The sequence below is a fragment of the Lycorma delicatula genome, chromosome 8, assembly GCF_047948215.1.
Source record: "Lycorma delicatula isolate Av1 chromosome 8, ASM4794821v1, whole genome shotgun sequence".
In the NCBI taxonomy this organism is placed as follows: domain Eukaryota; kingdom Metazoa; phylum Arthropoda; class Insecta; order Hemiptera; family Fulgoridae; genus Lycorma; species Lycorma delicatula.
In genome coordinates, this window is record NC_134462.1 from 27,766,263 (window position 1) to 28,022,514 (window position 256,252).

Consider the following 256,252-nt stretch of genomic DNA (forward strand, 5'->3'; position numbering starts at 1 on the left):
ATATTATTTTCTTTAAATAGAAGCTCATGAAATAATATTAAAGTGAATACATGAGGATACTAAATATGAAAAATAACCATAGAATAATTCATAATTCGGAGGCCATTAATAAAAATTATTTGAGCATATATTTATTACAAGTTGAACAGTGATGCAAACATTTTTTTAAATTCATCAACAGAGTAATATTGTTTTTGTAAAATAAAATCTTTTGTTTTTTTTTTAAATGGTTGAGTAATTTATCAAAAATGCCCAAAATATATAATTTATGAAAGTACAATATGGTATTTTTCATACACCGGCAGTATTATGTTGAATTACATGAATACAGTTCTATATCTGGTATTTTTATTTTATTTTTAACGTTTACTTTTGATTTTTGTTTTTTCTTGTTATTATAATGTAATTAATGATCAATAAAGCTTGTTATATTTTGTTAATAAAGCTTACTAATTTTATTTTTTATTTTGTTTTATTATTTTTTCATTTAGAAGAACTTGTACGCCCTTAAAAATTTTGAAAAAAGGTAATATTTTTTGTATGTCTTTTTTTTCAATATGCAAAAGGCATATAACATGGCCTGGAGGAGAGGGATCCTAAATGCATTACAAGAATGGGGTACATAAGGGAATCTTCTTACATTCATCAAAGTTTTATAGAACTAACATCATTTTTATCTTAACTTAGATTACAAATTGCTGAATAATACTATTATCAAAAACACTGATTAACAAGGTTCATATCTTCTATTCTCACTACTTTCCACTTAATTCCAAAGCTATTGTAATTGTAATAATAGAAGGAATAAAAATAGAAGCTTAAACCCCTTCTTTTGAGTATCGCTGAGTTTCTTTAAATCAGATAACACGGCTTTGAAAATGTTGCAAGTCACAGTCTTCTTTGATGCTTCTTCCTACTGCTGTACTTCCTGTTGAAGTAACTAGATGTTGCATATCTGCAGTTTCAATACTCATGAATACTGCATTTATTGAAAGTGCAAATTTCAAGATGGAGATGATCTATATAGATAGCTAAGCTTAACTCCTTACATCCCTAATGCTGCCGCCATGCTATTATGACAAAATTTATGTATGTTATTATTGCTGATTATGATTATGTGATAAGTTGGACAATTGTTCCTGCAATTTGTTTAAAAAAACGTTTTCTATAAACAAGACAAAGGTAGCAGTGTTTATTGCTTTTTAATGAATGGTGTGGTTTTCACACTCATTACTCATTATTGTTGTAATTAATTTTTTTTTTCTTTTCAGTGGTTGAATAAAAATGTGTCCGATGAGTTTTTGATAAATAGTAGTGAAAATATTACTATTTATCCTGTATTTCATTCATAAAATGTAGGGTAGTTATATAATAAACAGTAAAAATACTGTTACTGTAACTTCCAGAAAGTAAACTGTATGAACTTTACACTTGTCTTGTTTATGCAATATTAGTTTCTATCAGTCATTATAACAGTTTTTTTTTTAGTAAATTTGACTGTATTTTATTTTATTTATTTTTTTTTACAATTTAACTGTCAGTAAATTAATTTTGTGTTTTTACTGGAATTACTGAGGATCACACATTTTATCACACAGGATCATATATTTTATATATACTTTTTTCATTTTCAGTTTGAAGAAGTTATATTACAGAACTTCTCTTGTATAGATGACTATTTTTTTCGCATAGTTGTTAGTGATTTGTTTCAGCATATACCAAATATTTTCAGTTGGATTCAGCTCACAACAATTAGGGAGGGAATCTTAAAAATGAACAATCTTTTGAATAAATAATAATTCATTATTTTGCATTGCATATATCATTATTTTTTGTAACATTTTATTTTCATTCGAGTCCTTCCAGCTTCAACACTGATAAAATAAATGATAATCTGTGTTCATTAAGTAAATTATCGTACAAAACATTTACTCAAAACAATTAGTTCTTAAGAATGACAGATGTTTTTAATTAAAAATGTTTAACTAGTTGAAATTATTTAAATTCATAAAAATATAGTATTCAATTTTCTTTTTGACATAAAATTTGCTGTTAAAAGTATTTTAAAATACCTTTTGGATCAAAGGTTTTATTCATTTAATTTTTTTCCTTTTATCTGCATTTTTCCACTGTAGAATTTGTTTGGTGAAACCAAACTACTATGGAAATATATATTATAGTCATTAAAAGTATGAAATTATTATAAATAGACAGCACTTCTATGAATGCTATATCTGATAATAGATATTTTTAAATATTATGACCCCTTTTATAAAAGTGCATTATAGTGAATTACTTTCACTCTCACCAGATTTGTAAGGAAAACTGTATTATGTTCATCTTTACAAGCCAAAGTTTTTACTTTAAAGTAAAGTTCTTAAATTTTAAAAATTTACATGCACTAGTATATTTGTTAGCATAACACTATAATCGGCTAAATATAGATTTCTTGCATTTGAGATTCTTTTAAATAGCTTATTTTTATAGAGGCTATATTTTCTGTAGATGTACATATATTTTAAAGAGAAATAATACTAAATTATAATATAAATTCACTGCTCTATCGATCTCTATGGCAAGTGGTCGGGTATCTCCCAATCATCAGAGATTTTGAGAGATTTCAGAGGTCCATACAAACTCTTAGACATCAAACTATTGTTGCTATATAAAGAGATAAATGAAGTAAATCTTTAAGAAATAATAAAAAAGATTTTTAAAAACACTAAAAGTAATAAATAATACTATTTCAATCCTTCTTTATATTTTTAATTGTAAAAGTTTGTTCTAAAGTAAAAACAACTACCAACTTACTAAGTATTAATCTGGGACTGTCAAAATATTTTTTTAAGAATTAAAAAAGTATTATTTTTATACTTTTTAATGCAGTTTTTTCTTTGAAATTAAATTTGTTTTTTTTCTTAGTTTATTTAATTAAAAAGAATGCTCTTTATTTATGTAATAAAAACTAATACTTAAATTTCATTTTATTTCTTTTCTTTTACAGGTGTTTACGTGGAGAAAATGTAACATCAGTAATTTGCTTGGTCTCTTATCAATATGTAATAGAAAGATAAATGTTTCAATAATATAAATTTCAATAATATATATTTTTAATTTTTTTTTGTAATAAAACAAGAGTCAACTATTATTTATTCAAGTTTTTATTTAAATAATTGAGGTTGTGCATGTGTTATTAGTCGAAAAAGGATGAAGAACTTGTTGATTGCAAGATCGCTACATAGTATCTGTTATTAGAGTTATCATTTGATGTTGTAGGAGTTTGATTGATAAAACTGTAGTTATGAATCAGTCAGATCTTACTGTTGGTTACCATCTACCCAAAATTATTAGGGTTTGTGCAACATGGTGGTGAGCAGAAATGTTTTTGTATGGACTTTTTAAAAAACATATTTCAATAAATACAAAAGATTACAGTGAAAATGAATTACCAGAGAAATATAATATGTATTTATTCACCTTCTTTCCTTCTTAATATAATAATATAACCTACGCTTCATATTTGAAATCATAATCAGAAGCTGCACAAACATATTTATTATTATTTGTAATGCTTTTTCATGTAATTATAAATTTAATTTATAAAAGGATTATAATTTTACAATTTGATTATAAAAGTTTAATAGAATAATAAAAGATTTAATAGAAGCATTATAATTAAAATTAGTTTATAAAATAAATTCCATTTATATTAATCATTACAGTGTTACTAATTTAGCTTCTCTGTACATGACTTAGTACATAAGAAATAGTGTAATATTTTTCATTTGCTGACTAACAGGAAACATTTGGCAATTAATTTATGATAGTTCTATAGTAGAGTAAGAATCATTTTATTAAAAAGTAGATACCACAGTTTATATTAGGCCTAATCTAAACAGTATTATATTAGTAAGGCACTGTCACCACTGCAATGTATGCAGCTCTCTTCAAGAATCATCTATATCCAATCAAATCCATATGAAATGAACTTCTGTGTACAGACAGATATTTTGTTGCAATATGACAATGTTTGTTTTCATCTTTGCAGACATCCAAGATTTATCTTTAAGTGTCTTTCACATCAGATGTACTGATGAGATCTCACACTTAGCAATTTTTAAGTCAGGACAAGTCCAAGAGACAATGAGAAGCATGTTGTTAAGAGGTTTGATAAGAGGTGACGCAGACAGTACATGAGTGGCTTTCTTTCAGCTAAGTTTTATTTGTTAGAGGTGTCGATGTACTTCTGAAGCACTGGAGTATTTGTACTATACAGACAGAGGATAAATAAAAGAAATTATACAACTATATACCATTTCTATTCAATAAATTTCAAGAAAATAAATCTCATTTTATTTGCATCTGCAGATCTAGTAAAAAAAATAATAAAAGTAGTGAGGAGCAGCAAAAAAATAATAAATATATTAAATTTAATAAATGTTTAATTACTTTTAATGAACTAAAAAACTATTTTTTTTTTCTTTTTCATATAATAAACTATGGAATTTAAAAAAATTGGTGGTTTGAATGTGCTACACTTCTCACAAATATTTTCAAGAATTTCTTTATAACTGTATTAAATTATAGGAGACTTTTTTTAATTTTATATGACAGCCCTTCTTGTTTGTGCCAATTTGCATGGTTTTACTACTAATAAAATTCTGCAACTTCTGGAATATTATGTTACCCTATCTTAATATTTATTTCCTTCATTATCTTTTTTATCATATTTTATTACCTTTGTTTTAGTCTTATTTTCAAACGTAGTTTTTTTCAAGGAGTAGATTCATACCAAACATTCTCTTTTTTTTAAATTCATCTATTTTTGGGTTTTGGTGTAAATAACAATATTATCAATAAATCTTACTGGTTACTAAGTGAAGGAAGTTAGGAGACTCAGCTTTGCGTATTTGTTTTATAACTTCTGAAGTGAGGATTTTTTCCAGAGAATACTTACCAATCTTTTAGATTCCCTAAGTTGGTCCATAGGGATTCACCTAATAGATACAAAGGATGATGTACTGGTTTTTATAAACAATTGATTACATTGGTTCTTTAGAACCTGGCATTCTCTCAGCACGGGGATCTTGTTCAAGATCCTCAGTAAAACTAAACATTCTATCTTCTCTCCTTGAGTAGTTAATTCATTAATATTTTTCCTTCAGTTCCAATACTGCTTCTTACAAGACCGCTTTTGTTAATATGGATGAATTTCATAAAAACAGTACACAAAAATTACACTTCATCATTTCTCTAATAAGAGTATAAAGAAAATATTTCTGACAATTTCATATAGTGTCCCTGAATTTTTGATATTTTGTAGATACATGAAAATTACTAAAATAATTATTTTTCTTAAGGTTGAACGTATACTTACGTTAATCTTTGTATTTAAATCAGAATATCGATTGTATATTTAGGTGCATGAACATAATTTGATTAAGACTTAGAAACCGTTCGGCCGATATTAATGATTCTTTTACAAGTGTTTTATTGAACTCTGGAGATGGTTTTAGTGGTACATTTATCCAAATAACTATACCATCGAGTGATCAGTAAGACTTAAGCAAAAAACTAGTATTTTACAGCGTTATTTTTCCGTACAATTCATATGTTTAGTCCAAGACTCAAATTTTATATGAAAACATTATGTGGTTCCTACGAATGAAATTTGAAAAATAGATGAAGTAGTTGTTAGGGGCATGAGTCAGAATGACTTAAACGGTCATATCAACATCACTCAGTCCTCTGAGTACTGTGCAGCTGAAAGCAATGGAAAACAACAGCTGCTTTTTTTCCAAGAAAATGTGGCTCTCTGCATTTTCATATAGCAATGATGGAGTCGCCTTCCTTGGTAAAATATTCCGGAGGTAAACTACTCCCCCGTTCGGATCTCCGGGTGGGGACTACTAAGGAAGGGGTCACAAGAAAATTAAAAAATAACATTCTACGAGTCAGATCGTGAAATGTTAGAAGTTTAAAAAAGGTTGGTAGGCTAGAAAATTTAAAAAGGGAAATGGATAGGATAAATGTGGATGTAGTAGGAATTAGTGAGGTTCGGTGGGAAGAGGAAGGCGACTTTTGGTCAGGTGATTTTAGAATAATTAACTCAGCTTCAAATAATGGGCAGGCAGGAGTAGGTTTCATAATGAACAAGAAGATAGGGAAGAGAGTAGAGTATTTCAAAACGCATAGCGATAGAATCATTGTAATAAGGATAAAATCAAAACCTAAACCGACAATGATTGTTAACATCTATATGCCTACAAGCGCTCATGATGATGATGAGGTAGAGTGTGTATACGAAGAGATTGATGAACCAATTTAACACGTAAAAAGAGATGAAAATTTAATAATAGTTGGAGATTGGAATGCAAGCATTGGAAAGGGCAAGGAAGGAAATATAGTAGGTGAATACGGGCTGGGCAAAAGGAATGAAAGAGGGGACAGACTTATAGAGTTTTGCACAAAGTATAATTTAGTAATTGCCAACACCCAATTTAAAAATCATAATAGAAGAATGTACACTTGGAAAAAGCCAGGCGATACTGCAAGGTATCAGATAGATTATATCATGGTTAAGCAAAGATTTAGAAATCAACTCGTTGAAACCAAAACTTACCCTAGAGCAGACATTGATAGCGACCATAATTTGGTGATAATGAAATGTAGATTGGGGTTTAAAAACCTGAAAAATGGTGTCAGATGAATCGGTGGAATTTAGAGAAGCTTGAGGAAGAGGAGGTAAAGAAGATTTTTGAGAAGGACATCGCAAGAGGTATGAGTAAAAAAGATAAGGTAGAAAATGTAGAAGAAGAATGGGAGAATGTTAAAAGGAAATTCTTAAATCAGCAGAAGCAAACTTAGGCGGAATAAAGAGAACTGGCAGAAAACCTTGGGCTTCAGACGATATATTGCAGCTGATGGATGAATGTAGAAAATATAAGAATACTAGTGATGAAGAAAGTAAAAGGAACTATCGGCAATTAAGAAATGCTATAAACAGGAAGTGCAAACTGGCGAAAGAAGAGTGGATTAAAGAAAAGTGTTCAGAAGTGGAAAGAGAAATGAACATTGGTAAAATAGACGGAGCATACAGGAAAGTTAAGGAAAATTTTGGGGTACATAAATTAAGATCTAACAATGTGTTAAAACAAAGATGGTACACCAATATATAATACGAAAGGTAAAGTCGATAGATGGGTGGAATATATTGAAGAGTTATATGGAGGAAATGAATTAGAAAATGGTGTTATAGAGGAAGAAGAGGAAGTTGAGGAGGATGAAATGGGAGAAACAATACTGAGATCTGAATTTAAGAGAGCATTAAAAGATTTAAATGGCAGAAAGGCTCCTGGAATAGACGGAATAACTGTAGAATTACTGCGCAGGGCAGGTGAGGAAGCGATTGATAGATTATACAAACTGGTGTGTAATATTTATGAAAAAGGGGAATTTCCGTCAGACTTCAAAAAAAGTGTTATAGTCATGATACCAAAGAAAGCAGAGGCAGATAAATGTGAAGAATACAGAACTATTAGTTTAACTAGTCATGCATCAAAAATCTTAACTAGAATTCTATACAGAAGAATTGAGAGGAGAGTGGAAGAAGTGTTAGGAGAAGACCAATTTGGTTTCAGGAAAAGTATAGGGATAAGGGAAGCAATTTTAGGCCTCAGATTAATAGTAGAAGGAAGATTAAAGAAAAACAAACCAACATACTTGGCGTTTATAGACCTAGAAAAGGCATTCGATAACGTAGACTGGAATAAAATGTTCAGAATTTAAAAAAAATTAGAGTTCAAATACAGAGATAGAAGAACAATTGCTAACATGTACAGGAACCAAACAGCAACAGTAATAATTCAAGAAAATAAGAAAGGGAGTCCGACAAGGATGTTCCCTATCTTCGTTACTTTTTAATCTTTACATGGAACTAGCAGTTAATCATGTTAAAGAACAATTTAGATTCGGAGTAACAGTACAAGGTGAAAAGATAAAGATGCTACGATTTGCTGATGATATTGTAATTCTAGCCGAGAGTAAAAAGGATTTAGAAGAAACAATGAACGGCATAGATGAAGTCCTACGCAAGAACTATCGCATGAAAATAAACAAGAACAAAACAAAAGTAATGAAATGTAGTAGAAATAACAATGACGGAAGACTGAATGTGAAAATAGGAGGAGAAAAGATTATGGAGGTAGAAGAATTTTGTTATTTGGGAAGTAGAATTACTAAAGATGGATGAAGCAGGAGCGATATAAAATGCCGAATAGCACGAGCGAAACGAGCCTTCAGTAAGAAATACAATTTGTTTACATCAAAAATTAATTTAAATGTCAGGAAAAGATTTTTGAAAGTATATGTTTGGAGTGTCGCTTTATATGGAAGTGAAACTTGGACAATCGGAATATCTGAGAAGAAAAGATTAGAAGAAGCTTTTGAAATGTGGTGCTATAGGAAAATGTTAAAAATCAGATGGGTGGATAAATTGACAAATGAAGAGGTATTGCGGCAAATAGATGAAGAAAGAACATTTGGAAAAATATAGTTAAAAGAAGAGACAGACTTATAGGCCACATACTAAGGCATCCTGGAATAGTCACTTTAATATTGGAAGGACAGGTAGAAGGAAAAAATTGTGTAGGCAGGCCACGTTTGGAATATGTAAAACAAATTGTTAGGGATGTAGGATGTAGAGGGTATACTGAAATGAAACGACTAGCACTAGATAGGGAATCTTGGAGAGCTACATCAAACCAGTCAAATTACTGAAGACAAAAAAAAACACGATATTACATGTGAACGGTTAAACGTGATTTAACATGATTTGCATTATAAAACGATTTTAATCAAACGTATAAGGATTGAAATCTTTGCTGTTTGGTATGTCTTAATCTCTTGTGAACCTTTTAAAAAAAAGATAAAGCTTACATCAATTTCTTTTTTGGTAAACTTCCTTTGTTATATTTCTTTATATCCTACTCCGTTTTATTGGAAGTGTTAATTACGTTCACTCTAATATGATCAGTTTGCATTACCAGCGACATTTGCTCAGTACACTTTTGAATTATAATTGTATATATTTCAAGCAAATCCGTGTGAAAAATAATGGAATGAATGCTCTCTAACGTTTCTCTAAATCGAGTTGTTTTTTATTATAAAAATATGATGTAGTTTCAATTAGGGCAAAGATATGTACAAAAATGAACTGCATCTTAAATAGTCGTTTTCTGCTTACCGGATTAGAAAAGCTGTTACTAACACAATATTTATGGAAAAAAATAAAAAATACCCTGGTTTAATTATTACATTATTACGTGAATTAGTCAACACGGAGCAAATTAATTAGTTTGTTTTATCAGTAATATTATTCCATCACTCTGAACACTGTCTAAATATGTCCAGAATTATAATTCTACATAACTGATAGTAAAACAATGAATAAATTTTCAAGATAAGTTTACTTTTCTTTATTTCTGTAATAAATTTATTACAAAAATAACCAATCATTTTAATAATTTTTAAACAATGTAATATTATACTGTATAATGAAATCAACTATCTGATCTTTATCAGATATACTTTCACTCTAATCTTTGAAATGCAATAAAAGGTATATCTTAATAACTGTCTTAAACAAGTAAACAATGATAGATAACTAAAATAATTTTGAAAAAGTCATTGTTTAAAAAAAAATTAGAATTTGAGATTCAAAAAATTTGTATAAAAATATTGTTTCACTTGAAAATGTAAATTCACTGCTAAGAAAAGAAATTTGATTTTAGAAAACAATTGTCAGTTATCCAGTCCAAAAAAAAGAAAATAATGTTAGATTGGTCGAATTATGTCAACTTTCAAATTTAAACATCCATCATCCCCACCTCTTCAAAACCATCAAATAAAACAAAACAAAAAACTTTTAATCTCCAAATCTCTGGATTTGGAGATTAAAAGTCTGCTTTGAAGAATTTCAAATTATGTGGCGTTTGTTATTCAGATATTTTTCCTTGGAAATTTTAAATGTAGAATTCAAAAAGATGCAAACTTCAATTCTAATTATTATTTATCAAAAATAAATAATAGTTTCTCCCAAAGTCAATATATAATGGGACTAAACCGATCCCAACATGGGAAATTAAAGAATTACAAAAGAACTTTAAATAAATATAAATAACAACTCTGATTAATTTCTAAACTCCAGAAAAATCATGGGATGACTTTAACAGTTAAAGAAACAAAAAAATATTACTAATGAAAGGATAATTTTTGAAAGAAAATAATTAGACAAAAACTGAAAAAGAGTAACACTAAAGATCTCTACAAAACTATAAAACAAAGGATATAAGCTTAAGTTTATATTTTAGAAATAGAAATGGTAAATTAGGTCAAATAAAGAAAAAAGTGTACAATTTTAGCAGAAAGTTTTGAGCAATTTCTAAACTGTGAAAGATTTAAAGCACAGTTAAAACATCAGGATTACAAGTTAGAATTCTATATTCAAAATCACCAAATGAAAAGTAAATTTAATAAATTAATAACCGAAATATTTTAAAACTATTTTAACAACTGAAAAACAATAAAGCTTCTGTTGAAGATTTTGGAATATTAGAACTTCTAAAATTCAACAAAAAAATTTATCAAAACTTCTAGAAAATTTCAAAAGGTGTTAGAAAGAGAAGAATCATGTTTTATGGGCAATTAATAGAATGCCATTCTGCAAGATTAACCAAAATGGTTTTTCAAAGACAAGAAAACCAGAAGCCGTGGATTTAGGATATCCGTAAAGATATAAATGACACTGATATTGAAAGTTTTGGAGATAAAAATCAAATAATGAAACTATTAAAGAGTTTAAAGGGGGTTTCAAGAGAAAAATAAGATTATCCAAATTCATAACCAATGGATAATAAAGAAGGTAGAAAGGTAGAAGCTAGAGATTTAGGAAATACTAAACAGAGAAAAGCAAAATCTCTGAAAAAACTCTTGTCAATCGTGGTCCTTAGATGGCTACAAAGAGCAATGTTAAATTATTGAATTATTAACGTATACAAAATTTATAATACTTTGTGGGATTAATAACAGAATTTAAAATATGCTCATGAACTTATTCTTCACAATATTTCAAGGAATATTTAACATGGACTTTTACATATCAAATCTAAATCAAGTACTAGTTTTATATCTCAGAAAATAAAAGTAGGTCAACAAATGTTTCTTCTAAGAGTTAAAAGTTACACTTGATTCAGAGCATGTGTTATGAATTTTAAATAAAACAGACCTCTTTGCCGTCCTTCGTGATGGAAGTGGTAACATCTCGACCTTTCATCCAGAGGTCCCAGGTTCAAATCCCGGTCAGGCATTATCACACGCTAGTTGTCATTCATCTCATTCTCTGAAGCAATACCTAATGGTAGTCCCAGAGGTTAAAAAAATCAGATTTTTTTTGTTATTTGTTTTAAATTTGGCTGATCCAAAAAACTACCTATTATGATATTCTAAAATAAAAATAGAAAATCAATTGATAACAACTACCAAACATCCATAAGGAAAGTTAAAGGAGAGCCTGTCTTTCTTATTTTGAATCATACCTAACCTTAAAACCGAATTTTGAAAATGATCAGAACATCACAATACTTTACTTTTTATTAACTGAAGGGAATATTGGAGGCCTGAAATAGTAAGAGATATTGAACCTTTTAACCACCATTGAGTTTTTTATATCCATCATGGTAAAACATATTTAAAAATTGTATTAATTTGTGAATTTTCTCTTATAAAATCATTTTTATTAATTTAATAGAATATATCTTTTAAGGATGTAAAGATGAACTTTTCTTTCAAGCTAATTGGTAAGTTTAATTCTTGTACGAGGGTTATTTTTTTTTTCAAGGTCCGATCGGTCGCGAAATAAAAACCCGCGCGAAAATCGGATGAACCTCTGCGCATATGTGTTGCGCAGCGTCTCGAGTATGACCTTCAATTACGCTTCACTTCGTTTAGTTCTGAACATGCAGCTAGCACGTAAACACGTCTACATCAATAGCATCTCCCGCCAAGTGTGAAGTGCGTGCGGTAATTCGATTTCTTCAGGCTGAGGGGTGTAATGCAGCTGAAATTCATAGACGAATATGTAATGTGTACAACTTCAATGAGTGACAGCAAAGTGCGACAATGGTGCAGGAACTTTAAAGCAGGATGTACAGATGTTCATGATGCAGGCGGTCAGGGAAGGAAGCGAGTGGATGAGGCAATTCGAGAAAATCGTCGGTTCACAATTTCTGTATTGAGTGATTCGTTTCCTGAAATTTCAAGGTCAGCTCTCTACACCATTGTGAGTGAGAGACTTCAGTACCGCAAACTGTGTGTGAGATGGATTCCCAAGATGCTGTCCGACCATCACAAAACAATGAGAATGGACGCCTCCTTAACGTTTCTCCAGCGCTACCACAATGAAGGAGAAGATTTTTTGAACAAAATTGTCACAGGAGACGAGACATGGTCCATTTCGAAACTGAAGAAACAAAAGAACAATTCAAACAGTGGATGCATTCTCACTCTCCCAGTAAACCAAAGAAGTTCAAGCGAACCTTGTCCAACAGCGTATGTTTACTGTGTTCTGGGACCAGAATGGAGTTCTCATGGTGGAATTCATGGAACGTGGCATGACCATCACTGCAGCCTCATACTGCGTGACTCTTCAACGTCTATGAAGGACAATTCAGAATAAGCGGAGAGGAATGTTGTCATCAGGCACTGTCTTTCTCCATGATACTGCTCGGCCGCACACTGCAGCTGTAACAAAGAAGCTCCTGCAGCGTTTTCGTTGGGAAGTGTTTGATCACCCACCATACAGCCCGGACTTGGCTCAATCCGATTTTCACCTCTTTCACATAATTTTTGTCACTTAAATTACTGAAAAATTTAAAAAAAATGTGTGTTGCATTCTTTGACTTTAAAAAAATAAATTGATAAAAATTATAACAATAAATATAACCCATGCATTTTCCACAAGTTGAAAATAGATTACCTGATTAATTAGTTGCTGAATTCCCATTATCTCCAGTTAAATATTTTATTACATCAGATTTTTTAACCACCTTTGGTAGTAAAAAATTAATGATTTGAATATCAATATTCATTATTTGAGTGAACTAGAGAAAGCCTTCGAAAGAAATGGGAAGCCTGACCTCTTTGATGTCATTATGAGGTATAGATGAGTTGATGTAATTTTGTTTACCATATATTAGTAAAGTGTTAGATAGTGAAGAAATTTTTCAAATTGATTTTGTAATTTCTAAAATTACTCCAGACAGGCAAGTTCTCTTTTTTTATAAAATAGTATACATAGATTAGATTACAATTATAAATAACATTGGTCAACAAAATTTAATTTTTTGTTTGTTAAATGAGAGTGAATGGCTGATTCTTATAGTACTTTTTATGCTAATTTCATATATGGGCTCAGTTTTTTTGTAATTTAAATTTCTTTTGAAACAAAAAATGAATGGTGAATGTAATATGACAATACATTACATGCATTCTGTGCTCACCTAAAATCTATTTTTTTTGCATTTTCTGCTGTAACCTGCTGTAGGTTTTAGATTTCAACAGTAATCAGCTAACATTTTTGGATTCCATTTTCCCTGGTATAGTGTTTCCATTGTAGATATCTTCTGGTGAAAGCGTTCTCCATGTTCATCACTAATAGCACTAAAATCCAAAAGTGAATGTAAGAAATGGATTTTGAGTGACATAGTTTTGAAGGAGTTCACTCACAAGTTCTCTGTAGTTACTGGCCTTATGGTTTCCAAGGAAGTTGTTTACCACATTTTGAAATGATTTCCATACCGCAACCTCCAAGTCATTCAAACATTCTTCAAATGCCGGATCGTTCATTAGTTTTCTTATTTGTGGCCTAACATATATACCTTCCTTTATTGTAGCATCGCTTTTATTAGGGAATTTGTTTTTTTTTAAACTGAAACCTTGCACCTCTATGATCCACTGCTTTAACAAATTTTTTTAATAAACCTTTTACTAATGCCTGACTAACAACATTCTTCTCTCCTGTAGTCAACACCTCTCTCTTTGGCCACTGCTCTTTTATGTAATGGTTTTTCCTATCTCTGCTGTCCTATGTCTGCTTTTTGTGTAAAAAGCAACGGAACTTCGTGTATCCAAGGCGCAGTCCATGTAAAAGTGCTATTACTTTCAGATCTCCACAAATATGCTATAAATATTTCCCATACTGAATCCTGCTCAATACAAATTTCATATTTTCATAAGACTCCTTCATGTGAACAGTGTATGCCAATGATATTGATGCTTATTTATTTTCAATGTGAAGTAGACCAGATTTCAAACAAAGCTTTGATAACTCAATAAAAAGTGACCATTTGTTAGGATGGTGCATGTGTCCCAAAGCCTCCAGAAAGAGTCCACATCATTACAGTATACTAAGTGTTTGTACAGAGAGAAGAAATGTTCAAATTCTGACTGTCTGTCACGGAAAGCACTTATTTTAGTGTTTGGTTGTAAAAAATGCCTTCCTTTCAGTCTTGATGCCAGTATTTCTGCTTGATTCTTTGATAAATTTAGATCACAAACCAGGTCATTTAATCTTGCCTGATTAATTAAATGGGGTTCAGTATATTTCTAAAAATTTAGGATTTCTTTCTTCATCACCTGATATGTCAGCACAAGATTCAACATTTTCATCTTCATCTAAGTTCTATATAAAAACAAAATTGGAAACTCTTGGCTAACTGGCACTGACGACATGGCAGAGGGAATATTTGTTAATGTATTTACATTCAAAAAATGCTATGTTTATGGAGTTCATGCATGATACTTACTACCTGAATATAAGAATGGTAGTTAAAAAAAAAACTAAGCCCTATAGAAGAATTCTGATTTCATATTTGAAATCATCATGAAAATTACTAAAAGAATCAGTTATTCACTCTCATTTAACAAAATTATTGTTGATCAATGTAACTTGTAAAAGTCAAAACTTGGAGACAATAAATAAATTGCTCAATATAAGAACTTTGCATTGGCCTACCACAGGTCAAAAGTGGCATTGAATTATGATGTTAATTCACATTACTCAACACTGCCTTTTGTTATAACATGAATTATTACAACTTAATTAACATGAATTATCATAACTTATTTTTTTGTTATTTTTAAATGATATGAAAGTTGCGCCATGTATGAGCAACTATGTATGTACGTTAGAAATTGGATTTTACTCAGACTTCCTCATACTCTTTGTAGATCTTTTATTAAACTTAGACCACTTTAATAAAATTTCAGTTAGCTTTACTGTAGTATACCTACTTAGAATCATGCATAATCAACACCAAAAAAAAAAATATATATATATATATATATATATATCAAAAACTAATATTATACAGAGGCTGAACCTGGATAGAGAGAATTGGAAGCTGAACTGAGATTGATTGATTGGCAATGGTACTGAAATTTTCAAGATGTCAAAAAAAACGTTTTTACTACTTTTGTTTAGCTTAGGCAAATAGGCTGTATTTTCTGTTTCTGTATTTTTTTTTAGCTGTAGGTCAATCTATTTCAAAAACATTATGAGAGGCACCTCCTCAGGATTTGGTCAATTATGATTTTAGTTCCCAGAACTAAAATTATATCATACTAAAATCATATCTGGCTTTTCATCTAATGCTATAAATGAATGGATGCAATAATTTTTTCACTCTGTTATCATCTTCATTGAAAAAAAAAGGTTTTTGGATGAGAATAGCTCTCCCCTAGCTAGCTCTTTATGCTACTGTGTAAGAACATGTTCATAAACAAATATCATTATATTTTTCCTTTCTTAAACGGGCTAGAAATTGAATGGAATACTTCTATCAAATATTCTTATTTTTTATTCCTGTGCCTCAATCTAACTGCACTATATGCAAGAGCGACATTCTTAGTGTTTCTAAGCTAAATTGTATTAATTTATCTGTAGTTGTAATTTGGCAGAAGTGAAGAATAATGTCATTATTAATATCATTTATCAAGTGGAGAAACATTTTGGAGCTAACTATTCAAAAGCATTCCAGCTAGCCAAAAGTGCTGAAAGAACTTCAACTTTTGCTTTGGAGTTTTAAGATAACCAAACAAATGTGTTTTTGGTTCTTTGTCCTAGAGGAGATAGTGCCTTGACTTTTAAAAATTTTCATAGATTTCATAAGTTGAAGAAAGTTATCTTTCATGCTTTCAAATCCAAAGGGTTGTTTTGTGTAAAAATTGCACATCCATTTTTATTTTCAAAACAACTTTTGTATCCATGAGTTAGGTTGGATCTCAGTTTTGTGAACTTTTCCATTAATTTCTTGTTACAACTTTAAAAAAATGTTTCTAACTACTACTTTCCTCTCACTTTCTTTGTTATTAAATAAAAATTACGAAGACTGCGCCCCAAAACTGATTTTTGCATAAAGTAATAAGTAAAGTAAGTTATGAAATCTGTATTCATCAATAATTGTGATCCTGATTATATAATGTTAAGTTATTTTCATCCAGTGGTATGATTGTTGTCATGCAGTTAATCTTTCACTAGGCTCTAATGTGCGAACAAAATTCTGGCTAAAAGTGATTCTTTGAGTCTTACATTTTTCCCCAGTTGCAGCCAGATTTGATCACCATTTCCGAAAATATGAATAGTTACCACAATATGTAACAGTTGTAAATATTATCGACAAAACAAATCTTATGATATTTCCCTTTTCGTCTCTTTTGCTTGGATAAAAAGTGGCCGAGATAACTGGGTCCGCAGGAAACATTTTACTAAGACTTGTAAATTATTCTGTCAGTTTCAAATAACCTGTTACTATTTTTGCACTCCAAGGCCTTCTTATCGGTTAGAATTTTAACTGAAGTATGAAGTTTAATGAGCGTCACTAACTGTAACGCGCATTCTCAGAGGCAAACGTTTTTTAAGTTTCCTTGTCTACTTGTCTATTAATTTGAGCTTAAGAATACAATTTTGTACCAGCAGCCAACACTCAAATAAAAATGTAGAATCAACACAATTTGAAATTGGATTTGTGTACTGACTATAAATGTCTATCTGTTGTTAAGGTTTTGTCCTTCATATTATACTTTTCTTTAATCGTTTTTCATATGCCCTCTCGAATATACTTTTTCCCCAGCTTTATTCTTTTAAGTTTTAAAAGAAAGTTTGAAATAGTTTTCCAACAATTTTGTAAATAGCACTTTAAGAGAATTCTATTTTCTATTCAACAAATTTTCAGAAACATCCACAATAATAATTAGCGATTCCAGAAATACTTTCACTTTTCAACAGTAGGTTTCCTCATTTTTCAGTTTTTATAATTACATATTTTATTTAATCGATGTAACAATCTTATTAGTATAATAGCGTTTGAATATTTATAAATAAATTCATTTTATAAGTAATTTTACAAAATATCAAACTATAGACAACCACTGACATTTAAATAAGTTAGGACTGCTTCGCATATATTTCCAAAGGCTTAAACAATGATGAACAGCTGATTATTTCACCATTGAACGTCCGATTGCGTACTCTGTCTGTTATTGCTGTTGAAAGTTAAGGTTACGTTTCATCAAGTTTTCGTTATGTAGTGAATGGAAGAAGAAAAGTTCTTACAAAAATGATGTTAGATGCTTATAGGTATTTAGGAAATTTTGTGCATTTAAATTTGCACAAAATTGTTCACAGAACTAATGTAGACTTAATTCGTTACTATAGTTTACAGTACACAAATGTGTCCAAGCCTTTATTAGATTCGTTCGTCATAAAAGATTTATTTAATTTTTTTACGAAGAACGAATCTGATATTATTAAACGATGCATTCAGTGTGTTTCTCGAATGCAATGCAAATCGGAATGCCGTTCACGAAGTACGGTAAGTCTTATATAAAACTGTACACGATTCAATTTATGTACAGTTTCATCCCAATGATTTGTCTACATCATAGAATTTAGGAATAGATGTTCCAAAAATCTAACATTATCATTAACGTCTGTTGAATGACAAATCCATTTGACTACTTGAACAAGCAAATTGTTATTTTGGGTTATTAATTATTACTGTTTCAATTATCCTAAAGCCTTCACCAAAGTGCAGAATTAACAATTTTGTGTGATGTTTCATCATTTGTGATAGTATGATCTTACGTTTTTGAAAGTGACTGCAGCACAGTTGCAAACATATCTCTGCTCTATGTTCAAATGCTACAAAATTTTGTCCTGGACAAAGAGCAACAGTTAGTAGATTATGGTTCGAGCAAAGTGGTGCTACAAGCCATACTGCACATGACCTCATACACATTTTTTGTGTCAATAGTATAGAGATGTTGCATGGGCCCCAATTTGTAAATATGACAGTACCACCAGAGGTTTTTGTTATAGGGATATAAAAATCAAAATTATACAAAAACACCTAGAATGTAAGAATCGTTGAAAAGAAGATTGAGTCAGAGATATGCAGGATTGTTAGAAAGAATAAAGGCAAGATTACATGGACAGAAAAGTTTTATTTATAAAAAGGGTGACCATTTGAAGAATATTTTTTGTCATCAGTCATTTGACTGGTTTGATGCAGCTCTCCAAGATTCCCTATCTAGTGCCAGTCGTTTCATTTCGACATACCCCCTACATCCTACATCCCTAAAAATTTGTTTTACGTATTCTAAACATTGCGTGCCTGCACAATTTTTCTCTTCTACCTGTCCCTCCAATATTAAAGCGACTATTTCAGGATGCCTTAATATGTGTCCTATAAGTCTGTCTCTTTTTTAATTACATTTTCATTTGCTGCAACATCTTCATTGTCACTTTATCAACCTGTCTGATTTTTAACATTCTCCTATAGCACCACATTTTAAAATCTTCAATCTTTTCTTCTCAGGTATTCCAATTGTCCAAGTTTTACTTCCATATAAAGCTACGTTCCAAACATATACTTTCAAAAATGTTTTCCTGATGTTTAAATTAATTTATGATGTAAACAAATTATATTTCTGAATGAAGGCTTGTGTCGCCTGTGCTATTCAGAATTTTATATCACTTCGGTTTCGTCCATCTTTAGTAATTCTATTTCCCAAATAACAAAATTCTTCTACCTCCATAATCTTTTCTCTTCCTATTTTTTTTTTTTTTTTTAGTAGTTCATCATATTATTTCTACTACATTTCATTACTTTTGTTTTGTTCTTGTTTATTTTCATACAGTAGTTCTTGCTTAGGACTTCATCCATGCCATCCATTGTTTCTTCTAAAGCTTTTTTACTTTTGGCTAGAATTACTACTACATCATCAGCAAATTGTAGCATCTTTATCTTTTCACCTTGTACTGTTACTCCGAATCTAAATTGTTCTTTAACGTCATTAACTGCTAGTTCTATGTAAAGATTAAAGTATGGGGATAGGGAACATCTTTGTCAGACTCCCTTTTTTTATTACGACTTCTTTTTTATGTTCTTCAATTATTTCTGTTGCTGTTTAGTTCCAACAAGTGTTAGTAATTGTTCTTTTATCTCTGTACTTGAATCCTAATTTTTTTAAAATGCTGAACATCTTATTCCAGTATACGTTATTGAATGCGTTTTCTATGTCTATAAATGCCAAGTATGTTGGTTTGTTTTTCTTTAATCTTCCTTCTACTATTAATCTGAGCGCTAAAATTACTTCCCTTGTCCCTATATGTTTCCTGAAACCAAATTGGTCTTTTCTTGTAACACTTCTTCCACTCCCCTCTCAATTCTTCTGTTCAGAATTCTAGCTAAGATTTTTGATGCATGACTAGTTAACCTAATTGTTCTATTTTCTTCATATTTATCTGCTCTGTCTTTCTTTGGTATCATGACTATAACACTCTTTTTGAAGTCTGACAGAACTTCCCCTTTTTTGTAAATATTACACACTAGTTTGTGTAATCTATCTATCCCTTCCTCATCACTGTGCAGAAATTGAGCAGGTATTTTGTCTGTTACAGAAGCCTTTCTGCCATTCAAATCTTTTAACAATTTCTGTGTTTTTCTGTTCTTTTAGAGTTTCTGTGGCCTATTCCTGAGTCCCATTTTTCCCTTGACCTTATCACATTCATTTTTTAAAATTTCACCATGGTTTTCAATTTGTGGATGGTTTTTTGGTTTCATCCTTTTCTGTGTTGGATGTTTTCTTTTACATTTCTCATTTATGTTAGGAAGATTTGATACTTTTTCTGAGCTTTGTATATTTTCATGAATAACATTTTCTACTTCACTTCATCATCATCATTAGATCAATGTATCTCATCTACTAGTTCTTCTAAAACTGCAGTTATCTCTTGCTCAGTCATTGTAGAACTTAAGGCGATTTTACTTTTTTACCATGATAAAGGTCTAGTTAACTAATATATTTGTAATGATTATTAAAAGATCCAGCATATATCTCAATTATTTTTAAATCAGGACAGTTAGTGTTGGGTTTAAAAAAGAACAACCTTAATATTTACTCACTAATTATTATCATCACATTTATAAGAAGTATTATTAACAATAGAAATAACCGACCATATGTCAATAAGAAGAAAAAATCCAACTTTGTAACTGTCAGTACGTCTAACAGACGTAAGTACATTTTTCATGTGTTACTGACAGCATGTCTACTAGATGTGCAGGCTTTATAAAAGATTTAGTTTATTCACCTTTACACATGTACTATGGACTTTGTTTTCCATTGACTCATACAGAACTAAGCAGGGAAAGAATAATTTGTGGTGGGAAAAAGATACAACAAACTGGTGGAGTGAGGGAACAAAAGTAAAATGGTGCTTACATCTCAAAGATGTATTGGCAGCATCCTAGGGTTAATTAAATGACCAGCTGAAAAATGTGTTTATCATTATTCTGTTGCCCGACCATATGTCAATAAGAAGAAAAAATCCAACTTTGTAACTGTCAGTACGTCTAACAGACGTAAGTACATTTTTCATGTGTTACTGACAGCATGTCTACTAGATGTGCAGGCTTTATAAAAGATTTAGTTTATTCACCTTTACACATGTACTATGGACTTTGTTTTCCATTGACTCATACAGAACTAAGCAGGGAAAGAATAATTTGTGGTGGGAAAAAGATACAACAAACTGGTGGAGTGAGGGAACAAAAGTAAAATGGTGCTTACATCTCAAAGATGTATTGGCAGCATCCTAGGGTTAATTAAATGACCAGCTGAAAAATGTGTTTATCATTATTCTGTTGCAATTTATGAGGGTATTTGGTGTAGTCTTTTACCTTAGTACTATTAACAAATTAGGAAAATTGGGTAAAATGTTTTTTGTTCCCACTCAATTTCAATATTTTTTGCACTGTTTTTTTTATATTTTGTACTATTGATGTACATAATGTTAATTTGGCTATTCTGGTGGTCCAATAGTGAAAGATCAAAAAAATAACATTTTTAAGCAGTAAAAAAATGTGAATTTATTTTCCATAAACAGATTTTATTTCAATTTTTTTAATTTTTTATTTGTGGAACAGAATTTTATAATAATTCCACCACCTTTTCTTTCTTTTTCTGTTTAGCCTCCAGAACCACGATAAGGTATTACTTAAGAGGATGGATGAGCATGATATGTATGAATGATCTGTAGTGAAGAGATCTGAAATAAAGTATGATCTTGTACAATCTCAGGTCAATCATTCCTTCCAAGGTTCAAATCCTAGTAAAGGCTTACTTTTATATGGATTTGATTATTAGATCATGGATATCAGTGTTCTTTGGTAATTGGGTTTCAATTAATCATGTATCTCAGAAATGATTGATCTGAGACTGTAAAAGACTACACTTAATTTACACTCATACATATCATCCTCTGAAGCAATACCTTATTGGTGGTTCTGGAGGCTAAACAGAAAAAGAAAAGAAAAAAAAGATTGATCATTCCTGAGATGTGTGGTTAATAGAAATCCAACCACCAAAGGACACCAGTATCTACCACCTCCTTCCTTTCCTTTTTTTCTGTTTATCTTCTGGGAATCATCATCAGGTATTACTTCAGAGGATGAATGAGGATGATATGTGTGAGTGTAAGTGTAGTCTTGTACAGTCTCAGGTTGAACGTTTCCAAAATGTGTGGTTAATTGAAACCCAACCACCAAAGAACACTGGTATCCATGATCAGTATTCAAATCCATATAAAAGTAACTGCCTTTACTAGGATTTGAACATTGCAATTCTCGACTTCGAAATTAGCTGATTTGCGAAGACGCATTCACTAGACCAACCTCTGAACAACTTACCTTTACTTTCATGTTTAATCATATTTTTAAATAACGTTTTTAATGTTGCCTATGTAGTTTTTATGTTTCTTTTCAGTTCTTCATTGGTATGAGGATTAACAAAAATAATAAAACAATGCCTTTACTTCAAAAAATGTAAAAATAAGAAAGAGATAATACAAAAGTTCTTGGCATATGAGTGCCATTACCATACTTTCATGGTATAAGTATTATTATTTTTATACGTATATATTTTCAAAACACTATTGAAAAAAGAATCTATGGATATGAGATCAAGACACCTGGCAAGTTACAGTACTTTTGAAATTAGACAGTCATTAAAAATGAGTGATTGTAATTGCATGTATTGTTGCACTGTTTTGTAACTATAGCTATCTTCAGGATGTAAAACACTAATAAATATAGTTGTGGTGTAGACTGAAATTTTAAATATTTTATTTACTTACAGTACAGTTCATTTGTTTTATTTACATATTTATTTACAATATTGTTAAAAGAAAAAATTTGTCCAATTATTCACACATCATACACCAATATTTTTCACTGTGTGAAGGCAATTATTGAAAAGCTTGTGGAATGACAATAGTCCAAATTGGTTATTGTACTTATTAGTCACAAAGGCGGAATCACACTTCATCATTGTAATAAATGTTTTGTATTCTTATGTCTGTATTTAATGAACAATCAAAACATTTTCATTAATAAAATTAACCTTTTACTTTATTTGAAACTTCTAACTGTTTGAACAGCATTGATTTTTAAGATGTTAGTATTCAGATTTTGTTTTTAGAAATCTAACCTGAGAAGTAGTTTATGCTGTGATGTAGCAGGACCATATCAGTTGAATTTTAATGATATTATCCATTTTGATTGCTAACAGTAAAGGTGACGAAAGTATATTATCTCCTTTTCCGCTGTTTTAGCAAGAAGGGATCAAGCAAGTGTTTAAATTCTATTTTTTTTTGTACATGAGTAACAGGGAACATATTGGGTTATTTCTTGGTTCAGTACGTACATGTTACATGGTTACACATGTATATGTTCAAATCATTTCGATGTTTACTCTGACAAGTCGGAGGAAACATCAGACTAATTTGAACATATACGTATTCTACTTGGATATATTTGAATTAGCTTTCAGCAATATTGTAAAAACTATATTGCAAAATAATAAAATTCAAATCAAAACATTATTACATTTTTGTCAATACCTATAAATAATTTTTGTTAGTTACAGATTGCTTTGTTGAGGAAAGAACAACGTGCCCTTTTAAATATACTAGATCGATCCAACTTCAAAAATGTTAGAAGTTTACATACTTCTGCAGCCAATTTTCAACAGAAAAACGAAAATGATAAAAATAAAAAGAAGAAAGAAGATGATGAAGATAATACCTTACCAGCTTTATTAGCTAAAGCCTTTTTTTGGATGCTGACTGCTTATATGTTAGTTGCGTCAATATCATTAATGTTTCCTGGCACTAATCAACCAGAGGTGATGTATTTAGATTTTATTATTATTTAAATAAATATTTATGTTATAATTTGAAAGCAAGTTCATAACATTCTAAGGTTTCAGATTTCCAAATAAAAAAAAGAATGCTGATTTTTCCTTAATCTCCTTGCATTACAGTAGTTGAGCTGAGATACAAATAAATAATTTTTATATTCTTATCAGTACTTAATAATAAATTATATAGATCATGTCATTATAATAAATTATAATTATAAAAACAGATTATAAAATAAAAAATGGATATGATTAAAGTTTGTATTAATTAATTATTTAAGTTCAAACAATTATGTAATTAATGGTAAATACATTAATTATAAAAAATAGTTCACAATTCAGAAGTTTCTATTTAAAAAAATATTTTGAGCACATATTTATCTACACCTTAAACTAGATGTAGAAAAATACGTTTTATTTTTTTAATTAGTATTATTTTAAATTTATTAATAAAATATTTTTTCTGTAAAAGAAAATCTTTTAATCATATTTTAAATAAATTACATTGGGATGATTTTTCAAGTGGTTTGGTAATTTATTAAAAATGTCATTGTAGCATAAAGGCCCTGTCTCATAAATTGAAATACTTTGTTGAGTTTTATGGTTTTGTTGGGATGGATATGTTATTTTTTTAAGAGTAAGTGACCATTCTTTTTAACAAAGATAGCAGATTTATAAATACGAACGCAAGATAAAGTAACTAATTTAATTTTCTAAATATTGGTCTAAACATATTTATGGGTGCCAAACATTGATCTTGCAGCCCATTTTTCCATCTTAAAAACTCATTCTGACTTTTTGAGAGAATCTAATGACATGACATACTTTAGATGTAGGAATAATGTATATGTAGGAATAATAAATATTTAATAATAATGAGGAGTTTAGTGTTTCATTAAGGTGCTTCAACGCAAAACAGTATTGTTTAACTTTGTTACAAATGAAGTTAATTTGATCCTCCCATGAGAACTTGTCATCTAACAAAACACTCAGAAATTTTTCTTTATGGGTAACAGAAATATTATGGTTATCTTTATTCAAAATTCTATTCATGTGATCAATAATTTTATCTGTTAAGCACAATGCAACAGTTTTATCCATATTTAAAGGATACAATTCATCCTGTGATTAATTTTTTTATGTGCTATTGTAGAATTTTTTATTTCTTTTAGATCCAGAACAATCACAAATGATATAGGACATTTTATACTTTTTTTATATATATTATTTATTTTGAAGTGTTTTATTTTTTTTTAATTTAATATCTTTCAGTATTTTTGGAACAGACATATGTTTTTATTTGGATAATATACATTCTAGTTCATTTTTTAATGTATTCTATGTTTTGTACAATGACATTTATTTTAAGTTTTAAAATTTTCTTTTGTTAAATACAAAAGATAATATGAATAAAAGACTGGAAGCTTTGTCAAAAATGTATCATTTGTTCAATGATATATATTTTATGTTATTTTAATCATGTTATTTACATTTATCAACAAAAGAATTTGATGTATAAACCATTATTTAATTTGTAATATTTAATTGATTTTTCAAATGTTATTAATGCAACTTAATTTTGTTTAATTACCAAAAAAGAAATTGTATGATATATATATATATATATATATATATATATATAAAACTGTGAAAATTAAAGTGATTCATCAACATACTGACCATAGTGCCAAATAACCTCAAATAACAACAAAAAAATAACCACCAAACACAGTAATAGAATCTAGAAAAATAATACCAGAGTCAACTTTTGCAGGATCTTGCATCATCAGGCGATACAAAATTCCAAAATTACAGCAAACAAATAAATAAGTAAATAAAAACTAAAAATGTAAAAATGATAAACCCTAGTAACCACAAAACTTGAACAACATAACTTATTGCCAACTGGAATAATAATAAATTTTAAAGTCACACAACTGCATAGTTTCTACATAGTTTACAACAAGGGATAAACGAAGTTTACTTGATAGCGATAAACATAGTTTACTTAACAAGGAATAGAATGGAAAAAAATGCTATGGGAAACTCTCGACCACCCTCCTTATAGTCCAGATTTGTCCCCCTGTGAGTATTTTTTGTTTGTGCCCTTGAAAGAATCGCTTGGAGGGGAACGATTCAGAAACTATCTTTAATCCACCAAAATGTTCAGAACAAAGTGTACTTACATGTTAAGATTTACAGTAATGATGAGCCACTTTTCTTTGTGTATAAAATGCTGAACTATAAATTGCTTACTTACCATAAGCATAATTCTTATGCTTGTGAGGATAGTATTGTCTTTTTTTATATTTTGATGTTAGTAATTTTATTAATTTTAACTCAGTTTTAGCTTAGAAATATATTTTTGAGTATGGGAAATAAAGCCATATTTTCAGTTACTGGTAGGAATGTACGTTATATATTGAGTTAGTATATTTGTTTTTTGTGTTTTCTGAATGAGCTGAAGAGCAGTATACTGTGTAATATAATATATTGTTGCAAAAGGCTCCAATCAGAGTTAATTTCATTGACAATATATTGATGCTTGCTAAACATCCAATCCCTATTTTGAACAGATTGAATGTTTCACCAGTACCGTTGAATATTTCCTGCATATTATTTGAAATGCTGATATCTAACAATACATAGCTCAGTAAAGAAGGCAATAGATCACTTTAGTTCCCATTTTCCCTAGTAAGCCTGGTACAGGCTTTTATGTTTGAGAATAGCTTTGCCCGATGTAGAATTGACATACAATTCATGTCAGGTCATCTACAGCTAATGCAGTTATGGTAATTAATATTCATCAATATTATGTGCAAATTTCTTTCTTTCCTATTTAAATTGATAATATTTATTTAAAAAAAAAAAAAAGGATTTAGAAGAAACAATGAACGGCATAGATGAAGTCCTACGCAAGAACTATCGTATGAAAATAAACAAGAACAAAACAAAAGTAATGAAATGTAGTAGAAATAACAAAGATGGACCGCTGAATGTGAAAATAGGAGGAGAAAAGATTATGGAGGTAGAAGAATTTTGTTATTTGGGAAGTAAAATTACTAAAGATGGACGAAGCAGGAGCGATATAAAATGCCGAATAGCACAAGCTAAACGAGCCTTCAGTAAGAAATATAATTTGTTTACATCAAAAATTAATTTAAATGTCAGGAAAAGATTTTTGAAAGTGTATGTTTGGAGTGTCGCTTTATATGGAAGTGAAACTTGGACAATCGGAGTATCTGAGAAGAAAAGATTAGAAGCTTTTGAAATGTGGTGCTATAGGAGAATGTTAAAAATCAGATGGGTGGATAAAGTGACAAATGAAGAGGTATTGCGGCAAATAGATGAAGAAAGAAGCATTTGGAAAAATATAGTTAAAAGAAGAGACAGACTTATAGGCCACATACTAAGGCATCCTGGAATAGTCGCTTTAATATTGGAAGGACAGGTAGAAGGGAAAAATAATTGTGTAGGCAGGCCACGTTTGGAGTATGTAAAACAAATTGTTGGGGATGTAGGATGTAGAGGGTATACTGAAATGAAACGACTAGCACTAGATAGGGAATCTTGGAGAGCTGCATCAAACCAGTCAAATGACTGAAGACAAAAAAAAAAAAAAATATTTATTTTATGTGAAATTTCATTGAAACAAAATTTGGTGTTTTTGCAAATTTTTTCTTGATTTATTTTAAATAATATTTATGTATATTTTTTAATAATTTATTTATTTGTATAATTACAGTTCATTCGATTTGTTTCTTGGAATGAATTCGTACATCATATGTTAGCAAAAGGAGAAGTTGAAGAGATTATCGTAAGACCAGATTTAGATATAGTTACAATAATTTTATTTGAAGGTGCAATTATTAAAGGCAGACGTGTAAGTACCAAATTTTTATTAGTATTTAGATATTTTTATCATTGAAGACATAATGATGACACTCATATGTTTATTTTTTTTTAGTTTTTTTCAAAAATACTGGCATCAGTTTATTTGTGGAGATTTTTGTGGTATGATAGAAAATGTCATACATGGAATCATTTGTGATTACAAAGCTAGTAATTTATTAGTATTTTTTTTTTTTTTTTTTTTAATTTATCTTCCCTTGTTACTTTTCTAAATCATGAGTCCAAAAAAATAAAAAAATGAAAGTCCAAAATAAAAAATTTCTTATTGAAAATATAAATGAATATAAATACGATGATTTGATTTATAAAATTTCTTGCATTAATTTACCAATAAAAATCTTCATTTTCTGATCTTTCGTACATAATAATTTTTCTCATGATGTTATCCCATGACGGTTTCTTATTAATAAATTTATTAGTTATTATAAATATGTTTTTATACCTTTAGGGGTTTTTTGAAGGTTTATTTTCAAATTTTGTCTTCAGTTCACATCCTCAATCAATTTTTTTAAATTATCTTCTTTTTTGTTTATTTCTCATAAAAAATAAATAATCCAAATTCTTTGTGAAAATCAACTGTTGATTATTTGTGTCTTATAACATTGTAATTAGATGTTAATCTATAAAAAAGTAAAAATGTCTACTATTTTTTATTCATTCTGTGAGTGTGATCTCAGGGTCACAGTATACTTTTATATATTGGTTAAAAAAAAATTCATTATGTTGTAAGGTTTTGCTAATTTTACTGAAAAAAAGAATGATTTTTATTCAGCTGATTCTTTCATGGAGTCAAAGAATATTGTGATTGTACTTATCACTAACACTTCATAAGTCATACACATAATATTACAGTCTCACTGGATTAATAAAAACTGCCAATCTTGTTGTATTATAAATCATAAAATTTGCAGAAACTGTCAAGCCTAGTTTTACATAATGCTCTTTTATGTAATTGGGTTGGTAGTGTTATAAAAGAAGATTTACATTTTTTAGCAGCTTTCTAAAGAATTTGGAAATCACTATTGTGCTCAGTAATGTTTACATGCATAAGATTTTTTTCATCCACTTTACTAGACGCAGATTTTAACTGATGTGACAAAACTTGGTAGAGTGATGTAAACCTATAGTGAATAGAGCTACTATTCCTAATAGATTGGTTTTCAAACTAATTGGTTCACAGAAACCAGAGTTAGAGACAAAAAATTGGATTTTGGGATATATTTTAAAGGTTAACTAAAAACAGAAATCCATCCTTCTGACACCCTTACTGCTACAGAATTTTTTAATACATCTCTTGATCAAAAGAATGTATCATTATCCTTATATAACTATATTTGAACTCTGAAACATTTGTTTCTAACATATATTTACATTGTATTCGAAACCATCTGCACCACATAGTGAATGGTTCTCAACACATAGTATATGGTATATGTTACTTTTATTACTTATCAAATAAACTATCTATTAAAAAATAAATTAAGAAATTATGTTTTAATTTACTTTTTTCCAGTCTATGTAAAGTTGAAATATAAAAATTTTTTTTAGCTAATTTTTTTATTATTAATTCATAATTTTAAAATAAAAAAAAGAATCTATATTAATTTTAATCTTTTCCATATCAGTTTAATTAAATAAATTATGCTAGCAATATGTGGAATTAAAGAATACTGTAAAAATTAAATTAATCCACATTTTCCACATCTCTAGTAAATAAAATACAAGTGTTTAAAATACATTAAAAATAATTTACATTTCTTGATTAAGATTACATTAAGTAACTGACAGTTCTAGAAGAAAATTTCATAAATTGGTTAGTATTCAATGTTAAGATTATTTTTATATAGGAAGTGTATTGATAAATTTCAAATTATTCTGATGTATTGAATTATCCTTTATATACTGTATGTTTTATATTTTTAATTTTGTTTATTTGTCATAATCTACTATGGTTTACAATTATTATTTGTTTTGCATAGATTTATTGATAGCAAGTTACACTTTTTAGGTAGATTTCATTAGAAGGCTACCTATTATAATGGGTACCATGATTTGACTTCCAGAAAATTTTGACATTTTCACGTTTCACATTCCCCAGACCCCAAAACCACCATCAGTTCAAAAGTGTAATATATATATATATATAACTTTTTTGTGGATACGATAACTGCTGTAATTTTGCGCCAGTCACTTTCAAAATTTGCTCCTTAAAAATAACTCGTCCCAAAATCTTGGTGGAGTTCATTAATAAGCAAAATCAGACCATTGGGTTGGAAATGGGGAGGGGCTTTTTCGAAAAATCAAAATATTGCTATAACGTTCTTATTAAGTAAAATATCAAATTTGTTTAAATTTTTACTATTCTTTGGATAAGGGCCTAAAACTTATCTAAGTAAAGTTTTTTTATATCATCAACCATTAACCCAGGGGGTGGAAAAGAGGGGGTTTTTAAGACAAAAAAGTTATACCTCCCTTAATAGGCACAGTATCAAATTGGTTTAAAGTGGTCGTTAGTCCTCTGAAACAGTTTTTTATATGACCAACCCTTATGGCAAGGGATGACCAAAATGTTGCTGAAATTGTTAAGAAGATTGGGCTTGGCATATGCTAAACATGTAAAACTTTTTTCACATGCAACCATTGTCGTATTGAGTAAATTTGAAGTTATTCTTAACTTTAAGGTGGAATCTACCTCCACCTTTCAGCATGCCGAAAGGGATTTTTAGGTTTTTAAAGCATCTGTGGGATAACCCATCTATTTGTCCAATAAAACAAGTATAAAACAAGTATCAGTTAACACATATTTATGTGACAAGATTCAAAAATAATTTTTATCTGTTTAGAATTACTAACAAAATTTAGTCTACATAACTAAGCATCTTTGTTCTAAAGCTTTCAAGCACTTTTCATCAAAACTGTGAATTTATAAATCAACAGATAAAACTTTTTTTTATAGATATACAACTTAAATGATAACTGTATAATAGCTCAGTATTTAAAGGAAGATGACACTTCTAGTATTAATAATAAATAATTATATGATATTATTCAGTTAATTAGTGTTTATGGTTGATCATTTAGTTTCAAATAACAGTTTAGTATCTAAATTTAGAAAAGTAATTTGCACCAAAAGACTACTATATAAGAAACAATTAACAGGATAAAAGAGTTAACTATTGCATTCATTCTATAAGATATAATTGAAAAGTTATCAAACCTCTAAAGTATAATTCTAGTAGGATTATTTTAATCACCAATTTGGCCTGTCTTTGGGCATGGTTGAATGCAAATTTATTTCTGATGAGGTTTCTACTGAATTATTTAAATATATATATATATATAATATTTTTTTAGCCTCCGCAAAGTACAGAATTAGAAAACACCTTTACTTTTTTATATTCATCAAAATGTTTTCGGGTCCAAATCCATCTTCAGTGATATTTTTTATTTTAATAGATTCTTTTTTTTTCATTTACACATTAATTTTTGCTTTTTAAATTTTATTTTGTAAAAATTGTTTGTTAATAAAATTTAAAACATTTTAAAATTTTAGAACAAATATTTGTCCAGTCAAAAGAATGAAAATATATTGCAATCTATATAAAAATAAATATTTTATTCTGAAATATTCTGCAAATACCTTAGTTTTATTTATGATTTTATTATATTGAAACCCCTTTATATTTATTTTTGCATAATTGGGTATTAGATATAATTTTAAACTATTTTTTTTTTTTTTTTTTTTTTTTTAATTAATGACTACATAATATTCTGTGTAATTGAAAACTTAAAGGACAACTTTGCTTGGTTGGCATTTATTATTAATTTATTTAAATTTTTTGTAGTTCTTTTTATAAAAAATGGGCTTTAAAAATGTATATTTTTACTTACTATCATGTAAAAATGAAAGTGCTGCTGGGTGAGTGAATCATGATTTAACTGTTTTGGTGATTTATGTAATTAATATTTAATAAATTATTTACATTGTACAAAAGGATCTTTATGTTTTTTTTAGTTTTTGTCATGTACATTTTCTTAATGTTAACCCTGAATGCACAGCCACCATTTTGCAAAATTCTAACAATCTTCCTTATTTTCAACAATCTTGTTTAACATCTACCTTAAAAACTTGTGTTTGCTTTCTGATCATTAATTAATTATATAATGTACTTAGTAATTTACTAACTTCATTACAGGTTGATAATAGAGCATTCCATATGAATATTGTCGATACAAACTCATTTGAAGAAAAATTACGTGAAGCAGAAAAGCGCTTAGGTATAAAGCCTGGAGGAGGGGTAACTGTCATTTATGATCGAGGCAGTGATGCAGCAGGAAAAGTGTTTGTTTCTTTAATTATTGCTGGAATTCTTCTGGCCTTTTTGTCTAAAGCTCGTACTGTTAAACCTCCTATTTCGATAGACAGTTTTGTAAGTATTATATCTTTTTTCTTGTTTTTTTTTATAACTGTAGAATATATAAAAGTGTTTTTGAATATTTATTTTCTAATTTTATTACAAAAACTGTCTCAAGATGATTTGAAAAAAATATTATTTAAAAGTAATAATCTGGTTATATCATCTTGTTAAGTCAATTTTTCATCATAACTTGTTTAAGTATGAAATGCATTAAAACATTGCTGATATTACATGCACACATGTTAGGTTAACAGAATTGCATTATTTTGGTAGGTAACTCTTGGTTCTTATTTACACTAATGCAATGTTTGATTGTAATGTTTCATTATATTGGTGCACTGTTATTGAATTTATTGTTTAAGAGTTAATTTTAACTAATAATACTCATCAAAGGCTACAGCATGTATATTTGCATATACATTTTAGGAACATTTTAGGAAGTGGTTAAAGGATTTTAAAGACTAAAACTTAACCAAGATCAACCTTGTTTGATTACCCCCAAACTGACTCAACTGATCAGAAAAAAAGATTTGATACAATCATAGAGTGTGACACACAAGGGATTGTGTTTGAAATCGCAGTTACATCTGAAACTTACTATATTGTAAAGTTGTGCTTGTAGGTTTCAATATTTATCAGTTGGCTTATAGTCACAAAACTATAAAAATTGTTTGAAACAAAACTAACAATTATAATGAAGAGGTAAGATGTCTTGTTCAGTATTGTAGTGGAGGTTAAAGTTATTTTCATCATGTTGAACCCGAAACAAAATATCAGAATATGAAATGGTATCATCTGGATTAACCAGCAAAGAAGTTGCTGGTTGTTATACTTGTGGATTAGCCAAAAGTAGGGACTTAGATGCAAAATTTATGAGTAAGGTGGTGAAAATCAGATAGTCCTTCACCATCCAATCTTAAACCTGATTTTATACCTTCAGATGATCACTTATTCAGTTTGTGAGAGAGCAGATGTATGACAAGCTTTATGAGAATGCAACAGTCATCCAGCAAGCTGTTCATAAGATACTTCAAGAAGTTGGAACTGGTTGTATGACTAAAACATTTTGTAATTACCAGAATGATAGGAAAAATGTATAAAAGAATATAAGTGATAAGTTGTAAAAAAGTAATTGTGTGTATGTAAAAATTCCTGTACTATAGGAAAATAAGATTAAGCACCTGCTAGATTAGTTTGTGTGTAAAAGAATAAATTGTCTCAAGTATCACATATTGCTAAATATAGATGAAACGACAAACATTCAAAACGATGGGAAAAAGCTTTTTAAATTTCAGGACTTTTTAAATAGTATCCCGTTTGTATTCAATACATAAAAATGATTGTCACCAAGTGCCAAGTGTAGGCAGAGAAATGTTTTTGTTCAACATAAACCAAAATAATTACAATTTCCTGCCACATTTCAGCAACAGCTTAATTTCCAAAGGAAGTTTTGTAGTAATTTATCCATTCAGTATGCAGATCTTCATTAAAATTTAGAGTTTAGTTTAGCTTTAGACATAGTTTAATGATTATTCAAGTTTTTAGTAGTCTTATTAATTATATTTTTACACTATTTTCTGTACTTGCAGACTCAACTTGGAAGAGCAAAGTTCACATTAGTTGATCCACTTGCCGGCCAGGGTAAAGGAGTTCATTTTTCAGATGTAGCAGGACTAACAGAAGCCAAGCAAGAAGTAATGGAGTTTGTTGATTACTTAAAACGTCCTGAACGTTATAAAAACCTTGGTGCAAAGGTATGTATATTTATTTAATAACTCTTTATTCTTATGGATTATAATCATTTTTGCCTATTTTGATAACATTACAAGTTACTTAAAAATACAGCTAAACATTTAAAAAGTACTTTTCATAAAATTTTTAATGAACAAAACTACTTAAGAATATTGAACATGCATACATGTACGTACATAATGTTTATCAAGACGCAAGGTTATTTAAATGAGGAACATTAAATTTTATTTAAGAAAAATATTTAAATTTAAAAAATAAATTTATAATAATAAATTTAAAAAAAATATTAAATAATTTTAATTTAAAATTAAAAAAATTAAAAATTGTATTTTATTTAAGGACTTTGAATTTTTAAAAGTCCTTCGTACTGCTCCACACAGCTCCTGGTGGCTCACTCGGCTCTATCCACACTAAAAGCAAAGCTTTACTTTACGCTGGCTCCTACTAAAATAGTCAATCTAGTGCCAACCATCAGAAACTCAACATGTATTTAACAGTAATGTATAATTAATTAATTTATAACAATGTTACATATATGAAGAATAAGTTTGAATACTGTAATAAAAGTAATTTGAGATATAATCAAGACTTTTATTTATTTCATTAAACCAGCGAATAAAATAATACTTAGAATAATTTTAACCCAACCGAGGTATTAAACCAATGTGGCAAATATTCGACAATGTTCACAGTTTTTACTTGCACAACTATTTTAGTTTGTAATAATTTTTTATTCTTTACCTTCAGTGAAACCATATCCTGAAGATCTTCAGTATCTTTCAGTTATAATTTTTATGATATAATTATCTAAAGTAAATCGTTAAATATATATATATACAAAACTAATAACTAAGAAATTTAGTAAATGAATCTGATAATATTCTTATGAAAAAATGTATCATACATTTTTAAAGTAAGAAAAAAATTTTAAAGTTTCTTATTTTGCTGTAATGTATGATTTGATTCAGACTAGAATAGTTATTTTAATAAAATGTAATATTAGATTCGTTCTGTACATTTCTGTTGCCATGTTTTGTAAGATTTGTTTTAATAAAGTTACCCTTTTAACTTTTTATTTTTTTTTTAACTGACATCAAATGTTGTCACAGCCAGTCAACAGAATGAGATAAACTGCATCCATGTTGTTCAACTTCAATGATCTAGAGAAACTAGTTAATTAATGTTGACTTTTGATCCTTACTTACACTCTTTAATTTCCATTTTATTTTTCAATGGAATTTTCTCAGTATGGAATCATCAGGTTGTAAAAGTTGCAGTTGGCTGCATTACTTTTACATTTAACACTTTTACAGTTGACTTCTGTTTTGTATTATTAAAAAACTGTGTTATCACAGAAGCTGTAGTTTTTAAAATGGTTGATAAAAACATAAGGTAAGTTTGGAGTAAAAAAAAAAAAAACCGTCAGAATGAAACGCTCACATTTCTAGTATTATAGTCCATTTAGTCACTCACCTAAGGTATCTGTACTCATATTATCATAGCCTATAAATTAGGGTAAGAATGATAAAGAGTTTTTTAATTGGTTGTGCCTGTTTCAATTCCTTTTTTTATTTTGATTGCCTTAATATCTATATTAGTGTTAGCATCTTGTTCAACTATTGCTATTGTAAGAAAATGTATGTTTTATGAATTTTTTGCTCCAAAAGGTACCCAAAGGTGCATTATTACTTGGACCTCCTGGGTGTGGGAAAACACTTCTTGCTAAAGCAGTTGCAACTGAATCAAATGTACCATTTTTATCTATGAATGGTTCAGAATTTATTGAAATGATTGGTGGTTTAGGAGCTGCAAGGGTTAGGTATGTAAATTATTTTAAAAATATAGTATTATCATATTAGCATTAAAATGTTTATTTTAATAAAAATATGTTAGACAATTTTGTATATGTTAATAATACAGCAAATCAATTGTTTTTCTTACATTTTTTAAAGTGATCAGAGTATTATTGCTTGACTGCGACAAGGAAAAATGCTTCACTATAGCTTAACTAAAACAATTATTTCATTTTGTAAAAAGAAATACCTTCAAATTAGGACCAATAAACAATGGCGAAAAAATATATATAAGGGTTATAAAGGAATCCTCCAAAACAAAATTAATAAAGTTGAGTTTAAAAACTTCATCATATAGAATATTTAAATAACAATATCAGTTTAAAAAAAAGAAGAAAAACAAAGATATTTAAAATTAAATAATCTAAAAATATCTAAAATAAATGTCTAATGTATGTGCTCTCCTGCCTTATTTCTGAAAAGCAATACTGTGCTTAAGTAAAACCATAATTCAGTAATTGGTCTCACAGCTTTTAAATTAAACATTTCCTATTTTTCCCATATCATCACATAGAATATTACCTATACATGCAAGTTTAAATTTTAACCATAATGAATCATGGTACACAAGGAATCAAGAATAACTGGATAAGGCTATATCGTATTTATCTATTGGTGTATATTTAAACATTACAAAGTGTCATGAAAAATTCCATGTTCTAAATGTATGAATTTTTAAAGATGCTATTGTGGTAAGAAAATTAATTGTTATTTTTCAGAGAGTAGAATGTTACTAAGAATTTTTTTTATAGGGATCTGTTTAAAGAAGGAAGGAAAAGATCACCTTGTATTATTTACATTGATGAGATTGATGCAATTGGTCGTTGTAGGAGGTGACCATACTACATTTTTTTTTTCCTACATCCCTGGGCCGGACATTCAATTGAGTATACTCGGCCCAGAGACGTGTCTTTTGACTCCAAGGCGCTCTTTCCGCCCACCGGTTTTACACCCGGCACGGCAGGTCAACCGCCCCGGTACTAGATCTTTTCTTGCCTGCCTCTAATTCCCGCCGACGAGGGCAAAGCCCGGCTATACCGTTCCCCACCCCCGCCGACAGAAACCGGGTCTCGGTCTTTATGCCATTTGCCTCAAACCGGTGCGACCAGCACAAGGAGCGCGCGCACCCCCAAAACTAGCCACACCGGCCAGGTCTAGGTCTTTTAATTTTATCCCCACGAAATCTCCCCGGAGTCCCCATCCCCTCACCGAAACCTGCACGCCAGGGCATACAGGCTCTCAGAGACGGGGCCGTCCACCTATCCCTATTTACGATTGAACCTAACGATTCCTTCGTCGCGCCTCCTCTTCCTTAGTGCGAAGAACCGTACCGGCGAAATTGTTAAAAACGTTCCAGTTCTGCTCCCTCCTTAGCGACCACTCTACTATGTTACTCGCGTTCAGGTTATTGACTGCTATGAATTGTCTGTATTGCGCCCATCTTCGGCATTCTAACATCGTATGCTCTGCGTCGTCCACCTCCTGGCAGTAGTCGCACTTGGGTATAAAAAAAAAAAAGTTTCATGAAAAATTCCATGTTCTAAATGTGTGAATTTTTAAAGATGTTATTATGGTAAGAAAATTAATTGTTATTTTTCAGAGAGTAGAATGTTACTAAGAGTTTTTTTTTATAGGGATCTGTTTAAAGAAGGAAGGAAAAGATCACCTTGTATTATTTACATTGATGAGATTGATGCAATTGGTCGTAAACGAAGTTCAGGTATCGGCCAGATGGATGGAGCTATGGGAGAAGGAGAACAAACATTAAATCAGTTGTTAGTAGAAATGGATGGTATGGCTTCAACTGAAGGTGTTTTAATGCTGGCTTCTACTAACCGTGGTGATGTACTTGATAAGGTATTGTTAATTATAGTGAAATTGTTTGAGGTATTGTAGGTATTTGAGGTATTAAAATATTATTTTTATTTAATGCTTTGCTGAATATTGTAATTAAATGAATACTTTATTCAAATTTGTATATAATTATATGAGGTCTGTTCAGAAATTAACCAATTTATTTTATTACATGCCAACAGAGATATTTAGTGGCCTGCGGTTAGCAGCATTGTGTTTCGTTCGGATAACCTTCTCTGTAACTACATGTTCTTGGATTGTTGATATCTCATTTATTTGTGATATTGCTATTTGAGTTCAACATGTTCAAGTGTTAATAGTGATTTTTATGAGCAATTATACAATGTAAAATTTTGTGTGAAACTGAGGAAAACTTTCACAGAAACATTTCAACTTTTGAAAAAAAGCTTACAGAAATGATGCTCTGGGTCGTACACAATGTTACAAATGGTTTTCACAATTTAAAAGTGGTCTTCAGTCAATTGAAGATGACCCTCGACCAGGAAGGCCTTTGACTCCCAACTGATGACACCCATATTCAGTAAAACAACAATCTGGTGCGTACAAATCGCCAATTGACTGTTAGAGAACTTGCAGAAGAGGTTAACATCTCAGTCAGATTTTGCCATGCCATTTTGATTGAAAAATTGAACATGCATCGAGTTGCAACAAAGGTTGTTCCTCGTTTGATAACGAGGAACATTGAGTGGATGTTTGTTGGAACCTTCTTGAACAACCATTGATGATGAAACATTCATGCAGAGGATCATAACAGGAGATGAAAGTTGGGTTTACAGCTACGACATTGCAACAAAAGTTCAATTATCACAATGGATTGGCAAAGGATCTCCACACCCAAGAAAGCACGTCAGTCTCAATCCAATGTCAAAGTGATGCTTTCTGTTTTTTTTTATTTTAATGGAATTGTATATTTTGAATTCTTGCCTCAAGGTGGAACAGTAAACTACACATACTATCAAAGTGTTTTACAATGATTACATGAAAAAATCCGCAAAAAGAAACTAGAGTTGTGGTGAGACAATTCATGGTTCCTTCACCATGATACTGTGCCCACACACTCAGCTTTGTCGATTTATCAGTTTTGTGCCAAATATTAGATGACTGTCCTCCCTCAGCCTCATATCGGTTTTTTTTTATTTTAAGAAATTACATAATCCAGACATTTTTTTTTTAGATAATTTCCTGCACCTGTCCCTTGATATCATACCTGTTACCTCCAATTTTAACATTCCTACCACTCTTTTCCTGTTCTGTTCACATCCCCAAACTATTTAATCTTCATCTCTTAATTCTCTTCTCCAGACTTTCCAATTTCTGTTGTAATTGGATTTCTGTAGTAACACTGTCTCGTCTGATTTCCCATATCGTACTAATAAGGTATATTAATAATTTTCATAGTTTTGATCATCTTTCCTCTCTCTTCCCATTAATGTTATTATGTATGCTCCATAAATCAAAATAATGACAAAGTATGTTTTATAAGAGATTTTTAAACACAAAACTGAAGCCGGTACTTTCCATTAACATAAAGTTTTCATTTCAGGCATTACTTCGACCTGGTCGATTTGACAGACATATAATGATTGACTTACCTGTAATGGATGAACGTGGAAAAATATTTGAACAACATCTTAAAGGTATTGCACTTCAGGAATCTCCTGATAGATATTCTAAACGACTTGCTTATCTCACTCCTGGATTCAGTGGTAAGAATTTTACACTTGTTTATTTATGTTGAATGATTTTTTAACAACAAAATTATTTTAATATAACCTCAACTTACCATGTACAGAAGTAAATATTGAAAACAAAATATCAATTAAATTGCACTATTTCAGGTTCCTGATCAATCTTGTTTACATTATTTTTAAACATACTAAAAAGTTCAAATTCAAAAATGTTATAACTTCCTGCTTTAAACTTTTCTGGTATCTTTTTTATTTGTGACTTAATGTTATATTTCAGAAACAAGTTTCCATCATCAAATTTAATTATACTAATCTGTTATTGTTGCTGTAGTAAAACTAAAACAAAATAAGATAATAAAGAATATACAAATTACTCTGTATATATGTTACAAAAAATACTTAACATGTATAATAGAGACTCTATAGTTGCTTATAGATGCTGGTCAAATGTTTGTACTGGCTCTACTTTTGTCTATGTTGCTATTCTATTTGCAAGTAATGGGATTGTACAAGCTTTTTGAGTTGACTGCTACTCTGTCATTAAATGGCTGTTCTTTCTCACTTTTGCGCGCACGCGCTTCAGTTCCTTTGAATATTTCAAATTCCTTGATAGCATTTAAGTAACAAGCTTTATTGTAAAAATGTGCTGGAAGAAAATGTTTAGAAAAGCTGAATTTGATATAATTACTGTGTATCATTATTTAGATTTATGAATTATACATAATTTGATTTTTCAATCATGGTGTTATTTTTAGGTAAATATTCAATATATCTGTAAGTCTGTAAATTTCCTTCCCAGTTTGACTGATACAGAATTTCTTGAAATCAGTGCATTTAAGCTTATAACTTCTTGAACAGTTTTCTGAAGGTGTTTGCAGCAACTTTAATATTAACAGTTAGCAACTCATGAAACATTATAAGTTAATAAATGCAAATGGCCAAAAAATGCAGTTTTGGGCCAGATTATAGCCGCCAGTTTGATTATGTAAGTATATTCTAGAACAGTATTATGTCAATATATTCTATTAGTATTCATTTATGTTGAACAGTATAGAAGATAATGTTCTATGCTGTTCAACATATTGAACAGCATATGTTCAATGTATTGTTTCCATTAATGCTTAGATGACAATACAGAAAGTGAAATGATTAACCATATCAAATGGATGCATTTTTAGGATCAAATCAACCTTTAAGTTGTTAACTTATACTACATACATTTCTTTTGTTTATTATTAAAAAAAAAAAAACAAATTATGTATTGTATTGATATTATCTTTTCCTCTCTAAAGGGGCAGATATAGCAAATGTTTGTAATGAAGCTGCTTTACATGCTGCAAGAAATAAACAACGCGTTGTTACCAAATCTGATTTAGAGTATGCTGTAGAAAGAGTTGTTGGTGGTACTGAAAAAAGAAGTCATTCAATGTCTCCAGCTGAAAAACGTGTAGTTGCTTATCATGAATCCGGTCATGCTCTAGTTGGATGGTTATTAGAGCATGCCGATGCTCTTCTTAAAGTAACTATTGTTCCTCGAACTAATCTTGCTCTTGGTTTTGCACAATATACACCACGTGATCAAAAATTATACTCAAAAGAAGAGGTAAGCTGCCATTGTTCTTTTAAAAACTATTTTTAATTTGTATCTCTCTTTTTGTTTGATATTGATTGAAAAGAGAACTTTAAGAACTGTCTTGTAGTTATTGCCATTTATTTTGTGATTTTATCTTAGATAGTCGATTATTTTAGAGAGGTAATTAGCAAATTCAAAAAGAACTGTAAGTATATTTCTTTGTCAAGGAGTAATTATATTATTTTATTCTGTAATGTGTATGTTCAGTATGGTTTATTCTGTTTAGAAACAGTAAATAATTTAGGAATAATAATTTTTTAGTTTAGGAACAATAATTTGAATTTTATTACGAAGTAAGTGTAATTTTTTCTAACTATTGCCATTTAATATTATTTGTCATATTTATATATAAAGCAAAATGTCCACACCAATATTCACTTAAAACTCAAATATTGTTAGGGCAGTTGGAATGATTTTTTTTTTATATAAGTTTTTATTCAAATTTCATGATATTTTGGATTTAAATTTATTCAGATAATCTCATTATTGTGTTTGTAGTGAAGCTTAAACAAAGAGATTTTACAGCATTGTCTTTCACATTATAATATTAGAAATAGTTACTTGTAACCTGGAAGTGAAATTTAGAAAAATGCTGAATTTTTTTTTGGTATTTTATTAATAAAAAATCAGGTTAACTGTTTTCAGAATATTGGCTGTTAATTAGAGAATTTTATTGTATCATAATTTTTTACTGGTAATTTATTTTTTCACAGCAACCACTTATCAAGTACTACATGAATAATTTAGTTAAATCTGTAAATCATAATTGTTCAGGTACATTTTATTTTCATTTTTACATTCCATACTAAACTAAAGGAAAAATGTCTCTGCTTTAATAGCACTGCTTATTTCAATTTTTGCTCATTATCTCAGTTTGTGTCAGTATTACAGTTTGTACAAGTTTATTCATAAATACATAACATGTAACAAAATTTACGAATAAACTCTTGGTTCTGCAATTATACGTCTAGAATCTTAGCAATGTCTACCGCTTGTTAACTTTAAATATTTTTCAGTGGGCCAACCCCTCTCAATGAACAAATTTTTGGTTTTTACTCACGTAGGATGCATTTTTTTAAAGATTACTATAGAAAATTTAAATTTACTTTTTGATAAACAAATTTTTAATGTACATCCTTATCTGAGTAGTAATTAAGATTTGGTACCCAGACTTACATCAAGTAGTCTGTAGTTTCAGACAGGTGTCATCACAATCTTGACCAGACTGTATTTAGCTGTAATTTGTGGATAATATCTTACACTATAGGCTGCTCAGCCAAAAACAAAAAATAGACATCTTACTGTTGTTTTTAGCAAAATCCCAATATAATTTAATAAGTAGAGAAGAAGAAACATATCATGATGTGCTTTTATCAAATTAAACTTAGTTTTTTTTTTTTTTAATTTTTAAATGTTTTGTTTATTTGATTATTTTTATGAGCATTAGCAGACAAAAGTGGTGTGACTGGATATTAAGACATTCAAATTAGTTAATGTATAAGTAATGTATAAAATCGGATTCAGTGATAAGTTTAAGAAAATTTCAGAATTTATTTGCAAAATCATATCAAAATATATTATTAATAATTAACTTTGATTTGATCACATACATTAGGATTTTATTTTATTTAAAGCTTTAAACTTGTTAGTTTTTTCATTAGCATACAACACAAGGTAGATTATAATTACTGTTATTCAGTTTTTACCAACTATCAACAAGATGACACCCTTAGCCTTACTGAAAGAATTTCAGTTATCTACATAGATACCATTGTACACTTTATCATTTCATCAGCAGCTTAGTAATGACTTTCTGTATAAAATTCATTTTGGCTGGGCTGTGGTAAGTGAGATGGGTTGTTGGGACCACTTGTGAAAATATAAATTTTACTAAAAAAAGGATTCTAATAAATTGCATCAACAATTAAAGTCATTAGCGACTAATCAGTGTAATGTAACTACAGGCAAATTTGTAGTCTTGAACAAACTTAGGTCGACTACTCCTGAGACGTGTTGTTAATTGAAACCCAATCACCAAAGAACACAGGTATCCATGATCTAGTATTCAAATCTGAATAAAAGTAACTACCTTTATTAGGAATTGAACCTGAGAACTTTGACTTCGAAATCGCAATGAGTTTAACACTAGACCAACCCAGTCTAGTGAGTTTTTAGAATATAGATCCAATTTAATACCTGCAAGACTAACTGTTGGATAATTTACCATTTACTCAAGAATTACTGGCTCCTTAGACTTACTTCATCCACCATACTGATTTCCAAATCTTTTTATATTATTATTTAGTTGTTCAGTCATTTTTAAATAGTTAATTTAAACTAATTTTTTTAGTTAATTAAAGTTTTGGCCAATTTTATCTCTTTTTTTTTAGTGAAGAAATAGTTTCACGACTTCTGCTAAAATTAACTATAGATATACTTGTATTTTTCTACATTCAGAATAATGTAATCTTAATATTTAGCTACAATCTAAAAAAAATTAATTTGTGTTTAAATTATGAATTGGGTAAATTGATTGTTCCAAATTATTGAAACCTCAGAATCCTTTCTGAGGGTTATGGGTATTTTTAAAAATCAGAAATTTTTAATGAACTACAGATGATTATTCAAGTTTAAGATAAATTATTTTTATTAATTTAAAATAATTATATAAGTTTTATTGAAAATAAATGACATTTTAATCCTATGTATGTGGGCAGAAGACAACCTTAAACCATAATTCTGTGACAATTGAGACACAAATTACTGAGGAGTAAAAATTCTCTCTACGTAATATGTTACTTATTCATATTTTTATAGTTAACGTTATTCACCTTTGACTTTTTTATAATTAACATACTTTTTTCTGAATAACCAATTAAAATTTTTTCATTGCATTACATACATATTTTACTGTAAATAATCATGCCAGAAGTATAACATATCCACTGAAATTTACATTCCCATTTTTAAATTAATATTCTTATAAATATATCTACAGAAATCAACCACTACTTCATTTAATAATTGAAACCCATTTTCAAAAACAATTTTCAAACCTGACATAAAACATCCTTTTTTGGTATAATTATTACTTTAAAATATTCTAATAAAAAGCCTGTTTTTTTTTTTTCATCTGATTCATCTATATTTCTCAGTTATTTGATAATGAACAGTTTATTTTCATTGTATATTTTCTCCTCATTATTGTAAATTAGATGTATACGGCATGTGTGATGTCACACCATGCCGTCATAACCTACAGTCACACTAGATTTTAATACCAAAATCATTACTCAAATTCTTCAGATTAGCATCGTTAATGTAAGTTTACTTATCGTAAAAGTGATGTTAACTTTAATGGCTTGACAAATCATTGCAATTAAAAAAATGTATTAATAAAATTTTTTTATTCCTTCATTATTGATTAGATCATTTAACAATGTCTAATCGTGTCAGTACGTTCAATAGTGATTACATCTCTTAATAATCTTACCAAAAAATGTTAGATTTGCTTGTATTTTATTGAGTACAACCGATAAACAAAATTAATATGAATTTTTTTTTTTTAAATTGTTAAACAAGACAGGATTCACATTAATGAATTATCTGATATTCTAATTATAATATTTCTGTAAATACTTGAGAGAAGTGCATAAAAATGTTGAAATGTGTATTGGACAAGAAATTATTATATATAGTTAATAAAGGTAAAAGGTTTTGAAGTCAATACCATTCTACACTATTGTCTTTAATATCATTGAGATACTTAATTGAAAAATTTCATATGATCAAATTAACTGTTTAGAATTTGTTTAAATGACTGAATGAATGACTTACAGATTGTGTAACATTTTAAAAGTACTTAAAAGCATTTATCAAACTACAATCTTGACATTCCAACTTACTGCAGAATATATTTTTTTACCAGTTATTTGATTATTTACTTACAAGTACCTTGAATTCAACCCTTCTAGTTTCCTTTTTTAATTAAAGAGAAACGAATGAGCAATAGAGACATCTAGTTTATCATAAAAATTTACTGTAAACTTCCCTCGTAACTCAGTCTTGATGAGTCCATTCTATAAATCATCCATTACATTTTATATTCAGAAAAGTTTTCCTGTTATTTACCACAAAAGTTTCACACATTTACATTCCTCTTTTAATAGTATATATTGTTCATTTGTATATGTTGGTATCCAGTATTATATTAATATTATGTCAATATTCATTATGAACATTATGATGGCATTTAATAATTACTATTTAAATAATGAATGTGTTGGAGTTTACTTTATAAACTATTATTTTGTACAACATAAAATGATAATATTAATAATTTCATTCATTATTATTGTTATTATTTATATTCAAAGTAAGGTTAAAAGATAAATCTTTTATGAAAAAAAAATTAATGTATAAATTCAAGTAATAATAATACAAACAGTTTGATTACTACACTTTTAATTTTTTATAGACTTAAGAAAACTATTTGTATTAGCCATTAAAAATTAATTTTATTCTTGTTATTAGCTGTTTGATAAAATGTGTATGGCATTGGGTGGTCGTGCAGCCGAAGCTTTAATGTTTAATAAAGTAACAACTGGTGCTCAGAATGATCTAGAAAAAGTTACCAAAATTGCTCGAGCTCAGGTATGTAATAATTTTCCTGATTAAGTTTGTAATCTTAACTTTCATTCTATTCTTGGGGTAAAATTTTCTATTTAATTTCTACTTCTATAAAATTAGCATTACTGTTTTGTCATTAAAACTAGTTATACTCTGAACCGTCATATTTTATCTGTATATTGAATGTTTACTTTCCCAGTTATGTGTAATATGTAATAGAAGGAAACATAAAAGACTTGCCCAACTGCCAGAATTTTTGTATTAAAAAATTCAGAATTTATATGAATGAATTCATAAATTTTTATTTCTAATAAGTTTTATATTTCAAGAATTAGTTACTTCTTAGTTTATAATGAACTTTATTATGGCAGCTAGATTATTAAGAAATTATTTTCTATTATTTTTTTTTTTAAATTGGATGTGGGACTTGGAAGATATTGAAAGGGATGCTTTATCTCAAATTGTGTTGGTCATAATTAAAATTTTATTCATACATGTATTATTACATATCAAATAACAATAACACTGGAAATATTTAGATGTGATATCGTAAACCTTTTTCTTTTTTAATTTTTGAAAACGTCATTAATCTGTATAACATTTATCTGCAGTCTTGCAAATATGTTGATATCCTTTACAAGTTCAAAACTTCTATCAGAACTGCCCAAAGGAAAGTAAGTGGTTGTGTAAGGAAACGTATCCATTCAATGGCTTATTGTTTATTGTGGATCCAGCATGACTCGCCTGCCAGTTGTACGTAGATCATATGATCACATTTTAACTCACATGGCAAGGCAGTTTTGGTTGAAATATCATTGGAACTTAAATATTTTTTTGTAAATGGTACTATGAAAAAAATAATAGTATGTAAATAATCACCCTACTGCTGTCTTTAATATACTCCTCTCCAAAATTCGGTACATTTCTCCGTGACAATCCCAATAATATTAATATAATAGAAAAGTTTACAATTCTGTCCCTAATAATGTGTATATATTATTTTGGTACTGATATGATAAGAAAATTAAAACTCATATTTTAACCATATATTTTTTTTTTGCGAGACAATTCTCACTTACAGTTATGGTGAGCATCAGATTTGAATTTCATGTGTTTCCAAATTTGTATCTTATTTATGTGAGCTTTAGGATTGTCTTGAATCAGAAAATCTGTTTTTAGTTTCAGATTTTTGTTTCCAATTTGATTTGAGTCTCAGATTTGAACTTTGAAATTGAGATTCACATATGTCTCAGATTAAAGTCTCGAATTTTTTTCTTATTTATCAGTATGAGATTTGCATCTTAAGTAAAAGAGTCTGATTTTAGTCTCAGATTTGTATTTAGAATTAGATTTAAGCCTCGGTTATGAATGTTTAATGTGAGCACCAGATTTGCATCTCATCTTTATCCATTTTTTATCTTATATATATATCAGGATTATGTCTTGAGTCAGAAAATCTGTTTTTAGTTTCGTATTTTTGTTACCAATTTCATTTGAAACTCAGAATATTAAATCTGAGATTCAAATATGTGTCTCAGATTTAGGGCTAAATGCTCTCCTTAATTATGCGTCTCAGATTTGCATCTATAGCATCCTAGGACCTGATTTTAGTCTCAGTTTTTGTCTCAAATTTGATTTCAGCCACATTTCGGAATTTTTATGTGAGCATCAGATTTGAATCTTGGGACAGAAGAAATCTGATACTGATATGATAAGAAAATTAGAACCATATTTTGACTCCTTCTGTCCTAAAACCAAAAATTATACTCTATTAAGGCTTCTCATCTAAATATATATAGTTTAAGAAATAAAACTGAAAAGGTAGCATATTTCTATGCTACAAGTTACCTTAAATATTAAAATTTTCAAGTTCACTGAATTTTTTTTTTATGAAACCATATAAAATTACTTTGGCATTTCAATTTTAATTTGGCAGCTCTCTTAATAAAGTTGCCTTCTTTGAAGAAATTAATTTTGAATATTGTGTAATTCATTCCATTTGAATATTGTGCAATCAAAACTTTATTGTGATGAGACAAAAATTTCTTTCTATGAGTTTTAAAACCTCTAAATAAACTATCAACTGAATATTAATTAATTCAGTGGCGCAATATGTAGCAATTTTAATGCTAATTTTGTAGATAAATTTAGTTAACAAATGAGTTTTTGCTTAGTTACAACAAATCTAATCAGCAATCCATCCATCTTCCAAGGTTATTAGAATTATAGTACTTAATAAACCAGTACTTAATTATAGCACCGTTAGTTTAATATTATCACTTTAATAATACTATTTTTATCACTTTACATAAAAATAATTTTGTTTTAACTCTTTGTGTATATATTAATTAGTCTTAGATATTATAACTGCTGAATTATCATGAAAATGAACATGGAGTAATTTCTCTAACACCTCTAAAGGTACTATCGAAGAAGATTAAATTTGATAGTGCAATTATTTGCGGTTGATTGGAATATTAGTCTCAGTTAAAAATTTATTAATTTTTTTAACATTGGCCAAAAGGTTATTTTTATTCTTTTTAGCACAAAAGAAATGATATAACCATAAAAAGAAAAATGTGTGTACTAGTATAGGAATATCTTATCTAACTCTATGCTAAGGAAACTTCGTGAAACACCAGTTTTTTTTAAATTATAAAAAAATATGACAAAGTTATTTTCGCAAAAATATATAATTGAAAATGTAATAATTGTAAATTTCTTCAATATTTATAGAAAAAAAGTTCAATAAATTATTTTCTGTTTAACAATATCAATATAATTTACCTATTATATAAAATTAACAATAATCTAAACAAAATCCAAGAACCTATTTATTGATCGCAGTTTTCAGAACTCACATTATAATGCTTTCAGTGGCTTTCGCAGCCACATTTTGTGACTGTGTTGCAATTTTTTTACCCTTGCATTGCCCGGTGTTATTATTGCTGGCAAATTTTTTAATTAGTCTTAACATGTTTTTAAAACGTAGTGAAAGTTCTGTTGGATTTGAATTATCTGTTTATTCAGTGTATCATTGTTGTCTATTTGTTTATTTCATAATGTTTGTGAGTGGTTCTGTTTTATATATATTAAGATGTCAAGTTTTTTGTTATCGTAGATGGATTTGTAATTTGCATCAGTTACATGGTTGGCAAATGTTACTATGAATGAATGGCTTTTAAGTGTTCATTGTAATTTTTTATGAAGTTGCAATCCATTTCATTGTATAAAATTCTGTAGTCACAGCAGTCCATTCTAACCCAGAGACGTGTAATCGTTTATTTTGTTTTATGATGTATTTTTTTTATTTGTATTTGTTAATGTAATAGTGAGAGGTAGCAAGCATTCTATTTTTTCAGTTTGCACTTTCTCTATATTTTACAATGTTGAGTTCTTCAATTTTATCTTCAAATGATTCAGAAGAACTCTCAACTAGTACAATTGTTATCAAAATATGTACTTGATTCAAAATGTGGCAGTTATGATAATGTTATAATCATAAATTCGTTTATTATTTATGCTATGATCAATATCATGCAATATATTAGTTTGTTTTTTTATAGGTTAGACAATTTGGTATGTGTGAAGAAGTAGGTCTTTTGTCATTTACTGAAGACAAAGACAGTATTCGTCCTTACAGTAAAAGATTAGCTGGATTAATGGAAGCAGAAGAACAAAAACTAGTAGCAGCTGCTTATCAAAGAACTTACAATGTTCTTGAAGAAAATCAGAGCAAGCTCGAAGTGGTACATATCTTTTCTATTATTTGTTTCAGTTTTATAACTAATAATACAGAATACTAATAATATTAAAGTAATACTGAAATGAATGCAGTGTTTAGTCAGATACCACTGTGACACTCCAGTAGAAGTGCAGTCTGATTAAATTCTGTATAGTTTATTTCAGTTTGATTGCTACACAAACCTCAAAATTATGGAGATGGGATGGTGAGTTTTTTATTTAGGAATCCTGTACCTCTTCTCAGATCATCTTTTCATCTTTGGAGGAAAAACGATTTTTTAAAGTATATATATATATATATATATATATATATATATATATATATTTATTTATTTATTTATTTATTTATACTCTAAGATGTCATTCATACTTCATCATCATTTCCGCCGTCATTGATCCACTGCAGGATGAAGGCCTCTTCAGCACATTTCCAACTAATGCAGTCTTCTGCCAATTTGGTCCACTGTATTTGATAATATCATCAATCCAACAAGCCTTTGTTATTTTTCATGTCCATTTAACATCTAGTGGTATCCATTCAAGTGCTAATTTAGTCCATCTGCCATCACTCATTGCTACCTAGACTGCCCAGTACCATTTTAATTCTTTCACTTTCATGATATCATGTGCTTTCATCTGTTCTCTGATCCTTTTATAGGTATTCTTATTCCATGTGATAACTCCAAGTCTACGTTATTCATATTATTGCCTATCTTCACACTTAATATTGCTTATTTTCCTATTCATTATATAGTAAAAAGTTCTGGATCACTACACAGGCAGTCTCCATATCACAACAGGAATGCAATGTTTTTACAATTCTAGTATATACAGCAAAGACTCGGCGAAAGCATGACCTATGCATGAAGAAATCATTGTATAACAATTTAAGGCACGCAGAAAATGCTCAAGACCATCATCCAGTTCTTATAATTATGATGATTAGCCTGATGGTAAAAAATTATTGTTCAATAGTATGCTGCTCTTGTCTGTCCCTACAATACCTCCCTCTCTGGAGGTATTGTAGGGAGGACCTACAATACCCAGACCTGCTAGTAAATCTATGGGAGGACCCCCTCCTTGGGGAGGGGGTCCTCCCATATCTCTTGCTTAGTCTTTTTGGAAAATGTTAGCATTGTAGACACATTGCATTTGTTGTGATCTGTGAACTGCCTGTATATTGATCCAGGACATTTAGATTAAAAAATTAAATCAGTAAACAATCATATGGAAAGTAAGAATATTATAAGTTACGTATATTCTGGTTAGGTAAATCAGCTGATTTGGAAATCGAGAGTTCCAGCATTCAAGTCCTAGTAAAGTTATTTTTATACGGATTTGTATACTAGATCGTGGATACCACTGTTCTTTGGTGGTTGGGTTTCAATTAACCACATATCTCAGGAATGGTTGAACTGAGACTATACAAGACTACACTTCATTTACACTCATACATATCATCTTCATTCATCCTCTGAAGTATTATCTGAATGGTTATTACTAGAGGCTAAACAGGAAAAACAAAGTAGTAGTCTTTCTCTCATTTTGCAGTCTCTCTGCGAGTAGATTATTCCCTTCATACCAGTCACCCTTTCATCTTTAACTTAACCTTCAATCCTTTTAGTTTTGTAAGTTTTTCCAGCCACTGAACTCTGCGGTAAGGTTGTGGAAACCTTACCTATTTATTTAAGTTTGGAATTTTTTTGGTTTGTAATTTATATTCATTTATGAACCTAAGTGGGGATACCTTTCTAGAAGTCTTAAGTATAAAAACAGTAAAATTAATTTTTATATCATTCACTTCAGGAATTTTCAAAAACTTTTAATTTAATGTTTTTAAATTATAATAAATACCCAAGGGAAAAAATAAAAACGTTAAAATTTACTTATGATTATGTACTGATCTTAACTGAAATTAAAAATGTGATAGAAGTCTTTCAAAAACTGACTGAACATTTTCTAAAAAATATTTTATTGAATATTTACACTATTATATGATGAATCTCCTTCCTGTTTGAACACACTTTTTCCATTGTCCCTTTTCGAGAAGCAACTCTGGAAAATGTACTTTTTGAAATAGTTTTCAAAACATTTTACAGATTTTCTTTTATGGACTTTGTTGTCTCAAATAGTTCCTTTTAATGACAATTTTAATTTAGGAAATAAAAAAAAAGTCGCAGGGGCTAGTGAGTACAGTAGGTCAGGGATAACACAGCAAATCTTTTGCACAAGATTCATAAGTTAGCAGTAACATGTGGACTGACACAGTCATAGTGAAGGAATTATGAGTTTGCACACAAAAGTGTTAGATCATCTTTACATTTTCACAGAGACATCTTATGACTTTTAGGTAATAATAACAGTTAACTATCCCATTATTATTAACTGCCTGCCCTACAGATAGAGACTTATAGTAAACAACACATTTTATGTCAAAAAATACTTTCCACATTACCTTTTTGTTTGAATGACATTTGAATGTCTTTTTTGATCTTGACAATTTTCTAACTCACTGTGATAACTGAGACTTTGTTTCCACATCATACTTATACATTCAAGTCTCATCACAAGTTGTCATTTAAAGAAGGTTTCATCATCATTTTCATGATGCCAAAGTTCCTGATAGATTACTACGTAATTGTCTTTCTGTTTTTGTATCAAGAGTTTCAGAACGAACTAGGTGGTGATCTATGCATTCCTAATTTTTTGGTTGCGATTTCATGACAAGAATCCACTGAAATCCCAGTCTGTTCTATCCATTAACTGTTAACACCAAATTGATCACTTAAGCATTGTGGGATGTGTGTTAATGTTGTTTATGACCTTCCTAGATGGTATCATCACTAGATTCTTGACTACTTTTAAAATGCTTAAAGCACTCATTGTATTGTACATGTTTTCGGTCCTCTTCATAAGTGTCTTAAATATCTTGCATGTTTCACTACAACTTTTTTGTTCATGTAAGTTGCTCATTAGAATAATTGCCGAAGGTAATATTTTTGGTGCCTTCTTGGCACCAAAAAAATACCTACTTCATATAATTATTACATAAAATCATTTGTCGTAGACGCACACAGGTAGTAAGGGATTGCTGGTCAGTAATTTTATGGTGCCAATTGCACATCTCATTATATAAGCACCAGTGGAAAATGGGTTATTTTTTGGACATACGTATTTAATGAAAATAATTCCATGTTTTATTCATATGAGGGTGAATCAAAAAAATTATCTATACTTTCACTATAATCCATCCACCTTCAAGATTATCATTCTGCTTTCTATGCATGCGTGCTTAGAATTGGTACGACTGCAGTCACGTGTGCAAAATTTGATTGTGATTGCATCATTAGCCTTATAGTTATTACAGTGTAAGCATGTACATTCTGTTAGAGCTTCTATTACACTGTAAACATGTCCATTCTGTTAGAGCTTGCACAAAGGATGAACACCGAGCAGTGATCCAATTTCTCTGGTCAGAGGATGTGAAAGAGGCTGAAATTCATCATAGACCTTTATTATAATATGGGGACAGTGCTTTATCATGTAAAAATTTTTTTTGTGGATCGAGAAGTTTAAAACTGGCTGAACATGTGTGATGCACGAAGAGGGAGCTGGACAACCATCAACCCCCACCACAGATGACATGATTCATCAAACTCGAGAGATTGTTCTGGCAATTAGGTTAGTTACTTTCACTGAGGTAGCATTTTCTTGGAACATCAGTCATGGTTCTGCTGATCTAATCATCCATGACAAGCTTGACTTCCATAAAGAATGTGCATAAAGTGTACCAAGACACAAGATACTGCAGAACACAAGCTCAAATGTTTTGACATCTGCCAATAGTTACTTGATTACTTCAACAAAGAAGGCAGTACATTTTTGAGCAGAAAAGTTACCAGTGATGATAAATGGCTTATCACTATGCGCCAGAATCTAAACTCAGAACATTGAGTGAAAACACCTGGGATCTCGATGAAAATTCAAAACTTAGCCAATGGCAGGAATGGCTAACTGTTTTCGGGGCGCAAAAGGGAACTGGAAGATTTCATGAAAAAGGGGAATAAGATCAACAGTGCAGGATACAGTGAGATGTTGGAAAATAAGTTGAAGCCAACAATTTGCAACAAACTCCTAGGTTTGTTGTTACATGGCAATGCCCACCCATGCATGGCTTGCCACACCATTCAAACCACCACCAAGTTAAAATTTAGAAGTACTGGAACACTGTACAGCCCAGATATTGCTCCTCCAACTTTCATCTGTTTGGGCCACTCAAACACAAGAAAGCATCCTCACATGTATGCTTTGCAAGGACATTGATTTTTCACAGACTTGCAGGAAGTGGTGCAAAAGTGGCAACCAACCAAAAACCTTCTTCTTGGAAGGAATATGCAGACTTGTGAACCACTGGACCAAGAGCATTGACAAGGCAAGTGACTATGTAGAAAAATGATATACATATTGAACACCTGTCTTTGTGTAAATAAATTGAAGAACAAAAAGTGTAGATAATTTTTTACTCACCCTTGTACATTCATACATGGTTATCTCTAAAATGTTTTTATGTTGTAAATTTTTTTACAAATTCTAGTTACAAGTGTATGTATGAGGTTTTATCAAAAAATATGCACAATTTTAGTTTTTCAAAAAATGTTTATTTATTCATCAATATACATTTTATTGTCCTTAAGTACTCCTTTTCTGATATAATAAATATGTGCTAGCACTTTTTCCGATCTTTGAAGCACCTCTGGAATGCAATTTTCGGTATGGCATTTAGCTCCTTCAGCAATTCTGTCTTTATCTCTTCAATGTTGGCAAAACATCATCTTTCATGATTCTTTTCAGCTTGGGTAATAGGAAGAAGTCACAGAGGGCCATTTACGATTAATAAGGAGGCTGAGACCTCATAACAGTGCTGTTTTTGGCTAAAAATTCATGAACAAGTAGTGAAGTATGAGCAGGTGCATTACCATGGTGCAATTGCCATCAATTGTTTTGCCACAAATCCAGGCATTTTCTTTGAATTGCTTATTGCAAATGGCGTAGAACTTCCAGGTAATAATCCTTATTGACTCTGACAGCGATTTGGCAATTGTCCATAATCATTTTCTTCACTTCTTCAACCTTGTCATCATTTGTTAATGTGTTGGTACGTTCTGGCTCATCATCTTTAACGTCTTCACGGCCCTCTTGGAAATGTGTATACCACTTGTAAATGCTTGTGTTATTCATAGAAGAATCACCAAAAACAACATTCAACATTTTCAATGCACTTTATTCCATTCATAAAGCAAAATTTAATGCAAATTTTTTGTTCCCTTTTTTTTCACTAGTTAAAAATCTTCGACTATATCAAAACACATGTAACCTTATCGACAGCCAACAATAAACTGAGCATTCAATATGGCTACCAATGTAGACAAATTTTAGGAACGAGTGTACCAACACAACAACAATATAAAATTATGACAATTGGACTTATACAGCCTGAGAAATTTAAACATTTTGCGTGCCTTTCTAATAAATCTTTCTTATATGTGTTGTTTAACATTTGTAAACATTTTTTATTTTTTTCAGTTAGCTGAGGGTTTACTAAAGAGAGAAACTCTGAACTATGATGATGTAGAGAAGTTAGTTGGCCCACCACCTCATGACAACAAACGTTATGTTGAATCTATAGATCTTGATACAGATATACTGCATGAATCTGAGCCAAAAGAAAAATCGACTCACAATGATGACAGAAAGAAATCACATAAAACATAACATTAAGATTTAGTTAAATAGTTTTTAAACTTAATGCAGAGTATAAAATTAATATTTATTTCTCATTCACTAAGTTTAGTTGACATATGATGTTTTTTACAGTTTGTTAATAGCAATATAATCATTTTATGCAAGTGTATAAACCTGTGATATTAAATTTGATTACAATTATATTGATTTAAAAGTATTAGTTGATGATAGATTATGTAATATTATTTACATCAATGGATTCTATTAAATTTATGTTATGATGATTAGTATTATAGTATTACCTTGTGTGATGATTACATAATTAGAATTCTTGGCGATGTATTGTTAATTGTTCAAAAATGACCCCTACCTATTCCACATCAACTAAAGGAAGTAAAAAGATATAAGGTGATCATGAACATTTTAATTAACTGAATACTGCAAATTCTTTGACAATTCCAAAATATCTCGCACATCTTGGAGTATTATAGTATTCTATAAAATAAAGGTTAAAAATAAAATAATATGACACTCAAATAAACAACTCTATTTTTATATATAGAGAAAACATTTTAATTGTGTAAAAAAGAAAAAAATAAGAAATTATTATAGCTACTTTAAGTAATGATAATTTAATAACATTTAATAAAAATTAAAAAAAAAACATTCTGATGAAGCAAAGTAAATATAGTAAATAATAGTAGTTAATCATAAAAAAAAGTTTACCGCCACTAGCGTGCAATTTGATAATATAACACTATTCAACACCTCACTGTATATTTATGAATAATGGCTACACAGAATATTAAAGAAAAAAGTGCTACTTTATTAAAAATTTATTTCTTATTTACTTGGCTGAGGTGTCTTCCAGGATTAAACTCACCTACCAATCCATTAATAAGGTTTATTCTGTATACAATATTTATTCTTCCCCCTCTGTATCTTTTGAAAAAACAACATAATGAGTGTGTGCAGTTCTTGATAATGTTTACAGTTATTAGTGTTTGTTTATATTTTTAATTTACTTAATTCAGGCATATTTGGAAAATGACAACGATGTGATTTATTTCAATGATGATACTTCTCTTTTATACACATTGACCAAAAGGAATCAAGAAATTTTAGTATTCCTTGAAGTGTACGTTCACTCAAAGACTGTGATCCCTTAGTACTACATGTGGTCTACCATCTTAGCAAGATTTTAACTTTAAATGAAATGTTCAAAACCTTATATTTATTTTTAAGCATTTAAGAATGCTGAGAGTCTTTCCTTGATTCACAACCTCACTACATTCTTAGTTCATCATACATGGTAAAATGAATTTTTTTTATCCTTAATATCCCTCCTTAATTGTGGAAAGAAATGAAGTATGAAGGGTATGGAATAGATTCAGATTTCAACTTCACAAGTCTCAACAATCAGTGGATGTAGCTGAGCATTATATGTTGCAGAATTATCAGTTCTATGAATTGTTAAACACAACACACACATCTCCAAAGGTGTTTTAACATTTAAGTATCAACAGGATTTACGATCAACCCAGCTTCCTGGTAGTTTTTTATTAGTCTCTTTATAATACGTTTTTAGAATTCCAGGTCACTGTCAAGAGAATTTTTTTTATAGAGTTGTGTTTTGAATTTTTTTTTATTGTGATGATCCACAGTGCCATTGTACTATTACATGCTCTGGTGTTTATCTTCTAAGTTTCATCTACTGAATTTCACAAATTCCTTTATTATTGTTTGTTCTTTTCTGTGAGTTTATATGGCACCTAAAACAGATTTTACAGCAGCCTAATTGCAAAATGTATCCTATTTGAATATGTTGAATAAAATTGTATGTGTAATTTCAGTTGACTTGTTCTTTTAACATACCTGTCTGTTGGGGTGGTGATGCATTGTAATGTATGATGCAATAGTCTTTTTGAATCAATTTATCTACCTCCTTTTGGTGCTTCTCATCAAGTAATAGAAATTGGTCACAGTGAGGTTCATCCTCGATGTTCCATCTTCTCATAGACAAAATTTTATTGCCTACCTACTCACAGTACTTTGATCAACAATTTAATTGCCATTAATGGTTTTTAGGTGATTATGAATGTCACTAGCATTCCCTTTTTCAGCTGTTAAAAATTCAATCGTTGCACATTGTTTAAATGCAGATGTCAACACCTGCTGTGTTGTTTTACATCGCAGATGTCAATACCTCTAAAACAGCATGCAATGATTGAATTTTTAACAGCTGGAAAAGGGAATGCTAGTGACATTCATCATCATCTAAAAACCATTAATGGCAATGAAGATGTACTTGACTTCATAACATTGGTGAATGACAGGAAATGAGAGGGCACGGGTCAATGAGTTCTGGAATGTTTGTAGTAGAGGAATGAAACTACATGATCACAATACATGTCACTTTGTGTGACATTTTGTTCTCCCATTTTGCATTATACTGTTCAATATATTTCAGCTACCCTTCATACAATAAACAATACAATTATTATATAATAATATTTATATCACCAGGTACAACACATAAAAAGTAAGAACACTTACTATTTGTCCAAAGTACTTTCAGAGCATCAGCAGATCTATTTTAAAAATGCACACAATTAAAATATGAAAATTAAAAATATTACTTTAAAAAATTATATATTGTCAAAAAATATTAGAAATATCAGCATGTATTTACTAAACATAGTTTATCCACCGTATAATACAGAAATTCTGTACCATGATATAATATAGATTCTATATCATACTGTGATGAATATAGAATAAATCTGCTGATGCTCTGAAAGTACTTCACACAAATAGGTAAGTGTTTTTACTTTTTATGAACTGTATCTTATATAAATATTATTACATAATAATTATTTGATACAATGGTTGTAACGTTCAATAAGACAATTACATTTGTATAATCTATCTAATTACACGATTATATAATCATAGATAAAATTCTAAAGGACTGTCACATCAAAAATAATTTTTTAATCCATAATATTAATTTTTTTGTGAAAATCCTTTTTAAATGAGCTTCAGAGTACCATGTTGAATTGTACCAGATTCTATCAAATCACAAGGCCACAATAAATTAAGGTATAAGTGACGTACTTTTTAACATTTTTTTTATCTGATCTTCAACAAAAAAGTAGTGGTATAACGGTTTGCTAAAAACAACAGCTAGTAATAATCAAATTTCTAGAATATTATTTGTAAAAGATGTATTAAAATAAAGAAACCTTGTTGTCAATTTATTAATTTTTATTCACAATCATGTGCAATTTCTATCTACTACCAATGTCTGCTTGAAACATAAGCCCCCATCTTTTCCTATCCTGCTAGCACCTCTTTGTCACAGTTTTCAACCACCTTTCCCTTGACCTTAATCTCAACACTTCCATCTCATTAGATATAACCTTACTTTCTCCATTCTCCACATTTTCCCATATCATCTCAAATTTCTACTTTCTCTTGTAAGGATGCTTCTTCATGGTACATTTGAAATTTTCATTTCCTACCCCACCCACACTTGTAAATTTTGCAATTCATTTTACCCGTACTATTAATTGTTATTCATTCCCAAAAAAGTGCATTTAAAAGTTTCTCCGTAGGTGAATTTATGTTAGAAACACACAAAAGCAAATTGTTTTCAAGTGATAAAAGACGATTCCCACATTTAGTTTTTAGCGCAACCATAGACAAAAACTTTTCACTGAGGTAAGACATGGTGAGAGGGATTAATATTTTAAATACTTTTGTGACCAAATTTCCATTTTCACTACGAGCAACCAAAACGTCCTAAATCTTAAGATGTGAATTGTAGATGTAAGGTTTTATCGACAGACACTTTGATGAGCTGGTAACTTAGCAGCTGCAAACGTTTTCACTAAATGGATTCAGTGCCCTTCTCTATCTTTCAGGAAATACTCCACCACCTGAATTTTTAGCTCACATGTTCAAACTGTAATGAATAATAGTGTGTTCTTCATCTAAATTTTTCTTTACAATCTGGTTGAGTGAAAACATATCAAAATGATTGCTTTGAAGGCAAATAATCCAGATATCAAGCTTCTTATGAAGGCATGAACTTTGTCATTAATAAAATTTTTTATCACATTCTTGTAAATTCACATTCAAATCGTTAAATGCAAAAACACGTCTGCTAAGTAAGCAAACAGCAACTTATACTAATTATTCTGTAAAAAAAATTGAAAATTATGTTTGTTTATACTAGGAAAATATTATTTTTTAATTCATCTTGCAATTCCAATAACCAGGTTAACACTTTCCCCTGTGATAACCATCTTACTTCTGCATGGAAAAGAAGAAATTTTTTTTACTCATTTCAGCACATAGTTAAGAAAATAGCCTATTCTGTAATGGTCAACTTTTAATAGAATTGCCAATAGAAAACAGAATTTTTTGCTTCTTCCGTACCTATTAAAACACTGACCATATCAATTGCAACAGGCAATATGAGGTTTTCTCCAATTGTGTTGGTTTTGGACATCTTTACTCTTAATACTACGAGATAAGATACTTAGTGATAAAAGTGCACTTTTTTAACAGTATGGCTTGATTTACAAATAGAAGCTTGTTGATTTCTCAAAGTATGTATTTTCATTTGAAAAATTCCAAGAGTTTGCTTTTATGATCTGTATGTTTAGTTTCCAAGTGTTAAATTAATTTTTATGACTTCATGCTTTTGTCTAAGAGAACTTGAAAGCAAAAAATGCACTGTAGCATTCAATGAGGTAAAGCCATAATTTAAATAATTGTTATTGTACAATCTTGTCTTTTTACCAATCTATTCACTGAATGTATATGGCTCACTTAGTTTTTTCACAAATTTATCAACTTTGTATAGGAATATAATTTTTAAAAAACAATCAGTTATACTGTTTGACCACACACTAAAAAACCAATTACCTCAATTATTATTATTTTCAATGAAAATGCTCTTTTAAAAATTTAAATAAAGGCACCACCAGACATGCTTCACATTCAAAATTAAACTGTTGTTCTGTAATTCAAATTAACACCTGTTCTGCCTCTTTTATACTGCTGAAAACATGACATGTTCAAACATTACACTCGCAGAGAATATTATGTAAACAGATGAAATTACAAGGAGCACGTACACATCAAGTTGGAACCTGTAAATCGCTCATGTTTATACACTTCACTGTATTCGTACCCATCGTTATCATTGTAGCTAAATAGTTTTAACTAGATTTCCTTGGGGGGTTGTGACATATTCATTATATTTTTCTTTTTCATTTTGGCGGCCATGGAGCTAAAAATGTTGACAATCACTGGTTTTTAGTAATAATACGATTGATGGAAATTCAGGGTAGCCCAAAACCTTACAACAAAAGGCTGCAGTGGGACAAAAATGAATTTTCTTGGCAGAATTTATGAAGCAACCAGGTACAACAACTGTAGATGTATACTGTATTGGGAAATGTTGACAAAGCCTATGGACAATACAGAATAAAGAGTGAAAGATGCTAATGAACAAAATCATATTTTTGCATAACAGCCTTATACCATTGCTTGCAGTAATATATATACACACACACGAGAGTTTTTTTTTAAAGGTCCGATCGGTCGCGAAATAAAAACCCGCGCAAAAATCGGATGAACCTTTGCGCATATGTGTTGCGCTGCGTCTCTAGTATGGCCTTCAATCATGCCGCGTCACCCTTTAGTTCTGATCAGGTAAACATGTCTACAACAATAGCATCTCCCGCCAAGTGTGAGGTGCGTGCGGTAATTCGATTTCTTCAGGCTGAGGGATGTATTGCAGCTGAAATTCATTCAGAATAAGCGGAGAGGAATGTTGTCATCACGCACTGTCTTTCTCCATGACAATGCTCGGCCGTACACTGCAGCTATAACAAAGAAGCTCCTGCAGCGTTTTAGTTGGGAAGTGTTTGATCACCCACCATACAGCCCGGACTTGGCTCCATCCAATTTCCACCTCTTTGCTCACATGAAACGCTGGCTAGGAGGACAACATTTTGGCGCAGACAGCGTAGAAACATGGCTGAAAATACAGGCGGCTTCGTTCTATGACAAGGGTATTGGAAAGTTGGTACCACGCAACGACAAGTGTCTAAATCGGAGTGGCGACAATGTAGAGAAATAGCGTAACTATGTAAGAACTTGTTACAAATAATTTTTTTTTTATTTTCACTGGTTTTAATTTCGAGACCGACCGGACCTTGAAAAAAAATAACCCTCGAATATTAACAGTCACATTTATATATAAATGATAGTGTTCTAATTATAGGAGAAAAACCATCAAAAAATCCTGTAAATACTAATTGTATATTACATTTAGTTTCTTATTATTTGTTTTAATAGATAACAAAAAAATTAATTAAGCATATACAACTTTGTTATTAAAGATAACTTTATTATAATTTAAATGTTGTCCAATTAAATCTAATGAGTATATTTAGATAAATATTTAAAAAAACTGAACAAGAAAATATATTATCTCTAACAGAATTTATATATATATAAAATAGTACTAAAAAAGAAAAGGTAAAGATTCACCTTGAGCCTTTAGAGAAATTCTCCCAATGGGAGTTACATAGCAATCAAGCTGTATTCAAAACTGCTTCGTTAACGGGAATAGGGAATTTGCTGTGCACACACAGACACACGCACAGATATTTACACAAAGTAACTTTTTATGACCACAAATAATTGAAATGTGACTTTGATAAGTTTAGTTTGAAATTTAGCACGCTCGTTTCTACTCAATTCCTTTTTATAATAAATATATTTTTATCCATGAATACAAGAGTAATAAAAATAATGCCACGCGATATTCAATGGATGAAATAAGTAATAAACCAGTATCATATATGTATATATATTTTTTAATTTCTTTTCTATTACGCAGAAAAACAAATTTTCATTAACTCTATTGTATTTTGAAAACATTCCTTTCTTTTTTCGCTTTATTTTTATCAGTTTTAGTTCACATTATCCCATGTACCTTATGAATGAATAAAAACAGTAACAGTAATAAAATGTAATACAACAAATTTAATGAGCAAATCTGTCTGGCGATTTTTTATTATAATATATATAGTCGATCAGTGCATCGAAGTAACGCAAGGACGCGGGGCAATTAGGTTGGGATAGAGTCGTTTCTAACTTGACCAGTTTATCGGCCTCCTCATTTTCACGTATGTTGACGTGACTGGGTATCCAGTGAAACATCAATATCCATCCGCGATTTCCCAGGCTTTCCAGTTTTCTTCTACACTCAACCGTCTTCCGGCAGTGCGTTTGAGTTTTCCGCGATGGATTATGTATAGCGGCTTGGGAGGCGACCAAAAACACTACTTTCAAGGAAGAAACTGGCTTTTCCAATTCGGTCGCAGCGGCGTGCACTGTTCCAACTTCACCATCATAGTTGCTGAGGGGAGCACCTACGGCTATATGTCCCTGTAAAAGACGACAGTAGTACCCAGACGCTGTTTCTCCACTGCCTGAAATTGAAGATCCGTCAGTATAGATTTGAATCTATTCGTTCTCCGGAAATTCCTCGCGGATAGTTTGTAGGGCTAGCTGCTTCGATTCATGTTGTATGGAGGCGTGTCTTGGGGTCGAATGGTTCTTGAATTTGTAGCGAGCTCGAGATAAGTGGTTGAAGAGTCCTGGCTCGTGCACAGAGGTGCAGTGTGCACGGATGGAATATCATATTTCCTTATAAGTTCTTCATATGCAGTGAGTGGAGCTGTCCGTGTCCTCAGCCTAGAAGCAGCTTGCTGGTAGTTGGTCCATTGACGCTTATAGACTCGCCTAAAACGCTCCCAGAATCTGAATTCTACCCTTTCTCCTTATGATTGTAGGGGCTCAATCTGAGTCTGTGCCTCCATGACTGCAATAGGGGTGAACTTAGCAGCGCCTGTGATTACCATTAAGGCTGCATTTTGAAATAGTTCAAACTTGCTTAGTGTGCTAGCGCTAGCTGTGAACATCACTTCGCACCCTTGTACTAGCACAGGTCTTATGTACGACTTGTAGGCAGTCTTGAGAGCATCCTGATTTGCACCCCACCCTGTGACTGTCAGTCTTCTTAGGTGGATTCTTTTTACCGCCTTTTCCACAGTGATCCATGTGGGGCTTCCACATTAAAAGTCTGCCCAGTTGAACGCCTAAATATTTGGATACATTACTTTCGTTCAGCGTTATTCCATTGTACTGGATGGAGGTGGATCTGTTGTATTTTTGTTGTCAGAAAGAAAAGCTGAAAAGTGTTTTTTGATGTATTCACTCTCATTGCATTTGCTTCGCCCATTGTTCTAGTTTTATCAGAGCCTCGTTTAAACAGACCTAGAGTGAGGAGATGGATCCACTGGTCCCCCATAAAAGTAGATCGTCTGCATAAAGGAGTGCCTGGACGCCAGGCACGCTCCTTACCGCATCCAGGATATCATTTATCATGATATTAAATGGCGAACAGCTGGAGATGGCTCCCTAGACTAGCCCTTGCTGTTGAATGCAAAATCTCAATGTGCAGTTGGAATACCGTACCCGGATCTGTCTTCAGGACAGAAACGACTTGACCCACCTAAATAGGTTTTCAGAGATTCCCTGTTCGGTAAATTTATGTATGACGATGGGCCGCCAGACGGTGTCATAAGCGGTCTTCAGGACCACCAGTTCTGCCAATATTGATATTTTCCTGTGCAATCCGTCCTTAAAATGTTGTGTAAAATTGGTTACGTTTTCTATTGTGCTGCGATGCCTGTTGAATCCCGCCTGAGCATCATCAATGAGTTTTCGTGCTTCAATCAACTGATTTAGATGGTTTACAATCATTCTTTCTGCCACTATACAGAAAGCAATCGTCAACGATATCGGTCTATAATTCTCCGCCTTACTGATATCTTTACCTTTTTTCAGTGTAGGAATGATTTCGACCTTTCTCCATTATTGTGGCACGTGCCTCTCCCAAGTCAAATTTATGATGGCTAGAACTGTTTTCTTAGCGGCATCGCCAATGTGAATTAAAAGATTGGAGAAGATACCATCAATTCCTGCCGGTTTCCTTTTTTCGTCTGCAAGAGAGCACTCTCCAGCTCAGCAATAGTAAAGGGAGCATCAGACAGCTCCTAAGTTCCCTTGCCCAAGAACGAGGTCAATGAACGTTTGGTGTTTTGGCAATGGCTTTATTTCCATGGGCACGGCTCATATTCGCATAGTGCTTGCTTAAGGTACTGGCTATATCTAGTGGTCAGCAAAAAATTGATTGGCACACTGCAAGGATTGCTGCGGCATTGGAGGGGTCGTTGTTAAGGCAGGAGATATATTTGTGAGCGTGGGTATCATTCTTCCTGAAATCCAACGTAGCAATCAGATACCTTAAAGCCGAACTCTTGGCTTTTTTGATTTCAAAGTGAAACTTAGCTTGGTGTCTCCTCAGCTTGGCAAGGACCTGAGGTCCTTGGGTGCTTTGGTTCTTTCGGCTGTGCGACGGCTGTTGTCTCATCTGTTCTTCAGGTTGGACAATGTGAAGTTCCAGAAAAGTTTGAAGTTTTCATCTGTCCACGGGCTGCGCACTGTTGTGCACAGTCCAGTAAGGCTTTATTAATTGAGTCGATAGTCTTTTCAGGGGAGTCAGATATCAGTGCCTCAGAAAGAACCGCATCTTTGCACTTCGGAACTTAATCCAATCAGCCTTCTTGAAATTCCAGCGCGGAGCCGGGCAGTTATTGTAAGGTGTCTTGTCTGTAAGTGAAGCAACGAGAATGGCTCTATGACCGCATCCGCCAGCGTCATCGGAAAATTTAACTTTTGTTTTACCAGAAATACGAGGGTGGGTGACAACAACCAGATCCAGCTTTGACGTTTGACCCGAAAATGACAAGATAGTTGGAGGCGTTTGCAAAACCACTAATTGGTTACTATTAATCATTTCCCCCAGAGTTCTCTCAGGCACGATGAATTTGGATACTTCATCTTGGTGAGGGACTGTTGAAATCTCCGACGAGAATACTGGTAGCCTGGATTGATACTTCCACTGCTTAAAAAGAGGGGATGTTACCAGGAGTGTTGTACAGGCCAATCACACTAAAGTGTTGTACATTTTTCCACACCTCGACCTTAACGGCTTCGAGCTTGTCATCATCTTCCATTTCATGTAATACTCGGCTTCGTTGTTAGATTTTTTTTAACTCCATGAATACACAAAAGGGATTTGTCGGGATCTTTTCATAGTTGTAATGGCGTAACCGTGTGTCTGATAAAACTCAGCAGTTTCTGCGGCAGCTCTTGCTTCGACGACAAAGAATAAATCCACGTCTAAATGATAGATGTTTTGTTTAAATTCTAAACATTTTGTGCTGTTAAGACCTCCTGCATTCCAATAAAAGATAAGAAAACTATTGTCAGAGCTCTTAAAAGAGCTGGTTTCTGGAAGATTCCTTCAGCCATCTTGTTACATTCAGAGTATTAAAAGGTGAACTTTGTGTTGATCGTTTAGACTAAGCATGGGGCACCACGAGCAGGCGATCAACTTCACCCCCATACCCTATATGACCTTGACCGTCTAGCCCCTGGACTCTCGACGCATTCGTATCCTCATGTTTGTGAAAATGTTATATATTTTACATAAACATTTTAAGAGAAGAAATATTAGTGTATAGAGAATATTTTATTTGAACATTTTGGTGTTTTTTATATTTAAAACGGACTTAAGGAGCTAGTAGATATAGAATTTAATAGTTTTTAATAGAAATATAATGTTTAACGCTAGCCATATTGATGCCTTGGGGATGCCGTTTTTTTTTCGTTTAATATTGTGTGTATTCATGTGAGGTTGTGTTAGTCGCCAATCCAGTTGCAGTAAAGTTTAATTTACAGTCTATTTTATTTACATACATACAGTTGTTCACATTTTCTTGTGTTGTTGCCAAAATATTATTTTTATGTTTGTTATTGGTTATCTTTATATTATAATCAAGGATTACAGCTACAGACAATGTTTCAGAATAAACTCTTGTATATAAGAACGAGCAGATAATTAACTTAACTTTATCTATCTATGTTTAACTATCTAGGTTTATTCAAAATAATTAAGTTAAAACTTTGAAGATTTACAAAACGGCTAAGTTAAGTGTTTTTGGTTGTACAAATTTTTTGAATCTTCAATTCAATGACTTTGCCATAACTAACAGCTGACTTATTTCAAAATAAACATCAGAATTGCTTACTGTACTTAAAACATGTGGGTAGGTATTGTTGTTACTCATTTCCATTGACGCCGTTTCACTATGTAGGTCTGTAATTACAAAATTTTTGGTTATAAAAATGATACTAAATGCTTACAAGCATTTAGTGAATTTTGTCCAATCAAAATTCCACAAAACAGTTTTTAGCCATAATGTAGGGATAATTCGAAATAACAGATCACGGTGTATTAGAGGGACATATTTAGAAACCCGTTTAGTTTCTAAATGTGTACCATCAGATTCATTCTTTGTAAATAGAGTATTTAAATTTTTTAACGAGTCCAATATTATTAAACGATTTTTTAAGCGTTTTCCTAGAGTGAGACGGGAATGTTATTCAATAAGTATGGTAAGTAACTTATTTAAAACAGGAAGAGGTATAAGTGTCACGTTAAATTTTAGTTTCTTTATTTTATTAATAAGAGGTTGAGTTGTCCCTATCACGCGAACTTTTATGTTTGGAATATTTTTTTTTAAATATACGAGACCTGTAATAGAGATGGCTGTGTTGTTGACAAATGTGTGATTAAGTAAAAGACTATTATAAATTAATTTATGAGGAAGTAAATGATAAGATCTGAATTTGAAAATACTTTTTAGTTTTGTCAGAGGAAATTAAACAGTTGAAACCGAACGACTTGAAACCAATCTATGCTGGAGAAAGAATTTTAGCTAACCTAACTTACCGCTTACTCGGTGATGGGACTAGTAACGCTTAGAAAGATGTTTACACTACATTTTGTTGTTTTGTTTAAATTTTTATAAAAATGTGTGTTTTATTTTAATTAGAAATATTAAATTTACGAATAATCACTGCTGGAAATAGATTGCTTAACCACGCATTATACGCTTTTGGCGGTTTTTTCTGTAGTACTTCGGTTTCAGTAATGTTAGCAAGGATGCAATAAAAAAACATTTGTTGGTAGGTAGCTATTTTTGCTTGAAAAGACTTAAACGTATTCATGTGAGCTCAGTTAGAATAAACCAAAGTTACTAGATAGGAAAACTTTGGGCATAAGACAACTAAAGATAATGTATTCAGATCTGTGTGGATGTTTTAGCCACCAGCTTGCAAAGATAAAAATTAATTTTGTTTAAAGATTGTGTACTATCGTTATGAAAGATATTTTGATTATTAATTTTAAAAAGGGTAGCTGAACTTTAGATTGTTGAAGGCTTACATGGAACAAGAAAACTCTTAATAATTTACACACTTCAAGCTTAAATGAAATTCCTTTTATGCACTTTAGATGCACCCATTATTATTGCACAGAATGTGTAAACACAGAACTATTAACATTTTAGTTATGATATACAAAATAACATTGAAAATTTGTTCTTGATTTATTCATTGAAAGTCTTAAGGATATGAAAGCTGAAAAATTCTTTATTAGAATGAACTCCTTTGAAATGAAATCATCTTTGAACCAAATTTGTAATATGACAAAATTTCTAAAAAGGGTATGTTTACAAAATAAAATTAAAATACTTCTGAATTTACAACAATAATGTATTATTGTTAACAAGAAAACCTCAACAAAAATCATACAATCAAAGAGGCATAAAATTTTACAACAAAATAGAAATTAACATGATATTCATAATGCATTAAATTGATCTATTTAATTTTAACCTGAAGATTTTGTTAAATATTAGATTATCAAAAATCTTCATACACTATTTCAATTATTTAAGAAGTAAATATGATTTACTTATACTTTACTACTACTGCACATATGATAGAAGATTTCCATACAGAAAATTTTTAAAATGCTTATTGTAACTCTTTAAACTAAAAATTAAAATCTACACATTAAGTTTTAACTATTTATTTCCTTAATGATTTATGCAGTTGAAAATCTTTCGGTGCAAGGCTTTTTAATATACTTGAAATGTTTGAGTAATAAAAAAATAAAATATAAATCAGATGCCCTGATTGATTAAGAATGAAGACTTAACACACTCAGAAAACATGGGAAAATTGGAAGCCAAAAAAAATAGTTTGTACCAATAAATTGGGCAACAAGAAAACTAAGTTGTTGTAAGCAGAATGTATATTTTTAACCAAATGTACAAAGGATGGTTGTGTTGAGGAAGAGTAGCAGAAACATTGATTGTAAAAGAATGTAAAAATTAAATTGCATAACAACCTGCTATTAAACTTTTTAAAAATGAGGTAGCTTATAATTAAAAAATACAGATAGATATAAGTGTGATAACATTACATCAAAGAAGAAAAAGAAAAATTTGGAATGTTTTATCGTCTGACTTACAAATAAAATTTGCTTTTTATTTTATTTATAAAATCATTTTCAGATGTGATAATTAAAAAGAATTGTATCAAAAATGTTTACTTGAGGAAAGTAAGTACTGATTTTAAAGAATATTTAAAATTAATATCCCAACTATTTCTATACTTTTAATTTGTTATTTCCAACAAATCCTTTCTCCCAATTGAAATGAATATCGATACTTACACAAGAATTTTCGTAACTCTTTATGTGAAGATTTTTTTATAATTATCATATTTGATTGTAGTTAGATCAACCCTGTAATTACTAATTCACAGTTTTCATGGTCACTACTCCAATAATCATTTCCAATGTCACCTGATTTCATACCTTTAATGTAATTTCTTTCAAAGAACATGTAAAATTCCTGGGAGTCTCGCTAATTTCTTTAGGTAACCTTGTCATAATTTTCAATAAAACTTTTTCAGTTTATAAACTGTAAAAACATGCTCTTACCTGTCAAAATTGTTCTGTCAAAATGCTCTTACCTGTTAAAAGAAACTGTAAACAAGCAGATGCACAATATTTCCACCTGAGAAATCTGAAGTTAGTGGTGGCACTGCTAATAGTAAAGTGGAGGAGATAGTGTACTGCAACAGGACATCGTAGGTAGCAAAAAACCATAGCCATAGCATCCCCATCTTGCATATCAACCAAGTTTTCTAAAAATTGAAACGTAATACAGAGCGTTTGGAAAGTCACTGAGCAGAATGCTTTAGAATCATGTGGTTCATTCTGTTCTTTCAGTGTTAGGTTGGTTGCCCTTTGTGTTCGTTGGACATTGCTCAGTAATAAATCAAGGCATTAGTTGTTGAGTTGTAATTGAACGTGCTTCATTTCGTGTTGTTTGCTTTGATACTCAAGTCCTATTCCTCACTGCAATGCAGTTTGAACTTTTATTGAAAATTTTTTGACAAAAAAATGGTTCTGTTGAAGATGCTGATCAAATTGGAAGACCACTTAAAATAAGCAAACAGAAGCTGCTTGATATTTCAGATTCTATGGCCAAAAATCCATCAAAGTCAATATGTAAGTTAGTGCAGCAGCAAGATATCAGACTTGCTACCACACATAAATCTGTAAGAAAAGTAATTGAAACTTTTCCCCTACGAAGTTATGTGTTCAAGAACTGAAACCTCTAGATTTTGCCAAAAGAATAAATTATTGTCTATGGTTTGAACATTTGATTGGTTAAAATTCCATAAGTATCCCTGACATTAAGTTTTTTTTATAGATGAAGCATGATTTCTTCTGGGATGATACATTAATTCACAAAATACATGACTGTGGTTGACAGGTAATCCTCATGAATTACACAAACAATCTGTAGCACAAGCAACAACTGTCTGGGTCAGTGTGTACATTGTGGGTCTCTATTGAAAATACAGTTAATAGTGATTCTTATTGTGCTTTTTTTTAACAGACTTCATTAGTCAGTTAACATAAATGGAAATTAATCACACAGTTGATTCCAAAAAGATGGTGCCACAGCACATAGCTGACAGATCAAAGACTATTTTATGAAATGTCTTTGGAAAACTAATCATTTCAAGGGGTTTGTGGCCTTTACGATACCTCAATCTGACTCCCCCAGATTACTTTCTATGAGGAGCAGCAAAACAAACAGTGTTTTGCACAATTGATGAACTAAAAACCGCAATAACAGCATATGTAAAAGACATTCCAGTACTTCAGCTGGTTAAAGTGTTTGAAAACAAATTGAAATGTGTGCAGTATTGTATTGATGTTGGGAGAGGTCATTTTCAATACATTTTCCAGTTATAAACTGTTATTGTAATATCCATTTACAAAATACAAAGTAATAATTAAAAAGGTTTTGTAATTACACTTCCGTGATTCCACTTCACAGCAACTTTCCAAACACTCTGTAATATGATAAAAATAAAAGATTATAATGTAGAAAATTATGATCTGTCCGCTAATGACCAGTCATGTCTACGAATACTCCAGTAACCAGGTTCTGTTTATTAGATTAAACATTCCTGTGATTTGTATAACTTAAAATCTATGTTATTATGTACATATTTAAATAAAGCATTTGTAAGATTGTAAGCATTACTTTATTATTACATACCAAGAAAGAAATATTGGTTGCATTAGAATTCCTTTAAAACTTTTTTGTTACAGGTAGCTTTGTTGAGGAAAGAACAGTATTTTCTTCTTAGAATTTTAGAGCAGCCTAACTTCAAAAGTATAAGAAGTTTACATATTTCAACAGCAAATTTCCAGAAAAAAAAGAAAAAAGATAAAAAGAAAAAGAAACAAGGTGGTGGCGAATATAATACCTTTCCAGCTTTATTAGCAAAAGTTGTTTTTTGGATGTTGACTACTTACATGTTAATTGCATCAATATCATTAATGATTTCTGGAAGTAATCAACCTGAGGTGGTGTATTTACTAATTTTTAAAATTTTGTTATAAAAAAAGAAGTCTGTGACACTTAGACTATAGATTCCCAAATTAAGGTTGCTTTATTAATTCAACCTAAATGTCTGATGTCATAATGCTTGTTTATAGTGTATTTTTTTTTTTTTAATTTTGGCATTTATATAAGTTACTCACATGGAGCAAATGGTAATCATCTGGTATCATCACTGATTAACTGTTATATGAACAAACCCATTTCTCAGACTGAAATTGGGGTTATAGTCTGATATGAGAATCATAATCTTGAAATATTGCAAATATTAACATTTTATGCTTTCTTTTATTTATTTATATTAGTTTAAAAATGGTTTGACTGATTCCAATGAAACTGACAGGAATTTCATTAATCCAAAATAACGATACAGACTACTTACTGCAATTTTTTTTTCATGTAATTATTCTTTGATTTCTGGGGATATCATATTTTAAATTTAGTTATCCAAGGAAAACGTTCTGTATATAATTTTGAATTTTAAAGTTTTGTAAGATTTGTAAATTCGTCATCATTGTCCAGTCGCTAATCACTTTCATCTTCATCTGGTGTATTGCCTAGCAGTAAGTTCCTTACACCACAGCTGTCCCCATCCATTTCTGTCCTAAGCCTTCTCATTCCCTAGTACTTTATATTTGTAAATTTTCATTGAATGATTTTGTATGTACTACAATATAAATAATTTGCATAAGTGCAATAAAAAATTCTTGCAAGAAAATTTGATATTGATCCTTTTTTGGGTATTAACAATTCTATTCATAGAAGCAGTACACATATACAAAGATAATAATGCTACATGCAGATTTTATATGTAGCTTATATAACCAAGATGTCAATACACTTTCAATTATATGAAATTTACAAATTCACCAAATTTGACTAAAGCAACAAATAAAGTAAATTCATACACAATGTAAGGTAATTTATTTTTCAACTACATACTAAAGGAATTTCTTTCTAACAAAACTACTTCAATAAAATGCATTGCTAAAACATTTCAGTAAAAGTTTTTCTAAAATATGTATTTATAAGTTGGACACCATTAAAGCAGTACTGTTGCCAACTTCATTGAAGAAGAAGCTGCATACTAAGCTTCAAACACCCCGCTGGAAGAATAGTATTTGTGTAATTTTTAAGAGAGTTGTTTAAAATATCATATTTCATCAAACAGTAAAAATTCAGTAATAATAATAATAATAATGTAAAACTTACTTTCAGTTATTTTTTATTAAATTCTACAAATTAAAAAAAAACTGATGTGGACACCAAATAACTTCCTTGTACAGATATTAAATTACATATACACGTTATTTGCTGCAGTTCATTTCAACTTTTTTCATTTTAAACTGAGAGACGATCCTACAATTCTTTAATAAATAGCCTAATAAATTAAATAAATTAGCTAAATTCTTTAATAATAGCTTACATAGAAAAATGGCCGTATAAATTTCCTTAGCATTTTATATTAGTTTAAATATTAATTTTGTTTCACATCACTCAAGTAGATAAGCAGGGTAAGTGAGAACGTGTCAGATCCATAACCAAGCACACATCAGTTTGAATCTGACTAAACATACACATATATTTTTTTTAACTTTTCTTTTTTAAGTTGTTTTTTTTTTTCATTTAAATATTGATTTATTAATAATTAATTATTAACCTTTGATTGTAAACATTTTTGAATTAAAATGAAAACTACGTAAAATTTTATTTCATTAATACCTTCTTTTTTTTTTTATACTGTTATAATTGAATTATTATTTATTGTTAACATTTTTTAACAATCAGAGATTAATAATTATTAATAAATCAATATATTTAAATTAAAAAACAAAACTGTACATGAAGTCGGATTCGAAACTATATGAGTTCGCCTAGAAAGATCCAAATATTTAATTAATTCAAATTTTATTTAGCTGTAACTCTGGAACCAATGAAAATAAGTACCACTTATTATATTTCGTTGAAAAGCTTTCAACGAGGGCTTATTACTGAAGTTAAGAAAAAATCCAAATGTTTCACAATTGAAACCCCATTTTATTTAGAGGTCTGATGTATACAACTTTTTGGCCCAGTCGATTGCATTCAAACGGGAAGGTGCACAACTAGATATGCAACAGTCGTAAATAGAAAATGTCAACATTCTACGGCTAATCATTATTTTAGTTATGCGATATACATACGTACGTACACACATCACGCCGAACTAGTTGAAATGTATTCAGGGATGGTCAAAATGGATATTTCCGCTTGTTGTATCACAATGTTCGATATATGTACACTATCGATCTACGATGTTATCTTTTTTCTGTTTAGCCTCCGGGAATTCCGTTCAGGTATTACTTAAGAGGGTGAATGAGGATGATATGTGTGAGTGTAAATGAAGTATAATCTTGTATCAGTTCGACCATTCCTGAGATACACCAACTAGTACAACCACTCAATACCTTCAAGATATATTCTCAACTCACGGTTTACCAAGAATACTGGTCTCCGACAAATGCAACGATCTTCAAAAGTGAAACCTTTACAAAATTATATTCCGACCACAGCATAAACCAAACGTTTATAGCACCGGGTCATCCCGCTACCAACGGGTTCGGCGAACGCAATGTACAGACTTTCAAGCAAAAATTAATCAATGACTTCATCTAAACTACCTATTCAAAGAAGAATTCAGGAAATCTTAATACTATATAGATCTACACCTTTCTCATCTGGTAAATCTTCATCAGAATTATACCTAAAACGAATATTGCGTATTAAATTAAACCTTCTGAAACACCACCACGTACAACATCACTCCCAGAGCACGTCAACTAAGTGTGGGAAATCGAGACTTGCAAAAGGTGGTACCCCTCCACTGGCAAACCAATGAGGAAACACGGAATTGTAGTCCAGAAGCTTGGAAAACTTCACTACATTGTTAAGCTAGATGGCGACGGATATTCCCTGAAGAGACACATTGATCAATTACTATTTGTTTCTATCGATTCAAAACTAAAGAAAACGGTAACATTTGCTCCGTCACTAAGTACATATGACGATCCAAGAAAAGGTCCCCTAGAGGAGCTCCACTCGGAGCCTCCCGAAGCCGTGCAGGAACCTCAAGAGCAACCCGGAGTGCCGCAACAACCTATTTTGATACTATCAGAAAGGAACGTAGACGGCTAACAAGACTGCAAGACTACGTCATTTCCTTTTTAAACTTGACTGGTTTTTAATTCATAATTTTTATACTTTAACAATTTAAATCAATAAATATGTATATAAATTCAAATTAGTTCAAAAGTATCCCATCAACTAAAATATCAAAATTATACTTCTATACCTACTTCAGTTCCACGATAGTTTAATCATGATGATTCGATACTATTATAATTCAATATTTAATTTGAGTACTTATCTAAGCATGCACCTTTTAATAACTTTGTTCATGTAATTGATTTTATATTTTTCAATTAGCATGGAAAATTGTTTTATCCCAACGTTCGACATAACGATATATATAGACTATCGATCTAGGATTGGGGAGATTAAAATGACCGTTTTCAGTACACATTTCAATGTTCACTTTTGTAATTGATTATTTTGTTTTAATTATTAAATGTTGTTCTATAATTTGAAAACGCGTGTTTTTATTTAAATATGGGCATAACACCGTTGAAATCTGAAAACCGAAATTTTTCGCGATTACAATACTTACTTTCCTTCGTACAAAGAAGTAAAAACTAAGTTTGGTCCACTTGCATATCAGTACCCCTAATTGCTTAATCTGCTTCTAATTATCCTTTACTGACCTTGAAAATAGATTTTTAGTTGTAAAATTTATTTTATCTGATCTTAAAGATTGTGTTTAAATTTTTTGAAAATACATCTTACGCTAACTTTATTATAAATATAAAAATTCATGGAATTTTTATTTTATTCATATTATGAAACATATTTTATTCATGCAAACTATTCAAACATGTCTGTACATTGTCACACAATGTTACAATTGAACCTTACAAGTCTTTATCTCTAAACATATTTACAATTATTTTCTTAGATACAGAGTTGCTGTTAGGTTTATTAAATACAGTAGAAAATAAATGCTAGAGCTATATTCAAAAAAGTATGATACTTTTTTTTTATAAAGTATTTGAATGCGACTGGCAAAACTTAGTAGAGCACAATATTAGTACCTAGCGCGTATGTGTTGTTTATATAATGTGAGATGTCCAGTAGCCAATTTGAATGTTTAGTCGCTTTTTAATTTTGTTCATAATTGACGGATTGTGTTGAACAATGTTATGCATAATTTTTACCAAAAGCTTGGGATACACAAAGCAAAGCAGCTGTAATATTAAGTAGGTTGTCGGGGCTGAAACTAATCAGAGTTAAGCAAATTAGATCGGTATTAGTGGCCGAACTTGAGTTGAGAGTGATCAGCTTAATGGTAGGTAACAACCCGATGCTGGAGAGTCATTAACAAGCACAGTAATTTTTTTCAGAAATCCATGTTCTTTCCTGTCATCGCCTTTGCACCATCACTATATACTGCAATACATTTTGAGCAATCAAAAAGAAGAGGTTATACCAAGGTTACTCCAAGGATGCACCAACAACTGATAACAACCATTCAATATCTTCAAGATATATTCTCAACTCATGGCTTACCAAGAATACTGATACTTACTGAATACTTGACCAGTCAAGTTTAAAAAGGAAACAACGTAGTCTTGCAGTCTTGTTTGTCATCTACGTTCCCTTTCTGATCGTCTCAAAATAGGTTGTTGCGGCACTCCGGGTTGCTCTTGAGGTTCCTGCACGGCTTCAGGAGGCTCCAGGTGGAGTTCCTCTAGGGAACCTCTTCTTGGAGGTTATAGTTTTTAGTTGCCTCATAAAATACATCAAAAAGACATTGTCTTGTTGCATAACCAGGTATTGATTTGCAAAACAACATATTTTCTTTGATTCATTTATCCCTACCGCATTCATAGCTTACGAAACTTAAGTACTCCCTTTTTCTGTTTAGCCTCTGGAACCACCATAAGGTATTTACTTCAGAGGATGAATGAGGATAATCTGTATGAATGTAAATGAAGTGTAGTAGTCTTGTACAGTCTTAGGTCGAGCATTATTGAGATGTGTGATTTATTGAAACCCAACCACTAAAGAATGAGAGACCTACATTTCAAATCCGTATAAAAGTAACTTCTTTGCTAGGATTTGATCCTTACAACTCACGACTTTGAAATCAGCTGATTTGCGATGATGAGTTCACCACCATACCATTAAAACTTAAGAACTGAGAAATGTTTACCACATCTGTTAATTCATCAAACTGAATACTAAAAAATTCACTTGCCGTATTATCTGATCGCAAACATTGGCAGCCATGTAATCGATTTGCTTTGATCCTGTGTCGTTAGAAGCAGGATCTTTTTCAGTTTTTACCACGCCTATTAAAACATTGACCATATCAATTGCAATATGAGGTTTTCTGCAGTTGTAAGGGGTTTGGACAGCTTAGCTACTTTAGTACTACTAGATACTTTTATCAAGCATACTTTTATCAGTATGACTTGATTTACAAATAGAGGCTTGTTGATTTCTCAAAGTATGTAATTTTCTTTCAAAGAATTCGAAGGATTTGCTTTTATGATCTGGATGTTTAGTTTCCAAGCATCTGATGGCTTCATGCTTTCACCGGAGAGGATTTGAAATCAAACAATACATTGTAGCTTTACATTCAGTGAGGTAAAACCATAATTTTCATTGAAAAATCTTGTCTTTTTACCAATCGATTCACTGGAGGTGGAGGGCTCACTTTATTTTTTCACAAATTTATCCATTTTGCATTGGAATGTAACTGAAAAAAAAAAACAATTAACACCGTTTGACTGCACACTAAAAAACTGAAATCTCAATTATTGTTTTCAATGAAACTTCACTTTTAAAAACTTAAATAAAGTCACCAGTTGCACGTTTAGCAGTCGAGATTAAACTGACGTTCTGTAATTTCTTACGCCTCATTTATACTTCTGAGAGCATGACAAGTCAAACGTATTACATGCATGTCCGAACATGACTCTCTCACAGCAAATATTATGCAAGCAGACCAAATTACAAGGAGCGCTTGCACATAAAATTGAAAACTGTAAATTGCTCATGTTTGTACACTTCATAATTCATATTCATACACGTCACCATCAACGTAGACGTCACCATCAACGTAGCTGAATATTTTTAATTAGGTTTCATGTTGGGGTTCTTTTCCTTTTTTAGCCTCCGGTAACTACTGTTCAGATAATACTTCAGAGGATGAATGAGGATGATATGTATGAATGTAAATGAAGAGTAGTCTTGTACAGTCTCAGTTCGACCATTCCTGAGATGTGTGGTTAATTGAAACCCAGCCACCAAAGAATACCGGTATCCACGATCTAGTATTCAAATCCGTGTAAAAATAACTGACTTTACCAGGACTTGAACGCTGGAACTCTCGACTTCCAAATCAGATGATTTGGTTGGGGGTCGCAAAATGTTCATTATATATATATATATATATATATTTTTTTTTTTTGTGGTTGTGGAGCTAAAAACGTTGTGAATCACTGAGATAGAATCTGGTATTTATATGGCTAGAGTCTATAAAGTGATAGACAAGTGTAACCTCCTAAACAGTGATAAAAGGAGTGAAATGAAAAATGTCAAGTCGATACTCCTCAACCATTAGGGAACGCTCGTTACAAATATTTTATAAGTAGATTTCCTTCTTATCTGTTTATGCAAAAATTATTTTTATTTTTTTATACATTAAAAGTACCGATGTAAATTTTTTTTAACATAAATTTCATGTTTGTATGGTTTCAGAACATACAATTTGTTTCTTGGAATGAATTTGTACATCATATGTTAGCAAAAGGAGAAGTTGAAGAAATTATTGTAAGTCCAGATTTAGATGTAGTTAAAATAATTTTATATGAAGGTGCAATTATTAAGGACAAGTTTGTAAGTATGTTTTTATTATTGTAATTTTCTTAAATTCTCTTTATTTTATGATTCACTGAATCTATAATGATGCTCATTTGTCTACCTCTTCATATGTAAAACAGAATTTTATAATAGCTTGTACTTTACTTTTATTGTAAGAATATTACTTCATCAAAAAATTTTCTCAACTCACATAGATATTTACGGAGTGTATCACAAAGTTCTCCCAGAACTTTCATAATCTATTCTACTTGTGAAAATACTAGAAAAAGTTCATATAAACAAAACTCCTAAAATGTTTCATTTGCAAGTTTCAACTAGTGAAAGATTTTGCTTGGATTTCAGCTACCCCGGTGAAATGAGGTACTGAAATTTTTAGAACATTAATTAAGGAGCAGAATTAGTTACAATTTATGGTTTTTGACCTGAAATATTGAATAAAATAGGTCCAGAACCGTATCTGCAGTACTGTTAGAAATCTAGATAAAAACCAATGAGTCAAGTTGAGGACATCATTGTGATTTCACGTGTTGATTTTCGCTCTGCGTTTTTCATCAATTTGAGTGTTTTTTTAGTTTAATTTTCTGGTTGCGGACATTGGGACTTGGTAGAACATTCAAGAACATGGACACAAAATTTTATGATTTTCGGTTGCGGACTTACGAAGTTATATCTTTTTTTTTCATTTACAAGTGAATTTCGAGGTAGAATGAATAAGTATAGCGAGTTTAGCGAAAGTTTTTTGGGGTTCTGACTACTATCAGAGCCACTGCAACAAATAAAAAGACACTTGTGACAGTTCTAGTGACAGAGGTATATTATTCTTTTTCCTGCTTAGCGTCAGATAATACTTCAGAGGATGAAATGATATGTATGAGTGTAAATGAAGTGCAGTCTTCTACAGTCTCAGTTCAACCATTCCTGAGATGTGTGGTAAATTGAAACCCAACCACCAAAGAACACTGACATCCACAATCTAGTATTCAAATCCATGTAAAAACAACTGACTTTACTAGGACTTGAATGCTGGAACTCTCGACTTCCAAATCAGCTGATTTGGGAAGATACATTCACCACTAGACCAACCCGATGAAAGAAGCCCAGCAGATAAATTATATATTTAAGATAACCCAGTAGTGGTCTCTCCTGGTTTCTGTGGCATGAAAAACACAAAATTAGATGAATAATTCGATTCAAAATTACATTGCATCACACAACCTATCGCTATCCAATTAGACATATTGAAAGAATGTGAAAGACCATACAAACTCGACAGACGAGAACAAAGGAATGTCATGAACAGCTTCTGAAATGTTATCGTAATGATGTAGATGACTTTCTTTTCAATATTGTGACAAAGATGAAATTTGGATGTATCATTACAACTCTGAAGAAAAACCAGCAGAGCAAGGAATACCGGCACTGTGATTCACCGCAATCAAAACACAACCTTCAGTAAAACAAATACTGTTGACAGTATGGGATGACAAACATGTACATGACCAACTACCTGAAATCTGGGTCGACTGTATATTATGTGCAATACATAGAGCAGTGGCTCTGATAAATTTTCCAGTACCAGAATATGATTAAGCAACTGAAGTATCCTTCATCACACGTCATTTAAGGAAGCGATAAATATCTTTGATTAAGAAACATAACAATGAATATTTAATGTTAAAATAAAGCGTAGACCGGACTTTAACTTAAAACAAATTTATATAGAAGGACAATTTTTTATTTCTCCCAAAAAGCAATACCGGAATGTTGTTCCGGTACCAGTGCACCCCTGACACAGAGATGTTAAAACACATTAGGAAATGTGTGTGTTGTGTTCAGTAAGCCACAGAACCTGTAATTCTGCTACACAAAAATAATACTCGGTCACACATTTGGCATGGAACCGCCAGGACTCCTGTGAAATTGAAATTTTAACCTATACTGTATTTCTAACCTCTATACTCGTCAGGTTTGGCGCCCTACGATTTTCATTTATTTTCACAATTAAAGAAAGATATTAATGGTATTTATTTCACTACAAGAGATGAACTGAAGAACGCATAGTTGTTCAAGGAAAGATTGCCAGCATTCTTCATTGATGGAATGAGAAGGGTTATAGTCATGATACCAAAGAAAGCAGGGGCAGATAAATGTGAAGAATACAGAACAATCAGTTTAAATAGTCATGCATCAAAAATCTTAACTAGAATTCTATACAGAAGAATTGAGAGGAGAGTGGAAGAAGTGTTAGGAGAAGACCAATTTGGTTTCAGGAAAAGTATAGGGACAAGGGAAGCAATTTTAGGCCTCAGATTAAAGAAAAACAAACGAACATACTTGGCGTTTATAGACCTAGAAAAGGCATTCGATAACGTAGACTGGAATAAAATGTTCAGCATTTTAAAAAAATTAGGGTTCAAATACAGAGATAGAAGAACAATTGCTAACATGTACAGGAACCAAACAGCAACAGTAATAATCGAAGAACATAAGAAAGAAGCTGTAATAAGAAAGGGAGTCCGACAAGGATGTTCCCTATCCCCGTTACTTTTTAATCTTTACATGGAACTACATGGAACAGTTAATGATGTTAAAGAACAATTTAGATTCGGAGTAACAGTACAAGGTGAAAAGATAAAGATGCTACGATTTGCTGATGATATAGTAATTCTAGCCGAGAGTAAAAAGGATTTAGAAGAAACAATGAACGGCATAGATGAAGTCCTACGCAAGAACTATCGCATGAAAATAAACAAATACAAAACAAAAGTAATGAAATGTATTAGAAATAACAAAGATGGACCGCTGAATGTGAAAATAGGAGGAGAAAAGATTATGGAGGTAGAAGAATTTTGTTATTTGGGAAGTAGAATTACTAAAGATGGACGAAGCAGGAGCGATATAAAATGCCGAATAGCACAAGCGAAATGAGCCTTCAGTAAGAAATATAATTTGTTTACATAAAAAATTAATTTAAATGTCAGGAAAAGATTTTTGAAAGTATATTTTTGGAGTGTCGCTTTATATGGAAGTGAAACTTGGACAATCGGAGTATCTGAGAAGAAAAGATTAGAAGCTTTTGAAATGTGGTGCTATAGGAGAATGTTAAAAATCAGATGGGTGGATAAAGTGACAAATGAAGAGGTATTGCAGCAAATAGATGAAGAAAGAAGCATTTGGAAAAATATAGTTAAAAGAAGAGACACACTTATAGGCCACATACTAAGGCATCCTGAAATAGTCACTTTAATATTGGAAGGACAGGTAGAAGGAAAAAATTGTGTAGGCAGGCCACGTTTGGAATATGTAAAACAAATTGTTAGGGATGAAGGATGTAGGGGGTATACTGAAATGAAACGACTAGCACTAGATAGGGAATCTTGGAGAGCTGCATCAAACCAGTCAAATGAGTGAAGACAAAAAAAAAGGAATGAGAAAACTCTTTCACCATTGGGAGAAATGTGAACCTGTAAATGGTGACATAACCTGTAAAGTAACCTGTAAATGCCATATTTATTTCATCTGACTATCTCTTAATCTATGACTACCTCTTAATTTATGAGTGACAGTGCATTACATTTCAGTTTTTCTTATGAATAATTTTTTAATGTTTCATACTTCTGAGCTTGTTTTGTTAGTTTTCTTAGTAATTTGTTGAACAGTTTGAAAATATCAGATCTTATGTAACTGAATATTATTAATGGTGTCTTCCCTTTAATTTTGGCTGTAATGTGGGAGAATTTTTTTTATATTAAATTAGAAATCATGGGATCAAAATTTGTAAATATAAATTTTAAATTATAATTAACATTTTCTTCATGTAAAGTTTTAAAAATTTTTTTCTCTGTTTATGGTTTGTCTGGTAAAACGTATCATACTACACAAACTGCATCTGTAAAGCTTTATGCACAAACAAATGACTGTCTATTAGGATATGTAAGTTCTTTCAAGTAAATACTACTGTAACTTAGATAAATGTCCTAACCAACATTTATTTTGATTCAATGACAAGATTTAAATAAACTTTTGACCTTTCAAGGTTATAACAAAATCTACTTTAGTAAAGAATCTGCATCTTATTCCAAAACATTCCAAGTATCTGCCACCTGGATCTGTAAGCCAAAAGTTAAACTGCATTAGTTAAGGAAACTGGAATATACAATTGCTTTATGATTAAGCCATGTGGAACTCAGAAAATCCCAAGGGACTGCTAAGTCAATCTATCAAATGGCATTTTATTGTGAGCACTTGTTCTTTCAATACACAGTTTTTTCTCATGATGATACTAGACTGTGATAATTCAAACAACAGACAAATAAAATTTTGCATGGACTTTGGTAAAATGACTCCCAAGAATTTTGAAAAGATTAGTCATGATTTTAAAGAACATTATTTTAATTTTAGAGAAGGGTAAATACTTTAAGTTTTTTGAGTCAGTTAATCCTAAATTCATAAGTATTCTTCTGTCAGACCATGTTCTGAGAAGTCGGTAAGCTCAGTTACAATGTAGACCTTGGGTGTATACATCAACACTACTAGAGTTGTTTATATGAAATTATAACTTGGCTTGTGCAGATTTATTGTTAAAACATTATTAATCGTAGCTTTCATCTAGTAGTCTGCAAGCTGAAATTTAATGAATCGTTACATTGTTAGTTTCATATTGTATGCGAGTCAGAAGTTTACAAAATAACATTGGCTTACTTATTACCACAACATTCGAGATTTGTTGTATCTTACTATACATTGTTATCAGAGTTATTTTATTTTAAAAAATGACTTCATGCATTTTGTTTATTTTAATCACTCATCAGTAAGAATACATAGAACTATATTATTTTTTGTGACCTCTTCATTGTATTAATTGATGTTATCATAGATTACATAAAATATAGCACATTCAATTATTAATAGGGACTTTCATAAATGTAAATTATTTACAATTTACAGCCTTCAATTATTTATAACATTATCCCTTACACTAATAAAGAAATTTATGTAAAAAGTAAAAAATTGGAACAAATTTCATTTGCTTTCATTTAATGAAAGCATTAAATGGTTACTCTAATTCAAAGGAGTTATTTGATCCAAGCTTCAGTGATAGTAAATATGTAACCACTATCATCGAGGTTAATAATAGAAGTTTTTATTGTTACTGCTTATATGTTTTGTGACAAAGTCACTTGCATAGTTCTTATTAGGAATTGACATTATGGAATGCTGGAAAATTTCATTCCTTGATCATATATCACAACAGATGAGTAATAAGTTTTAATATCTGTAAAAGTAAATCAGAAAAAAGTATTTTTGCTCTCAACAATTCAAGTGAATTTTGACTCTTCTTTGTTTGAGTGGACTTTTACTGTGTTGTTATAGGAAGTATATGATGAAAATGACTAGAACTACAGAAAACTGAAATTGTCTGTTATATTGTGACAACATATAAACCCTACATCCCAGAAAAGATACACTTTTTTGGCAGAACACAACTTTGTAGTCCATCCCACGTCCTCCATTAAAAAAAAAGAAAGGAACCAAATAAATAAAATAACAATAAAAAATGTAACCCAATCTAACCCCCTTGTGATTATGCTTTGCAATTGTGAAAAATTTCAAATTTAAACTGTATGTACTGTTAAAAGATCATTGAAAACCTTTCATTTCTACAGTCTATTTTAAAAGTAAAATTTGTTAACCACTAACTTGTAAAAGAATTTTCAAGAAACTGACCTGTAATTGTTTATGTAATGTATTTATTTGTTTACTTTATTAAGGTTGAAAATAGAATATACCACATGAATATTGTTGGTACAAATTCATTTGAGGAGAAATTACATGAAGCAGAAAAGCGTTTGGGTATAAAATCTGGAGCAGGAGTAACAGTTATTTATGACCGAGGAGGTGATGCAGCTGGAAAGGTCTTTGCCTCTTTGATTATAGCTGGAATCCTCCTGACCTTCGTATCTAAAGCTCGTACCATTAAACCTCGTATTTCAATGGACAGTTTTGTAAGTGTTGCAGCATTAATTTAAAATCATAAAAATTCTCACTGGGTCAAATCATTTTGTAATTTTAAACGGATTAGGAAAATTAATTTTATGGTTAATGATTTGTGAAAGTACTATTTAAAAGTAATTGACTAACATTTTGTTCTTGTATCCATCATGGCTCTGTAGAAATACAAAAGTTATGAGCAAAGCCATATTAACATGCAAACATGTAACATAACTCATAACCTAAGTTATATTTAGGTAAAGGGTTCAATCTCCTGAAAGTACATAAAATTAACCATCATACATAAAACCCCTACATAAAACCTACTGTAATTACACCTACTATAAACCTACTGTTATTATACGTACTAATGCAAAATATTGGTTGTGAGGTTCAATCAATCACATAGACTATAAGTGAATTTTTCGTTATAGAGTGAATTTCACTAGTTATATATAATTTTGTCAGTACTTTCAACATGTCCCTAGGCACCAGACTGGGGCATAGGAAAGTAAGATATTTTTAAAACAGGAATACCTAGCATCCAAGAAAACCTTTTGACAGTCATGAGTAAAACAAGTGATTTATTCTGTTGAGTATCATCTTTTCTTATCACGTACCATTTTCCCTTATCCTTAACCCCTTCTTCCCCATCATCAATTCTTTGAGTATAGGTCTGAGCCAGCTTTAGATTCTATAACCTTAAAAGACAGTACATCCTGATATCTGATAGGAGATTGCCTATAAATCAGTTCATGGAATCTGTTTTCTGTCTAATGACTGTACAACAAGCATCTTGGTGAAATGTTTATTTGATAAAGCCAAGTCTTCTAAACCCTCTCCCTCCCCCCAAAAAAATAACTCCTTTTTGCTCATTGTATGTGATTATCTCCTCATAATTTTCCATATTGAACATATTATCAGACTAAATTACTACTTTCAAGAGTATTACTTACTGGTTGTTTGGGTAAGAGATAAAACTGAAATTGTAGAATAGCGAATATTTGAAAATTGCATTACCTACAATACCTAGTTTATATTGAATAATTTCGTAAAAACATCAAATGTGAGGAACTTTCTTCCTTTAACAAAAATTTTAACAGCTATTTCCTGGTGTGCAATATTGGACAAAAATTTATAATTTGAACTTGAAACAGTGAAGTAACTACCAGAAAATCAAAGATAAAGTACACAAATTATTATTAATGTCTATTACGTTTTATAATTCATTTTAACTTTACTCAACTTACAGTTAATTTAAAAGATTCATCTGTATTAAACTTCTTCAGGAAAATTTAAATTATAATTTAGCCTTCAATGATTTCTGTCATAGTCATAAACCTTTCTTACTCTATTTTCAACATTTACAGAACCAACTTGGAAGAGCAAAGTTCACATTAGTTGATCCACTTACTGGTCAAGGCAAAGGTGTTCGTTTCTCAGACGTAGCCGGACTCACAGAAGCTAAACAAGAAGTAATGGAGTTTGTTGATTACTTAAAACGTCCCGATCGTTATAAAAATCTTGGTGCAAAGGTACATTTTATTCATTTAATAACTTTTGATTCTTATAGAGGATTCTTTTGCTTAATTTGAAACCAGTGTTGGTTAAATATGTAGCTGAAAATTTTAAGTAAAAAATTTTTTTACTAAATTCTTAGATACAGAAATTTTATAAGTAATCAGTATTTTCACTTTTTCTTTACATAAGATTAAAAATATTTATTCAATCGTTTCAGGTATCTGTATTTTAATATTTTTTTGTAGCTTAAGCAAGTGAACTAAATTTATGTTACATTAACTAATAACAGAACTATTGGGTAAATGAATCCAAATGAATCTTTTTCTTCTCTTATGAAGAAAAAAATTGTAGTTTGTAAATCAAGAAAACATATTTGAATGAGGTTGAAGAGCAAAGAAAAAGCAGTAAACTTTTTCAGTAATACCCAATTGACCATACTGAAATATATTAAGCAATTTACCTCTGTTTGACAACAAAGCAGTTACCTCTGTTTGACAACAGAGGTAACTGCTTTGTAAGAGTTTGTCATATTCTCTTCAACTTTGTACATTAAAGTGGAATTGCATTATTCAATTAAATATTAATTTTTAAATATTTAAAATTATTTTCTCTTTTGGAGATTATATGTTTGTTTTTAACAAATGTTCTGCTACGACTGATAATTTACAGTTAACAATTTTTGTCTTGCAATTATATCTCCACAAAATTTGCTATTAAATGATAATTTTTTTCCAAATAAATGTATTAATAGTAGTTTCAGATGATTTTACAGTTACATAGTCAACCGCATTTATCATACATACTTGTAAATTTTTTCTAATTTTCTATGATTTAAAGACTGCATATATTTTTAAATATTTTAATTTTTTTTCTGTTGTCTATAAATTTATACAAAAATTTACACTTATTCTAAAATTAGAACTGCCATATACAGTTAGGAGACAAAGAAAAAATTTGAAAACCAGATTTAATAAGAAAAATAGCCTCATATATATAAAAAAATTAATTAATTTAAAAAAACATGTAAATGTACTTGTATATTTATCATGGGTATGTGTGTGTGTGAACACACACACATTGCGTGCAATTATATCTTAGAAAATAACTTGTTTCGTAGTTTCTATGAATATATACACTGTCATGTGATGTCTGTTCGACAAAGGTAGCACATGTTAAAATTCTTACAAGTACAATATGTTACAAACATAATTCTGATCTTACTATGAACTTTACAATAACTAATACAAATTATCACAAAAATTAACAAATAATTATGACCATGAAATAACATTACAAAATCAACAGCTTTATATAAGAGTTAATACATTTACGAAAGGAAACTAGCTAGCTTACACTTCTATCAACAAATAATGTCATCTTGTCTTCTGTTTACAACGAATTCATTGAACAGCTTCTCATACATAACCACAGACAAGAATACTGTCCCAAAACGGAATGCTTATGATGTACTCTTTGTTCATTTGTAACTGCACACACTCTTCGAATGTTATCGCACACTGTCCTCACGTTGTTCCAATGTTTGCTGGTCCTCTGCAGTATTTATACCTCCAGCCTTAGGCTTGACCTGCAGTAATAGCACCCAAACACCCTTTTGTTTATTCAAACAAAATTGTTTCTATTGTCTTAACCTCTTACATTATTTTAAAAATTCCTTCTATTGCTCCTACTTAGTTATTTCTGGATTTTTGTTTTATCAATCTTTTTGTCAGTTTACTTCCATTTGTGGTACTTCCATTGTTAGAAGATTCTCTCCGCAATACAGAACCATATTATTGGAGAAAAAGATTGATTTAAGAGTTTTTTGTATTATGTATGATATTAAACTGAAAAATGAGATCACACTGAAAAGACAGTTTTTTAATATTTTTAATAAAATTTTTAATTTAACAAAATGTTAATTTAATTAAACAAAATTTTTAATAAAATCCAAAACTCTTGACATTTTTACATCATTTTTTGAAGGTTTTTTTTTAAACAGTGATCATCAGTATACAGTAGGGAAAAATAATAAGAAAATACAGGTAAATTAAATAAACAAATAAAAAAATTAGTAAAAATATTAATTTATAAAGAAATAATACTTATGAAAGATTATAAAACATAAAAAGAGAAAAAATTACAAACTACTGTCATTTCAGGTTTTTGGTTTTTTTTAACTTCTGAAACCACTGTAAGGTATTGCTTCACAGGATGAGATGAATGAAATTTTTGTAGCATGTGAAAATGCCATGCCTGACCAGGATTCAAACCCCAGACCTATGGATAAAATTCTGAGATGCTACCACTCACACCATGGAGGCTGGCTGTCATTTTAGGCTGTCATTTTTTTGTTATCCCATAGAAACAATAAATTTAATTTAATAATATCTAAGCCACTGGACTTCCAATTTAGGTAGCTGTCCATGACTACGTGCACACCTCTTAACAAAGGTTAAAAGTTGAACTTATCTCTAATAATATAATGATAACATTAACCTGAAACCAATCAAATGGACATCTCTCATAAACAAAATTTAAAGGAGGAATAGCAGTTTAATGTTGTGATTCAAAAGCTTTCAGAGAAAATTTCAAAGAAATTTTAATAAATTTATTCATTACTGCTATTAGATATTGGTTCCCCATTCTAATTCATTGCTGAAAATACTCTTTTTATTTTGTTTTTAGTACTGTTTTACAATTAATATATTTTATTGCTTTTTTTTTGTTTATTTGATTTATTTAATAATGTTCTTATGTATACTTTTTCTCTGTGTTTACCAACAGTGAATGTTTAAGGAAAAATGGCCATTAGTTATAGATTTTTAATAAAAACATTTTTGAAAATATTTTTTTTTCCAAATTATTTGTTTAATATATTTCTACGTTATTCTTGATTACTTATTTTATTTTGATTTCATTGAATTTAATTTACATGTAATTCAATTTTTTCTGTTTTAATAAAATGCAAACATTATGAATTTCTTATTCTATAAGGTACCTAAAGGTGCATTGTTACTTGGACCGCCTGGATGTGGAAAAACCCTACTTGCTAAAGCAGTTGCAACTGAATCAAATGTACCATTTTTATCCATGAATGGTTCAGAATTTATTGAAATGATTGGGGGTTTAGGAGCTGCAAGGGTTAGGTAAGTAAAACATTTTATAATATAGTATATTGTCCTCGAGGAAGATAATCTGTTTAATTGTCTCAAATATATATTGTGGTTAGCGTAACTTAATTTTTTACCATATACAGTAAAATGAGAAAGAAGTTCTTAATTTGAATCCCTATATATTCATCGGATCCCCCATCCTCAGTCATTATTGAATTATTTAATTAAAATGTATATTAAAAAGATATTAAAATGTTAAAAATTAAAAGTACTGGATGAAACCATTACATGGTGTAATGTTACATTACTGTAGTATTGTATGAAAATTGTGTATTAATTTTATTATATGAGTATTAATTTAGTCATATAATAAATTAATATGCAATTTTCATTACAATATTACAATAATGTAACAAACATTTCACCAAGTACATGGTTTATTTCAGTATTTCTAATTTTTAACATTTTTTTAATATGCATTTTAATTAAATGAATTCAATCGTGACTGAGAATGTGGGATCCCGGAAAAGTACTTGATGGTAAAATTAAGATAAGATATGTCTTATCTCAATATTCTGTACTAGGTTGTTTATATTAACAGAATTAAGTATACGTATAATTGTATATATATTAATGTGTGTGTGTGTGTGTGTGTGTGTGTGTGTGTCTGTCTGCACGCACATGCACGTATATGTTTTTTAATGAATTTTCAAGCCATAGAAGTAAAACTTATGACAAAAAGATTTTTTTAAATAAAAAAGTGTGTACTTTGATAATACAGAGATATTTAAAATTTGTTTGTCAATTATTTAATTTTGGATTATAATAGCATAATGAAGCCTGATACATTTTTCTATTCAAAGTATTTTCCAGCAAAAATTCTAAAGAAGTAGTTGGATAAAACATAACATATATTCTGCCATCCCAGAGCTTTAATGTCGTGATTGGTAACAGTTACTGTTCTTCATCCTTTTATTTCAATTCTTGGAATTCCTTTTCTTATTTTTATTAAGATGCACTTAAACAGCAGTACATTTTTTCAGCATTCTACAGAGCATTAGTTCATACTCAAAACAGCTTCTCTACATTATTTCTCTTTTCTTTTCCAGAAACCTGCATTTTTTCTTCAAGATGAAGTCTTGAATATAGCGTACATATTGGCCAGGTTGAGAACCAACTTCTTTGAGAAGCCTGTTAAAAGGACAGGTTTAAAGCATTTATTATAAAGCCTTAATTAAAACAAGGTATTGTCACTTAAAAAAATTCTTAAGACTTTGGATAGTATAGTGCATAGCAGTGACATGATATTAATAAGATAAGATGGGCCATATAAAAGGACAATCAAACATAAAGGGCTTATCATTAATATTAAAGTGCTTATTATCATTGAATTATTATTTATTGTAAAATTATTTTACAATCACTGGTTAATAATTATTAAATCAATAAATTTAAATTAGAAAAAGAAAGATTAAAAAAATTAAAAAAAAAAAACTAGTCAAAATGGATTCAGGGATGGTCAAAATGGATATTTCTGTTGAAATATGAAAATTGAAATGTTTCGTAATCACAATACTTCCTTTACTTGGTACAAGGAAATAAAAATAAGTTAAAAAAAAAAAAGAAAAAAGGAGATAAATCTGAAGACCGAAATTTTTTGCGATCACAATATATACTGAAAAATAACAAAATACTTTTGAACATCTAGAAAAATATTATGTATAGGAAAATAAACAGTGCATTTAAGTAATGAATCTTTAATACAATTTTATAAGGATGAATTTCTTTTTTTTTTTGTAAGTGTACCTACTACTACATTATTTAAAGATTAGTAAATTGACTTAGTCTTGTTATGACAAATGAAGTGATTATTTTTTTTTTTTTTGTATTAAAACAATGGTACACACTACCTTTTAATTTTAAGGTTAAATGTAAAAGGTTTTAATTTCAAGGTTTGGGAGAATTTGTGAAGATGGAAAGGCCTTATTGTAATAAGAAATGGTAATGTCTAAAAACATTTTATTAGTGTGGTTTTAATTGTTTGACAGGGATCTGTTCAAAGAAGGAAGGAAAAGATCACCTTGCATTATTTACATTGATGAGATTGATGCAATTGGTCGTAAACGAAGTTCAGGTATCAGTCAGATGGATGGAGCCATGGGAGAAGGAGAACAGACATTAAATCAGTTGTTAGTAGAAATGGATGGTATGGCTTCAACTGAAGGTGTTTTAATGCTGGCTTCTACTAACCGTGGTGATGTACTTGATAAGGTAATAATTAAATATATAACATCCATATTATTTTATTGAAATTAATCTTTTTAAGATTAATATTATTCTTCTATGCTGTTAAATTAAATTTTAAATTCTATTAATATAGACTATCTAGTACAGAATATTGAGATAAGACATATCTTATACAAAATCCTACCTAAGTGCATGTGTACTTGCATGAAAGTACTTTCATGATAAAATTAAAGTAACATATGCTTTGGCTTAATGTACTAGGTGTTTTATATTAATAGAATTTAAAATATAACTCCCATATGTCTCTGCTGATCAAATTAAATAGACCAAATGGACAGTTCATTAAATATTGTGGAATATTACAAAATGTTAAAGTAACATTAATTAATTTTTTACAAAAATTCATCATGCATTATGTGAGATCATATAATAAATTAAAATCACATTGAGTCATGCAAGGCTTTAAATCCATATAAGTAAATTTTTTCCTATATCTTTCATAAGTTTGATCTAATCTAGTTAGAATTTATGTTTAATTAAACAATGATATTAGTATTTTTTATTCTAGGCATTACTTCGACCTGGTCGGTTTGACAGACATATAATGATTGACCTACCCGTAATGGATGAACGTAGACAGATATTTGAACAACATCTTAAAGGTATTGCACTTCAGGAATCTCCCAATAAATATTCTAAACGACTTGCTTATCTCACCCCTGGATTTAGTGGTAAGGATTTTGAACTCATATATACTTTTAAATATTTTATTTTTTAAAGCAGAATTATTTCATTGAAATGAAGTAGTAAAATGTATTGTTAATATTGACATTGTGTATGTATTCTTTCTTTTTTTTCTTAGGTTATTATACCTTATAAAAGATCTGAGAATGAAGTTCACAAACTCTGTGTATAGTATCTATGTCAGCCACATTGTATGAAAACATTGCATTGCTTTTCTGATTTCATCATATTGACATCTTAAAGTTTGACATCTTATAGTTTCATTTTCAAGTAAAGTTTCTTTATTGCCTGTGCATTTTTTAATGTACCTTTGCAAGAATGTCATTAAAGTAGAGCAATAAATAAACATTAAAATTCTTGTCAAACTGGAAAAACTGGAAGTGAAATTATGAAAATGTTAATACAGGTTCATGGAAGTAATGCTATGAAAATAAACATAAAATTAAAATGAATGATTTTCTGAGGGAAGAGAAAATGTTACATAAAAGAGGTGATGCAATAATCAACATGTAGAACTGATGAAAACATTGTAAAAGTTAATCAAATCTTTTTGTTAAAATCATTGACTGACAGAACCATAGCAGAGCAAGTGGATATTAATAGAGAGAAATTAAGAGAGTAAACATGAGTAAAATTTGAGAAAAAATTTTACAAAAACAGCTCACTTATGAGCTGACTAAACTAAACTTTTTAAACTAAATTTAAAAAATCAAATAAAAAAAGGAAAAGACATAAAAAAAACTTTTTCACAAAAAAAAAGTCAAAATTAATTTTCAACCATGTCATCATGGATGATAAGTCATCAACCATGACTTGGGTTGATGACTTGCAAGTGGTGTTTGATAAGTTCTTGCAGAGTCAAAAGATGCACTCACAGTATATTTTTGTGGTCAATCTTAATTTCCCACACATCCTACAGGAGCATACACCAAGTTTCAGTCAGATAAATTCATAATTTTGTTGTTTATAGTCATTTGAGTCCATTATGTAATATGATTTGTGAAAAATGAACAAAAGATAATTTTGTCTAGCGATCAAACATTACTTTCTTTTTTAAAGGAAAAACCACACAGGAAACTAAAGCCAAGCAGGTTGAATATTATGATGAGCCACTTCCATTGATTAGAACAATTTGATTGATTGGAAGTGGTTTGGTTATTTTTGCAGTGGTTACATGAGCACCAGTGTTCAATACAAATATTGCTGAACATTCCAGATGGCCTGTTTGAGTTTACAATGTAGAAAATATTAAAAAAACATTCTTGATATGGTGACTGAAGAGAGAAGAATGAAATTGATAAGACAGTAGGCATCTCAAATGAACATGTGTACCATATTTTACAAGAATATTTAAATATGCAAAAAAATATGCAAGATATGGATGCTGTGTTTGTTCACAATTGATCAAAAGCATGAAATAATAAACATCTCTAAGCACAATTTGGGGCTGTTCAATACAATTAAGAGGAATTATTGCACAGTTTTATAAGAGTTGATGAAACTTGTGATATATCAATATCAACATGAAACCAAGGAACAGTCAAAACAGTGGTTACACCATGGGAATATGAACCAAAGTAGGCAAAAATAAATTTGATTCCATTAGCAGAAAAATGTCACTGTTTTTTGGGATCCTACCAGCATAATCTTCATTAACTAACAGTGTAAAATGATAATGGCAATATAATACATCTTTTCTGGCTCATGTGAGTGAGGAAATAAAGGAAAACTGACCAAATTTAACAAAAAAGAAGATTCTTTTTTACAAAGACAATGCACTAGCTCCTCTTCTGCAATGTCACAGTAAAATTGTTTAACCCCTGACTCACCAGACTAGACCCTTTAGACTATTATCTGTTTCCATTTATGAAGATGTGACTTGTTGGGAAGAGATTTATGTGAAATTATGTTTTTGCCTAAACAATGTCAGTTTAAAGACTATGTAGGATGGGATTTAAAAACATGAGCGTCATTTGGACTAATTGCACAGAATGAAAGGAGAAGATTATGTTGAGAGATAAAAAAGATTTTTCCTGAAAAATTGCATCTTCTTTATTTTTTACTATACTTATTAAATGCCTTTTGTAAAGTGTACAACAGAAGATTCCCAATATTCTTCAGTCAAGAATATTTTGTTAAAGTAATTCTGTTTTTTTTTTTAAATATTTATTTATATATTGTTGGTGTGTTTGCAGTTTGACAAAGATGTTGAGAGATAGCACAACTAAAATTTCTTGCAAAACAATTTATTTATTCTAGAATCACTTAATATATGAAGAAATAGATTATTAAAATAGAAAAATACAACTCCAATTTTACCATAAATCTTACAATAACTGATACAAATTAATACAAAATTAACTAGAGATCACAAAATCAACAATTCACTTTACATGAGAATTATTTACTTTTAGTGCTTACAAAAAGAAACTAGCTTACACTTTTATAATTGAAAAATCTCAATTTGTTTCCTGTTCATAATGAACTTACCAAACAAACACCTTCTCATACTTAACCCCTTGTCCAAAAATGTAATACTAGTGAAGCATCCTTTGCTCGTTTGTTACTGCACACTCAACCCCAAATGCTCCTACACACTATCCTTGCATTTATTGCACACTGAATGGAAAATGTGAGTCACTGGTCCTTGGCAGTATGTTTATCTTCAGGGACAGGGCTTGACCTGTAGTAAGTAGCCAACCCACCTTTTTGTTTGTTCAATCATAATGATTTCTGTTGTCCACAGCTTCTACAGTTTTCTATAAATTCTTTCTAGAAAGAATTTCTTTGCTGTTTCTTCCAGATTTTTCTTTCTTAATTTTTCCCTCTTTCTTCTTCAAGAACCTTCTCTTACCTGTAAACAATATTACAAAATATTGTAATATTGTATTGTAACAATACAATACAATACATAACAATATTGTACTGTTATGTAGAAAGTTTTACATAAAAATGTTTACCAATGGGTACATAATGAATCAAGCCTACTATGTGAAGTGGTTAAAAGGCTCCATGAAAGAATCAGGGAAAGGAAGCATTGAAAGGAACACATTTTATTGATATTGATTGATATCAAAGCAACAAAAAGATTTTTCTGTAGGAAATTCCACAAAATCAGTTTCAAAGCTGTTATGAAGGGTGGATATGCACTGCTACATTTAACTCCCAAGGAGATTACTTTAAAGGAGCCATACTAATATTCAGCATGAGATATGTAGTAATTTTATCAACTCATATGTAGTACTGGCTACATTTTGTAAAATGGCTGATAGATGCATCTTTGGGGATCAAACCAGTTGTCAGCATGTTATCCTTCATAAAATTTTTATCTACTTACTAATAAAAAAGGACTTTATTTTTTGTTTAGTATTTATCAAATAGAAATTATTAATCATATTTACTGACTTAATTTATAATTTCTAAATTGTTGTTTTTTCTTTCTGAAGGGGCAGACATAGCAAATGTTTGTAATGAAGCTGCTTTAAATGCTGCAAAAAATAAACAACATAGTGTTACAAGATCTGATTTGGAATATGCTGTGGAAAGAGTTGTTGGTGGTACTGAAAAAAGAAGCCATTCAATGTCTCTAGATGAAAAACGTATAATTGCTTATCATGAATCTGGTCATGCACTTATTGGGTGGTTATTAGAACACGCTGATGCTCTACTTAAAGTAACTATTGTTCCTCGAACAAATCTCACTCTTGGTTTTGCTCAATATGCACCACGTGATCAGAAATTATATTCTAAAGAAGAGGTATGCTGCTATTATTCTTTTAAAAACTAATTGAATTGTATGAATGCTATTTCATTCCTAATCGAAAGGGATAATCTTAGAACTACATTTTAATATATTTTGTGATTCCTTACCTTGAACAGCATTACTGTATTTAGATACATTCTGAAGTAACCTGAGATCATATTACATGATCCTAAATTTTATTAATTAAAAAAAAAAATTAACCTCTTTTCATTACAAAAATTGTGTTGCTTATCCAGTTTTTCCTAGTTTAAATGTCATTCATATCTGGATTATATATTCGTAAAAAATCATTGATTTTCTTAAGAAGTAGTTTAATACCTTACTCAGACAGGTCATTCTCAAGAATTATTTAGATGCAATTTGTGGATAATATTTTTTTATCATGATTATTCAAAAAATTCTTAAAAACAACTTTTGTCTCTCTTAGCTTGATTACCATGACAGGATCATCATTAGAGTAAAGCTAACTTGCTTCACAAAGATATATTTACATACAATTAAAAACCCTCATGTAGCTATACCTTTGAACTAACATTTATTTATTTAATTTATTTTTTACAAAACTCATTCACGTATCATGCTACTAGGAAAATAATTTTTTTTTCAATAATTATTCTATTCAAGTGATTCTACATTTAAATCCCCTGACATATACTATTTACTATAAATTCCTATCACATCCAGCACTAACTTATCTATTTATTATTTTAAATTATGTAGCCCACTATTTTTAAAAATTAGAATATTCCATTTTCTGAATTAAAAATTGTTCTTGTGCTTTCTGATGACTCAAAAAAGGTGTGCTCTGCGTCGTCCTACATACCAGGGTAATAGAGGCAGTCTGAGGACAGCGCTTTCTCTATGGCATGGAGATAAGTGCGGAAGTACTAGTAACCTGTTAAAAACCGGGTCACATACTACTCCACCTCTCCATGCAGTCGCTCTGTCCACAATCTAACCAGAGGGATAAGCCTTTGTGGTCCATTGTCCTCTGGTCTCGTGGTCCCAGGTCTCTTGCCAGACAATGAATGAGCGAGTCTGTTCCTCCCCGGCAATAGGGAATGACAGCTGGGGGTGGCTCAAAGTTTTAAATTGGACATATGTAATACCTTGTTTAGAAAGGTCTTTATGAGACAAGCAGACTGGTATAAAATACCAATTATTCTGATTATTTAAACCAAAATTATTCTTTTAATTAAACTGAACTATTATTAATTAAATTATAATTATATATTAGAATTATTATTTTTATTAAGCTTGAATTTTATTTAATTTAAGTAAATAACAAGTTAGCCTCTCTTATCAAAGAAAAATTCCAAATAGTGAATCTGGTCGCATACAAACATTGTTGTAGCTATGTGAAACAAACACATTGTTGGCACCACCATTTTTGATTGAGGAATCAGAACTTAGTTTTAATTGTATTATTTATCTCATCGAAGTCCTTAAACTGATATCAAATGATCAGTGGGCCTTTTGAAATTTTTGAGTTGCCCATCACCCCCTGTCACCCAAAAAAATGAAATATACATTCATTAAAGTAGCCCCTCTGTACAAAGAAGAATGCTGCAAACCATACCCAGTTATAAAAAAAGTTAGAGGGTATTATAAGTTACTTTTCAGCCAACCAGTACATAAGTACTCTCATTGGTGACTGTAATTTTCTTGGAAAGTTAAGCTGTGAAAGTATTCAAAATGTAATTATTACTGATTCAGCTAATTTCATGAACAGTCAAAATACTACAAAGCAGTTAATGTTAATATATATTCAATTTACTATTTTTTTTTTTTTATTCATTGCAGCTGTTTGATAAAATGTGTATGGCATTGGGTGGTCGGGCAGCTGAAGCTTTGATGTTTAATAAATTAACAACTGGTGCTCAAAATGATCTTCAGAAAGTTAACAAAATGGCTCGAGCTCAGGTACATACTGGTACAAGTTTATTAATAATCAAGTTTGGGTAATAATATTAAAAATGCCTTTTTATTTAATTTTATATTTTTAGAATTTTGTGCATAATGATACTGAATAATTAATGAAATTACATTTTAGGAATACTCAAATTACACTTAAGTAAACAATATAAATTAGTTAATATTTAATCTAAAAGTTGAATTTCTACTGTTGTTGGTATAATATTGCTTTCATACATAAAATTCCTACCTAGATGATTGATACAAACATATATTCTCATATATCTCAACATTTTGGAGGTTCCCTTGTCAAAAAAAAATCAAAAAATCATACATATGCATATACATAATATTATTTATTTGCATATTATATATACAAGATGTTCAACTTAAAAGAGGCCCCATCACTCAGTAGTTTATACTTGATGTATATTTTTATTAAAATAGAAATTTTGGTGTGATATGGGTAAAATAATGTGGAAATTGGTACGACTGGAACTGGAATACAGAGCAGTTTATTGCCTATATGAGTATTGCCAGTCGAGCATTGTATTTTGAACAAGGTTGTGTAATCATGTGTTGTTGTTTGCTAAAGTGCGGTTGACTTTTAAAGAACGTGTATGATGAAAATGAAATCTCATGTTGTGTATCTGCAAAAGTTCAGGAAAAAGTTTGAAAAAGAAGTACCAATGAAAAGTGTTAATCAGAAATTTGTTAAAAATTTTGTGAAACAGGTTCGGTGTTAGGCCTGACATAGGTCAATTTTAACAATGCAGATTGTACAGAAATTAAAGCAGCAGTTACAAGATCTCCTCATAAATCTTTGCCATGATTAGGCCAGGAAAAGAACATTTTATTAACATCAGCTCACACTGAACACTGCTAATTATGCTAAAAGGGTTCACTACTGTCAATGGTTTAAAAACGTCATTAGAAACAACACTGGTCTTTTAGATCAAGCATTTTTTTGTAAAAGAACTGTGGTTGCTGCTGCCTACCAAGAAATTATCCAACAGTTCATAGTCTTACTGTAAGAGGATAAGCATGACTTCTGGTTGCAACAGGACAGCACCACTTCCTACAGCTTACTCTACATGTTGCTGCTACAGGATTTTTTTTTGTGGAAGAATCATTTCTAAAGGACTGTGGCATCCTGATCTGATTAGTTCAGACTTCTTTCTGAGGAGTTACTTAATAGATATTGTTTATAGGAGCAATCCACACACCCTGTGGTAATTGAAGACAAACATTACCAATGTCACCCAGGGGCACAACAACAAGAGTAGCCAGGAACGTGATCAAACATGTTAACAAGTGTATTGAAGTGGATAGACAACCACTTGTACAGCTTCTGTAAATTATTATGTAAGTGTTTGCTAATAAACTATCATTATAGACTAAACTAAGTGATGAGGCTTCTTGAACACTCTGCGTATGTATATATATATATATATATATATATAATATGCATATTATTTCTGTTGACTCTCTGGTTTTATATTTCAGGAACAAACCTATTGTAATGAAATTTGTATGATAGCATAAATTAAAAAGATTGGATGAGCGTCTAGAAGAAGATATTGAAAGGTGCTACACCTCTAGTTTGTTTATCATTAGTCTGGTCCTGATGTAAATAAACAGACATGATAGCAAACATAATTCTCTGTGTCAAGCCCATTAAGTTCTCAGTATAGCATGCGCACAATATTAAAATCTCACTAGTACAATTCATTATGTACTTGCTTAACTCAAGTTAATGTTTATGTTTCACAGCTTAATCTAAAATTGTGAGTTATAGCTTATAGTAAGTTACAGACTTTACATGATGAGTGTTTAAACGTTTAATCATAGATATATGTTTAGCACCACCAAATGTTGCTTTTATTAAACATGAATTGGGAAATTTTAAAAAATTAGGGAAAAACTATTACATTAAATGCATTCAACAAGCTTTGTAAAAAATACTAGATGCTAGGAATTAAAGATGTTGAAAACATCTTTTGTCAGAAAACAACATCTGAAAAAAATAATCAGAGCAGGTAAAATAGTTATGCCTGGTAAAACAAGAAATGAAATCAACAGTCACTTGAAAATTTAATAAACATGCAGTATAGCTAAAATTTGTAACCTTTTCCTAAAAATTAAAAACACCCAGTTTAAATAACGTACTAACAGCCGTAATTGCTTGATCTCCTTAATATTAAACAAACATCTGTATTATTAGGAATTAAATTTGTGACTCGAAATCACTTTGTGGCAAAGTGTAATCATAGACCAAGAGGACATTCATAGTGTGGTGTCGTGAACTAAATAAAGAAGATTTAATAAAGTTTAATAAAGTGAGTTAAATAAAGAAGATTAAGAGACTTCAGAAATTATAAATGAAGTACTTTCCATTTAAATGAAATACAAGTAGGTGAAGATCATACAACCTCAAACATGTACAACCATAAAATCAACAAAGTAAGCTAGCAGGTGTTAGTGTGGATCTACAGAGTGGCACACAATATGGTCCAACATTTGCTTTGGCAATAATTGCTTAGGTTAATATTTATTTGTTTTATGTTTGCAAAAGTGACAGCAGTTCATGATATTAGTTTCTTCTCTTTCCGATTGCACGTATTGTTCCAAGATGGCTGACAAACTGACAAAGAAAGACTTGACTGTTGAACCAGCGTGTAAAATCTGTATTATTTTTTAATGAAACAAAAAGTGTGGTGCTTACACAAAGACTGTTTTGTGCACATTTCTGTGGTCGCCCTTGTTTAAAACAATATGCAGACTTTACAAAAAATTTAATAGTGATGATTCAGTATTTAAGAGTAAGCATGAACAGCCTGACAGTGTTCATTCTCCACAGAATGTCGAAGTTGTAGAGAACCATTACCGAGGAGCCCAGCCAAATCAACAAGAAAAGCAGCAGCACAACTTGGGATTTCTAGGCGATCTGTGCAGCGAATTTTAAAAACTGACTTGCATTTGTATCTGTATAAAGTATCAGTTTTCTCTAAATTAACAGTTGACAACAAACATCAAAGAATGACTGAATAGGCTGTGAACTGAGATGTGTTGTTGAATATTGTTTGGTTTTCAGATGAGTCACATTTTCTAAACATCATTTACATAACATCTTTCTTAATTTACTCTACATTTAACTTAAATTGTATCATCATTATTGTAATATCATTTAATTTATTTCTCATTTAATTTACATTATCAATAATTTACATTAATTAAAATATTATTATGGAACAGGAACAATTAATTAAACAAAGAGGGTCAATAAAGGGCCTTTTAACTACATTTACTGACAAATTTTATCCTTCACAATGTAGTAGTCACGCCTAGCAAATTAACTTACAAAGCACATATGACATCATTCAGTCAAAACTTGAATTAGATTTTGATGATGTTTTATCATTGGATCATGAACAAGTCAAGGAAAACTTGTGTACTATAAAATGCAAATTGCAACATTTAATAAATAATACTAATTGAAAATCATCTAATCAAGAAGTTAGTGCAAATACATCATTTAAACAAATTCACTTATAACCTATAAATATGCCCATATTTAAAGATATAAGTGTAGAGTAGCAGCATTATTTTAATATATTTATTGATTTAATATATAACAGAGTTGATTTAACTAACATTCAAAAATTATACTATCTGCATTCTTCTTTAAAAATTGAAGCTCTAGTTATTATTATTAAAGATCTCCTGTTAACAAATGAAAATTATCTTGCTGCTCTAGAATTATTCAAGATACAGTTTGACAATAAATATGTAATTGCTTTTCATAATGCTGAACGCATTTTAAAATCAGATTTTATAAAAAAGAATCTGTGATACTTTGTCCACTTTTTTTTCAACGAAATATCCTCAAATGTAGATTCGCTTAAAGCGATGCAGCGTCCTGTTAATACATATGAATTTATTTACACTAGTCCAATTTCTAACATCTAAATTGGATAATAACACCTCAAGATTATGGAAGGAAAGGTTGTCAAATGAGAGGTTTCCCCACCTTTACATACTTCATTGAATTTCTTAATTCTAGATGACAACTTTTAGAAAATATTAATACATCCACCTCAAACACACAAGTGACTACAGAAAACAAAACCAAGGAACGTCATAAAAATACAACCAGATCTTTAACCAAATGTTTTAATTTAAATCCAATAAACAATATAAAAGACTACAAAATTCAATTTTTATCAAATGTTGATTTTGTAATTCAATCATTACTTCTATCAATATAAGGAATTTTTTAATTTGTCTTTAGATAATTGTAAAACCTTTTTGGGTAATAATAATTGTCGTTTTAATGGTTTATGAAAAGGTAATTTAATTGTTTATGTTATTCATAAAGTCTACGTAAAATTTGTGGTAAGAAACACAATAAATAAATGGACAAAATAAATCATTCTAAGGTAGATGGCAATAAACCTGAAAGTATAATCTGTTGTTCATTTAAAAATCAATTAAATGAAAATATAATTCTGTCAACAGCTGTATGTAATACTACCAATATACATATTAATACGTATTCATGTAGATTACTTTTAGATTTTAATTCACAAGCCAATTTTTGTACATTTAGTTTTGCATGCAAATTAGGTCTTAAACTTAATAAAAATAATCTACCAATTTCAGGCATAAATATTTTATTAGTTGAATCTAAATACAGTGTTATACTTACATTGCACTCACGTTATAAAAACTTTTCATTCAAGGTAAAATGTGCTGTTTTACCAGATATTACTGACAGCCTCCCTTCATCTGCATTTGACATTTCAAATTATCTCATAATGTATTTCTGGCTGACCCCAACTTCAACATACCAAATAACAGTGACATCCTGATAGGAGCTCAATATTCCTTGAGCCTTAGCCTTCCAGGGAAATTCACTCTTAATTTCAGATATCCTATTTCACAGGAAACTAAATTAGGATATATAATAACATTCCTATAATAAGTCACCTTCCTAATAACATTGAGGGAAATAATTTCGCATCTTTTCTTGTACGTAACTATTCATAAACATCTACCTGCTTTACTTGGAAATTTCTGGAAACTTGAAGAAATTAATACTGATGCCTCAGGTAATGAACCTCAACATGTGAAAAATATTTTCAAACCATTACTACTCAAAACAATCAGGGCAAATTTGTCGTGTCGTTACCACACAAGGCTAATAACATTCTATTAGGTGATTTCTTCGTCAACGCAAAAAATAGATTTTTATCTTTGGAAAGAAAGCTATGCAACAATTCCAACCTTAAAAAAGACTATTCTGCTTTCATACAGGAATATTTAATTTAGATCATATGTCACTACTCAACTCCAATGATTTGTTAATGTATTATTTACCTCATCATCCATTATTTAAACAATCAAGTTTAACACTAACATTTTAGTTGACTTTGACAGTTCAGCAAAAACCACTAACTGTTTATTCTTCAATGATACTCTTTTTAGTTGGACCTGTAGTTCAACAAGATCTAATTTCCATATTGCTTAGATTCAGAATCCATAATTACATCATTACTTCTGACATAGCTAAAATGTGTCAGTCAGACATAGCTAAAATGTATTAGTTAAATCTAGTGATTTCAAATTACAATATATACTTTGGCATGATTCTCCAGACCAGGAGATAAAACACTACACATTACATATAGTAATGTATAGAGACTTTGTGTTGGAAACTTAATATTAGTTACTAATGAAAATTCTCCACCCATGCATTGGAAACATGGAATTGTCACTCAGGTTCATCCGGGCTCTGACAATCTTGTAAGAGTTGATTTGCAAACAGTTAATGTCCATTAAAAAGACCTATTCGTTAATTATGCCTGTTACTAATCACAGATGATGAATTCAAATAATATATCAATTTATATATTTCATACACTTGTTTTCTTTAATTTCATTTGATTGTATTTTTATAAAATGTCTGTGAACACACTTATAAATATTGTTTTTAATTACATATTTGTATTATTTTAGTTATGATTATGTAATAAGAAAGTTACTCAATTGCATTACTATTTTAACAATATATTAATCTTGTTATTGTTCAAATACTTAATTATAAATTGTACCTTTTGTTTAACTTATTTGTAATTATAAAAAATCATGTTTAAAAAAAGTCATATGTTTTAACAAACAAAATGTGCATTTTTGGGCTTCTGAAAATCCACATGTGCTTCATGAAAAGGTGCATCACGCTCCAAGAATTATGGTATGGGCTGCTATCTCAAGTCATGGGGTAATAGGACCATTCTTTTTTGAACAGACACTGAATATTATCTAAATATGCTGCATAATAATTTTGTTCCTCAGCTTCTTCCAAAAGGGTTTCAATTAGAAAGCAAATTGTTCATGTAAATGGAGGCAGACCATACACAGCTAATGTTGTTTAGACTTTTAGCATGAAACCTTTAGCGCAAATGTCATTTCAAACCAATTTCCTAATCGTTGTGCATGTGGACAGAACAGTCCTGATTTGAATCCATGTGATTTTCTTTGGGGATTTCTAAAGGAAAAGATTTTCCCTAAATATCTTCATACAGTGATGGAACTGCAAGTGCTGATCATTGAGGCATGCAACGAGATAACCAAGAGTAAGTGTCGTCAAGTTATTAACAGCATAGGAGTTCTTGTTGAAGCTGCTAGATGTGATGATGGTTATATTCAACATCTGATAAGCAGCACATAATCTTCAGGTACATAGTAAACATGTTGTATTTTACTTTTCTGTATTGCAATTCAAATAAATATTTTTTAATAAAACCAAATGTTGGATCATTTCAAGGAAATCTTTTTTACTTATACTCCACATTCGAAACAAAGTTGATTTTTTTTAAATAACTACTTCTTATTTGAATCAAGAGTCAGGTGGATTATGTAGGTGTAATGTTTTTAAAGACAGATTCAAAAAATCGTAAAACGTTTCCTACAGCAGTATAATTATTATAGATAATGTGCTCTACCACAGTGTTAGACTGAATAAGTAGTACCCAATAGTTCTTGGTACAAGAGTGATACACTTGAAGAAAATATTAGCTTTGATGAAAGCAACAGAAAAGCTAACTTTCTGCAAATAGTAAAAAACAATTCCAGACTCTTGTAAAACATATTTGATTGACATAGCTAAGAAAGAAGGCCACACAATATTTTTGCCTTCTTATCGCTGTATGCCAAATCCTATAGAATTTGAGATCTAATTAATTTAATCAGGGCTACATTGCTCATACCAACAAAAAATTCAAATTGAGTCTTAAAATACCACTGAACTAAAATATTGACTTCAATTCAGCATGTACCTTTTCTTGAACAAAAATATAGTAATCAAAGAAACACATCAGTGACAACATAGACTGATGCAGAGTTTAAAATGGCTGTTACACAACAGATGTTCAGGTAGAGGCTTTCAGTGCTATCATCATAATTTTTCAAGATATCCCTAATCATAAATCAGCAACTGAAACTCCACAATTCTTTATGATGACCTTGAACACATTCATGTAATGAAATTTCATATCTATTTTGTTTTTAGTAGCTATTGTGTTCAGCGCTTCTTAATTAAAAAAACCAAAAAATACATTTTTTTTCACTGAATTACCAGTACACAGTAGGAGAACATAAGGTAACTGATTTTATACAACACTTGTTACTTCTCTATTATTTTGCTTTGTTTACATCATACCTAGACTAACAACGATAGGCTGAAAACTGGTTGGAATTGTGCATGTGAAAATTTTATTTCTGCATTTTTATTTTATTTTATACAAAATCATAATCAGAAATATCTTTCAAATTAGTCATTTCTTGAAAAAATTCATAAATCACTTAAAATTGAAAGAACTTGACTTTACAAGGATGGGAATATTATTACAAAACAGTTCTTAAATTTTTAAAAACCTTTTACCATTTAGTCAACTAACTTAAATTATTAAAGAATTTGCTAATGAGGATAGAGTACAACAGTACAGTACATCTTTAATTTCCAAAAATTTTAAATAAATTAATTGTTCAGCATATAGATATTAATATTTTTTCTTAAGTTACAAACTTACCAATTTGTATGTTTAAAAAACCCAGTTGAGCAAAGAAAAAATTAAAGGGGCCACATTTTCTGAATCCTTTTTTATACAATCCAAATGTTTATCTTACTGTAACAGGTACCTGTTGCACTTATACAGAGTGATTCAAAGAAACAGGAAATTTTGAAAGTTGTGTTGGTAGCTGTGGGCGATTGGTACCACTTAAGTGGCGCCAGCCTCTCTAACTAACCTGCCATTTAGTTGTCATGGATCCTTGGAGTGGTGCGCAACGTGCATTTGCTATCAAAGCGTTTTACAAAAACAATGACAGTGTGGAGGGAGCGCACAGAGAATTTCACCGTCATTTTAATCTGGAACGACACGACCGTGTTCCATCAGCACATGCAATTAAAACATGGATATCTAATTTTGAGGAAACCGGTTCGGCAATGAAAAAGAAACCTCCAGGCTGTGAGCGAACCATCTGTACACCATAGAATGTTCAAGCTTTACAAGATGCTGTCACACGAAGTCCACATCGGTCAATCCGTCGTCTCTCAGCATCTTTACAATTCATAGTTCAAGTGTTCGAAGAATGTTAGTGAAGGACTTGCAATTCCATCCATACAAGTTGCAGATCGTCCAGGAACTGAAACCGAACGATGCAGTTGTGCGAGCACAATTCTGTAATGTAATGCTACAGAAGATAAATGATAACGAAGAGTTTGTTCACAAACTGTGGATGTCAGACGAAGCGCATTTCCACCTCAGTAGATTTGTTAACAAGCAAAATTTCAGATACTGGGCACAAGAAAATCCTACGCAGCTACACCAGCATCCATTGCACAGCCAGAAAGTGACCGTGTGGTGTGCTATGTCATCTTACGGTGTTATAGGCCCTTATATTTTTGAGGATGACAACGGTCTTGCGATTACAGTGCGTCAGCTCGTTACGTAGCCATGCTTGAAACCTTAGTTGTGGAACAATAAAAGAGGTTTCCACCAATTCTTAACACAGCCTGGTTTCAACAAGACAGAGCAACGTCACATATTCCACGAATATCGATGGCAGCTGTATGCCGATTGTTTGGACGTGTCATTTCACTAAATAGTGACATTAGATGACCTCCCAGATCGCCTGATCTCTCAGCTTGCGATTACTTTTTGTGGGGTCACCTTAAAAGCAAAGTGTTCCACAGTAGACCTGCTACAACGGGAGAACTGAAAGCAAAGATCCGAGAAGCAACTGCGGAAATTCCAGTTGAGATGTTATGTCAAACCATGAACAATTTAACGAAGAGACTTCGTGAGTGTTTACGTAGAAGAGGAGTTCATCTGCAAGATGTCATCTCTAAAAAATAAACTAAAATGTATGTATCCTAAAATGGCAACATTTGTACAATTACATGAAATAAAATTCATTTTCTAAAAAAATTTTTCATTAACGTTATTTAATTTTTTAAATTTCCCGTTTATTTTAATCATTCTTTATAATAACAGAACACATTACTGCATACAGTTCTGTCTAAAGCTTGATACATATAGTGAAGCAGCTTGTAAGATTAGCCCGGCTTTCAGAACAGAGGTATGGGAAAACTTAAAGACTGGGATAACAATTTTCATGATCTACTTCAGTCATTACCGACAAGCCAAAAGTCTTTAATCAATCTATACAGATAATTGGAAATTGTAGACTGAATGTCGAAGAAACTGCAATTACGAATATAGATTAGTAAATGGTTACATACACAATGGTTTTACAAATAAAGGTTTGTTTTTTATATTGCTCAAAACAAGGAGTCCACCAAATAATTGTTGATGAACCTTGGCCCAGAATTGAAAGCTGTGGGAATGCGTATCTTTAAAAAAGAGCTTGGTAAAAAATTATAATAAAACGTTTCAAAACAAAGCAACAGTAACCTCCTCTATATCTTTCAATTGTTGTCAGTATTAAAACTGAATAACTTATTTAATTTTTACAGTATATTAATACTAGTTAAATTAAGTGTTGTTTTCTTAAATTACAATTTTTTTTAACTATTGTAAATAATTTTAGTATTCTATATGTAATCATCTAATAGATTTACTTATTATTTACAGATCAGACAGTTTGGTATGAGTAAGGAAATAGGGCTAGTATCATTCAGTGAAGACAAAACCAATATTCATCCGTACAGTAAAAGACTAGCAGGAGTGATGGAAGCAGAAGAAAAAAAACTTGTAGCTGCTGCTTACTTAAGAACATATAATGTCCTTGAAGAAAACCGAAAAAAACTTGAATTGGTATGACTAATATTTCTATTACTTTCAGTTATGTAATCAGTTACACTTTTTAATGGTAACTTTCTTTAACTGGAGTATGTGTGAAGGTGTTTATTTAAAAGCCCTATACCTGCTATTGTATGAACCTTAAAAAAGTAAACTAGCTGTAACTAGTAGTAGTACTCTGAAGTTGTCAGCATGTTACTTGGTTACTTGATTAAAGCAATCAGCTTCTTTAATTTTTTTGTGTACCAGATATATAGTAAAAAATAAATAATTATTGAAAAAAATTAATAACAATTACTACACCAATTCAATCTTCATAAATGATAATAAACTTCTGGTAATTAATTTTTGTGTACCATATATTTAATCTTTTTTTTTTCACTAAATAGTTAAACTACATCTTGCCCCTCTAAGGGAAAGACAACCACCTTGTGACAATTTCAGTCGCCACATCCCCCTCTGTTCCTAGCCCTGATAGGGTTTACCGAGGTCGTCTTATTGATCCTCAAATACTGATAATATCACAGCCAGGCCTCTTGTCAGGATGCCACCAATGTAAATACCTCAGTAGACATTTCCATCAGTAGTTTTAATCCAGCTTTTGTCTTCACTATAGGGTTTTTTTGAATATTTTAGCTCATCAGCCCTATTTCAGAGCCCTCAAAATTACTTAACAGACTTCACAAAAGCATGATTCCAGGCCTCATTTAACACTGAAAAATACTAATAAATTAGACATCAAACAAACTTTAAAAAAAGCCTTAACTGTAGAAACAAAAACTTACTTTGAATCTGATAATATCAAATGTCATGCGATAAACAATTTTTTGAGGTATGAGAGTAAGACATTAACAGTGGCGATTTTGACCTACAATTGTCCCAGGTGCACCACTTAATTATCAAAGTAACAAGTACATAAAGAAATAAAACGGGGAACTCCTTTTCCAACCATTCCAAGCAAATTTCCACTGACACACAGCTACATCAGAGAGGAAATTAAGTTAATTAAAACAGTTAAATGACAGCACACAATGTTAGACAAAAGTAATATGGAAACATAAAAAGTCCCAGGAGTAGTCCATTGTGATCTTCTGGGTTGTTTTATTCGGTTCTGTTTAGTATGAACCATGTATTCTCTTTTAAATAAATGAAAATTGCACAATTTTTTTTTATTAAATCTTATATTAGTTTTTTTAATTAACATTTATCATACTACATAATTTAAATACTTTAATATATTTTCAGTTAGCTCAGGCATTACTGAAGAGAGAAACTCTGAATTATGATGATGTAGAGCAATTAATTGGGCCACCACCACATGACAACAAACGGTTTGTTGAATCTATCTCTCTTGGTATTAATATATTCTACACTCCTCACCAAAAGAAAAATTACCATCTCAAACTGACAACTTTCATGTGAAAAGCAGCAGAAGACTTATTTATTTAAATACTTTTTCTATGTGAATGTTACACAAGCATAATTCCAGTATGTGTTAGTAGCATTTATTTTGTGTGTATGTAAAAAACCGTGATAATAAATTTAATTATGTCTCTATACCTTGTCCTGATTGACTGAATCATCAACGCCTAGTAAAAACTACTGAAGATAAATTAATGAAAATTTGCATACATGTTCTTCTTACAGTGTAAGTGTACACTAAAAAAGGATTTTTTGAAATTCGGAGTTTAAAAGGTTAAAATGGAGTAACAATGAAATTTACCATTTTTTTTTTTTTAATTTCTCAGTAACAAATGAAGATATAAAGTTGATTTTTGGTGTGTAATTTTTTTTGGTTATGTGAATATCTAAAAACTAATTTCTAGATTTTTTAAATTCAACCTTGAAAGGGGTGAAGAAAGATAAAAAATTGTGAAAATACTTGTAAATTTTCCCCATTTCAGATTATGATAAACAAGATATTCACTAGATTGCAGATTGCAAATACTCTTAAGATAAATATTTAAAAACCACTTTCAGGTTTTTTGAATTTTTATTTTTTAAGGATGCAACAATGTACAGCATGGTGGTTCAACCAACACAGTCACTGCTAACGTACGTACAATGGCTAGTTGCATGTGACTCCAGTTACTTGGCTAAAAAACATAAAAGTAATTGTCACTTCCTAGTAGTGTTTCACATAATGATAACCAGACAAAATACATTTTTACCAATTTCAAGTCAACAAGCCAAAGTTCATATTCATGGAGGACCGCAGCATTTGTTTTTTGTTATAAAAAGAGATGCAACACAACAATACAGTCTGGGCTTAGTCCTATTGAACAAAGTGGCATGCTTGTCAATCCATTCTAAACAAGACATATTGTCCATTGGTTACTGTATTTTTTGAAACCTGTATTTGATATAGCTGCAGAATAAAAAATATTAATATTCCGCAGCTTTTTTGTATGTTAATATATTTTATATTAATTTACTGAATTACCTTAACCAGTTTAACTAAATACTATCTTAACCAGTTTCGTCTGCAGATTCCATAGAACTATCTGCTGTGATAGGTCAAGAACCTGTAAGTTTTATCATTTTCTTTATTATTTCCTTACCAGGTAAGGAAATTTTACCCAGTAAAATTCAGTTCCTCACAACAAAAACTGAGTAATTTTCATACAGTAGGCATTTAAGAATTCAAAATATTTAAGAAATTCTCTTCTACTAACACACCTATTGAAATCATCTATTTCATACTTATAATACTTCTCTTATTATTTTATAATAAAAGAAATTTTCTTTATACTTATAATCCAAGTGCCTCTTTGGCACTTGAATTTGAGAACCACTAGCCTCTGCTTCTTATCCACTTTTCCTGATATCAATCACTGTAAACCCATACCTTATGTTTAGCATTCTACATGCACATTCTTTCGCTTTTACAACAGACACTAGTAATCCATTTTTTCTTTGTCTTTGAACTTAACATTAAATACGAGACAATGTGTTTGGCTACAAAGAGGTTTTCTGTGTTCATTTGTCGTCTTAACATGACTACTTTTAAGCAACAACTGTTGCAATTTCCAGTGTAAAGAACAGAGAATATTTGTTTGTATTAGTAATATGTCTAGAAATTAAGTACTACATTTACAACCATATACCTATTTTAAACCATAATTCTATGTGACTCACGCATCTCTGTTCATCAAAATATCATTACTTAAGCCAAAACAACTGATGTAAGAAATTTATACTTTATTTACTTATACATATTTTTTTTAATCTCATGACAGAAGTTGCAATTACTTTTCTAGTACCACTGGAACATGACTACAGAGCAGTAGTTTGTAAACTCTCCGAATATGCATCTCGCCTTGTTCGACTAATACAACTGATATTTTTAAGATGCAGGCCGACTTTTGAAATCCACATTCTTAGATCGCCCAATGTTTTAGGTCCTATAATGACCAAACTGGTGCTCTGAAGAAATTATAGTACTGATAGTTTTTATAAATTGAGCATACTTTAATTTTTATTTATTATCTCACAAGCAAGAGTTTAATGAATATAACAGGATTCCAGAGCAGAGCACTCTTGACTAGACAGGAAGGGCGAATGAAAAAACCTCTGACCGCAATGGGAAATGTAAGTAATCATATAGCATAGATGAAGCCATGACAGGTCTGCTAGTATATCTCTCTTGTAGAGCTGTTTTATGTTTCAATTGGATGCTCTCTACTTCTCTTGGTCCCAAGCATCATTCTTAATTTCTTCTCATGAATCTCCCATACCTAAAGCATATCCAATGGGACTAAGAATACCACAAAGGTTTTTAATGTTATAGTTTCCCCTTGCCTTTCACATCCTATGCCTTTAGGAATATGGTTTTGTGCTAGTCTATATAAAAATATAAAACAAGATGTATTGGTGATTCATAATAAAGGCCCTGTAAAAACTACTGAAGATAAATTGATGAAAATTTATATACACGTTCTTCTTAACTCTGTAAGTGCACATATTTTTTTTAATTTCTATGTAACAAATAATGTTAATGATTTCTGGTGTGTATAATCTTCATGTGAATATCTAAAACCAGTTTCTGGAATGGTAAAAAAGTTTTAAATAATGAGATATTTGGTATATTTGTGCTTACAAATACTCTTAAGATAAATATTTTAAAACAGTGCATGGGCATGGTGGCTCAACCAACACAGCCACAGTCACTGTTGTATGTGACGCGACTGGATGCACCTGTGTCTGATTATTTGATTAAAAACATAAAACTAAAAAAAATTGAACCCGATGGGAAACTATAATAGGGATGCTAGAGTATATATGTACAATATATACACACATTAATTTTTATTTTTATTAAAAAAGTTATTAACTGCATAACTCTATCATTACCAAGATTTTAATTCAAATAATCAATATTTTCACCACTCCTTGATTTTATTTTATAGAAAGTTATTAAAATCAATGTGTTTTATACAATCACGAATATCACTTGGTGAATTTTTGTTCAATAATAGTTCTTGTAATCTCTTACCACAGAAACAAACATAACTGGTTTAGCTCATGGAAATTAATTTTAATAAATAAAATGATATTAAAAGAATAATATAATTTAAAGTAATAACAATTACATAAATCATAAAATTTAGGTATTAAAAAAGTTAAATATTTAAAAACTTTTATAACTGTTTTAGACAAAAACAGCTGTACATCAGCTAACCCGCCAGGTTGATCTAGTGGTGAACTCGTCATCGCAAATCGTTGATTTCGAAGTCAATAGTTCTAAGATTAAAATCCTAGCAAAGGCAGTGTTATTTTTATATGCACTTGAATGCTAGTTCATGGATGCTGGTATTGCTTGGTGGTTGTTTCACTTAACCACATATCTCAGGAATGGTCGACCTGAGACTGTTCAAGACCACTTTATTTACATTCATACATATCATCCCCTGAAGTAATAAGTAAATAGAAACAATAACTAAATGAGTAATGACTAAACAGAAACAAAAAAGGGATAGCTGTATATCAGCTGTGATTATATTTCTCCACAAAAGTTTTCTAATTTTCTAAAATGTTCATTCGTTTTCCTTTGTACATTCGTCAATTAATTTAATTTCATTGATTCTTCCATTTTCATTGAGTTGGTGTGTCCTTTTATTAAATGCATTACATTATTAGAATTTTGTTTTTGATTTTTAAAAGATCTCATGTGTTTATTATAAGTTTAATTTTCTTCCTGTTTGTATTGCATACACATTTTATTTTGTATATACCATAACTATTGTATATATCTTTTTCTTCTATGTTACTATTAAAAATCTTTTTTAGTGTATTATTTGTATCAATACATTTTTATATTACATTTACTAAAGAATTGTTTAAATGGGTAAATTTCTTTCCCAATAAATGTTAATTTACTCCATTTAAAGGTTTCTTTATTGTCTGTTGTTTTAATTTTGTTTAACTTATTTCTATTTTTATTCACTTTTCTGATCCATTTTTATACCAATTACTTTCTGTTATTTGAAAAATAGTGTTTAATTCTTTTTTATATGCTGGTTTCTTTAATGGTAATTTATATAGCCTATCTATCATCTACCTAAAGTCACTAATCCATACTCCATTGGGTGATTCTAATCATAAGCTATGATGTTATATTTAAAGGTTTCTTTTTGGTATAACAAGTAGTGATGAAAATTACACATCACTGTCACAGGATGACTCTTAACAATGATCTAGATTATGTAGTGGGAAGTGAAGAAGAATGTGATAAATCATTTGAAGTTGTTTGTAAAGTATCTAACGTACTAAAAAATATTAGTCTTCCAAAAAATTAATAGAAATAAAATAGTTAAAATACAGAAGTTTCTGAAGTTACATCTCACATTTCTGGAAAAAAATGTTAAAAAGATGGAAGAGAAGCCAAATTAAAATGAGAAAAAATATTCTTAAAAAAGTGAGGTATTCTTGTGAGCCTTACAGAACACTAATAAGTCAGACTAGCAAAATTATCAAAAACCTACTGACTGTTTAAAATGCAGGTTCTCAGGCGCAACAAAATTTTCTGAAATTGAGAAAAATGAATTATATAAACAATTCTGGGGTTTACTTGATTGTAACTGTCATTAATATAAGATTTTATATTACAACATGTTTTATCTAAACAAGTAAAAAGACGATCTTAGAATGAAAATGCTTAAGTCAGGCCAAATATTGTGAAAGATCACTAGAATCTTTCCCTGCAATGGAATCACATTTTAGGAAGTGCTAGAAACTACTTAGACTGAAATTTGTCCATTTCAAAAATGTACATGCTTTACAAAGAACTTTGTGAAGAAAGGAAATTAAAACCTGTTTGTCAGTCTATTGAGAATACTTTTGCACAAATTACAGAAAGACATTTGGTTTGTAGAAAGATCACTGTTTAACTTGTGCACAGTATAATGAAGAGAAGGATTTAAATAAGAAATCAGAAATGAACTGTACGATAATCATCAAGTAAGGAAAGTAGTAGACAGTATTAAGGCAAAAGATTATGAAAAAAAGAGCTATTGAAAATTCTACATTTGTGACTGCAACTTCTGATATGTAAAAAAGTTTGCAATATTGCTGGAACAAAATGAATGGGAAAAAAGGTTGCACTAAAGTTAGTTCTGCTCTGTTCAAGTGATTAGAAGCACTACGTATCGCTGTTCTTTGATACCTGTGGTGATCAGAACTGCAACCAGAATGTTGCTGCTCTTTCTCCTACACTCTGTTTAACACAAACATTGAAGTAATTGAACATAAATCTCTTGAATTGGGTCACCATATGGAATGTAATTTTATACATTCTGCTACTGAGACAGAAAAACGAAAAACAGTTTATGGAATGAGTGGGTGGATAGAAATTTTTGAAGCGTAGGAATAAAAATACCTTTACGGGCGATATCATGCGGAAATTCAGTGACTTCAGGTATGAACACAATGGACCCTATTTAGTCATTAATGTAATAGGTCTGCGCTTCCTAGCAGTAACCACAAGAATTGTACAGGATTTGTATGCGAAACCTGAATTTGTATGGATAATACCTGAAGATATAATTGATGGTATAAGAACTTCAGCTGTGGTTCATCCTACCTAAACCTCATTTTTCAGAAGAAAGTGAATCAAAATAATTTTTTGTTTACTTGCTAAAATATTAAAAATTTGTTCAGTATTTTTTTTGGGGGGGGGATGGTATTTAGTTGTAATGCATTTGCAGTTGAAAAGTTATTATGTATAAAATAAGTCAATAAATTTTATTTCTTATAACTATTTTTATACTAATTAAAACTTTAAAAATTTAAAAAAAATTTTAAAATTTCTAATTAATGATAAAAGCACCTGTAGCAGTAAAAAAAAAAATTAGATTTTTCCTTGCAATGTTTGATGTTTTTCTCAACTAGTGCAATTACACTTGTGACTTTTGGCCTGTACACAGATTCAAATTTAAACATTAGTAGATTCATTTTGGTGTACTAATTTTCAAAATGAGTCGACCCTGAAAAATGTTTTAACATTATTAGTATATTAAAATAAAATAAACTAAAATAACAGTGTAGTATTAAAAGTTGTATTGAGAAAAATCAACCATTACAAGAATTATGGCATGCTTTTATTTTATAATTACTAATACATCACAGAATCAAATGAAAAGAAATTATTACAAACAATAGTAAATTGAATATTTATTTTAATAATGATTTAATCATACAATATCATAGTAAAAGTTAGTATTCTAATTTACTGCTAATCCCTGGCATGCACATTTCATCTGTAAAAAACTTCTTATCAGTAAAACAGTATTTTTACTTTCTGGATGTATAGAAACTTACATTAAAAACAATAACTTTCTATTGATCTTATGCTAATAAATTTAACTGAATATAATAAAATAAATTAAAATATAACAATCTAAAAAATCTATAAGTAATTAATGGTCCAAGCCATATCTAGATGTTGGGAGCAGTTTCATTACTTGTACTTATAAATCACTATAACAGTTTATCAAAATTTCAGTAATCGTGGAAATTAATTTAGTTTATTTTATTTGCTGGCCAGAACCAAATGCTGTGTACAAATTCTGTCAACATATATGTCAATACAAAAAATCATAAGTATAAAATATAATAGGATTAAGATGATTAAATAAGATAACTATTTAGATAACTGTAAATAATTTTCTGATTTTAATAAAAAATCAACCGCTGGGTTAGCATTATTATCATTATTTACAAAAGAATTGATTATATCTGACATATTCATATCATTACTCATGTCATTTGAGATATTTAAAAAAGACGCACTCATAGAAGTATCAAATTTTTTTGAAAAAATATTTCTATGACTACAAGACTTAGTGGATTTTAGCTCATGGTTTACTGTCTTTAAAGGAGATGGTAAAAATTCACTTAAGGACCATCTAGATGTAATATCGATACTGTCTGAAGTATTTTTATCAATTAATTTTGAGATTGAAGAACGTTTATTTTTACATCTTAAGGGTGAGGGTGAATATTTTTCATCAAAATTAAAATGAAAAGATACATCAGCATTGCTATTCTTTTTTTTAATGTTAGGTGTACTATGAGTTACAGGTAAATTACAATTCCACTGTAAATGTGAAGATGTTTTTTTACTTTTAAAATATTTATCAATAGTTTCTAATCCTTTCACTGATCTATTTTTTCTCTTTTTATTTGGTTGTTTAATTTTATTTTGTTTAAAGCTCAAATTATGCAATAATGATTTGACATCTTCGACAATATTTTCTTTATCCTGTTGATTTTTAAAGGATGTTTTCTTTTTTGCTCCTAAAAAAAAATAAAAAATAAACTTAAGTAGAAAAAAGTGAATTTTCTGGTTAATCACTAAGATAAATCTGAAATTATAATAAAATAAAAAATATGTTGTTAAAAAATAATCCTTCAAAAGTAATCCAGTAATTTTTCTGATGCCAAAATAGCATTTGTTTTTATTAAAAGGGTTGCTCAATGATTAAAGAGACTTACTGCAACAGTTTCAGAGTTCACCCACCAGGAAAAAATTCAAAACTTACGCATCAGATAATAAAAGTGATGTGAACAGTGTTTTGGGATTATAAAGGCCCAATTTATTGTGATTAGCTAAAAATTAAGTGAACTCTACAATAAGGAGGAAAAATCCTGGAAAAAATAAATTAATAAATTCTTCATTACAGGAAGAATTCTTCATTACAGTCTCAAGTGCCTAAACATAATCTGTACATAATCTGGGATTATGTAGTCAGTAAATAATTAACCATTTTTCAATGGTTAATTATTTATTTTATAAGCATAATTATAATTATTTAAACATTATTATAATTTGACAGTCTCTTCAATTATTGAATGATCCTTTTAATTTAATTAAAAAGTTAAAATTAAATAAAATATAAAAAATCGTGCTGTTGTTTATAATAAACATTAACAAATACCAATTATCACCTTCAATTTCAGGTAACTGTTTATGTGAAAATATTTCAACCAAAATTCTTCAAAAATAAAATCCTGTAGAATCCTGGATCCAACTATCACTACACGTATATGTCTTAATCTTAACTAATTTTTACACTTGGAAAATCTATAATTCAATGAATTTCATATAATAAATAATCGCATATACAAATTTAATAAACTTTTCCCAAAGAAATATAAAAAATTTATAACAAACTTTTATACTCAATAGGGCTATGCTTTCATTAGATATAAAAAATTAATATTAATTAATTACTTATATATTTGTGTTAAACTTAAAAATAAATTTAATACACAAAAATACCAATAAGAATAGTAATAAGAATTACTAAAGTTAAATAAGTTAATAAGATTAATAAGTTTACAAATAATATACTTAGATGGTTAACATCATTACTTGACTTGCACGAACATTTTTCATTGGCGTACAAGTTTTTGACAGCAGTCAGTAAAAGATGTCACATCACACCATTTCTAGCACTACCTAACTGGACAGATTGCAGCAGAAACTTCTAGAATGGCAGCAGAAACCCTCTAATCCCCAAAAACAGTACTGCTACACATTATACAGATTTCAACAAAAATGTTTCTGTTAGATTCAATATGCAGTCTCTCTGTATCGCAAAAGCAAAGGACAAGCAGGTTTTTTGCATGCCAAGATTATTTCTGGTGAGGAGAGTTGTTGATTCAATGTATGGTTAAAAAAATATTGATTTCTGGTTTTTTATACCCATTTAAAAATTGTGCAGATACATACAGGAATCCTGCAGGAGATGGTAAATTAATCTAAATTGAAATATTATATAGTGCTTTTAGACTGTTCTATTTCACAAGAAAGTGTTTATTCCAGCCCTTTTCAAACTCACGATTTTTTCCCTCCTGTATGACAATATCCTATCTATTTCAGTACCAATGTTAAAAAAAAACTGTTTTAAATATTATACTATTACCTACTCTTACCAAATTTGTCTCTCCCTTAATTACTTCCCATCCTTGAAAATGAAAGGAATCTAATATGACACCACTGCGCTATGTAAGTTGGAAACCTTTGTCAAGCAGTTCGTTGAATCAGACGGAGAAAATTTTTAAGTTTACAGCAAGTAACAAATTAATCCACAATGTTTTAGTTACTTTAAATCTTTTGGACTATTAGTACCAACATAAGCACTTTTACATCACACTTATACAGATGCAATGTAGAAGGTTCACTCACTAAGCCATAGAAAGTAATGCTGTGAATATGAATATGTATATTATGTGTTTGTAACAACCAGAATATAATGCCTGTGGCAAAAATAATAAACAGTAGAGAAAGAATATTTTAAAAAAAGGTCAAAAAGGAATTCTTTAGAATAGATAAGTATTATACACGAGTAATCACAGGATAAATAAAAATATAAATGTGGGGTATGAAGCAGGAAGAAAATTGTAGTATTTGCAAAGGGTTGGAAAAAAGCACCACAAATCAAGTTAAAGGTGAAAAGATGTATTTTGCTATTGATGATGTTGTACATAATGAATGTTTACTCAAGAGGAAATTATGTATGGTAACTGGTATCTAAATATTATGAGATGTCTGAAGAATAATTCATAAATTTTGATCAAAACAGTTGTTTTGGTAAACAGTATTCGACCTACACCCTCAGATGTTTTACTGTATTTTAAATTAATATCTGCTTTGAAAGGATGATGATGATTTCAGATAAATGAGGATACAAGAAGTGCAAAAAGCAAGATGAAAGAAGAATGTTTATTCAAAAATGATAAGACTTAGAGGTTCCAAGTAGAAAAATTATTATAATAATTATAATTATTATAATAATTATAATTATAATAATTATTATAATTATTATAATAAAAGATTCTGTAACTATTTGCACAAACCTCATAAATTCTACTTAAATTAATAAAATGTTTAATTAATAATACCAGTTATATATTCAAAAACTCATACCATTTTTTGTTTTCTTTTTTTTGCTTGCTATGAATTCTTCAACAAGATTTTTATATATTTCAGTAACAAGATCTTGAGGTTCAACTGTGGTAAGTAAAGTATCTGTTTTGTCTAACATTAGATCAGCAGCAGACCACTTACATTCATAACTATTAATACCTCTTGCAATTCTTTTTTTAACTATCATTTCACATTTCACTACTGAAAGTTTATTTGGATGTAAGAGATGCCATCGAGTCACCAGTGGAAGAAATTTTTCAATCGCATATTCTTCTTCCCAGCCAAGTTGTCTGTCAACAATTTCCTGCAAAAATATAAACTCTCTTATAATTAACAGATTAACAGATCTGATTTAATTTTACATTAAATGATAATTTATATTATCATTTAATATAAATGAGAATTTATTTGTTAGATAAATGGTGCTAGGCAATATAATATTTTTTAAACACAAGGGTTTTAGGAGCAGGATACATCGTTAACAGTATAAATATAATAAAGCACTCCCATTAATTTTCACTGCAGTAAACTGATCAGTACAACTGCTTATTTTAAGTATTGTAAAATAGATCATTTTATTATATTTTTTACTTATTATTACATATTTCTTTTAATATGCAATCCAAATTCCAATCCAAAAATTGCATGCATCACTGTTCATTAGACAGTGCTACTTTCAATCAAAATGTACACTTCCAATTTTCTAGTAAATACCACACCTGAGAAAATAATATATAAGAATCAAAGGTATAGATTTTTTTTAAGGAACTTCAATTTTATTATTAATATCTGTCTTATAAAGCAACTTGTTCTGACTAACATGACTGATTCATTAACGCCCAGCAGAAAGTACTGAAGCTAAATTGATGAAAATACATGTTCTCCTTATGGTATTAATTGTATACCAGAAAAAGATTTTTTGAAATTCCAGGTCTAACAGGTTAAACATTCACCATTATCATGAATGTTGCTTGCTGAGAATGATCGCATCACTGGCTTACTTCAGCATCACTCATAATATTCATCCTGTAAATATCACAAAGTTGCATGAATTTCAGGCACAGAATTGTTTTTTGCCATCAAAAATTGAATTACTCCTCATACTGCATACTTGGCAGGATCACAAATTGAAGCACTCATTATATGAACAACTAAAAACAAAATTTCCAAACTATTGTTACTAACAGTTGACTATAGACTGAAATAATCGAAACAAGCGCCATCTGTACATCACATATGTAGATAGCAAATTCAAAATGGACCTTACTTTAAAAACACACCATGAATAAAACAAACTGGGTTTGGGATCTGATACCATGATGTATCTACATCTGAAGATTCAATACACAGATAAAAATATTTTGCATTCACTTATTTAATTAATAGACCAACAGCTGAGTACGCTTTTCCACCAATCATGAAAATGGACAAATTATATTGGAAATTTTGGAGGATACCAACAGTATTTCAAATCCCAATGGGCAGACACATAACTGGGGCCCTTGGTCCCCCAGACACGAGTAAAGTTTCAAAAAATCAGTTTTTCTGTATATCTGAGGAAATGTGCAGCACAAGTGAAAAAAAATTTATCTTTCCAAGTTCTACAATTTTCTACTAGAAACACATAAATAGTAGTTTTTGCCTTTCATTGTCAAAGAAATTTAGATTGTCAACACATTTACAAGTGAAGCCAATCATGCAAGAGACCTTCTTTAAATTGTAGAGTTTAGAAAGACAAACAAAATTTGTTGTAAACTTTTTTTCATACAACGAATATTTCTCAATATACCGAAAAATTGGTCTCTTGCAGCTTTACCTCTGCCTGTGGGCTCTTGGTCCTCATCTCTGCCCTTCAGAATTTGGTTTTTGCAAAACTTCCTGATAGAAAGAAAAGAAAGTGTATTGTCTGTGGTCTAGAAAATAAAAGAAATAGGTCAACATTTTGGTGCACAAGTTGTATGAAGGAATCTACCACGAACTGTTGGTGGCAAAAAATAGATCATTATTACCGTCATTAGGTTACAAAAGGCAGAAAAATGTCTGAAATTAATAAATTATCCTAATATAAATAAAATGTAAATAATACAACTCTATTGAACAAGCCTATAAGTTAGTTTTATGTATAAATGTATTTTGTTGTGTACAGTAGCATTTTGTAGTGGTAAGTAGTGTAGTGAACTCAATGTTGTTGTGTGAGACATCTTTTGCTTCTAACACTGTACCAATATCAATTTATTGCAATGAAACTTTGACAACACAAAAAACTATAACAAACAAAATGTATATTTTGGAAAATTCCTGCTGTCTATGGATAATCCTCTAAGAGTACTCAATTTTTTTTTTGTATGTTTCTTGAATTTTTATGTTTATTGCTACACTTAATGAACAGTCTTTTACTGATTTTACTGATATTTAGGTATTTTGAAAGATGATGAAAAATGAAATCTTTCTGAATAATCTTATATTTTATAGTGCTACAATAAACAACAAATTTGTAAAGAAATAATCAGAAGGCTGTAAAATAGATAGACTTGAGGTGACTAAGTACATTGTTCTTATTGGGCACTTGTAGGGTTAATCTAAATTTTTCAGAATACAATAAATTTCTCCTCATCATATATTTCCTTCTTTATTGACCGAGGATTGCAGGCCTTTATTCTGGTCTAAACAGACCACGTAAATACAGGCACATGTTTCCTGTTAATACAGTTAATTAAGTTCAACAGCTATCACATTCACCATATTTACAATTTCTTACACACTACAAATTTTAATTACTATTCATTACAATTCATTAAGTATTAAATTAATTTCTTTTTTTCATGAATGTTATAGGCACAGATTTCTAATAATATGGTTTCTTTATCACGCATAATATTTAGGTTAATTGATGCCTACATCATTAAGAATTGTTAAATTTTAATCAATCAAATACAGACTAATTAGATAAGTATAAATTTTATTACTCTTTACTACCACTGTTGTTTTGGATTTCATCTAAATATAACTTTTTATTTTCCTAAGATTTAATGTTAAATTCAAATTCCTTAAAAAAAAATTTAATTTTCGTTTATCATGGAATTACTACCTTTAATACGATAAGATTACAAAAATCAAATATAAAGAAAAAATCTTACGTTCAACATTTTTAATAATGAATTTTACAAATACATACTAAAAATCCTGGCAAATTTGGCTGTGACCACCCAATCATTGGTATTGATTCTACTGGCTTTTTACTTAAATATTCGTCTATTATATCTTCTGAAGGAAATCCAGGAATTTGTAATGCTTTCTTTCTTATACTTAACTCTAATTTCTGTTCTCTGAAACAATAAAATTATTAAAATATATGAAATAAGCAGAATGTTAAAAAGCTGGGTAAAGAGTTTCTGTTCTTTCCAGCAATGAGAAACTGAAACAATTTTTGAAAACTACTTTCTGAAATGGTTTTTCTCAATTTCAAAATTTTCACGTTTAATTTATAATGCCTCCATGGCACAAGTGGTAGTGTCTCGGCCTTTCATCGGGAGGTCCTGGTTCAAATCCCAGTCAGGCATGGCATTTTTCATATGCTACAAAATTTCATTTCCATATCACACGCACAAGCTTCAAGCTTATGTGGTGATATTATCAAACAACATAAGAAAAAGAAAAGTAACACATTAAAGGGCGAGATAGTTTCACTATCAATATAAAATTTTGAGTTCCTTAGCGAAAAAAGTATAAAAAAATTTAGATATATGTATATAAATTTGTACACCTGCATATTTGCAATTTTGGGGGTGAGAAATAAAAATTTTTAATTCTTTTGTAAGAGTTTAATTACTATCTAAGCAAAATATTCTTTTGCTATAAATTTTTTTTCTAATCACAAGTAAAAGATCATTAAGAACTTATTAGAAAAAAACCACAAAAATAATTTAGAGTGTTAAATATCATAATTAAAATAAAGATTTTTTTTATTTTTGAGCCCCCAAATCAAGGGTACTATTTATTGTCTCTAATATGCTCCAAAGTTAATTTTTATTAAACTCAAAAATACAAGTTTTTTTTATTTTTCTAAAATTGGGGGCTCCTGAATTAAGAGGACAATTTTTAATGATTTAAAACGCTTTAAAATTAGGATTAAATCTTTATTTAAAGGGGGCTTTCTTGTGACTTTTATGCTTACAAGTTTGTCACTGATAATTCAGAATTATAAAAAAAATTGGTTTTCCCATTACTCCATGGGAAGTAATTGGGTAAATTTAATATTAAAATATAGCCCCAAAGTGGCAATACTAAATTCTTAAAAAAACTGTTCAAAAATATTGTACAGCCATAGTTTTAAATAAATTCTTATGTGATTTTTAGGAGAGTAAAACTTTTTGCCAATTTTTTTTGTAATTCTACTAGACGTTTGGGGATTACGAATATCAATACTTCCACATTTTACACACAAGTATTTTAAAATGACCTTTTAAACTTAAAAAAAAGTCAAAAAATGATTTTTTGTTGCTACACACTGAACAAAAGGCTTCAACTTTTCCAAGAAAAGTTTTTTTGATAAGCTGCTGCAGTAAAATTTTTAAACTCTATTTTGGCCAAAACATCCCCTATCTTTTTCTAATTTTTGCAAAATTTTAATAGCAAAGCCCTCTGAGGATTGGCATTTTCCTACCAAGTTTGAAGAAAAGTGGTTTATGGAATCCAGAGTTATTAACCTTCAAAGAGGTCAACATATAAGTACACAAAGAATTACTTAACAGATTTCAGGCTTAGATATAATATTAAAAAAAAATTTTTGCAATCTAATATAAAAGGTTGGAATCTTTTTTTGGTGGAAAAGATGTTTTTTTTTAAAATGTCCCCTTAAGCCATATTTTAAAGTTATTTTTTTTATCATTTTTTGAAATTGATTACTATCCCTTTAGTATAGCTGAATTAGCCATATTAGACAAGAGAGTAAAAATTACAAAAAAAAAAAAACCTGTGAAAAACCACGTTTCACAGTCTCTCTTTACTAAATTATGTTATCACATTTAAAAAATACTAAATAAAATATTCATTCAGAAGGGAAAACCACATCCTATCTAATAGTGAGGTATTTCTAACACTGTTACCTTCAAACAAACAAAGGAAAATGATTGTATATAATTCAACAGCAACAGTATAATATTTACCTCTCTTTTTCTGTTTTGCCTCCAGAACCACTGTAAGGTATTACTTCAGAGAATGAATGAGAAGGCTATATATGAAGTGTAGTCTTGTACAGTCTCAGATCGACCATCCAAAATGTGTGGTTAATTGAAATCCAACCACCAAAGAACACTGTGATCTAGTATTCAAATCCATATAAAAGTAACTGCCTTTTCTAGGATTTGAACCTTAGAACTCTCAACTTCGAAATCAGTTGATTTGTGACAAGTTTACCACCAGACCAGCCAGGTGGGTTAGTATAATATTTGCCAATAAATTTTTTTATAACTATGGTTTAATAATACTTACGGTGTAAGGTCAGAATTCTTTTTCCTTCCCATTGCATCATAGAAAGGATTATCTCTCCAACTTTTCAGCCTAAAATACAAAAATATATCAATCAGACAATATAATATTGTCATAGACATTACCAGTATGATAAATAAGAAGCATTAATATGGGAATTGAACTAGAAAAAATTGCTCATTATCTTTAAATATTTAAAAGAGAAAAAATATGCACAACAAGGAGGTATACAGAACAAGAACACTTAATCAAAAAAAAAATTAATGACAAAAAATGATTAATTGAACTTCATTACAACATATTAATGACGTAAGTAAATACAATTCTTTTCTGACTTAAATACTTCAGAAATTAAAGGTTAAGAGTTTACTAACTTTTCTTTAGTTTAACAGGCAACTGACAAATCTGTTATTATTCTCAATTTCTTTCTTTTTAACATCTTGTATCTATTCTGAGTTTTAAAATTCGTTTTTTCCTGACCAATTTAGTAAAAGTTTCCTGATTCTCATAATGTTATGCTATTGGCATTTACTCTGCAAAATATATACATATTTTATTTTTTTGCAGCCTCCACAATCCCCATAGCTGTCGAACTCACGCTATTTTTAATATTTATTATTACATTCATTTTTAAAGTTTATTTTTTAATGATTTTTTAAAAATATACATTTAAAATTAGGCTATGTTTTGTGATAAATAGTTTCAGTAAATTACATTTCAAAGTATGAAAAAACAACAATATTTAATAAGTTTCTGGCATAAAAATGAACATCATGGTAACTAAAAGTAATACAAGCTTGAAAAATAGACTAACTAAAACAATTTTTTTAAATAATTCACTCGCAACTAAGATTGCTTAAAGATTTTTCACAAAAATGCTTTTGTTTGCATAAAAATGCTAAGAAACAAAGATTTCAATTTAACAAAGAATATATATATGATCACAACTTAAATGAAAACTAAATCACTGTGACTAAAAGTAATATAGATAAGAAAACTAGAACAGAACACGTTACTTATACAGAAAACAAACATTATTAACATTTACTTGATAAATATTTTGTCATTATTATTCCAACGTATAAAAAAAAATTAATAATAATAATATGATATCTCATAACATACGTATTATTATGTACACATCCTCAAGTTTTTTTTTTTTTAATTTCTGCTTGAATTTTCCTTTTCAGGGCTCTATTTTGTTCTTGAGAAATTTTCTATTTTTTTTTTACAAGACATTCTTCACATTGTCTTCTAGAAGTTCTTACAGCAGAAAGCATTTTTTTGGTAATGAAAACATTCTTCTTGGACCCAGCATCTACAACTGCATAAAAACTTTTCATTGAAATTACTGTCTATTCGTGCAAATTCTCCGCAAGAGATTTGATAATTAAAAAGCCACTTCTACAAATGCAATTCTCTGAAATTTTTTGCAATTCTTCCTGCCTGTGTGAACCATGATTCTAGCTGCACAGCATTGCAGTTCTACTACAGGTAGTAACATATATAATACCGGCTAAGTAAGTTAAAGTCAAACCCAGCTGACTCAAACTCCAATTATTTGAGTTTAAAACACTTTTAACAACACTACTGTTGCTGCTACTAATAGCACCACTATTGGTTATGTTACTACTCTTGTTTACTGTTACTAATTGTAAACTGTTTATGTTTCAGTGCAGTAGTTTCATTCTTTGAAGTTATTATTTTTTTTCTTAAAGCCTAATCGTTTGAAGAAAGGGTTGTTAAAGTGGGAAGCTCTAAATTCTTTCAAGAAATGTGTCAAATATTCATGAAAAAATCTGTGAATTCTATTATCACAGCAAACAGTCACATACACAATTTGGTTAAAAAAAGGTGTACAATGGAATCAGTTTCAAATGTAAAACAAAACAGGTAACCTTCTATTAGGATTCTAGAAGCCATATCCGATATTCAAAGCAGAATTTTTGCCAGTATATACACACAATATATACACATTTTTCCAGAAAATTCTGCACAATTTATATATGAAACGATATCATGTAAACACTTAAGAGATCAGACAAACTGAAACATCTTAATTATTTGTTGCATGTATGTATGTATGTTTATACATAAATATTTTTATTATTTATATAGGAAAAGCTTTTTCTAGATAAACCTTTCTCACTGTTATATGCTTTTGAAGTCAACTTTATTAATTTTAATCTCTCCTTAAAAATTTTACTATGTTTATACAACTCTAGAAAATCAGGTTAACCTATAATAATATTTAATTCATAATCAAAACAAAGATTAATAAGTAAACTTTCTTTTTCTATATTTCAATCTAATACTCCTTAAATTTTTAAAAATCTTATTAAGGCTCAAAATAGTTACAAATAAGTAAAAATATAAGAAGAAAAGAAATAATAATAAATAGTTCAATTAATTATAAGTATGAAATTATTTATAAATAGTTAACCTGTCTAAAACTTCATCATCATCTAAGGCAGATAAAAATGTAACTGCAGATTCTTTGCCAACACCATTAACTCCTTTGTCATAATCACAACCACACAATAACGACAAAGCCAGCAATTTATTTCTGCCTAGTTTTAATTTTTTCTCTATAACAGATATATCGTATAATTCACACGTATATGTAGGACTCATAGTAAAATTACGATAAACAATTAGACCCCCATACAGGAAACAATCACTATCTTGTGTGATCACTGCATCAACAACCTTAAAAAAAATCCAAACAACAATTATGATAGCAATGTAGATGGCTATAATCTAAACCTATAGGTTTTTATAAATATTAATATTAATTATATATAATATAATATTTTTTCAGCCTCTGCAAAGTACAGAATCTTACCTTTACTTTTTTATGTTCAAAATGTTTTCAGGCCTACACTCATCTTCAGTGATGTTTTTTTAGCATTTTATTTTACATTTACACATTAAATTATAGCTTTTACCTTTATTTTGTAAAAATTGTTTATTGATAAAAAAATGTAAAAACATTTTAAAATTTCAGAACAAATACTTGCTCAGACAAGAGAATGAGAAAAAAAAGTATTGCAATAACTATTAATTTATCAATCAATATCTTTTCTTTGTATGCCAACTTAAATAATTTTAATAAGAATGTCCCTATCAAATTCTGTTTGTGGATTTATAAGACTGAATTTAAGTTTATATCTACACATACACGCACGCACACACAATTTTTCTAAAATTTCTAATTTTTTATTATTATTTTCATGTTCAACATTGCTTCTAAACTGCTTCTAAATTATTTTCTAAACTAGTTATATTATGATTATTTATTAAGTGGTTGGCTTTGAGAAACCTATTTTTTAATTTTTAAATGATATAAAATGTTAATTAAATCTATCTTTAAAGGATCTATTCATTTTACCAATACATATTTTTTCGCTGTTGTTACACTTTATTTTATGAATACCAGAAGAATCATATTTATTTTTTTACTTTTTTATCATTATATCTTAAATGTTTTATTTTTATACGATTATCGGGTTTATATTTTTTATCATTATATGCGTCAATCAAGCTTTCTATAATTTTATTTCTATAAGAGTATTTTATATAAATATTTTCACTATTTTTATTTATGGATATTAATGTAGTAATGTTTGTGTTATTAAAAAAATTCTGGATTATATTTTTTATATATATTATCAATCAATGACGTACGATATCCATTTTTTATAAGTTATATTTTTTACATTATTTATTTCATTATACAATTCCTATTATCATCGTTCATGTATTTTATTGCTCTGTTTAAAATATTTTGTATAATTTTTTGGGACCCAGGATAATTAGAATTCTTGTTTATAATGATTTCATTTGAGGTAGGTTTTTTATATATTCCAGTTATTATTTGTTTTTATTTATTTTAATACTTACATCTAAATAATTTATTTTTCTATTATGTTCCATTTTATATGTAAATTTTAATGTTTTATAATATAAATTTAATTTATTTAAAATTACTTTATGTTCGTTATTTATAACTGGTTCATATATAACTAAAATATCATCCATGTATCTGACCCGTAATAGAATTTTATGTACGTGATTTATGCCACAGACTATTTATTCCATTCCCAAACTCCTACAAATAAATTTCCGACATTACAGTAGATAAGGAAAATCCCATGGGTAAAACATTTTCTTGTGCGTAACAGATTCCATTAAATTCAAAATAATTCTGTTTACATATATTTACAATTATTGTTATAATATTATTTATACATTTTTGATTTTCACCTGTTTTTATTAATTTGTTTTCTATTATTGAGATTGTATAATCAATAGAAATACTTGGGTACATATTAGTTATATCAAAGCTAATCATTTTAGTTTTATTATTAATTTATTTATCAATTCCTACCTGTTTTTTATATCATATTTATATTATAAATTTATCTTTGATCTAATTACTTTTTTTCTATAACTTTTCTATATAAACTTTCTTTCTAATTACTTTTTTCTATAACTTGGAGCATATAAATTAATTAATGGTCTCATAGCAATACCTTCCTTATGTAATTTTGGGAGACCTGTGAGTTTTGGGATATAAGGTTTATATGGATATAATCTGCTATGATATTTTAATTTATTATTATAATTAAATATTTCTTTGTATTTAATTACGAGGTCTTTTGCAATTCTTAAAAATTTATTGGTTGGGTTAATTTTTTTTAAAACCGTTTTCATTTACATATTTATTTGTTAAATCATTGTAATCAACAATTGAAATAATAACGGGAGTTATTTTTTCATTAGATTTTATCACTTTACAATTATTTTCTTTTAACTTGTTTTTTATTTTTATTAAATTTTTATATGAATTAATTTTTTGTTATCAATTTTATTTTTAAACTTATTAATTTTATTACTTATATCACTTTTTATTTTACCTTTTTTTTCATTAGTACAATTAATTTTGTTTATATTTCATTCTTAATCTATTATCACGCTTTTTATAATTGCATCTATATTATTATTTGGTAGGTTAATTTAAATGAATTTGCAATTATTAATTTTTCTTCATCTTGGAAAACAACTTTTGTTAGATTTATTAAATTATCATTTATATTAAATTTATCTGATTTTTTCTGTATATTATCAACATTTGTACAAACTATATTATCTTTATTTATATCATTGTTTGTTATTTGGTTTATATTATAAGCATTATCTGTTCTATATACTGTATTTTCCTTACATTACTTTATGAAGGCTGAAGAAATATTATATATAGTTATTTAACATACAGAGGAAAAAGAAAGAAAAAATGGACTATAAAAAATTTAATCTAACTAAATTAGTAATATTAATTAATACAAATTATACACTTAATTTTAAGTTCTACTTTGATTGCATGGAGAATGCTTTTCTTCATTTTTTTGTAGCAGTTTAAGAAGTTTATCTTATGCTAAATTTAAATTTATGCAAAGATTGAAAGAAATAAAAAATCGGATAGTTCTTTTATTATTAAAAATATTTATATACAATTAGAAAAAAAGGGAGAGGTTAGTTAAAAAAATAGCAGTTGAGTCTGGAATCAACAATTATAATCTAAATCAATAATGTTAAATCATACATTATAAAAAAATGGACTTAGGCTTTCCTATATTACACTGAAATTCATTATCATTTAATTTCATTGTTTCAAATTCTAAAAATAAATACATCATCTTTAATTTTCATTCAATTAAAAAACAATCACACTTAATTTATTATTAATACATAAGAAATTATTATGTTAACAAAAACTTATTCTTACTCTGGTGCTCCAAGTTCCTAATCTTTTTGGAGACATTAATTAATGTCACAAAATACATATATAATATATGTTATAACATTATTTATAATGTCATAATATGTGTCACAATACATCACAAAAATTAGGCATTACAAGAAGCTCCTTACAGTGAATTCTCATGAAAGGTCCCCAAATACATGGGTACAAAATTTAATTAGCTTAACAATTGAAACTGACTAATCATTTGCAATGGAGACAGCTTGTTTAATGGTTTTTAGAGAAGCAGAACGTGGTGACACTTTTTTTAAAGAAAATCTCTATAATGATGAGGTATATTTTTTTTACTTGAGTGGCTCTGGTACATGCTGAATTTGGGCAAGAGAAAACCATCAAGAAATCCATGACAAAACAATGTACCCCCACTTGGGGCTGGTGGAGTGATCGAACCTTTTTTTTTTAAGATTACTGCAATATGATGACGAACCTTTTATGATCTTATTTGAATGGTATGCAAATTGAATAGTTATGATTTCAGTGGCATTATCTGCTACACTGCCAATAAGACATTTGGCTCCTGCATGAGAATTCCTAGGTTGAGTCCTCTCAAACAAAAGCAACCAAAATTTGAGTATATGGACTCACAGCTTAATGAAACCTGTAAAACTTACCACATCTGAAGGAGAACGTCTGATGTGTCACTGGCCAAATTGAAGAGTAAATCTATGCTCATTGATAGAGCGAGTAGATGTAGAGCAAATCACAGGGGACATACGCCAGATATTGTTTTTAGTATATAAATCACATGTATCCTTTGTAATGATAAAAAATATATGTAATTTCATGAAAATAAAATAATCCACATATCTGATTATTAAATTAGCATTCTTATTAAGACACCATTTAGTACTGAAAGGAAAACATTATTAACTAAAAAAATAAAAGTTAAAGACTTTTCACACCGAACTTGTTAGAAGTAATTTTTAAACAAAAGTCAGTGCTTCCATCTAAAAAATAATCAGTCTAACAAGATCTAAATGATGAAAGGGAAGGAAACTGCTTAGAAAACACGTACACATTTATATTTCTTGGCCTAAAATTAAACAGATCCTCATCTAAATATTAAAATAGATATAAATCCCATTGTCTTGAAACTAAATGACAGATGGCACCTAGAAAGATTTTCTAAAGATCTCCTGAAGAAGACTTCTAGTAGAAAATGGGGTGCAAGGTTTCAGATTATAGTAACATCCACGCAAGTAATATGCAACAGCAGAATATTTCTGTTCTACATAAAAATGATCTACTCATGCAAAGGAAGTTGATATGAAAGTCAGCCAGGCAGTCAAAACAAATAACATTTTACTGAGGCTAGTATAAAGAGGAACCATCAGACACTCTTACCTACCATGTCAGAATGTTCTCCAGCATGTTTCAACCTCAACTGAGCAACATGGGGAACTTTAAATCATAGAAAATTCAATATCTCGTACAAAACAGTCTAACAAAAATGACCCTTAAAGATTATTTTACTGATGACCATTGCGTATGTGGAAAGTTTGGTGGCACAAATATGCAATCTGTGCTCTGACAACTGTTCACTTGATAAATTATGGTCTGGTGCAGACAGCACAATTAGCAGGCTAATTTTAGGTTAAAAGTCTGTAGAAAGTCATGTAAAGAACCAGACATGAAAAGGAAAATAAATTGAATTTCTAGCATATAAGTAGGATCAAAGAGTAGAGCAGTTATTTATCTAATAGAATGGAGAGTCATCAAAATGAAGAAATTTTCAAATTTATTACCTAAGAATTTAAAAATATATATAAATTTTTCCACAATAAAGTAGCTGAGGCCATAATATTATATCTAGTTATATGGTTGGTCTTTAAGACCCTGCATTATTATAAAAAAGAGAAATACTTTTTGAATAAAATTTATTTTAAATTGAAATATCCTTTGAGACTCATGATTTAGGTAAATAGAGAATAAAAATGATAAAAAAATTGACATCAATGATGGCAGGATCACATTTTAAAAAATTGAAGCAGAACTGCAAGGCCGTTTTCTTTCCCTTACATTCTTCAACGTTCACTAAACAATCATAAAAAAATCTATTGAAATCCACTCAGCTAGCTGATCATCCATTCCACTACGTGAAATCACACTTAATTTACTAAACATTGGACATCATTAAAAAATAAATAAATCTGACAATTTAACAACAAATATATCAGAAATAAATACGGCAACTAGAAAGAAATATAAAATCAAATAGAATATAAACGTCATAAACTGAAGCAATTTTCAAAAATATATAGATACATTTTTACCTAAATTATTAATGCCTGTATTATAAATTAATAAAAAAGAATAAATGAACATCTTAGCCAAAAAAATGTATCTACTAGTGTGCACTTGATTCAAATTGCCCAAACATTCTATAGGTAAATAATCTCTACCCATGTTTCCTTGTACTTTCTTTAAGTAAAAATATGTTGAAATATTGTTTATTTTCTCTAAAAGAATTGATCAAGAATTGCAAAAGAATTAAACTAGTGTTCAATACTCTGAAAATCTCACAACATATCATAAATTGTGATAAGAGTTTCAAAGTTATTAAAATATGGACAACTCCCAAAAATAAATCAAGAGCCTTTGCCTGCAATATTCAAAATGTTAAAAAAAATAATTATTGCTAAAACGTAACAAGACAAAGTCTAGTCCATCCACACTTGAATCACATATAATACAGTCAAAACTATTTATCTGGCAAGTAAAAACCACATACTAGTATTAACCCTCATTCAAGGGAAAAACCAATAAATTATTACTCAACTATAGTCTTTTGTTATGTCAATATCTCATATAGCTCGGTTTTAACTAGTGGTGCTAAAGATTAAAAACACAATAACTGTCAAAAATAATTCTTGATTAAAAGTGATCAAACCACATTTGCCACTTACTACTTTTATAATACAGAAAAAACACAAGTATACTTACACCAACTTCATTTAACCATGCACAGAAAGCTTCAGCTTCTCCACTGCCTTGAACACAAGGAACTCCCATAGTTTTAAGCAGTTTCTTGCACTAACAAACAAAAATTATGTACAACTTTAATGTTACTATCTAAGAAAAATAAAAAGTCTAAAATTTTTTAGTTAATTTTTTTTTAAACTGATGCTCTTAGAGGAGACTACTGCAATTTGAATTTTATAGAATTCTGAGATTAAAGGAAGAAATATACATTCTAGTATTTTCTTCTTGAATTGGCTACCTTAGGATCACAACAAATATCTTAATCATTTTTTCTCTTTTAACTTCCTTTCTTCCCAATATTTCTTCATTCTTTTTCCAGTTTTCACTTTTATCTTCACTCCATCTGTAATCATATTTCTTTTTTGGTTTTTCTTGGAAGCCTTTCTAAAATAATATTTCTAGATTTATATTCTACGATTACTTCTTCTGTGATACTTAGTTCCTCTCATATCCATTAAAGCTTCATTAAACTAGGCTTTTAGTTTTCTGATTATACATAAAACAAAAAATTCTTTTGTCAGTCTTTATTCTTCCATTCTGAAATGATGTCGTCCAAAAAACAACTCTATTCTTTTCCATAAAACATATGAAAGTTTGTCATTAAATTTATAAAGCCTATTCATTTTTTCCAACCCTCCACTTATTCTCTTCAATTTTAACTGGTCCTAATATTTTTCTTAAACTCTAAATACATTAACATAACATAAAATATCAGAACAGTGTTATAGAACCAATACCTTAAACCTCAAAAAAATTTAAGTAATTATTTCCTTACTTAATAACAGTAATAGTATCACTCTAATAAAAATAGTTAAAACACCATAAATTAGTTACTTAACTTAAAACAAAATCAAACCTTATCAATTAAATTAAAACTACAGTGTTTATCAAAACTATTAAAGTAAATTCCTTCTATAAAAGATTTTTAAAAATCCTCTTTTTAAGGTCAACTTGAATCAGTTTAAAATGAATAAATATTGAATCACTGAATAATAAATTTACAATTTTGCAAAATGTAAAATAAAATGGTTTTTCCAACTTAATTTAAATTTAGCAAAATAAAAATACACAACTAATATACCACAACAGAATTGCTGTAAACAATTGTATTTTTTTAAACCTTTTAATATCATTTTTATTTATCATTCATTATATTTTTTATTAATTTATTATAAATCATCTAATTTTCAGTATGCCAGCCAGAAAATAAGTATACAATGTACCTTATTTAAAGAATCATTAACACCTTTTATGCAATCATCTTGGTTTAGGTCAGAAATTTTGACATTATTCAAAACATATTGCTACCTGCAATCATTATATACCGGACAGACATAAACAATGTATCAAGGATTTCAGTGTATTTGGAAAATATAAATAGAAAACAGCTATGAAATAAAAACATCTTTGTAATAAAAAATGTTTTTTTAAGGGTTTGAGATTCTAAACTGCAGAACCATTTATAACTTAACAAATCCCCCATTAAATTCAAAACACTTCTTTCCATGCAAGCTAAGCCTAAAACTAAGGTGGAACTGGTTATATATTTTTGGCAGATGTCAATTTAATTCATTGTTTTTCCACCACAGTCTAAAATTCTTATAATCAACCCCAGATAGCTCCTGATTAATATTGGTTCCAACTTTTACAAACGCTCTGAACTTATAAGACCCAAAACATATTAGGCTGTTGATTATGTAAACCCTTCAAATGTATAAAGTAATCTATGACAATCACATCACTTGGTACAACCAAAATAATTTCCTCCATCACTCCATAATAAAACTAAAAACGTACACGTTAACCTTATTTTTAAAAAAGTTTTACCTTACTCCTACATTCTAATAATCAAAGGTATACCTATGCAGAAAAAAATAATCATTTAAAAAATTGAGTCTGGACTGTATTAAGTAAGAGCCAAAATTTCTTTCACATAGAGATCACCTATCACCCTAAATATAGTAAATAAAACCTTCAAGGAATAAAATTTTGATTTAAAAATTAAACAGTTCTGGAAGCCAGGTTCACTTTGCCAATAATTTTAAAGCATCCAAGAATTTTCCTATGATTGAAAACAGGTTTCCCATTTAACAAAAGCTATTGAAATAATATATAACTGAATTATTTCATCTCAAAGCTTTACATTCTTTTTCCTTCAGAAATTTATGAAAAATTATTCCCTTCATCTTGCCTGCACAACATTTTCTAAAAATATCTAATTCAAATTGGCTGTTGTAAACTGTATCTGCCAGGATTACAATATCACCAACAAACATTAATACAAGCTCCTCTAATCTTTACCAGTTTATCAATCCTACTCTTTCTTTAGCTTAAAAGAACTACTAAATTCCTCAAAAACAGAGTAAAAATGAGTCAACTTAGGTTTTCACCCTATAACATATTTTATTTATCTTCATATAGTTATCCTTGGATAACTGGCTATCAAGATTCACATAATCAATGGACAATGCCTTTATTTGGTAAAATCCATAATCAAAAATTGGCTAATGAAAAGTACTTAACTGAAAAAAGGTACTATGTATTAAAACAGCTATGTATTAAAACTAGAGAAAATCAAAAATCACGTATTTTCATTTTTTTTTTTTTACATTTTGTGGTACAGATGCATTTTCATAACTTTATTAAGTAAATAATTCCCTTTAACATACATCGAGAGGATATGCTGCATTTTAAGTGAAAATGCTATCTTGGTAATACAAATTATAAAACGTCCAATCATTATGGGCAATAATGTTGACAATGTTTGTCTATTTCTGTGACAATTTTGTCTTTGCCTAAGCTCGCTTTTCAGGTAACTAACTCATTTCAGGAATAAAACATGAAGAATTTATGGTAATGAATTACTATACTGTCTGAGAGAAGTAGAACTGAATAAAATTTATACAACAAACAAAAAATTTATAAGAAATTTAAAAATTTCCCTCAAATTCTAAAAAGCGTAAATACCATACCAAAGAAAGAAGAAGAAAATAGATTTAAGAACTCTAGCATCATCAGTTTGATCTATTATACAGTGAAAATATCACTGCATATACTATACAGTATATATAAATATATTTTTATTAACTTAACAACAGGTATACCAATAAAGTTACAGGTGAATAGAACATATGGTAAAATATATAACAGATTAAAGGTCAGTTCAGTTTCAGATAGCAAACAAGGGCAAACTAATTTTTAGAAAACAGAACTAAAAAGGAAAAGGATAATTACATGGCATTCGTAGATCTGGAGAAGATATCTTCTGATAATGTTGAATGGAATAAAATTAAAATTTGAACATTTTAATGAAAATTGGACTGAAATGTAAGGAAATAATACTTAAATATAGTTAAAAGGATAAATGTATCCTGAAATGTTAGGAAATAATACTTAAATATAGTTAAAAGGATAAATGTAGGTAATATTCCTCTTCCAAATTTTCATGTAGAAGAGATAAAAGAATTGCTGGTAAGCTTTCACTGTGACACTCCCAATCACACACTAAGGAATCAATCAAATATAGACAGCTTATTTTCACACAAAATATTTGCAAATTAATATAACAAACATATTAATATTTGCAAATTAATATGATTTGCACAACATTAATTATTAAACTATGAGCTATTTCATCAAACCTCTAGAATGAAATTTAAGCTATAGGTAACATTTTTGGTTCAGATTCGGAAAATACAAATATGACTTACTAGTTTCTGAAGATTTTTGAGATTAGACCTACTACCAGACATGGGTACATCTTTGCCAGTTCTAGCCTGACGTCTTGCAATAATAGTAGCATGCTTCAATTCAGGTGCTGTTCCTTCTAGCACAAAAATTGGTTTTACACCCAGAAGCAACAAAAATGAAGTTCGAAAAAAGAGATTTCTGAAAAAAATTATAAGGAATATAGAAATTTCTCAATAACATTTTAAAATTACATTTAATCACCAAGTCTTAACAATCTAACTTCTGATAATATTTTATGACATATCTCATCTACCTTAAGGGAGAAATCAAGGTAAAAGGAAAAGGATGTAAAAGGCTTTTCTCTAAATTCTGAAGAGAAAAAATTAAATTCTGTAAAAGTGAAATGAAATTAACTCATGGTTATAATGATAGCAAATTCTAAGTAATGCTTATTTTTACCGTAAATACATGTTTCGCTGTGAACTGTCCCCAACATGTTGACTGTCGCATATCCAGGCACTTAGATCGATAGCTATAGTTTTATTTTGCAATTCCCACAGCGACTTTTTTTCACTAATTGGGCTCAAAACCGTCCACAAGTCTTTGACACCCATCTTTAAAAAATTTCAGTTACAAATTTAATAAACAAACACGTTTCAATTTATCGATACTAGTCAAATTTAAACCGATATATCGATGTAGTACATTTTCAGCCAATGTTCAGTATCGAATACATAGAGGAAAAATACTTAACTATTTTAACCATAAATATGAAAACTATCCGTTACACTAACACAAAGTCTACATATATTTTTATATAACAGAAGAAAGCTATCAATAACTGTAGACATTCACAGGAACTACAATAATAAGAAAACTAGACCAAACTAAGGAACTGGTTTTACATTTTTTTTGTAAGTTTCCAATTTCCCCTTCGAACTTATTACTCTACATATTCAGTTTGAAAATAATATTTATGACAACTTATACTTACTTTTATTAAAAAAAAAAAAAAAAATTATATATATCAAAAAATGTTTCTGGTTGAATTAAATTTTAGGTTTTTTCGTGAATTGCTTTACTGATTGTTTAGTTACGATGAATCAAATAGGTTGCAGGCTTGTATAGTAATAAACAGATGATTGTAAACTGTAACCAGTATTTGGCGCTGACTTAAGTACTAGAAAGTTAAAAGTTAAATTCTGGCTACAATAGATTGCTAATCATGTGCGGCCGTACTGCGTGGTATGTTGCAAGTAATAAAGTGTTGATTTTCGTGTATTATTTTAGGAATTATGTGCAGGTTGTAACGTGTAAACCATTAATATTCCGAAAATTTCTTACCGCAAAATTTAATCATTTTTTATAAATTAAGTTTATTTTGTCATTAGATATGTCTCCGATTAAAAATAAAGTATGAAATTTTACTACTTATACTCTTTACCACTCCAATGCGATAACTATTATCCACTTAAAAAAACGAAGTAAATAATTAAGATTTGTATACTTTCTTCAAGAACTGTTAAAAAAGTAAAAATTTATAACCGGATGTAATTTTCATTCATTATGTAATTATTAGTAGTTGTAATGAAAGAAAACACAACAAGAAATTTGTTCAACCTGTATTCATAAGAAGACAGGAAATAATTTAACTTTGTTCAAAGAAAGATTTATCTAACAATATAGTCCAAACTATACAGACTATATATATGCTTGTGTCTTAATTTTTTGTGTTTTTTATTTAACATTAATTTTTTTTATCTGCTGACAATTATTTTGAACAATTGAAAGAACATTTACTTACAGTATTTAATTTTAAAATATTGTAGAAATTTTATTTTTAACTATTTAGCGTAGATATTGCATTGTATGCAATAAGGTATGTCATTAAGATACAGTTTCATTTGTTATAATCATTTTGTTTTTTGATATGAAAGAGCAGGCACAACAAATATGGTCATTAGCCCAGTGGAAATTGGTAGTCTATGAAAAGATGCCCTACCTGACTGGAATGGTTAATGAATATTCCATTTTTCATATCTTGCCTTAAATTCCTTTTATCAAATGTAAAACATCTGATAAAATTACATACTATGATCATTGTCTCAAATTATTTTCTATAGTTTTTAAACCTTTATCTTGTTTTTAAGATTTGATTTATATAGATGAAATGTCTAGGTAATTTTTTTTATAGTTGCAGATGTTCTAATGATTACAAGAAAGCAACTGGATATTTTAATGATAAAACAGGAAAATTTGAACAACCAAACTGGATCCAGCATGCAAATAGTAATTTGGAATTTAAACCATCTTCAAATCTTGCACCAACAGAAGCGGTACCAGTATTAATTTCTGGTAAACACTGTGATAATTCCTCAGAGCAGATTTTACAACCTATGATTTGGAGTTTAATACCTAATTGGCATAAGGTAATTAAATTTACTTTTGAAACTTTTATTTAAAATACAATTTTTGTATTTCTCTAATTTTATCATGAATTTTTCAGGGTGATTATAACAAACATGGGCTATCTACTAATAATGCTCGTTTAGAAGGTCTTGCAAAATCAAGATTATATTCAAATCCATTAAAAAAAGGACAACGTTGTGTGGTTATAAGCGATGGATTTTATGAATGGAAGAAGGATGCAGGTGCAAAACAGCCATATTTTATTTATGTAAAGCAAGATGAAGGTGTAAGTTTAACATTAATAATATTTTTAGCATTTATTTGCAAAATAATAACTGTTATTCATTATACAGAGTGATGTTTTAGTCCTGTTACCCAATTTTAAATGTAATGTAAGAAAGGGACATTTAGGTGGAATAAAAAAATGTATTTGTTACTTGCAAAAGATATTTAATAAAAAGCTATTACTTACATAATTGTTAAATATGCTCAAAATGCCCACCCCTTGTGGTTATACACACACAAACTCTTTTAAGCATATTAGCAGAAACCTTTTTAAGAGTTGCATTGGAAATATTCTTGATTAAGTCTGTAATATTGACTTTAAGTTCATCAGTAGTGTAAGGATTGTTTTTGAAGGCCTCAGACTTAATATAGCCCCCAAAAAGTAGTCAGGAGATGTGAGGTCTGGGGACCTTGGAGGCCATAAGCCCTTGCTTATTATTCGATCATCAAAGAACTCTTGCAGAAAATCCATGGTTTCTGAAGACTTGTGGCATGTAGCGCCATCTTGCTGAAACCAGCAATACCATTCTTGAGGTTCAAGGGACACAAATTGGAGCATAATATTCCTGTACTGACTATACAATGCATTGTATACAGACTATACAATGACGAGATATCACACACCAATTTTTTCAGGATGCGAAGATTTGTCTTGTAAAGTGTTAGGATTTTCAACCGCCCAAATTCGACAGTTTTGACTGTTCACATAACCATACAGATGGATCCAAGCTTCATCACTAAAGAACACTGTGTTTAAAAATTTGATTCCGTTATCATTTACGAGAGAACTAAACCAACAGCAATATTGCAATCGCTTGTTTAAATCTGGCGGCTAATGCTGTTGGACTAATCGTACGCGATACGGATACAATTTCAATTTTTTAGCAGCTTTCTGAACACTCGAATATGACAAACCGACTTGCGTGCAAAATTTTCGTAATCTTTTCCATGGAGAATTGAGCAATCTTGTTTTCACATTCTCTAATCATCTGTCAAGCGATTTGGTCGACCACTACGTTTTCTGTCGTAAACACTACCTGTCTCTCGAAATTGGTATGCTAGCCTAGAAATTGACATTTTTCTGGCAGAGGAACACCAATAAATTTAATCTGAAATGATTATTTTACACTCGCATATAATTTCATAGCAAAATATTGTTCAAGAATGAAAACTTGTTGTTCTGCTGTATCTATACCGGTTGAGTAGCGCTACCAACTTCCGTGTCACAAAACAAAATTTCCCTTTCTTAGAAAAAAATTACCAGACATTAACAATTGGGTAACAGGACTAAAAAATCAGCCTGTAGTTCATAGTTAACATGTCAAAATAATACTTTGAATATTACCAAAAATCTTTACTGAAAATATTGTATGTTACAGATGAAAGTTGAGGAAGCAAGTTGCTGGGAAAAAGCAGTGTGGGGTGAAAATAAAGGCTGGAATGGACCAGAAGTTTTAAAAATGGCTGGTGTATTTGATATCTGGACTTCACCTAAAGTAATTAAAATACATATTTATTCCAGAGTAATCTGTGTGTATGAATTTATTGAGACTGTAGTAAAATTCATAACTTATTTTTATAAACATTGATACATAAATTTGGATAAAGTATTCTACTAATTATTTTTATTCCACTAATTAAAATAAAACAAAAGTAATGATACATTCTCTTTGTCTGTATGGAATTATGTTATTGAAATTAAATAGACCTCAAAATTTATCAGGAAGTGTTTTATGTTCTATCATAATTCTAGTACATCTTGTATGATTATTTTTTTTCAATCATTGGGAGATAAAAGTTTCATGATAATTTTAAAATTGTTACCTTTTTTATCCCTATAAAGTGAATAATTTAGCATACATACATTAACTTAATTAATTATATGCAGTAGAAAATTATACACTCAGAAATAATAAAATCATAATATTACAAATGCACAAATAAAGTAACAGAGTGACTGATCAGATAGGCAGAGTTAATCTCATATAGATTTTAAGACAGCCATCCCTGCATTGATTGTTGATAATTCTTATCATAAATGTGCACTGAAATTAATAATAAATATTTATAAAGTAAGTTCATTGCTTTAAATGTTACATGAATGTTTTTTTTAAATAATTTACAGGGAGAAGTTGTACCTAATTGTACCATAATAACAATGGAATCAAACAAACACTTTTCTTGGCTTCATGAGCGAATGCCTGCTGTGTTAGATTCTGAAGAAGCAGTTAAAGTAAGCAGAATATTTTGTTTCAAAGCTTTCAGATAAATTAATATTAAAATCTATTTCATTTATAATTAAAAATACAGGATTTTTAATTTAAAAATACAAGATTTTTAATTTAAATAAAAATATTGAACCATGCCATTTTTTGGTCTACTACTTACAATCTCTACTTTCAGTTAACAATATTCATTACTCAAATCTTCTTTACCCAAAACTTAACAAAAATAATTTCTTAATTTTAGAGTCTATGTGGGTTTTTCAAATACTGTTGTCTGAATACACTATTCTAATTTACAATAACATATTTAGTCTTTTTAATTCTACAATTAACAGTTACTTTCTACTATACTACCATTCACAACAGTCTTTTCTAAAATATCCTCTTTTTAAACTGAAAGTCCATTTTTAAAAATATAATTCTCAAATAATAATTAGTATTTACTAAACTTTAAAACAGTGAAGTTTATTCATAATTAAATAAACAAAAATTTACTATTAACAGATTTGTATTAAATACAGATTACAATATGCTACAAAGATTACATTTAACACTTTCTATAATTTTAATCTGTAAAGATTAAATTTAACTTTAAATTTACCCTTTTTACAATTTCTAGGAATGGTTGGATGTTGAAAGAAACCCTTTAGAAAATGCACTTAATGCTCTGAAACCAACAGATAAACTTCATTGGCATCCTGTCACAACAAAGATGGGTAACTCCAGATACAAAGAAGCAGATAGCTGTAAACCAATTAATTTGAAGTAAGTTGATATTTTTATTAACTGATGAACAAAATCTGTTGAGATCAACCAACATAGTTCATTTGGTAAATATAATAATCAATGTGTTTGTCTAAGGTTCAGTCCTCAATTTTCTTATTATGTTAATGTAAATACTCAAGCTTTTCTAAACTTCAAGAATCCCCTTCCGAAATAAATAAAAATGATTCATTTTACATTTTTTTTTTACATTATCAGCAATTTCAATTTTCTATTTAACTAATATTTCTTCCATGGAAAAATTGAGCCAACTTCCTTAATGAAATAGCAATTCACAGTTTCAGATCTGTTTAAAAGTTATGAAAAAGATGTGGTTGTAATCACCAGGGTAATGTATAAAATAACAAACAAGGATCACTTTGTCAGAAAACAGTTACATTTTGTATGTGAAAACTGAGAAATTTATGCCATCAAGATGTTCTAATAATAGTACAAAATCTTAATAAGATGTTGTTATGTTTGTATTTCCAGTAGCACACTATGCTAACATCCATCTGTGCTAGCATGGATTTTTTACGAACATCCATTTGTATTTGTAAAAAAAGTATAAACTTCATAAAGTTGGTTTCAATTCTATAACCATGTTACTGGTAAGGTCAGTTAATCACACCTCAGTTTATATGGGAATTGCCATTGAATACTTTACATTTTTTATTTGTAACTAATTTGTTGTAATGAAATTTCCTAAAGAATGATTTTAAAATATTTTTTTCAAAACTGATTTGTATTATGTCTTAAAAAATGTTAGCATAGTTTATTCTTAATGTGCCATTACAACTTACATTTCAGTAAACTTAACAGAGTTCATGGTAGCTTTTTCATCCTTATCCCTTTTGTGTTTTAATGAGGAACACAAAATGAAAAAGTTGCAGGAATTGAAATATAACATCAGCTGATTAGAAGCCCATCATTATAATACTAGATCTGTAAGTTAGCTGACTAAGCATCTTTTTTTTTAAGAAATGAATCATCAGAAAACTAGTTTCAATAGAACTCACGAACTGACACAACGTTCGATACAAAGATATTTTTAATTCTCTCTTGACATATTATAACTGCAGTAATAATTTATTTGAAAATAAAAGAAACTTTTGTATTTTCATATTAATTGAGAATAGTCCAATTTCATAATCCTAAAGAGGGTAATGTAAACAGTTTAAAATTTCTCTTAATATTGTATAAAGTTATTAAATAGATTGCACTGTTCATAAACTATTACACAGTCAACAGTTAACACTGCATGTGGAAAAATTTCCAACTAGGCTTTAAACTGTTAGTTGATTCAACAATCATATGTTACAGGTATACTCATTACAAGCATCTATTACAGTTACAATGTATATTAATTATTATTATTACTAATAAATATAACTTTTATTATTTTCATTAATACTGCTTGCATTCAGGATAGATATTACATTTAATTTTGCAGTTTATTAATGAAATTTTTTGATTAAATTCAGTTTACTAGGTTTTTTCTTAATTTACTGTCTATCTCATTTTATTTTTAACATTTATTTTGCAATGATTAAGACCGTAAACAAGGGCAAGTCTGTAAATATGAGAAAACCATATATTCATACCAAAGGCAGAAATATTATTAGCAATGTTATTAATTACATTAATGAATAAAAAACAGGTAATTACATCAATTGCAAGCTGTTAGTTCACATATGAAGTTAATTTGGTTACATCATAGATTGGTGTCGGTCACAGCACTATGCCAATCCAACCCATACGCAATGTAATTTGGTCATGCAGTGACCAAATAGGAATCATTATAAATATAATTTTATTATTTATAATACAATTTTTATAAATTTATTTCTGACAGTCTGAAGTGTTTCTGCATTCTTTTTTCTGATTCAGTTATTGTTAATGTCATTATGTGTTGAGAAGCATTGTTTGATGTGTGTATATACTTATCACATTTGTTTTTATATGTACAATTTAAATTATTTGTATTTTTTTCAAATAATTTATTATGCTTTTATTAATCTGAACGTTATATATTATTCCTTGTAATATACACTGACTAAGTTCATTATTTGTGTAATAATTAAACATTGAGATAAGAATTGAATTTATAAGTTTTTAAAAATCAAATAAAAACAAATAAAGCATTTCACTTACATAAAAAATATAGATACCATAAAAATAATGTACATGGGATATGTAAAATAAGATGTAAGTTCGGTAATATTACATTAGTAACATAATAATCAAACAAATATTTTTACTTCAGTTGTTTTTTTTTTCTTTTTTAAGCCCTCTTATACCCCTATGACCTACTAATCCTCCCACAGGAGTTCTGATCGGAGTAGCATTAGATAACAGACAGCCTTTATAAGAAAGAAGTGCAAACTTTCTAATAAACTCATGTTTTGAATTCATTAATATAAAAAATCTTCATTGGTGAGATCACTTTTTTATGTGAAAACTTCCTGACATATCAGTTATAATAAAAATAATGTTAGATTAGAATCAAACATTAGAAAAATGTTATATTACAAATTCAAATATAAAACCATAAACCATGAAACATTTCATGATTAGGGCATTTTATTTAAGTTTCCACAATATGCTTAAAGGTTGATTATACTGAATTTACATTCTCACTCCTAAAACCATAAAATTTGGTTTTAGGTGTATTATATTCTGAAGTGATTAAATGATAATTTTTTTTTCATTTATAAAAAGTACAGTAAGTTATTAAAAATTAAGACAGTATTACCCAAGGGCTAAAGATATCTCACTTGTTGAATCCTATCAAATACTACATTTGACACTTGAACTTAGTAATAGTAATAACCCATTTTCAGCCACAAAACCGATATTCAGTTGCTTCTGATGATTTTTATGTCATCCAAATTTTCAAGAATTAATAAATTTTTTAATGTAGTTGGTCTGGTCATTCAAAAAATGAGAAAAGTTGGCATCTATTTATAGCCTCCACAGTACTGGTAAATGTTTGTTTTTTTTACTACAAACTGATTGATATTTTGTGTTAACTATAAACATCTGAAAGTTCTGGTGAATTGTTTAAAAAATACTAATTTACTTATCGCTACTTTGATTAAAGTATCAATATAAAATTTGAATCTTATAATTCTACCGTATATGTAATGATTATTTCTATACTAATATAAAAGTACAGTTGCTTCACAAAAACACAGCAAAAAAATTCTCGGACATTTAACATAGTAAAAAAAAAAGGTTTGATTTTAAAAAGTTTTTTAAAATTTATTTATTGTTGTTTGATCTGCTCTAAGAAGTTTGTGGTATACTTTATAGGCAAATTCCTCACATCAGAATAATGAAAAACATTAACAAGTTGCAAAAATAGTAAGTAACAAACATAGGCCTGGAAATCCACCTTGCACTACTGTATGTGAAGTGCACTAGTAGTGATTGAACTGGTTAATCTGTACCCTTGCCTTTTCAAACTTCAGTACTTTTTTTAAAATTTAATAGTTATCTCTAAAGTAAAGACTGTTTCATTGTTAAAAATATTTTTTATTTCTCTTAAACTACGTACCTTGAACTACTACTCTATATAATTGCCGCATGAAATAAGACATTTATCGTAGCGATACACTAGCTTCAATATACCTCGTCGTATTCTTCTGCCACCAGTCCATTTAGCCACTGATTAACAGCATTTTTACGTCCATCATCACCCATGAATTGCTTACCACTCAAAATTCTTTCAATTTCCCAAAGAAATGGTAATCAGAAGGAGCTAAGTCTAAACTTTATGGTGGGTGATCATAAATTTCCCATCCAATTATTCTCAGTAAATCATGTGTCAGACCCACAGCATGTGAACTTGCATTACCATGCAGCAGGACAACACCATCAGTCAGCCACCTATGTCTCCAATTTTGAATGGCGCTCTGTAACTGTAACTTATGTAGAGTTTCGCAGTAGGTTTCTCCCGTAGAATAAAATCAGTCAGCAGTATGCCGAACCAATCCCAAAAGACTGTGGCCATTGGTTTGCATTTAAATGGCTGTGGCTTGATCTTTGTTGGTCTGGTTGGTGATTGAGGATGACGCCATTCACTTGACTGCCATTTTCTCTCTGGCGTGTATTATGAAATCCACGTTTCATTCCCAGTAGCAACTGAATTAAGGAACTCATCACCTTTTTCTGTGTAGTGCATCAAAAATTCCAAAGCAGATTCCATTCGACTTTTTTTGTAACGTTTCATTATGTCGTGCGGCACCCAGTGTGCACAAAACTTTCCGAAGCCTAAACCTTTCACACCAGTTTTGAACGTCTCTTTCATTCATTACATTATCACCGTACACAGCAACCAACTGCCTATGAATTCCAGCCAGGTTACCGTTTAATGGTTTAAAAACGTATGACCACGAATTTCACAGTTGGCGGCAACATTGATTTTCCTATTCATTTTATAACATAATAACTCACACGTAATCAAAGATACTACAATGTGACAACAATACAGTGTATACATTACTAGCACAGTCTTGAACGACACAGGTTCGCCAGCATTAAGGAGAGAAATTTCCCAGCTAGAGATATCCTTCATACAATGTGTTTTATGCTTTTTAATTCATTATTTTTAGTACAAGAGTATCAGAATTTTTTATTCTGTTTGATTTTTTATAAAAATGGATTTTTAAAAATTTTATTACAGTGTAACTTAAAAAATGCTCTTTACTTCAATTTTTTGGGTATTTTCAACAATTTTTTCAGAAACTACTGGAAATACTATTCTAGGATCCATTTTTTCAGGTAAATATGCATATAAAACCACTAACTTTGCTGAATAATTTCAATCGTAGAGTTATAATAGCATTAATTTAGCCCTTGAGAGCAGAAATTTGAATGAAATCTTTTGGTGGCCACAACTTGAAAACGCATTTCCAGGTCTATGTTTGTATGAAGCGTAAAACACATTATATTATAGTAGTCTGCAAATTTACTAATGTATAATATCATACTTATTACATTTTAAAAAAGGTACTGAAGTTTGAGAAAGCAAGGATACAGAGTAACCAGTTCACATACAGAAGGTAGATTTGGAGAGGAAATGAGTATTAATCTGTAAACATTCCTTTATACTGTAAGTGTTTCAAGATAGATGTTGACCATTCATGCATAGCAAAAAACTGCTTTATTTATTTATTTATTCTTGTACAATTTTGGATACAATACTAGCCTTAGAGTTACAGACCTCTCATATACAAACAGTGGCATCTTTCTGGATCCACTATACTCAGTCACAAATATCAATTATCTTTTTAATGCAATATATGATACTGTTCATTTATGGTATATGAAAAAACCACTTATTTGATTCTACAAGAAATGATTAAGTTATAATTTAATTGATCAAAGAAAACACCACATAACACATTTACAAGCTAACTAGTCTTTCTCATAATTCAGATCTAAAGAAAGATCTACTTTAATAGTCGGATAACTGAATTTAATGACTGAATTTTTTTTAATAACTGTATTTTTTTATAATGAATGATAATTTTTATTTACATGTTCTATATTTTATATTAATCAAGGTAACAATTCTTTATACTAATAACTTTTCTTCTTTTAATAGCAAAAGGCCAAATGAGAAAGGGTCAAGTGCTTTAATGTCATGGTTAAAAACTGGTTCCATGTCACCATCAGCAAAAAAAAAAAAAAGCACAGACTAAAACTCTCACTGGATTACGTATTACTAGATTCATATTAAGGTCAGAAATTATGTAAAAATAAAATATAAATTTATATAGAAATAATGTTCACAGTTATATTGTTTTTGTGATAATTATATGTGGCATACATTCAAAACATTCGTAACTGTATTCATATTTCATTTAACATATAATTGAAGAAAAGTATTCACAATGTTCATTGAAATAGTGTAAGTGAAAACATTGTTATTTTTTAAGCAAAGTGATTAAAAATAATACATTTTTTTCTTAAAAACATATAAGGTTTATTATTTTGAGATGACAACCAACAATTCATTAGTAAAATATTATTTATTATACCATCAAATACTTTACCATTTATAAAATAGTTAAATAATTAAGGTAAAATGGAATATTACAGTTATGAAGTACTCTGTAATACTGTATTAGACTGCAATCTTTCACAGCATAAAATCATATAAGATAATATTCTTAATTATTGTTGTCATTACTATCCAATTTATATATAATGTGCTTTTAGAGTTTAAAAGAAAAGTATCTCTGTAATGAAATCAGATTTTCTTAACATTTTTCGTATAGATATGCCTACTAATTTTACATTTCATGAAATATTGATTTTTCAACAAAAGGTTTTTGGTTACTTACTCTCATAAGTTCCCAAAAACATCTGTTAACTGACAACTGCACTTAACCATGTTTTGTTTACTTTGTAAGTAAACAAACCAACAATCACAAATATCAACGTTTTACGTCTACTTTTTCTTTTCTTCAACATTATTCCAGGACTGGTCCACAGTTTTTGAAACAAATCACAGACAATGAGAGCAGGGTGCTTCATTACACTCCTGAGAGCATCACATGAATGGAGATACAAAAATTCGCAGCCAAAAGTGAAAGCATCCCCACATTTTCAAACGGTTTTTTGATTCTGGGGGAATTGTTTACGGTGAATTTATGACTTGAGAAACAACAGTCAATTCTGAATCTTTAAAAAAATTTCATAAAGCCATTAAAGCTCGAAGACGCAGAAGACTGAGTGATGAGGTAATTTTTTTTCACAACACTACTCCTCATTCAGCTCATGTGATAAAGGAGTTACTACAAAAAATTCAAGTGGGAAGTATGGCCTCATCCACCTTACAGCCCTGACCTAGCACCTTGCGACTACCACCTGTTCTCTCATGTGAGACCTGGGAGGGGAGCGTTTCACTAATGATGATGAACTGAAGGAAGTGTACGAAAAGTGTTTAAGAAAAATAGATAAAAATATGTAGTTTTTGGTCCAATAAAAAAAAATTGTCAAATATGTGTTTGTTTCATATAGGGGGTGTAACTTACTTTCTGATCGTCCCTCGTATTATTACGTATAATCATTAAAACCCAAAACAAGAGCTTGTTTTACAGAAATCTTCTGAAGGCATATTTTAAATAATCTGTCAAATCTGAAATAATTTGTATGCTTTCCATGAAATCATGATACCTCAGCAACTAAAACAGATATGGACATAGTTTGTTGGTTTCAAAGTCCAATGCATTTACATTTAAAAAACAATTAGTTTAGATTTTGATACTTTAGTCTATTTCTAGTTATTTAAAATGGGCCTGCCAAGTTTGCAGGCAGTTAATAGTTTATTTTCCTAAAAGTTTAACTACAGTAAATTTTAAAAACAATAAATTTAGTTACTTTTGCAATAAAATAATGGGATAACTTTCTATTGGTGTAATAATCAAATACTAAAGTGGTTCAGGTCTACCAATTTGATATACATGATTTTTAAGTGAATGCTCCCCTAACATAAACCACACCAGATAATAATAGTATTTTAAAATATTAGCTGTATTAATACATTTTTTAAACTAAATATAGTCAGTCTATTAACTAAATTAAAAAAAAAAAAATTATACCTGTTACTGCATTATACAGAATACATGTATTTGCTATGAGAAAAATCTTTAATTATGATAACACTTTTTAACTTTTTTGTACTAAAAACTGTTTTCTTTAAAACATAACTCTTATTTAACAAATTATCAAACAAGATTCTGTGATTCTTTTTTATCAGCAAAAAGAGATGAAAAACATTTATGAAACATATTTTACATCTTATGTTAGTTATCCATAGATAGCAATCAAAATATAAAAATATTAAAAAAAGAATGAGTACATAATTATATTTAAGATGAGAAATATACAATAGTATTTAGAAAACAATAAAGGCTAATTATAACAAATAAGAGCATTCAAAAGTAATGGGCTAAATTTTAAGCTGGCAGTATGATGAGGGGATAGAGACTATTGCACTACTTCTTTTTGTATTTTCTAATAAAAATCTATGAAAATTCTATAGATTATTGGCCTATACCTCAAAAATTAAGGGGTGACAATTTTTTTTTTCACATTCCAACTATAAAAATCAGGTAAATGCATATATCCTGTAATAAAATCATACAACATGAAATCATGAGTCTGTGACTAATACTGAATTGTATATCTGACAAGGAAATCTAAGATTTGATTTTAAATTTATTACAATTTTTAACATTAAAGGTTAAATGATTATAGAGATTTACAAAATACTTTTAAATATATATTGTTTGTTTTAAGAAAAATCAGTTCTTTATAAGAAATAGCTAGGTACAGGTACTGTTGAAAATTTTAAAATAGCAGGATAGCAGCATATTTCCCAGTGAAAATATCAGAAAATATTTTTCACTTTGAGAAGAAGATTTTTGAAAAATACATCCCACTATAATTCAGTTTCTTTACTGATAGTTGTATTTTGATTTATAAGCTATTTTTAGTGTAAGAGCTATTTAATACATTTTTTTGTGATAACAGTGAGAAATACAACATTATGGTAAACTGTACGAAAGCACAAGATGCACTTTATTTCATAAGCAACTTAGTAGTACATTATCTATATAATTCTCATTAATAATGTTATTGACACATAATATTTGATTAGCCAACATTGCACCACAGCAGTTTGTTTAAAACACAATTTCTTTTTCACAGAACACAGTGTAGTAATGACTATATTTCTCAACCAGACCAGTTAATCTATAAGCAGTACTCAAAATAAAAATTTTCAATTAGAAAAGCTTGTATACACAACAAAAATTGTTGAATATTATAACACATTTAAAACTGTCATTATAAGACTGTAATACAGATTACAACTGCAATAAATAACAACTTTATAAGTTAAAAAATAAACAATTTATTTATTAATCCTACTTCAGGTTGAGAAAGTTAGACAGGTTACCTTAAATAATAAGTTTCATTAAAATCTAGACATTCAAACTACTTTTTAAAAATAGTTTTTTTTTCAATTTGTAGGATATCTTGGCAGTATAATTTTTTCCCAAAAATTAAAATAAGGATAGTATTAAAATTTAACTTTAAAGCATTAATACACAGTAAAATATCATGACATTCTGTGAATAGTTTTCCAGTTTATCAAAAAAAAATCTCAGATTATATTTTAATTAGCATCCCCACTGAAAAAATCAAAGATAATTATTTTAAACTACTGCAACTAATTTTCACTTTACTAATTAAAATTAACACACATTAATAAAGTTTCAAAAATTTAATGTTAACACTAACAACTTTATTAAAGCTCTTAAAAAAACAGTCTTTCAAATGCTTGATATACTGCAATCCTAGTTTTTATTTAGATCAATTTAAAATATTTTTGTCATCTTTATAGATCATACCCACTTTGTTTACTTTGAAAACTTTATGATGTTCTCTTTTTTTGGTGAATTCCAATTATATTTGCACCCAGTACATTTTATAATGTGTACTAAATACATTACAGATATAAAAATGAGTAACTCTGACAACACTGTTCAGTAAAGCATATCCTTGCGTCTGCCACTCCTATAAGACAGCAGTACTCTTACGAGAACAATCATTCTCATAAAATTTTTTTCTTTTTCAACATTTATGAAGAAAGTAACATGTATTTCTGTAAAAGCAAACAACACATTGGGAGTGTTTTTAAATTAGAAGATAGTGGAAGTAAGATTATAAAATGTTTTTTAGAAATCTAAGCTTCTTACCTAAGCACATTCTCTACTCTCAAACCTTGTATTTATATCATAAATTCATTTGTAAAAGATTTTAATGACATCCATGTATTATTATTATTCCTAGCATAATTTTAAAAAAATTTTAATTTATTTAGTTTTTACAAATTTTTAATTTTAGAATCTAATCCATTTTCAAATTCTGGATTTTCCCAGAGTTCAATACATTCTTGTCTCGTGCATACTTTAATCACAATAAATGATTTTATTGCCTTTCAGGCACTGATACCATCAGAAAGTTTTTAAAAATGCTAAAAAGGAAATACATGGTTTTTTCCCTTCAATAAATAATGTTAGATAAAAATATTAGTCACTGTTGCACTAATTATTAACAGCATTCACCGCAAAACAAAATAAAAAATTAATATAACCCCAAATAAGAAACTATTAATGGAATAACAAACTAACTAAGGTGCTGTTTAAAATACCATTTCTTGGGGAATCAATGAACAGTTAGAAGCAAAATAATGTATCAAATGAATCTATAAATTGAATAAACACTGTTCAAGGAATATGCAATCCTGATAATATAAAATTAATATGAGTTGATTACATTATTCCTATAAGATGAAGTCCCACTATTACAGGAGATGAAGGGTTAAATTAATTTTATTCGAATAAAAATTGCTATTATTTGATTAACCTGTCAAACAAAAAAATGAAACAAAAATGTAACATTCATACCTAAATTATTGGTATATTATGTGAAAGAGGGCAAGAGGATTTTATTGATATAAACCAGATGATCTGTTTAAATTTTAACTGTCTTACTGATTTTTTAAATGTTGCATTTTTCCAATTCCTCACTATTTTTATCAATTTGCCAGCATATTTACCTGAACATAAAAAATATTATTATAAAAGTATAGTTTAAGTGGAACATAAAAATTTTAAGACATTCAGAAATTTATTTATAAAAATCCTCACCTTTGGGCACCCTTTTAAAATACAAAAATATTCTCGTTTGTTTTGCACACATTTTGATTAAAGGGCAATGAGTCAGCAAAATTTTATCTAGAACATCGGTAGTCCCTAAAAAATTCAAGACAATTTTCTCCTATTCACCAGGGCAGACTATCAACTAATTACAATAGTTTATTGATGCCCTTTTTGTAGGGTGTTAAGAAGAGGGCCCCTGCTTTAAATCCAGAATGCCAGCTTCACACTTGGACCCATTTTAGAACACGTTAACTGCTACAGGTATTTTCATGCGTTTCTCATTACATTATATTGCCTAAATTACGTTTAAAATAATGATATATTTAACTCATCTGTAGGTAATTTTTTAACAGAGAAACGGGATTAAAGTCCACATTTTTTCCCCCAAATATTTTACCTTCCCTGGTGTAATCAGATGTTATACATTTACACAAATTTAATTGAATAAAATTTCCAAATTGGCTAACCTTTCTGATCACATCTAATTTGTTTGTGCTGTCATTTGTTAATGTGTTTCTGTGAGTTCTTTTAGTTAACTTCAGTGCCTTTATTTTTAATTAAAATGGGTGTTAATGAAATTTAACAAACATTAATGGAAAGTGATAGTGATTGATTTTTTCAAGATAACCCAGATGAAGATCCCAACTTTTCACTAAGTAATACTGATACTGACGACACTATCATTTCTGAAGATGTTCCAAAGTAAGTGATGCAAGCAGTGTAATTATTGGCAATTTAAATTAAAATTTTAATGTGGCGTAATAACAATGGGGTTTGAAATAATTTTTTATACAACCCCTGAAAAATTCTGATGTTTGAATCAATCCTTATTGAAACTTTATCTGATAAAGTTTTGAAATTGTACTTCATATGATTTTTTTTTCATTATTTTTGATGATGAAGTTGTGAATAATATTGTACTGGAGACAAATAAATATCCTTGTTAAAATTAACAAAAAAAAAATTCTGATTTTGTTAGAATAAAAATGGATTGACACTGCTACTTAAGAAATAAAAAACTTTGTGGAGATATATCATGGGTCTCTTTAAGCTACCTTTTTTTTGTCTTCAGTCATTTGAGTGGTTTGATGCAGCTCTCCAAGATTCCCTATCTAGCGCCAGTAGTTTCATTTCAGTATACCCTCTATATCCTACATCCCTAATAATTTGTTTTACATATTCCAAACATTGCCTGTCTGCACAATTTTTCCCATCTACCTGTCCCTCCAATATCAAAGCGACTATTTCAGAATACCTCTTCATTTGTCACTTTATCCACCCATCTGATTTTTAACATTCTACTACAGCACCACATTTCAAAAGCTTCTAATCTTTTCTTCACAGGTACTCTGATCATCCAAGTTTCACTTATAAAGCTAAGCTCCAAACATATACTTTCAAAATGTTTTCTTGACATTTAAATTAATTTTTGATGTAAGCAAATTATAGTTCTGTCTGAAAGCTCGTTTTGCTTGTGCTATTCAGCATTTTATATTGTTCCTGCTTCATCCATCTTTAGTAATTCTACTTCCCAAATAACAAAATTCTTCTACCTCCATAATCTTTTCTCCTCCTATTTTCATATTCAGTGGTCCATCTTTGTTATTTCTACTACATTTAATTACTTTCATTTTGTTCTGGTTTATTTTCATGCGATAGTTTTTGTATAGGACTTCACCATGCCATTTTTTGTTTCTTCTAAATCTTTTTTACTCTCAGCTGTAATTACTATATCATCAGCAAAATAGCAACTTTATCTTTTCAACTTACACTGTTACTCCGGATCTAACTTGTTCTTTAACATCATTAACTGCTAGTTCTATGTAAACATTAAAAAGTAACGGGGTTCCTTTTTTATTACACTTAAGCACTTTTTTATATTTTTTTTATTACTTACACTATCAGCAATATTTAATTATTGGAGCAAGTTATATATATTTTTTACAAATATTGCAAATGTAATGGCTCAAAAAAATTTGAACAGTTGCTTCAGAACATTCATTTTGTAAAAGAAGATAATTGTGATGCCAGGCTTAAAAAAAACCTCTTATAAATTTACTTGAGTATAAATTTAATAAATGTTACCAGAATTAGAGGTTGTCATTGATCAATTAGTCATTCCTTTCACCGGAAGACTAAAATTTAAATAATTTATTAAAAATAAATGCCTTGATATGGCATAAAAAGTTTTAAAATATGTTGTTCATCTCCTTACTATACAGTCTGAATGAAAGTTTATGCTGAAAAAGAAGGGTAGGGAAAAAATGTTACTCAAAATATTATAATGGATTTGATGGGAGTTCTTCTTTTGTGGAAGAGTTCTTCTTTTCACACATAATTTGTACACTAGTATTGATCTTGCACTTCCACTAAATAAGAGGAGTACACACTTAACTGATACAATACGTGCAAATAAGAAAAAATGCAAAAGACATTATTTGTAAAAAACTGAAAATGGAGGAAGTGTGACAATGAAAAATGTGACTAACAAAATGGAAAGATCAGAGAGAAATTTTAATGCTGAATACAGTTGAAAAAAGTGATATAGTAGAAGTTGGGATATGACTGTGTTGAAACCTAAGTAGTTTACGTTACAATAAAGGAAAGTAAGCAATAGATTTTTTGGACCAATTAGTATCTTATTGCACTCCTCTTATAAAGTCACTCAAGTGGTATTGGAAAGTTGCATTTGATGTTATTTACAATACTGCTGTAGTTAATGCCTACTGCTTATTCATGACTGTAACTAAAAGGAAAATAACTATTACAAATTTCAGTGAATCAATATTGGAACATTTGAAAAAAAATAAAGAAGTGTAATTACAAATCCACCATCACTAAATAAGGTAGCAAAGAGAAGGTGTGTATCGTGTTACAGGAAATATACATCTTCAAAAGGAAGGAAATATGCACAGGCACATTCTACAAAAACAGCTACTAAATGTTCACAGTTTGTTTCATGTACTACTGTAAAGATGTTTTTTTAAAGAGCATGAGGTGAAAAAAATAATGTTCCAAAAGAGATAATTTAAAGAGTTTTTACTAATAAATAATAAGGTATTGATGTTATTATTCCATTTGTATTTTGTCATTTATTTATTATTAAACAGTTCACACAGAGAATGAAGGATTAACAAATAAACAGATTCTGTTTTATAAAAATTTAAATAAATAAATTAATATTAATTTTTAGTTTGCCTGTTGCAGTATATAAGATGATAATTATAAAAAATATTTTTTTGTCACCAAGAACATTGAATAAATAAATAATGTAAATGGTTTTACAATAGGTTTAAAAAAAATTAATATTGTTTTAGGTTAATAATTGTTGTATTGAAAAAAAAATAATCAGCAAAAAATTCATATAGCTTTTTTCTAGATTCTTGTAAATATTATTACAGATAATAAAAAATCATCTGCATTAGTGTACAGCTAAGAAAAAACTAAAATTTAATAAAAAAAATTTACCAACTGAACACAGAAACTTCTTGTTTATGAGAATGGAATGCTTGCCACTTGATTGCTGCCAGTACAAATATACAAATAAGACACTTAAACCAAACAGAAATTTTTAAATGGGGTTACTCAGTAATGAGGCAACCATTATATAAAGTTTATCTGGATTTAAAGGAAGGACCGTCCTCTACCACTCAGCTTAAGGGCATCAATAAACTCTGTTGTAAGCTAACAATCTGCCCTTGTCAGTTTAAATTTTCCTATATCAAGTGAGCAAATGTCTACTTTATTTTAAAAGTATTTCATCATATGTTTTTTCTCAAAAAATATTTGAATACAAACAGTATAACTTGTTAAGAGTGCAGAATATGCATGTTTTTTGTAATCTCAAAGAGCATGTCAATTGTTTTCAAACAGCCACTCTGTGAGAGTGTGTGTGTATGTGTTAGTGGGGCAGGTGCTTGTTGCATTTTTATTTTGTCCATAATAAAACACAGCAACGTTTCTGCATCAAGTTCCTCCAAAACTTTATATTACCTGGACAAAAAATTCATAAGATTAAGCAGTCTTTCAGGAACAAAACAATAAGAGTTACATAAGTGGTATAACTACTTTCAAAGTAGCCAAACTTCAGTTGAAAGTGGCCACCATAACAGCAGATCATCAACAAGTTGAAATCCAAATATCATTAACAACCTTGAACAATTTTAAAAAAATCAATAAAATCAGGGAATTTTAAAATGACAGAATTAGTCATGGTTCTGAACATATTATTTTAATGGATGATTTGGGCATACACAGAATGTCTGTGAAGATTGTGTCAAAGCTGCTTTCACTTGAACAGAAAGAGATTCATTTGACATACACTGCACAGGTCACACTGAAGTACGCCAGTGGTGATCCTAACATGCTTAAGACTATGATAACTGATAATGAATCTTGGATGAACAGATACAAACCAGAAACCACAAATGAGGAGTAAAGTGAAGTGATGATGACTTTTTTCAACTACTGCAGAGTTGTGTATCATGAAAATACACCAGAAAACCAAATTGTCAACAAGCAGTAACAATTTGGAGTTTCTGTTTTGTCTTTGAGATGCAGTCTGATGCAAGAAATTATACGTGTGAAAGTCACAAGTGTATCATGGTAATGCACCTACATCTAACTCAAAAGCTCTTAGTCAAGCATGGAACTCCTTAGGTTCATTAAACCCTTTATGATTTCTAATTGTTTCCCAAACTGAAAGTGCCACTTAAGGGTTCCAATTTGACAACCAGGAGGAGGCATTACAAAAGAGAATTACAAAAATCTGGAGTTACAAGGGGACTACTTTTAAGGAGACCAGGATTAGAAATCACTGGGGAAGCTATTTTTTTCCTGGGCTTATGGTTAGATAGTTTTTGAACAGACCTCATACATAATCTATTTTTTGCAACAGAAAGATGTAATTATTTTGTGGCTTTTTACATTTTTTAAGTTCTTCCGTGAAAGCATCTGAGGAACCAGTCAGAGCTGCTTTCTCTAATTAATAAGCCAGTTCCTGTGACAGTGACAAACAGACTGAAGCTGTTACTTTTAAAGAATATCATTTGTATTTTAGTGGATTTGGCATGCTAATGTACAACAATATATTAAACTCTGTGAATGCAGTAAAAAAACTTACTAATAACTCATTACTTTCACTAATAATCCTCAAAAGAAAAGTATCTTATTCTTAATGACTTAACTGTTTTCAGGAATACCTTGCATTTCATACTGGGTAACCAACAACCATTACGATTAAGATACCTAACAAATAAACAATTCAAATTAATTAGCTACCATACTGTTTTAATTGAATGTGATGTTTACTGTTTATGTTACATAAAAAAAAGGTATGTACATACATACATTAAAACAATTATAAAATAATACTCAACATAGTAAAAACAATAAGAAACATGAAATTCATAGTAAAAGTAAGGAAAAATAAAACTGTTCACCTCCTTGCACTGACTATTCAAAAATATTAATACTCAGAAAGAAATACTAAAAATGAGGAAAGAAAATAAACTACCCAAAATAATAAAACTAGTTTTCTCATAAGATACATATACATCACAATACAATCAAAATTAAAAATAATTTATCTTATTGCAATAAAAAACTTAAATTATATATAATTATGGATACCATATACACATTATAACATTATGGCATATCTTTTTTAAAAAATCCAAAAACATAAAAATGAAAAACCAAAATCTGTGATGAACAGAAAATTTAAAAAATTAATTTCTCAGGAAAAAAGTGTTTAAGTATATATCACGTAACAGTTAAAAATACATTACAAATATTCCAAGTGAGCAGGTTTCACAATCATATCAATGATTCAAGTGATGTGGGATTCGATGGCTGACTGTAACAATCTCCTCACTGTTTGTCATCATCTTTTTCATTCGTGTAGCCATCTTCAATTTCATCCTCTTCTTGACCCTCTCGGCGTGCCCTGTAAATAAATACTATATAAACTGGTCAGGGTCAATTTAATTAATTCAAAAAGAAAAATACTAATTACATTATAAATGAGGTTTATTAAAGCATACAAAATTTTATGCTACATTTCATAACAAATCACTTTGAAAAAATCTTAGTGATTTTTATTTTAATTGAAGTTATATCAATAATGATTATTACCACTTAACATCATTTTATAAATTAATATTCACACACACCTACATTATTGAAAAAAATCACTCCAAGAAAATTTACCACAAAACCAAACACTTTCACAAATTCCTAATTCAAAATACACTTGCATTCTACAATACTTAATTTACTATTTTCATAATTCTCTAAGCAACACACCAAAAAACATTCACAATTCAAAATATTATTTCCTAATATTAAGAAAGTTTAACACCACACTTTATAATTAAAAATCATTCTTTTTTTATATAAAATTATACAGACACAATTTTATATAAATGGTAAAAGTCAAAATTTTCTCAATAATTCTATTTTTTATTTTCATTTTAATCATAACTTTTTATTTAAATAATCACAAAAGTAAGTAAAGGATAAAACATAAAACAAAAGGTATAGTACTGTTGTACTAATCTTTCTTAAAACAATTACAGTATAAAAATTAAAAGATTAGCATTGTTGTAGGTCAGTTATTTATCTAAATCCCTAGAAGCAGTAAGAAAGCAATATATATATATATATATATAAAACTGTGTTAACTACACAAACAAGAATTAATGCTGTTAAATGACACAAATAAAAACAAAGAATGCAGTAATTTATTCAATTGACAAATAATGATGAGCTAGGCCTTGATATGATGGCTTATGGGCTCCTTAAAATTGAAGAGCAAAGTAGCAATATCAATCATAACAGAGTTTTGATTGATATTGCATCACCATGTTGTAGAAATTCTAAAAAATGAATCTATACTTGAAATCCCTAAAAAAAATACATTATATTTTATATAGTGTAAATGATGACTTAATGTATGAGTTTTTGTGAAATTATGCAATTAACCATACATAACTACTTTCACAGTTACAAAAACCATCTATGCAAAACTCAATACTGGAATTTTCTAAGCATTATAATCTTACGCAGCTAAAATTTTAACTAACTGTTCATACAAAGTCCATGTCAGTTATGTTTAGAATTGGCATAAACACTTGCTATACCTTGATTATTGACAGGCTGTATCTCTGAAAATACATGGAGTGACATATCTCAGTATTAACAACACAATATTCTGAAAATATATTGTTGCCAATAACAAATATAACATTAACATATCATACTACATCTGGCTGTTTTAATAATCTGACTATATGTATTTTTAAATCACTGCTGATCCCTGAACACATTAAGAGACATACGATACATGCAGAAAGCTTTTGGAATGGCTTTACTTACCCAATTTTGCAATGATATAGTTTCATTTTTTCAGTTCCAAACATAAATGAAATGGATACTCCTCACAGAAAAATATTAATAATCAAACAAGTATAAGATATATATAAATCAAAACATAGAATAATGAAGTTGAACGATAGTTATACACATAGTTCTAGATGCATTTTGCTCATTATATAACGGTCCACTTAAGATTACTTATAAATATAAGCAGTAACATTACTACATTGTAGTAGGTTCATATTACAATGCAATAAAGTAGTAGCTTCATAGTTGGTACATACTTTTATGAAGCCAACATTATGTTCTGTGTTAAGACTATATCTGACTGCAATAAACAAATTGAACTGATCTTCAAATCTTTATATATTAATAGTTAAGATCATTAAACACACAAATCCTTTAACATAAAGTATGATTTGCATCCATCATAATTACCTAATTTTTTTACAGATTAAATATTACTCATAAACCATCAAAAAATAATACTTTTAAAAATCTGAGACCTACATACAAAGAAAATTTTTAAAATTTACACTATAATTGCTCTTAATGATAAACATAAAAAGTAAAATCATGTAATAATGGGAAAGAAAAATTAATCTCAATAACTATTTAATAAAAAATATGATATTGTAGCAGTACTCTAATATTCAATTTTAAAATCAATTACGAAGTATTATTTTTCTTGTTAAATCTCTAGTATTATTTTTCTTGTTAAATCTCTAAACATAAATTTTTTTTATTAAAAATTACATTTTTGTACATTCAAAACTTTAAGAAATACTTTTTGGTAACTATTATTTTCCTCCAGTAAACCAATTATAATTAGACACTCTATACTTCTTAATAGATTTCATTATAGGAAGTAAAATCTTTCTATTTAAAAATTACTCAATATTTCTGAAACAATTACATTCAAAAAATAATAAAAAAAATACATAAATAAAAGAATATACAAAAACCTGTTATTATATATTTAACAATGTATCCAGTATAACAAATATAACCTTAACCCTTTCTACTCAAACGGTTAACAATTCCTAACAATTAGAATGCAATTATTGCATTCTTATCTAATATCAGCTTTAATTAACCACAATTTATTTTCTTTTTCCATCTCCTTTATGATAAAAACAATACTGAAAATTATAGCAAAGAGTGAATTTATGTATATGAGTGTATAAGAGTGAATTTATTTTATGTATAATTTAATTTTATGTATAAGAGTGAATTTATGTATATTTGTAAAACCATTATGGTATTTATGTAGTTGTTAACTAACTTAAATTAATAAGAAGATGATAAAAAGGTTATAAATCTGTAATATTCATTCTTAGAATTTCCTTCACTCCTTACACTATATACACATACTATTCAGTGTGTGTGGAAAGGTATGTTGGACAGGGGTAAGTTAAACATGGTGAAGAGCCGTGCAAATGTGCAGTCAGTTGTTTGAATTCAGTCCAACATTAAAGACATTAAGCATGATCTGTGTGACAGTGAGCTTTCCTGATACATATTCTGTGATATAAATTAATTTTAAAATTTTGAATAAAGCAACAACAAAAACTAAAAGAAAAGCAATTTTGTTGGAGATCAAGAAACAAATTTTGGACAGTCCTAAAAATGAATAAGGTTCAGTAACTGTGGCCAAGATGGTTTGAATGAAGCAATAGTGAGAACCATTTAAAAAAGTGATGTTGCTGTACAAAAGTGGCGCTAAATCATCATTCACAAGGATGTTATTAAAGAAAAAATGGAAAAGGTTGTAATAATATGAATACAAGATAACATGAAAAAAAGAATTTTTACATGGCAAACATTATCAAGCAATGGCCATACGATTTAATAAGCAGATTAAAGAATAGGAGTTAAATGATATTGTGGTGACTTCACAAAAAAAGAAGGTTGAATTTTTTGGAAGTACAGAATGGCTATCCACATTTCTCAAGACATGCATTGCTGCATAACATAAAAAAATATGAATTCGCCCGTAGAAGAAACAGATGCTTAAGTTTCTTTCTAAAACAGCTAATAATTGAATACATGCCAGATCAAGTATTTAACACTGACAAAACAGATCACTATTTTGGAAGAAAATGAAGCTCTTAACGGGGAGGAGGTTCTCAACATTATCTTAGATGATCCCATTAATTCTATGAAAAGTCGTGAAGAACGACGATCAATCACGGTGAATAAAATCCTGGAAGGCCTCAAACTGTCTAATGAACTTGAATATCATTTTCTAACAAATTATGATAAAACACGGAACAAGCTGGGCAGTTTCAATGAGATTTGACTGCATGCACGGCATACTATCAAGTCATACAAAGAACTCACAAAAAAAAAACAGCCACAGTGATCAATAACTGAATTTTCGTTCAAAAGGAGTGAACCTGTAAATCGGTCCAATAACAGTACCCTACCACTGGATATCTCAACCGTTGAAAGTAATTCCATAACAAACGTGCATTTGGTACAAATAAGTGCAGGAACACTTACCGTTTGATAGTGGGAGTGAATAAAATTTAGATACAATAAATAATAACAAATTTAATTTTTTTAAATCCTGGATTGATTTTTATTTAGTGAGACCTATCTGGGATTTTTCTTTATTTTACTAAATTTTTTACACAGTTTTTAATATACTGTGTTTTGTGGAACATATCCAATGTATAAAAACAATACCGGTGTATTAAAAAAATTTGTTAATTCATTTAAACAGTAATTTTTTATAAACCTCTTGCGTTACAAAATAGTGAAATTGCACTACAAAGAAAAAGGTTAAAAATATTTCATTTATTTTTGCATAATTTTCTATTATCGCTACAGATTTCTTCAAATAAATAGCTACTGATAACAATACCACAAAAAAAGTTTTAATATGGTATACAACTAATTTTTATTCATTAAATAGTTTGTAAAATGTAATCCATCAAAGATAAATTTCTTTCGTAATAGTACTATAATCACTGATTTTTACATCTTTATTCTACCAAAAGTATTCTCCATCATAACAATGGATGATGAAAATGCATTACATTATATGTAAATTAATTCTTCAAAAAGCTTGCAATATAGCTTTGAACACAACTTTATAATTTTTGTAATATTTATGTAGTTTGTAAAAAATAATGCATGAAATATTTTCAAGATTTCATATATTTTTTAAAAAGTTTAGTGTTGCTGACAGGCCAAATGACTACTTTTTGTTTTTATTAAAGAACTATTTTGTTACTTTATAGATAACATCATAATAGTATAAGAAATTATTTACATTACAGTGCAACATTTCAAAATTTTTGCACATGAGCAAAGTAACATAATCTTTCATCATATCTAAGTATTATAATTGCTAATTCAGTAAAATGCAAACTATAAAGAATTTAAAATACTGGCAGTGAATGTGTTAAAAATATTTTTATTTTCTTTTGCATTTAAAGTATTTTTAACAAACAATAATCATTCGAACTGCTCCATTAGTCATCTGTTTTAATAACATGACAATGGACAAAAAAAAAGGAGCACAACTAAACTTCACATTTATCTTTTAAAATGTAAAATTGAAGATGAGTAAGTATACAAGATTAAAAGTAACATTAAAAAGAGAAAGATGGTAAAGTGGACTAAACTATTCAATGCCTAATGACTAAAAAATTTCATTATATAATTTTATAAACTGAAATAAACGTATATTTTTAAGTGTCCAAACCAAATAATTTTTAACTATGTTATTTCACTATGCTCTCAAACATATTTGTTTGTATTCCATGTATTATATGTATATGTAATCTGCCAAGTTGAAAAGTGGTCATCGTATATTATTCTACTTTACAGAGCTACAAGTTTATTACTAATGAAAAATAAATGTTCTAACAAACTGAAATTTTTATATGAATTTTAAATACGTTTTTTTGTAAATCCAGATAATATTTTATGATGGTGGGTTACCTCTATGAAGGGGGAAGAAATTATAATAAAAAGAGTTAATTACGTGTTAAATTTCAAAAAAGTCTCTTTTGATGTACAATACACATAACATAAAGATTGGTTTACTTCTGTTAAATTACTTTTAAAAATATGAACCTCTGATATTAAACATTATTGAGATTGTAAAAACCAAATAAAAATAAAAAGCCATAAATAAATATTTGTATATACAACTTTACAACAGATTATTCCAAAAACAATAGTAAATAACTAAAATTTCAATGATAGATTAATTGCACTAATATTTAATAAATAATTATGACTTAAAAATTAATAATTATACTGTAATAATAAATAAAATAAATAAACCTTTTATCACACATTTTTACTATAATTATTACTATTAAAATTATTATTTCAATTATATTTACTAATTACACATACATAGAATACTACTTATACATAAATAAGAAAAAAAAATTATATATATATATATTAAAATACTACATAAAGTAGGGAACAATATTTGTGGTTCAGAATTATTATTACTTTCTTTTTTTAATAGATTTAAACTGTTTAATTTTATTGGTACTAAAAAACATTTTTTTTTTTATTAATTATTGCACAAATAGAAACATTTAAAACACAACACATTACATGACAATTATTTTCTTATTTATGTTTGTACTATAAAAAAAGTACTATTTTAAATGCAACTCAACTGTGTATATGTACAGACTATTTCACTTTAAGTTTGGAACTGATATAAACAAATACTTTTCTCAGTTATTGTGGGCAGCCCTTACATAAAATTCTTACAATACCAATATTATTAAATAATGCATATAATGTTGTTAAACTGTTTATTTATTAGTTAATTACCTTACTGATGTCTCATTGTTTTGAGAGACATATTATATGTACAAAAATCTGTTAACTACAATAAAAATGGATTTCCTAACCTATCCTGGGCATAGAACTGTTTGTTTACATAAGTTCCAAGCATACATGAAATTAATTAAATATTAATGTGAGAAATGTAAACATTCCAATGTCGAAAGTTAAAAGCAATTCATTGGGATTCAGGAACCAGGAGAATGAATTATTTTTTTAATTAATTTTCAATAACGGATGGATAGAGATTAAAAATGTTAAGTCTCATTATAACAAACTTCTTTATCAAGAATCGTACAATTTACTTTTAAAAAAAAAATTAATTCTAATAAAACAATTGATTATCTTGAATTCAATAACAATGAAAATAAAGAAAATTTATTTTTTTAAACATAGAATTTCATCAAATGAAGGTAACAGCAAAACTGAACAGAGCAAATTGAACAAACAATTTAATTATAACTATCATGATAATATGATTAAATAATTTTTTTCATTTATGCCTAATTACATTTAACCTCCTCTCCCTGGTTTAGACCAAAAATGTTTAAATTAAAGCCCGACTAATTCATAAAAAATGTTTATTTAACCATTCCCAGTTCCTTACGTCAATCACTAAATGGGTATTTGATCCACTATTTTGAGAAAAATATCACCTGTTGTAATATTACATTCTTAAATATAAACCATCTCCTTTTTTTCTTTTTTCCCCAATTACAAAGTTATTGGGAGCATTAATAATAAATATATTATTATTTAGAAAGTTATTTATGTAAAGTATTTGGATAACTAAAATACATGTTACTGTAAACAAATATTTTGTTACAGTTTATAAAAAAATGTTAGTTTTCTCTTTACATCTTTTTCTTTCTGCTGAAAATTCTTCTTCATAAAGGACTGTATTTGAAATACATACTTATTTTATTTATACTTAATTTTTTTTATCAAAAGTTAAAATAAAAAGGTGGAAATTTAATGTAATCAAAATTAGATGGTGACTACGAGTATTAGGTTTGTGTAATTTAAAAAAAATGTTTCATATCATCATCATGCTTGTACTTGATATTCAACAATATTGATAAATAATATGAATAGTTTTTTAAATATTTAAAATAACAAAATTTTGGTAGAAAACACTGATCTGATGCAGGTCAGGGAAGCAATTCACTTTTTTCTCACCTTAGGCCTAAGGTATGTTTTATCAGCTAATTTTGGTATTACATACTTTTTTTTAAACAAATACTTAGAAACTGATGCCACAAAGATTTTTAAGTATTCTGACTTCCACTTCATGGATCAACTTTAAGGTAGATTAATTTAGTATTAGTTCTTGGTATATTTTTGACAAGATGCTCTTACTAAGTTTAAGTGTTTAATAAGCAACAAAGGCTTTCATTATACGCAAGAGATTACTATGCAAGCAATGTGAGAAAATATTTCATATTACTATGAAATACATTCATCTAATACACTGGAATTAGATGAAGAATACAAGTTTTTGATGGAAATCAACTCTTCCAAATGGACATGGACATGTACTAAATAAGCAAAGTTACCAAAGAGTGAAAGTACCCCAGTAAATCCTAAAACAGAGGACTCTAATATAAAGATAATAGTAAGACAAGTAATGATGAATTGATTTTATGATGAAATGCAACTGCAAGGATGTTCCACCTATTACTCTAGGCTTTAAAGAAAATTTAATTAGTAAACTAAATCATCTCCTGAGTACAACTGCATCATTGGTATTACTTGTTGATATATTAAACAAGGATAAGTCATTAAAAGATGAGATTGGAAAGCTCATTGAAGCACAAACTTTACACCCAGTCACATTACTGTGACTAGACCTGTTGCAAAGTGTCATTTGTAGTGGAAAATGATGACTTAAATGTAAATTCAGCAAGGGCATAACATGATATAACTGAAGAAGAAAACCCTGTTGATGAGTCAGTGGATGTAATTAAGGACACTGCTAATTTGAGTCGTCAACAGATATAATGAATTGCAATGATAATTGTGAATCTTTCAATACTGAAAGGAAAACTGTAGTCAACAAAAAGAAAATTAATAGATTTAGATTTTAAGTCTAACAATAGCTACGCTACTGTTAATTAAGAAAAAAGTAGTGTCTTCTGATAAAGTAAATAAAAAAGCTGTTATTGATAAAGTCAAGAAATATTTGAAGATGGTTAAATCTTGCTTTAGAGCAGTATTTGCAACTGGAAATGGTACTGCATCAGTAGTTGGATCCTCTTATAAATATATAGCTCTAACTGTGTTCAACATTTATTCTGTAACAACTGAGTATTTCCCCAATAGTCGCTGTATATCAAGGAGACAGAAATTGTGCTGAAACAGACAAGAAACAGGGTGGAAGTGCCTTGCAGCCTGTAAGAAATGGTACCCAGAGTTGTAGGAGAGATCTGGAGCTCATTACCATATGCGTCTAAATCAGAATTAAAGCTACAGATGGCAGAAACTTATTCTTGAGTAATCATTACTTCTTCCCAGACACCCATCCTGAGTTTTTGGCAAATTATATTGAAAACCTCAACTGTAAATGGTCTATTAGTAGTGATAAATGATTTTAATATACCTAAAGGCTATGATTTTAAAAAAGATGATTATTGTGGCTTATATCTAACTTTAAGATGCTGATTGGTCTTTGATGTATAATGCTACGTCAGTCAATGAAGCAGTGGCTGCTTTCACAGAGATCTTGCAACAAACCGTACAGATTTACATTCCTAAAAGATGAATTCATACTGGAAAATATCCACTGTGGTTTTCTGTAGATCTCACAAAAATAAGATGAAGAAAATGCTTAAGAAGATTTAAAAGAGCTAATTCCTAGGATTTATATTTTCTGAGTAATAGAAGGATGCAAGAAATCTTTTCTAGTACCAGTTACAAGATGTTATTGCAAATTATTAAAAATGACTTGTCAGAGTGCCTACAATTTGAGAATTATGTCCAATCGTTCTCAAATACTTATTGGTTAATTTCATGGATCCGTAAATGCACATACTCGAAATATTGAAAAGTTGGGTTAGATATGGATATCATTTACATGGCCATTTGACGGAGTTTATGTTTCATTTTTGATTATCCAAACCAAAGGAAAGAATCTACTGAGTGATTCAAAAAAGACTTCACAACTTTAAATGCATATAAAAATTTATCTAGACAACTTACAGATTCAGTTGAGGTCTCATTTCATAGCAAAACACATCATGTTTTGACTCTTAGTTCATTAGTACACAATTCAGCCACCCGCATTGTCACAGTGTTGTTAAAAATGGATGCATTTACTCATGTGGAATGAGCTCACTTTTTTTTGGTTTTAGAATTTGGAGTCAACAACTGCAGTTCAATGTAATTTTCATAGAAAGTATGGTACGGAGCCTCCTAGTAGGCACACAATTTACTCTTGACACCGAACCTTCATTGAGATAAGTTGTTCTACTGAACAAACAAAAATCACCAAGACACCCATGCAAAACAATCCTGCCACATAACTGCTCCAAACAACTGTTTGGCAGTTTATTAAGTAAGGTTTTATTATGTAAACATCTGCACACTTGATGCCATACAAACTAACCATGGTTCAACATATTTCAGATGACAACAAAGTTGCTTGGCTGTAATTTTGTATAGAAATGATAGATAGAATTGCAAACAACGATACATTTTTAGACAATGTAATTTTTAGTGACTAGTCAACGTTTCTCATCAATGGAAAGGTGAAGACCCATAACTGGGTCTTACTGACTGGGCCATTACTCCATTACTATCAGCAAGACGGAGTACCATGTCACTGCTGCCTAGAAGTCTGAAATTTTCTTGATACTCAGGTTGGTTGATTGATTGTGAAGGTTCTATTGGATGGCCACCTCGTTCCCCAAATTTGACTCTGCTAGATTTTTTCTTGTGGGATTTCATAAAAGATCAGGTTTATGTACCGCCTTTGCCGGCTGATCTTGTTGAGCTAAGACTTCAAATTAACGTCACAGCTGCAGAGGTAACGCCCAACTTGCTGGCTAGTCCGAAATGAAATCGACATCTGGTGAGATGTACATCACATTACAAATGGAGGCAATATCGAACCAAAGTAAATACTAGGTGACAAACTTGATGTATTTATCTGTGAAATGAGGCCTCAACTGAATTTGTAAGTTATCTCAATAATATTTAAATGTTTTTATAGTTGTCAAGTCCTTTTTGAATCACCCAGTATTATACTTTTCAGGCCATTGGGATACTATACGATGGAATGGTATAAAATGTTTACAAGAACCAATAAATATTATACATTTCACTAAAGAGCAGTCATCTGATGAAGGTAGCTCATTTTTGTTTCACATGGTAACTCTAATAGTAATGCTTATCGTTACCGAATGCTGAAGTGGTAGTGGAATCATATTTGCCTTTAAGCTGTGGGTTCAAATCAGATACATGGAATTTGATAATGAATTAACATAACGGAATATTAAACTGTACATAAAATTAATTACTTTGATTAAAAAATTAAAAATGTAATAATCGCAGGTGGCACAAAGTACATAATTATCAAAACATTTTATTTAAAAATCAAGAGTTTACAATAGTGAATTCTCAAGAATGACATCAAAATTCCCACCTGTAAAATTCAGTTTATAAAAGATCAAAACCTTAAACATATTACATCTAGCAAGTTATTCTCAGTAAAGGTAATAATCTTTCATTCCTCTTCTTTCTTATTTAACAAAGATACAACTTTCCACATTAAACTAATACAAATTGTTATGTAACTATAGAAATTTTAATGAGACTTTTAATAATCTGACAAAATAACTGGAGCAATAACTGATACATGATTTGAGAAGAAATAGTGAGGGGGAGACAAATAAAAATTCAACATGTGTGGCTCAAAAACAAGATACACAAAACATTAACATATTTAGATTTAAAAAATATAATCTTTTTATAGATAAAGTTCTAGATGGATATAAATATTGCATTATTTAAGGAATCTACCATTTTTAAAAATTCCTATACTGCTTTTTAGGATGATCCTGTAGTACAATGTTAAATACTTTTATGGTAAAATGAACCATGATAATAATTATGTAAAATACATTAAATTTTAATCGTTACCATTCTCCTGTAATTAACTAATGTAGATAAATAAATTGCTAATAAAAATCACCATTAAAATGCATACCAATATTCTCAGCAATATGTAAACACAAGTATTGTGCTTCGTAATGATAACTGCTAACAATAAAAAAAAGCGTAAAAATTTTAAATATGATCTTTACACATATAAAAATTATATGTAAAAAAATATTATTAAATGCTTATATTATATACATACAAAGCTCAAATACTAACTTTTATAACTGTAATATTAAAATAAATGAATAAATATCTTTACTATTAAATTACATAACTTATATGATTTTCTGTTGTATGGTTTACTATCATACATCATAATATAATTGTAATAGTGTAATTTACAAAAATTACTATTTGAGCAATGTAAAAACAAAAAATAAAAATCATAACATTATAATTATATTATTGTTACTTACAATAACAATTACACATTTATTATTTGGTACATGAAATTTTAATCAGTCAGTCAAATTCTAATTCACAGTTATAATCATATTATATTCCAATATATAGTATTATATATTATTGGGATATTAACGGTATTCAAAAGTATTACACAAAGGATCACAAGATAATTTTGTAATTTTACAGAAAAAACTAATACTGATATCACTTCATATAGTTCACATTTGGTTTATACTTTAAACATTTAGAAAAAGTTATATATATATATATATATTAAAAAAAAGATAAACCATAAATTAAATCTGTTTCTCATCTTAAGAAGTATATCATATGTAAAACAAAACAAAAACAATTCGTCTAACAAAAGCCAATGTGTTAGAAAAGTTCTATATCATACATAGTCCTATACTTTTGTTAAGAACATTATACAGTTCCTGTTCATCCATTGCATTTTTTCCTCTATAATCTTGACAATGAATTTGTGTGTATGTATGTGTGTACTTTTACAGCTTCTTTTAAGACAGTAAAATTTAATTTTATCAATTAAAACCACTGCTTAATTTGAATGATGATAAGAGGACACTTTTTAAGATAGTAGCTTTAAATTATGTTGATAAAATAATGAAAAACATTTTTATAATGGAGACCAAGAATAAAAATGACTTGCCCTAAAAATATATTTTATAAAAAACTGATAAACCATTTTCTTGATATTTTTTTATCTCAAAACTAAATGAATGAATTAGTTTTACACAATTAATGAAAAATCAATCATAACTTGCACTAATTCGTTTTTTTTCTTAATCTAATTAATAAATTTTATGTAAACACAGTAAACAAATTTAAAGATTTTTTTTACATATAATTATTACAAACTTAATTTTTATTTTTTTATTACTTCTTTTTAAACAAAAGTGAGCTGCCTTTCTCTCCAGGCCAAGCACCCACAAAAAAATAATGTCAATAAAAGCAATCACAACTAAACACAGTATGTAACAATAAAATAAAATAAAATATTTTACATGTTAACTGTTAAAACAAATAATCCTCCCTTTCTATGCTGCATATATTTAAAATAGCATTACTTGTTATATATACATTAAGAATATGCATTCACTGGTTCAACATCACTGAGCCTTGTACAAAAGCATTAAGAAACATGATGCTGGAAAACACCATACTATTTTAAAGTAAATAATTTTTTTATATAATACTACGTTTGCAGAAAAATATATGTGTAAAATATTAATTATAAATAGTGGAACTTTGTTCAAGTGTTGTTTAGTTAGTTGTTTTAGTTATAACAAATATCTAAACTGTAGCAGGTGCTTTATATAGTTTTCCACCAACAAAGGATGCTATTTCACATGATTCTAGAAATAAAAATAAGGAAAAAGTATCATACAAACATAGGTCTGGAAATGCTTTGAGTTATGGCTGCTTAAAAATTTCATCTTGATTTTTGAGGTAATGCTGTACAAAACATTTTGGAATTATGGTAATTAATTACAATCAAGATAAAAAATTACTATGTTTTCATATTATTTAACTTGAAAATTATTTTTAAAAATGGTTCGCAGAATGCTCTCTAATTTGATTTGAAGAATCACTTAAAACTCAAAAATTTAAGTCAAAAAAGAAAATTTGTACGTGTCACTTATATCAAATTTGTTAAATTGACAATGAACAAAAAAAAACTTCATAGAAAATTTAATTCTGAGAAAATCTATGTAAACAGAGTTAATAAAAAACAAATACTGGATTGAAAGTTTAAATCCTATTAATAGCAAAAAAACACCAAGCTAACAAAAGTTACAATAAAATTTAATGCATTATGTTAATAAATCAGCTGATTACTATAAAACATTTTTAACTGAATTTTATTACTTGACCAACTAGTTACCAATCATGGAGTAAATGAATTGAGATTTAATTTGTATGGGATCCATTGTTGTTCGCACAGTATTACGTACGGTCATAAATTATTTAAGCATGTGGATTTTGCAATGGAAAAACTAAAGCTTCAGTTTCAGGATACCAATGTTAGTATCCTAGATGCAGAGTTCCACATCTTTCAGTATATAGAATGATTTTTAACAATTTGCATGACAGTGTTCTGAAAATATATTTATTGCAAACATTATATTTTCATGAATTGTATCAGTTTCATGTAAAGAAAGTGCATCATCTTCAGCCAGCAGATTATACTGCAAGACTGAAATTTTTAATTATTGCATACTTCATGGCTACTCTTTACAAATGAAATTTCTCCATGAAACAATATCTGTAAATGTAAATAAATTAAATTTCTTCTAGCTTCGATATTGATAAGTTTGAATTTTTGTTTGTTATTATTTAGAATTGTAAAAATTCTACTATATTTTGCTTTTAATAAATCAGATTTTTCAAAGTAGAATTTTTTTATATTAATTTTTTCAGAATTAAATTCTCTGCAACATTTTATTTAATCGGCAATTAAATAGTAATTTTATTATTTTTTGTTTGTTTTACTTTTCTCAGAAAAACATTAGATACAGTTCTTAGAATCATTTTTTTTTTAATTTAGGTCAAGTAAAACAAAAATATATTAATTATTGTTCCAAAAAAATATTAATATTTATGAAAATGTTACTAATTTTACATATGTTTTTAAGATTAATCTAAAGTTCAACATTAACTATTAGCTACAGTCAGTGATTTTTGTGGCTCATAAGCTACACAAAAGAAGAAGAATAACCTCAAAAATAAGGATGAAATCTTTTGGGAGTCATATATATAAAACATTAAAAACAGAAAACTTACTACCAGTAATTTGAAGCTGACTTCAAAAAAAGTAAAAAGAACTGATTATATTTTTTTAAAGTTTATCTTAAACACACTCATTTTATTTTTATTTTACAGATGGGCAGGCCTACAAAAAAATTTCTTGAATTAAAAATGGCCCACTCGCAAAAAACTACTTCAAGGGACAAACAAGAATGAACTACAATAGTCAAAAATATTAAAATATTTACATATGTACACAAAACTTTACTGTAAGTTTTCCAACCTGAATTTTCACACATGAAATTATATATATCATTATGCACCAATAAACTTAACACTAAGTAAATTATGAAAATATCTTCTAATTGTCTATGCAGTATTATTATTATTATTTAAATCTTCCATTGATATTATCTGGAAGAAATTATCTGAAAGACCACCAAACAGACTTCCATCACAAAATAAAAAAGCTCATTGAATTAGTTTATTTGATTGTAAGGTTAGCATACATGACTGAGGGTTCCAATTAAACCATAAGAAAAGTGGTTCATTTGCTTAAATTAATTTTTTTTTAATGTTTCAAGTTAAACTTGTTTCATTCAATGAGGAAGGAAATCACAATTTTAATACTTGATTTGATATCATGTTAGTTGATTTTTAAACATATATATATATTTCTTTTAGCATATTCATCTTCTAGGTAAGAAATCAGAATCAGTTTGTTTTAAACAAAGAAAAATTTTTTTTAACTAAAACATTTTTTTTATTTGTTTTTTAATTTTAATATGATGTTCAAATAAGTTTAATGATAATAAGTTTAACTATTTTTAGCATGTCAAATTTCAGAGAAAAATTTAAAATTTTTTACATACAATAAACAAGCTACTAGTGTTCGTAGCAGTGAAAGGCATATGATTTATTCGTAGAGGTTCCCTATTCAAGATACTAGAAGAATTTGGGATTGATAAGAAAACACTTCAATTAGTCAAAAAAACATAATAAACTGAGTGTCTAAGTTTAAGTATCTAGGAAAATTTATAACACCAAATTTCATAGATAAAATAGCGATGGAAGAGAGGGTTTAAAGAATATGGATATCACATAACTTAACAAGGAATATGTATCATAAAAAATCATTATCTGAAAATATTAAACTCCAACACTACAAAACAATGTAATTTTACCAGAGGTACTCTACTGTAAAAATACTGTACTCTACTGGCTGAAAGTGTACAAAACTTCTCTAGCATAAATATAAGTAAGGATGAGAAAGAATATTAAGAAAAATCATCCATGGCCCAATCTATGAAAAAAAGGAATATATCAATTTAGGAAAACACAACTGAAATTAATAAAAAAAATTGAAAAAAGATAACAATTAAAAAACGAAGGCTTAAGTTTTATGGACATTTGTATAAAATGATCAAAGGTAGACTAAAAAACCAAATATTTAACTTTTTTGAAAATAGGGAAACCAAAAGCAAGTGGTGCCAAGAAGTAGAAAAAGATTTAAAGTTAATCAACATCCCTAAAAAGTAAATCAAAGATAGAATGAAATTCAGAAAAGTAGTTGACAAGTTGAACTTTCCAGAAATTATCAAAACCAGGAACAACACTTGGACAGATGAAAGACAAGAAAACCAAAGGCAGAGAATAAAGAATTTTGTAAAAGAATAAGAACTTGATACTATGTAAATTATGATTTTTCATTGGTCTAATACAAAAAAAAGTTACTAAAAGTGCATTTTTTTTATAAAGGGGTTTATAAAATTACATTCATCATCTAATTACAGTTTTAAGCATTATTTAAATTCTGTTAATTTAATTACTTAAAATTCAAGTTTTTTTGCTTCCTTCATTACCACTTCAAAATCGTTAGTAGTATAGGATCTGAAATCTCAAAATCCTACTAAATTGTAAAAAAAAAAAATAAGTAACAAATAGACACATTTCTTTTTCATCTTAAAATAAAAAATCTGTTTAAAAAATATAAGTTCTATAAAAACTAGTTACTCAAAAATTAACTTTGAAAATTCTATAAAAAAAGAAAAAATAGGTTAATACTGCCATTTTCTTTTGCCTGCATTTCCAATTTTATTAATGCGAGTTATCCTTTCATATTCTTATCCTTTTATTAAATAACATAATGATTATTTTCTGTGCTTCTTAGCTAAAAGTCATTATTATATATATTTTTTTTTAAATACTCACAACTGACATCATAAAAATAATTAAAAATATTTCTTGATCTATACTAACATCATTACTTCTTTATATCATATTAATTGAAATAATATTTTCTGAAAGCATACTTAAACTATAAACAATAAATCTCAGTAAACTATTCTCTTCAACATCCGTATTTTACAAATACATAACAACCAAAGTTTTCCTAATTACTATTAAACAATAACTGAAAAGTCATAACTTAACACATATTTACGTTTACAGAAAAAATCCATCTTTGAGAAAATATTTTAAAATCACTTTCAAATTACATGCATATATTTATAATTTCAGTTAAAAAAATTAAATTTGCAGTAACTTTTTTATTCATGAATTGGCAAAAAAATATTGCAAAAAGATGAAGAGAAATAGAAATCAACTCTAAAGTTGATTTCTTTCTCTCTAAGCAAATAAACTTATGCAAGTGATATCAAAAGTAAAAGCAACAGTCTATGAACCTGTGGGCAGGAAATAATGCAGTAAAAATAATCATTACAAGAAAATTAGGCTATTTTAAGATAAGGACACAAAACATTAACAGTTTTTATAGATTATAGTCAGGTAAAGAGAGATGACAAAAAAATTAGTAACTAGCAGTAAATGTAGAAATGTTGGTACACAAAATAATATAACAAATGAAGTAATGGGTATTACCTAAACATATTAAGAAAATAAATATAGGTTGTATAAATTTACATACATATAAATATGTAAATGCTTAAAAGTAATGAGAATTCTTTACATATGCTTTCATTAAAATTACAAAACTATTTCATCTCCTAAATGTCTTTATAACTAACAAAAAAATGAGGCTACATTTGATAAGATTGCCAACCACCGTATTAAATCTAATAAGCTGGTGAGTATTACTGAGGTATTATATGCACATCTAACTAAAATAAATCACCATGTAATTACTAAAATGGTATTAAAAAATTTATAACAGTCACTGTAAACTATAATTATCGCATTTTTTATGATGAAAACTCAAGTACATAATTAAAATAAATGACAAATTTTCATAACTTTCTAAACGTAAACAATATACTACTATTATCAATAATAATAATATTTATTGTTTTACAAACACTTTCCGTGCCTATTTCATCATAGTTTATTGATATTATGATGAAATAGGTATATTATCATCATAGTTTGTTGATATGTGGTTGTAAAAAATGACTAACAAGACAAAACACTGAAAAAAGATTAACAGCAATAGCCTTGTACAATCTTAACAAGTAGATATAAAGCTGGTAGAACAGTGTAGTGTGAACATCATATAAGGACATACTGAATTGTATTTTGAAGCACTTAAGACTTACATAAACCAATGCTTTTCTAAGTAGTAACTTCTTATTAACAGAACTTGTTTTGTTTTTTTTTTCATTATTACAGATATACAAATAACAAATAAACTAATTATTTTGATAAATGAAGTTTTAACAATATTTTCTTTCTTTTTCAATAGTTTACATAAATCTTTAATATGTAAAAACATAGAATTACTGATTTTCTTTATGAACGAATAACAAATTTCAAAATAACCATATAGAATCTATTTAAGAGACTCAACTATTTCTAAACATAATATTTTTATAATCATAGGAGTAAGATAGCTAGAAAATTTTCTACATTAACTAGTTTTCAAACAGAGCCCTTATCCTTTAATTGACTAATCACAATTTTTTTTTTAAATAACTATATATTATGCATTATTCTTAAAAGAAATGCTTCAGAAATAAAAGAAAACTGCAATGAAGTTTCAAAAGCTTAATTAAATATAAATAAATAATTGTTCACTTAGTTGATTAATTATTGTTATAATCAAATTGATAAAAATGTATACCTTATCTACCAATCTAATACCAACTGATGAATTTTTAATAAATTAAACCAAGGTGGAACACAAATGTATATTTATTTTTTTAATGTTAAAAAATACTACAAAATGTTAAATTTTGTACTAGCCATATAAAAAAAAATTTAATGACTACATACTTTTACATGTTTACAATTTTAATGTGCGACTTTTTAAAAAGAAAAAAATTTTATCAACTGATGATAAGGGAAACCCTCGAAAGTGCTTTTATGAAATAGCAATAAGCATAAGGTAAGAAGCATTATTGAATTCTGTACTCTTGGTGGTAAACCGTTTTATACTTTTGTCTTTGATATATATAATTATAGGCTATTAAAAGCTAATGCATACTTTGGCCACAATGGATTCGCCCCCTATATATTTTACATAAATCATAATGCCCCCATGCCATAAAGAAATATCAGTATTGTCTCTCTCTAGTATTGGTAGATATCCCTACACAGTATTCCAAGAACTGTTAAAATTATTGCAGATTTAACAGTTTCATAACTATGGAGAAAATTTATATATCACATCTAACTTTTAAGTAATTTCACAGCTTATTTTTTAATTACACCTCTAAAACACCCCATGTTTACCCATTACATAAATTTCAATATATATTTAATTAATATTTGAGACTGTCAGGGAATAAATTGACTTACACCAAAGAAGTATCCAAATAAAAGTTAAACAATAGTTTTAAGAACAAGTGCAAGAAGCATTATATTCAATAATGCAATTAATAAGTTGTAACCATGAACAACTTGTATAGGTGTAGTTGATATTTCTCATCGACTACTAAATAATAATTACTACTAAATATAATAACAGAAACATTCTCAGTTATAACTAAAATGAACAGAAGAAAATAATTTATTTCTACAAAACCCCATCACTACCATAGATCCATTAATGTTCAACAAAAAATTGTTTAATTTTTCATGAATCAACCTTCTTCAAATAATATATCAACACAGGGATTTTTTCCTCGTTTTAAACATAAGCGACAAATAGCACTGATCTATTCCAATAGAATAAAAAAAAAGTAAAACATTTCTGTCCTTACACCAAAACTCTGGAGTACAACTTATAAACTTTTTTGTAGTTATTATACCTACAAATATTTTTAATTCGTGATAAATACTAAAAAAAAAGTCACAGAAACTAATAATTATTTTATTAAAGTTGATTAAGTTGCAGAGTTGATAAGTTAGGAAAACCAATAAAACTAGAAGTTTAAATTACTTTTTTAATTCGTTAGTTGCACGAGATGTTTTTTTGTCATTTATCATCGGCAGTGAATGAATTAAAACGTTTGTAATAAATATATTTATTTTACCATTAAATTTATTATATCATGAAGTTATGATACAAATATTCAAAATAGTAATAAAAAATGTATCATCATTATATTTAGATCCTAAGTACAGAAAAAATGATTAAAAAAGTTGTTCCCACAAAATTTAGCATAGCCTCACTAAATTCAGTCCAACACTTTAAAATAAAATAATGAATTAAATCAGTTTGAGATGTAACAGTCATCTTACTTCTTATCTGGCTGGCTGACAATTGTTAGAACAAGGTGATGATATTTTTATTTACAATGCAACATTAAATCTTTCTTTGTCAATGCAATAATTATCTGTGGGAAGTCTTTACTTCTACGAGAGAAAAGTACTATCTATCTACTATACAAAAACTCTTAACCTAGCACAACTTTTTAATGCTGTATAGGTTTTATATAACAGCATGACACACATGAAATGCTGTAGTTAAATTTTATATATTTCTTTTAAATTGAGAAGAACAATAACATACAATGTACAACCACAATCTATCATATCCAATGATTTTCTTCAGCAATATACAAAATAAAAAAAATATCCAAATTAAAAAAAATAATAATAATATTAAATCTGAATCGTCTTACTTTTTTGTAACAAATAAATTTTATTAAAAAGTAATGATGAAATTTTATGGAAACTTACACCGAGTTGTTAATTTCTTTTGGTAAAGTGTTCTACAAAAAGAAAAATCCTTGAACTGCGCATGCATTCCACTTGGAGAGAATACATTCCTCTTCTATTGTTTAATACAATGCATACCTGTCATCTGCCAAATATCAAAAGAGAAGACAAGTAATGTTCATTTAACAAACATTTTAACGCATCACGGTTCAGACTGGCTGATTGACAATGATTTTACACTGAATTAATGACAACTGATGATTACTTTTAACTTATGCTGTAACTATCACTAAATTATTATTTGTATAAAATTTAGCTCCTCTTTAATATATATTTTTCATATCAATATTTTATTTTCTATTTATTTTTATTCATACAGACATAGTTTCAGCTTAGAAAAGTAAATAAATACCTTACCTAATCAACATTACACTTTTTTTTTAAACACCCAAGCACATGACTATAAAACTGTATCAGTCTTAGTTTGAAAGTTTTTTTCTATGGAAAAATGAAGCCCATGATACAAAGAAAGGGCAGTGCTAAACATTAAAAAAAAACTTGTAATTTAAATCAATGAAAATTATATTTAGGATTCATTAGACCATACACTTTCAAGATATAACATTAAACAGTAGATGTTGATTGAAAATAACATGAGTCAAGAGAACAAAAATTAAAAAGACTCATTAAACTAACAAAACAAACAAACAGGTAAAAAAACTGCAACCATTACAATTATACGTTTGATAACATTACTGTTTGAATATAACTATTTTAAATGGAGTGTACATTAATATGCAAAAAAATTATTTAAACAATTGTTTCCCAGTTTCTTAATCCTCTTTCAGTAAATGGTGACAACATATGGTTAGTCTAAAGATTAAGAAAAACTTTAGTACAGAGACAATATACACTGTACAGATACACTGGAAGAAATGGAATAAAATTCAGAACATGTTTTACAAGTGAAAATAAAGAAAATATTTCAAATAAATAGGTCTGGAAAACACTTTTTTTTTTAAGTTATAGCTTGCAAAAAATTTTACCCTGATTTTGGTTTAAAGGGTAAAATGAAACCAAACTGAAATTCTTGGAAATGTAGTTTTTAACCAGAAAAATAAAGTAAAACAGGTCCCAGAACTGAATCTCTACAAATCTTGAGAGAAGAATTATAAAAAACAAAAAACTGGTGTTGCAAAATATATTTTTTTAAGTTTGACATACAGTATAACTTAATTATCTGAAAACAAATACAATTTTGCAACAAAATTTGTAGTTTAATTCTGACTTCATTCTAATATTGGTAATATAAACTGGACATTAAGTTGAGCTTAAAAAGTTTCACTTCTAATAAAAGCAAAACAAGACTGGAAAGTAACAGAAGAATTCTGTTATAATTTTAAATCAAAATAACAATAATTCTGCTTTGCTTCTACATGGTCAATAGTAGCCAGGTTGAAATAGAGGACGTTGCACTATGATAATGAACAAATACTGGTGAAGGAAGTAAATAAGGATAATTAAAATAAAATATTAAATTTACTCCAGCAACTAAGAAGCTTACAAGCTACAAGCCCACTGCTCAACAATAGCCTTTATATAACATTTTAATCAGAATAAAGGAGTAGATGGTTATTTAATAAAAAAATTAATTATTTTTTTTTACTTAAAAATTGGTTTCTGTGCATTATAATCCTACCCACTGATATTGATACACTCTACAACAGATATAAAATCCACACAGAAATTAATAGTGTAAAGCAAAAGAATAAATAGTAGTTTTGTTTTCTGTTAAAGGGCTGAAATTTCTTACAATTTGAAAATTATTTCCAGAAATATATACAATGAAGAAAGTATAGTTAAATTTTTCCAACAATATGTGATTGTTTCAACTGAAAAAAATACAGAATGTATTCATGAAATACATTGCAGTAAAGTTATAAAATGAAGATGTTTGTAAAGTCATGATGATATGAGAAATATGACACTTGAAAAGTGCCATGGAATTTATTTACTGATGATCAAGAATTATTCTGATGTATATCAGAATTAACTTTCTTTTTGGGATAAAGACCTGAATTAGTAGTAGTGTACATGTGTGGATGATATTACACAAGAGGAATGTACGTTTGGAGTACTGAATGAAATGAAAATCTCATCAGAGTTGGTAAATACACTGAAATTTTGATGAAAACCTGTATGTACACTGAAAGAATAGTGTCCCAACTATGAATTTTCAGTGGGATTTGCTAAGAAACAAATGAATGTTTTATTGTTCAAGTTTCAAATGAAGTGTAGAAACCTTAATAATGATACTGGAAGAAATTATGCTCAGTATAATTATTATTATATCTTGATTGTTGAAAATTGTATCAAAATCTGAGGAAAAAAGAACATGGTCAATAATAACTTACGTTCAACAACCTTAACTTTACAAAGCCGATGCATTGCAAAACAAACAATTGAATGGCTCAGGTAATGGTTAAATGGAATAATAAAACAAAAATAACAAGTCAAAATTTACTGGATTCATATTTGGCTGAATTTATGTAAAGGCAACAGTAAAATGATAGTAATCCATTTATTAGAATTTTAAAAAACATAAAAAAAATTCAAGAAACGATGAATAATTCAATTCAGGTAATTATTATTAAAAATACTGTAAATGCGTTTTTCTATGATCAAAATATAATAACTGTAATTCTGTTACACTGAAAAAGTGATAAGTTTTTATTGACTATATCACTTTTTTTAATGGTGGGTGGGAATATAAAGCACAGGTAGCAAAAAATAACTTGGAGCATTTATCAGCAGAATTATTATTTCATTTGCGTAATACTGTTATCATATCATGAATATGTTTGCTTTAGTAAATGAATAAATGCCGTATATGACTGTGATTTAAATCTAATTATTTTTATCTTTAAGAGAAAGTTATAACTGCATATATACTACATAAATCTTTTTATTTTTAAACAGATTTATAAGAAAAGTTTCGAGTTTTCTTTATTTTTAAATTTGATATTGTTTGGGCAAGCCTCAGCTACCAAGTGGGTTGCAGGTAGAGGATAGCAAATGGCCCTCAGACATGGGGATTAGCTGCGAATAAAGGTTTATTGAATAAGCAATCCTGAACCAAGGCCACCACATCAAAGGATGTGATGGGGTAACTAATGGTGGAGTTATACTCAAGAAACATCCTGTTATGTCCGGAGAAAGTGTGGTATTATGGCAAATATGTGCCATAGTTAAATAAGCACAGCCAAGGATAACAAGTTAATGATCTCAGCAGAGGGACTGATAGAACTCTCAATGTTAAAAGTTAACAGATATCATAAATAATGTGTTATTTCAGATGCTATAATACCTTAAAGCAGATGTAAAACCGTAAGTTCTTTAGAGCTCAGAAACATTACTTTCAAGGAACGCAAAGATACGGCAGAACATTTAGAAAAACAAGAGTTCTAAATAAAAAAAAAATACAGGGCCCAATATTAAAGAATATGGGAATTATGGGATAAGATCATACTCTGAACTGAACAACTTTTGTCCAAAATAACAGATGAAATTAAAAAAAAAAAAGTTACTTTTTATAGCAACCTTTAGAGAATGAATGAAGATTAACTAAAAAAAATATATAACATTTTCTAAAAAAGGAAAACAGACAAAGATAAAAGTTGGAACGGATATTAGAAAAGATTTAGAAGAAACAGGAATTAAACAAAACTTAATATTTGACAGAAATATCTGAAAGAAAATTAAATAATTTAAAGATTTCCAGGATGAAAAACCCAAAAGAATATCTAAAGGGAATAAATGGTCTGAAGAAAGGAAAAAGGCCTTCTCTGAACATATGAGAGAAACTGGAGAAAAATTAAAGAGGGGAAAAAGAAAAATAGTTATCTTTTTGCGATCCATAGATGGCTGGCAATGAAAAAAAAGGGTTATGGCTCTGATAGATACAAACAAGGTAGATTACAATAAATTGGATGATTGAAACTCAGATTTTAACAATGAAACAACAATAATATTCTGAAGTATTAAAGTTTTTTTTTAAATATAGTGTAAATTATATGGTGTAAATTAGTGTTGAATTAGTCAACACTAATTCTGATCAATTACAGAAGAAATGAGGATGTTGAAGGGAGAAACACAGGAATGCTTTAAAATGACCACTTGCATACTCAAGGATTTTTAAGAAGTCATTAACTATAATGTAATTGTCAATTATTAAAATAATGTAATAAAAATAATATTAAAAATTATTACGTACAGGATGCAATTAAATAAATTTGTGTGTGTGTGTGTGTGTATGTACATATACATACTTATGCTATTAGAAAAGCCTGGAACACCACCATTCTAAAATTACTTACACACTATCAGACAAAATTAAAAACACTAATCAATTTGGTCGTGGCTTCTCTTTAGTGCGCTTCAGGAAATGTGAAAAATTCCTAATCCTAACTGTCAAACTGCAGTGATATGCATAACTTTTTGATAGGGTCAATTGCAGTATGATAATTTATGTACAGAGCACAATAAATAGCTGAATCTAAGTTAATATACATTTGTAACTAGAATTTTTTTAACTAAGAAGTTAAAAATATAAAGTGCCTACAATATAAAGTGTGGTTACATTATACTGCAATTAAAATGATAAAAATTAGGCAGAGATAATAGATTAAGTAGAATAATGCACATTACCTGAAGTAAACTGGTATAGCCAGAAATGATTATCACTTATAAGTCTGCCAAACAGTGCTTCAGCAAACTACACATTTACAGAGATATTGATACTTATTTTTAATGTACACATAATTAAGAGAAAAATAATAAGAGAAAAATAATCAATAATAATGTAACTTACCAAAAATATTTAACGATTTACAAACATTGAGCATACAAACTAATATTGTGCCTATAAACTGAACCACACAATATTGACACAATTCACAATTATTAATTTCAAAGGAATGTTTCTACAAAAAGAAAAAATATATATACAAATTCCTTCGCCACCACACCTTATCACAAAAAAAAAACATTATTAAATGTACATAATAAATATATTATTAATTATTAAATAATTTACTGTCTCATTATTTTCTTTAGTAACTAATAATTGTATTTCTTACAATACAGGACCCCAAAAATATCACTATTATCTAAGAAATAAAAATACATATTTTTCATGAATTCATACAAAACTATAGCAATAAATTTAGATAGTACGTAGATCCATCAAAAACTGTACAAAGAAAGATTTTATATACCCTTAACATAAAAAGATTTTCAAATTTTAGATTTAAAAAAATGTATTTAAATTTTAATATCATTTAAAATACAAATTATTTTATAAAATAAAAGTATATATATATAAAATTTATTAACATGTTGGCTGCTGTGAGATGTGCCGGCGTTATTCAATCATTCCAAACAGGCCACATGTAGCACCAGTGCCTCTCTGTTGTGGCATGCAGGGAATGCCTTTTAATTTATCTACAGCATGCAGTGAAGAATAATAAGTGATTGTATCCTAGTCCCATCTATTTGTTGAGTTGTATGTGATTATGACATAAGCTGATAGTTTGACTTTGTAACTTGTACAGATTGTGTTTCCAGTCATTATTTCGGTTTCTTTTATATTTCATTTTGTTCTGCCAGCAAGTAAGTGACTTTAATTAGTGATAAGTGTTGTAGTTAATTAAGAGTAGTGTGAACAGGTCTTTCTAATGTATATGAAGAAATACATCTGATTTGAAATAATATTTTTCAGGTTAGAACACTATTTACTTTTATGTACTGTACCTACATAAAAGTTTGACTTTCTACGACTTACTTTCATAAGTAAGTTGTATCACATAAACTTCATCGTGAAACCTCAGCCTAATTGTAACAAAATGAGAATACAATGTTCAAAATTTAACATTTTGAGCAATGAAGAACTTTTATCTATACTTCAAGAAAGTGATGAGTAAGGTAGTTATTTTCTTTGTCTGACTCTGAATTTCAGGTTGAAGTCATAAATTTGTTCAGATGAAGACATTGGAAGTGGGAGTCTAATTTCTCCAGCTCCAGATGACATGGCTCCAAACCAAACAAACCAAGACAAATTTAATAACATGTGGGTAGAAGTTGATGAAGCAAAGCTGCCCCCTTCATATACAATTTGTTAGAATTGAAAGTTATTCATATCACGATAATTATCCCAAAAACCCTGAATATTTAACTATTCTTGATGTACACGAAAGATATTTTGATGCTAAAATCGTATAATTGATTGTTCAGGAAACTAATAAAAATGCTATGAATTTTATTGCAAAACAAAAAGGCAAACGTAGTTACAGGATTAGTAAATTGTGTGGCACGAATGAAGGGGAAATGTGAAAATTCTTTGCTTTAGTACTGTACATGGGGATCATAAAATATTCAAAAATTGAAATTACCGAAAAACTTAAGAGTTTTTTACAAAAATGCGCTGGTATCAAACATTACGAGTAGAAACAGATTTCAGTGGATACTGAAATTTATACATTTTGAAGATGAAAACACTGCAGATAAAAATGACAAAATGTATAAAATAAGGAATTTGATTAACATTATCTAAGAAAATTTTAATGCTGAATATGTACTGGGTGAATTAATTGCAATGGATGAAACAATGATTCCCTTTAGAGGAAGACTGGTTTTCAGATAGTAAATTCTTAATAAAGCTAATAGATATGGCATCAAAATGTTCAAGCTATGTAATCCTTTAGGGTACACTTTGCAGTATCTATATATTGAGGAGAATCTATTAAAAATGCGACTGGTCTGGCAGAAAAAGTAGTTCTTGACCTATCTGAGAAATACTATCCAAAGGTAGAATTATAGTAACAGACAATTTTTATACCCCAGTGCCAATGGCTAATTCTTTATTAGATAAAAATACATATTTGTTGGGTGTCATCAGAAATAACAGAAAAAAATCTGTCAAAGGCTCTTATTCAGCAAAAGTTAAAAAAAGGAGAGATAACTAACTGGTAAGCAAAATGAAAAAGGCATTGAAGTCGGTAAGTGGAAAGATAAGCACGATGTTAACTTCTTGAGTATAAACATACATTACAGACAGTGACAACTGTGAAAAAAAATCAGAGCAGGAGTAGGTAGTTTGGTGAACAAACCGGCAGTAATTGTGGACTACAATAAAAGTGAGCAGGGCATTGATATTTCTGCTATCTCACACACCTATTTCACACTTCTACGCAGAACGATTAGGCGGTTCTGTAAGAGAGCATTTCAGCTTTTGATAAACACATCTGTAGTGAATTCTTGGTTAATTTACAATAACTTTATTCATAAAGAAATTCAGGTAACCGACTTCAGAGAGCAATTAGTCATGTAAATGCTGTGCATTCACAAGGAGGGAGCATCAACAATGGAACAAAGTGAGAATGAAATAGACGACAGTATTGAACATATATTTGAACAGACATCAGAGAGAAATAACCACAACTACTGAATGAGGAAAAGGGGTGTATTCTGTTACAAAAAAAATACATCAAAAACCGAAGGACGTGCTGAGGCCCAGAAAAGAGTAAAATTTGTTTCAACAAAATGTAATATTTGTGATAAATTCATGAGTCTCCCTTTTACATAAAATATGTTAATAAAAAACAATAGATAGACTATACGTTTAACAATAATATTGTGCGAGTTAAAACATTCATCGTTTTTTTAGGCTATTTAACATATATTCAATTTGAAACATACACACTAAATAAGTAATATATTACATTTTACTGCTGCGACATGGGGGGAATGATTTCCTTACACACTGCAGCAGCCAACATGTTATATGTTAATAAATAATGTTAACACAAAATAAATAGTAACACAGCACCATCTCATAAAATATATTAATGCTATTTTCATCCCCATAAAAATTGTACCTAAATATTTTATAATCTACACTAATGTATTAGCCCTTTTATAAATAAAATATAATCTTTTTACACTACCAATTTAAAATGTTATCATTTTCCACACACTCATTTGTTCAGATTAACTTTCAGTACATCATTCACAATCTACCAAAAAGTATCTGACCTCATTAGAAAAGAATTCAATTTTCATCACTATTTCTATATTCATCAATGATGTTTTTTTTTCTCTCTTGATCAACATAAATCAATAAATACACAATTTACAATGTGTATTCAGGTTATTACAACAAACATTCTTTTTTCCTACTTAATTTTTTAATAGTTTTATAATTTCTACTTTTCAGTTAATTTTTTGATATAAATTTTTTAAATTGCTTCACCCAGAACAGTCAGTAAAATGGAATATTTATTTTTTTAAGCAGACTACTAGATAAAAGGCAAGAAAAAATTATTAAAATGACAAAATATAGCTTTTAACACTTTTAGGAGGTAGTATAGTAGACTTACCAGCATAAAATGACATAAATCAAGTTTATCCTGAGCTGTATAGAAACAAATAGATGATTTCTACAAATATATTAGTTTCATTCATACCTTGACAGTGCTGTAATTCCCTTACCACTATAGAACTATTTACGATTTTACTGTGTTTTTCGTTTTCACACGGAATACACATGTGTTTAGAAAGAGTTAAATCAATCAATCTTTAAAATATTTTTCTGTGTTTAAGATTTTATAAAAACACACAGAATTTTAAAATTTTACAGGCTGTATAAGTCCAATTATCACAATTTTTTTTGTTGTGTTGGTACAATTGTCCCTATGCTTATTTTATTGTTGCTGTCGAAAAAATTACATGTGTTTTTAATGATAGGCGATTTTTAACTTGTGGAAAAAATGGAACAAAGTATTTACATTAAACTTTGCTTTACGAATGGAATAAAGTGCAGCAATGAATTGGAAATGTTGAATGTTGCTTTTGGCAATTTTTCTGTGAATAAAAAACAAGCGTTTACAAGTGGTACAAATGTTTCCAAGAGGACCATAAAGATGTCAAAGATGGCGAACGCCCTGGACGTCCCAACAAAATTTTGGAAAACAGCAAAATTTGTTCCAAAATTGTAGAATTTCAACCAAAAGCAGAGTCAAATGAACATTGCTGATTGAAGTAAATGAAGATACAGGACTACTCAAGCAGGTCACAACTGGTGATGAAACATGGGCGTATGGGTATGAAGTCGAAATTAAGCCCCAATCATTCCAATGGATGTTTAAAAAAAAAGCTTATAAAGTTCGATCGAATGTAAAAGTTCTGATCACTGTGTACTTCGATTTCAGTGGCCTAGTGTATCATGAGTTCTTGCAAACAGGTCAAACAATCAATAAGGAGTACTACCTGGAAGTTCTACACTATTTACATGAAGCAATCCAAAGAAAAAGTCCCGATTTGTGGCAAAACAACTCACGGTATTTGCACCACAATAATGCACCTGCTCATACTTCACTGGTTGTTCGTGAATTTTTGGCCAAAAACAAAACCGTTATAATGCCTCAGCCTCCGAATTCACCAGATATGGCCCCTAGTGACTTCTTCCTATTTCCCAAGCTGAAAAGAACAATGAAAAGATGACTGTGCCAACACTGGCGAAATAAAGACAGAATCTCTAGGAGTTAACACCATACTGAAAATTGTATTCCAGAGGTGCTTTGAAAATTGGAAAAAGCAATAGCACAAATGTATTATATCTGAAGGGGAGTACTTTAAAGGTTACAAAATCAATATTGATGAATAAATAAAAATTTTTTGAGAAAAACTAAAATTCCATGTATTTTTTTTTATCAAACCTCATATGTATTTTTTACTTTAATGTAGAAAAAATTATTATATTTTGAATATATTAGACAATCAGCAGACATACAGCAATTTTTTTATCTTTATAAATAAATTATTACTCAATTGCTAAATTATAATCTTTATTTAGTGTAAAAGTTTGAAACTTTCAAACAGTTGTCTAATAATACTCTATAATTTCTGTTTAATTACAGTGAACAATATCATGATCTTAAAAAAATAAAATAATAGATATTTATTAGAAATTGTTTAATCCATTATGAATTAGTAGTCATCATTAATTTGGGCTGCATTAAAAATATTGTACGTATGTAATATGTTTTGCACTTTTTTTTAAATATAAAAATTGAACAAACAAAATTTTTCCTAGAAGTTGAGATAACTAAAACATAGCTTTTGCATTATTCCAAGTATCTAAGGTTAACATACTATTACAATTTATAATGTTTTATTTTTTTTGCAGATAGTTGTATTTAAAATTCTTTATTAGTTTCTACTTAATCTTCAAAGGGTTACAATAAAAAAATACTCTTCTTTTAAAAAGTTCTTTATAATGTCAATTATAAAATTAATTCAGACTTACAACCCTAACTTACCATACCAACTTTAATGCGAACTCCCACAGTTAAAGAACTAACAAAATAAAATTTAAAATCAGGACACAAAGATTTCAATTGCAATTTGTAATTTACTACAATGGATTAATGAATACACATCAATCAGATCATAAACTGTTAATACAATTAGGTAATCCCACATATGCTTTGTTTAATAAAAAAAGAAAAAATAGATTTATTACAAAATAAGTTTTCAGTTCCAACTGCTTCCACTAGATTTAAAAAAAGGAGAAATAATTTTTGCGTTTTACTAGAACTGTTGGTATCGATGCTTATGCATTTTGTATCAGGATTATGTAATAGGTATAAAGTAGTAAAGTATACAGATGAATAAGTTATCTTAATCAATTTTGTATACCAGACTAACAATATTATTGCAATAAATATCTTAATTTTGTGTAAAATTTATTTATAATTTATCAACCAATCATGTTATTTTTTTACATAGAAGAAATCATTAAAAAACTGAAACTTTCACAAAAAAATCAAACATAAACTAGAGTTTAATTTCATAACAGCATTTAATAGTACACAGTAGGACAATTTTTTAAAAATGCAATATTTAAGTTTTTATGTTATGAAAAAAAAATCCCTTTCGGCATGCCAGAAGGTGGAGGTAAATTTCACCAGTGCTACGTAGGGGATAAGAAAGATTTCCATCTTAAAATTAAGAAAAACATAAAATTTACTCAATATGGCAATGGTTGCATGTGAAAAAAAGTTTCACATGTTTAGCACATGACAAGCCCCCATCTTCTTACAATTCCAGCAACAATTTGGTTACCCCTTGCCCTAAGGGTTGGTCATATCAAAAATTGTTTCAGACAAAAATTTTAGTTAATGTTTAGAGGACTAACAACTACTTTAAACTGATTTGATGCTGTGCCTATTAAGGGAAGTATGATTTTTTGTCTTCGAAACTGCATTTTTTCCACCCCCTGGCCCAATGGTTGGCGATATTAAAAAACTTTAATTAGATAAGTTTTAGGCCCTTATCCAAAGAATAATAGGAACTTTAAACGAATTCTATATTTTACTTAATAGCAAAGTTATAGTGATATTTTGTTTTTTCAAAAAAGCTCTCCCATTTCCATCCCCATGGTCTGATTTTGCCCATTAACAAACTCAACCGAGATTTTGGATCATTATATTGTATATATAAATTTGAAAGTGATTGGCGGAAAATTATGGCAGTTATCGTGTCCACAAGGAAGTGAAATATATAGAAATATATAAATGTTACATAAACTTTTAAACTGACAGTGCGGTTTTGTGGTCTGGGGGATCTGAAACACAAAGATATGTCAAAATTTTCCAGAAGTCAAATCATGGTACCCATTACAATAGGTAGCTTTCTTATTAAATCTACCAAATACATAAAAAAAATTTCATTAGAAATGCTTTTATTTAAAATGAACTAAAAGTACTGCAAAAGCATAAATGTTTTTTTTTAATCTTCTTTAAAGAACATTTATTTAAGATTAAAACGCTAATTACCAAAAGATATTAAAAATGCTTCTTTTAAAATTTTTTTATGTCAATGACTTTCTGACAATTTCATAAGAAATGAACATATATGCCAAATTTCATATCACTTATATAACAGGAAGAGAACAAAGAATTTATTATAACGAATTGATGCAGAAAAATAAAAGAAAGTGTTTAAGAAAAGCATTTAAAATAGAATAGATGATATTGTAAGCAGTGTAACAAGAGTATTTCTACAAGTAATATTAAGTATATTGCCTTTTAAATAATTAAAATAGAAATTACCGAATGAAAGGTATTGAGAAGACTTAACATTTTATAACGGTTTACTTGAAAAGAGAAGATTTTGTACTTTGATCTCAGATTTGTGTAAACAATTTAGTTCTCATAACACTCCTAACAACTAAAGAAGTTTAATTCTATAAACTTTAGGTTTGCTTTGAAAAATAGAAGTTAAGGAGATTTATTCTGAATCAATATTGAGCATTTTTTAAGTATAGAGAAAAGAGAACATATAATCACAAAATAATCCAACGTTGGCAAGTTTTTAACTATTAATAAAAAATTTTAATTCACAGTTGACTTTATCTATTTATCATTTAACTTATGATTTTAACAGAAAGAAAAGGAAATTCTGAAATGTACATTACTACCAACAGAAAAAAAATTCCTGGGGGATATATATATATATGTATATATATATATATATATATATATATATATATATATACAGAAAGAGAAAGAGGAGAGGATTACTTAAGAAACGTTACCTGATTTGATGAAAATTTTTTCTCCTGATTTGAAATTTCCTAATTTTTGGTAACCTTAATAAAAAAACAATAAATTGCTTTTAAAAAAAAATAATTACTAACTGCATTCATTACTTTATAACATACTAGATAAAGAGGTGAGAAAGTAAAATTAATCATTTGTACTTTGAAACAGTCTTATTTCTTGTTATAACAACTTTAATCGCCTACTAAAAAAAGTAACTCTTTTTTTTGAAGAGATAACAATGGATAAGCAAGATAGGAATCTTTTATTAAAACAAAACCATACAACAATCATTAGCATTTACGTTAACATTAATGCACTTTTATTCTCTTTATTTAAATTAATCAATTATGTTATCGTTAATCAAATTTTATTGATTATAGAAATAACAAATAAGACCACTGATTAATCCTAAATGGCACATAAATTTTTTTGTTAGCAACATAAATTTAAAGATTCAATTAATCAAACTTGCATAAAAAGTATTCTATCACAAATAAATATTAATTGGTGAATAAATCCCGTGATGATAAAACAGGTTATATGAATTTTCTCATCAAAATAGCAGTTCCCAATATGTAGTATGATTAGGGATATACAATTGAATATTCAGTGTACGTCAAAACATGATTTAAAAAATAATAATGTAGATCATTATCAGACAAGATGCAAGTTAAAACTTGTAAAATCTATTCATTAACTCTGTGATAACGGTAAAGTTGGGTTTTCTTCATTATCATTATAATAAGTTTATTTCACTCAATAGAGTAACAGAAAAATAACAATAAAAAACATTCTACACTTAATCTAACCATTAGTAAAAATATATATCATTATCAGCAAGATTAATACTCTGTTTTAATTATTACTTGTAATTTACAGTTGACTGCAGTATCTCTTGATACATGTGTAACCAATTTAGCTGGATTACATATGGTTAGTATATTTAACCAATATGGTTGTAGTACATGTAACCAATGTGTGTAACTTCTTTCTAATTAAATATACTTATTCAAATTCAAATAATTCACGCAACTCATGAACAGACATGATAAATAGAAGTGACCCCAACCCCTGTGATACTCCATAATCAATCTTAGTTATGTTTGACTTGAACTTACCACTGCACGCTCTGACAGACAAATTGTCTTTTAATTGATTACATCTTAACATTTCTGTTGCTGATTACTATGATAGAATACACTGAATCATTAATCGAGATGGAGGACTTTCTATTCTCAAATCTTCATTAAAGTTGAAAATCCTAGAAATCTGAATGCACTTCTTAATATTTGTTATTGTATCATATGAATTAAGACTAATAAAAAAAATATATATTATCTATAAGACAAGTTTCAGGACTATAGCATGGAATAATCTTTCTCTGTTTTACAGGAGTTACTTCAAATTCAAAACTTACTTTAATAAAAAATAAATTACATTAGTTAACCATATTTTATTTTTTGTCTTGAATGTAATATACATGCACAGTTTGTTTACCTAATTATATCGTTTCCTAATGATATTAATTGTCCAATAATATAAATATGAAATAATAGCAACTACACTTAACATATGCATACATGCACACAGCCAAGATGAAGAGTACAAATTTGTGAAAATTAGCTGCCAAGGAGTGCATAAGTGAAAAAAATGTTGGGAAGCCACTGGGATCAATAGATTCACAGTAACAATAAATATCAAACAAATAATTTTTTTCAACCTCAATCAGTCCTTACAGAAAAACAAACATTACAACTAACCTTAAGTAGTCTATCAATAGAATCCCAATAACAATAAATTATCAAAAAATAAATTTTTCAACTCAAGATCTTACAGAAAATTACACTAAAAATCAATTCTTATCTCCTTTAAAGTAGTTATGTATCCTAATACTAAAATAAAGTTTGTATCTTGGCTAATTCATTTTTATAGGCTCTCAGTAAATAACAAATATCATTCAATGTATAAGCAAACAATGTAAAATATTTCAATGTTAGTAGAGAACATATGACAGCTTAAATGATACACTCAAAACATAGTTATCAATTTCCATGATTTAATTTTAATTTTTTTTTAAGATCACTTAAATCACAAATTTTTATTATTACAATATTAATCAGCCATTTACAGATTGCCAACAGGTTAATTTTTATCAGTGCATTATTTGTTGGGTCTTTTCACTAATTCAATGTTTTCAATGTTAATATTTTGAAAGAAAAAACAGACTTAACTTGTAGACTATATCTTTCTGAATATAAAGTTACACTTCTATCTAATGAATTAATAATGATGTTGGAATTTTTATGTTACATGAAGTTCAGCTCCATTATGAATCCTTACCCAAACCTTATCCAGGGGCTAAAGCCACAAAAGGATATGAATATTGTTAGTGTCGATATGCTGTGTTCCACCAATTACTTCAATAATATTAAAACTATTGGATTATGATCCCTTCTATCTACAAATTATTAGGAACTCATAAACAGCTATTCCAATAGCATACTAGGGTTTAACTAGCATGTTTTTTTTTTTTTTTTTAACTGATAAATTAACAATTTTTATAAGAAGTAGCTTTTTAGTTTTTTAATTGACTTTCCTTTGGTTTACTTAACCATTTACTAATAATTAGCTAAACGATAACACTAAATAAATAACAGAAAAGAAATTGCAATCAAAAATTTGTAACAAAATTTCATGTAAAACAAACATCATCTTTTAAACATTACAATTAGACTATGAGGAATTATTTTGCAATTGAAATATTTTGCAAAATATCTGTAACATTTTCAGTTACTTTATGAAAAAGAGCAAATATTCTGTACTTTCCAATAAAATGGTATGTTCTGGAAAAATGATTTTACAAATAAATTTCTTTTAATTTAAGAACAATATCCAAGTTGTAGCTCGTATTCAGAAAAACACAGTAAATTTTGAATTAGATAATTAGTGAAAAGTTATTCACAAAATGTAAAAAACATACTGAAAATGAAATCTTGTTCTGAAAAACCTAATATGTTAATGCAATTTAATAAATTAGAAAAAAATCAGTTAACGTGTTTCACTTATATTCATCAAGTATTTTAGTTATTTATCTACACAAATCTCCTATCATAATTTTATTTCTACTTGCCTATATGAAAGAAAAACCAAAACCAAATCTAATCAATCAACTGAAAGTAACAAATTAAAATTTATAATTAGGAATATTTTCCCAACATATAATAAATAAATGGAGCTAAAAAATATGCACAATTTATCTTACTACAAATAAAATAAGATATAGTTCAAAAAATGATAACATAGATACAACCAATCTATATGTATTTACATAAATACATTAGTTTTAATAGAGTAATTATTTTTAATGACTGATTAATATAAAACAACTTCACAAAAAGAAAACGAATATATTTTTGGAGTCCTAACATAAAACAAATTACTGCAAATAATTATATATAAAATTATACTAGAAATAACACAAATAAATACATGAATATTATATAATATATTAATTATAAATATTTCTTATAAATGTATATTATTGGTTTTCTGTAAATAAATTACATATATAAATATACCTCGATTATCTTAAGAAACCAATCTTAATTATTATTATTATTCTCTTTGTTCACAAAAAATGTTGCATGTATTTTAATTTGTAAAGAAATTTATAAAAAAGAGAAGCCAGAAAATTAAGAAAAAAATAACAGAAACACTGAATATTTTATTTATCACAGGCATTAACAGATTGGAATGTAACCTTAATATAATCGAGGCAACACCAAAATGTAAAATAATAATATTACAATATTAGTATTACATTATTATAACTTGTGGTACATTCATACACGAGTAGCAACAAAATATGAAAATGCAACTACACCACCCACAACAAGGGCACCTACTCCTATACTTAGACTTAAAGGATGGAATAACGACCTCTTCAATCGTGCCCAACTTTCTGCTGCCTTCTGCTTCCTTTTCATCTCAGCAACTCTTTCAGCAGTCTTCTTCTGCTTTTCAGCAACAGTTTGCCGTTGGCGTAAGCCATCTTCATTTCTGGAAAAAATTTAATACGAATAAAAATATAATCTGAAAACAGATTAATGACCACAGAACAGAATTAAGCAAAAGTAAATCATTACGCAAAGTTAATGATTTAACTTTGTTAATGTTAACACCAACAAATTATTTTACAATATAATCAATTCATTGTGAAGTGATGCCAATACAATTTATTTTGATACATTTATTTTCTAACTGCTGGAGAAAAATATAAAATTAGTAGAATGGGTGTGCTGGATAAACCACGGGCTATAAAATGTATGAAACACAAAAATGTAAGGGGATATTTTAATCATAATTTTTTTTTTTAATTAAACAAATTTAAGCATTTATGTAGCATCTTAAAACAGCTAGGGAGGAAACTATCAGACAGGAATTTAAAAATTTAAGCTCTAACCATTATGTTTTTAGTGTATGGCAAAATACAATCACAAATGAAGTAGTTAATGTATTTCAGAAAACAAACTGTTATAAAATGTAATAACCATGTGATTATAAATGTTAAGTTAACTTCAAATAATTTCTATTAAAGTAGTGTGTAATATATTTCAATAGTTATTGTAATGGTGTATTCATCAAGTACATCATTCATACATTTAAATATCTTCATTTCATTATTACCAATAGTGCAATGAGATCAAAAAAATTTAAACAAAACAAATTTATTCCACTTTATTAGCAACACATTATAGAAAAATCATGTTGTAAAAACAGACAAATTAGAATGACAAAATCAAAATATTTTTAGTTTAGATTGCCCTAAACCTATTTCTATTTTACTTTATTAGGCGTTCCAATATTAAATTCAATTTTTTGAAAACATTTTTTACCATATTTTCAATCATGGTTTTCCGTGCGTCAAAATCAAAGCCAAACACTTTTGACAGAGTACACTCACTATCTTCAGCAATAAGACAATGAATTTTTCATTAAGTAGAATCATTAAAAGTGTATAGCTAAATACATAATTGATTTACAATTTGTTGTTTACAACAAATAACTATTTTTGAAATCTGTGCCAGCCAACACAAATTAAACATTAAGTTAGTACCTCAACTGACCGATAGGCAGCTAAATGGGATTCCCACTTGTAAAATGGGATCTCAACAGCACATAGGAGAGAGCGTCTCATGATCATACCTCATCTTGAGTCCACTAAGGCACATATACTTGGTAATAATATATGTACCTAAGCATCTATAAAGTAAGTATTCTTATATCATATTTTTGTATGTCGCATTTTATTGTTGTATTATATTTTTGTGTGTCAGTGAAGGTGACCCTCAACCAGAAAGGCCTTCAACTTCAACTGATGACACCCACATTCAGACTTCAATTGATGACTCCCACATTCAGAAAATCAACGATCTGGTATTTGCAAATCACCAACTAACTGTCAGAGAACTTGCAGAAGAGTTTAGAATCTCAACTGGATCATGCCATGACATTTTAAATGAAAAATTGAACATGCAGCAAATGCTTTGGTGCAATTTGATGCATGTTCAATTTTTCTCGTTTGATGACCGAACAGCAAAAAGAACATCCAAGTGGACGTTTGTTGGCAACTTCTTAAACAAGTCAATGACGTTGAAACATTCATGCAAAGGATCATAATGGGAGACAAAAGCTGGGTTTACAGCTATGACATCCGAGTCAAAAAAAGTTCAATCATCACAATGGATTGGCGAAGGATCTCCCCACACCCCAAGAAAGCAAGTCAGTCTCAATCCAATGTTAAAGTGATGCTCTCTGTTTTTTCGATTTTAATGGAATTGTGCATTTTGAATGCCTGCCTCAGGGTAAAAAGCTGAACCATGCATACTATCAAGGCATTTTACAATGGTTACATGAAAAAATCTGCAAAAAGAGACCAGAGTTGTGGCAAGACAAGTTATGATTCCTTCACCATGACAACGTGCCCACACAACTCAACTTTTCAATTTGTCAGTTTTGTTGGTAAAAATCATATGACTGTTCTCCCTCAGCCTCCGTACGCACCAGACCTGGCTTCTTGCAATTTTTTCTTATTTCAGAAATTAAAATCAGTGATGAAAGGACACGTTTTGAGACTACTGATGACCTTAAAGGCCATTTCAAATGAAGCTATCCATGACTGCTTCACAAAGTGTAAACATCTCTAGGAAAAGTGTGTGAATAGGGGAGGAGAGTACTTTGAAGGGGACAAGGACCAATCCTGAAGAATTAATAATAAAAATTAAAAAAATAAAGTTCGGCTATTTTTTAAAGACCTAATATTATATATATTACATAATTAAAATGTGGGTAGGGCTACTAAACACACTGCTCAAATGAGACATTGACATTTACAGGAAAGCTGCCACGAAAGAAATGATCGTTTAAGGAAAAATAGAGAAGGAAATATGCCACTAATATTTCCACTGAGACATCTCAATGAGAATGTAGGGTCTCACAAATAAGAACATACAACAGTCGATTCTTATGGAATGAAAGCCTGGAGTCATGCTCATCATGTCAGTTTACTACACAAATGTTTGTCAAACAAAATGCAAGAGCAACATTCTCACCGCCTCAGCTTGATATACCAGGAAGAAGCATTTCCAGAAGCTGTACTTATAAAATTTGATGACAAGACTACTGATCTTAGAATGAAAGATATTGATAGCTGTATAGCCATTTCATCAGTTTAACTTTAGAGGGTATCGCCCTGTCTGAATTGGACCCAAATAAGGTATTAAATAGACCACATGATGAGGTAGCATAATCTATCCATTTAATAGGTTTCATTATTGTAAGTAGACATTTGGACAAGGTTTGCGAGTACTTGGAAAAGAATATTTATAACTATAGAATATTATTTATTCAACAATTACAATATTTAACTTGCTTCATACAGGGTAATATCAGTTGGGAGATTGTTATGTAACTATTAATTTAATATTGTAAAATTAAAGTTTATTATTGCATAATATAAATATTTATATTTATAATTTTGCAATTAGGAACAATAATACAAGTTTTCACCATTTTATATAAATATTACATGTAGATTTAATATTTATGTGGAGTTTAGAGGAAGTAGCAAAGAAGTAAAAAAGGAAAGAAAGTTTCAAGCATGGCTACGTAACGAGCTGACGCACTGTAATCGCAAGACCGTAGTCATCCTCAAAAAAATAAGGGCCTATAACACCGTAAGATGACATAGCACACCACACGGTCACTTTCTGGCTGTGCAACGGACGCTGGTGTAGCTGCGTAGGATTTTCTTGTGCCCAGTATCAGAAATTTTGCTTGTTAACAAATCCACTGAGGTGGAAATGCCCTTCGTCTTACATCCACAGTTCGTGAACAAACTCTTCGTTATCATTTATCTTCTGAAGCATTACATTACAGAATTGTGCTCGCACAACTGCATTGTTCGATTTCAGTTCCTGGACGATCTGCAACTTGTATGGATGGTATTGCAAGTCCTTCACTAACATTCTTCGAACACTTGAACTATGCAATTGTAAAGATGCTGAGAGACGACGGATTGACCAATATGGACTTCGTGTGACAGCATCTTGTAAAGCTTGAACATTTTGTGATGTACGGATGGTTCGCTCACAGCCTGGAGGTTTCTTTTTCATTGCCGAACCAGTTTCCTCAAAATTAGATATCCATGTTTTAATTGCATGTGCTGATGGAACACGGTCATGCCGTCCCAGATTAAAATGACGGCGAAATTCTATACCCGCTCCCTCCACACTCATTGTTTTTGTAAAACGCTTTGATAGCAAATGCACGTTGCGCACCACTCCAAGGATCCATGACAACTAAATGGCAGGTTAGGTTAGAGAGGCTGGTGCCACTTATCAAGTGGTACCAATCACCCACAGCTACCAACATAACTTTCAAAATTTCCCGTTTCTTTGAATCACCCTGTATAATCGAATTGATAACCTACTCCTTTTTTTAAAGTCTGTTAAAAAATGAATTTTGCAGTATGAAAAACGCCAAGCCATTAGACATTTTGCGGCAAACAAATGTCAATATCATAATTTATTTACATTTTCAGAAATAATGGACTTATTTAGAAAGGTTATTTTTTAAAGATAGTTGTGGAGAAAGATTTAACTGCAACTAATTTATTTACTTCAATTAAAATCAATAATAAAGCATAACAGTAACCTGTAATAAAGAAACTAACCTGTTATCTATAAGAGGACCATTTTCAGTTTCATTTTCAGGACTGGAAGAACGGCTTGAAACTGGGCTTGATGAGCTGGTCGATGGTGATTCGCTAGGCAAGGGTGGTAAAGGACGTAGATTAACTTGAATGGCAAGAGATTCTCCTCGAGGTGGTGGAAGAGGAGGTGGCTCATCCTCTACTGTTGCACAATGATTTGCATTCACTTCAATTGTAGAAACTTCATTCTGAAAATGCGAATTGTAATTTAATTCTAGTGAACAAACAGTTAACTAAAAAAATAATAAATAATGAAAGTACAAAAGAGGCTAGATTATAAAAAAATACTTTATTTTACAAATGTTATTCCAAACTGGAAAATATTTATAATATTTTTAGCTATGAAATATAACGGTATTCATTTTAATAACAGCAGTATGATAAATAATTTAAGTATATAATATAAACAGGCCATCTACTAAACATACTTTTTATTCATTCAGAAAGTATGGACTTAATTTCTGGAGCATTTTTTTAATTGTTAAGGTGACATTTTGAGTTCCTTCTTGAGCTTTCTTAAGGAAATTTATTTTACAATAAAAATCTGTACTTCAAATTATCTATTAACAAAATAAGCACATGTTATGAAAGGCATACAGTTTTACCCTACATCCAATACTCCTTAACAATGGCAACATCTTAAAGAACTAAAAGTATTATTTTTATGCAAAACGTTTCCATATAAAAGCCTACTACTAATTTGGAAGGTTCCAAATTTTATTAAAATTCCTTTAACAAATAGTTTGGCAAACTGATCCTGGTAGAGATTGAATTATTTAAAAAATGTAATTTAAAATATTAAAACTGTAATGTATTGTTGATTGAATTTAAAAAATTCAATCACTGAAATAAAAATATTACCTGTATTAATGAGTATAATATACAAAAGAAAAAGTAAAAGGTAACAATAAAATAAATATATAGAATCTTATGTGTTAGGTACCACAACCATAATCATTGTAGGTGATCATCTGGCTTGAGTCACTAATGAAGTTCTCCAAATACGGCTAAATCACTCTCAATGAAAACAAGCATTCCTTGCCCAGAAAGTGAGGAGTCAAGAAAGGTTTTCCATTCCCTTTTTCTCTGAGTTAAATACTTACTTGCAAATCACTATTGAAAATGCAAGTGATATTCAGTCCTACACTATATTTACATATAGTGAAGGGACTGTAGGGACTGGCTGTATACTGAACACCATTACTTTCAGAGAAAGAAACTTTGACTAATACCAATTTTACCAATGCTTTACTAGCATCTGATTAATGCACCCTCTTTCTATGAGAAACAAAATGAGTAACACTGTTAAACTTTAATTCTTTTTATTAAATAATTTCATATCAAATAAGTGAATAAATTAATCAGTTCAAACACTTTTATTTATTTAGTTATTTTCTTTTACATAATTTAGTGTTCCTTTTTGCAAACTCATTTTTAAATAAGAGTAGGACAATATTTTGATCAATCCAAATCATTTTCAAAGCTGGTTATGCAATATATATTCAATGTAATTGCAATTTTTTTTAGGGAAACTACTGGCAATAGAAAGAAAAACTCTATATCCAAAAAATTAAGCAGCAAACATTGTATACGTCACAGAATGTTTATTAATAAATCAATAACAAACAAAAAATTAGACAACTGGGCTGGTCTAGTGGTAAACTTGTCGCAAATCACTTGTTTAACAGCTGATTTTCAAAGTTGAAGTTCTGAGATTCATATCCTAAAAAAAGTTAGTTACTTTTATATGGATTTGAATATTAGACAATGGATACAAGTGTACTTTGGTGGTTGGAGTTAAATTAACCATACAACTCAAGAATGTAGTCAGCTTGAGTTTGTTCAAGACTACATTTCATTAAATGTCATATAAACATCATCCTCATCTCATTAAGCCATGGGAGAAGCTGCTTATTGTTCATTAGTTTCAACAGATTTCAACATACACCACATGAATAAAAAATAAAAAATTTAAAAAAATAGTGTATTCTAAGTTTTATTAAATAGTCATATAAATAAAAAATCATAAAAAAATTATTTAAATAGCTTTATTTGCAAAATATTTTGAACTTTTATTTTATATGATGTAAATTTTTAACAAAATTGGGTGTAATTTGTGAAAATCCAAAGAAGTATAAAATACCATGAACAGATTTCATTCTACTTGTTTTAACATATATTTAATTAGTTTTCACCAAATTTAAACAGATTTCATTTAGTATTTTAAGTTCTGATGAGACAGTATAAACTTTTTTAAATAATAAGTAGTTTACAATATGCATAAAAGTTATCTCTTTCCAAAAGACAGATGGTGAAAACACATATCATATAATCATTCATAATCCTGTAATAAATAAACATTAAATTTATGTTAGGAAAACATTCTATATTTATATAACTGAAATCAAAGACAAAGGTGTTAAATACAAGCAACTTCCTTACCTATCTTCATTTGGACTGCTATACCTTGATAAATTAGATACTGAGCAACTGGCATTTATATAAAAACTTTCTAAAGGTATTTGAAATCTTGCAGCATGTAATTAGTATGTTTTACCATCAGTAAGTGCATAACTCAAATTACAAAAATTTATTTTCCCCAAATAACTAAAATTGCAATAATTATTTATAAGAACCACATAAGAAATTAATTATCAGCAACACTGGGCGTATTTTCTGAGAACATTTTTTTTTTTACCACAATATAAATAAGAAAGGAAAATGTTTTTATTTTATTTTCAATCCACAGTCCATCTAAATCATGACAAGACATCATTAAAAATTAAAGATTAAAAAAAGTATCATTACATGCTGAAACTTTTCATATAATAATTTAAAAAAATGACCTTCCCGAACAACTAAAAACAAATAAAAAAAAGTGTTGGGATTTCTACCAAAACTAAAATGTTTAACAAATTTTATTTTAATGGGCAAATTATGAGAAAGGTTATTATTGCTCAATTAGCAAACTTAGTAAATGTAAAAGTCTTATCAAAGTTGTTTAAATATGCAATCTATGGTGACAAGCCCCCTTAACTGTATACATATTTCACATATAAACTTTTAAACTAAACTAAAAGCCTTTTAATTCTTCAACTTTAGCCAACATTCTCTAACAAAATACTGTTCTATGGCTCTGTACTATTAAATACAAATACTACTTGATGCCATACTGATACACCATACACATTTACTGCAAAGATTAAACCATGCATATAACGTAAGCAAGTGTATTACAAATAGTGTTTACTTATTATAATTTTAATAACATTAATAAAACTTAATATAATATTATTCGTGATCAGATTATCCTGAGGTTTGAATGAAGTGTAAAAGCAAACAAACCGTGAAAGAATAGATTTGGTTCTTGCCAACATCTAATCAACATTATTCATGTTTAACAAAAAAAGGAATCAATTCACTAAACAAACATAAAATTAATGAAGCAATTAGACTTACATCATTCACAGATTCCCAGTCATCTTTTAATCCTTCTATTATGGCCAAATAAGAAAATCGAAGTTGCTCTACAGTTTGAATAAGGCCCATTCGATGCCTTCTCATTTCTAACAGCACATCTCTTACACTAGTCCACTCACAATCTTTACGTTCTTTTATCTACAAAAAAAAATTTACTTATGAACAAAATTAATCTAACATGCAAACTACGTACTCATGTAAATTAATTGGTAAATTAAAAAAAATCTATAAATCAAGCATATTGATAAGTAACTCAATTTAAGTGCAATGAAAACTGTCAACATATAACAATAGTTATACCATAATAACGAGTTATTAAATAAACTGGAATTCTCTAGCATTTACACAAAATTGAGCTACAGGCCAGAAGTCCCATTAACTATAACTTAATAAAAAAAAATTATCTGGAAAATAAATTTTCTTGAATACATCACCTGAAAAAAACTTCTCAGATCTTAAGGTTTCATGATTAGTGTTATTAGCACTTAAGAAATCTTTAGTTTTTACCATTAACTGCTTGAAATTTTCATGCTCACACTCAAACCTCCTGCAGAAAGGCTTTTAGTGCAAAAATGCCAATTAGTCCATGGAATTACATAGAATTATGTCCAGTTTTTCTAATTTAACAGTATAACTATTTCCATTAGCAAATATGAGGCATGTTTTTTAAAGTAAGGCTCGTTTTGAATTTGTCACCTACATACACGATGTAAACAGATGGTGCTTGCATAGCTCAGTTATTTCAATGAATAATCAGGTATTAGCAATAATAGTTTAGTCTTTTTGTTGTTGTTTATATTCATACATTTATAATGAGCGCTACAATTCATGATCCTGCCTGCCAAATGTGAAGTACAAGGAGAAATGCGATTTTTTATGGCAAAAGAATAATTCTGCAGCTAACATTCACAGGGTGATGTTTACAGGTTAAATATTATGAATGATGCTAAAGTGAGAGGTGCTGTTCATTTCCAGAAGGACAAACAAACGTTCATGATGAAGAACATTGTGACTGGCCATCGGTTTAATGACTGGATAGTTTAATAAAACAATTTGATAAAATATGAGAAGACCACAACTTCACCATATCATAATTGTCTTATTGTGTTTATCATATCTGATGTTTCAGAATCTCTGATTTATGAAGTTTTAAAAACTAGGCTATAAAAAATTGTGTGCCAAATAGGTACCTAAGATGTTCGTTGACACTCACTAGGAAGAACATCTTGTTGCAGCGAATGAATTTTTGCAGTATTATGAAAATGATGGTGATGAATTGTTTGATCATATAGTTACTGGAGATGAAACCTGGCTTTCTTGTTTGAAAGTTGAGACAAAGCAACAGTCAACCTAATAGCATTCATCACTTACACTGAAGGAGTTCAAACAACGGCATCTGGTAAAGAAGCTTACAGCTACTGGTTTTGAGACAAAAAGGGTGTCTCTTCACTTGAATTCAGTGGTCATGGAACTGCTGCAAATATCGATATGTTATGCGAAAATTAAAAAAAATTCTTTGAAGAACTATAAAAAAACAGATGACACGGGACATTATCCCACAAGATTACTTACAGCCCTGAGTTAGGTCCAAACAATTATTTCCTCTTTCTTCACCATAAACGAAAGCTTGAATTGACAAAGGTTTGATTATGACGACAAATCGAAAAATTGCATTACTGTGTGATTTAAGTCACTGGCAGCAGAATTTCTTGAAAAGGTTATGAAGAAGCTAGTGAAATGCTATGAAACATGTGTTGAAGAAAGCTACATAGAAATGTAATAAATAAAAGTAGTTTTTATGCATAAGTAATAAAATTTGTTCATATTTTTCAATTTTGCTTTTATTTTAAAACACAAAACAGACTCTCCTATACTAAAAACACGACTCGTATATTAACTTCAATCTTCAAAATCAATTATTTTTCATTAAAAAATATAAAACACAGAACAGATTTTTAAAAAAGGCACCATATAATAAAATGATGTTTATCTTTAATACAGACCTTATTATATTCAATATATCTCATCTACTAATATTCTATTAAATCACATTTAAATCAGAAAGGAAATAATTTTTTTTAGCTTGTTGTGTAAGTTCAGAAGTGGAAAGAGAAATGAACATCGGTAAAATAGACGGAGCATACAGGAAAGTTAAGGAAAATTTTGGGGTACATAAATTAAAATCTAATAATGTGTTAAACAAAGATGGTACACCAATATATAATACGAAAGGTAAAGTCGATAGATGGGTGGAATATATTGAAGAGTTATACGGAGGAAATGAATTAGAAAATGGTGTTATAGAGGAAGAAGAGGAAGTTGAGAGGATGAAATGGGAGAAACAATAATGAGATCAGAATTTAAAAGAGCATTAAAAGATTTAAATGGCAGAAAGGCTCCTGGAATAGACGGAATACCTGTAGAATTACTGCGCAGTGCAGGTGAGGAAGCGATTGATAGATTATACAAACTGGTGTGTAATATTTATGAAAAAGGGAAATTTCCGTCAGACTTCAAAAAAAATGTTATAGTCATGATACCAAAGAAAGCAGGGGCAGATAAATGTGAAGAATACAGAACAATTAGTTTAACTAGTCATGCATCAAAAATCTTAACTAGAATTCTATACAGAAGAATTGAGAGGAGAGTGGAAGAAGTATTAGGAGAAGACCAATTTGGTTTCAGGAAAAGTATAGGGGGACAAGGGAAGCAATTTTAGGCCTCAGATTAAAGAAAAACAAACGAACATACTTGGCGTTTATAGACCTAGAAAAGGCATTCGATAACGTAGACTGGAATAAAATGTTCAGCATTTTAAATAAATTAGGGTTCAAATACAGAGATAGAAGAACAATTACTAACATGTACAGGAACCAAACAGCAACAGTAATAATCGAAGAACATAAGAAAGAAGCTGTAATAAGAAAGGGAGTCCGACAAGGATGTTCCCTATCCCCGTTACTTTTTAATCTTTACATGGAACTACATGGAACAGTTAATGATGTTAAAGAACAATTTAGATTCGGAGTAACAGTACAAGGTGAAAAGATAAAGGTGATACGATTTGCTGATGATATAGTAATTCTAGCCGAGAGTAAAAAGGATTTAGAAGAAACAATGAACGGCATAGATGAAGTCCTACGCAAGAACTATCGCATGAAAATAAACAAGAACAAAACAAAAGTAATGAAATGTAGTAGAAATAACAAAGATGGACCACTGAATGTGAAAATAGGAGGAGAAAAGATTATGGAGGTAGAAGAATTTTGTTATTTGGGAAGTAGAATTACTAAAGATGGACGAAGCAGGAGCGATATAAAATGCCGAATAGCACAAGCGAAACGAGCCTTCAGTAAGAAATATAATTTGTTTACATCAAAAATTAATTTAAATGTCAGGAAAAGATTTTTGAAGTATATGTTTGGAGCGTCGCTTTATATGGAAGTGAAACTTGGACAATCGGAGTATCTGAGAAGAAAAGATTAGAAGCTTTTGAAATGTGGTGCTATAGGAGAATGTTAAAAATCAGATGGGTGGATAAAGTGACAAATGAAGAGGTATTGCGGCAAATAGATGAAGAAAGAAGCATTTGGAAAAATATAGTTAAAAGAAGAGACAGACTTATAGGCCACATACTAAGGCACCCTGGAATAGTCGCTTTAATATTGGAAGGACAGGTAGAAGGAAAAAATTGTGTAGGCAGGCCACGTTTGGAATATGTAAAACAAATTGTTAGGGATGTAGGATGTAGAGGGTATACTGAAATGAAACGACTAGCACTAGATAGGGAATCTTGGAGAGCTACATCAAACCAGTCAAATGAGTGAAGACAAAAAAAAAGCTGTTGTGAAAGGCAAAATTTATATTGACTAACCTTCCTATACTAATTTTTCAATTCTTCTTTAAATTTTGAACAATTCAAATCAGAATTAAATTAAAAATAATTACCAACAGCTTATTAATCTTTAATATGGTATCTACTCAGAAAGTTTAAATATAAAAATGCATTTTTAATTTATTTTTTAAGGCAATTTTTTTGATTAGTCTTTTTTAAATATGTTTTATTTTACTTTTTTATTTATTTTTATTTTAAACATGGATCAGACTAAAGAAATTCTTATATGAAAAAAATTCATTCATATGAAACAATGGTGAAAGTAAGAATGTAAATAGAGTGCAAATGTGAATTAGCAATTACTTTCTATAATATGTAAATGCTTATTTTTTTTTTTTTTATAATTAATTAAAAATAATTTTCTAATCAAAATATTCTATAATGTTAAAACAAAAATTAAACAGAATAACAAGTTGCATATTATTATACAATAAAAATTGAATACTAAGCAATGATTATAACAAAAAATGAATAATAAGTTTTTTAAACATGGCATAGTTGATATATAATATTATTTATATATAAATAAATGAAATACAACCTTACCAACAATTCGTCCACAGTCTCTTTTCTAGGACTTGTGGTCATTCAACCACCCTCAGGAAAAGTTATTCTTCAATTTAAATCATTAAAATTAAATTACGTAAAAATAAATTTAAAATCACAACTGGTCATCATAATATAAAGTTAATCAATTCTGTTATGTAAGATGGTTGCAGTTGTTATAAAAAAATTGTGACCTTTAATTTTAATGATGAATTGAAGAATAACTTTTCGTGAGGATGGTCAAATGACCGAAAGTACTAGAAAAGTAACTGCAGACACATTGCTGGCAAGGTTGTATTTCATTTATCTCTACATATAAAAAAAAAGAATGTCTTGACTGACTAACTCATAATCATCGTACAGCCAGAACTATTATAGGTAGAGACTTGAAATGTTCAGGGTACCTTCGTATCTTTAAGTAGATGTGCACTAAGAAAGGATTTTGCGAAATTTTGATTTTAAGAGGTTCAAATGAATAATCAATAGTATTTTCCGTATCGATTTATTTATGTCAAAAATATTTGTTTGAACATCAATCAATATTGAATGGATGGATTACGGCAGTAAAATTTATTAATAATTCCATTTTTTAATTTAAATTTATTATTAATGTTGTTATTTATTGTTTATTTCTTCTGGATCTTATTTGTTGGTGTTGCTTCTTCCTACCGATCATTTATAAACATTTAAGAAAAAAGAAGTCATATGATTTTTTATGAGTCAACAGGTTAGTGTAGTGTTTCAAAAAGCAAATAAACATGTCAATTGAAAAGATAATTGTCAACGACACGTTAAAAACCCAAACAGTTAAACCTATCAAAGGAGATGGAAACATGCCTGTTTCCATTTTGCATCTTACATGCCTGTTCCAAGCAGTTGCGTTTCACTTATTCAGTGATTAAGAATGATGCCATGAGGTATGAAACACAATTATTTTGTCCGTGGATGATCATTGGATTAACTTTGCTCATATGTCTTATAAATCTTAAAATATGACAACTTTCCAACTTATGAGGAATATGTACGCAAAATGTCAATTTATTCAGTCTATGGTGGTTATTGCAAATTAGTTGCAGCTGGTAAGATTTTTCCATTTTTATTTGAAGTTTATTACAACTGCAATCTTAATTGTAAATTTGGTACTGACACATTGCCTGTAAAAAGATTGCGTCTTACTAGGAATATTAATAGTGGTTATTTCGATGTATAATTGCCTGATTTAGAAGACGATCATTTCACAAAATTCTTCAACTATTCCTGTTGGAAATAATAAAAAGCGTCGTGTGAGGTTCACAGACAGAACAAGAAAGTAAAAAAAGCAGCGAAAAAGTATGCACAAATCAACCCAGAAGGTAACAGAGTAGCTGTGAAAAAGTATCAACAAATTCATTCAGAGGCCCATAGAGCTGCAGTAGTAGCCTATCAAAATAGGCATCCAGAAGTACATAGAGCCGCTGCAGCTACATATCAAAGCAATCATGCTGAAGTTCATAGAGCATCCCAAAATCGATATGAGTGCAAGATTCCAGGGATTCGTACAGAAAATCGTTTGTACCCATGGAAAAATAAAAGACTGTTTGGTTTGGCTTATGATCCTAATATAGATTATAAAAATGTCAGTTTTGTTATGTTCTTAAATTTTAAGGTGAAACACCTGGCATGTGCTGCAATTCTGCAAAAGTACAGCTAGAAACTTTGAAATCACCACCTGAACCATTATGTGCCTTATTAAATGGCGATCACCCTGACCATGACTTTATTGATCATAGAAAATATAATAGTTGTTTTCAGATGACATCTTTTGGTGCTAAGCAGTTTTTTGAAGAAGGTTGTATGAGACTTTTAAAGTGCACGGCCAAGTTTACCATTTATATGGCAGTTTGATACCACATTCTCAGGAAGAGGCTAAATTTTTGTAAATATACTTTGTTGGTGAAGATGAAAAGAAGTTAAACTTAGATGCTCTAACTATCCAGAATTCAAACAAGGATTGGTGAAACAGTTGCAAGATATGCTCCATAAAGAAAATAAGTACATAGACTGAAAACTACCATTTTTTGTGTGGGTTTTTATTTCGCGACCGATCATCGGACCTTGAAAAAAAATAACCCTCTTAACTGTCTCAAAGATCTCAGAAATTCAAATGCACTCAAGGGAGAAGTTACTGTCCTTTTAACTGGAGGTTTTTTAAACTTTACCGGTAGTGCCTAGAGGAACTCGAGTTAAAGATGTAGAGGCATGTATCAAGACTTCATATCTGTGGCCTCATATAGTAAAACTCTCTCTTACCAAAAATATGAGAGTGCATCTAAAAGGAGACAATACTGCTGGACAGTTTTCTGAGCTTCCCTTAAAAATAGGAGATGGCAAATTCCCTAAGTCTGAAGGAAAAATTACTTTACCTGCATCATTAGGTATAGTAGTAAGTACTTTAAAAGAGCTCATAGGTACAATATATCCGGATATTCAAAACCTCAGAAACAAATCTACGGACTGGCTATGCGAAACAGCCATTTTGACTTCAAAAAATGAAACAGCAGCTAAAATAAATCAAATATTATTGGAATCATTTCAAGCAGAAAGGATGGAATATAGATCCATTAATTCAGTATTGAAATTTGCAGTTAATTAGCCAGTTCAATTTCTCAATTCTCTAAATCCACCTGGGTTTCCACCACATGTGCTAACTTTGAAAGTTGGTGCTCCAATTACATTACTGAGGAATCTTTGTCCACCTAAGTTATGCAATAGTACAAGACTGTATAATTGCCGTTCAAAAAAACTTTAATGAAGCTAAAATTATCACTGGGTGTGCCAAAGGAGAATCTGTGCTCAACCTCGCATAACAATGATACCATGAAACTATCCGTTTGAATTTAAGAGAATGCAGTTTCCTGTTAAAGTATGTTTTGCAATGACAAACATTACAAGTTGCTGGGGTTGATGTTAGAGAAAACTGTTTTTCACATGGGCAATTTTATGTGGCATGCTCCAGAATCAGCAACCCTTCAGATTTATTTATTTTGGCACGAGAAGGAAAAACATCTAATGTAGTTACAAAGAAGTTCTAGAATAATTTTATTTTTATATTATACTTAAAATATTTATATTAATTTTTGTTATTTGTTATTAGTTATTTAATCTTTTTTTTTTTATTATTTATGGTGTTTATTATTTAAATATTTATTAAAATAAATTCTGTAAATAACATGCGATTAAGAAGTTTTTAGTATTTATTAGTCGATTTTTAAAAGCACTGGGCCTGTGAGGGCTCGGATGGAAAAAAGGGTAGACTTTTTTTTTTGGGAGCCCGCAAGTAACTATGATGATAATGATGATTATGAGTGATAAGAACAGGAGTTCTATTATCTATTTCTGACATCATCTTTTAAACATAGCAACATAATAAGCAAAAGCATCACTCCAAAACATTCAATAAATATGTTTAAAATTCAAGTATCGCGTGGGCTAGGCCGCGACGGGTAACCTGCTAGTTTATATATATATATAAAAAAGAAAGAATAACCTAAACTCATCATCAATTTTGACAATTTAATTTTTTATTTAAAAAATATTGCACTTAAGGTAGCTGTAAAAAATCCTTATAGCAGGACCATCAGAAGAACTTCTCAATCAAATATTAAAAGAATCAGCTAATTTGGTTCATAAGACATGACAAACACACAAACATACAAAATAAATAAAAAATTACGTAAACATAAAATTTAAGTTCATTTAAAGTGAAATGAAATTTCAGGTAATATAAGTAAATTAAACGAGGTAACACATCCAAATTCAACATTTTTTTCACAATAAAGGAGGCTAGAATTGGGCACATTCTCACTTACCACTGCAGTATTTAACTTGCATTTCTAACTTAACCTGTAAATAACAAAAACAACAAATAGTTAAAAATTAAGAAATTACATCTCTGTGAGTAAAGAGGCTTCATGATTTAAGAAAAGAGAGTGTATTATCAATTATATTTTTAGTATATACATATATAGTAAAATTTAATATCAGTAAGTTGGAATTTTTAGTATATAAAGGATGTAAGAAGAAACCTTTAACATGCAACATATTTAAACATTTACCATAACCAAACATGAATCAACTAAGCAGAATGTGCCTGATCGCCCAATTCCAGCAGAACAATGAACTACAGGAGGTCCAACATTAGGACTTAAAGCACCACTTCGTCGTACTTCAGCAAGAAAATATAAGAAAGCAGTTGGACTTTGTGGAACACCAAAATCTGGCCATGTTGTATAATGAAAATGTAAAATCTCACGACTATCTCCACTTTCCAATTCAGTTAATCTACGCAATAAAAATTAATTAAATACTTATAAAGCATTAAGTAAATACATCAAAAATATTAGCAGATTAAAGAAAAAAAACTGTTGAGGATAAATAAAGTGAAATTCAATAAAACATTTGCACTTAAATGAATATGCATATATTTTCAACATATCCCTTCCTACTAGTGCATACCAAGCTCAACTTTTAATAAGCTTTTGAATTTCTTTCAAGAAACTTTTCAGTCTGGTAGGTAGCCAATTTTGCATCACTTCCATGATCTCTTCATCACAATAAAAACTGATTCCCTCATAGTCTTCTTTCAGTGAGCCAAAAGATGAAAATTTCTTGGAGCCATGTCAGAAATGTTCAGAGCTCTATCTTGAGCTCATTGTTTTGTAATCCATATGAGATCAAACATTACCCTAAAGCAAAATCACATTTTTTGAAAGTTTACTTCACCCTTGGGACTTGTTTTTTGCCTTCAGTGTCTACAGTAACTCATAGTAATTTTCACTATTCACCGTTTCACCTTTAGGTGTGAAATGAATAAAAACTGGACTTTTCCAGAACATCAACATCATCATCAATTTTTCTGCAGACATGTTTTGAATTTTTTTTGCCATAAGAAATGAAGGTTGTTTGTTTCTTGCTTTCACAAAGTTTAAGATGAAATCTTAAACTTTGTTATTTAATCTCAAATTAAAAGCGATGGACCCACGTCACATCAACAGTTATCCATCCACTTCAGAAGTAAGTCTTCATCTTCATGTTTCAAAAGCTTGTGAAAAATTTTGGGAAAATGATTTTCTTTGCAGATATCAGACAGTTGGCAGGGAATTCAGCAAGCACAGACTTTGAAAGTTTAAAAAATCATGTATCATTGATAAAGCTGAACCATGGCTTTATCACTTACATCATCCTCAACTTTAAATTGTGAATCATTTTTTAACCATTCTGTTTAATCATTTGTGACATATCCTTTTAAGCCTAAGTAAGATCTACCTTTTTATTGTTCTTTACAGAGAGGAATCCTAAATTCATTTGCATCGGGGATTTAAAATATAGCTGATATAATTGATCAACTAATATTCAGGAAACCAATTAATTTGTAGATCTTGCTTCTAATCAAACAACTCTCTCTAGACAAAGTAGCAGTTATTTTATGTAACATTTCAACATAACCATAAATAAATAACAATGAAACAACACTTCCAATGAACAGATAATACAAGCTTATTATTAGCAGGCAGTCTGTATTGCGAGAGATGTGACTGGGAGAGAATTAATTTCCTATTTTTTAACTTTTTCAGGCATATGATATAATTTCTGTATTTAAAAACATGTTTTTTATCAGAAAATAACATTTCCTCCCCCAAAAAGATGTATTATCATGTACAAAAGAAAACATTCAGAAAAATCATTCCGGATAATTCTAAACACTTATTACAAGGATAATTTCTAAAAAGTTCATAATTTTCTCCTAGAAACTATAAAATAAGAGTAATAAATAATAAATCCTTTATTTTCTTCCTAAACAATCAAAATACAACATTTAAAATACGAATTACACATATAACCTACAAATTACAGTTTAACAAAAAAATATTACTGCATACAAAGGGTAAAATGTACACCCAAAATCCACACCGCAGAAGTTTAACTCTAAATACAATTTAATTTAAAAAAATTAAAACAGTTAGTTATTAAAAAAAATCTATAAATTGTTTAAAATGTATAAACCAAAAAGGCTTTATAAAGACTATAAACATAAAAACATAACAATTATAATTAAATTAAAAATATCTGATAAACTGTTGCTTGAGAAAATCAATACTATAATTTAACACAGGTTGCAAAGAAAAATTTATTTATAATCTGATTATAAAACTTTTCTAAATAACTTTGAACATTGGCTGTACTTGGTACATTCAGGATTACCTGTATTTATGCAAATTTCTAGATTACATTTAAAATAGAATTCTTTTCAAGATACTGTTTTTTTTTAATTTTATTTTTAAGATAAATGTTATTAGCTGCAATCAGCGTGACAAAACCACTGTTGCGGGCAATTCTACTGATAGAAAATATTATTATTCTGTCCAGCAGCAACCATCAGTTAGGAGGATACATAGGAGGTGTGAGAATCATTTAAAATATTCACATTCTACCTAAACACACAGACTTTTTAGAACCTTTACATCACAAATTTTAATGTTGTCTCTGCATATTACAATGTACATAGCTGATTGGTCCTTTACTACTTCGATGTCCAGACATAGAAAATTTGACCTAGTTGTACTGCCAATCATTAAGTGCAGCTACCATATCCAAATCATATTCCATAAAGGTGCTCTTTTAATTTCAGGAGGTCACTTGTTTAAAGAATGTTTAAAAAAACCTTAACTAAAGAATACTGAACCAAAAGGAAGGAATGCCTGATGAAATTCTCTAATCTTTTTCTTTTATTTGTTTTAAGAAACTGTAATGGACTGAAATAGCAAGTTATTGTTTGAATCTTTTCTAAAAAGTATGCCACAGACATTGTCAATATCTTAAAACATAGTTGCTGTCACATTTATTCATAAAATTTTGCCAATGAGTCAAACAGTCAGCTCTGGTGTATCTTTGACCAGTGAACAACCACTAAGCATCAGGCTTTCATCATATTAAATGAATTGCTTGTGACCGAATCATCTAGATAACCAATTAATATATCAAAACAATTACACAAGTGACTCCCTTATACTTCATTATCATCTTGTTCATGATCAATTATCTTCTTACTGTACTCAATCTTTTTCAGGGATGATTGAGGTCAACAGCTACCCTGATCCAGTATCTTCACAAGATTTCCTTCTATAATTAAGTGCACTTTTCTTCCTCAGTCAATATCACTTTCTCATGAATCAGTTGAGGAGTCATGCTTTGCAAAGACAATTTTAGGATTGCATTAACCATAGTCTTTTCTTTAACATCATGTTATGTTTATCACACCTATACACAAATAAAACTATCAATTAGCTGATATTTTTAAATGAGTGCATTTATATTTATAATACAAATACACTCTCAAGAACCTTACTCATCTGCATATTGGGCTAGATCATATTTTTTTTAACATTAACTGTCCAGGATTATTCAAATTCAACAGACAATGCTATGCTCAGCATTATCGCATTAAACTGAGTAACTATAACACTAGACCTACGTAAATGTATTTTACAACTACAACCTACAAATAAATAAAAAGTATCTAATTAATTATTCCCTAATCTAGCAAATTGTAAAAAAGAATTAAGTACCTAAGAACTCTTTTAATATAATATGATGCTTCAATTTCAGAAACAAATTCAACTTTCAGAAGAGCCTCTGTAAATAACATTTGATTTTCACCACCTTTATTTGATCCCATTGGCCAATATTGATGACATTTCACCTGAAACCAAACATCATGATATACTAAAGGAACAGAAAGCATATCACTTGAAAATAATAATTAATTAAAAACCACCTTTTATAGATAAACAAAACAAAAAAAAAAAACAATTTAATTACATGAAATTACTCGGTATGGCCAATTTATCTCTTCATAAAATCTTCACTCAAAAACTCAACAACAATAATTCAAGAAATCAATGCTACATACAATTTAATAGGAAGTGAAAATTTACCAAAAAACTAAAAACCATCAATAAAAACTTTTACTAAGAAGAGTGAGCCATCATACGTTTAGATACAAATGAATGAAAAATAAAAATGATTGGAAAAAATAAACATAAATTAAAAAACTAATCACAAAAAAAAATGTATTGTAGGTCGTAGTATTTTTAATCCAAAATTGCTGAGGAAAAATAGGGTGTGGCTTATGCTAAAGATATATGAAGAGAAATAGGGTGTGGCTTACACGTCACTTAAAACAGTTTATTAATAAACAAAAATTTTTGATATGCACTTTGTGAAAACACTAACAGACTAGATTTTGCACTGTAACATCCAGCCCTAATCATCAGTTGACTTCATGTTGACATTAACACCTAGTCTTACTCGTCCTCATTAACCCCACAATATCCTCATTCTCAGATAAACTTTCCATATTGAGTTGTCTTCTGTGCCATCTATCACTGGAGGTGACTTTGAAATTCATGATGACAGTTTCGTGTGGATGAGTTTCCATGCACCCATGATCCATTCACAGAATTGATGTTTCTTCAGACAACTGGTCAGAGTCTCTTCCTTCAAACTACATCTCCAGTCATGATAGAAACCCCATAAATGAGCCTTGAAAAGCCTATTAATGGAAATTTTGAGTGGTTCTAACATGCCAGTCATCCCTCCTACATCACAACCATGTCGTTGCTCTTCTTCTTCACTTTTTCTGTTAAATGACCTCGGAAACTGTCTATGAAAGCATGGACCTGTGATGTAACAGCGCACCTGAGCACCGAAACCATACTGTCATCAACCAATCCAGGCACAATTTGTCAGTCTCATCCTTTCTGTTGCACTCTTACCAATATTCCAATCATCAGCTTCTCCTTAGACATGGTTTTATGTTTAAAAATAACATAAGATGGGAGTTTGTGTCCAACAGCAGTGATACCTAGCATTATGGTACATTACTGTTTTTCTGCTCCTAAAGTTCATATGTGCACTGTATTTCAAAAACTTCATTCAATCTTGTTTTACTGGCACACTGAAGAATGTGAGAGTTTCATCTGCATGTCTTAACTGCCCCCTGCTGTAGTTGTATTTCTTCTGTAACTTCAGAACATGTCTTTGAAACATAAACAGTTACTCCTGGTAGGTGTCAGAAAATCGCTGTGCCACTGTTGTGCACCGCCGAATCACAAGGTCAGTTCATGCCATAAAGTGTCTTTTTCAGCCATAACTGGCTTTAAATTCATTCCAGCAGGTTTGTTGTAGCATCTGTTCCAGCAAATTTGTTTCTACTTGCCATGAAGAGTATTTTGCCTTTTTGCTATGAAAAGACTGTAGATTTTTGGGATGATTTTTTCAAGAGAATCTCTCACTCCAATTTATCATTCCACATTTTCTCATCCATATCATCATATTTCTTCCCAGCTGCTCAGTACAGCCCAAGCTGAGAGCAAAAGGTCAATTTTTGCTCTTTTAATTGGAGAATCATTTCCTAATTGTTCTAAAGAGAGTCAAAGACCAATCCAGGTAGAGCTTTAATGGTGTAGACTGCATTATAAGTTAACCTTTTACTTTAAACTCGTGTAATATATATCTTTACGATTTTAAATATATGAGTATTTAAATACTTCAAAATATTTCTATAATATTTAATTACATTAAATTTTATAATTTCATTAAAAAAAGAATAGGCAGAAATTGCTTCCTTTATGATGACTGTTAATATCACCATATAGAAAAATATTTTTATTTATTAAAAATTAATAAATAAAAATATCACCAATTTAACCAATTACTTAATAAATAATTGGTTCTGAAACAATAGCTATTTGCTACATATTTATAACTTGTCAATTAATATAATATAGTAAATATAGCTGCTGCATCATACTTTTAGACAACACCAGTTTATACCACTCCCAGATTCGGTACATCATCATAGCACAAATCATATGGAACAATTAAAGGAAGAAAAACCTAAAATAATAAAAAGGAAAGGGAGGGTTGGGTTAGAAGGTGATCTATCGGACAATGGAATGTCAATTTCTTATAAAAAAGAATCCCTTAAATTCATTATGTTGCCAGAATGAAATTCAGTGACCAAGGCCAATGTGAAGAAGATACAGTTGAATAGAATCATACAGCTCTCTCGCTCCCTTTCTATACATGTTACTACCTACAAAATAATTATATCTGATTTCAGAAAGACAATTCAAAATGTTGAATATAGAACTTGCAATGTATGGCTAACATGTCCTTTAAAATATGATTTTTTTACATTATCAGAAATATGTATAATGAAGTTCTACACAAAATTTAAAAACAACTGGTTTTATTTTTTTGTTGAAAAAACAAACAAATTAAGATGAATGTTAAAAATTCATTATATAGAATATTTAAGTAATTTCAATTTCTAAAACATAATAACATAAAAGGAAGGTATTCTGAACAAAAAATATCTTATATTTTTTCATTCCATTAACTGCAGGCTTACACTCAATTACACCTATTCTCCTATCTTTAATATATATATATATATATTAATCCAATCAACCTAAGTACAGAATTAATAAATAAAATGAAATAAAATAGGATGACATCTACCTTATTCCATACTTCATGCAAGGGAACTTTCGTAAGTTACTTCCTTCATCAGTTGCTCCAAATAATTTTTTTTTTCAAATCATTCGTATCAGATTAAACATTAAAATTGAAATTAAAAATCATCCTATACTATACTTAAGATTTAAAATTCTTAAAAGATTCTTTTCCAAATTAAAATCAAAACAAAAATGAAACTAAAAATGTTTAGATTCAATTTTTTTTTTAATTAAAAGTTGAAATTAAAATTAAAAATTGGCATATATATTAATATGAAGTCATTTACTAAAATTAAATTAAAAGTTGAAACTAAAATCAATGACAAAAACAAAATAAAATAAATAATTTAAACAAAATAGAAATCATATATATATATTATTTATTTTTTTTAAATAATTTTTTTTTGTTTAATCATATATTTCGAGGCTTTCATCCATTCCTAAAAGGCTTAACTATTTTTTAAAAAAGCTCATGAATTAATTTGATGTTGGCCCTAATCAAACTTAAGAATATACAGCATTTTAACAGGAAATTGTCTATCCCTCTTTTCATCTCAGAGCAGTAGTACTTTTGTAACTCTCTTGCTTGAATGTCACTAAAATGAAAATTTATTAATGCTGTAACAGAATATTTACATAATTTCAAACAAATTAAATCTAAAACATAGTTTTGTAAATTCGACATTTTTCCAGTTAATCATATTCTATCAATGGCAGAAATACACAGAATGCTGGCTCACAAATATGTCAAAACATCTGGAAAAAAATGACTAGATATTTATTTATATGAAATAAGAACCAAATGAATTTTGATGAGGGGAATTGTCTACACTAGCTAATGGCTAAAAGGTTTACACAAATATTTAATTTTAAACGCTTTTTCCAACATTTTCTTCAACTCCAGAGGTACTCACATTCAAACAATTGGCTTTTCAATAAAGACAAATGGTATCTTACTTTCCAGTGACGTTGAGGAACAAAAATAAAACAAGAAAGATGAAATAACAGTATATACTATAATCTGAAATGATGAAAGATAAGCAGCAGGCTGTGTATAAGTGAAAAGATGTGTACAACTGTAGTGAGAGTGACAATGCTCAGATACACGAACAATGACTATGCAGATTAAATTTTTGATCATGAAGATTGTAAAGGGAAAATGAATGTGTGGAGCGGCGAGAAAGGACAAGATGAAGGTACACAATAGAGGACCAGCAAAGCAATGGACAACAATCTGTAGTAATACAGTTTAATATTATTTGGGCTCAAGGAGCAAAGGAGGAAAGAATGTTAGAAACAAGATTCAGACAAAGTAGTGGGAAAAAGAAAAAGAGGAATACCAAGTTAAGTCAGAAAACTAAGGTATAGAGGACATGAAAATTGTTGTTGGTAAATGAGAGCCCAAATTAAAGAAATAGCAAAGAATTGAGTATGGGAACCCCAACATCAAGCAATACATAATAAAATAACAGTAAAGAACTGTCCAGTGTCATAATAAATTAACATGTATTCATACACATAATTAAATTTGATTCTTAAATTTGTAGCCCTAATTCCACAATTGCTAAATAATTCTAATCATCAAATCAGAATGCAACCGTAAGAGCTCACTAACACAATGCTTAATGAATATCTTTAAGCTAAAAATAAGAATAAATGTTGAACTGCCTGCTCAATTATCTATTAATCAATTACCTCAGTTTTCCTCGGATGCATTCACATCATGGTAAATCCAATTTCTGGAAATTTGCAAAAAGAGATAAAGGGCTCTTAGTTTAAATATCAACTAAGCTAATTTATAGGTAATTTAACATAAAATAGTTATACAAGTGACATGAGCATTGAAAATAGTAAATAAAGTAACTTAAATATAAATTAAAGAAACTCTAAATTTGTAAAATTGTTTATATTTAAGCAAAAAATATAAGATATACAAACCTGATCTTTTTCAATGATTCTATTAAGCATAATAACAGCTGAACAATTCTGTTCCCAAACCATCAACCAAAAATGATCAGTAGTATTTGGAAGAGGTCCTTGTGTCAAAATATATTGTCTATCTGCTTCCTCCATCTGTAATAGCAACAATGCAGTAAACAACAGAAAAAAATCAATTCAGTACAACCCCACCAACCTGAAATCAAAGCCTCTTTCAACTGCAAATTATTTAACCTGTCAATTTATTAATTCTCATATACCTTTTTACTTTCCTGCACAAAGTAAAACAAGTATTGTGATCACGAACCATTTCGGTTTTCAAATTTCAATGGAAATATCCATTTTGACTAGTTTCAGCATGACGTCTGTACGTACGTATTATGTATGTATGTGCATATGTATCTCGCATTAACTCAAAAACGATTAGCCACAGAATGTTGAAATTTTGGATTTAGCACTGCTCTAACAACTAGTTGTGCACCTCCCTTTTTGATTCCAATCAAAATTAAAACTTCAATTAATGAATTATTTGGATCTTAAAGGGAACACACATTGGTTTGACTCGCACTTCTATACCTTTTGGTTTTTTTCTTTTTTAAATTTTCTTTTTTTTAAATTTAAATATATTGATTAAATCATTATTAACCTGTGATTTTAAAAACATTTTTATAATAAATAATAATTCAATGATAAAAAAAGTAATTATTAGTGAAATAAAATTGTATGTACTTTTAAAAATGTCTAAATGTAATTTAATAGGATTACATATATGTATATGTAAAATATTTGGCGAAACATATGCACTTATTTAATATTAATTGAAAATTATAATTTAGAATTGTATTATTTTTTTTATTTTCTTAGTAAATTCTTATAAAAATTTGTTCATTTATTTTTAAAAGAATCATTTTATTTAATTATTTGACAGAAAGATAAAATATATTTTTGAATTGTTCATATTAAAGTGATTATTGAATTTTTTTTTCATTTATGCATAATATGCACAAGATTCTTGGTGGGTATTTCAGATTTCTGGTACACATAAGTTAATAACAATTAAACTATTCCATTTAGTGAACTCCTGTATACTGGTTACAAATATTAAATTTGAACTTATAGTGTAGAATAATCAGTTTTTATTATTGGATTATTTGTAAACAATTTATTTAAAGAGTATTCAAGAGATTTTACTCTAATATTTCAGGTAAGATTGTTGAATTAATAATTTAATCTGATGTTAATAAAAACTGATACTTTAGTAATTGTGTAACTGTCAACTTTTATTAATGAATTGGAGGATCAAATCTCACTTTCAGATGAAATAAGTTTAAATGAAGTGCAGAAAAAATGTATATATGTAATTTAATAGACATACAATGAAGTCATGTGGTGTCAACATCAGATTTTTTAATAAAAGAAATATTTTTTAAAGATCTACAAAGATAGCTGAATTGTAATAATAACTCATAACTTGAAAATGAAAAGAAATAGTCAAACGAAATAAATATGCCATAAAACTATATTTTATTTGCTATTTAAAAATTACATTTATTTTTCCATATAGTCACCATTTACAGCTAAATTTTTTCAATGAAGAATTTGCCTTTTCTTGATCCACAACCCTACTGCGTCCCTTCAATTAATCATCCACGGTGAAATGAATGCCCTTAATATACTTCTTTAATTGTAGAAAGAAAATGAAAATTGCAGGGCGCCAAATCTGGAAAGTATGGACGGTGTTGAATGTGTTCACATTTCAATTTCACAAGAGTCTTGGTGGTTGCACACAATGTCTGTGGCTGAGCATTACCAGTATTACAGAATTAATGGCTCCATGCATTGTCATAACATACAAATCTATTAAGGTACTTTAATGTCTATATGTATTGCCAGAACTTAGAAATGACATCATATTTCAAATAAAAACTTACATAAACTTTGTTTAAATTTCTTTACTTTCCTATTCATCTCATCTCTCTACCTCCTATTTAACCAAACCAATTTATTTTTCACCCTCATGTAACACCATATTTCAAAGGCCTGTACATACTTTTCCTTTCTGCTTTTCTTACTGTCTTCATTCCACAAACACTAAGTGCTACTACATTCCATACAAATATTTTTTAGATTCTTAGATCTATATTTGATAAAATCAGGATTCTTTCCTGTGCAAAATGGCTCTTTCATGTCCACATACTTTTAAAATAGAGTATGTAAGCTTATCAAGGCAGTAATTTTAAGTGTACACTTTCATTCAATTCTTAATTAACTGGGTAATATTCACAAAAATGTTATTTTAACTACATCAAATTATTCTAAAAAAATTATCCAATAATAAATTCCTTAAACACTTAAGTTTTATATTATAGTTTACATTATAAAAGACTTTCAAAAGTAACTTATTGGGAAAAACATGTTATAAATTTGAAAATAAATAACATTCATAAAAAAACACATTCTAAAATGTTGTTAACCAAACCCCCCCTCCTCCAATAAGCCCATTTTTATATAAATATGGTAACTTCTGCAATTATCTTTTAAGCTTTTTTTAGCTCTACCAATATGCTAGATATGCTACCAACATGCTCTACCAATCACATACACTTTTTTTTTTTTGTTTTTAAGTAGAAACTTAATTTAGGAATTAGGGATAAAAATCTTATTTTACTTGTAATTAATTTTTTTATTTAAAAAATTAAATTTTATGTTCATTTTTTTAGTTAATATTATTAATTCATTAGAGTATTACATTAAACAATCTTTAAAAAAAAAGGATTTCCTGTTTATCCAAATTAAGAGATTTTTCATATTATTGAGTTTTGACTTATGAAATTGAAATTACAAGGAAAACATGAAATATAAAAAGAATGAAATAATGGCAAATAGTGTTTAAAAAAATAAGCTAATATAAATAAATTAAATTTACTACATTAGGAACTGTTTTAAATTTAACTTCATTTTATTAGAAAAATAACAGGTAGAGGTACCACTAAAAAAATTAAAAACCACTAACAAATGCTAAGAATGCAATTAAATAGTTCCATTGAACTACTACATCACATCATTCTATGAAATGTACAACAATTATTGTTGAGTTTACTTCACATTATTAAAAAACATAATACACTAACTGTATTCTTAGAAATAATTATATTATGACAGACCAAATACAATTACAGAAACACATTCAAGTCATTTTTTATAGGAAGTCAAGTCTTGGAATTACATAAAATTATAACTTACAATACGTATAATAAATATAAACACAAACCATTCCATAATAGTGACTAGATAATGGCTAAATGTTTTATAAACAAAGGTAAAACTTTGCATTATAAAAATATTTATTCCAATATATAGAAAATCATTCAAAGTAAATTCTTACTATTCCAAAAAAGAAGGAAACTTAACATGTTATTCAATTGATTTTATGCATGGCCCAGGCGCGCGCAGACACACACACACACACACACACACACCCACACACACACCCACACCCACCCACACACACACACACACACACACACACACACACACACACACACACACACACACACACACACACACACACACACACACACACACACACACAATCTGTTAATAATTAAATAAAAACATAAATTAAAAATGTAATAATTATTAATAGTGCTTCTTTGGAAAGAATTCAACATTGATGTTTAAAAAAAATCAATCCATGAAAATTATTCAAAGCATACTAAAATTATACTACAATTATAATTAGAAAATAAGTAAATAGGTGCAATATTAAATAGCAAAGATAACACAGTAAACACAGTATAACATAAGTAACTACAAACAAATTTATTTAAAAATCATTTTTATAAAAAAAGTTAGAAACAACTCAAAATTACTTATTGTGGGCAGAGATGGATGTCTACTGCTGCTTGATCTAGTTGGAAGAAGGAATGTAAAATTTTTTTTGTAATTAATATCAAAGTAGATACCAATTTTGAACAACAAGTAAACATACACATTGATATAATCTCCTGCAATTACACAAAAAAGGTACCCTCCCACTTTTTAAATGTTTTCTTGCAGTTTTAAAATATTTTACAATTTTGTTCATAAAAAAAATGCTTAATTACATTTAAGAACATAATTTTATTTGTTTATAAAATTAATTTTTTAATGATTAAACTGTTACTTTAGTTAGCTCTTGGAAAAACAATTTTGTTTATATATGAAAATGTTTTTTTCTCTTTTTCCACTAGTAACTACAAGTCTGGGGCCCAATTACAGCTACAATATTCTTTATTTAAGAAAAGATGAATTTTATAGTACTAAAACAAGACAAGGATACGTGCTTATTTCCATTAACAACAAAATGCAAAATGTTGTGTAAGTAAGAATTACTATTAAAACTTCTGATCAGTAGAATACTGGCAAATTCTACAAAAGAATACTACTTTTAGAAAAGAATATTTGTTTAAAGTACAAGTGCAATATACTCCATGCTTATAAGAAGTGACTGCACTTTTTCCAACATTCCAATAGAGGGCCAAACATTCTCCCCTTTTATAATAGAAGTTCTTTCCTTCATAACATTTTGTCATCTTAATATCAAATAAAATTATACATTTATATACTTTCAATATTATTCCTGTTAAACACTCTAAAAAAATTCCTATCATACAGACAGCAAAGACAGAATTCTTTTAAACTGCCATAATACTGAAATTGGAATAAACTTAAGTTGATTAAACATCAGATAAAATTAATTTTAAACATACTTAAACTACATTACTTTTACATGTTTACCTTTTATGTAATCTATCATGTATGTTAAGCAATTTAATTTAAATGGTTAATGTTTTCACATTACTGTGAAAACAGACAAAATTTTACTTTCATTTTTTATTTCAGTTACTCCAATAGATTTTCTTCAAATATATTGAAACTCTCAAGAATAATACCAAACAGTATTATATGTTGTAAAAGTAATTTTTTCCAACAAGTGGATAGTAAGACAGCACTTTTAAGATAAGATCCTTCTTTTGTGATAATACTGTTCTTTTGTGATAATTATTTGATTAATAGATTAATAATTATGTTATAATGCATTTACATAAATATTAATAAATTAAAAACAAAAATGATTGAAAAAATATGTGCACTTAACTTAAGTTCGATGCACATTAATATTCCATCAAGGTTACAATCAGGCAGCAGAAAAAGGATAAGGGGTTACAGATTAAGAGTAAACTAACAGTGCTTGCTGCAACTTCAGGAAAGTAATTTTTAAATATAACTGCCTCCTCCTGACAATTATAACTATTATTTAGATACAATTATGCAAAACAGATTATGTATAATGAGATCTCATCCATATAAAAAGAACTGATTAATCAGGCTAGTCAGTTTAAAAGTGGGTCAGTTATGATGGATGATGTAAAAAAGCTGTTAAAAAATAAAATAAAAGATATATAACAAAAAAAAAAAAAATTGTAAAAGATATTAAAAATAATCTTATTAGGTTTAATTTTCTTAGAATTTAGTAACATCTTATCAATGAACATGTAAGCATTATAAATATGAATAAATATATACACAGAATCTTTCAACAAATAATAAATTTATCATAAATAGTAATTATAATTTTTTTTAAGATATAAAATTTCTGATACAAATAGCATACACAAACGAGTATTAATAAAATGCATATATAAAAAAAAACTTTAACTAATATATCAGGATATAAAAATGATAAAAACTAATTTCATTGACATATCAATTTCCTAGAAGTATGCCTGACCGATAATGTCAATTGATAACAAATATTACTATGTTTACAAAAAAATTAAACAATACGAAAACCATTCATAACTAAGTAAAGCATTTAATTACAAAATTACAGTTAATATAAAACAAAACAAATAAATAAATAAGAAATGTAGCCAAAACATTTATGTTAAAGATATAAAAACGTCATTCAATATATAAATATTTAATACAAATAAACAAATCCTACAATTAATAACCAATAATAATCTCTGATAAAATTAATTAAAAGTTGTTACATCATCACCATCATCATCATCATACATACATATATAAATTAAAAAACATAAAATTGTCAATAAATAAACATAAAAATCAATTTCTTAGAGGCTTAAAAGTGTAATAAAATCACCATACCAAACTTAAAAAGAAAGACATCAAATTATAACAAAAAATATATCACTGTATTATATTACCTTAACAATATTAGCATTAATGTAATCACATGTTCCTTTTTTAAGAATAATTCTAGTGTGATCATATGGGCTAACATCTCTGTAACGATTTAAATTTTTATTTTTCAGTTTTTTTGCTTCAACTGCTGAATAATCAAATTTTAAACATTCTTTCCTAATATCCTGAAAAAAATTAAAATAAGTTAATAACTAAGTAAAAATGTAATTAAATATCATGTGAATAAAAAATAACAGAATGTCAATTACATGGAAAATTAATCATGAATAAATTTATACATGGTTATATCACACGAACCAAACCAGTTAAACCACATGGATTTAATTTTCACAACTTTTTCAAAATCACCCCATACGTTTTTTTAATATAATCCTCACCTTGTCCTTAAAAACAAATGGCATAACTTAATAATGCCTTATAGGCACACATAAATATACTTCAACCATATGATACCTTATTATTTATAATGAAGTAGGCTAGAAGTTTGACAGAATCAAATAGAATATCTGTTAATTCAAATCAATAATACATTACTATATACATTGACATGAAATTAATTTCTTTTAAACTTATCATAATTAATGTAAGTTAACTTCCAAATACTTATCATTAAGTGTAATTGTTAAACTGCTTAGTAACTTTGCAAGGTACTAATAGCCCACTAATATAAAAGTAAATAATTTACACAAAATATTATTAAATTAACAACTCTTGACCAAATGTTCATATATTTATGATTTGACAAAAAAACAAGCTTCAGGTTGCACACTCATACATTTATATAAAATTCTGCTTTAGTCAGTATACTCATACTAAGTTGATTACTGCTGCAATATCTCATTACTGTAAACAATTGATTTCATTAAAAATTTTACACTATATAGCCACTGGAAATAGAAAATGAAAAGGCTGTCATGTCTGCAATCTGTCTATTAAAGTCTATTGCAAAGACTGCAAAGTCTATTAAACATTGTATACCAAAACATGATTTGGTATTCAACTTATCAGTTCCCCCTTTTATTTTAGTAAGGTTTTATTTCAGAACATTTATGGAAAAAAATACAGAAAATGTTACAAATAATGAACATGACTTTGATGATATACACAGTTTGGTATGTGAATAAATGTTGAAAAGACTATAATGAAACAGAGCTTATGGAACTGAATTACAATGGAATTTTAATGACATATCTTGTAAAAAATAGTGACAATATCTGTAGCGATTGGTTTCCATTAGATAAATTGAAGTTACAGAAGTTTCACACTAAACTTCAAGTTTGAAAGACTAAATACACTATGCTCAACAATAGTGTTAAGTGGCTTAATTAAACATCACTCACATAGTTTCATAATGTAATATTTCTAAGAGCAAGGTTGTTCCTCACAAAGCCTGAACTTGTTCTTACCTGGCTTTTCAACTTTTATAAGAAAAACAATTTCTGTTGCAGCATATATTTGAACTGATCAATGCAAACTTATTGCAGTCAGGATGGACAGCTGTTTCCAGGAAGGGACCTTGAGCAGATGAGGTTCAGACAAATCCAATTTATAGGTCTTTTACTGCAGTTCCTCCACAAACAGATAGTCTTCTTTCACTATCAATCTTTTTTTCTTATCTGTGGATCTCTTCTTCATATTGGGTTATTTGGATCAAACCTAACAGATCTACATTAGGACACAGGATCTTCTATGTCAGACATTCATGTATGAGCTAAGGAGGATGGCTATCTAAGGGTCTATCCAGGGTCTTTGTTTCAAAACAAGACCCAATGCCTGCATAATAAAATATGAATAACATGCTTCAAGCATAAAGCCTGGCCCCCTAACCCTTCTTAGAATACAAATACCAAATGACAAGCACAGTAAAGATCTATTTTCACATATTAAATGTCTTTCTGAACAAACCATTAGCAATAAAACTGGTTTCATAAATAAAACATAATATCAGCCAAAATACTTAGTATCGCCACACACAATTGAGAAAATTCCATAATATAAAACAACAATGAACATCATAAAATACAAGATTTTATAAATACAAATGCAACAGATTTTTTTTAAGCTAGATTACACTTATAACATCTATCTTTCTCATACAAACAGCAAACATCCACAAGCCTTTTGTGTTGAGATTAATGCACTGGATTTGACCGTTGCATAATCAATTAAAAATAAGTAAGCCAACAAGTAGTAACTGAATAATTGAAGTTTTTCAATAAAATTACAGTTAAAAGTAATCTTTATTTAATATTAATACAATCTAAGATACTTATACTTGTTAGAACTGTACGTTATAAATTTATTTTTCACTATTAACCAAAATGCCAATCAGAGTATTAATGTTTACACAGTAGGATACAGATTTTAATATTATTTTATAATTCAACCACACTTAAAAAAAAACACCTAGTTCAAAAGAAATATAGAACCTGGGCCTAACAGTTCTACCTAGTGTCTCAGTAACTAAGACTAAATGCAAACTAAGAATTATCTCACATTTAATTGGTTGGCAACAATTAAATAGGTAATCATATTTAATTAACAACTATTTTATAGCAATCACTCATGCAATACAAAATTTAGGATATAATTAAGGAAAAAATAATTTCTTCCTCACTCTGTGTGCCCTACTTAAATTGTATATTTGTATAACCACAACAAAAACCCACATTAAAAATATTACATGCTGACACAACATATTGATCACAAAATATTGCACTCTACAGACCAGAAGTTGGTTAACATCAAGTATTATTTATCTAAACAGTTCTTTTGTTTATATGGCAAAGCATTAAAATATTTAGTGTAAATTGAAAAATTACACTGAATTAAATGCATCTGACAGCCCAATCACATGATAAATAGTTTACAATTCCCACTTAGATATTATTGTCTTTTAAATAAACTGTAAGGTTTTTGTTAACAAAAACTCTAATTAAAGGTTTTCAAAAGAAAACTGAAAAAACATTATTTTCTTTTTCTCTCCAACAGCATGTCCACTATGTTCCACAAAAATCAACATAACTTTCCCAGTTCTTGCAAGTATAAATTAAATACTGCAAAAAAAAAAATAATAAACTAAAAACTGTTATTATCTTTTTTATTAATGTTAATACAGTTTGAATATTTTTTCTAAGAGAAGTAAATTTATTCTACTTTTTTATAATTTCTTTTTTTAAAGTGATTTAAGATGTTGTTAAATTATCAAAATAGCTTCTCTTCAATCAAAAATATTTTTAAATTGGGAGAACCAAGTAAGGTCACATCAGATTGGGAAAGCTAGAAACAAGTATAGTCTTGAAACAGTATAAAAATTACTAACCTGAAATCATTTCAAAAAAATACCACTTAAATATATTATACCACTTAAGATTATAATCAGTTATTTACATAGTTTAAAGTTGTTATTATTAAAGGCAATAAAAAAATCTGAATGTTTCACAGGTGGCTACTTATTTTCTAAATGAATTTGCACATTTTTAAGTTCACAGTTCTATAAGCTCATGCTATAATCTCTGCCTCATAATTTTGAATATAAAACAAATCATACCTATAATTTGTAAAAATATTTTATGGTTTATGAAGTGTGATTTAATATATGATGTTAATTTAAATTTATATATAAAATTGTTGTAACAAATAAATGTTTCTAAATTTTTTTTTTAATTTTGGGATAATTTTAGTATTAATTTTTTTTTTATTCTGCACTAATGAGTTCAAATCCTACACATGTTTTTTCATGTGTTCAGCTAAATAAATTGATAATACAGCAATGAATTTAAATAAATTCTTTGGGAAAAATGACATCCAACTACCAGAAAAACTGTTTTACAGCAGATTAATTTGTTGACTAGATATATTCAAATTAAATATTATACAATGTTAACAACCATGAAAATAAAGTTAACTGTAAGATCGATATTGACAGTTTATTTCAAATTGAATTATTAGTAGCTGTAGTCCTTGAATGTAAAAGTTAAAAAGGTTTTTAAATGCTACTACAAAACTTAATTTAAAAAAAGGTTCAGCACTAACCTAACATTTAATAGCGCTATAACTCTGACAAATCATCGAACACTTCTGTGAGTCAGCGTGGTGACCACTTACGTCTTTTGGGCCATTAAGACATTAACAAAGAAAACATGCACATTAAAAATCAAACGTGTTTCGGGTTAAAAGTTCAACATTAACCTCTAAATTTGCAGATGCTACACACTCCATTAATTCATAGAGATTTTGATCAAATTTTTATCAGGAACTGCAAATTTCAAATGTCAGCACCAAAGTAAGGTTAGGACAAAAATATAATATCAAAAAAACAATAACAAACTACTAAAAAACCTTGAAAGTAAAAATTAACAAGTACTCCAAAATGCATAAATATATTAATGAAATTCATCCAAAATATAAAGAAATACTATAAAGCCAAACCCAAAAAAAAATGTATAATTAACCTGGTATATAGAGGGCCAAGCGTCTTTTGAATTGATGTCATTGTATTCTTTTCTAACACTAGTTTCTGCGTCCATTTTTACAATAAATACATAAAATAAACAAATACAAATTAACAAATAACTTAAAATAGAAACACGCTAACACACGGCAAAACTAACACAAAAATTGTTCCCCATCAAACCAAAGCCATCTCTACCATACGTCGTTGCTTCAACTTCTGACTCCCTTTACCTGTGGTATCAATGGATTAACAATCTTCAAGAAACAAAGAAAATGTATCATAAAAATTTTAAGTTCTGACAGATAGAAATTATTCCCAAGTAAGAAATAGTAGATCAGCAATAATCAATTGTAGTATTCTTTTACTCAATCATTTAAAATAGTTATACATGAAATAAAAATATCTATCTGAATTATATTTAAAGAAATAGGTAGATATGTTTCATAATATCAATTAATGAATAAATAATCCAAATAGCTTTTTAGGGTTTTTTATACCAATTTTTTTAGTTAATTTTGTCATAGTTCAGAATAAGGTACGAAGACAACAGAGCGATTGAGAAACTTCAGTTTCAGCGGTAAATTTTGATTTTTTTTTTGTAATAAAAAAAATTACTGTTTTTATTTACATAAAAAGGTACATTAGTACAGAAAACACAAATAGATCAAATACACTGGGAATCAGACAATATAATAGAGAATAAATACAAAAACATAATATGCATTTAATTGCTTCTAAAAGTTTTATACAGAACAAAAAATGTAATTTTCTAGAAAGCTTACTCTCTTACACAATTCAGGAAATTACTCCCACATGATTTATTTGAGATTAAGTGGCCCTACAGCAGTTTCTACCTAGTGTTTTATTGTTTATAATTAACACAACCTTATTTTCCACTCTTTTTACATTTTTAAAAAGAGATTTTAAAATAATTAAACGGTATAATTCATTAAGAGTAATACTTTCAGATTACATTAAAATTTTTCATGACATGTTGGTTATAACTGATGCAGCTCCTTTAGAAAGTTACTGAATGTAACAGGATCCCTGGATGATAGCCATAGACATTACCACTCCACCATGGAGATCAGCATTTACATTTGAATATTTTACAATATTAAGATGTCTGTCATACCCATACGTTTCCCCAAATGTGAAATAATGTCTTATCAACTTTTTGCTCAGGAGATTCTACTACACATAACCAGAACATGATACGTTAGTATCCCATATGGTACAAATCTAAAGTATTTGTCCAAGCAAAATTTTCTCTTATCAAAAAAAAATTATTATTTTTGAATGAGTAGTCTATAGATACAATATTTTGTACGTGAATATTTTCTTAAAACAATCTTTTTTTTACATTTTTATCAAATTTTCTTTTTTTTTAAATTCAAAATTTTTATTTTTGTTTATGAGCTCCCACCCCCGCATGTGTAATTTCATGAGTTATTGAATAAATATCTCTGATATGTATAACTGTTTCATAACTTTTTTATTAGCAATAGTTTCCATAAAACTGTTTAAGTAAAACAATTTAGTTTAATTAGTATTTAACTTTTTAATTTATTCAAAAGTAAAATACAGTTATCTGGATTTATTGATAAATTAAATTAAAAATTTGTCATAGGCAGTGGCAGCTCATAGTTAAAATTAATGGGGGTGCTACTCCAGAAAATCTTTTTCTGGGCCTTTACAATGTCATGGTTAAAGTTTTTTTGTAAAATAAAAGATCCGAAAAAAAAAGAAGTGTTTTCATAAAAATGAATCAAATAGAATTGCTGGAAGCAGGATAATAATCTAATTTTATATTTTATCATGTTCAAGAATTTAAAAAACCGTATTTGGTTTAACCGAATAAAAAATAAAATGTCAATACAGATAATCCTTTTTAGTTTAAGTAGATTAAAACTTAATAAAATGTCCGCCTAAAAACACTATAGTCCAATGGTGCTTAATTTAATTTCTACGTACACAGAAACAAATACGTAATTAGTTTTTACTAATTACCTTCTCTTTCACCCTTCCAACGTGTTTTTCGACAGATTTGGCAACCAAAGAATCCTTGGTTTCTGCCATCTTCTGATCTCTACTGATAAAACAACTAAACCATTTTCATATTCCTTCCACCGACTAAACTAGAAAAGGGAACAAACAAGGAACATTCCATACATATGCAGAGTAAAACCAGCATGCCAGGGTTGACACTGCAAGAACAACAGTGCTCTTTCTCCCTCGCAGCTTCCCATGCACACAACAGCCAAAGATTTCTATATTATATAAGATTTGCATACTAAGATTTTTGTATCTTTTTCATAAACGGGGGCATGGCTACTGACATTAAGCTTAAGTTTTATATATTGTATAAGTATAAAAAAAGAACTAAAAAAAAAGTACTCATTATATTAAATATTATCGATAATATAAAGTGGAAATAGGGAGTGCTGCCGTACCACTGTGCCTATATGTGAGCTGCCATTGCCACTGCCACTGGCTATAGGCTACAACTAAAGAACGGCTATTTTCATGTAATAGATATTACAGTAGTGACAACAATTTTTTAACATAATTGTAGTTTTTGCAACATTTCATCCAAATTGAAAAATTAAAATTGTTTTTTTTATAAACAGAGGGTATGAAATAAAAATTCTTGAAAAGAGGATTTCATTAAAATATTGTAGGATTTTTTTTTATTAATTGTAACATTTTTATTGTAAAATAGTAATTTATTGGGTATCTTTTGTTCATTATTATCATCATCACTATCACAAAAAGTCATCATAAATTGACAAATGACAACAATTGGTAAATAATATGAAAAATTTATTAAAACAAAAAAGAAAATACATTTTAGTTTAAAAATATAAATATTATAAAAATGTTTAAAAACTTACTTTATACTTTTCATACTTTAATCAAATTATTATCATACATTGCATGAGTTTAATTTGGATTTCAAAAGATAACATCATACATTGGAATTTCTAGTATATTTATAAAATATCCACAAATTTTCAATCAAACATTTACTATACAAAGTAACAAAATAGTAAAGTTTCTGATTGTTGAAATACAACTGTAAATTAACAAAACTTAATTTCCACCCTTAATTTACCCCTGTACAGGAAGATGTTTGCAAAAGTAATGGTGGAATATTGTATTGTCACCCGACCTTAGTAACTGTGAAAAATTCCATCAATAGGTAATGTCAGGAAGTATGTTAAATTAAGGATGCAAGATTTGAGGGCAAACATGAAAAAAAAAGAAAAAACAGAGTTAAAATAAAGCAAGTAATAAATAACATTTAGTAATGAACACACAATATTATTTTACAGACATATTAAATTAGTTATTCTCATTATAAAACATGGAATAAGTATTTTAAATAGTAATTCTCAGATTCATTTCAAAGTAACGTACAATAAAATCCTAGAAAATTGCAGACACTTGAGGTTAATAACAATTTTTTTCTTTACGTTTTCCTAAAGAAAGATAAATATTAGTGGAAAATGATATAGTTTTAAACTAATTTAAAAAATTGCTTTTATTAATTGTATAAATAAATTCATGTACATGCATCCATAATTATGTTTAAAAGTAGGAATTGCATTTTCCTCTACAAAAGAGGAGGAAAGGTATGAAGTCTGGACCCGTTATTTTAAACATTTTTTTACTGAAATCATATCATATCAATCAATAGTGCATGTGTGGTTCATTCACTCCCAAAAACAGTAATTAGTATAAAGTCATTATCTCATGCATAAGATAAGATATTCACAGAGTTGGGGGTCACTGTTCTGGATACATATTGTGAATCAGTATAGAATTTGTTTTCTCTCAAGATGTTTTCTTTTTAGAGTTTAGAAATTAAACAATCTTAAAAAAAGAAACTGAATCTACACTTTCTGGAATGTGTTATATGTTTTCCACTAATTTATTTAAATATATAGATTTCTAAGAATAGTACATAAGTACACATATAGATCATGTCAATATGTGTATTTTAAAAATTAAATACTGCATACAAACATATAAATTGATACTATTAAGTTTCTTCACAACAAATAGTTTATAGTTAGTATAGAAAGCAGAAGGGCAAAGGACACAATTAGTGCATAATTCAGAATTTTTATGAAAGTTTTCAAGTGTTGCAAATGAAGTGGTCTTTTTTACACAATTGTGGATTCATTCATATAATATTTTCTGTTTTCACACTTTTTAGCTTTGAGGAGATACAGATTTATGTATCTAGAAATCTGCAGATATTTACTGATTTATGATGCTTGATTTCAGTTGTTAGATTGGATAGCCAGGATATTGCCCTTATGTACTAATTGTGTCCTCTGTCCTGCAGAGGAATTCAGAAATTCAACTAAACCTTAGAGCCTCTTCATCGAAACTTCTAACTACTCCTCTAAGGTTTGTAGTACCAATATTAATAATTTATTACTACCTTTCCCAACATCATATCCCATTAAACATACTTAATTTACACATTTTTACGAACTGCCTCTGTCCTCTACTTCTTCACAGAAGAAATTGTAACCATGTATTTACATGGTTACATGTAAATTTTATTATTTAATTTAATTTAATTAATTTAATTGTAAATACTGATGTATTTACAATTAAAACCTGAATAGCATATCATGGACACTGGAGAGAATCTAAAATATGACTTCTCATGGTTACAATTGAAATACCTCAGTCAGTCATTTTAAAAAAGACACTATACTTCATTAATTTTTGCAATTCTACTACTTTCAACTTCTATCTGTTTACTTCGAGCAATGGGATGAGTTTTTATAATGTGCCTTGTTAGCGAACCCAAAAAATTGAAATTAACATAACAAATTTCACAATAAAACTTTTTACTCTCGTGCACTTTTTCATGCCTAGTAAGATTACTACGTTTATAAAATTCCATTCCACATCGGTCGCAAAAAAATTTTCTTAGAGAACAATGCATCTCTTTATGAAAATTTAAATCTGTTAAAAATATAAAGCACTTACCACATTCTAAACAAGAATGAGGCCTTATATTTCTATGAATATGCAAATGTTTTGTGAAAGAATATCTTGAACTAAATGTCTTTGGACACTGTTTACAATGATAAGGTCTCGACTTTAAGTCATGTTTTAGTTCATGCTCATGAAGTAATTCACAATTCAAAAATGTTTTACAACATCCTGTAACAAGACAATGAAACAATCTTACATCACCTCCTTCAGTTCTATGCTTATTTTCATGCAATTTTAATCGATTTGTATCTGAAAAAACTTTAAAACAATATTTACACTTTAACTCACTTTTTTCATGTAACTTTTGATGCACTTTATAATTACAGATATGAAAAAATGTTCTATTACAGCCATCAATTAAGCATTTATAAGTCCTTCCTTTCTGAGGTTTTCTTAATCTTTCCTTTTTTGTAAATGATCCTTTACTGCAACCAATTTTTCTTTTACTTTCAAAACTACTATAATCAACTGAAACATTATTCTCTAAAGCCGTTTGATTAAAATCAAGTTCTATATTTATTGTTTCAACATCGCTGTTGATGTTTGATTTTTTACTTTTTTTCCCATCATCATCATCAATAATTAATACATGTTCATTATCAATTGACTTATTCACATTAATAACAGAATTATTAGCACTATTATCTTCATTATCATCACTATGAATAATCTGATAATCATCATTCAAATTAATATCATTATTTATTAATGCCTCCAGTGGATCCAATCCATCAAATAATTTATAATTATCATCACTATCCATCATAATCTGAAACAAATACATATTATAGTGATAGTAAGTAACCATACATTATCTTTTGTAAAATAATAAAACTGAAATAACAGGGAAAATAAATGAATGTGAATGCAACAAATAAGTGTACAAGCTAAACAAAAAATTACCGTAGTATATATATATATATACATACACCATGTTCAATGGTGTGTTCAAATTTGGTCATAATGGATGAAGGTTGGCACTCTCCCACGCCTATAAAGAATTTTTGAGGGAAGTTACCAGTTCAAAGCATGAATGGACCAGTTAGATTTTTAATGTTCCTCAATACTGTCATCTGGTGATTACTCTCTTACAGGGTTCTACTTATAATATATATAATAACATATCCTAGCCTAACAATTCGGAAACTTATTGCAATACTCTCACAATTAAGAATCAGAGATGCAGCTCCTGTAGGACCCAGTTCAATAAATTTTAAGATAACTTTTTATACAAGCAATTCAAAAATTAATTTACCACAGACTGTACTATGTAACATAATATAGGAGAAGCTTATCTCCATGCAGTGTATGCATGAATACTAATCGCAGTAATAATGATAATAATAATAAGAAATAATAATGTTAACAATAATAATTTCTGTTAGCCATAATGAAAAATTTTTGGGTGTCTTGTCAGATGATAATTTCTAGCATAACAATAAATTTGATCTCAATTGTAAACCAAATAAATTCAAAAGCAAAAACCACCAACAATTAATTTAAAATGGAATTTCAAAAGTTCTTTTGTTATTCTATTAATGAGTTTTTAAACAGTCAATAATTTAAAAAGATAAAACTACAATTTACTCAATCTTGGTTAAAAGATTAAATATATAATACACATATAAATAATGTATGCCAAGATAATCTCAATTAAAAACTTCTAAATTATAATTTTTGTTTGAAATATATATATTTATTAGGTATCTTTACATATTTACTTTATAATTACTTTAAATATTTTGATGCATCAATATTGACTAATAGTAGCTTTTTTAAATTAAATCATATTTGTGTCATGTCTTGGATAAAGATTACCAATTTCCCTTAAACCACCAGGCAATTTCTGGAGCAGTTTCTTTTATTACTTACCCATTCATGGTGCAATCTCTACAAAGTGCGATTACTAATTGATGTATGTAAAATATTTATTATTGTAATCTTTAAAAAGGTTGATATTTATAAACTTCTGGAATATAACCTTTCTACATATAATACACTAAGGAAAGATGACGATTGTGCACAATATATATATATGAGAGAAGCAATCAACATAAATCCCCATAAATGTGGTGCTGCTGAATAGGGAATTAACCTCCACATATGCATTAAAAGATTTACAATGAAAAAGAAAGTTAGTTAAAATTCATTTTTCTTTCATTGGCCCACCATGCATCCAATCTCCACTATCACCGGCGGTATGAATATTTCAATCATTGTACAGGTGTGTTTTTCATGTAGCAAATTTTTCCGTAGGTCCACTAATGTAAATGAATTACTTTTGAAAAGTACATTATCTCTGATGTGAACACGTTAGAGACTGCCATGAATCTAAAATAGACTTTGATAACTGATCTGAAAACTACTATTATTGCATAAGATTAAGTTAAATTCTGATTTTTAATTATTTCTAACAAAAAATATTTGCAAATAAGTAATGTCATAACTTTTAATTACGATCCCTTATAATTAGATTTATTTTTAATAGCTTCCTGGATATAATCTTTCAGTAATTTTTTACTGAAAGATAAATTATATTTACTGAATGAGTCTGGAACAACATTCTCTGACAAAATGCATCAAATATCACTTTGAATATATAAGCAATTCTGAGATTTGTCTTACTAACTTTCATGCTAGAGATTTTTGCCTCACCCACGATAAGTCATAGTAAACTATGACTTATCTACCTTTACGTATCTACCTTTACGCTTGTTAATTTGACAGCTTTTCTAAAATTTTGTCAGTGATGCTCAAGTATATTTTTTTTGATGAACTCATCATTTTGAAGGTTAATCAATTTTTTAATAAATTTTCAATATCTCCCAGGTTGTAATTAAATAACTCAAAAAATTTTATTTTTATATATAACACTTAAAAACCACTGTCTGGTTTTTTGAATTTTATTGGGTAATAAATAAATTGTTTTTTACATTTTTGTGGTTTTACGCTACCAATATTTGAATCAATCTTTATATTTTTGGTAACATTATGATGGTGTTTCGGAGAAATGCTAAAAAACCTTTTCATGTTATACCTCAAATAGAAGTTGAATAATTAATAAAACCTACAATCCATCATGATAGTGGATTATTGGCCATATTGTTTAATGAGGTTTTCAAAAACACCCAACAAACTCTTTAAAAATCTGTTTTACATATACTCTGCCTTTAAACACATTAAATTTATAAAATACAATACAATTATTAACTTGGATTTCAGATTTTCATTTCATGTTCACTTCTGTTTCACAGACAATTTTATGTAAACTGCTCTGGGGTGAGCTCCCCAGTAGTCTACTAATTTTGGCTTCAGAAATAAAGACGAAATGTAATGTACAGGAAGTACTAAAATAAAATACTAAATTCTCAGAATCTACCCTGAACTCAAACAGCAATGATACTGTCATTCTTAATTATTTGCATGTACATATGCACATGCTGACAAGTGACATACCATTCACCGAGCGTATTTACCTATAAATTTTCATTTTTACTAGAGTTCTTTTTTTTCTCCTCATGCACACTTTGTACTATTTTTGTTAAATTTCTATTTAAGACACTTTGTATTTTTGAAAAACTACTCATTTTTTGTAATTCATAACATAAAATAAGCTTAGCATTGAGGATTAACATTTGTATTCATGTTCAAATTCTGATAATGTATTTTGTGAGCGAGGGCGCGATGAGAAATGCTAATTTGAAATAAAATTAAAAGATTCCTTTTATAGAACCAATATTTTCCTGTTTTAAAATAATACTAATTATAAAATATCAGCATTCTTTTCCATCCTCTTTTTAATTTTTACAAATAAAATATAATCAAATAATTTCAATTACCTTCTTTTTTTATTTGTTTGTACTACATATGTAACTTTCTTTTATTTCCTTAACTGCTTTTAAAGTTATTTCACTTATCTACTACTTTTATAAATTATTATATACTTCAATCACTTTTTAATTATGTACTTTAGAAAAGTACCATAATCAAGGATTTATCATGGTTTCCCCTTGATTCATTAAGACAAATGCTGGAATAGTTCCTTTTTTCTGTGGAATAGCATACACATCCATTCCTGATAAAATCTACATAATTATAGGCTGACCTGAATAAAATACACACTTATACATTAATGCTATCCAGACTTAAGAATAAGCAAGTTTTCTTATATTCTGCAGGTTAAAAATGTTCTTCAGTATTGATTTTTAAGTTACCAAAACCAAGTGAATTCTTTTTAGTATAATTTATCTATTCTGGTTTAAATAAATAAAATAAAATTCCATTAATTTTTTGCTCAACTCTCTACACAGACTTCAATCTTAGTGATACATAATAATCCTAGCTTGGCGATATATAATCAGTTTTTTGGAGGTTTTTTAAAAAAAAAAAATCAATAAGTGTTTCATAGTAATTAGAGAAATCTTTCTTACATCATCTACAAACTAATGTAATAGAGTAATTTCTTCCGTTCAAAATTTTTATACATCCACATCGAAAATTTAAGCTTGAAAGATTTTTTTTCATAAATATCAATCAGAATCTGAATTTTATCTGCATATATACTCAGTTTTTAAAGAATCCAATATTTGAAAAATCACTCAGAAAGCCAATTTTGCTATCAGTTAGATTGAGCAGCTTTTCATTCTATAATCAGATTAATCAACATAGTATGTTTTTTATTACGTTTCAGAACATCAGAATTTAACAGATATACTGTAAATGAATGTGATATATACACTTCATATTCACATACATTCCAGTCAGTTTAAGAAAAAATTCTTTACTAAATAAAAAGTATCTACTACAAGAACCAATTTAGTTTTCTACATAAAGAAAAGAAAAATCATGAGAATTATATGACTTAAGGGATTTAAAACGTTTTTAATAATTGAGAATGAACCTGCATGGCTTCTAGTTTACATTCACCAAGAGTTATTTCCTGATCAGGAAATCAATAATTCAGTTAATAGATAGGTACGGTTACACTGTAAGTAATCCATTTGCTTTTCTATAAACTCAAAAAAACACTAACCTAATCAATAAACAGTTCGCCAAACGTTTACTGAAAATTAGGCAACAAATGAAAAAATATGATCGATTTAATCAACAGACAAAAGAATTTGTGGAAAATTTTCATATATGATACAGAATGAATCTCATAACTTATTCTGAAATTACTTAACCTCAAATTTATCGATATGCTGAAATCGAATTAAAACGTTTATCAAAAGCAGTTAACAAAAAATAATGTCAATTTAAAAAATTTATCAAACCGATAATTGAAAATGTCCTTTACACTTTATGTATAGTAATGCTGCAATAGAGAATAAGCATCAAATTCCAAATGTAGGCGCATTATAGTTAGATCATGAACGAAATACAAGAGTAAACAATAATGAAATGATGTGAGAAGGTGAAGAGAAATAACCTAAAAATAAACTTGTATAGCTTATCCAAGCCGAATTGGCACAGATCTACCTAAGCGATGATTATCTAGCGCGGGCTGTAATATACTATTGATTGAAGAATGTATAAATACGATATAATAAAATTTATGGTACACAAATAATAACTTTTTTTTAAATTTTATCGTAATTTTTTTAATTTAACTAATTTATGATATGTTTTTAAAAATATTTTTTTATACTAATGTTTATTCCAAACAATGAACAAATTCACACCATAAAGCTTTAAAATATTTTTAGTCTTATATTTTTATAAAAAATAAATTCACAGCCAAATAAAACAATACATAAATATTTAGCTAACTTATTTTTAAATACTTAAAGTAAAAATATATATATATAAATAACGTAGGTATTTTTCGTTTTTTTGCAATTGTTTTTACTTGCTCGGCAATCCTTTTTCTAGTAAAACTTTTACACTTTACATTATGATGTACGTTATAATATATTTCGTTATTAATTCTGTAATTAGCACTAGGATAATACAACAAATAACTAAAGTAAAAAATTACAAAGTTGCTAAATATATAGCGCTCCACTCCCTACTACATGTTTTCGTCTTCGGACGATTCTGATGAACTCTCGCTTCCCAAATTGATAATGACACGTTCAATTTGTTCTAGAGGTCCTTGCAGCTTGCGATACTCAAATTCGTTTTTTTTAATATGTTCGCAACATTTTATCCAGTCCTCGAATGAGAGCTCTGCGAACTTTTTGACAAATTTTTACTGTTGCAGCTGTCGTAAATTGAACATTTTAAGGTGCGACCGCGTTCTTTACACGTGCCCATATCATCTCGATGGGATTCAAATCGGGATAGGCGAAAAACAAGGAACCCGCCTTCTTCCAATATCTTATAGTTTTCAAATGATTTATTTATTTAATTGTCTTGCACAACTGAAATTTCGTCAAATTTTCATGAAATTTTTGTTAGTCCGCAGCTACTCACTCATTTATCGCTTTGTTGATGATGAATTCGATGATAAGCCTTCAGCATTGTGATAATAACAACACTATTTAATGGCAAGTTAGATATTAATTTTTCTCTTATCCACTTTAAAAACATGTTGAAGTTCATCTGAGAATGATAATCACCTGAGGAAGATTTGGCTTTCCATACTGACAAACAGTTGGGAGCAAATAACAGTTCACCACCGGCAATGATAATTATTATCTTTCCTCCTTTTGAAATTGTCACAGCAAAACACTCAGGTGCATTTGAAGGTTCCCAACATTTCTGTTGGTAATGAGAACTTAAAATATAAATTTCATTGACAAAGACAGTTGGTCTTCCTTCAAATACACAAACCATGTACTGAATATCATGTTTTTCAATAAGAATTGCCCTGTTATTTCTGATTGTCTTCCATTTGAAGTCCATGCTTAAAAAAGTGTCCATAAGCTACTCTTTTGCCCATTAAATGTCCTATAACTTTTTAGTTTGGTGGCAAGTTTCCTTACAGAAGGCAAGCAGCCTTTGGTTACGTAAAATTTTAACACTATGTCATATGGCATTCTGATCTAAACTGTCTGGGTCTGTTACTTTCTTTTTGTGCTTCATTCCTTGGCAAGAACTTAATTTTTTTGCAAGCTATTTCACCAATAATTCGATAAACTGTTCTTTCTGAGACTCCTGTGGCACACGCAACACATTCTACAACTTTTTTGGTGTCACTAATAAACATTCCAACTGTAGCTTCTGTCATGTAATTAAAAATATTGCTATAATTTCTTTCTCTTGGCGGTGAATATCTTTTCCACATAAATTAGACATAACATGCAAAATAATAAAATCAATTCACTAAAAAAGAATAGAGCCTACAAAAATTTACTACTAATTTAACATAAATAAATTACTTTTAAAATTTCACTTAAGACTTCAACTACTTTCATAAACTGAAACTCAAAGAACACTATACCTTACTCTTCAGAAACACACAATTAACTGGACAAGTCTTAACTGCAAATACAGCATAAATTAGAACGGAATCATTTACAAAAACAAGTTAGTCTGAATAAATCAAGAATGGTTTGTATAAATAGAAATTTATATTTGAATGTTAAGAATGACACACCATTCAGTTATTATTTACACAAACCTAATAAAGAAATTTTTCTTATGTATGCCTAGGCTAGTATACAGTTGTTCGCCACTTCCAGAACAAAGGGGGAAGAGTAGCATAAACAGAAGACATCAATCTTGTGCATGTTTGGCTCCTATATTTTACAGTTATAAAACTATAAATAAATACATTTAGGCCTTAACACTAATAAGTAACATCTGATTGGTCTGCATAATATTGCATAACATCTATTTCAGTATATAATAAAGAAATAAATTATTAATTTAATAATATATAAACTCAGAATTAAATAATTAACTAATAAATATAAGATGTGAATTTTTTATTGATTGAAATAAACAATAATCATGCTGCATACATACAGTCTTTAATCGAGTAGTATTATAAAGTGCTCGTTGGATCCAAATCGAACCCAATTCAGCTTGGATAAGCTATACTGAATTTCTCTCGTCGGCCAACAGTAGTCTTTGCTGTGTAGCTGCTGGCTGGCTGTAGCAAAGTGGCTTCAAATTCCTACAGCTTGATTAGTCTGTCCTAAAATAATTACTACAAATTCATGAACTATAAATATATAAGTTATATGAAAAACAACCTTTTAGATACAATGCACCTAGTATGCTTCAAAAAATATGTTTACTAGAGTAATCAAGAAAAGATAATGCCCTAGACCAATGAAATAAAAGAATTACATGTTAAACTAAGAATTATTAAACGTGCATTAACAATTTCTGTCACCATATTCTTAAAAAACTTCAAACGTTGTTGTTAAACATAAAGAAATTTGAGTAGTGTTTGGCGACGATTTAACAGATTATGTTCTCAGTCTTAAAAAGCTATTGCCTATCAAAACAAAACTTTAATCTTGAATTTATTACATTTAATAATTTCATGATTCTGGTTTCATTAACAGATACTGCAAAGATTATTTTAATTTTATAGGGGAATACTTTCAAATCATTTACAAAAATTAATAAGAACTTGTTTATTGCAATGTGAATCTGTACTTTAATAAGATGAACTGAAGGAATACACTACTTCTTTAATAATGTAAAGAGATGAAGGATAAATCTTCTCCAAAATTAAAACTCGATATATAATTAGACACTTGTTTTGAAATATACATCTAGAGAGTTCATTAGTAATAAAATCTGTATATATAACTCTTACAGCCATGTTTTTAATTGGGTTTAGTCAGTAAATGACATACATTTTTTGTATGCTGTGAAGTCATTTATAATTTAAACCTTTTAAGTTCATGGTTTTTTATCAATTTATATTTCAAATTTTCAATAATTTTTAAGCATAGATATATATTTTCAGCATTCATACATCATTTCATTCAGAAATGTGTAAATGGAAAATGTACATGTGACTTTATGGGTAATTCTGCTATAAGGGGATTTTACCCCCTATAAATATTTATATGCCTGCTTCGGCTCTTCACATACGTTATTGGTGATTAGTACACAAGTTTGTTTGACTTTCAGTAAAAATATGATATAATAATAAATTTGGTTATTTTGTTAGATAAAGCAATAAGCTGCTCATATTGCAGCAAGATTCAAGTCAAATCTACTTTTGACAAGCAACAGACTTACCTGTAATTGTAAACAATGAGTTTCTCATTACTTCTTTCAAAGGTGATACCTTTAATTTAAGGGTTACTGTAATCTATGGTATTTGAGTACTAAAATACCATGGTACTTAAATGTGTATAAAAGACAAATTCATTCATCTCTTTGAGTCATACTTATCTAAGCAAGAACAATGTTTTATAAACAAATCATGACATATAGAGCAGAATCACCCAAAAGAAACTATGTCCTTGAATATAACTGAACTGCTCTGAGTGCGCAAGGTTCTATGATGATCAAAAGGGACAAAGTTTCAAACAAAAGTACTATTAACACTTAAAAATCCTCTATAGTAACACGAGCCGTTTTGTCATGAATAACACTGAGTAAAACCTTGATATTCTAAACATAGGACAAAAAACAACCACATCTTAACTCACTTAAATATGAAATACATAAACACCCTAAAACAATACACAAAATGAACAAACAAATGAATTAAAATTTAATACCCTTTTAATCACATCCTAAATATGTAACTGCCTAAAGTAATAATAAGTAGACATTGATTAGTGAAGATCACAACGATGGCTAAAATCAATTTGAAATTTATCAAAAAAAATTTGGTTTAGTTTGTTTTTTAGAAGTTTACAGTATATTAAATAAATAAATGCATCTGTCTTAACATGAACTCACTGAATTTCAATTTTTAAAATTTTTGATTATTTCTTTGTGACTGTTTAAAATCAGTGTACACAATCTTTTTTTTTGAACAAAATAAAAGAAAAACATCACCTACAGAAAACACAATATCTCTCAGGGTTATAATCCAAGTAGTCTTAGAATTCAAATGATAATACAACAGGTAAACAGGATGTGGGTTCAAACACATAAAATCATTTCACATATTATTTGAGTAAATGTCTGCCAAATTACTCAAATAAACAAATCACAAATACAGCAAAACAAATAAATGGTTTTCCACAAATATAAATGAAAATAGGGCACATGTCTAATAAAAAATATTATCAGATACAAGAACAAGAACAAACATAAATCAAATTTAACATACTTTATGACAACTAATACAGATCTTCCTAATCCAAAAAAATAATCTCCAGCAAAAACTTTGGCTAGAAATGAAGCACAAAAACTGCTTTTCAGTGTGATACAAATGATACATAAAAGCGCTTCACCACTAAACCTATTTTTGCAAACTATATCATGGAAACAAGTCAAAATATACAAATATCGATATGAAACTCTTAAAAATATTAAAAGATTTCCATATTTCAGGCAAAGAAATAAAGAACTAGTTAAACTTGAATGATTCAAAGTACATTAACAAAAAACATTAATTCTAAATGAACTAATGCAATTTAAATCGTACAAATTCTTTGAACATATCATGAATGACAAAGATCCTTTGAAACCTACAGAGTTGCCACATCGGCAGCGCAATATCAGTTCTGAAAAGGCTTATTTTAAGGCAAAAACTAGCTAAGACTCGGGTAATGTTTTTAATTCAACTTGAAATTAAGTGTACTGTAATCAATTTAAAAACTGTGGTCTGATTACATATTCTAATTTATAATATTAGAATTTTAGTAGAAGTAAGTTTTAGCCAATAGACAGCTCAGTAACAATTTAGCTGAAAGTGCAATTCACCAAGTGAAAACTCAGAGATTTTGGTTAGTTCTACAGGCAGAATTTCACTGCTTCCCCAAATGAACTCCATTAAAGTAGTTGTCTTGCACTAGGTGCCAAAGATGAAAACAGGGTAAAGGCTGTCAGAACTCTTATGATACCTGAAGTAAAGAGTAAAGGTTACACAGAAGGAAAGGATAAAGGAGAGGGAACATCCACATACGAACTGCTTCTGACTTGGCAGTTTACATTATTTATTATTCCAATTTTTTTTTATTAAAATAAAAAAATTATTAAAATTTTTAATTTAACATAAATCTAGCTGTACTGTAGTTGGTTATAAAACGATTAAGTTTTACAGTTAATAATCTAAAAAATAAAGATTAATATCACGGAGTTCGTTAGAACTTGGTCAGTGAGAGGCAACAAAATCAACAAACTACGTTTACAGTTCTAAACATGACTTAACCTAACAGTGAAATGAAAACGGGGGAAAAATAAGCATTAAAACATTATATATCAGATCAGTAGATTAGTAATAAAGAATACTTTATAAAATACCTCAAATTTTGTTAAACTTTTTTTTAACATTTGATGAACCACGGGACTCAAATGTCATTTTATTCATTTTTTTAATATAAAACCACAGCAGGCGGCACACCTGCTGTGTGCCGCCTGCTCCCAGGTGAAAGGCAGCAATGCTGGACACCGGGTAGGGGGTCAGCTATGTAAGGCGTATGATATAGCACGGGCTCGAGCTGTTAACAACACAACTTATGGCGACGCTTGAACGGTCAGAAGCCTTTGGGGACATCTTTCACATCGAACGCTTACACCTGGGGCAGATTAATCTGCATCATGGCCGGGCGGCCATGAGGCTCCTATGAGGCTCATGGCCTCGAGGTTGTACTCCCATGAGGAGTACAACCTCGAGGTCCTTTTGGTCCAGGAGCCGTACGCGGTCGCGGATAGGGTGGTCGGCTTCCACGGGGTGAAGGTTATTCATTCTCGTGGGGGACGGCTGCTCTCCGCGGTCGTGGTGAGCTCTGACTCTTTGGGTGTATTCTGGAAGCCCCAGTGGTCTGACGAGCGATTTACCGTCGTGCGGATCACGAGGGGTACGCTCGATGTCGTACTCGTATCAGGATACTTCCAGCTTCGATGGAGTATCGATGACTTGCTGGCGAAGTTGGGCGGGATTCTGGACAGTCTCCCGGGCTCCAGAGAGTTGGTTGCCCTGGATGCTAACGCCAAGTCTACCTCCTGGGGTTCACCACTCACAGACCCCAGAGGCGCTGGTCTCGAACAGTTCGCAGAAGCCAGGAACCTCTACCTTATTAATGATGCGGAGCAGCCGCCAACTTTCTCCAGCGAACTGGGAGAAAGTTACATAGACGTCACTTTGGTGACGGGTGACCTGCTTCGGAGGATAGGTAGTTGGACTGTCTGGCCCGAGGCCAGTGTGAGCGATCATAGGCTTATAACCTATGATATTGTTTACGGAGGCGGTCTAAGGGCACCAAATCCAGATCGCTACAACCTAAGGGGCCTAAATCGACACAGGCTGAGGCGTGTATGCGATGCTGCCCTGCAAGGATTGCAGTGGCGCATGGAGTGTAGGGAGGAGGTGGAATTGATGGCGGAGCTAATCGGCCGGGCCATCAAGACTGGCTGTAACGAGGTCCTACGGCGTCCTAGGCCAATGGACGGACCCGTCATTAGCAGCCAGTCCGCTGATCAGAGCGTGCCTGGAGCCGTCATGACCCCATTTTCCGGGGGGGGGGGGGTCGTCTGTGGAAGGCAGACGGAGGCCCGGCAAGAAATGGTGGTCCTCTGACCTTAGCGTGTTGCGCCGCCCAAGAGTTTGGTCCGCGCGGATAAGGTACCAGCGCTGCCCTCCAACGGGGATTATCGTTAACCACGTGCGCGCTGAGCGTCTTCGGATCTACCGGCGTGCCCGTAACACATGTTCACGCCATCAAGGAAGCCAAACTCAAGTTTTGGAAAGACTCCATGCGCGAGTTGCAGCGCGATCCTTGGCAGCTCGCGAAGACCTGCTACCGACCGAAGCCATTGCACGTCCAGTGTTCGGTGCGGGTTAGGTGGTCGTGACCACACTTTAACATCTGTGGCGACTTACCGGGCATTCCTGGATACTCTGTTTCCAGATGCTCCGGAGGGTGAAGCGGAAATCGGCGTTAGGGCGGGTGAAACACCATTCCCTGGCGTTCGGACCGTGGAACCCGAAGATATAGACCGAGTGGTTTCTCGAATGGCATTAAAGAAGGCAGCGGGGATTGACCAACTTGACCCGGATATTTTCCATCATTTTTTGCCTGTCATAAGAGAGCCACTCGGCAGACTGTTAACGGGATGCCTAAGCTGGGGCTGCTTTCCGGTTTGCTGGAAAGTGGCTGGTGAGAGTACTCCTGAAACCTGGAAAGGATCCTGGTGAGGTCAGCAGTTATCGACCCATCAGCCTCTTGCCGGTACTCGGCAAGTTGCTTGAAAGGCTGGTTGTGGAACGGCTCGAAGAAAGCATCGATATGAGCTGTATTCTAAATCGAGGCCAATACGGCTTCATGAAAGGGGTTGGCACCGATGATTGCATCTTAAATGCTCTTACCGAGGTGGAAAGCGCCGACTGCAAATATGTTTTGGCTATTTTTATTGATATAGAGGCAGCATTTCCTTCCTTGTGTTGGAGTTCTGTCCTCTATGCTTTGGAACGCCGCAATGTTCCCGAAGCCATACAGGCCGTGGTACGAGACTATTTGTCTAACCGTACGGCTCTGTTTAAGGATGCGCACCTGGTTGTGGAAAAATCCGTCACCAGGGGAAGCCCGCAGGGTTCCGTTCTCGGTCCCCTGTTGTGGAACCTGGTGTTCGACGGATTTCTGGGGTTGACATTCCCAGAAGGAGTCACGGCCCAGGCTTTCGCCGATGACTGTCTCCTTTTAGTTCGTGGAAATTCACGACCGCAGCTAGAAAGTAGAGCGCAGGCGGCTTTGTCGGCCGCCGAAGGCTGGATGGACATTCAAAATTTAAGGATTTCTGTGCCCAAGACGAAGTTTATGCTTCTGAAGGGCGCAAACAAATTATCATGCAGTCGAAACCCCCACATTAAGTATAAAGGCTGTGTAATCAGCCGAGTAAGGGTTCATAAGTACCTGGGTGTTTTGTTTGATGATAAGTTGCTTTTTAGCAACCACATTAAGCAAGTTGCGGCGGACGCTGTCTCTGTGATGCACAAACTTAGAAGGACTGCAGGTTGTCGGGTCGCCAAATGTACTTGGTGTACCGAGGTGTCTTCGAGAGTATGATCGCATACGCGGCGCCAGTTTGGGCGCACAGGTTGGATACAAATAGAGCACTTCTTCAAAATTTAAGAAGTGCCCAGCGCAAAGCCTTAATTGTATGCACTGGTGTTTTTAAAACAACCTCCTATGAGACTACTACCGTATTGGGAAAAGCTCTCCCAATCGATTTAGTGGTGAAAGTTCGAGCAGCCATGTGGAAGTTGCGAAGAGGTCGGGAAACCGAGGCATTTGGGATGCGGTTTCGAGCCGCGCAAGAACCGGAGCGGAACAGCTGTCACAATGCACCGGGTCTAAATTTCGTACAGTTGCCCATTTCCCGCCTGCGGAAGAGACTTTGGAGCCTCGCGATGGAGGCATGGCAGCATGAATGGCACATCCCGAATAAGGAAAGATCTCTGTATAGATTTATACAGGATCTGGGGGGATGGTATGCCTCGAGTTCATTTTTAAGGGCGGCGGGTGCCCAAGTGCTCACCAACCATGTGAATTTGATGCAATATCTGTTCAGGTTTCGCCTAGCGGCTGATGAGTTATGTGTCTGCGGGGAGGTCCAGTCGAACGAACATATAATGTTCGACTGCCCCGCTCTTGGGGGGGACCAGAGACCGGGCCACTCTGGAACTTAGAGGTCAAGGGGAAAACTGGCTGCTCGTAAATGGCAAGTCAATGTGCAAAAGCTGCATTGTCGGACCGTGTGGGAGTTCCTCGATGAGGTTGCGATGTTCAACAGTCATCGTTAGATTGGTTAAATTAAACGGGATTTTATTGATTCCTATAGCGTGTCTGTGGGAAGTCTTCTTTGAAAAAATGGCTGCCACCAGCCAGTAAAAGCTCCAAGCGCTTTAAATGGTGGACAGGCACTAGCTGGCTAACAGCGACCGAGGCGTGACGGCTTAAATTGCCGTCTTTTAACATATAACTCTATAGTTTTTAATTTGTAACAAGGGGTGCGCCTCCCCGATCTAGTTTTAATGTGGACAAGTGAGCGGTAGGGACACATAAGCGGGTGCTGTACGGCACCCAGCTTAACCACTCACGCAAGTTAGGAGCTCACTAGGAGCATTTAGGAAAACGAGGTCGCAAATCTGTTTCAGAGGCACAGTAGCCGTTTTTTTGGCACGGAACATTTGGTCTATGCTCTAGGGCGACCGAATGGGGTGGTGGAATGGGGGTGGGGGGGTGGGGGTGGAGAGATGCCAGCTAACCAAACAATTACAGTAAATGAAAGTACTGAAGATGAAACAATTTTTTTAATTCTCATCACTTTAAAAAAAATAAAAGTATTAGTTTACAAGAGATTATACTAGTTTTATTAAAAAAGGGATAAATAAAACTGAAATAAATTCGATTGGTAAAATCGAATTTAACAATAAAAATTGAGGGTTATCTTACAAAGTAATAAGTGCAATATTATTACATCATGGATTTTCGATTCATAAAGATCATTAGTTACACTAGTTTTATTAAAAAAGTTAAAAATATGGAATGAAGTGAATAATATGACTATCAACAAAAAAAAATTGGCCATTTGTTTGTGTACGGCAATAAATTTTTATAATAAATCCATAAGATAACAATCAGTAATTCATAAAAAAAAAAATAAAAGAATAATCTAACAAAACACAGTGAAATCCAAAAAAAAAAATACAATGAGATTGTAAACTGCATGGTAAGTCTTGCAGATATCATTTCTTCTGCTCAAAAAACAAAAATTTCTGTAATATAAATAAAATTGTTTTTAACAAAATGATACTGATATCAAAAAAGGTAAGACACTACATTTCTATTGTGAGAATAACATTAATTTTGAATTTCTTTAAAAAAAAAATACATGTTAAATATAAATAATAGAAAATAGGAATTCAATAACAGACAAACAAAATTTAAGCGTTCCATATAATAAGCAAAAAAAAAGAAAAATTTGTTACAAAACTCTTCGACCTGATTTCATTTATATGTAATACATATCACATTTACAGAATTATACAATTCTTATGATTATTCATTGTTTAATATATGAAATCAAGCCAGTAAGAGTTTTTTTAACAAATTTTTATTTTTTTTACTTATTATATGGAACATATAAACATTGTTTATTATCTACTATTGTATATCTATTGTCTGTAACATATATTTAACATGTATTTTTTTTTTAAAGAAAATTCTAAATTAATAACAGATTTTGATAATAGAAATGTAGTGAGTTACCTTTTTTGATATCAGTATCGTTTTGTTAACTGTTTTATTTATATTACAGAAATTCTGTTTTCTGAGCAGAAGAAATGATACCTGTGAAACTCTTACCATACGGTTAACAATTTCATTGTAATTTTTTTGATATTTATATAAAAATTCCATTTTAATCATTAACTGAAATTTAAATACTAAATTCATTAAAAAAATATTAACAGCCAGACTTCTTTTGCTTAACCGATTAAATACCAATGGTGTGTAAATGAAACTTTGTTAACATTTTTTCTTTCTACTTTTTTCACACTTTGTACAATTTGCCTTTATTTTGTTGTTCTAATTACAAAAAAAATTACAAAGTTATAGGCTTTTAATTAGCGAGTTTATCTGCATATCAACTTACTGTATTTTAAGAGATTGTGTAATCCCTTCCGTATAAGATATATAATGATCGTGATATGCTTGTTAAAAATAATATTTCTATTTTTTTATTACTTTTTTTAAGTATTGCTTTTATTAATCAGTTTATGGAAATTATTTATTTTGAAAACTGATAATGAATACTGGTTGTTAAAAATAATGATGCGATTACGCAACTTTGACTTATGGAGTGATTAATCACACGCTAGGGATGCAATAAGTTATTGTTACATTATAAATAATAAGTTCACAATTCTGTAATGTACAATTTTAATGTATGAATTGTTAAATTTTTGTTTCGTCTATTATTTTACTATTTTTACACACATCATTGTAAAATGTTCAGTTTCTATTTTTGTCAATAAATGTAATTTACAATTTGGTGGTTTTTCTAATAATTTATCTATTGATGAAGAAATAGTGCCATATACTGGAAGGCATTCAGCTAAAATGTTTATCAAGGGAAAACCCACTAGATTTGGATTTAGGCTTTGGTATTTGTGTAGTTCAAATGGATATTTGTACCAATATACCCCAACTGCAAACAAAGAAAAATCTGAATGTGAGCTTCAGACACATGCAGTACTAGATTTGTTAAATGTTGTAGCAATTCTAATGAGTATAGAATTTTTCTGACAATTTCTTTTCTACATATTACCTTTTTAATTTACTAAATGAAACAGGATATTTTGCGACTGGAACTGTTAGAGAAAACAGGGTTCCTAATTTTTTTGTTTGTTTCTGATTTAAACAACCCTAAGGTAACCAGTCTGGCAATCAAGCATCACTTGGTCACCTCAGGGTGTCGTGGCAGCAGCCTGCTCTCCCTGTCTAGCTCCCTGTAGAGGCATCTCACCGGGGTCTCCCTAGCGTCATCAGGACACACCAACTTCCTCTTCTGGACAGCCAGTCCAAACATCAGCTGGAGAGCTGTCCTTCCCATCCCTAACCTACAAAGCACCAGGTATGCATTCTGCATGTCTGTCCTCTCACACTTTGGGGACCCTCCATACCATCATCGGGTAGCTTTGACCCCCCACTCTTGCATGTGGGTGTACCAGAACACCCTAGGCATGCGGGCTACTTCCCTAGCCCTATATGTCACCACACTTCATCATTTTAGCAGATCCCCTCATGAAAGCAAAAGATTCTCTCATCACAAGACTACACAAGGTTCCTAATTGCCCACTGAAAAAAACATCTCGCAGTTGCTAGACGGAATGATAATACAGTGGGGACAGTTGCTAATTTCCACAATGCCATATGTCCATTATCAAATACAAAAAGATACAGCCGAAAAGAAAGAAAAGGCACACTGATTGATAAGCCATTAATGACAGCAGAATATACTAAAAGTGAGGATGGCATTGATTCCTCTGACAATGGTGTCAGAAATTATAGAATTCAAGTAAATGGAAAAAATGGTTGTGGCAATTGTTTATAAATGCCATTGATTCTATTATAGTAAATTTATGGAAAATATACAGACTTGCAAATAACAGTAAAATCAGTCAAATTGATTTTAGGTCTTCTCTTGTATTATCACTGATAAAGAATGAAGAAATAAAAATACCATGAAGCATTGTTGAGAAGAAAAAGTAAAGATAATTTTCCTTCATCACCAATGGCAACCAAGGATTGTCTGTCAAAAACAGTTTGCCAGAAGATGTTTGTTATGATCAAATAGGGCTCACATTATTTAAGAGCATGTGAAAAAGCTAGATGAAGATGCAAGCTCTGCAAAAACCATAAAATTTCTTTGTGTGTAAAATGTAAAGTGCACCTACATTCAAAATTTTTTCAAGAATTTCATTTGCAGTAAACTAAATAAATGTAAAAAAAAAACCAAATTAAAATAGTTTATTTGTAACTGTATTACTTTCAGTTTAATAAATTGTTCATGTGTCTTATTATATTCTTCAGAAAATGACATTTTTTGCATACTTTTCCCAAAGGTGTGTAAACGAACCATTTTAATCCTGTGTGATAATTGATTTTTTGTGATATAAAAATATAGCTTTATGTTCTTAATAAAAGATGAAATAACATGCTTTAGACAATTATTTAGAAAAAAAATTGCATATATCCGGCAGTTAATAGGTTAACACAAGACTTTATGCTGCAGTCAATTGATTGAGTTACTCGTATATTATTTTTCTATAAACTACCAACAATGGAAAAATGACCACGCCTTGACCTGTCTACCTTCCATGAGGAAGTAAGATACTAATTTTGTTCATTAGTTTGAAAAATTAAACAATTTAAAAAATGGTGACCGATTTACACAATAATCTTTTAATAAAGCAAAAATCTCACTGGCCTATAGCATTTCATTTCTGTCCTCTTTCAGTTTCGATATACAATGAAAATCTCCTCCCTCTCATCTGTTTAAAACTCCTCTCTTAATGGATCTGATCATA

The 256,252-nt window shown here is 29.3% G+C and overlaps 6 protein-coding genes across 21 annotated transcripts; 3 read left to right on the forward strand and 3 right to left on the reverse strand.

The window, feature by feature from the left end:
- Positions 1–17,575: 17,575 nt before the first annotated feature.
- LOC142329283 (mitochondrial inner membrane m-AAA protease component paraplegin-like) lies at positions 17,576–56,915 on the forward strand. 4 transcript variants are annotated; one of them, XM_075373725.1, is made up of 12 exons: positions 17,576–17,692; positions 23,539–23,802; positions 27,563–27,700; positions 31,926–32,159; positions 33,737–33,901; positions 35,567–35,718; positions 37,387–37,609; positions 39,171–39,333; positions 40,608–40,918; positions 45,482–45,601; positions 49,144–49,326; positions 54,905–56,915. In XM_075373725.1, the coding sequence occupies exons 2-12, from the start codon at positions 23,737–23,739 to the stop codon at positions 55,091–55,093; spliced, it is 1,944 nt and encodes a 647-aa protein (XP_075229840.1). In that variant the 5' UTR covers positions 17,576–17,692; positions 23,539–23,736; the 3' UTR covers positions 55,094–56,915. The 4 variants fall into 4 exon arrangements, with proteins under 4 accessions (XP_075229840.1, XP_075229837.1, XP_075229838.1 ...); XM_075373722.1 differs by having other exon boundaries at positions 17,577–17,927; XM_075373723.1 differs by having other exon boundaries at positions 17,577–17,927; positions 23,545–23,802.
- Positions 56,916–66,366: 9,451 nt separating this feature from the next.
- LOC142329056 (mitochondrial inner membrane m-AAA protease component paraplegin-like) lies at positions 66,367–109,217 on the forward strand. 3 transcript variants are annotated; one of them, XM_075373337.1, is made up of 12 exons: positions 66,367–66,676; positions 70,767–71,024; positions 77,920–78,057; positions 83,814–84,047; positions 85,404–85,568; positions 88,549–88,700; positions 90,716–90,938; positions 91,483–91,645; positions 95,105–95,415; positions 97,225–97,344; positions 107,493–107,675; positions 108,906–109,217. In XM_075373337.1, exons 1-12 carry the CDS (start codon positions 66,407–66,409, stop codon positions 109,080–109,082), a joined length of 2,394 nt encoding a protein of 797 aa, XP_075229452.1. In that variant the 5' UTR covers positions 66,367–66,406; the 3' UTR covers positions 109,083–109,217. The 3 variants fall into 3 exon arrangements, with proteins under 3 accessions (XP_075229452.1, XP_075229453.1, XP_075229454.1); XM_075373338.1 differs by lacking the exon at positions 66,367–66,676 and adding an exon at positions 66,854–67,249; XM_075373339.1 differs by lacking the exon at positions 66,367–66,676 and adding an exon at positions 68,137–68,690.
- A 6,102-nt stretch (positions 109,218–115,319) lies between these two features.
- Gen (XPG-like endonuclease) lies at positions 115,320–137,734 on the reverse strand. Its single transcript, XM_075373517.1, has 8 exons — positions 137,534–137,734; positions 137,095–137,272; positions 133,346–133,435; positions 127,022–127,287; positions 124,582–124,650; positions 122,267–122,417; positions 119,092–119,395; positions 115,320–116,456 (listed from the first exon to the last, which is right to left on the reverse strand). Exons 1-8 carry the CDS (start codon positions 137,686–137,688, stop codon positions 115,801–115,803), a joined length of 1,869 nt encoding a protein of 622 aa, XP_075229632.1. The 5' UTR covers positions 137,689–137,734; the 3' UTR covers positions 115,320–115,800.
- Positions 137,735–138,169: 435 nt separating this feature from the next.
- LOC142329240 (abasic site processing protein HMCES) lies at positions 138,170–148,728 on the forward strand. The gene is made up of 7 exons (XM_075373650.1): positions 138,170–138,319; positions 139,269–139,503; positions 139,581–139,769; positions 141,148–141,264; positions 141,894–142,001; positions 142,613–142,758; positions 148,367–148,728. The coding sequence occupies exons 1-7, from the start codon at positions 138,300–138,302 to the stop codon at positions 148,461–148,463; spliced, it is 912 nt and encodes a 303-aa protein (XP_075229765.1). The 5' UTR covers positions 138,170–138,299; the 3' UTR covers positions 148,464–148,728.
- A 1,886-nt stretch (positions 148,729–150,614) lies between these two features.
- On the reverse strand, positions 150,615–232,338 carry LOC142328826 (tyrosine-protein phosphatase non-receptor type 1-like). 3 transcript variants are annotated; one of them, XR_012757365.1, is made up of 10 exons: positions 232,109–232,337; positions 227,657–227,818; positions 221,442–221,576; positions 216,549–216,682; positions 213,039–213,264; positions 204,483–204,641; positions 200,985–201,211; positions 196,691–196,810; positions 159,287–159,444; positions 150,629–152,437 (listed from the first exon to the last, which is right to left on the reverse strand). XR_012757365.1 is itself a non-coding variant. In XM_075372897.1 (9 exons), exons 1-8 carry the CDS (start codon positions 232,181–232,183, stop codon positions 196,594–196,596), a joined length of 1,335 nt encoding a protein of 444 aa, XP_075229012.1. In that variant the 5' UTR covers positions 232,184–232,338; the 3' UTR covers positions 150,615–159,444; positions 196,572–196,593. The 3 variants fall into 3 exon arrangements, 2 of the variants coding, with proteins under 2 accessions (XP_075229012.1, XP_075229013.1); XM_075372897.1 differs by having other exon boundaries at positions 150,615–159,444; positions 196,572–196,810; positions 232,109–232,338; XM_075372898.1 differs by having other exon boundaries at positions 150,617–159,444.
- A 2,621-nt stretch (positions 232,339–234,959) lies between these two features.
- LOC142328959 (uncharacterized) lies at positions 234,960–242,589 on the reverse strand. 9 transcript variants are annotated; one of them, XM_075373170.1, is made up of 3 exons: positions 240,972–242,156; positions 237,421–237,901; positions 234,960–237,300 (listed from the first exon to the last, which is right to left on the reverse strand). In XM_075373170.1, exons 2-3 carry the CDS (start codon positions 237,896–237,898, stop codon positions 236,840–236,842), a joined length of 939 nt encoding a protein of 312 aa, XP_075229285.1. In that variant the 5' UTR covers positions 237,899–237,901; positions 240,972–242,156; the 3' UTR covers positions 234,960–236,839. The 9 variants fall into 9 exon arrangements, with proteins under 9 accessions (XP_075229285.1, XP_075229282.1, XP_075229284.1 ...); XM_075373165.1 differs by adding an exon at positions 242,429–242,589 and having other exon boundaries at positions 234,961–237,901; positions 240,972–241,237; XM_075373164.1 differs by adding an exon at positions 242,316–242,589 and having other exon boundaries at positions 234,961–237,901; positions 240,972–241,237.
- Between the last annotated feature and the right edge of the window lie 13,663 nt (positions 242,590–256,252).

Excerpts from the sequence above, each read along its gene's own strand:
- LOC142329283 (XM_075373722.1), top strand. The coding sequence starts at position 17,673 with ATGATGTTAGATGCTTATAGGTATTTAGGAAATTTTGTGCATTTAAAT. Across the intron at positions 17,928-23,538 it reads AATGCCGTTCACGAAGTACG|TTACAGATTGCTTTGTTGAG; the intron begins GTAAGTCTTATA and ends AATTTTTGTTAG. Across the intron at positions 49,327-54,904 it reads ATCAGAGCAAGCTCGAAGTG|TTAGCTGAGGGTTTACTAAA; the intron begins GTACATATCTTT and ends TATTTTTTTCAG.
- LOC142328959 (XM_075373167.1), bottom strand. The coding sequence starts at position 237,898 with ATGATGGATAGTGATGATAATTATAAATTATTTGATGGATTGGATCCA.
- LOC142329056 (XM_075373337.1), top strand. The coding sequence starts at position 66,407 with ATGATACTAAATGCTTACAAGCATTTAGTGAATTTTGTCCAATCAAAA. Across the intron at positions 85,569-88,548 it reads ATAAAAATCTTGGTGCAAAG|GTACCTAAAGGTGCATTGTT; the intron begins GTACATTTTATT and ends TTATTCTATAAG. Across the intron at positions 107,676-108,905 it reads ACCGAAAAAAACTTGAATTG|TTAGCTCAGGCATTACTGAA; the intron begins GTATGACTAATA and ends ATATATTTTCAG.
- LOC142328826 (XM_075372897.1), bottom strand. The coding sequence starts at position 232,183 with ATGGACGCAGAAACTAGTGTTAGAAAAGAATACAATGACATCAATTCA. Across the intron at positions 221,577-227,656 it reads TTAATGCTAATATTGTTAAG|ATGGAGGAAGCAGATAGACA; the intron begins GTAATATAATAC and ends TTGCTATTACAG. Across the intron at positions 204,642-213,038 it reads TTGATTCATGTTTGGTTATG|ATAAAAGAACGTAAAGATTG; the intron begins GTAAATGTTTAA and ends TTTTTTTTGTAG.
- Gen (XM_075373517.1), bottom strand. The coding sequence starts at position 137,688 with ATGGGTGTCAAAGACTTGTGGACGGTTTTGAGCCCAATTAGTGAAAAA. Across the intron at positions 133,436-137,094 it reads TCAAAAATCTTCAGAAACTA|TGCAAGAAACTGCTTAAAAC; the intron begins GTAAGTCATATT and ends TTTGTTTGTTAG. Across the intron at positions 116,457-119,091 it reads AAAAAAGAAAACAAAAAATG|GAGCAAAAAAGAAAACATCC; the intron begins GTATGAGTTTTT and ends ATTTTTTTTTAG.
- LOC142329240 (XM_075373650.1), top strand. The coding sequence starts at position 138,300 with ATGTGCGGCCGTACTGCGTG. Across the intron at positions 138,320-139,268 it reads ATGTGCGGCCGTACTGCGTG|TTGCAGATGTTCTAATGATT; the intron begins GTATGTTGCAAG and ends TTTTTTTTATAG. Across the intron at positions 142,759-148,366 it reads TGTAAACCAATTAATTTGAA|CAAAAGGCCAAATGAGAAAG; the intron begins GTAAGTTGATAT and ends TTCTTTTAATAG.